Genomic DNA, 288358 nt, shown 5'->3' with positions numbered 1-288358 from the left:
AAGGTTTTTTACCTTCCCTTTAGTGTTGTACATGAGGTAAACTTTCCTATTCTGCTATTAGGGTAGCATGGATGCAAACTAATGCCCTATGTGTATATAAAATAATGTATATATTCCTTCAATATAAAAGTGTGCATCTGTGTTTAAGGGCATATATCCCCTCCTATGTTTATGCATATATGTGATTCCTATATATAAGCATGTAAGTGTGTATGGGTATACATCTATATATCAATGTGGTCATGCTCTATATGAAGCATGTGTGTGTGTGTGTGTGTGCGTGCATGCATGTGTGTGTGTGTGCATGTGCGTGTGTGTCCATGCACACGTATGCACACACATTTGTGTGCATGTGCATGCATGCATGTGTGTGTCTGTGTGCCTGCACTCATGCACACATGTACATGCATGAACATGCATGTTTATGAAGGGGGGTGTGTGTGTGTGTGTGTGTGTGTGTGTGTGTACACATGTACATGTGTTTATCCAAGTTATCCAACATGTCATTTATCCATTAGCAAAAGTGCAAGATATCATAATCCAAGTAATCAATGAATCCTTGCAGCAAGGCAGTGGTGCTTAATGAGGGAATTGCCTACTACGAGATCTTACTATACCATGTTTGTTGATCTATTTTTGACATCAAAACATCTTGATTTAAAAAACACTATGTTTGCATCCCAAGCCTAAAAGAACGTTGGCCTCGATAAGTAATAGCATATGGATTGATGCTTGGGAATCAGCCCAAATACTCTCCTCAATTGACATCGGAGGAGCATACTGATGGCCCCTCAAGTCTTCAAGCTATTAATGTGAAATCAATTGACAGATCCCTTATGTAACCCCATGGGCTACACCACCGGCTACACCACTAACTAAAGCTCTCAAAGAGCCTACTAAAGGACAACAAGGTTTGGCTACGGCAGAGGATCTAATGCAATGAAGATGACCATAGGCACCTACTCTAAAGAGGAAGGTCACTCCTCCTAAGCAACTCCCATTGACAACAATAGTGCCGAGCCCCTTCAAGAAATGCCATCGACACACCTCTAGTACCAAATGCCTAGTTGGTGGCACACTGTCCTTTGGTAAACATGAGGCTTGGAACTTTGACCGACTTGGCAACAAAGAACTTGGTGTAGTAAAGCTTGTGTCGAAACCAAGCTAGGAGCGGTGGACGAAGATGATCAGATCCAACTTGTGGGGGTGGTGCATCTCCAGAGATCATGGGAAAGTAGTACACACACAAACACACACACACACACACACACACATGCACGTGCGTGCACACACACACACACACACACACACACACACACACACACACATACACACATGTATATATGTAGACTTATTCATTCACCTATTTACATAAGGACATATATGGGAATGTATAAATACATTCTCATAGAAGAAGAAATGAATGGATATACTGAAATGAGACTTATATGTCAGCTCCTTAATGACGTAGGCATACACTTATTTATATACCTTGAATAAAGGGGATTACCAAGCCCAATAGAGACATATACTTTTGTAAGTGGGCTAATGGAGGATCCCCTTAAACATAGAAGAAGAAATGAATGGATATACATGAAAAAAGACTTATATGTTAGCTCCTTAATGACTTGAGCATACACTTATTTATATACCTTGAATAAAGGGGGTTACCAAGCCCAATAGAGACATATACTTTGTAAGTGGGCTAATGGAGGATCCCCTTAAACCAATGTACATTATTAATAGGGGCCCTCAATATTTTGCACACACATTACCCAATCCAAGGAAAAACAGGAAGGACTACCCTTAATGGATTCGGCTATTCCAAAAGCATATTTTTTTAGAAAAGAAGGATTTAATATGGAAATCTAAAGATGCCCTCAAAATAAGAAAAGGTATCTTTAACCATGGTCCTACTAGGAAGGGTGATCTAGATATGCGATACAGCTTAACAAGTAGTTATGGATGGGACTAAGGACCATGCCCTCGAGCCCCATGATAAATGGGTGTGAGGCATGTGCATCCCCTCTCGCCCTTTCTTCCTTTGCATTGATGGAGGGAATCTGAAGCCCTTGATGAGCTAACAATATTTCTAGAGCTACCCACAAATCCCAAGCTTGGATACACTCACCCTCATTGAGCCATGTGCCCCTAAATGACTCCAGTATTGAACCTTACAATTCCTATCAAGATGAAGGGAATCCAAGGCACACGCATCTATTTCCTATGGGTAGATTTGGCACTCTTGGTGGCTGGTAGACTGAGTACTCTGATGCATCGAGAAGGAGAACCCTCAATCTTGAGCTGATTCATCACCATGGAGTCGATACAGGTTATGCTTGCAAGTGATTATCTCATTATTTGCATTTCATTTTGCAAGGATTGTCTTTCAGTCTATTGTTGAGCCATACTCGCTTCCAATGTAAGAAAACAGAGTGGTTAATGGAGATTGTGAGTGCCCACTGAGCATAAGGAAGACTAGTAGATGAAAATAGGGAGCTCACTAAGCCCCCAGGGATAGAAGCCTCCCTACAATGAATTTTATACCCTCTTGTCTTGACCCGACGATGGACCCATATGCTGCCCATGCTATGTGATCTTGTGCCTTGTTGTAAGCATAAGGAAAACGGTGGACCACGCTTCCACTAGTCACCCATCGAAGTCATAGTAGCTTTAATGCTTTCTTTCATTCTATTAACTTGAAATGGTTGAAGGAGCATGCTCTAGGAGGCTTTGATGCACTCAAAAATGGTGGAACACCATTACATGCTTAGCTCGACTCCCCCTCAATAGGGACTATGATGATACACTATGCATGGAAAATTGCCTCAACACACTTACACGGTTATAATGCTCAATAGAGACTGAGGACTCCATTACCACTTATGGTTGTGAGCATGCATAGCTTGGTTTCCTTTGCAGCTTAAGTACCCTAGCTACCACCCTTCAGGTGACTACTCTCATATAATTTTTTTTGCTATTGCTTGCCATTATGACACTGCAAAAGATTCTTTAAGGCTTGCCTTGATAATGCTTTGTTGCTCACTACTGCCTAAACTATTTGATGCTGCAATCCACTTCTAAAACATGAATTCTTGTTGGAAGAGAGACACAAAGACCTGCCAATCTAATCATTCCAGCTCTTCCTTCATAGTGGGAGTTTTTGTTGCATTATATTTGAGTAGGTCATGTTCTATCATTGCATTAAACAGACATTTCCCGAATACACATATAGAAGCCCATTTTTTTTCTATGGCACAAACTTTCCTATAGTGGTGGAACTTTGTTTACACCTGATCTAAAGCCACGGCAAGCAGCTCAACTTCATGCAACCTATTTTGTCACCAAGATGCAAGAGCTCATGGTGGTAGACCTGCACAATTTGTTGTCAAAGGTTGTGGAGTTACATTTGCACTGTCACTTAGAGCCACCTATAACCACGTGTTGTTTTCTATCTAGCATAATTTCCAGCTGCTCCTAAAGTCCCACAGGTGTAGCCACTTTCAATGGGCTTTCTTCTTATTGCTAGAGCATATCTATATCACTCAATTTTATTGGTTTACTACTGTGTAGATCTTTCTTGAGCACCTTCTATAGTACCTCCTTGAGGCATCTTCCATCATGAGCTCATGGGGATCTTATTTTAAAAAAAATTACAACAAATACATGCTTCATAATGTCTCTTACACTGAAAAGAGTCCATTGTAGTTTGACTTGCTTACTAAAAATTTTTAATCTTTTAATTTTTAATTTTGTAAGCCCTCTGGAAACAAGTAGAACATACTTATTGATTTCAAGACCTCCTGCTATTTGACCAAGTCTAGACTGTTCAGAACCAAACTAAACAAAAAAATCAAGTACAAGGTGAAATTTTGAGACAGTTTACTTAGCTTAAGCACTAGAATGATCTTTTTACTAGGGTATGCTATAGTACAAAAGCATAAACTCACATGGTAGGGTACTTGCAGCAATGGTGATTTTTAGTGGCTTTTTCTACAAAGTATGGTTTGGATGGGTTTTGTAAACCATCTTGACTTAAACATATAGGGTGGCCTATGAGACAATATGCAAACAACAACATATGCAGACTAATACATGGATTGTTTACTAGTCATCTATCAATAGTTCCTTTATGAATATAAAAGGTTTTTCGAAAGGCACATTGATTGTTCTCATAAACTCCTGCTCGTCTACATTGAAATATTGAATGATAGGGATAACAACCGTTGTTGAGCACAGAGGGCCTGTTGTTACAAGTACAAGACAATGGTTCTAACTCTTGTATTTGCCTTGATTGATGCAGGTGAATTCGGCCACTTTTCCCATCGATTTGATGCTTAAGGAGACAGGAGTACACCTTCCATGGCAATACTACACTACTGAGCTATACTATTAGCTTCTTTTTTTTTAAATAGAAATAGTTTCATTAGAGGCTTTTTGAAAAAATGGTATTTTGAACTTACTTGGTGGGTACTGATATATGAAATGGAGTAAGTATAACTAGAAGTATCTTTCTTGAGTCACCATTGAGTTTCTTGATGCTAATCTTTTTGCTATGTTGATTTCAATGAGATTGAATATGATGAATTGCTACAATATCTCTCTCAAGCTACATTTCCTGTGCAAATGTCTAAAGACAAATGACATTAGCTTGTTATTAAGGCTTGTAGGTATAGCCTAATTGGTGGTCAACTATATTAGCAATGCGTAGATTGTGTGTTACGATGATGGTTTTAGCACACAAGCACACCATGGTGCTCACAAAGGCTCATAAATGTCTTATTGGAGGTCATTTTATAGGTGATCTTATAGCCAAGAAAGTATTGCAAGTAGGGTTATGTTGATCATATGCCTTTAAGCAAACAAACTGAGTGTGACTTGAGAAGTTCTTTAGGGATGGGGCCCCAACTTCATTAATCCTTTCAAAACAAGATAACTTGGTTTGGACTATAGCAAAATGTCTCTTTGAGAATATTATCTGCAAATATGGCTATCCTATTGAATTTGTAAGTGATCAAGGTACTCATTTTATGAATGAAGTCTTTGAATTTATGAGTAAAGGATTCATGATTATGACTGTCAACTCTAATTGTACTGATTGGGATACCAAACTATATGCAGCATTATGGGCTTATCAAACAGCTTATAAGGTCACAACCAATATCACTCAATTTTGCATGGCCTTTGGATTGGAAGCTATTAGCTAGCTAGAATTTCTAGTTTTGAGTTTGCATGTGGCTACAGACCATCATCTTGTGAACCTGACTGCCACTTGGAGAAGCTCACTAAATTGGATGAATTACATTTACAAGTTGCGTGAACATAGTAGGTAATTATAAGGATGAGGAAGGCTTGGCATGACAAGTATATTGGAGAAGCTCACTAAATTGGATGAATTACATTTACAAGTTGTGTGAACATAGTAGGTAATTATAAGGATGAGGAAGGCTTGGCATGACAGGTATATTGTGCCCAAAAATCTAAAAATGGTATGCTTGTGTTGTTATACAATTCAAGGGACGATAAGATGAAGACTAAATTCAAATTTGGCTAGGATGGTCTATACAAATTGGCGGAAGTTCATGATAATTTTGTACCATTGAACTAGTTGATCTAGAAGGCAAGATGATTCCCGAGTTTATTAATGGGAGCTGAGTCAAGCCTTACCAAAGTGCCACAGTGAGTTTGGTCACAGTGGATAGTCCACAATGGCTACCACATGGTACCGAGCTTCTTTAACTCACCATTATTGGCACTAATCATGAGAGCTACAACTAGTGGTTTGTTCCAAAAAAGGAGTCACATGGTACGTTTGAACTATCAGCAACAAGACTCTTTAGAGATGTATTTTGGCACAACGATTTCTATGAGTCTAGAAAGTGAGGTAGCATAGAGCTTTGAGAGCATAGGACAGACTACTAGCCCATAGAGCTTTTAGCTAAGTTGAGGCAAGGGAAGGTGATTCTAAGGCTAAGTGGAGTTGTCATGAAATTATGCAGCCCCATGAGTTGTTGGAATAGAAAGATTACTTCTTGTTGCTTTATGCTATCTCTATCTCTCTCCACTCAAGTCTTTTGTATCAGTCTTCAAATAGTCAGTGTGTTGCCTTGTGTTAATTACATCAACATCTAATTCTAGTTGTCCATGTGTTGAATAGAAACTTGCATAGCAACCCATAGAATGTAAGAGAGGGAGAGTGCATCTAAGCACACTTGCATTGAGCTTAGCCACCATGGGTAGTTAATTAGTCAACTCGTGTGGTAGGTAAAATATCGTCAATAGTCACATCCAACAAGATAAATTGGTCACTGCTTCACAATGATTTGTATTCTTTAGATTGATGATGTGCTTACATTTTCTAAGCTTAAAATTTACCAAAGACGGCATTCTAGCACAAAAAGTCCTTGTACATGACTAGTTTGAATCTTTTATGTTTGCCAAGGGTCAAAGTCATGTTGGCAGATTCAATAATAATTTTTAGGCCAAGTTCAAATATTCCTAATTAACCTCTTATCCGATTGGGTACATGAAGAGTTATTTCATTACATCCACATTATCTTATTACCATTGATGCCACTCAATTATCAACTAAGGTTCTTTTGACGGGAGCACTCATCCCTATGGTTCTCTAATAACAACCCATGGTTAACATTTCCCCTAGGTTTATTAGGACTTGTGTTTCGCTAGTGAGCACTCGAGGAACAAGGAGGCATTAACCATAATATGATATAAGAAAATACATCATATTTGACATTGATAATGTTATAACCCTCTAACTTCATATTTCCCCTCCAAGCTATGACAATTGTTGGAATTTATAATCTTAAGAAATTCCTTGATGGAAAATGATTTCTCCCCATGCATTACAACTTCCCATCATATTTCCCTCATTCCATACAAAGAAATGGGGCTTGTCATGTTTTCCACCTCTGTATTTTCCTATTGTCCAAGTCCCTTTCAACATCCTCCACTTGTAATAACCCCTCAAAACTTCCACTTGCACTAGGTAAAATGGAATTTGGCCCATCCCTCTCTACTTTTAAATCTATTAGGCCATATATACAACCTCATAAGGGACATGGTCAAGGAAATAGAGGAAGTAATGAAAGAGCATTAAGTATAAGTAAATCAAGGATGTTCCCAAGCTTAGCAAGAGGCTAAATACAATTAGATTTCCCTAGAAGACAAAATGAAGAGGAAAATATATGAAATTGTGGAAAAAATCAAGGAGTGGATTATGTAAAGATAGTTCTATTGGCCTAGAAGGCAAAATGAAGAAGAAAAGATATGAAATTATAGACAAATTTGGAGTATATTAAGTAAATAGATCTTGAGGGTTGTCTTGGCCTCTCCTTGGCCTTCAAGGTCACAAAAATATAGAGGGGGAAGTGTTTTCAAACCTAGAAACATGGATGAGGATGAGCTAAATACTTTTGTATAAATCTTGCTCTAAAAGGAAAAGAGGTCTTATGTAGTGTTTTGGGGTTCATCTGGAACTCACAAAAGTATTCCAAACTAACAGTTCTACTACTCTCATCTCTAAAAAACATAGAACTTCTAACAAAAAACTCTAAAAAATTCTGCAATGCTACACTGTATTTTGGATGTAGAACTTACATTATGGATTTCACAGAGAATCAAGTTGCCAAATAACCCAACAGCTCACAACACTACTTGGACTATAGAGAATAGATCAACAGATATAAAAACGTAATAGACATTCAAAAATGTAAAGTGCTTATAGCTAGAGCAAAATCTCTCTCTATAGCTCATATCCCCAAAACATCTCATTCTAGCTATATACATTTCCAAGCATGGGTTGAAGAGGTACACCCAACAGGTGGTGAACCTTCATATCTGTAAGTGCTAACTATGCATAAATACTGCCAAAATACTATCTGGATATTATCCACATATCACTAGCATCCCCAGTGGATAGGAATTTGGAGCAAATTCCTACACTTAAACCCATCGAAATAATGCTTTCCAAATGATGTCTCTTCATGAGGCAACATCTCATCAATCCAAGACCATTCTAAACATAGAGTGAAGAGCTTGGTGCATTACCAAGGTTCAAACTACTCCCACACATAACTGCTTATATGGATTACAAAAAGAGTATTTTGAATCCATTGTTGTTCTACCTTATAGCAAAATTGAATCCATGTTCAAAGTTTAAGGATATCCTAATTGGGTGTTTCTATGTTTAAAAACACAGTTCATTGGTTTTTTATGACCCAAAGTTGATAATGTTTGTGTGACTTGAGTTCTAGAGGATACTCCTCGTTTATAGGATGTTGTAGAGTGTCTATTGTAGTGTCATCTCATGTCATATTCATGTATCCAAAGATTGTTCAAGGACAACAAACTCACCTACCACCATTGCAAGACATATATAAGTTAGTACTTATGATATTTGCTTGCTTGGGGAAGGCATGATTCATTGCCTATCCACGGTTGTTATTCCCTTGATCAAGAAATGTTAGCACTTATGTTCTAATGCTAGTGTTAGTCTTATAATGTAGTCATTCCTATATTTTAGCTCTATTACAAAGTACTTCTTGCTCATCATATTTCTACAATCATTGTTGTCTCTAAAACCATATTTCCTATGACGAACAAAAAATGTTATTGTAAGGGGATTTGGGATTGCATCCATCAAGTGCAGTCAACAATGCTTTGCTTAAATCTCCTACATCAATATGTGTCTATTGCTCATAGTAGAAGGCTTTTTTCATTAAATGATATTGATATACAACCATCCATCTTAGATCTTGATTAAGCTCTATATCCCCAGTAAGATGGAGTTAATATCACTTGTATAAATTTAATACAACACAATATATACATTTATAGTAATAAACAATCTACTTTTCATTTTATTGCCATTATTTTAGAGATGAATGGCACAATTGGATGCTAATCAAACTCCATATCCCCAACAATGAGTCAAAATGTGATAGTAACTCCATGCATCCATTTGAGTAAGGTTTCTTGTGATCTTCCACAACATTTCTAAAGTTATTCAAACTACTTGTTGTCATTATCTACTCTTGTTTGCTGAGTGTCTCGGTAGCTTGTCTATTCATGATCTACTCACTTGATCTTCTGACAATTTTTGCAATCCTACCATCTCTTTGTGGGGGTTAAAGGTCACTGTGCATTTACCCCGGTTATGTACAATACTCAAACACATATATAAATGAATGAAAAATAAGATTAGGGTGGTTCTGCACCTACCAAAACTTGTGTGGCTCTCTGTTTCTCTCTCTCCCTCTTCCGTTCTTGCTTCCATTGAGAGCACTCTCAACTGGTATCAGAGCCTGGGTGATCTAGCTGAGCGTGTGTGAATGCTTGAAGCTCAGCAGCTTTATGGGAGGAAACAGAAGCTCTGTGGGAAGCTTTGTGGGTGACTTTACTTGCATCCGATGTGTAGAGACCTTGGAGGAACCTTTGGAAAAGTCACTTTGGTTTTGCGAAGTGGTTTTGAGATCCTGTTAAGTGTTTTCAAAGAAAAAGTGGTTTTTTGAGCTTTTCCCTGTTCCATTCGATGACAGAGACTCCGTCTTGACTTGTAGAGGCAACTATTGCTTACTTTTGGTGTCCACTTCACTTCAGGAGCTTGGAAACACCTTCATTCTTGAATCTCGAATCATTTCATTGGATTTCTGACTCACTGTGTCAGTTTTTGTGTTTTTCTACCCAGGTGTTGGAACTCAAGTTTGGAGCAACCATTTGCAAATCTGTCAGTTCCGTTGGACTCACGAGGTCCTAAAACATCTATGTTGCTCATCATTCGCACTCCGATGGAGTTTACAAATAGCTCTGTTTCCAAAAATGTTTTTCAGCCCGTGTGTTGGACCCAGTGATTGAGACCATGGTTTGCAAAACCGTCTGTCCCATTGCATTTCGGACGCCCAAAAACCACTACCTATCAGTTCTTGCATGATTCGGTCGAGTATTTTCAGAGTTATAGATCTCTGTATATTCGATTTCGTCTCTCTATTATGCATTTTTCATTCTAAGGTTTTGAAACCTTAGATTTATGCCACATGGCAGTGGATAAGTGTTGACTCCCATTTCTCACTCATCGGTTGGGATTTTGGAGTTCCGACAGAAGAGAGATATTTGTAGATTTTCTTGCTAAGTCCGATTATGCAATGGCAACCATGTTTTGAGGCATCTCAGGTTCTATTTTCAGTAGCGGTCTTTTCCGTGGGACCATGATTTCTTGAGTATATTGTGGCATACACATTTGGGTGCACCTGGTATTTGGTGTGATTCTCTCTTGCAGGCACTAGCATTTGGGATTTTGCTTTATTTGCATCATGGCATCCTCTTCCATGTCTGAAAAGGAGTTTTTCAGCATTAAAAAGTTTAATGGGATAAACTTTTCTTTGTGGAAAGAACAGATAAGGGATGTGCTTATTCAAAAGAAGCAGATTAAACCCTTGGCAGGGATTGAAGCTAAGCCTACAAATATGTCTGAGGATGATTGGAATGAGTTGGATGCATTAGCAAAGTCTACTATTAGACTTCATCTTGCAGAGTCAGTTTATTTCACAGTAGTAAATGAGCAGACTACGGAAGATTTGTGGAAGAAACTGTGTGCCACTTATGAGAAAGAAACTACCTCTAATAAAGTTTACCTCATGAAGAGGTTGTTTGAGCTGTAGATGAAGGAAGGGGTCTCCATTGCTTCTCACTTGAATGAATTCAATATTATTTTCAGCCAGCTTCAGGCTCAGAAGATGAATTTTGATGCGGAGACTAAGGCAATATATCTCTTATGTTCATTGCCATCCTCATGGGATACCTTCTGTACAGCTATCAGTAACTCTGCACCTGGTGGAGTACTAAAATTTGATGATGTTGTGGGTAGCTTGTTGGCCGAGAAGATTAGACGCAAGTCTATGGATGGCAACAAGTAGGATGCAGCCTTAAATGTGCAAAGGGGCAGATCACAGTTCAGGGGGAAGTCCCAAGAAAGAGGGAAGTCTCGTAGCAAATCCAGGGCATGGAACATTGAGTGTTACCACTGTGGCAAGAAGGGCCATATGAAAAAGGATTGCTACAAGCTGAAAAGAGAGCAAAAGTATAAGAAAAAGAATGCAAATTGGGTTGCAAATCAGAAGGAAGAGAGTCTAAGGGAGGACAAAGGAAAATTGAAGATTGAGGAGATCAATGCAAATTTTGGATTCTGGTGCTTCATTCCATGTTACTTCCCATAGGGAATGGTTCTCCACTTATGACAATGGAAAGACAGGTTGTGTGCATCTTGGAAATGACTATGCATGTGACATAGTGGGAGTAGGTGACATAAAGTTTTCTTTTGCAAATGGGTTTGCATTTGTTTTGAAACATGTGAGACATGTGCCTAAGCTGACCAAGAGTCTTATTTCAGTGGGTCAGCTAGATGATGCTGGTTTTCACACCACTTTTGGCTCTCAAAGTTGGAAAATTCAAAAGAGCTCTATGCTTTTGGCTAGGGGTGCCAAGTGTGGGACTTTGTATTAGGGGTATTTGATCATGTTGTTGCAATAACCGAGCAGCCAAGCACTTCTTTGTGGCATTGCAGGTTGGGGTACATGAGCCAGAATGGAATGAAACTCTTATGCCATTTGGGTTATGTACCGCATTTGAGTTTCTCTGATTTTGAATTTTGTGAGCACTGTCTCTATGGGAAGTAGACTAAATCAGCCCATAAAAGAAAGGGAAAGAAAGAGTTTGAAAAGCTTGATTTGGTGCATTCAGACGTATGTGTCCCATGCCTACACGGTCATTAGGCAGAGCTGAATACTATGTGACATTCATTGATGATGCAACTAGGAAAGTGTGGGCTTATGCTATAGCTCGGAAGAGTGATGTGTTCCAGGTATTTCAGAAATGGCTGGCCTTGGTTGAGAATCAGTTAGGTAGAATTGTTAAATGCCTATGGACTGACAATGGTCGAGAGTATCTCTCTCATGACTTTTAGCATTTCTGTGATACACGTGGGATTAAGAGGGAGCTCACATCCCCTTGTACTCCAGAGCAAAATCCAGTTGCAAAAAAGATGAACCGTACCATTCAAGAAAGGTTACAATGCATGCTTTCCAATGCAAGTCTTTCTTGTGGTTTTTGGGCTGAGGCAATGAAGACTGCAGTGCATGTGATCAATAGATCACCTAGTAAGAGTTTGGATGGTGGTATTCAAGAGGCATGGAGTGGCAAGAAGCCCTCTTACTCTCATTTGTGTATATTTGGGTGTGAGGCATATGCACGTGCCAAAAGAGCTTCGAAAGAAGCTAGATCCTAAGTCTAGGAAATGTATCTTTCTGGGTTATGGTGAAAGTGGAGAGATGGGCTATCGTCTCTGGGATCAAGAAGTAAAGAAGATCATACGCAGCCATGATGTAGTATTCAATGAGAAGAAGATGCATAAGACACCCATGAGGGATGTGGAAATGAGGAGAATCACTTTCCAGGATGTGAATCCACCTGCATATGTTGATAGACAACAAGCTGTCCATGCACCAAATGTGCAAGAAATGGTACCACCAAGTACTCTCATAGGTATACAATCAAGGGTAGATGATGGATCATCTATTGATGGAAATGATGAGCCAAATGTGGCTAATATGCAGGTGGGACAGCAAGCTGAAATGTGGGGGTTAAAGGTCACTGTACCTTTACCCCGTTTATGTACAATACTCAAGCACATATATAAATGAATGAAAAAGAAGATTAAGGTGGTTCTGCACCCACCAAAACTTGTGTGGCTCTCTATTTCTCTCTCTCCCTCTTCCGTTCTTGCTTTCGTTGAGAGCAGTCTCAACTGGTATCAGAGCTCGGGTGATCTAGTTGAGCGTGTGTGAATGCTTGAAGCTCAGCAGCTTTGTGGGAGGAAGGAGAAGCTCTGTGGGAAGCTTTGTGGGTGACTTTACTTGCATCTGAGTGTGTAGAGACCTTGGAGGTACCTTTGGAAAAGTTACTTTGGTTTTGCGAAGTGGTTTTGAGAGCTTGTTAAGTGTTTTCAAAGAAAAAGTCATTTTTTGAGCTTTTCCTTGTTCCGTACAATGACAGAGACTCCGTATTGACTTGTAGATATCTGTCCGTTCCGGTGGACTCAGGAGGTCCTAAGACTTCTATGTTGCTCATCATTTGCACTCCGGTGGAGTTTACAAATACCTCTGTTTCCAAAAACGTTTTCCAGTCTGTGTTAGACCCAGTGATCGAGACCACGGTTTCCAAAACCGTCTGTCCCATTGCATTTCGGACGCCTAAAAACCCCTACCTGTCAGTTCTTATGCGATTCGGTGGAGGATTTTCATAGATCTCTGTGTATTCGATTTCGTCTCTCTTATGCATTTTTCATTCTAAGGTTTTGAAACCTTAGATTTATGTCACATGGCAGTGGATAAGTGTTGACTCCCATTTCTCACTCATCGGTTGGGATTTTGGAGTTCCAATAGAAGAGAGATATTTGCAGATTTTCTTGCTGAGTCCGATTACGCAATGGCACCCATGTTTTGAGGCATCTTAGGTTCTATTTTCAGTAGCGGTCATTACCGTGGGACTATGATTTCTTGAGCATACCTTATGCAGATCACTCTGGTTGCAGTTTGAGCAATGTGCGCTCATTCGTGGTGTGCATTGGGTTGCAGTGGATGATTTATAGGCCATTTGGATGCATTGTGGTCCTTATTGGATGTGCTCATAGGCCCAAATTACCTTGTGGGATGCTATTTTTATGGATGCTTTGCACATGGATGAAATTTTATGCTGAGGACAACTTTGACACATTGCAGGTGATGCACTGATAGTGCCATGCTCTCTTGGATGAGATATTATTAATGCATATGCCAGTGGATGGTGTTTATGCTTGAGTTATTTGGCACTTATTGGCATTTTGGATTGCCATTGTTGGCATTTTGGATTGCCATTGTTGGCATTTTGTTTTGGGCCAGATTTGCTCATATGGATGCATAGTATATGCACATGAGTCAGATGCTTTGAGACATGATTTTTGGTGATATTTCACTCTATTGTGGCATACACATTTGGGTGCACTTGGTATTTGGTGTGATTCTCTCTTGTAGGCACTAGCATTTGGGATTTTTGCTTCACTTGCATCATGGCATCCTCTTCCATGTTTGAAAAAGAGTTTTTTAGCATTAAAAAGTTTGATGGGACAAAAGTTTCTTTGTGGAAAGAACAAATAAGGGATGTGCTTATTCAAAAGAAGCAGATTAAACCCTTGGCAAGGATTGAAGCTAAGCCTACAAATATGTCTGAAGATGATTGGAATGAGTTGGATGCATTAGCAAAATCTACTATTAGACTTCATCTTACGGAGTCAGTTTATTTCACAGTAGTAAATGAGTAGACTACGGAAGATTTGTGGAAGAAACTATGTGCCACTTATGAAAAGGAAACTGCCCCTAATAAAGTTTACCTCATGAAGAGGTTGTTTGAGCTGCAGATGAAGGAAGGGGTCTCCATTGCTTCTCACTTGAATGAATTCAATATTATTTTCAGCCAGCTTTAGGCTCAGAAGATGAATTTTCATGCGGAGACTAAGGCAATATTTCTCTTATGTTCATTGCCATCTTCATGGGATACCTTCCGTACAGCTGTCAGTAACTTTGCACCTGGTGGAGTACTAAAATTTGATGATGTTGTGGGTAGCTTGTTGGCCGAGGAGATTAGACGAAAGTCTATGGATGGCAACAAGCAAGATGCAGCCTTAAATGTGCAAAGGGGCAGATCACAGTTTAGGGGGAAGTCCCAAGAAAGAGGGAAGTCTCATAGCAAATCCAGGGCATGGAACATTGAGTGTTACCACTGTGGCAAGAAGGGCCATATGAAAAAGGATTGCTACAAGTTGAAAAGAGAGCAAAAGGATAAGAAAAAGAATGCAAATTGGGGTGCAAATCAAAAGGAAGAGAGTCCAAGGGAGGACAAAGGAAAAGTGAAGATCGAGGAGATCAATGCAGTCACACATGATAGTGACAATGACGTTCTCTTCATGTCTAGTTTATCTGCAGAGTTGCTTACCACTTCAGATGATGCATCATTCCAAGGATTGGATTTTGGATTCTGTTGCTTCATTCCATGTTACTCCCCATAGGGAATGGTTCTCCACTTATGACAGTGGAAAGACAGGTTGTGTGCATCTTGGAAATGACTATGCATGTGACATAGTGGGAGTAGGTGACATAAAGTTTTCTTTTGCAAATGGGTCTGCATTTATTTTGGAACATGTGAGACATGTGCCTAAGTTGACCAGGAGTCTTATTTCAGTGGGTCAGCTAGATGATGTTGGTTTTCACACCACTTTTGGCTTTCAGAGTTGGAAAATTCAGAAGGGCTCTATGCTTTTGGCCAGGGGTGCCAAGTGTGGGACTTTGTATCCCTTACATGTATCAGGGGTATTTGATCATGTTGTTGCAATAACCGAGCAGCCAAGCACTTCTTTGTGGCATTGCAGGTTGGGGCACATGAGCCAGAATGGAATGAAACTCTTATGCCGTTTAGGTTATGTACCGCATTTGAATTTCTCTGATTTTCAATTTTGTGAGCACTATTCTATGGGAAGCAGACTAAATCAGCCCATAAAAGAAGGGGAAAGAAAGAGTTTGAAAAGCTTGATTTGGTGCATTCAAACGTATGTGGTCCCATGCCTACACGGTCATTAGGCAGGGCTGAATACTATGTGACATTCATTGATGATGCAACTAGGAAAGTATGGGCTTGTGCTATAGCTCGGAAGAGTGATGTGTTCCAGATATTTCAAAAATGGCTAGCCTTGGTTGAGAATCAGTCAGGTAGAATGCTTAAATGCCTACATACTGACAATGGTGGAGAGTATCTCTCTCATTACTTTCAGCATTTCTGTGATACACGTGGGATTAAGAGGGAGCTCACATCCCCTCATACTCCAGAGCAAAATCTAGCTGCAGAAAAGATGAACTGTACCATTCAAGAAATGTTGCAATGCATGCTTTCCAATGCAAGTCTTTTTTGTTGTTTTTGGGCTAAGGCAATGAAGACTGTAGTGCATGTGATCAATAGATCACCTTGTAAGAGTTTGGATGGCGGTATTCCTGAAGAGGCATGGAGTGGCAAGAAGCCCTCTTATTCTCATTTGCATATATTTGGGTGTGAGGCATATGCACATGTGCCAAAAGAGCTTCAAAAGAAGCTAGATCCTAAGTCTAGGAAATGCATCTTTCTAGGTTGTGGTGAAAGTGGAGATAAGCTATCGTCTCTGGGATCCAAAAGCAAAGAAGATCATATGCAGCCATGATGTAGTCTTCAATGAGAAGAAGATGCATAAGACACCCATGAGCGATGTGAAATGAGGATAATCACTTTCCAAGATGTGAATCCACCTGCATATGTTGATAGACAGCAAGCTGTCCATGCACCAAATGTGCAAGAAATGGTACCACCAAGTACTCCCACAGGTATACAATCAAGCGTAGATGATGGATCATCTATCGGTGGAAATGATGAGCCAAATGTGGCTGATATGCAGGTGGGACAGCAAGCTGAAATGCCCTTCAGAAGATCAGACCGCCTGATAGGTTTGTTCTAGGGGTAGACTATGTGATGCATTAAAGGCCAAGTTGCATGAGGCTTTTGATATGAAGGATTTGGGACTTGCAGGTCATATTCTTGGTATGCACATCATGCATGATCGGAGTAGCAAACTCCTTTGGCTTTCACAAAAAGAGTATGTTACAAAAGTATTGCAGCGTTTCAATATGGAGGGGGGGAAGGCAGTGAGTACTCCATTTCCTCCATATGTGAAACTGAGTCATACAGATAGTCCCAAATCAGATGAGGAAAGAGCCATGATGGCCAAGGTTCCTTATGCATCAGCAGTTGGGAGTCTTATGTATGCTATGATAGCTACTAGACCAAACATTGCATTTGCAGTGGGAGTTGTTAGCCAGTATATGGCTAATCTAGGAAAGAGGCATTGGGAGGCAGTTATGTGCATCATGAGGTACATGAAGGGTACCAAGGAGATGTGCATCTGCTTTGGTAGAGGAGACATGCGTGCACTTGGGTACACAGATTCAGACTATGCAGGTGTGGATAGTAGGAGATCCACTTCTGGTTATGTGTTCATCTTTGCAGGTGGCGCAGTGTCATGGATGTCTCGCGCACAGAAGTGCGTTGCTTTGTCTACCACAGAGGCTGAGTATGTTGCAACCACAGAGGGTTGCAAGGAGGCTATATGGCTTGATCGGCTAGTGGGAGATTTGGGGATTCATACAGGTGTACCGTCATTGCATAGTGATTCCATGAGTGCTATTTAGCTAGCACGAAATCTGGTCTTTCATGCAAAGACCAAACACATTGAGATCAGGTACCATTTCATTAGGGAGGTACTTGAGGACAAGCGCATAGAGCTTGTCAAGGTTCATACAGATGATAACCCTGCAGATATGCTGACGAAGAGTCTACCTAGTCAGCAGTTTGAGTATTGCCATGTATTGATGGGCATTGGATAGTATGCTCACTGGTTGTTCTCCCTTAAAGGCACATTGTCCTTTAAGTGGGAGGTTGTGGGGGTTAAAGGTCACTGTGCCTTTACCCCGGTTATGTACAATACTCAAACACATATATAAATGAATGAAAAAGAAGATTAGGGTGGTTCTGTACCCACCAAAACTTGTGTGGCTCTCTGTTTCTCTCTCTCCCTCTTCCATTCTTGCTTCCGTTGAGAGCACTCTCACTCTCTCCCTCCACTCTACTTTGCTCAACGTTACTACTTGTTGTCATTAGCTATTCTTGTTTGCTGAGTGGCTCAACAGCTTGTCAATTCATGATCCGCTCACTTGATCTTCTAATAACCTTTGTAAGCCTACTATCGCTCTCCCTCTACTCTACTCTCATTCAAAAAAAGCCTTGAGCTAATGCCACAAAAGTAGGATATCATATTCTAATATTTTCAAGGGTTATGTATAGTATTTGAAGGCTTTTATGGGTTTTCAAGTTTATCACCTCATTGTGTTTTGCATTCCTAAGTATTGAATACTCTTAATTGTACAATCATCTACCATTATCACTGGTGTCTTTGTAGGTATCATAGATTGCCAGCCTTTCTATTATACTGAATGGCACACTGATCTACTAGTATAATTGTTTTTTACCTTCTATTATCAGTCATCATTTTGTTTTTGACATTTTATTATCAATCATAATAGCTGATGGTATTATAGTTTTTTTTTCTATAATAGAAATTAATAGTGTCTTAAAATGAGATCTCTCTCCACCAACATAAGTGAGATCACCAATGAAATCTTCTGCACAAGTCAAAAGTTTCATAGAACTTCTTGAATAGAATAGTCCACATTACATGCATGTGCAAATGCTTGGTTTTTAAAACTCTATTCACTCTTGGAACAAAACCCATGTTTTTCTGTTTGCAAAAAAACGAGAAAAAAACCCTCCCTAATGAATCACTCTTACATCCCACCAATCCAACAAAATCTAAAGAGTAAGTACATCCTTTTCTTCAAAATGAATCAAATTCCAAAACAAATCAATCTTTGCTTGTAGAATTTAATGGTAAAAGCCAAATAGACAACATATTAACATGGTCCATATTAGGTAAACTTTCCTCTAGATCCGATGCAAGAAATCGGCTAATTGTTTATTGAATTCATATTTTGATGCATGAATTTTTACGAAATGGTGCAAAAGGTCATGATAATCATCTAAATCATGCCTTGCCATTCGTTTTGATATGTAACATGACCCCATTTGGATTTGTAAATCAAAAGATATATAGGATGTCAAAATTCTCATCTTTTGGGCCAAAAGAGAGAGCGCATTAAATGCGCTCTCTCTTTTGGCCCAAAAGATGAGAATTTTGACATCCTATATATCTTTTGACATGTTACATATCAAAACGAATGGCAAGGCATGATTTAGATGATTATCATGACCTTTCGCACCATTTCGTAAAAATTCATGTATCACAATGTGAATTTAATGAAAATTTTACCAATTTCTTGCTCCAGATTTAGAGCAAGGTGGCTCGTAATAGGAGCATGTTAGAACTTGATCTATATATTGGGACAAAAAAATCAAATGTTTTCTATGCAAGTTCTTCTAATGAAAATATATAGAACACTTTTACCAAGGTAGACTTTCAATAACATGTTATGATCATGTTCAATGTTGAAATTATTGAATGATGCACTTCAACTATATACTACTTGTTGATAGCCAAAGCATTTCTATGCAAGCTCATATTAGGAGAAGAAATAACACTATCACTAATGTAGACTTAGAAGCTTATGTTATAATCATCTTCAAAATTATGGTGATACTATAAAGCTTTATATTACGATCAATACATACATATTGTGAGTTATGTTTTTCTCAAGTGATGCACTTCAACTATATAGTACATAGGATTTATCTAAATTAAAACCAAATATATGCATTCTTGTCTCAAAGCACAAGCATAATGTAAAGTATCACTTTTGCCTCGAAGCACAAGCACAATGTAAAGAAGCCTACACATTCAAAATATTCTAAAATATCCCTGGCCTCACAAACACATTCTACTGTGTGTCCACCACAAATATAGAAACATATGTACTCTGCCAAGGCCTTGGCCAAAAACTTATAAAATCTTCCTTTCCGATGCATCAAGATTGTTGCTAACGCCTTGGCAACGAGGATTACGGATGTTTGTATATCCAACCTTATAATAGGATACGAGTCTCCACGTTTAGCCTACTTTGGCTCTTTGGAAAGAGTTTGACCAAATGAACATTCACATCCTCTAAAAGGGATCCTATCCACACTGCTTCACTTGCCATCGCCACCAAATCCTATTTAACAACCTCCCAAAAGGCCACATAGAACTCAATCATCAGACCATCTGGACTTATAGACTTCTTCTTCACCATCACACTTAAGGCATCCCCCAAATCCTTCACCAAAACCAGCCTTTGTAACCCAACCCATTAAGCCTCAGACCCCTTTTTCCCATCCTCAAAAGCACTATTGGCATCTTCCTGTCCCATGCATCATCAACAACTATTGCTTCCCCTATAATTTTACTCAGTTCCTTCCAGAACAAATTAGCAATATGCAAGAACCTAGTGACTAAACCCCGCACCTCATCTATCTCCAGCTGGCATACTTTGTTTTAATTGTTTGCACAAAGAAGGGGATGCACAATCCCCTTGTGCCAACCAAGTTAATTTGCTCTTCAGTCTTGTCTCTCACCCACAAGGCTTACTCCACATCCACAATTAGAACACCCACAATTGGGTCCTTCGGAGACTCCCTAAGAACCTCATATAGCTTTCCCCTAATTTCTACCAAATTCTAGCTTCCCCACCTCCAACCTCTTGTGCATCTACACTCCCTATTTCATCCATGACTTCATAACGTCAGCAAAAAAAATCTTACTCACCGAATTCCACTTATCAAATTGGAATATCGCAAGACTTGCAGACAAGACTTGCAGACACCACAAGCAGAGAGTGGAAGCCTGCTGAGGCGGGTGTATGTCTGGATTTCTCTTTGTCTTCTTGCCTCAACCACTTGCCAACACATGATCTTAATGATGATAAAGGGCACAAGACATAGATTGGATGAAACATGAGATTGATGCTGGTGATGCACTAGATTGAGAAGAATGTGATGGGATAAGTTTGGATCAGTGCATGTGTGGAAAAGCCTATGAAGGTGGGGAGGAGGCATTCATCAATATTTATTTGGGAAAGAAGATGAGTGAAGAAGACATGCATAAAGTTGCCATAGACCAAAGCTGTGGAGGTTTTTCTAGTCTACAATGTTATATTAATCTAATTCTTTGCAAGATTGATAGGAACCTTTCATGTAGTTTATAGTCTTATACATTGATTGGAATCTTTTCATAGATGATTATTGGCATTTCCAAGTTTTCTAGTCACATGAAATGGAGCCTCATGTTTTATGTGGGCTCATGGAGAGAGAGAGAGAGAGAGAGAGAGAGAGAGAGAGAGAGAGAGAGATCATAAAAAGCCATCCAAGAACAAATGATTTCTAAAAAATGAGAAGCATATTAAGTACTTCCAAGCCTTAGAACACGGGTTAAGCAATTGGCAATTACCATTAGGCTTCATGCAAAGCATGAAGGAGTGCTCGTGTTCGTTTGCTTGTATACTGAGGAATAGAATGTTCAAGATTTCAATTTTGAAAGGGTGTAATTTATTTATTTTTAATTCGCGGGTGTGCTAAGGTTTGGTTATGTTGAGTCTTGAGGCACATTTTGCCATGCCTGTCAACCTACCCTTCAGGTTTGAATTAGGCCCAATAGGGGCTGACTTTCTCGTGCGTTGGACCAGGGGAAATACAAATTGCCACATGGTCTTCTAACTGATGTCCATATGTTCCACCTGATTCGTATTTGCACCAAATCCCAAGATAGCCAAGCCTTGCCCATGAATTAAAACATAATGACTACACACTTGCTTCTACTTTGAGAGTTGCTTCAAACTACCTCCTTAGTCACAACTCGCCACCACACAACATTGTGTATTGCACATGTCAAAGCTCTCTTAACCACCCATGCTCTCCCCCTCTCTCTTTCTTGATAGTGAAGCTCCTCGTTGGCTTCAAAAAGTACTTAGTACCTTGCCTTGAAAGTATGCAAGTGACATTTACTTCTTTATCTCACACATCATTGTTGTTAAAATATCACTAAGGTCACTTGTTTACCAAGATTTACATTCACCTAAGTTCATTTGGTGTGTAGCCCATACACGAGATTTGTTTTGTTTGTTCTTATACATAACAAGATTCCCCTCTACAATGTCATATCTAGCATGAGGGCAAGAGAAGAGAGAGAGAGAGAGAGAGAGAGAGAGAAGGGGGGGGGAACACTAATCATCCTTTCTTAATGTCATATGATACTCAACTTTTCAAATCTTAGTATCTACTAGAATCTCTCCTCACGTGAATAGTCCAAATGGTTAGTAGGATTCAAATGGAGAATAGTGGAGACCATCACTAAGCTAAAAAGATAAATAGTTCTTAAATGGAAATTTAGTATTTGTTTGATTAGGACACATAATTGCTCATACTTTAAATGACCTTCAAAAGATTGTCCACACAACAAAAGCTAGATGCCCATGAATTGCTTCTCTCAGCCTGCCGTTAGGTGGCCTTAGTGAAGGTTCAATTTTGAGATACCAAAAATAATTTCTAGCATTTTCTAGGTGTGGTTTGTTGCAAATTTCGTGATTGGTTGGTGCATTGACTTTAGAGCATCTCTTTCAAATTTGGGTGTGATTTTTTGGAAGTGCATTCAAATCTCATTCCCTCTTTCTCCTCTTCCATCTCTCTCTCTCTCTCTCTCTCTCTCTCTCTCTCTCTCTCTCTCTCTCTCTCTCTCTTTAGGCAGGCCCATTGAATACTATTCATCCCTCTGCAAACACTTGGGAGGAGGCCAATCACCTTTTTCTCCCCCCCCCTCTCTCTCTCCTCCTCTCTCTATTCTTCTTCTTCTCTCTCTCTCTTGGAAGGCCACATGAATGAAATTCATCTTGTTCTCAAGAGGATACGTAAAAAATTGCTTCAAGGATGCTTGGGTTTATAGTTGGTATGCATGCTCTTTGACTAGGAGACACTTAGTATGAGTAAACCCTTCATTTTGATAATACCTTGGGTTGATACACCCATGTTTTGGACCAGTCTCATACACAAAAGGATTGGCATATAAGAGAATCAGACACATTTGTGTGTGCATGTGCACACACCTCTCTACGTGCGTGTGTGGGGTCAACCAACTCAGGAGCAAACACTTGGATCCACAAACATCGTGATTGCAACGTGAACATAAAAATGAGCAAGGCTTAAGCTAGGTGGACAGATCATGCAAAACTTGAAGGGCAAAAATTGGGAGGGAGGAAGGCACATCCAAAAGGTTGATGCAGCTGGACACCTACAGGAGAAAAGCCATTTGTATGGAGAGAGAGAGAGAGAGAGAGAGAGAGAGAGAGGTCATAGAGCCAAGCCAAGCCACATGATGTTCATGGTGCACATCTTACATAAGAGCTTTGTGGATGTGGTCATACTATGAGTAAGGGACTGCAAGGCAAAGGTTGTCGTGAACTCATCGTATCAAAATATTGAGTTAGGGGTGGTTGGCTTTTGATAGTAAAGCACTCATTTTGTATCAAAATGTAGAGTAGAGGTGGTTGGCTGTTGCACTCATACTTAATTCTCAAACATGTACATCATACTTAATTTTCAAACATTTATGTACATGCGCTGGTATATCTTGACCTTTGTTTGGGGCAAGGTGGTGATTCAATCATCACCTTTATTATTGTTTGGAAACTGATAGATAGCTTGTGTCGCTTGGTTACATATCATTTAAGTTTACAAATAGAAGATGACCCAACACACACACACACACACACACACACATGCATGCACGGTTCACATATACACATGCACATACACACATGCACATGCACGTATACACCCACATTTCACGACATTTAAAATACGTTTTGCAAATTATTGGGGATAGAAGGGCATGCTCCTTTGTGGACTATCTTGTAAGTTGGAGGAGGTTTTTAAGAGAGGGGAGGCATGCTTTGTGTTGAGGTTATCACTCATGAAATTGGTGCTACATAATTTGAAAAGTGATGGATTGAGCAAGGGAGAGTGCATTTTCCTTGGTGCTCTCTCTCTCTCTCTCTCTCTCTCTCTCTCACACACACACGCGCGCGCATGCCCGCACGCATGCACGCAAACACACACACACACACACATGCGTGTGTTGCGTTTTCTCTTTTACGGAATGCTTTTATCGTACCTATATACAAAATTCTTTCATATTAAATGGATGGCACTCGACCTGCTGGGCTGCCCCTTGCCGCCGGGGCACCTCGACCCGCATGGGTCGGGTGAAGGGGTAGCTGGGGAAAGCGAAGCTTTAACCTTAGCCGCTCTCTCTCTCTCTCTCTCTCTCTCTCTCTCTCTCTCTCATCACCCCTTCCTCTCTCACCCTGGGCACATGCCAGGAAATTTCTTTGATAGGGCACACTTCTGGCTGCAAACTGCTGAGGTGGCTATCTGAAGCAAGTTGGGTGCCTGACGATTGCAATTTGAGTGCACAAGCAGGCAAGGCCTAGCACTCAACCGGCAACCAATCAAATGGACTCCATCCGTTGGAACGAGCACGAAAGTAGACATCAAAATGAGCATCAATAATGCTTATGCCCATCTCCATAAACTGAGGCTCGCAGGAGGTTCCTTTGGGTGGATCATGTGCCCGTAATTTTGACTAACTTCCGGCACCCATGTGCCCGCCCATAACTCTGTTTGCATTAGCATGACTGCCGGAATACAATCTCCGGCAGACATGTGCCCAACCTATCTATCTTTCTATGGTTCTTTGTTTTTCCTTGCATCTTGTTGGCTCCCTTGTTCCCTCCCTCCCTCCCTCCCCTTTTGGAAATTTGGACGTTGGAGAGCGAAAAGTTGGGTTTGGTGAATGAGTGGAGTGTAAGGGACACGGAGAACCACGCTGATGGGTATGCAAAGAGGGCACAAAGCACAAGGGGTTAAGGTTAAGACGGAAGGGTTTAAGGTAAAATGAAGACGAAGTTGAAAAGTCAGCGAGGAGCGGAGGGGGAGCGAATGGGGGGGAGACAAGTGGCAAGAGCGGAGCGGCGGAGGGGACACATGGAGCGGGGGGATGCGGCATTGACATTAGATGTTGGGGACATGCTCTGCTGGCTCGGCTGCTGCTGCTGCTGCTCTTGCTCTCTCTCTCTCTCTCTGTTGTACAATGCTATGGTGGAGCCTCTCCTCCTCCGCGTCTCTCCTGTCTATGGCGACCAAAATGCCCTTTTGCCTGCAACCCACCATCGCTTTCGTCTCCACCACCACCGCACCCACCACATCCTCCACTCCCATCAACTCCATCCTTGCCCCCACTCCTCCTCACTTCTTTCACAGCAACCTCTGTACCCCCACTGCTCCACTCTTTGCCCCTCCTGTCGGAGTCCAGATTTGAGCAAGCTAGGCGTCTTCAGCCTCAGGCAAGCTCTTCCCCTCAGAAATAATCAGAGCTGGACGCATTGTTGGAGCTCAGGGGTGGTGCCTAAAAGAGATCCATTCTGAGAGCCGAGGCTCAAAAGCTTGATCCTTGACTTGAGCAATCTGGGGGCTTGATCTTTGATGAGCACCTCATAGCTCAAGCCTTTGAGCAAGCTCACCATCCACAACTCAACGGAAGCTCACAGGTTGACGCTACAAAATGCTTAGAGATTCATCCCCCACAGCGAGGTCCACCTTGATTCTTGAAAGCAATGCAAGGTGCTTCATCTTCAATCAACAAGCTCATGCTTCAGCGTTGAGGACTTCGGGCAAAGCTTCGATGGCAGCTGCAGAGAACAAGCTCTACAGTTGATCCTCGAGGGCACCCATTCCCGGTGAGGAGTTGAAAGCTCGAGATCCCTCTGATCTCACTCTTGATTGATTTGCCTGCTCCACCACCCATTCTTTTCTAGCTGTCTTTTCCCCTCCCACCTTTGCCTTGCCTGCTTCCAGTTCAGCTTGCCCTCTTGCCCGGCTCGGCCCGCATGCTGCAGCGCCTGGAATGATTGAATGCTTGCCCAGGTGAATTCTCCTGCTCTCGTTTCAATTCTGGAATGCATTTTGTGTTTGTGGCTTGCCTTTCCAGCAGGGAATGCGTACCTTGGATTCGCTGCTCGAGGGGTCCGCTTCCACCTTCCCAATGGCTTTAGCCTAAATCGCACTACCGAACAGTCATCGGCACTGTGTAGAATCCAATCCTAGCACCATTCCGGAATACCTGCATTGCTCAAGCTCCGCCGGTGCTCAAATGAAAGCCACTTTGCATTATCGGGCATGATCTATGCCGGTTAACAGCCAATCTTCTCTCGTAATCCATCGGATCTGGAAAAGGTCGGATCCATGTTCGCAGCGACTTTGAGGAGTCAGACGTAAGAGCTTCTTCTTATGTGCACTGTCAGAGCTGTATCGCTAAGGATTTTGAATCATGAATTTCACCATATTGCGCGTAGCTTCCACATTGTAGCTCTGAGCATACACTGATTTTTGCTTGAAATGAGGTCTTTTGCGTTGCAAAGTACTGCTCCATTGCCAAACTGATACCGCAGGAAGTCTCGTTCCCATAGATTTATTCTCGTTTCTGCGTGGCGGCTACTCTTCCAGCACCTTTCACGTTGAAAGGCCTCCTGATACGAACTCTGACTCTGCTACTTTATATCCCGCGTAACAGCATTGAGTGTTCAGTCGCTATTAACAATGTATTTCTTCCCGTGCGAACTATTAGTTTCGTCGATACGTATGGTATTTGAGGAGGCCTAGAGAGACTTCTTAACCGCGTAAATACACTCCTACTTCGGGGCTCCCTCTACAGGTAAGTATCACAGCCACCATGATGGAGCTTGCAAAATGTACCTTTGAACGCCTGTCCGACTAGTAAACCTCTTTCCCCGTGTTCTATCAAAGTAAGTCGCGCGTAATACGCTCTTGTGAAAGGCAGCGCTGGCATCTTCAGCGGAGATTTTAGGATCGCTATCATGAAAGATCCGATGCAATACCGTGCTGGAAGGCCTGTGACTTACGGCTTTATGGCAAAAGAGAACTTACATCACCTCTTCTCTTGCAAATGGAAGCTGGCCTTTCAGCTCTTTTGAAGATGTCCAAATAAGTGCAACAGGGAGCATGATCTGCATCCAACGTCAGTAACGCCCTTGAGCCTTCAAGTCATCTTTGCAGTACAAGTTTCGAATTGAGTCCACTTAAAGTCAAGAGTGTGCTGTGTGCTTCCCAAGCATGCAGCTTGACTGGGATTGTGATGCCATTACGTCAGGAGCAATTGAATTCACATTCACTGGCCAGCTACAGTTCAAGAAATGCTCTTCAAGGATTTGAAATGTCAACTGTTGTTGCATGAACTCAATTGTATTTTTCTTTTTGTGAGCATTTGATCACATTGGCTTGAGGCTCTTACTGGGTGGGAAAAGCAAAGCGCTGGACTTGAGGGTCTTGCTGGCTAGGAAAAGCAAAGCCATGGACATCAATTATCTTCTCAGTATGCTAGGTTGACGCTTTTAGACAGCTAACAGACCTTTGTGTCTACACACCCTCGTTCACAATCACAAACATGCACGTACATGTATGTCATAGTAGCTAGTCCCTCCTATGCATGGTGGAGTTTATGGTTTGCAATCTTATGAGTGACTATCCTGAGATTGAAACTGCACACTGTGTTGTATTTTTAGAGGATGAGTTTGGGCATGTTCCTGGATTCATCTAGATATACACTCACACATGCATCTTTTCAGCACGCGCTTTTTTTATGATAACTTAAATAAATGTCTTTCGTCTTGATTCTGAAACCATTGTTCTCTTTATCCTGACAGGACTTGAACCAATAACTTTATTACCTGTCTCCAATTGTTCATTGAAAAATGGACAGACGAAGCTGGCCTTGGAGGAAAAAGTCATCAGAGAGGATAGTAGCATCGAATGAATCTGCAGAGTCATCACCAGTTCATTCCACAAGACATCCTGACGATCAAGTAAGTGGGCAAGGTTTCTTTTTACAAGTTCAGGGTACAGATTTTAATGAGAAGCTGGTGCTTGCATGTGCACCTATATATGCATGCTTGGAGAGGTGGGAAGATTGAGTGTATGAGATGTTGCCAATTCTCTTAAACCTGCCTTTGGAGCTTACTTTCTTGTTTTCTGGTGATTACATTTATCGTGCTTTCTGGGATGCTGGTTTCACTCATACTGTCTCTCATATTTTCTTGTGGTATCTTTGGTCCCTGCTTTTCTCTATGTGCTCTTCTACAAAATGATGTATGTATAGGTATGCATGCCTATGTATGCATAGTGCATAAATGCATACTATTACCTTTCAATGTTGAGGTACTTACATGTCTGTGGGCATGCATGCTTGTGGCCTGCATGTACTGTGAGATGGTGATGTAAATAAAAATATGAATGAATTGGGTATACAAGGTGGAATTCATGGCTTGGAGCTTTAAAAAAGGCAAGGCAAATTTATCGTAGTGTTGGATCAACCTGCATTTATAGCTTGGTGCATTTTTGGCAGGATTTATCAAAAATTCTGGCAGATCATACACGCACGTCTAACGAAGGGACAATACAATGGCAACAGTCTGAAGAATTGATAAAGCATCTGAATGAAAGACTATCAGCGGCTTTGTTAGATGTTGCTGCAAAAGATGTCCTGGTCAAACAGCATGCAAAAGTTGCCGAAGAAGCTGTATCAGGTGACAACATGCTGAACGTCTTTCTAAAAGGACTGGCTTGTCTGAGCTGGATGTCTCTAACCAGCTTAAATGGCTCATATACTAATCTCTAAGTGACTTCAGGTTGGGAAAAGGCAGAGGCAGAAGCTGCCACATTGAAGCAACAACTGGACTCTGTGCTACAGCAAAAGCTTGCTACAGAGGATAGAGTTTCTCACTTGGATGGAGCATTGAAAGAATGCATGCGCCAGCTGCGGCATGTTCGTGAGGAGCAAGAGGAGAAAATTCATGAAGCCATTGTGAAGAAGACCAGAGACTGGGACAGGGCACGCTCTGAACTAGAAGAGAAGTTGGCAGATGTGGAGCAAAAGTTTCTGGAGAGAGATGCAGAGAACAAAGCCATTTCCAAATCACTCAATGAGCGGGCCAGAACTATCTCCGAGACTAGTGAAGCTTGTTCCCGAGCTGAAGCTGAAGTAAACATGCTCCAGATCCGCCTTGGGTCTGCTGAGAAAGAGAATGTTGCCTTTAAATATGAGCTCAATGTCTTAAACAAGGAACTGGAAATCAGAAATGAGGAAAGGGTATTAAGTAGAAGAGCGGCAGATGCTGCAACCAAACAGCATTTGGAGGATGTTAAGAAAATAGCCAAATTAGAGGCAGAATGCCAGCGTTTACGGGGATTAGTTCGTAAAAAGCTGCCTGGTCCTGGTGCCCTTGCACAGATGAAATTGGAAATTGAAGGGCCTGGTAAAGAGAAGGGTGAAAGCAACAAAAGGAGAAGCGGCAAAGGAGCTGGGTCGCTGAAAGCTGCACCTGTAGATCCGCTGCAGGATATGGTACAGGAAGAAGTCTATAGTACAGGGAAGGAAGTAGATGTTCTATCAGAGCGCCTGACTACGATGGAGGAAGAAACAAATTTGTTGAAAGAAGCTTTGGCAAAAAGGAATAGTGAACTGCAGTCTGCCAGGTTCATGTGTGCCAGGACAGCTAGCAAGTTGTCCAGCGTTGAAGAGCAACTGGATGCCTTGACACGCACGCAAGGGACACCAAAGGCAGCATTCATGACAGGCTTGGATGTGCATGGAGAAGCTGCACGGGCTCTCTCTAATGCTTGTGAACAAAGCCTGTCTTCGGTCTCTGAAGATACAAACGTTGATGGGCTAAACGGTGCAGAATCATGGGCTTCTGCTTTAATTGCAGAGCTTGCTCAGTTCAGGAAAGGAAAGCCCGGTGAGAATCCTGAAATCACTCTGGATGCAGCCAAAATAGGACTGATGGATGATTTTATTGCTATGGAACAGCTAGCGTCCTTATCTCCTTCCAAAATTGGCAGCTCCACTTCTGAACAAGAGAAATTGAGGGAACAGACGGATGGAGCTGCCACAGAAGCTGCAGTGAATAATGTGGAGGGCAGAATTTCTTTTGAGCAAAGTCTTGCAAAGAAGGATGGAGAGCTTCAAAAAGCGCGGCAGCTGTGTGAAGAGGTGAACACCAAGCTTGCTTTTGCAGAGGAACAATTAGCTTCCTTGCAGTCCAAAAATTCAGCTAATGAGTCAAGTCTACAGAGTCTGCGAGACAAGCTAGAGATGATTTTTGAAGCCCAAGAAGAGGGTGCAAATGTCGGGAAAGTTTTGGATCAGGTCAGAGAAGCCATGGGAGTTCCTCGGCATTCCATGGCAAGGCTCCGGGCTCAGATCCGGAGGCTCTCCAAAGGCCCTCATCCTGATGACAGCTTGAGCGCTGCTTCTCTGGAAGGCGATGAATTGACAAGTCGGCAGACTATGTTTATTGCTGCTGAGAGCTCATCAGAAGAGGAAGCTTCATCTTTCACATCTGATGCTGATTCTAAATTCCATGCACTCGGACCAGACCTGACTTCAGCTATTTGCAAAGTAGTCCGCCTTGTTGAAGACCTTGCAGTAGCCACTACAGTGCATCATCTTTCAGTGACTTCCAGGAGGGAATTTCAACGTGATTCTGCAGATGTTGCAATTGAGCCTCTTGGCAAATACACTCGTATTGCGCCCATTGTGCAATGCAAAAATCCTGAACTTGATGCTAAAATTCAAAAGTTTATTGCAGTGAGTAATCAATTTTTGCATGGAAAGGTTGATCTGGTACAGTTTGTCGCAGAGCTGTCGTCCGTACTGAGCCACCTCTCTAGTGTAGCCCTGTCTGGAAACAACAACTCTCCACCTATGTCAAGAAAATCTTTGTCATGGGATAAAGCGTTCCATGCGAATGGAGAGCTGGAAGAGTTAAGCGGTGCAAATAGTCCCATTTCTGAAACTAGTAAGTCTGATGGTTCAGAGAAGGAGGCCCCAAAAGTTGTCCCGGCTGATGAAAATAGTACCGTTTCCAGGAAGGATTGTTCCGCAGAGGAGCTTTCAAGAATAGAACAACTTAGAAAGGTTCGATCTGAAAAGCTTGCCTTGGAAACTCACATGAGAACAGAATTTAGGAGGTTTGGTGACATGGAACAGGAGCTTGCCCAGCTTAAGATAGATAAGGTTGAGCTGGAAAACCAGCTCGAAGCAGCAAAAGAGAGACTTGAGCATTTGAAAACAGAACTTCATGAAGCTGAGCAGCGCGTAGCTAACCTTACGGTTCAGCTTGCTTCTGCTGAATCGTCCAAGCAACTTGCATATGAACAACTCTCCAGCATGGCTGCCTCAAGGGCAGAGTTGGAATCACAGTTAAATGCAAGTAGATTTGAATTGAGTCAACTGCATGAGAAAGTGGGAACCCTACAGAAAGAGATTTTGGATGAACACGAGAAGAACGCAGATTTAGAAGCAAGGTGCAAAAAATTCAAGGAGCAGCTTATACAGTAAGTAGAGTTGTGTGGTGTTTTCTTTCACCATGGTTCTCATGTATACTACTGGTTAGCTGGTGTGCACATATTGTCTTGCATTTAAGTTGACCATATCCGCTATATCAACAGAATGAACTTCGGCTCTTTTGCAGGAAATCTGATCCAATTTGTCCTCAATGTGCCGCGGCTGCCGAAGAAGCAGAACGAGTGAGCAAGGTATATGATTGTTTCCTTCTCCTTTAGACTGAAGGTATGTGAGCTCTTGTACAAATTTTCAGAGTTTGGTTAGGATTTGCATCTCTTCGACGTACACAGGACAGTCATCAAGGCTAAATAGGTATTGATCCACGTCTTTTCACCTTATGCTTTATGCTTTCTAATACTCAGCCATTTAATTCCTCCCAATCCCCAACGTACCACTGACTAAGTCCTTTTTGTAACGAGTGCCTATTTAAGGGCGGCTTGCCATTGATAGATGAACCATGATGGTCATCGAAGCCTTCTACGTTGGAATGCACTTATATATTAAGGTGTATAGGTCTTGTCATGTGACAGTCATAGCCTATTTCAACCTTTGGTTTGGTCATTTGATTGACCCTCAGTCAACTTGGGCCGTGATTGTGATTTGAACCTTTACTGACACAGCCAGTTTTTTATCCAATATCCATACGACTTGAATGAGAACAACCCAATCAAAATTCTCCTTTCTACCTTGAGCCCTAGTGTGGAGGGAGCATTTTTTAGATCTATATTTTTATAAACGCCTCCATTGTAGCCGTAAAGGTTCAGTTATTTTTTATGTCTTGTTCATAAATGGTATGACTATTGTAGAAAATTGGTTTTATCTTATGCCCATGGAAACCCGCCCTTCATGCCAATGTACACAATTAAAATAGGGGCCACGTGGCCATTCCTTGATTTGTCTACTATTATTTACCGTTGGTGTGTAGTGACTTGTGACCATGACATTATCAGATTACGGCGTATGTGTTTTTATCCGTCTAGCTATATGTCATCTACAGGAGCAAGAAATTGCAGCCGCAGCAGAGAAGCTAGCGGAGTGCCAGCGAACTATACTAGACCTCGGCAAGCAGCTGAAGGCACTTGCTTCTCCAAAGGACTCTACTGATGCGTCTTTCGATGAATCAGTTGGCCCAACCTTGTCGTTGGATGAAGTTTCGTCAGGAAGACATGCATCGTTCCAAGAGGACGCCAGTGAAGCAGGCAGTAGTGCACGTTTCCTTGAACCCGAAGAAGCCTCAGTCGATAAAAGAAGTGTTCGCAGGATTAAGAAAGACTTGTCATGGGATCCTCGGGATAGTATTGCCTCAGATATATTGGACTCAGAGTTGGCGAGTCTGTCCAGACGTGGGCACTCGTCAGGAAAGGCAATGTATGAACTATTTGGAGACAAAATTCCTGCACACGAGGATTATATCGAAGCTGTAGCACAAATGCCCAGTTCTCCCGAGGCAGATCAAGTCTCGCCCAAAAAGTCTGCCGCTAAGCCACCGCATAGAAAGAAAAGGAGCCCGCGATCTTTTGCAGGAATCGATCTGTCAAAATCCATGAACGATGCAGGCTCACCCGCAGCTGAGAAGCACGGCAGCAGCTTCAGCAGATTCTTTTCAAGAACAAAGAGCAGCCACTGAAGCATGAAATACGTATACTGGTGCTGGTTCCTATATGACACTTGGGTCAAACGGCTGCAATTCGAGATGACATCGTCTTCAGCATAGACAGAGCGAGAGAGAGCGCACAAAAAGTCGGTATATGCCCTTTATACAGCATAAAGTTGCAACAGTCCCAACAGGGAGTCGAAAAGCATTGTCTATACATTTCAGTTTTAGCATTCATTTGCTACTCTGCTTAGATCACCTGGGTTCTGCAGTTTGTATTGAGCTTTATCGGGTGTTGAAGTAAGACATTCTTTAATTTATGATAAAAAACTTATCAACTGACTCGCACTTCCCGTGCTCCCCCCAAAACATCAGTCTCTATTCTTGCGTGGTGATCATGCTTATGGTGGCAGCTTTGCCCCTCTTTCTCTCTCTCACACACACACACACACTCACACACTACACACACGTTGTGTGTCTGAGCGCGCGCGTGCAAGTGTGTTCCCTTGTCTATTCCTTTGCCATCCTATTTATCCTTCTATCTTGTATTACTATGTTCATTTGCTTTTGGGGTTAAGGATAGGAGAAGATATGCTCTGTTAATGTTGTTTATGATATGTCTTTGAAAATGTAGGAGTCGTCCTCTTAAACCATCTATAGAATCTCCATGGCGAAACCATTTGCCATCCTTGTCAATTGGCAATGCCTTATATTGGATGAAATGTTGATTGCCACGTATATGGAAAATATAGTGAAGGTGGGAATGGATCACATGCCATCATACCCATTTGCCATCCTCGTGAATTGGCAATGCCTTATATTAGATGAAATGTTGAATGCCACGTACATGGAAAATATAGTGAAGGTGGGAATGGATGACATGCCATCATACCCTTATTCAAAACAAAGCTAACATGTCTTCAATATGGCACTAGGGGTATTATCATCTATAATATATTAATGATACTAATCAATTACGACCATGGAAAGAACCTCTACCCTTGGATATAATCTAACAAATATGAGCCATGAGATTGAATCTAGAATCCAAGCGTTGTATGGATGGGCGTGTGGATAGAAATGCACCGAATGTTACCTCATTGAGATTGTAATTTTGCAGGCAAAATGCACCAAATGTACATGTGTTTGCATCCCCCACCCAATCTCTTCTTTAGGCAGGTAGCATTGTGGAATGAAATGAAAATATGACCTCTCATTGAGCCACGTGTTAAATGATTTTAATAAACTTTAATACTCTTTTTTTCTTTTGTGAAGCTCAATTGATGCCACATTTCCTAACTTCCATCGTTTCATTTCTTACAAAATCCGAAGGGAGATATCTTTTGCCATAGCCACATCTTGCATTTCCTTCTCCTCCTTGCTCCGCCATGGACATCTCCTCCCTCCCTCCCTCCTCACCTCCTTCATTGTTTCCTCCACCCACCTCCCTCTCATGTCCATGTATCCCACTCCCCCCTCCTCCGACACCTCCACTTTTGCCCTGCCACTAACGAACGTAGCTCTGCCCTTGCAGGAGAATCTTGTGATGCAGCCCAACGTTGCCGCATATCAACTCCCCCCCCTCATTGGATCATACTGGTGCGATGAAGATGACAACAATCTCTTGCCTCTGAAACCCACAAATGTAGCGCTAGATGAATTTTTTGACGCTGTAGCACGATGCTAATCCTTTGCTCCCCATTGAATCAAAATCGGATGATGACAATGACGACCATCTTGTTGGCGTTTCTTACCCACATGGTTTTATCCAAGATTACCCAGTCGATCCCTAGGACAAGAGAATAACAGATAGTTGGATTAGAAGACACCCCGAGCTCGTCTCAGGCTCACATGTCGGCATCCCTTCAACTGCGAACCCCCCTTGTGTCACTTAATGCAGCATGGGTTTCTAACGCCCGCTTCTTTGAATTATGTATGCAATCGTGGCTACGTTCCCCGAGCAAATTTTGATGAATGGACTATCAAAGTTTCTGGCCTTGTAAAAAGGCCACAAACACTATGGATGCGGTAGATAATCAATGAATTCAATCCTCGGGAGTTGCCTGTTTGGTTTGCACCAGAAATCAATGATAAGAACAAAACATTGTACAGCAAACTATCGTATTCAATTGGGGCACTATTGGTATTTCAACATCGGTATGGCAGGAGCACGACTATGTGATTTTCTTCGTTGGTGCAAGATTTACAGCAAAAGAAAGGGAGCTCTTCATGTCTGCTTCAAGGGTGAGGAGCTGTTGCCCAGCGGGGGAGGATTGCGCTATGGTACTAGCATATCCGTAGGTGTTGCAATGGATGAATCTCGAGATATTTTAGTTGCATACTCACAAAATGGTCAGCCTTTAGAGCCAGATCATGGTTTTCCTGTGTGAATGAACATACTGAAGATGGTCATTGGAGGGTGCACGGTAAAGTGGCTCAGACACATAATAGTGACAAGCAAGGAATCTGACATCCAATATCACTACAAAGACAATCGAGTTCTTCCATTGCATGTGGACGCAGAGACGGTAAATGTTGAAGGTACGAACTCCAAGCCATACACATGCCAAAGACATGATCCCTCTTTTTTGTCTCACGGCTTGTGCATGAGCCACTCCAAGTGTAGGAAGCTCTACTTCTCCTCCAGCCAATTGTTGTGATCTATTCTCATTGTCGGCTCACAACAATTTCACCCCTCCATTTCAACCTCAATATTTGTCCCAAGATTCCCTCTATACCAAGCCTTGTAGTTTGCTATGGGGCTGGCAATAGAGAATCGATCTCTATCTCTTGAGCCTACTGAGCGACTTCAGGAAAATGTTGCCCAGAATTTGTCGTGCTTCGCAACGTTGATGGAATTCGTTAAATGTATTAACAAATGTTAGACGAGGATCGATTCATAGGTTCAATTTCCCTCAATTCACCAACGTGCCCAATTTCGTTCAACATATTGAAATGTTGCAATCTTTGTAGTCTCATACTATTTCACACAAGATGAGGAAGTGAAAGTACTTTATTTCGATGTCCGTATGTAGTGTGGTATTGTTCAATTCCCCAATTATCAAAGGTGAGCTTTTCTTGTGGTTGTCTGATACCGTAATGCGCTTGATGTGACTTTGATCTATTGGACCTTTGGAGGGGAAGCCAAGATACATGAAGAAATGTGCTATGCTAGTAGGAGGGACATGTATAACTCCCATACATTAATTGATAAGGGCAATTCTGAAGGATCTTGAAGACACAATAGAGATCTATCTTGCTTTTGCAAACAGGAGGGAGGAGGATATAATGCTATGCTACAAGCTAGACAAATGGACACAGCAACACTCCAATTTCAAGGTATGGTAGGGAGCTTGAAGGTGGGTCTTGGAGGTACAACACATGGTATATCATAGAGGAGGTAGTGAGGTAGCATTTACCCATTGGCTCCTCAGACACTGTAGCTTTTATGTGTGGACCTCCTCCTATGATCCAATTTGCTTGCCTTCCTAATCTCGAGAAGATGGGCTATGGCAAAAGCCTCTACTATCAATTTTGAAGTCCTCATTCCAATTAGCCTTTTCTTGGAAAGAAGATCAGCTATGAGAATAGCATCCCAATAGCCTGTATTGCTATTAGTTTTTACTTTTCCACTTCATTCCAAGCCTTATCTTGGAAAAGACTCAAGCCATCCATATGGCCTCAAGACAAGATACGGTGCGGCTTCTGTCAATACATGGACGTCACCTCCCTACCTGTACTACTATGATGTCCCATGGCAAAGCCATAGGATTAGACTATATTGTAAGATAATTCTCATAAAGTAATGGTACTTGTCAAAACAAAGAGCACACAATTGAAACAAGAGCTTGCTGCTTGACACCAATCTTCTTAGGAAGCATTCACAGTTGGATCGTTTAATGGTGAAAAAAATCATGCTACAATATGCATACTGCTATTTGCCAAAGTCAAAGTGCTATGTGCCAAATGCAAAGTGCTATTTACCAAGCAAATTGCTATGTGCTAAATGCAAGTCGATATGAACCCAAGGAAGGGCACATTCCTTGGTCTTATAATTTTTGGAAAGGAAGTGTGCCAACTCTCCCCCAACACAAATGTATGGTTATGTGCTAACTGCAAAGTACTATATGTCAAATGCAAAGTGCTATGTGCCAAATTCAAATTTCTATGTGCTAAATTCAAATTGCTTTGTGCTAAATGCAAAGTGCCATGTACGGAATGCAAAGTGATAAATAAAAACAGAACATGTGGTCATATGCTAAATACAAATTGAAGTCTAATTATATAACACAATAACAACTTATCAATCTCTAATATCTAAAGTCAATTTACATTCTTTGAATAACAATCTTTGTAAATTGTCTTCAACTTTATTTTGCAACTCTCCTCCCACACAAATGTGTGGTTATGCGCTAAACACAAAGTAATATGTGCCAAATGTAGAGTGTTGTGTGCCAACTTCTCATTGCTATGTGCTAAATTAAAATACCTTTGTGATGAATGGAAATTGACATGAACCCAAGGAAGGCCATGTTGGAGACAAAGTGTGCCAACTCTCCCTTCACACAAATGTATGGTTATGTGTAGAATGCAAAGTGTTATATGTTGAACGCAAAGTGCTATGTGCCAAATTTGAATTTCTATGTGCTAAATTCTATTTTATGAAAACAAGACTTGTGGTTATATGCTAAAATTATGAAATTCAAATGAAACATATTCTTTGTCAATGTAGCTACTTGCCCGAAACTAGTTGTTGTCGATTGCATCCCATTCTTGATGGATGTCCTTTCCTGGCCACCAAATTGAAGGCTTTCATTCACACCAACACATCTCTCTTGCGATCCAAGAAGCAACCTTATCTTCCTTCAATTTTGGCAACATTGCTATATAGGAGATCAGAAGCTTGAGATGCAGGATGTTGAGGAAGGCAAAGAGTAAACACTACCTTTGCGTCAATATTAGTGGCATGTGCTACAAGAGACACGAAAGCATTGCTTCGGATGAGCATCCCTTGCCACTGAGCACTAGATTAGGTTGATGCATGCATGGCACTTGGAGCCCTTCTATCGTTTGCAGGCCCATAAATTGTAGCCTGGGTCAGAAGTCCTCCTATCATAGAACACTAAGTTGTAGTCCTGCCAGTGTAGACTGGAACAAGATACAGGTTAAAGGCCATTTATTTGTGACTTGCAATGATTAGGTATGAATATTTGCAATGTTAATTTTGCAGCAGCAGCAGATGCCTTAGCTTTGTATATGTAATTCCAAATTGCTTCCTAATGTTGAATCGATTGTTGCTGGAAATGTTCTTGGATGTAGGCATTGAATTCGCTCAAGGACCATGACTTCTTCTTGCAAAAAAATATGGTAAAGGTGGTTTCAACGCAGATCTTATGGAGGGGTTTCAGTTGAATTTAGGCATTTCACAACTAGAAATATACATTCAAGTAAAGTTCATTTGCAATGCTAATCTTACGAAGGGATTTTGAATGAATTCAAACATTTTACTACTAGAAATATGCATCATGGATCCATGTTCAAATTCTTAACTTTTTGTATACAAGCGACCTAGGCGCAAGAAAATGACCTTTCCTAGCATTGTTTGCAGAACAAATGCATGGAAGCCTCCGACCCAACTTAGTTCAGCATTAGAAGGACAAATATCTAAGCATGAGGATATTTGACTTCTAGCAGCCTGCTGCACATGGAAATCTATCCTACACGAGACTCACCAAGTTATACGCAGATCACATGAGACAAAAAAAGTATTGCATTTATTCCTAGGGATGTTCACGGTGAGCAATCCTAGGTTTCACGCTGAGCAGTCCTAGGCTGGTTGAGGCAATCTATTATGAGTGATTGTCGCAAATAATTTAATGCTCCCAATGATGGATACTATGATAGTGACTATGCCAGAGATCATGAGACGAGGAGATCCACATAGGGATATGTATTTTTTTTGGGACAAATATCATGGTTTTCCAACAAACAGTCAACTGTTTCTTTGTCTTTGCGAAAGCAGAATATAGGTCACTCACTATAGGTGCATGCAAGGCTATATGGCTCAAAAGACTATTGTTAGAAATAGATTACTTTGATGAATAAAAGCCAACAACAATATACTGGGATAATCAATCAGCTCAAGCATTGGCCAAGAATCCAATATATCACTCCAAGACAAAGCACATTGATGTCAGAGAGTACTTCATCAGAGAAAGAGTATTACTTGGTGACATCATATTGCAGCATTGTGGTAGCAAAGAAAATGTTGCAGACATATTTACCAAACCACTCGGTAAAGAGCTTTTTGAGAAACACCGACAAGATCTTGGTTTGACACAGAGGAAGAACATTCCCATTAAAGGGGTGTGATGGAATGTAATGCTCAGTCCTTCTTTGATTCCTCGGAATCATCATCATCTTGAGGGAAAGCCTACTCCATGATGTTGATCTTGATGGAAGGTGTTGAGAGACCATGCTCAACATCATGTGATTACATGTGCATAGCACTAACACGTATAGAGTGATATAAAGGAAAGGGTTAGATGCCCCAACCCTAACCCTAAATTTATTCATATTTTGTCACTTGTTTCATTTCTTGATACAACGTAGGTCAGTGGTTGCCTAAAGCAGCTCGGCGGTTGTTTGTGATTGAGCTGATGGAATGATGGTGATAGCAGCCCTCCGACATTACCTCATGAAGCCGTGGAGGAGGAGGTGTTTGATGATATGGTGCGGGATTTATATGTCCATCAAGGGAGGGATAATAGCATGGAGCAGGATGATCTTTTTACCGCAGCATCGACTCCACTGTTTGAGGGGTGCACATTCTCTGTTCTATGTGCCTCCCTTGAGTTACTAAACTTGCAAACCATCTATGGATGGAGCAATGCAAGTTTGAATGCATTACTCAAGTAAGCTTTAAAGTCGATTTTGCAAACATGGTGAATTATGCACGTGGGTCAATTACTCGAATGCTTTTCCTCATTTATGGTCTTCACGTGCAGGCTATTGTGTAAAATGCTTCCAAGGGAGAATAAATTACCGACCTCAAGAGATATGGCAAGGCAACATGTGACCTCTCTTGGAGGATTAGATTACAAGCGCATCCATGTATGTGTCAACGATTGCGTTTTGTTTCGTGGACTACATAAGGATGCAAGAGAGTATCCTACTTGTGGAGAGGCAAGATATAGAGCAGATCTCAAAACCTTGGACGTGCCTCGTAAGGTATTGCGATATTTTCCCATAATCCCTCGCATCCAACATATGTTCAAGTGCAAATCTATTGCAGAGCTCATGTCATGGCATTCCTCCCATCGATCAACCGATGGCAAGTGGAGAACTCCCGCGGACTCTCCTGCGTGGAAGCATATTGAAGACACATGGCCAAGCTTCAAGGAAGAACCTAGGAGCTTGAGACTTGGATTGGGTATGGACGGTGTGAACCCATTTGGTCTGCTGCTGCACAATGAGGCAGTGGTGTGGATTGGTAGACCTTTCGAAGAAAAGGCGACACAACATTTCAAAGTTCAAAGGAAGGTGGAAGCGGGAAGGCCCTTGTCAGATAAAATGTCAGTTTAGATTCTATCTTCTTGTCCAAAGATCTTGTGAGAATAAAAAACCAATCTCCACATTAATGTAGCACGCTTGTACCTACATAAAGTATTGTTTCTTTTTTCTATTTTCTCTTATTTTCGTGAATTTCCAACGTTGCGTTGGCCCTCTATTGATTGGTTGAGAGCTTATTTTTCCAAATCCTAAAAGGCCCCAAAATGAGCTCCCTTTTTTCTTAATGATAAATAAGCACCATCCTTGCACAAACAAAACAACCTTAAGATATGGTGTTTATGCCGAAGGCTACAAATAATAATGAATAGCAAAAAATTCCCTTACCCTCAAGTCACCAATTTTAACATAATGGACAATAGATTTATCTTTGGAGGGCAATGATCTTGCACATCCAAAAGCCAAGTTTTTAGGCATCTACAAGATATAATAGTATTTTAAATAATGCTAAAGTAATCATTCAATGTTGATGCACAACAACACAAAGCAACTATAGATGCGCTTGGTAGACGCGCAAAATAGCGGGCGCGTCTATAGGCGTTGCTTTAGTAGAGAAATTACGGGCGCGTCTAAATGCGTGGCTAAACGCTCGTCTATTTGCGCATAAATCACCGCGTTTATTTGTGCGTTTAACCTGAGAAAATACGAGCCCATCTAACATCCCGTTTATTAGCGCGTCTATTTGCGCGTTTATTTGCACATTTACACTGAGACTCAGACGCCCATTTAGACGCGTAAATAGACGCGCTCCAGAGAATACAGAAAGTGAGATTTTGGTGTACATCATTGCTTTCCAAACATTGCCCATGATTACCAAAGCACATAATTTTTTGCAAGCCCACATATACAAGAATTAAGTGAAATGAGGAGAATGAGACAATATGTAAAATAGTTTTGCCAATATCAATTGTGGGGCTACGGTTCAATCTCATCCTCAATGAGATCAACCCTTGCCAAACTATCTACTTCAAAATCCAAACAAGTGTTTAGATCTACAAATACATTCAACCCACTACTACTTGTGCCACTCATGTGCTCATCGAAATCAGCATCTCCAATGGTAGGCTCATCCTCACGGGTAATGCCGGCCTCAATATCTATATCTCCTATCTCATGATCATCCTCCTCTCTTGTATCACGGTCATCATCACGTTCATGGCCATGATCATCCTCCATACGCTCCATATTAGTAAATGTACTATACATCACTTTGGAACGTGGCATAATATGTATGACATGCCACCATCTATTATTATCCACCATTGGTTGATAGACAACCTAATTCAAACACAAATACAATCATGTTACTTTTCTTGCATCAAATATTTAAAAGCGAGAATTTTTATGTGTGTGCACAGTACCTGTTCACATTGTTGCGGTAGTACTAGTGTGTCCTTCCTACTTTGCCAAAACTTTGTGGAGTCAATAGTTACAAAGCCACTTGCATGGCGTTTGATTGTTGCATTAGGGCCTCTTTCCACCACGTCCTTAAACCACTTTACATCCAAAACATACACAAAGAAGCATCGAAAGTCAAGCATAATGATATCTTGGATTATGCTACAATAATCATCCATGGCTCCATTGGCTCCCTCAAAGCTAGCAATGACGCCGCAATCTTGTGTGTTTCTCTTATCATCAATCCGTTGTGTTCGAAAATGCTTGCCCTCACACCATATAGCATTGAACATAGTGCACTACACCAAGAAAAAATCAATTAAATAAGCAATCTAAATTATAAAAAGCTCCTAACTTATGCATAACATTCTATATACCGACCTTGCTCATGCATCCCCTAGCATACTCCCATTAGCATACTCCCATTCTTCCATTGTGATATGCATCCCCTCGTCTTTCTCTGCTTTCTCCATTTCATCAAGTAGCCAATCCACATGAATATCCTTTGGAAGTGCTCTTAGATGCTGAGGGTATGGCACACGAGATCCGTGGTGTGTACGAAAGAGGGCCCTTTCTTCTTGTCTTCTTGCCTTTGCATCCTCGTATCTTGTCACCCATCTTTTCATCACATCACTATTAAGCACACAAAAGAGGTTGATACTATTATGCAACTCTGTGTCTATTACTTTGTTGCGTCCTTTTCCTTGAGGCACAATAGAGGTCATCCTTAGGTCTTCATCATCTCTCCATAGTCGTGGGAGAGAGCTATCCACATCAACAAGAAACTCAAAAATATATACAAGTGACTCTTGTACCAACCAACCCTCGGCCATGCTACCTTCGGGTCTTGCATTTTGTCTCACGAAGCCCTTCAAGGTCTTCATGAAGTGCTCGAGGAAGAACAACCATCGTGCATGTATAGTACCGCATATAGCAATCTCATCCACCAAATGTACTATGAGATGTAGTTGGCTTGTGAGAATAGAACGTGGAAATGTCTCCTCCACTAAACAAACCACCTCCACTGACATAACTCGAGCATTCTCAAGCGTGGTGGGATCTATTTCCTTTGAGCTCACATACCTCACAAGCTCGCCCATCTTGTAAATACAATCTTTCACGTCCTTTGATGCACTACGTGAAATGCTAGTAGGTAGTATGAACTAAACTTGCGAGGAGGTGGTTGATTAGTTGCTTATAGCTATTCACTCACAAATTTGAAAGAAAAAAGATATTATGCATATAAAATACTTACTTGGAGCATCTTGTGCCAATCATGAGATTTCAAGCCATATAATTGCTCTACACCTTTTTTCTTGCTCTTTGTAAAGGCTCCCTTCAAACACCTCATGCATCCAGTGGGAGTACGAATTGTAGTAATAGTGCACTTCACCGTCGCCATCTCTAGCTTTGATAACATCCACGATGCATGAGGTAAAAAAACACGCCCATTTGGTCTCTCTTGAGGCCAAGCTTCATGCATCCTCCCTGTGGTACGTAGATCCTCCCTTATGCTTGCCGAATCTCGTGTCCCATTCAAATGCTCCCAAATGGTAGATGCCACATTCTTGAAGATATGCATGGGATCGAGCAGGTGATTGATCTTGAGGTGGGACCAATATGGTAAACAATAAAAGATGGAGTATCTAAACAAAATAAAGTATTAGAGTGCAATCTTTACTTTCAACCAATATAGCCAATCTTTACTTCCAGCCAATAGTTACAAACCCTTACCGGCTCATGCCAAGTGGTGGAGGAGTCGTGGAACCATCCCAAATTCTCATCCAATCTCCCGCGGTGATTGATTGTGGGAGGACTTCATTCCAAGGGGCAACATATCTAGGATGATCAGGTGGGAGAAATCGATGGTGATTCTCATAGATGACCTTATTCAATGCGTCTGCCCGTGAGGCAACTAGCGAAGGACCACAAACAGGACATGCATGGTAACCCGATGTAGTGAGACCTGAACAATAGATGCAATTAAGAGTGGAAGGTGGGTTTAGGGTGCCACGTCCTTTGCCTATTCATAATTAAAAAATGCAATGCTTACCTGAACACTCGCCATAGCCTGGGAAGTCATGCATCGTCCACATCAAGACTGCTTTGCAGTTGAAGTCTCATGACGAGGGAGGCCTGCTCACATCATGCACCTCGATGCCTCTCCAAAGTATCTCTAGCTCATCAATCAAAGGCTCCAAATAAACATCAGGGTTTTTGACTTTATGTTTCCCTGGAATTAGAAGGGATAGCATGACCCAAAATTGCTCCCTTGATCCTGTTTGGCGTAGAGTAAGATGTTTCTTGTCAACTGTCTGTCTGCCCACTTTCTCTTTCTTGAAACTTCAATTTTGTATCTTATTTACATTACTTTGATATTGTTACAGATTCAGAAAATCTCCATGGTGAATAAAAACCATGGCCGTTCTTGTGGAAGACGCTCTGTGGATGATAATGCTATGAAGGCAGAATTATACCACATCCTTACCCCGTCGACCTGCTTCTTCTATTTCGTCGGTAGAAAATTCAAGTATAGTCAAAATGGAAGGAACTTGGGAAAGGTTTAGTGTTTCGAAAGGAGCATGGGTGCTCATGCAACCTAGCAAAAGAAAAAGACCCCAAACAAAAAACATTTTCTTGGCATCATGGAAGGGAAGAGTATGATATTTTAAAATCACCAGAGGGAAGATATCCGTGAAAGAAGTTTTGATCCAGCATGTGTACATGCATAAAGAACTTGTCTTGCGAGACTATCCAAAAGATCTTCCACAACACAAGCCTAATTGTATATTTTTCTATTGTGGTTTTTTTCTTTACGAGGTGTATGGATTTTTAAGATGAAGCTTTCTCTCTTTGCTTATTGACATTCTTGTGTTGTTTTATTTTAGATTTATATCCTTCATCGTATGAGACATGGCAAAACATCGATTGTATTCTGGGATTTATAGATGTTCTGCATGGATCGATAGGAGAACAAAAATACCAAGGTCGATGTGCAACAGAGCTAGCTCAATCGGGTATATTTTTTACTGATCATTTTTATCAGTTGCTGGACAATGCTAACACACATGGTGTGTTAATAAAACAAGACCTTCCGGCATGGAATTCAGTGGATTGGCCTCACCCACATTCTAGTGTTACAGAGGCATATAGGGCCAAGCTTTTCAAAGAAGTACAGAAAGCTCTGAGGCCCAATATTGCCACAAGGATAATAAAAATTTCTTTATGCATGCCTCTCACAGTTTTTGTGGACTTGTTTAATACCTTTCCAGTGAAGGTTTCAAAAACAATGTTCACAGTCAAAGCAATAAGTTCGGCATGCATGCCATAATTTTTGGATAAAGGTTGGGATAAGAAGACATGTAGTTCAGTGTTTTGTGAGGTTGTCCAACCTTCTATGCAACAAAAGTACATGGTTGCATCACAAAATTTTATTTTCTCTTTTTATTACAAGCGCAGTCGAATGCTAGGCACAAAACTAGTCCCAATGGATCAAGATGAAGATTCTTTTGGTGCAAAAAATAAACTTGTTGATATTGATGTTGCTGAGAATGGTGATGTGCTAGTCAATATCTCATTAAGAGAATGTTGCTCCCTAGCTCAATTGCGCAATGACATTCTGTTTGAGACAAAAGGTTCTATTTCAAACGACTTTTTATTTATCTACAACAACAAAAAGGTACACCATCTGATTTATTCTAGTCTCATTAAGCATTGCTATTAGTTTACTTTACTGCTTTGATTCATATTGCTTTTTTGCAGTTGCTCAAAAGAAGAGAGAGCTCAATAAAATGCAAAGACATTGAAATTTTGAAAATTGAGATAACACAGACTCCATAAAAAAAGGTTTTGTATTCAATCAAGTAAGATTTTGTACAGAAGTGTTTAGTTAAACATATAGAACATATTTCTGACATCCATTTTCTATTTATGTACAGCTTGATGCTCTACATGGTCCAAGATCTCCCTATCATCATTTTTTGGAGAATCTTTTTTTTGCTGCTCCATCCTGTCCTGTACAGTATGTTGGTGCTGCTCCATTGTCTCCTCCACTACCCCAAGAGCATCTGTTTGCTGCTGCTCCATCTTCTCCTCAACAACATCAGCAGCAGGTCCTTGCTCCTGTGGCTTCTCCTCCTCAGCACTAGGTGCTTGCTCCTGTGGCTTCTCCTCCTCAGCACTAGGTGCTTCATCTGTGGCATCAAGGTGTATGACACCTTCTTGTACTTTAGAGCTCTCACCCAACTCCACAGTAGCTGGTACAATAAGTTTGGGGGAGGCATAGCTCAAAAACCTCCAAATTGTATGAGCTCTAAAATTATATACATAGTTTGAGCTGAAGTTATCTTCTTTCATCTGCAATGGCATATGATAATTTAGAACACTTTGTATCATTATGAATTATCTTCAAGCTAAATGAAAATTATTTTTTCTTACAAGGTCTGGCTATTCTTTCTCAAAATAGCTTGAAAGTAGATATTTGGCACTGATCAGCACTCTCCATCCGCAGCTACTTGAATCATCTTGTTGTGGTGTCTGTACAGTTGGAAAGATATGTTAGAAACTGTTAACATCTGAACAAAACAAAATTATTCAATAAGTTCAAAGACATAGCACGAAATAGACATCAGTAGAGGGAACGACTTTTTACCTCTAGATTTATTGGCTCTATTGAATCCAAAAGAGAGACATTGGGAGGACAGTGATCCAATGCATCTAAAAGCCTTCTAATACAACTGCAATATATATAATTTAGTTAGTATGATATCAAAATAATGAAGTTTTAAGTTCAAAAAGCATACATAGCACTTACAATTTCAGCTCTCTGTGTGTGTTTTTAAGAGAGTTGAATATAAAGCATTGCTTCTGCTGGATGTCAATAGAAACAAAACTCCAATGGTCACTGCATAAGGAAAAAAGCATTAGGAAATCAAAGGCTACAAGAGTTCTCAATCTTAAAGAAGAATCTTAAAAGAAGTAGTCACCCACATACCTGTTATGGTATGGATGTAGCAAAACATCAATTACTTCAAAATTGCAGTGTCTAAACCAGCTGGAAATACTGATGGGAGTTTCCTTTGCATCTCTTAACTTAGAAGAAATGTCAGGATCAATAATATGGACTGTATGCTGTACAAAGGGATGAAGCCAGCTTCTCATCATGCTGCATAGGACCAAAAAATAATTAGGGTAGGGTATAAAGGAGATAGAATTAGGATTGTTTTGCAAAAAATGTAAAATAATAGACACTTACTAGAGCATTACAAGAATGACAGTATCTGAGCAATACTCATTCTTATGAGCCAATGCTGCCAAGCATGGTTTTGTCAAGTCAAAATCATTCACTGAAAATTCATCCTCAATATGGACAACTATATTAGGGCTTAGCTCCTGCAACCTTCTATGTATCTGTAGCTCCCTCTTTCCAGTCTCCACATCTATAATAGATTTTGTTTCTTTTATTTGTTGCTTCAGTGACTCCTCATAAGCAGTCTTCCCTCTGGTGTTCTTTGAGTGGGTTACTTTAACAACCTTAACCTTATCTACCTTCAACTTCCTTGTAGGTGGAATTAACAATATGTCTCTCATCTTTATGTCTTGCCATTCCACAGGATGAACAAGCTTGTCATACCTCCATCTCACTCTGGACAAAGTGTTGAAGTCTTTGGCCATCAAAGTCACCCTGTGAGCATGGGCTGCTACCAGCATTGCATCTTCAAAATATTTTTCCAAGTAATCCTCTGCCATTTCCTATAAGGAAAGAATGGCAGTTCTGTTCCACCTGAACCCAAGGTGCCAACTATCACATATTTCTCTCACCAGTCTTTGAAAAGGTGCCTTGGGGATTGCAAAGCCTATAGCTTTCTATTGCTTCCTGATCTCCCTTAGCACACCTGTACCATGATTCAATCTCTTGGCCTTTTGCTTGAGTAGGCTCATTGGCTTACCCTTCCTGCCATGTGTAGCTCTTCCCTTTGGAGGCACACTAAATTTCTTGGTACCTACCCCAGCCACTGTTGCTGCAAGCCCTGGCCCTTTGCCAGCTTTCCTTGCAGTTGACTTGGTTCTTGCCATCACTCTGACAAACTGCATACAAAGCAGTGGAAAGAGATTATGGACATGGAGAACATGTTTTGACAAAAAAAAGGCAATCAAAGGAGTGGATGAAGCAACATAGAAAAATTTGCAATAAAATGCAATACGAGGAGTTTGAAATTCCTAATAGGTCCAAATCGCGTTTTCCTGCAAATTCCTGAAATGACATGCTGGTGCATTCCTACAGTGATTTCTCTATCTTTACAACTAAATACAATATGAATGGAGTTTATGCAAGAAGAGTACAGCCATGGATAGCTATGGAAGTCACAAAACTAGAATGACAGGGGTGGATGAAGCAACATTTCAATATTTGCAACAAAACGCGATTTCAGCTGTTTGAAATTCCTAAGGCCTTCTCCTCACATTTTCCTGCAAATTCATGAGGCAGCATGCCAGAATATGCCTTCAGTCATTTCAAGGTGTTTGCATGTCCATGCAGGATGGATTGAGTCTATGGAAGGCAAGAAGTGTGCACAGACTGAAGGAAGAACCCATAAGTACAGTTTTACCCTCACATGCAAATATCACACTTGAAGATCTGCATTCCTACAGTGATTTCTCTTTCTTGACAACTAAATAAAATATGGACTAAGTCTATGCATTTCCATGCAGGATGGATTGTTTCTATGGTAGGCAAGAACATTGCAGAGACTGACGGAAGAACCCATTATTACTGACCTGAAATCTATCTGTGGATGTGCTGTGCTACTGATGAGTACCCTGTGCTGGGGATGAACCTGTACTGCTAGTCAGGATGCTGATGTTGCAGAGTATGGAGGTAGGGAGGCAAGAGAGCAAAGACTGGAGGGCAAGAGGGCTGAAACAGGATACCACAAATAAGTGCAAAATACAAATAAGGCATCTTCTAAATCCCACACGTGTGGAATGTAGTCGTTTTTCACACGTGTGGATGGGACCCAGATCTCTTGGAGTTTGAAATTTGGCACGTGTGAAAGGTACACTTTATGCCTTGGAACTTGTGCCATTCATGATTTCATAATCAATTCCACAACCACTCTTCCCTCCCCTGCCTCCCAATCTTTCATCCCTGCCACGACCCTCGCATCTTCCATTTCCTTCTCTCTCTGATCCTTTCCTACCCAGCACACTCCATCCAGACTACAACCTGCCTGAAGACTACTACCACTGCCAGATCTCTAGGTTACCTAGAGTGCAGAGTTCAAGCTAGTGAAAGAGCAAGAGATTCACCAGTGCAACTCCAACAGCATGGAAAAGGAAAAAAAAGGTCAGAATTCTAGATTGTTTTCAATGTTTTTTGACATATATTTCTTCCATCCATTGGATTTTTTATGTCCAAATGTCTTCACACAGCTCCACCCTTCTTATTACATATTCAATTGATACTGTCCAAGAATGTGGTAAATCACCCAGGAATTTGATTGGAGATGGATATGAATAGAACCTAGAAATTTGCAACAAAATGCGAGGAGAGTGGTTTATACATCTCTAAATAGCCCATATCACATTTTGCTGCAAATTCCTATTGTTGACACATTCCTCATGAAAAGCTTCACTCAGCTCCAGCCTTTCTCTTGCATATCAAATCATACTGTCCAGGAATCAATGAGATGTACCTAGTGTTTGATTTGACATGCATATGAACAGAACTGGAGAATTTGCAACAAAATGCGAGGAGAGTGCTTTATATTTTCCAAATGGTCCCCCATCGCGTTTTGCTGCAAATTCCTGTGTCTGATTTGGTTCTCACTTCTACCTCATTGTTTTGCTATCTTTAGCCCTGTAGAATTCTTCCTTGATGATGAGAAATGTTTTTGCTTTGGAACAGTTGACTCCCAGGCCCCACCTTTCAAGAGGAAGCTGGACTTTTCTGCTGCTATTATTAGACCACAACAATCACCAGGTGAGTCATGAGAGCTCATGAAGGAATTATCTGGTGATATCCTATGCATTCACTGATTGCATATGTCAGCATATAGAATTCAAAGTATATAAGTTTTTGAACAGGCAAAAAGAAGAGACTGGAGCAGAATGCTAATTCTTCCATCACAAAACAAAAGGAACCAGAAGAGGACAAGTCTCCAGATTTGCTCCTATTTGAGTTTCTTCACAAATGCAAGGCTCAGAGTAACTTCCACATATACCACAGTATTTTCAACATGGAGTTCACAATGAGCTCTGCACTAGAGCATCACAAAGATTTTCTTTCAGACTATTGGGATACCTTCAAAGAACTGACAGAGGCAGGAAGAATTGTGGAAGGAGAAAAGGTTTTTGTGCATATAAATCATATTGTCTCCATTGACACGCTGAGGTACCATGTGAACAGAAGATTTGACAGCCTACCTGATCAATATAAATTCAATTGTAACTTGCACACCAGAAAGTGCAGAGTGCTTGAGGAAACCATGGCATTCCTTATGTACATTATCTTCAATCAGGAGTCTTTGGATGAACAAGGGCAGGAGACTGAAGGAGAAGACACATCTGAAGCAGAGGAAAAAGAGGATGTTTCTTTGGTAATAGAAATGGCAGAGCAAGAAGAAGATATCAACCTTCAGGATGAGGGGCTGCAAGTGGCTGCTCTTGACCTTGTTCAACTGAGGACAAAAACTCTGAGGGGAGCAGAGCCAGTTGAAGATTTTGATGTTCAGAGCAGCAACTATGCAGTGCCCATGCTTCCAGGTGTCTTGATTGGTGGAAAAGATTATGTTTTCCTCCATGATATAGAGTGTATGTTCAATTTGAGGGAGGACTATGCCATTTCCCTTATTGCCCAGGCTTCAAGGTTTGACAAGGAGGTTAGCATAGAGGATGACCATTCACTACTGGCTTTGGAAACAATTTTTGATCCTGCAGAGGCCCTTACTTTTTGTTTCAAAGAGGCTGAAAAGTTCCAAGAGCCAGATGAAGCTGCCTTCCAGCTCACACAGGAAGCTATGAATCTCTCAGCACTATACAAAGAAAAGCCTAAAGAAGAGGCTGGACAAGAGGGGAGAGGAATAAATCTTTGGAAAGATGAATTGCTTGTTGCTGATGAAAATGAGAAGGTACTTCAAATCAAATACTTTGTCTTCTACTTAACTTTGTTTTGTAGGTTGTGTATTGTCTTACTCCAATCTTTTGATATGTGGCAGCTACAAATTGAGGATGACACATTCCTCCAGAGATCAAGTGGAAGCAGGCCGGTTGGGTTTCGCAAAATGTCAGGCCTAGCTCATTATATTCATGATCTAGGCAGTGCTAAGATCTTGATTTACCATAGGCAGTTGAGCAACAATGGAGAAGCCATTGTTTACTTCTTAAAATGTTTGTCCAGGGCTTTAGGTGGACATGATCTTTCATGGCAAAAGGAAAAGATCAATTTGATAGAGAGGTTGTCTGCCATAGATATATTTGGAGATTATGTGAATAAGCAGGCCTCTAGGGCCGCTTACTTTTTGTCTTACACTTCTTATGCATTAGCATGTGGTATGAAGGAGCCCAAATGTCTGGAGGGCTATGGAAAACACAAGCTCATAAGGTTTCGAGAGCCACCCATGATTGCATCAGGCCACACAATCCAAGAAGAAGAACAGGTGGAGACAGCTGAAGAAAAGGATACCCCTCCCAGACAAGCAACAGAGGCAAGCATTGATAAACAGACAGTCGACATCAAGCCAATAAAGACGAAAAAGACTCTAATCAAGATAAAAAAGAGAGTTCCGATCGGCAGGCCCTGGGAGAAATAGGATTTAGTCATCAAATATAGCACAAACATTATATTAAAGTTGAACTGATTTGTACAAAGTCTTTGATATCTGGTATGATCTTGTATAAATGAACAATAAGTTGAAGATGAAATGATTTGTACATTTAGATAGAGTGGTGTTGTTAAATATTAAACAAACAATATATTGAAATTGTGAACAAATTGTATTATGTTTAGATCATATGTTTCACAAAAGAAATACTTTTGATGCATAACACCAAGAGTCACTTGTTCCACAAAAAAAAATTCTATTGATTGAGTTTGAAAACATGTGGACATAACACCAATAAGTTACAAATGAGTCCTATTCATGTTTACTTGTCCATTTATGGTTTTTAAATATCTTCGATTCCCTCCATTGTCTATGTCTCTCTGCTGCCATTGAATTGTCTAGAGTTTGTCTTCGTCTTTGCTTTTGGGCTAGAAGAAAAGCAAGCTTGATTTTGGAGCTAGCAACTTTTCTTTTAGCATGCAGCCTCTGTAGTATGCCTCGGTAAAACCATTGGAAGACTTCCTTCAGAGTATTTGCCTTCTGACTCCCTCCATAGTGTTGTGTATGTCTGAAAAATGCATTACGTGCCATGTAGTGAGACTTCTCCATGCCTTGGGTAGACCAAATTGCTGGCATCCATACTTTTTGACAAAATAGGGAAGGTGGTTGTAGATGATATGCTGTAAGACATAAGAATGCATAGTAAGTAATAAAAAAAAGAGGATCATACTTCAGTAAAAGAAAAAGACAGAACCTTACCATGTAGTGAGTTATATTGCAGGCTGTCCATGCGTCTTTCATTGACTTCCCAAAATGTTTAATTGCCTCCTCAAAGTTCTTGTAATCACTCTTTGTCCATGTTACTTTGTCACAGAACATGAAGAGTTGATCAAGAGACCTCCACACCTCTGCCTTCCTATTTCGTGCTTGCCCATCTGCCTCATGATCTTTCACAGCATTATGGACTTGCTTCCACAATCCATGATTAATCTTTGAAACTGTTCTACCTTGCCTTACTTGCTTATTGTGTTTGGGTCGAGACAAGAATCTTCTTGCCTTAACACCACCAATAGAGGGCTTGATTGGTACCTCCTTGCCATTGGTAGACTTTTTAAAATCCTTTGTGATTTGAACATCTCCTCCATGCAGACCTATATCGGATAACACTTTTTCCAATGCTTGAAGAGCATCCTTTCCATTTTTTTCAGGATGGAGTTTCCAAGAAAATCCAATATATAAAAATACCAATTTCTCAATAATTCGACATAGACCATGCAATGTGCAGATGTGAACATTACATAGTGGAATGTCCAGAATGGCCTTGAAGTCAGGGTCAACTTTATCTCTATTAGGTGCTCTCTTCCACCATTTTAAATCCATTACTTGAGCTGATTCTTTGCAGTAAAAAAGACAAGGAGACTTTGAGTTGCCTCCTTTACTAATGTTATACATGCACTTAAGTGTTTTAAGATCCCCGGCCATGTGCCACTCTACTTGAAAATCACCTTTTCCTGCAACATGGAGATTCTCACCTTACACTTGTCTTTTGATTATTCTTGGTATTTCCGTGTGGTGAAACACCCAATCTAGTGTTTCATGGTCTTTTGTCTTCACCTGCCAGATTATAGAAAACAAAAGTCTTACTATAACAGATTTGAAAACAATGACCAAAATCAAGTATAAAACAAAAAATGATCATACCTGGAACGAGCCTAACCACCATATGTGTTTCTCTGACTGCACACTAAAATACTTCGAACTCGCTTCAGTCAATGATGTATCAATTGCTCCATTCATTAATGTAATAGTAACTCTTTCCATTTTCTTTTCCTTTACAACCTCACACTCATCCAGTTTGATAACAAATTTCAAAATGCCTTTGCACTCCTCAAATGTTATTCCATAAAACTCAACCATTCTTCTTTGAAGTTGTTGTAAATCTACAAATATATTGTTCCAAGGATCATACACAGTGGTTCCTTTACCACCATGAAATATTTCTTCAATATGGATATATTGCCCAATAAATTCATCTATACTTTCATTCAAATGACCTCTTATCCTCCACACGGTTGTTGGATTTGGCAGTAAAACTCGTTTAATCCTTTGATCTTTCAAAGTTGAGGATATCGCATGGAAAATCGAACTATATCCCTTCTTGCTAACTCCACTAACATCAAGAGCCTCTTGGATTATAGTGCCATCAACTTGATTATTGGATACAAAGTCCTCTACAACATTGCGTTTGACTGTTTTGTATTTTTTTTCCTCAATCAAACCTTTTGCTACATCGCAAGAAAGCAATTCTTTCATTTGTTTAACAGGAAGAAGGTTCGGGTCCATATTTTCTTTTACAGGCTCTATATCATTCAGCACCTCCATTCTTGTTTTGCAATAATCGACGAAATAGATATAGTCATTTGAGAGCCTTTTTGAGTATACAAAATGATAAATTTCAATCTAACCTTGCTTCCTGAATTCGTCGCTTGCATCCACCAGTCCCAGCCTTCAAATTTGCAATGTTTTTAATCTTCCTGCTACGTAGTCTGTCTCCAAGCATGGTTCTCTTCTTTCTTGCTCTTGTCAACTTTTTTTTACTCTTTGAATGCTCCTCAATTTCATTCTGCAACTGCTGCTCCAATTTTGCACGAATGGCTATCTCCTGCATCTTGGCCCCCTTTTCTTGTAGGTACATCATTTTATACGTTTCCGCAAATGCAGACTGCACTGAAATATAACCAAGAAGTCCATTTTGCCCATCGCCGGCAAACCTCAGTAATGTGGTGGGATTGACAAATGGAGGTGTAGAGTTTTTTACTTGAGATTTTGGATATATGCTTCCATCGCACCATAAGTCAATATATTGAAGCCCTTCTCTTCTCATATTTTCCCGCTGTTGAGCATTCAGCATCGTATCCTTTCGTCTTTTTTGTGCTGGAGCATATTGTTCTTCTAAGTCGATGTGAAGATGGTGTAATCGCTTCTTCTGAGATAGTGACTTACTAGTATCGGCCATTTTTTGTGCTTCTGAGGTTGCGAAGTTTGTTTTTCAATCTCATAGTCGTTTTATAACATGAATCGTGGAAGTGTGGCGGTATCCATGTGAATATTTTGAAAACTTGCAATCACCAAGTTCAGTGATGGATTCTTTATGAAAGGCCTGCACACGTCGGCAAAAGAGATGCGGAATCTTTGGTAAACAAAAAAAAATCTAAGGAGATATTTAATGCAAAATCGTGTTAGTCAAACAAAAGATTATCTTATTCCTTTTTGAATTGATAGTTCTGTAGTCCTTATTGACAGTTCTGAGCCACGTTTCCGTATTTTACTATTTTTGAGGTCTTTTAGGAGAGAAATAGATAAAAAAATAGTGAATTTCTTATAGGGCCCCAAAATGAGTTCCCTTTTTCCCTAATGGTGGGTGAGGGATACTTATCCATGCAAAGTATATGCTAGATACTTACTCCCTAGAAGCGCAACCAGACAGGGTAAGTATATAAATCTGTTTATTCACAATGAATCTTCTACAAATGCCAATAGGAGAGAAAATATGATTGAATCTTTATTACTCTTTTTCTTGCTTATAGGTTATAGAGGAGAGTTACACATCACTTTATGTGGACCATTATAGATCTATTGCTTTTGTCTCTATGACAACATGGACTTAGGTAGCACAAAATGTGTGTTTAGAGTAGTGGCAAAGCTCCGCTTGTACTTGCATAAGGCTAGAAATAATCTCTCTTAGGAATCCAACATGTATGTTCTACATGCAAGTTATACATGTGATTTCTACATGCTTGTTCTACATGCAACTCCTACATGCAACTCCGACATGCATGTTCTACATGCAAGTCCTACATGCAGTTTCTACATGTAACTCCTACATGCATGTTCTACATGCAAGTCCTACATGCAGTTTCTACATGCAACTCCTACATGCATGTTCTACATGCAAGTCCTATGTGTAGCTTGCAAGTCCTAAATGTAGCTTGCAACTCCTACATGAAACTTCTAGATGCAAGTTCTACATGTAGAGAGAGAATGTCTTACAATTCCTACATGCAGAGAGAGAAGCTCTTCAACTTGTATAAATATCCCATAATGGAATCAACCTTGCAACTCCTCCTCCACTCTCCTCTAACCTTGCAGCCCCTCCTCTCCCTCTCCTCCTCCCAACTCCTCTTCTGCCCGACTCCTCCTCCTCCTCCCTCCTCCTCCCTCTCCTTCTCCCTCCTCCACCCTCTCCTCCTCCCTTCTCCACCCTCTCCTCCTCCCCCCTTTAGTAGATTTGGTTCTTTCGTGCATGCTTTGACTATCTCAATGGCCACTTTCTCAGGGATGACCATTTGTCCATTCATCCTGAGAGATCTCAACAACGAAAGTGGAACAGAAGAGGGTGAGAGAAAGGGAGAGCCAAAAGAGAGAGCCAAACAAGTTTTGGTAGGTGCAAAAGATCCTAATCTTCCACTATGCCAACCATATATATATATATATATATATGTTTGAGTATTGTACATAACCAGGGTTAAGGTACAGTGGCCTTCAACAACCCCCACAACCTCCCACTTAAAGGAAAATGTGCCTTTAAGGGAGACTAACCAATGGACATACTATCCAATGCCCATCAATACATGACAATACCCAAACCATTGACTAGGTAGACTCTTCCTCAGCATATTTGAAGGGATACAAAGTCCCATAGTTGGCACCCTTGGCCAACAAAGCCCCTCTGAATTTTCCAACTCTGAAAGCCAAAAGTGGTCTGAAAACCAGCATCATCTAGCTGACCCACTAAAATGAGACTCTTGGTCAGCTTAGGCACATGTCTCACATTTTTTAAAACAAATGCAAACCCATTTGCAAAAGAAAACTTTATGTCACGTGCTCCTACTATGTCACATGCATAGTTATTTCCAAGGTGCACACAACTTGTCTTTCCACTATCATAAGTGGAGAACCATTCCCTATGGGGAATGAAGCACTAGAATCCAAAATCCAATCCTAAGTATATGCATCATCTGAAGTGGTAAGATAGTCTGCAGGTAGACTAGACATGAAGAGAATGTCATTGTCACTATTATCAGTGACTGCATTGATCTCCTCGATCTTCATTTCTCCTTTGTCCTCCCTTCGGACTCTGTTCCTTCTTATTTGCCACCCCATTTGCATTCTTTTTCTTATCCTTTTGCTCTCTTTTTAACTTGTAGCAATGCTTTTTCATGTGGCCCTTCTTGCCACAATGGTAACACTCAATGTTCCATGCCCTGGATTTGCTACAAGACTTCCCTCTTTCTTGGGACTTCCCCTGAATTGTGATCTACCCCTTTGCACATTTAAGGCTACATCCTGCTTGTTGCCATCCATAGACTTCGGTCTAATCTCCTCGGCTAACAAGGTACCCACAACATCACTTCAATACTCCACAAGGTACATAGTTATAGGACAACTATACGGAAGGTATCCCATGAGGATGACAATGAACACAAGAGGAATATTCCCTTAGTCTCCACATCAAAATTCATCTTTTGAGCTTGAAGTTGGCTGAAAATAATATTGAATTCATTCAAGTGAGAAGCAATGGAGACCCCTTCCTTCATCTACAGCTCAAACAACCTCTTCATGAGGTTAACTTTATTAGAGGCAGTTTCCTTCTCATAAGTGGCACATAATTTCTTCCACAAATCTTCTGTAGTCTGCTCATTTACTACTATGAAATAGACCCACTCTGCAAGATGAAGTCTAATAGTAGACTTTGCTAATGCATCCAATTCATTCCAATCATCCTCAGACATATCTGTAGGCTTAGCTCTAATCTTTGCCAAGGGTTTAATCTGCTTCTTTTGAATAAGCACATCCCTTATCTATTCTTTCGATAAAGAAAATTTTGTCCCATCAAACTTTTTAATGCTGAAAAACTCCTTTTCAGACAAATGCCACGATGCAAATGAAACAAAATCCCAATGCTAGTACTTGCGCTAGAGAAATCACACCAAATACCAGATGCACCCAAATATGTATGCCTTAATGAAGGACAGTGTCACCAAAACTCAAGGCTCGAAGCATGAAAATGCATCTAACTCATGTGCATATACTATGCATCCATATGAGCAAATCTGGCCCAAAAGAAAATGTCAACTTGCAATGACAAAACAATCACAAACCCAATGCCAATAAGAGCCAAATGCCTCAAGCATAAACACCGCCCATGGGCATAAGCATCAATAATGTCTCATCCAAGAGAGAACAACACTATGAGTGCATCAACTGCAATGTGTTGAAGCTTTTCCTCAGCATAAAATAGCATCTGTGTGCTAAAATGTCCATTAATAAATCATCCCACAAGGCAATCTGGGCCTATCAGCGCATCCAACAATGCATCCAAATGGCCTATAAAGCATCCACTACAACCCAATGCAAACATAAATGAGCGAACATGGCTCAGACTGCAACCAAAGTGATCTGCATAAGGTATACCCAAGAAATCACGGCCCCACGGCAATGACCGCTAGTGAAAATAGAACCTGGGGTGCCTCAAAGCATGGGTGTCACTGCATAATTGGACTCAACAAGACAATCTACAAGTATCTCTCTTGTGCTGTAACTCCAAAATCCCAACCGATGAATGGTAAATGGGGAGTCAACTCTTGCAATTGACCTATAATCCACAAATCAAAGGTTTGAACCTTTGAATGGATTTTTGATAGAGAAACAGACAATTCGATGCCTCAAAGAGATGGAACTTCTCAAATCTCCACAGAATTGCACAAGAGCTGGTAGGTAGGGCTTTTTGGGCCTCCAGAATGCAATGGAATAGACTGTAATAAAAATTGTGCTCCCAATCACTGGGTCGAACACACGGACCAGAAAACGTTTTTGCATTTACAGACCTATTCGTAAACACCACCGGATTGTGAATGATGAGCAATACATAAGTTTTAGGACCTCCTGAGTCCACCGGAACTGACAGATCTGTGAATTGTTGCTTCAAATTCGAGAACTCCAACACACTGGCAGATGTACGACTCGATTTTATAGCCTAGAATGTATTATACTAGGTTGATTGAAATGTATAAATTAAAAGGTAGGCTAGGTAGGCTTAAATGGCTTAGGCCATATGGATAATGTATTTGATATGGAATAAATTGTGCACTCACACATGTAGGTCCTAGGATAGGAATGGGTAGGAATGCATGGGTATGCATTAATAAATGATACGCATAAAAGAGTCATAGGCTAAGGGTAGAATGATGGGGTATGCCCAAGGGATGGATCCCAAGAGGCATGAGAGGTCGTGACCTCTCGTATGCATGGAATGTGTGCATGAGCCATTAGGCATTCATATGTGGTATGTGGATTGCATGAGCATTCTAGTTGTCAATAGCAAAAGTACACTCACGTGGGCACTCCTTCCACCCCATTTGGAGGGCCAATGCTTCTCACATTATGCATCATCCTTTCACACATGTGCATTCCTCCAATCGGTTCGTGATAAGTGGTATCAGAGCAGGGATCCTCTGATTGTGTGGACCTGTCATGTGGAAGCTGCCAAAGATATTGACATCAGTGCGACATCAATGCATAAAGAAATTTACCAGGGGGCTCTCTAATTCTCCATTTTCTCTCCGTGGATTTTGTGATAAGGGAAGTGATTAATGAAGAAAAGAAACGACAGAGATAAATGAAAACATTAAGTAAGGATATAACGGCCAAATTTGTCTCCTCCCAAATATTCAAACCACTACCCACTACTGCCATTAATAACCACCCGCCATTTTATTAGTAGCCCGTAGGGGATCGGGGTAAAAAAGTAAGGGCGCGGCCCAACATACGCAAGCGCCTAGTCTGTCCTCCCCTCTTCAATTTGGGGGGGGGGGATCGACTTTTGTGTTAATAGCAGGGGGGCTTGTAAACTTGTAAAGGATGAAGTTCTTTTTCCCTGGTATTTGTGTCAGTCGCCCCAAAATCTGTGCAGCCCCCCAATTTTGTGCCGCCCCAAAATTGGTGACTGCACTAGTCTTGCAGGCCGCTACCTCTATGCCGGGTTGTGTGCCACGATACGCACCAAAAAACACACCAAGAACGGGGTAGCCACTACTGTAGGCGTCCTCGTAGACCCGCCAGCACTGCGGCCCTGCCACATGTCAACTCTATCCCTCTTGTAGCCTCTGCCACTCCTGTTGCCACCAGTCACCTCCGTCATGCCATACCCCCTCCCTTGCTCTAAGTACCTACTACCCTCCCGTTCTCTAAGTACCTACTACCCTTTTCTTTCCTCCCCTTGCAATTCCAAAAAAAAAAGAAAGAAAAGAAAAATAAGAAAAGGTTTAAAAAAAGGCTAGAAAAAAAAAAAAGTTAGACATATTTGAGCGATTGGATGAAGTAGATTGACGAAGCGTGGCCGCTTCGCAAAAGAAAAGGCATAGAAAATGCAATATAATACTACTATATAATACACAATTGCATGGTGACAGTGGTTAAACGATTGACCTGCTTAAAATTAAGATGAGCATTTAGGACAAAGAACTAAATAATGCATTTGCATGTAGGATAATGAAGTAGTAGATGCATTTGCATGTAGCATCATACAGTAGAAATAGGAAAAGCTCGAGAATTGAGCACGTGCACAATTATTACCTTGGAAATGTCCACAATAGTATACCAAATTAGTTGCATATAGAGCACTGGATAAGGATCCTTGGGAAGACATCCATGGTGCCAAGAGTCTTGAAGTTAGAAAAACAAAGATGGTTAAGTTATTCTCTTAGGTTGGGTTGATGAGCCAAGATAGTACTTGGGCTTTTCCCAAGCAAGAGGGTGCTAGAAGACATATTAGGAAAATTTAGTAGATGGTAACTTCCTTGCAAAGTTTAGAAAGTGGGAGCCTATACATGGTCATAGGTCTTGCGGCCTTAATTTAGACTAGGATAGTTGAGTAGTATCTAGAATATCGAAAATAGTGATTTATTTGGAATGATCATTGAAAGGTTCCATAGTCCTACCTAGGTGTTGGACTAGGTAGTGGATATGTAAGCACTTAGTAAGGTCTAGTGACCTTAGGTCTGGTGACCTTAGAGAGATCTCAAGTAATTGGTGAGTCATGGGCGCATGACTATGGGTGGATCCACAATTAGACCTGGTGGTCTAGAATGAGTACTCAAGCAAGATCTGGTGATCTTGATCTTGTAAATTTAGGCCTATCTTGTAAGTTTTGGGCCTATCTTGTAAGTTTTGGGTCTGATCAACCTAAAACTAATGGTTCCAAGCTGTTCACTTGGAACTCGGACCAATGCATGCATATGAGAGAGATAAATTAGGAAATGGTATCCTATTGGAAAGGAAAAGTAGAACGGAAATGGGTTCCTACTAACTCTAATGGATAAAGCTGAATTAGTCTTTGTAGGAATGTCCAAAGCAAAGGAGTACATGGACAACACAACATGAAAGATAAGTACTATGTCTTTCTTATTGATTTATTTGGAAATTTGATTTAAAGGAACGTACTAATGTTGGACTTGTTTGGGAGGAGCACCAAACATGAAGATGAAAGATTGAAGTTGTTGTATGGAAGTTTATGCAGGAACCTAATGAGTGCTAAAGACCATGAAGGCAAAGAAGAGTACCTAGTAGATGAGGACATCTATCTCCCAAGCAAGAGGGCATGTCACTACTCGATTTTATAGCCTAGAATGTATTAGGCTAGGTTGATTGAAATATATAAATTAGAAGGTAGGCTAGATAGGCTTAAATGGCTAAGGCCATATGATAATGTATTCGATATATTAATTGATATGGAATAAATGGTGCACTCACACATGTAGGTCCTAGGATAGGAATGGGTAGGAATGCATCGGTATGCATTAATAAATGGCAGGCATAAAAGAGTCATAGGCTAAGGGTATAATGATGGGGTATGCTCAAGGGATGGATCCCAAGAGGCATGAGAGGTTGGGACCTCTCGTATGCATGGAATGTGTGCATGAGACATTAGGCATTCATATGTGGTATATGGATTGCATGAGCATTCTAGTTGTCAATAGCAAAAGTACACTCACGTGGGCACTCCTTCCACCCCATTTGGAGGGCCAATGCTTCTCACATTATGCATCATTCTTTCACACATGTGCATTCCTCCAACCGGTTCGTGACAGCAGAAAAACGTTGAAGCAGAGATAGTTAGTCAGAAATCCAACAAAATTATGTCAAATTCAAGAATAAAGGTGTTTTTGAACTCCCCAAGTGCAATGGACACCAAAAGCAGGCAATAATTACCTCTACAAGGTATTCCGGACTCTCAGTAGTCAAAAGGAGTAGGGGAATCATCAAAAAACGTATTTTTCCTCCAAAACCACATGCAAACTTGCAAAAAAACACTCAAAGAACTTTCCAAAGGTTTCTGCAAGGTCTCTACACACCAGGATGCAGGTAAAGTCACCCAACAGAGCTTCTCCTTCCTCCCACAGAGCTACAACGTTCTGTGCCACTTCATCTATGTTTGCACTCTTGGTGGCTAGCGGAGTTGCCTCCTTGGCCTCACCTGTGCCAATGGTTTTGTCTATATGTTGCACCTCAGATGGAATGCAGAAGGCTTATTGGGTTGCACCTTGTCCTTCATATTATCATCCAAGAGTACAACCATCTTGCTGTACAACTTAAACAATGTGGCTTTCAGGGTAAACAGATCATCATGCAACTTTGCATCCCTTAACCCAATGAGGAAGTGTGGCAATAGTTTCTCATCACTCATCCTCTTGTGAGGCTCATATTGAAAATTCAAGTGTTTAATCCTTGTAATATATTCCCATAATGACTCATGTTCCTTCTGCTTAACCGCCGTTGGTAGTGAACCCCAGTATGAATGCTATTCTAAGTGTCTCCCAGTTGATTTTCTCTTCTGCTCCTAGGGCCCTGTACCATTGGCTCGCCTTACCATCCAAGCTCAGCCCAAATGCATTAACTTTATCTAAGTCACCTATGTCGTTGAAGGTGTCACCAATGTCCTCGAAGGTCTCACAAATCTACTCCAACCTTTCAACATGGGATACTGGGTCTCCCTCTCCAAAGAATTTAGTCATGAGCTTGGAAATGGTGATTGGATAGCTCCTTGATGCACTAGCATCCCTCTCCACAAAAGCCGGTGGCGCGGCCCCCCTTCCTAGTGCTTGCACTAAGATCCTCATAGCCTCAAGTTAGTACAGTCTATGGTGCACGTGGAGGTGCTTGAGGGGCTAGCACGGCGCCATAATTGGGTGGCCTTTGGGGTGGATTATAAAAAGGTGTAGGTGTATAGGTATTGTGTTAGCTAGCCTTGGCCTAATAGAACCTAGAGCAACATTGGCGGGCTTGGTCATACTGGCACATCGATGTGGGCCTTGGCATAGGTATGTTTACATTGGGCACCAACCTATAGGGTGCAACCATAGGGAAAGGAGTGTCTTTTGGTGCTCCTACCAAGTTGAGTACAAATTGAGACAAGGGGCCATCGTTTGAGGAAGGGCATTTTTCCTAATGTCCATTTGCTCATTTCCTTGCCCTTTGGGACTCGGTAGCCAGAAAATAGGTGCCCAGGGCTCAGAGGTTCATGTAAAGGATGTCTCAACTTCATAGAATTGAACATGAGGCCCTGTAGGATCTTTGACTGAGACAGGCATTGGGTTACTTAGAGCACTATCTATTGCAGATGTTTGCAAAGGATTCTGCTCCTCCTCAGGCACTCTGATTTTTCTAGCGAAGGGTTTGACCAAATCTAGGTCAAACAAGCCAAACCGCCCATGAAATTAGAGAATTATTCCCTTAGTCTCGCGAGGCTGTGGTTGAAGGTGTGGGGATTGGGGCCTGATCGAGCTGGAATTAGGAGCCATAGTGGCTCTAGGATTTGGGGTTTTTTCCATTTTGACGTTGAAGCTCATTGCGTCCTCTAAACTTGGGGACTCTATGTGTAAGGGACCGTGCACTAAATAAGAGCTTAAGGTCGAGATCCTAGATGGAATTGACAATGTGGTGTGCAATGGGCCAGTTAGAATGTTATTTAAAGCATTGTCTTCTAGCTCTGGGTCAATTCCTATCATCCTATTTCTCAAGCCTTAAAGTAGCAGTTGCTATGCATTAGCATTATGCATTACCAGGTTGCTATATTAGCCTTAAAGTAGCGACTCCTTAATGCTCTTCCTTAATTATGAATTGACGCCATGAAGCTGCTGCTGAAGATTTTGCATGTCATTTCGTTAGGGGCTGCCCCCTTCTTCCTTCATTGAGCTGGCAAGACTTTTTACCACGCTATATGCGGACAAAGCAAACTCTAGCGACGGTGATGATCAATGCTAGCACCGCATGAAATTGGGAAAACCTGCTAAGATTTTTACCAGTCTTTAGATTATCAAGTAACATGCACTCAAAATCAAGATCGAGGGGACATTCTCGGATAAGATTTTGAGTAATCGAGTGTCAAAACCGGCCTCTTTGATATGAAACAACGCCGACATGCAGGTATCGAACGATTACGTCATCACCAACAAAAGCCGAAGGTAGCTGATTCCCAAATCTTTAGCTTAATATCTCCCGTCGAATGCAGCCCATAGTTTCAATACTGATTAAATGGTACCCCACGTGCTGTACCGATAACAAAATAGGCCAATGATAAATTGTGAAAATTCCCAATTTCTACCTAAAAATGTGCGGATAAAGAATCAAAGACTGTGAATCCGCATGCAATGGTCCAAGATTCCAAAGCCCAAGGTGGCGGGGCTCCTTTGACTTGTCAGTCATGAGAGCTACGTAGTGAAACACTAGGCTACGACAGACGCTGTCTTTCCATCTTGCCCAATCGTTTACGTCTCTCTTTGCCAATCAAATTGCTCGGTTACGAGCTGAAATTCGCACCCTTGGCTAGGTTGCACACGTCGTGCATGGCTTTGCGAGAGCTAGACGGACTCAAGGCTCTGCTTTCTGGATTGTAATAACCAAGATCAAGACGGCGAGTCTAGTTCTGTCTCCTTGAGTAATGGATCAGTGTATATATGCGGATTGGGCGGACGGGGTCCCGATGCTCATTCTACTGACATACGTTTCTGATGCAGATCACAATGCCTGTTGGGGAGCCGAATCTGTTTGGGCTGCATCAATACGACAACCGAACAAGTTTTTTCAATGGCCAGACAATTTTCTCTCCGGTGTGTATCTGCAATGAGATCCACTAGAGTCCTTGTTCATTTTCTCATTCAGCGCCACATAGTTAGAAGAGCTCGAATCGTCAAGGTTACAAGCTCTAAAAAATCGAGGAGTCTCTGGTATCAAAGCTCGTGCAAACGCGTCTGTACGGATGTCCTATACGTCTTGAACTTTAGCGGCGATGCTTTCCATAGTAGAACCATTGTGTAAGTTTTGGACTCGTGCATGAACTAGCGAAGCCCATTCCATTGTGCTTATCTCGATAAAGAAGACACTCGGCATAAGAGCTATCCATTCTTGGCCGCAAAGGGCGTTGGAACTTAGGACTGACAAAAGCATTGAGAAATGAGAAAAGTGTTGCAATGTCCTTCCGTTCTGCAGCAAACAAGGCTGTTTAAATCTGTCACCCCTGCCGTTTTCACGCTGGTTCACCAACTCCCAAAACCCTGGACTAATCTCTCTTTAATGCCTCACCACCCTTCCCCTTCTCAAACTCCCCTCTAACTTCACTTAACCCTCGAACAACTTCAAGTTTGATTGTCCTAGAAGAGTCTTATGCCAGTGCTGCACATGTCCATTGCACTAGGAGCAAGTGCCCAGTCCTTGCTGATACGAGGGTCTTTGAAAGTCCAAACCATCAATGATGACATCCCATTCTCAATAGGCTCACATCTGTGTACTTCAAGCTCCACCCAATTCCCATAAAGTGTTGGGGGGAGGAGAAAGGGATGGAACGATGAATATCTCTTAGGTAGTGATGAGTGTGTTAGGCGCTGTGGCCTCAATGTTGGTATGAGAGCTCTTAACGATTATGGTACATCGTGGTCTGCTCTGCGCTAATGGCGGAGACAGTCTCCTCCAACTCTTGCATGTGTCTCTCCATGTGTGTGATGTGCCTCTATCAATTCTGTCTGCCTCCTCTAGTATTCTTGGCAGACAAAGAGTGTGTTGTCTACTGCTCAAATGGGTCCATTTGAGGACTGCACAACGCTCATGGGAGCTCATGAGATATATGTTTCCGAGAATTCATCATGGAAAATGTGTGACATATGTCTATGTCTATGTCCATGTCAGTAGTAACAAGGTGATCCACAAGGGCAGCTCTCCTAAAGTGCCCGCTTTTAGCTCGCCATGCTCTCTCACAATGGAAACAGAAACCATGGCTCTCCGTTAATATGGACTCAAAGACTCTCCTGCCTGAGAGTATTTGTCGGACATGCTTCCTAGAACATAGAGAGTACTTGATGCCATTTTTTGACCCCGTTTTCTTCCTTTCATGCCTTCCCACAAGAGTACAGCCCACCATCTTTGGCACAGGAGGGACCTTTGCTCTTGGATGAAACTATTGAGTAAGAATTAATTGCATATGGGGTCTGGAGGCTTCTTTGGAGTGGGTGTGCATGAAGTCAAGAGGGGTAGCCGAGGGAATGGATGTTGTGTTGAAGCTAAAGGCATAGATAGTTGTAGAGCCTTGGTGGCTAGGGTAACACGATGTCGAAAAGAGAGTGAAGAGGCTTTCTGGAGTGTAGAGGTGGATCGGCACAGGTGTGGAGGCATTTGTAGATGGTGATCGTGATGGCTGTGTCCTCTGAATGGTGGCTATTGTATCGTGGGATTGTATATGTGTGGACTGCTCCATTGGTCCATGAGGAAGAGGGCAAGAAGGAGGCAAGCAGGCGTACTATAGTTGGAGAGGTAGAATGTACAATTTGTGTATTTGAAAAATATTGGGGCCTCTTAAAACCAAGAAATGATGAGGGAAGAGCATGTGAAGATGAGAAAGGGGAATAAAGACAAGGCCTTGTGGTATTAGTAGGCATCATAGTGGAGGGAGGTCTTGGCAAGATGGAGAAATCGTATGCATGATCCTGGGCTGGCAACATAAGGGAGTAGTGACCCACAATGACAAGTAGAAGACTCATGGACATTCGGAGAGTGTTACGAATTCCTTGATGAAATAGTCTCACGAAAGCATAGAAGTGAGGTAGAGGAGAGCGTCAAGCCCAGGTGGGGCGATTGAGTTGATGCAAAAGCAGCCTCCATGAAGCAAGTACAGCTGGTGGGAGATATAACTGATCGAACAATGGAGCTGAAGACCTCTATTCACTCACTGCCTTTGGTGCCCCAGCTTTAAGGGTGGGGAAGCGTGGGTTGTTCAAGGGCAGGTGGAGATAGGTGGAGAAGAGCTCGGGAGTGAAGGGAGTGCCTGGTTTTTGAGGGGTGGTGTTTGAATCATCCTGGATCCCTACCACTCCATCTCTCCCTTATACAAACCCCTCGATATTTGCTGTCCTTCCTTCCTGGTACAACCTCTGCCTCTCCATCTCCCCAGGCTGTTTGTAATGGTGTTGTGTTGCTTCTTCTTTGGGCAAGGGGCCTACTTGGTGGCTTGATCTTGGGCCACACATGAACTCTTGGATGGTATGGCATGGTAAGGGAGAGGAAGAAAACGGGGTGAGATTGGGGTGTAAGAGTGTGAGTTGAGGGGTGGTATGAGTATTGGGTGCAAGACGGAACATGGGGGATTGGAGGGGGGGGGGATGAAATTGAGAGCATAAGGGGAAGGTCGGGGGGCATCCACAAAGAGTGCAGGGGATGGAGGCTGAGAGGGGGTATGCAAGGGGAAAGGAGGGAAGCTACAAATGGGACGGGGAAGGCTACAAAGAGAGTGTGTAAGGTGTGGGAAAGGGTTGCCATGCAAGGGGCTGGCCGGGGCTGCTAGACAGACCTTGGGAGGGTTGAGGCTGACATGGGGCACGCCATGGAAGGGGAAGGGATGCTGCTGTTAGAAATGACCCAACAGAGGGTACGCACAGCGGAAGACTGATAGTAATGCCCAGGAGCTCACACAGTGTGATGTGGGGTGTGGAATCACAAACTTCTTAACTTCTGTGCATAGATGTGCAAGCCAGTAAATAGACAACGCTCAGAGACAAATAAAGAAGCAACACTTTATATTTCCGTCCGTCCACAAACTAGGACAGGATACAATACCAAAAGGTTCTCCTACTAGATGTCAAGCACTTCTAGATCTCTGAGCCCGCGTGCTCCACCTCGAGCAAATGTAGACTCTCTGTCTACAGTGATCCTCTCCACCTTGCTGCCTATAGATCAGCCTAGGTGGGCAACCCTTCAAGCTCCATCTGCAGCTTCTCTAGGTCTCTTGGTCCTCCAAAGTATAGGCTCCAAGATGGGTAGAAGACTACTCCTGCTGCTTGTGTGAAGGCTGCTCCAAATGATGATTGAATGAGGCCCAATGGCCTCTTTATATAGGCCCAAGGCCTGCTCCACAAAAACCGACCAGCAGCATCATTCTGGCCGACCCAAACAGACCGACCAGTCTGCTGGAAACCTGCCCTTAAAGGGCTCTCATTACAAGGGCCCTTGGCCCACAACACTAGGGCTTTGGCCCTCCTATCAAGGACAGATGCCCTCCTATATATTCAGGGTCCAGCCCCCTTCTGCCCGGCCATTTTCTAGGCATGGTAGGCTGGCTGGAACCAGCCCTACCAGCCCTATGACTGGCTGACCAGGCTGCTGGTCACCCCCGCCCTGTTGCGCCTCTGCCAGGCCCTTCTCCAACGCCGTACAGATCTGATAAGCCTCCATACAGCCCCGTACAGTGGGGCCGTACCCTGCTGATGTCAGCATGCCCTTCACAGGGCCCTGTTGCAGGCCGTACGCCTGTCCTTTGCTTTGACAGCTGCCCACATGGCAGCTCATGTGCTGCCCATGTAACAGCCCCAATCTCTCCAGGTCTACCTCCCCCATGCTCTCCTCATATGGGGGCTTACAGACGGGGAGGTGACCATTCCAACAGCTGCAAGAGAACAAGGTAATTCTACAAAAAAGAGTAAACAGCAAGGTGTGTGTGAGTGAGTTGGGGGAGGGCGGGGGGGGGGGGGGGGGGGGAAGTTGAGAGTGGAAGGAGGGGTCTGCAAAGAGAGCATGCAGGGAGGGGTTTGGTGAGAGAAAGGGAGTGGGTCAATGTGAGGAGAGGGAGGGGAATTGCAGTGATGGTAGGGGATATTTGGGGTTTTGGATCCCTTTTTTTTTTGCTTGGGCACACTAGGCAGGAAGGGGTATCATGAGACTAAAGGGCGAGAGGAGAGATGGAGGAGAGACTCTTCATTGGTCAAGGTGCTGTAGCCACTGGGAAGTCACAACATCGTGACCATGGCACTAGGAGCGCAGCTTTTCCTAAAGTTAATTGCTTTGCCATTTTTATTTCTACTTATTTTTATTTTTGTTAAATATAGTGGGAAGTGCTGATGAAGGTTTGAGGGGGGTCAAAAATAAGAGAGGTGAAGGGGTCAAATTGTGATGGCTAGGGTAGCTTCATGATAGGATGAGCTTTTTTCTCTTCTCTTTTCAATGGTGCCCCCAAGGGCGGGATCTTGGTGGGATGCTATGGGGCATGTGACATTAAAGGAAGAGAAGGGTAGAAGTGATGGCGATTGAGGGGAGAAAGAGCATTGCTAGTTAGTGGTGGTCCTTTGCCATGCACTACGTGGTGATGGTCAGTGTTAGAAATCAGTCATTGCCCTCATGAAGAGGACATCAGGGCTTGACTTGTAGAACGCACATGAGGAGTGAAGGGACCAGCCTTTTAGCAGCCGGGCAAGATCTGATTCAGATCTGGCCAAATTGGCTGCCTGATGGTTGGTGTTGGAAAGGTCACCTCCCCATCTGTAAGCCCCCAAATGAGGAGTGCGTGGGGGAGGGAGACCTAGGGCAGGATGTGCCCAAGAGAGAAGAAAGAGAGGGGGCTGCCACATGGGCAGCACCTCACAGGATTGCGACCTGCAGATGGCGTCAGCATGGCAAGCCATATGGCGAGGGTAGTGGGCAGGTAAAGGGCCTGCAACAGACCCTGATGATGGCATGGTACAGGCGGGTCAGGACAGCAGGATGTACGGGACAGTACGGCACAAGACACGTGGCTGGGAAGAGCCTGGCAGAGGGCAGAACCAGCAGGCCTGGTGGAGCACCAAATTGGGGCTGTCAGTGGGCAGTAGGCATGCCTTATATAGGCTGGGCCCCTGCCTTGATTGGAGGGCCAAAGGCCCTAGAAGTGTGGGGCAAAATGCCCCGGTTTTGGAGCCCTTAAAGGGCTGGTTGGGCTGAGCCAACCAGGTCAGTTGGGCCAGCCAACCTGGTCTGTCCAGTCGGCCAGATTGGGACAGACTGGTCGGTATTTTTGCCATGCCTTGGGGCCTATAAATGCAGAGGCTCTTGCCTCATTTCAGCATCCAGCAGCCAGCATTCGAGGAGGCAGAAAGGAGCAGCAGGAAGCCACCCTCTGGACCTATATCCAGGAGGCAATTCCAACCGCAAGAGAGAATCGAGTTTCCCAAATATGATGGGGCAAGGGAGGCTGACAAAATCCTCAATTGGATTCGCCACATTTTGAGCTATACTTTGACCATCAAGACAAGACCGAGCAAGAGAAGCTTGCTCTTGCCACATTGCATCTACAAAAGGATGCTCTAATGTGGTGGTCTTTGTCACAAACAAGAAAAGAGACTATTCATGAATGGGCTAAGTTTGTGGAGCAATTGAAAGCCACTTTCATGCCACTGAGGCATGAAGAGAACCTGACTTTTCATTGGGAGAGCTTTAGGCAGTGCGATAATGAGAGTAATGCAGATTTTACAGCCAGGTTTTGGAAACTCTCTCTAGAGTGACGTGAAAAGAGTGAGGAAGATAGGCGAAAGAAGTATTTAGCAGCCTTAAGTCCAAAAGTAAGATACGAGGTTGAAATATTTAACCCGACCATGCTCAATGACCTCACTAAGCTAGCTGAAATAGCCGAGAGGAAATTGAATCTTTGTAAACCCTTCAACAAGGAGGGTGGGTCAACATCTAAGACCAACAACATACCCACTTTTAGGAAACCAAACCGGCTTAAGAATATAAAGGGAAGGGTAAAGCTCTTGTAAGGAATATGAACAGTCAATCACGTCCTGGATGGGTGCCATTTCCTTCTTTGACAGAAGAAGAGAAGAAGAGAAGAAGAAGTTAATTAAGGAAGGAAAATGTTTTGGGTGTAAGAAACATAAGCCTGGGCACGTATTGCATAAGTTTCCGGTTCCCTTGGCTAAAATTGCCAATACGAATTTAGTAAAAGGGAAAGCCAAGGCGTCCAAGCAGGAGGATGAGGCTTCTACCTTGTCACCCTCACCCTCGAAATCTACCGTGACTATTGAGCCAATATTGAATGCTGTCCATTCAGCCAATACCTTTGGGCCTCATGATCTTTTTAAGGTGTATGGATTCGTGAATGTACATAGAATAGTGGTTCTCCTAGATGATGGATGTAACTATGACTTAGTGAGTGATAGATTGGTAAAATTACTCCATCTTAAACCAGAACCTATAAAAACCATGTCACTCTCAAGAGATTTTAGGGGACATAATGAAGAAGACACATCCATAGTATAGAATATTCATTTTCGTATACAAAAATATAGAGATTGAATGGGATTTTCTAGCAGCTCCTTTACAAGACGTTGACATGATTCTAGGTAAACCATGGCGGTATGATTTTAACCCTGCTACTTATCCTCATACTCATCATTGTTGCTTTGTGCATATGGATCATAGGGGATTGAGACGTGTACACAATTCCATTGATTAGTCCTACCCAAGCGAAAAGATTGGTAAAAAGTGAGGTAGATTGTAATCTTGTGTATATACGGGATTCACGAGATCTTCATATCTCAAAAGAAGATCAGGAGAGAAATCAATTCATTAGAGCTTATGAGGATCGATTTTCAAGAGATGACTCATTCGAATTGCCTATGGAGAGAGAAGATGATCATGCCATAGACTTAGAGCCAGGAGCTTCTCCTCCATGTAGAGCCCCATACATGATGAACATGATAGAAATAGAGGAGGTAGGAAAACAAATTGAAAATCTATTGCAAAAAGGCTTGATTCGACCAAGTAGTTCTCCATTTGGAGCACCTGTTTTATTGGTCAAGAAGAAGGATGGATCATATCGTATGTGTATAGATTACCATGCTTTGAATAAACTTATGATTAAGAACCGGTATCCGATTCCAAGAGTGGATGATTTATTGGATATGCTTAAAGGTGCTAAAGTTTTTAGCAAATAGCATTTGAAATCTGGTTATCATCAACTTCGGATGAAAACTAGAGATGAACATAAGACTGCTTTTCGCACTCTCACTGGACATTATGAGTTTTTGGTCATGCCTTTTAGGCCTGAATTGAAATATATCAGGTATGAGGAGGAGTTACTGGCAGTCATTCATGCTTTGAAGTTATGGAAGCATTATCTATATGGTTATGCTTTCAAGATTAAGGCTAACCATCAAAGTATCAAGCACTTGTTTTCTCAACCCATTGTTTCTTCAAGGCAAATCAAATGGGCTGAATATATTCAATCCTTTGGGCAACCAAATATTGAATATCAGCCATGAAAGGAGAATTTAGTAGTTGATGCTTTGAGTAGACAGCCCTAAGTTAATCACATTTTCTGTGATTAAGGAGAAATCATTAGGAGTGATGGTTGAAGCTTATCCTTTAGATGAGGACTTCGCTGAAATTTATGGGAAGATTCAGCGTAACGAGGTCAGGGGTTTAGAGGACTATTCCATCGTGGATGGATACTTATTGTTCGGACGTGCCATATATGTGTACCCAAAACATTTTGGTATGTAGTCATGAGTGAGTTACATGCGAGTTCATATTTTGGACATAGAGGTATTAGAGGGACCATTGATAATATTGAGAGGTACTTCCATTGGTCTAAAGTTTGCAATGAAGTTTCAGCCTTCGTTCAACAATGTGACATATGTCAGCGCATTAAATCTGACACAAGTAAGACTGCTGGTCTTTTGCAGCCTTTGCCTATTCCCTCTGAAAGGTGGGAACACATTACAATGGATTTTGTGTTAGGTTTCCCCAAGGTTAGTCCGTTTGAGCAGATTTTCGCTATTATAGATAGGCTGAGTAAACAAGCTCATTTTATTCCCTGTAAAAAGGAGTTGTCTGCTCCTAAAACAGCAAGGTTATTCGCCAGGGAAATCTTTAGGTTACATGGGTTACCAAAATCTATTGTATCTAATAATGATGGCCGTTTCATTAGCAACTTCTGGACAGCCCTATTAGAGAATCTCGAAACCAAACTGAGCTAGCTAGTGATGCACAATGGATGGAAGAAGAGTTCTTTACAGATTTTCCACAGATACTCACAAATTATAAAGAGGCGGTGCAATTGCAGAAGTAACAAGAGAAAGTGCACGTAAGAGGAAGAGACAAGCAATAATCGAGAAGAGGACTTCTGCTCCTTCAAGCAAGAGGGAGTGTCATGACAAGAGAGAGGATTATTTAGTTAATTAATAGTCATTAGAACCTTATTATTGTTAGGCGCCAATTTGATGGTGCAGTTATATGTTTGTATTTATGATCGATCAAGCGGTGTAAATAGTACTGCCAAACTATGTAACATTGGCCAATGATTAGTAATAAAGATGTGCACACACGTGTCTAGGTCCTAGGGGCAATAGGAAAGGGAAGGGTGCATTAGAGTGCATTGAATGGTAGGTGCATGGGTCATAGGATAAGGGTAGGTGTAAATGGGAAGATGGAATTTGAGTGATCTCAAGGGACATTAATGAAAGGGTATCACCCTTCCTTGTGAATCTCACATAACATTCTCTGTACTACCATATTGCATTCATCCGCCTTCTCTCTCCCACCTTGCATGTAGGTCGATATAGAAACAAGTACTCTCACGAGGGCGCTCTTTCCCATTGGAGGGCCAATTGTCATTCAAATTCTGCATGCATTGCACACATTTGCATTCTCGAGAAGTCTGGTTCTTCTTAGTCCCAACCTAGGACCTAAGGTCTACCTATCACTTTTTTTTATCTTTAATTATTCCTAACCCAAAATCATCCCAAGGGAAGTTTAGTGAACTACCATAGGTCATCACTTTTTCCAAACAATGGCAATTGGATTTCTGAGTGAAGATAGTGATTAGAAAACTGACACCATCATTTGAATCTTCAATGAAGATGGCGGTGAGCACATTCGAACATATGCACATAGCAGAAATGCCAACCTATGAAGATTTCTTTTGCTCCTAGTATCCTTAGCATGACTTGTTTTGATCAAAATTTGGCATGATTTCTGTATCTGCAGAACATCCCTGTCTGTATGGCTGTTTTTCTCTTTCCGTGCAGGACAAAATCTGTGTAGAAATATCCGCTAGAGAGTTACATGTTGGTAACTTGTCAAAGGGGACGTGATGGAGATGAGTCTATGTAATCAGATGAATTATTTCTTTGAGATTTTGCATATCACAATAGTAAAGATAATCACGTGTTGGAATTGCAGCATTTAACAATTGTATTGCTATCATTTCTTTTGCAGGGTGTAGGATATGCTGTAATTTTCACATATGGAGCATTTTTTGCTGTGCTGACAATAGTAATTACCATTTTGGATGAAAAATATGCGGGAACAAAATACGATTCCGAAGAATTCAACACTGCTGGTCGTTCAATCAAAACAGGGCTTGTTGCTGTAGATGTTGTGAGCCATTGGACCTGGTATTGAAATTTATATATAAATCCTGTTTTGGTGATCAATATCCTGCTGTTTGGTTTTCTGAATCATGTTTATTATGTAGTGTCCTAGGCCTAGGGTAAGGTGACCTAAAATCACAAATGACTAAAAGAAAAGAATGCCAACTAATGAAACTAGATAAGGTAACAAATGAAGATCCCCTTCCCCAAAACAAAGGTCCCCTTCCAATACAAGTATGGCCACATCCCCAAGGCAGCTCCACAACCCATCATATGTGGGATAACTCCTTCTATGCCACATGTCACTCTCCTCCTTAACCCATTTAGCCCTCTCCTACTCCATTCTCCACAAGGCCTACAACATTTCCCCTTGACACAAAATCATTCACCATCCTTGGTGAGTGCAAAACAATAAGATGATGCAACATGCCTCCCTCTATATGGCATGAATATGTGATGTGTTGGGACAAGCTCCAAGCTAGCATCATGTGAAAATAAATCTTTCTAGTGGAATATTTTCCATGCTACAAGTGTTTAAACGATCATGAGTTCATCTCCATCTATGACCCACTTGCCATCACTGAACCAATAGTATCTCATCCTGCTGTGTACATAATGGTAGGTTGCTTCAGAGGATTTAGATTTCTTTTGGACCATCACCCCATCCAAAGCATACACACACATTTAGCAGCCATTAACTCCACAAGAGTCACGTGAGCCTCCTTGCTCTAGGCATCACCCCACACAATTGATCCCTTTAATCTAAATCTAAAAGCCACCATCATATATGCATCAACATAATCCAACACAATAAACCCGTGGAGACAAGAGTAACAAATGGCACATTAGGTTCTTGTCTAACACCATGAATCATGAGACCAAATGATAGCAATAGCTACCTTCATAGACACACGAATCATAACTTAGAAGCCAAGGTTTATGTCATCATGTGTGAGATACTGCTCGTGTCTCCGTGCTTGCTTTGTATCTTCATGCTATGCCTTTTCGGCCCATCGCTCAAGCTCGCAATACACCAAGCCTTCTTGCTGCTAGCCACACTTGCCATCGCCTCATTCACAATGTCGCCATGCTTCATCACATTCATCTCGGGCACTTTGCCAATCAGCACTACTCTTCATCACCATACACTAAGCTTGCCTGCCTGGCTGCGCAAAGCCTATTGTCAGGTATCTCACTAAAGTTTTGCCTAAAGCCTATCATGATGCCTTCACCAACCAAACAACTCTCAAGCTCATAGCCGCCTTTGCGAACATATCGCATCTTTATGCCAGCCTCGCGTAGCTCATAATAGACTATAAATCTCCATCATAGTCAGCTCGCCGGTATATTGAAGCACCTATGTGCCCACCATGTTGTGAGCTAGATAACTCATGGGTAAAATGCCTACACCAAGACGTCATAGCTAACTGCTACATAGCCTCTCATGAATGGACATCAGCAACCATACTTGCCTATGCGCCACATCAACCTCTGCCTTTTTCTCACATGCTGTTTACAGCATGAGTAGGAAAAGAAAAGGGGAGGAAAGCCATAAGAAAGGGAAAGAGGATCGGAGAAAAGAGAAAAGGATTGGGAAAAAGGGGATGAGGGGAGGAATCTGAGTCACATCGCAAGCAATAGAAAGAGGAAACACTGTGCTAAGGGAGAGGTTAGAGGGGTGTGTGTGTGTGTGAGAGAGAGACAGATACTGGGCCTTATGGACCCTCTGGCTGCAGCGCATTCAAGCATACCTGAATTCTCCTCTTCAGCATCCTTATGAGTTTTTCAGAGCCTCATTAAGGCAGTCTTTATATGATGCCTTACATGAGGAAGATTTGGATGTTTCTTGTATTCAACTTTTCTTTTACTGCTTCTGATGGATAGGGCTGTAGCTCTATTTTGAGCATGGCCTGGATGTAAATGAATGTTTTATAATATAAGTATCTTGGTTTTACAAAAAAAGTGTGTGTGTGAGAGAGAGAGAGAGAGAGAGAGAGAGAGAGAGATTAATGTCCTCTGGAGGCCTCATGGGCCCATGGGAGTAAAGTACAACAAATGGAAAGAAACTCATACAAGCCACAAAGGGCGTGCTAGGGCCCTTGTGTTGGAATGGTCACCTCCCCATCTGTAAGCCCCCATATGAGGAGAGCATGGGGGAGGTAGACCTGGAGATAATGGGGCTGCCACATGGGCAGGACGTGTGCTGTCATGTGGACAGCACAAGAGACCTTGTGTAGAAGAGATGGCAGGGGCATGAAGTCCTAGATCTGACTTGGCAAGATGGAATTGCAGAGCAGGCGTACGGACTGCAGCAGGGCCCTATGAAGGGCGTGATGCCATCAGCAGGGTGTACGGAACTGTACGGCGCTGGAGAAGGGCCTGGCAGAGGCGCAACATGGCGGGGGGTACCAGCAGCCTGGTCGGCCAGGTATAGGGCTGGTTCCAGCCAGCCTACCATGCCTAGAAAGTGGCAGGGCAGAAGGGGGCTGGACCCTGCATATATAAGAGGGCATCAGTTCTTGAAGTGAGGGCCAAAAGCCCTAGTTTTGTGGGCCAAGGGCCCTGGTTATGAGAGCCCTTTTAGGGCAGTTTTGCAGCAGCCTGGTCGGCCTGTTTGGGTCGGCCAGATTGAGGCTGCTGGTCGGTTTCTACAAGGGGCCCTTGAGGGCCTATAAAAGGAGAGCCCTCCTCAAGCCTCATTTGACATCCAGCCAAGCAGCTTTGGGAGGAGCAGAAAGGAGCAGCATATCCACCATCCTTGGGCCTCTACACAGGAAGTGAAGGAGAGAGGTGTTGCTGCAGACTTAGCTCCAGGGAGAGGCTGTCTTCTAGGGCAGAAGGTTGCTGAGATCATCATCTTCTGGAGCAGCAAACCTGCAGCAGACAGGAGCAGCAGTTAAGGCATTCTTGGACCTACTCCCAAGAGGTGAAGAAGACCTACAGAGAGCTGCAGACTGAGCTAGCAAGGTGATGCCCACCTAGGCTGATTCACATGCAGTGAGTGTTAGAAAAGACCCAACAGAGGGTACACGCAGCGGAAATAATGCCCAGGAGCTCACACAGTGTGTGGTGTGGGTGTGGAATCACAAACTTCTTTACTTATGTGCATTCAATAGGTGTGCAGACTCATCAATAGACAATGAACCAAACTAGATAGAGAAACCACCAAATAATATATTTCCGTCCACAACTATGGACACAATACAAGAGAGACAGATCCAGAGTCCCACCAATGGTGTGGTCCTCTGATCTTACCACAAAGTCCTTCTCCTATCTACTGGCTATCTCTAGACTAGAGTCCGCGTGCTCCACCTCGAGCGTAAGTAAACTTTCCGTCTAGGATGATCCTCTCCACCTTGCTATCTGGGAACCAGCCTAGGTGGGCAGCTTCCTGGCTAAGTTTGCAGCCGTGCTAGCACCTCTCTATCCTCCTGAATGTAGGTCCAGAGGGTGGCTACCTGCTGCTCCTTTCTGCTCTGGATTTGCTGCTGCAAGTGATAATAAAATGAGGCCTGAATGGCCTCCTTATATAGGCCCCAAGGGGGGGCTGATAAAAACCGACCAGCCTGGACCAGACTGGCCGACCAGACTGGCCGACCAGTCTGTGGCTGGTCCAGCCCTATAAGGCACACAACCCAGGCCTTTTATGGCCCAAACTTCCAGGGCCTTTGGCCCTCCATTCAAGGCAAATATGCAGCCTATAAAAGGCCTGCCACCTGCCCACTGACAGTCACATTTCCTGCTGCAGATCTGGGCCTGCACTCCCTGCCATGTCTATGCCTCTGCCAGGCCCTCTTCCCAGCCACGTGTCCTGCGCCGTACAGGTTCCTTGTGCTGGCTACTGCTTCGCCTTTTGCTACTGCAGATCCATCCTAGCTCCAGGTACCCACCATCTCTTTGATTCTCGCCCACATGGCATCCAATCATATGCCCATGTGACAGACACTCAAACCCTAGGTTCACCCCCCCCATGCTCTCCTCATTTGGGGGCTTACAGATGGGGAGGTGACCTTTCCAACACCCCCTCTCACCGACACATCTCGGCCCAATGCCAACACGTCGATGAAAATGCTCCAGTAACTCCCTGGTCGTAGTCCTCTGGAACCTTTCGGTGTCGAAATCTTTTTCTGACTCTTCATCCAGTGGCTCCTGCTCCACCAGGTCTGCCGGTTCTGCTTCCGCACACCATCCTGGTACACAGGTCCATCTCTGGTAGCACGTCCTGGTACCACCTCCTTCAGTCACATTCCCGCCTCTGAACTCGAGCAACCCAGCCGTCACGATCTTCCAGTCGTCCCCCTCATAATGAGTGAACAACCTGGAGTCTTCCAGGCACCATGCTCTGAGGGTCTGTTTCAACCCGTCCTTCCTTTGGCAAGGTCTGTAACCAATGAATATTTTCAGATAACTTGGACCTTGAACTCTCGCTGAGTTCTCAAGCAGGTACTCTTCTGGCTTCAGTACTCTTTGTCCACCACCTTCTAGCAATCTGCGTCCAAGATTTGAAGAAGCACCAATACTTCCCCTTCTGCCTTCGAAGAAGGCCAATTCCTTCCAATCTCTTATCACCTGAGACAAATGAAGAGCAGAATCTCCCCACAGCATGCTATAAAGGCTCAAATGCAGAATATCAAATACATCCAGACTGTTGTACTGTCGGAATGTTGGCTCTAAAGGCAAACCCTGTACCTCAATGAGGCACCCGTCAAGATCCTGTGTAATCGTGTACTGTCCCCTTCTGAAGTCCAGCAACCATCTGACCATGAGACCCCAGGGCTTTCCATGGAATCCACCCTCGTGTCAGTATCAACAGCTACACACCTGGAAGGTTCCAAGCGCTCCATACTATCCTTCACCTTCACAAAGGTATCTGACTCCTCGTCGACCCACATCTCTATGTCAGACATCCTTACTGTGACTTCTGGATCAACATACCTGACCTCGGTAACACTCGGTGATGTCACTAGGAACAATTCTTCGATTACCACATTTGCTTTGGCCTTTCCCTCCGAATCTGGGTCAGACTCCTATTTCTTTTTCAGATTTGCCTTTTTCTTTCTGTAGTCCTTTGCAAAATGTCCGAGCGTATCACAATAGAAACACTTCTTCTTGTGCTTCCTCTTCGAAGTCCCCTCATCGTCAGAGTCATCTTTATTGGACTTGCCACCGTTAGGCTTGCCCTTTCCTTTACCAGCGGAATCCTTCACTAGCATCGCCTTGTCATCTTTGTCCTCGTTGTAGAGCTTCTCCCGAGCTTCCTCCTGTAACAGTAATGGACACAACTCCTCAAATGTCAGAGGTTTGGTCCTCTGTCCTGCTGTCACAGCCGTAACAAAGCTCTTGAAACTCCGAGGCAATCTCCTCAGTACCATCAAGGCCAGATGGCATGAGTCTGTCTTCTGACCAATTGCTGCTAACTGATCCCGCACCACCTTGACCTTCATCAAATGGCTATGTACCGTATCGCCTTCTTCCATATCAAGATTGTAGAGTTGATGCTGAAGAAGCACGATCTGGGAGGTATTATCTGTCTCGTACAGATCCTTCAAGGTGGCCCACGCCTCTACTGACGTCTCGGCCAGCTAGATATGCGGAAGAACAGAGTCCGCCATAGTCCCTATGATTATTGCCAGGGCATGGGCATCTCTTTCTTCCCAAGCTTCAAGCTCCTCTCTGTCTACTGCCATGAGTACCTTCCCTTTACTGTCCACCATGTCTGTCGGCTTCAACTCCTCTCCCGTGGTCAGCTTCCACAACTTCCGAGCCACTAAATGACTCTGGATCTTCACTTTCCAGATCGGGTAATTAGTCCCGTCGAGGTTCCCAGACTCTCCAAAGTTAGGGATAGTGAAAGAGAGAAAACTGGAGGAGGAGGAAGGGATAGCAGGGGCTGAAGAGGCTGTTGACATCTCTGCTGTATATACCACACAGCAAAGTCAACCAAACTCAAATTCAGTAAACCAGAACTCTGAACGCACCTGACTGAACCTGAGTCACCCTCCTTCTCGCAAGGGCACAATCCTCCAGTCGTGGAAGTCGATTCCCTAGAGCTTCTGAATCAGGGTCGTCCTTCAGCAAGGTCCCTGCCTTCAGGCTCCCACACTTGTGAGCCTCCTACTTGGGCTCTGATACCATGTTAGAAAAGACCCAACAGAGGGTACACGCAGCGGAAATAATGCCCAGGAGCTCACACAGTGTGCGGTGTGGGTGTGGAATCACAAACTTCTTTACTTATGTGCATTCAATAGGTGTGCAGACTCATCAATAGACAATGAACCAAACTAGATAGAGAAACCACCAAATAATATATTTCCGTCCACAACTATGGACACAATACAAGAGAGACAGATCCAGAGTCCCACCAATGGTGTGGTCCTCTGATCTTACCACAAAGTCCTTCTCCTATCTGCTGGCTATCTCTAGACTAGAGTCCGCGTGCTCCACCTCGAGCGTAAGTAAACTTTCCGTCTAGGATGATCCTCTCCACCTTGCTGTCTGGGAACCAGCCTAGGTGGGCAGCTTCCTGGCTAAGTCTGCAGCCCTGCTAGCACCTCTCTATCCTCCTGAATGTAGGTTCAGAGGGTGGCTACCTGCTGCTCCTTTCTGCTCTGGATTTGCTGCTGCAAGTGATAATAAAATGAGGCCTGAATGGCCTCCTTATATAGGCCCCAAGGGGGGGCTGATAAAAACCGACCAGCCTGGTACAGACTGGCCGACCAGTCTGTGGCTGGTCCAGCCCTATAAGGCACACAACCCAGGCCTTTTATGGCCCAAACTTCCAGAGCCTTTGGCCCTCCATTCAAGGCAAATATGCAGCCTATAAAAGGCCTGCCACCTGCCCACTGACAGTCACATTTCCTGCTGCAGATCTGGGCCTGCACTCCCTGCCATGTCTGTGCCTCTGCCAGGCCCTCTTCCCAGCCACGTGTCCTGCGCCGTACGGGTTCCTTGTGCTGGCTACTACTTCGCCTTTTGCTACTGCAGATCCATCCTAGCTCCAGGTACCCACATGGCATCCAATCAGATGCCCATGTGACAGACACTCAAACCCTAGGTTCACCCCCCCATGCTCTCCTCATTTGGGGGCTTACAGATGGGGAGGTGACCTTTCCAACAGTAAGGTGGAGAAGAACACACTAGACAGAGAGTCTACATTTGCTCGAGGTGGAACACATGGGCTCAGAGATCTAGAAGTGCTTGACATCTAGTAGGAGAACCTTTTGGTATTGTATCCTGTCCCATTTTGTGGACGGACGGAAATATAAAGGGTTGCTTCTATATTTGTCTTTGAGCATTGTCTATTTACTGGCTTGCACATCTATGCACATAAGTTAAGAAGTTTGTGATTCCACACCCCACATGCACACTGTGTGAGCTCCTAGGCAATTCTATCAGTCTTCCGCTGTGCGTACCCTCTGTTGGGTCATTTCTAACACCTTGCTGAGTGCTAAGCTATATAGCTCAAAATCACAAGTACAAAAAAGACTGGAGCTGATAAACTGAGAAGTTGAGACTCAGAGAGAGAGAGAGAGAGAGAGGTTTAGGTAGAGAAAGAAATTAGATGGCTGTTGTGTGCTTGCTCATGCACCATAGCCGAAAAGGGGGGGGGGAAGGCATTCTTGCCCCTGGTGTAACAAACCTCTCCTGGGTAGACTCCCTCCTGCCAAGGGGAGGAAAATCCACGGGAGAAAGGACCCCTACATCTATAGAGGGGGATGCTCTGTTCATAGGGATTCCCATAACAATATTCCCAAAAGTGGAGGGTACAAACTCCTCCTCCCAATATCCGCCAAATCTGCCAGTAGAGAGGAGTTCCTATGAATCAAGCATGGCAGAGGAGTACGAAAAATCCGTGTACTCAAAGAAGGTGAAGGAGAGGCAACCCCCTTGCCTCTGTAGACCGAAGAGTAAAAGAGATAGGAGGTGGAGCGTGAAAATCAGAATGAGCATCACCACTGGTCCTGTCCATAGGTGGATCTAAGGTATCTGTGGTAGGGAGTGAGGCACTAGATGGCCCCTCAGGAACTACATGTGGTGGAACGGAGGCTGGGACATTTGTATCCATGCCTACTGTAAAGAAGGTGGAGGATCAATAACCCAGACTAGTGTACCCATCGAGGGGCAACAGGTGCGAACGGTGCTGAGGTCTTGGGGATGTGCTGCTAGTGTTGGGTGTGTCACTGGAACTGTCCTGGTAGCTCGAATCAAAGGTGTAGGGCGAGGAGTAGGTGTCCCACCAAAAGACTTCTTGGTTTCCTTGGGCTATCTCTAGCAAAGTGCCCAGGGGTATATCCTACACTGATCCTATTTGCTAGTAATCTCGAATCTCTGGCGAAAGAAAGAGCCATCTCGACGCTGAAGCATAACATGATGTTAGGGTCAAAAACCAAGACCCTAACTCTCGGCACCCCATCCGACTTATCTACCTCCGCTACTGCTGAAGAAGGCATGCCGGGGAGAGGGGCGATCTCTGCGACCAAACCAAAAGTGGCTCCAATGGTAGGAAGGAGTCCTTGGTACACCTGAGGGAGGCCAAGAAATGTGATGAAGAGAGGATTAATCTGATTGTCCTCCACAATAGTGTCGAAACCCAAAGTGAAGTGCGAGAGAAAGATCCTCCTAGAGCTTAGCACCAAGGGGTTAGTCTGAAGCATTGTAGCCACAGACTTAGGAGTATCAAAAACGACCTAGAAGAAGCCTAGTCCCAGTAATAAGCGAATGTCTATGAGATGTGGTTGAGGTCTCCCTGTACGGCTACGAGCATCCGGTCCCTGCTGGCATGTAACCTGTAAGGATGGGACCCAAAGATGTGTGGCGAAGAGATGAGTAGAGCTTTCAAGCTATACGTCCTTTTGGAGTTGCTGCAACTTGACTTTAGAGAAAATGACTTGTCTTGTGACCAGTGGAAGCAGTTGAGGACTGGCTGAATGGGAATGCATCTGTCGATTGAGGTAAAAAGGTTGATTCCAACACGATGAAGCTTCGTCTCACTCAAAATTGCTGCTGCAGGAGAGGAAGAAGGGGAGGGACAGGAAGGGGATAGGCTGAGGAGGAGAGGGAGAGGGGTTGAGGGGCTGAGGGAGGGGGGAGAGGGCTGGAAGGGGCAAAGGGGAGGCAGGGGAGGGAAGAGAGAGGGGAAGGGGGAGGGGGAGAGGAGTCAAGGGAGAGGGGGCAGGTGAAGTGGAAGACTCCTACACCTTGCCGGGAGCCTGGACAAGGGAATAGGTGCGAGGAAAGAGCTCGCCCCTCTGCCACAAACAGTGGGTATTTGGTTTCTGTCTTCTTTTGGTTGCCTTTTCTTGGTTTGAGGCTATTTGCAGTGTTTTTCTTGTGTATGGAATCCTTTCTGGTGGCCAGGGGACAGTGTTGATGCATGTGAAAGCCTTGAGGCTACCTTGAGCACAGTTTGCATGTTAGTTTGGATGCTTTGATGCTTTCAGCTGGTTCAAGACAGAAGTGAATGCTTGAGATTGCCTTGCCAGTTGGATCCTAGTGGTGCACTATGGAATAGATGCCCATAAGATAGTCAGAGGAATTGCAAGAGGAACAATGCAGGTGTGACCCCTGGTGTAAAGCATTTTTCATTTAAAAGAATTAAATAAATACTGATAAGGGGCGCCAAGGCATTTGGGGCCAATGGGTGTCTTGTGTACTGTTTTCATTGAGCATGGGCATTATAGCCTCCACACAATTGTTATTCCGTTTGTTTTCTAAGTGAATTTAAGTAGAAGTGTTTGGCATGATGCATTGTGGCTGTATTTGAGACTTTTGACAGTTTAGTAGAGCTTCACTGCCCTTTAGTTTCCTGAAGGCCGATTTCATAGGGGAGAGGAGGTGGGAAGGGGGAAAGAGAGCGGGGGAGGGGAGGTAGAGGAGAGGGAGAGGGGGTGGGGGAGAGGAGGTGGGGGAAGGGAGGGAGAGGGGGTGCGGGAAGGGAGTCGGAGAGAGGTTCTGAGAGGGCGAGGGAGGGGGCGGGAGAGAGGGGATGAGCGAGGGCGGGGCAGAGGGACTGAGAGAGGGGGCTGAGGGAGAGGAAGGGGGAGAGGCTGAGGGGTAGCAAGGAGGTCAGGGAGGAGCAGCAGCTCCTTGTCTTTACCACTATTTTTGGACTCTACTATTTCAGGTACTAAGGATAGAGTTAGGAATGGCTAGTGGGGATCATCCCGAGGTACTAAGGACTGAGTTGGGAATGAGTAGTGGGGATCATCCTGAAATGGATGGTCAGACGAAGAGAGTCAACCAAACCTTAGAGGATATGCTGAGAGCATATGTATCATTAAGGCAACATATGTGGAATAATTGGTTGCCATTGTTGGAGTTTGCCTACAATGATAGAAAACATTCCTCTAGTTCGAGTTGAATAATGGTTATAGACCAGCAAATCCAAGTATGGTTGGAATATCTCAGAAAGTGATAAGTGCCGCAAAATATATCAGATGCGGGAGATGCTACGAGAGCCAATATGTGCCAAGCTATGGATAGAGCTGAGACGTATGCAGATGAAAACAAATCTTTTCGACAATTTTAAGTAAGGAGAAAAAGTTTTTCTCAGAATTCCCTCACGCTCACAAGTTTTTGTCGCATATAGATTGGAATTACCACAGCGATGTAAAGGTGCACTCATTGTTTCATGTTTCTCTTTTAAAATAGTTTTACCAGGTGACTCACTAATCGAGGGTACTATTTTGTCTCAGGAGATAGAGGATAATGCAAGGCACAAACGAACAAGAATCCTAGACCGAGGAACAATGCAAGTATGCAATTGGAAGATACCCATGGTGTTGGTTGCATGGCATGGTTTATTTCTATTAGAAGCGACTTGGAAATCCATATACCAGATGCGGAGAGCATTTCCAGATTTCATCATCAAGGACGTTGATGCTGGAAGAGGGAAGGAATGTTACACTCAAATTGAGATAGCATCACCTCATAAGGGTCGGTCGGCATTATCCTTTAGAGAAGTAAGTGACCTGACAGGTTGTTAGAAGAGGTGGCCTAACATAGGCCTGTTCTGGTCAGGTTAATGCAGACTGGGCTGCCCAAGTTTGTGGCTGGTTGGCTGGATCTACAGACGAGGGGGCTTGGAGCCCTCTATAGATAGGCCCATGTGTGGGCACATTACGTAGTTCAGCAGCCCTCACTCACTGAGGAGCATCACTTGCTGCATAACTAGAGCCCTAAGGATAGCATAGTATGTAGGAGGGTGCTGTTCAAGGAGCTGCACTACGGGTGGTCACTGAAGCTCACAGAGGAGCACGCAACCTAAGGAGTGCAAGGACAGAAGTACGAGCAGTATTTGTGCTTACCATAGAGCATCCACGATAGCGGTTGTGCAATATACTCTGAGATATTTTTGGATTGTTCTACTGTTGTCTATCTCCTGAATTTGGTGCTTGTAAACTCTCTCTTGTGGACATGGACTGGACATGGACAATTGAAGTTTTTGAATTAAAGCATTCCCTTCTCTCTAGGGATTGTTTTGTTGCACACACATGATCCATTTCTATTTCGGCTGTGTGGAGGAACTAGCCAATGATCTAGGTTTTTTTGACACTCTTGAATTAGATTTATAAGCCTAGATTTGCTATATGTGGCACCTACTCCTATATATAAACATCATGCCCCTAATTAGTGTGCTTTTCTTGGATTAGAGATGCTTTCCTTACAATATCTCTCTCTTGAGGGTTTTCCAAAGTCATCTAGACTTCATCCTCGGTAGCTTCAATCCCAACCTTAGGTTAATTTTACCCTTAGGCTTGATTCTGCCACAAGTCTTGGGCAATGCCAATATCATGTTATCCTAGTCTCAACCTTGGATGTTGCCAACTAGTGGGTCAGATTACTCTCAGACCATAGATGCATTTGATCATAGGGTTGTCTTTCCTTATACCTATTCTTGGTTAAACCATAGTTAGGGCATTTAGGTGTGTAATATGTATTGCACTTAAATAAATATATGGGGAGTGACACTTGATACTTCTGTTGATGGTTGCATAATTAAATAAATTTATGTTAGTGACACTTGCATACTTTCTTGACATGTTTATCAGAACTTGCTAAACACATTGTCTTCTTTGCCCATAGAAATAAGAGATACATTATAATGTGCATACATAATTCCATAGAACGACTAGCTATCCCCAAGGGCATTTGACAAAAGGAAGAGACCCGCTATCTGTGGCCCTCTTCTCAAGTTTCTAGCTTATCACCTAAGATAAACATGGAGCAAGTGTTAAAAGTTAGTGTGGGGACTATATACTTTTTTTGGCCCCCAAGAAAAAGACTTCTATTGATTGTGAAAAGGCCCCAAGAGCAGAAAGTTCAAGGCAAGAATACACCATGTGTAGCATGCAAAAGACCGTGGAGGGGGGCAAGTCCTACTCAACAAACAAACCTAGAGAAGATTTAGGATTGAAGCTAGACATGCCACCTCAAACTTGTATTGATTTCGATAAGAAAGGACAGCTTCTCTCCTTGAGGGGAAAAGTCCTACTTGCGGAAGCAGCCTAGAGGATCCTTACATGCTCGACAAGATGACCCAAGTGCATATGTACACACTAACCATGGCGTGAGAACGCTGGATGTAGGAATCCTCAAGTGCCTCTATGTAGGCTGAAATGCTCGCTATAAATCCTAGCAAGTGTCAACTGAGGCTTGTGCAGTCTTGTAAGGAGAAAGAAAGAAAGAAAGTCTTCAAAAGACCGATGGGTCTATGAGACTGTGAGAAACCTCATACAACCCAGTTGAAAGGGTGGAGATACTAACCGAGCGTCCACACCCATACAAAAGCAAAGGCTATATCCTATATGGTCATATCAAAATAGTAGTCATTTACATCATCACTATCATCAACATCATCATTAGAACGACTGTCCTCATAATACAAAGTGAAGTGTTCTCCAAGGTTACTATGTTCCCCCCCTGTCAAGAGTGAGGGAGCGATAGCATGAAATCAGAAATAGAGTGCTGTCGGCTCCTTGTGGATGCAACCCTGGGCTGTCTACTAGTCACAGCTCTACGTCTAACAAGGGCGACAGTGACCCTAGTCGGTTGCACTCCCACTTGAACATGGAAGGAATGCCCCCAAGTGTAATCTGTGCATCAACCCTCGGCCTGAGCTACCGTGTCACTGGCTCTGGGGCTCGTTTATGCCTATGGTCTGTTGGAGGGGAGTTTATGTGGTCTGGCTAGAAGAACTCTGTGATCATGCTCTAAGAAGAGTCTACAAGGGTGTCCTCCTGCTATCTTTGAGATCGGAGTAGGCGCTCACGATGCCTGACTGCCTCATCAATGAACGCGGCCATACACCTAATTTGGAAAAAAGAGAAATCAGGATAGCAATCCGGAGCTCTCTCTGAATAAACAATAAAATCGTCCTCGGATCTCATAGTAAACCGGGCGTCTGAAGATGAAATGCTCCTTCGACCTTCAAAAGAATATCATCTGAAGTTTTGAGAAGTATGGTAGGATTGCCTTTCAGCCTGTTAGGATTGCAGGTTACATGGAGTGGGGCACAGACTCACAGTGGTCTCTTGATCCTGACTCTATTCTTCTGGCACTTGGGTCTTGGCGAATCTAGTTATATGGTGGTTCTCCCATCAAGTTCTTGCAGTGGGACCTAGGGAAGTGGGAGTGGATTGATGAAGGGCACCGAGAGAAGAGCATCCCCTTCTTTTGCTACATAGTTAGAAATGCTAGGAGATTTCAGCTTAGTAGTAGAGGTTGGAGGCCAGGGCTCCTCATTGCGATAGTTTTCATATTTCTGTAGAGGTGCAGAAAAACTTTTGGAGGAGGCTCTGGAAATCCCTCAGAAATAGAAAGATCACTCTTTTCTTTTGGCTTTCTATTCATGGAGGGATTGCAGTGAACCTATGGAGATCCAGGTTCTGACCCTACTTGTCCTCGATGCCACACATCAGTTGAGTTAGTGCAGCATTGCCTTTGGGAGTGCAGACAGGCGAGGACGATATGGAAGGGTGTTGCCAGGATTCTTTGCATATTTCATAGAGCACCCTTCTTCATGACTTAGGGATCAGTGGCATGGTTCTCTCTTACTGGACCTCAGGTGTTTTTCGAGGGACAGGACTCAGACTCATCCTTTATTATACGATGACACTCTATGGAGTCATACTCTCTCCACGATGTTCCTTTCACTCCTTTCAGAGATGCTTATGCCTCGGTAGACACATCTTGGGAGATTTTGGCTAGCATTGCAGCTTGGCATATTTGGAGGGCTAGATGTACGGAGGCGAGGGTTCACAGATTCACCCTTCCCAGATTCTGGAGGCATTGCAGCTTGGCATATTCTGGCCAGTATATGGATTGATACTATACACACACTGATGGCCATCTGGGCGAGCATCTAGGGATTCTCCAGAGCAGCTATAGCCAGGAGAGATACTTTTTTCAGAGTTTGGAGAGGATCTCCGTTCTTCTTTGAGTCTTCTTCAGGGTTGAGGTGGTATTTTCAGCCTCCACCTTGAATTTTTGTTAGGTCTTTTTGAGCTATTTTTTCTTTCATGCATGGCATGATGTACTCCCGCATTTGAGCTTGCTCCTGCAGCTTTCATTCATACTTAATGAAGTAATCTTTTTGAAAAAATAGAAATGTTCCTATGACTCAACCTTTTGTAGGCCACACAAAGTGCATAAGCGTTGCTCCCCCTGGGTAGACCCTCTACCCGACCACTCTCAATACGGAGTCTATGTGAAGAGACTCGGAACTAGCCAATGGAGATCCTCAAGGAATGGGGTAAATGAACCAGTGTATATCTTGGTGGATTAATAAAGCCCTCACATCAATGCTGTACTGGAAGGGAGGAAGTCTATCCATATGTAACCCGAGTCGCTCAAACCATCTCACTGTGTGTGCAAACCAACATCTCTGGTCGCTTGTCTCTGATAGTATCATGGAAGAGGACAATGTCAACAATGATAATCTAATGCGTCCAAAGGTGTGATCTCCGTATGCCTTGACTTTGATATAGGTAGGTAATGACTTGAAATGTTGCATCAAGCTGCAGTGGTGGAGATCCAAACTCAGCTTGAATGATTTGGTGATGAACTGACGACTTACTGCGAATCATCCGTGATAGCATAAGGACCTGTAGTCGCTCCACACGAGCCCACTCAGTATCTGATAAGTCCGGCCCCCAACACGGGCTGCCATACATCCTTGCTGGTCAAACCGAGGAGTCAAAGAGCAGGCATTTGATCCGAGGGTCCTGAAAATGTGAACGGAAGCACTGCCTCTCCAATCTGGACAACGAGGCATACCTCGGCTCAAGCGAGCTGCATCGCCAATCTCATGGTGAAAATAGGTCTGGAAACGATAACCCCCAAATAGGTATATGATGAAACAATCTCGACCGGTGACCTGTCAAAAGTAAATTGCTCCCGATGCATCATGACCCGAGATGTATTGAAGATCATGACCTTGATTTTGCCAAAGTTGACCTTCAGATCATGCGATTCACAAGAAGGGATAACATCTAGAGAGCATCTAATAAAACACCTGAGGCCTAGATAGAGAGTGATTAAGAAAAGGGAGGGAGAACATGTACTCAAAAGTCCCGCAATCCCCTTCCAACCAAGCCTGGCTTGTCTGCAATCTCAAAGGCAATGCTGAATGGACTCCTCATCAGAAAGGCAACATGGGCAAGAAGAGGAAAGCCCCAAACTTGGACCTCAAAGATTTACTGCAATGCCCCCATGAATAGGAAGCTGAGAGAAAACAGTGAATTTTCTATTCTTGAGAGACTTCTAAAGCCTTTTCCAAAAAGATTCTGCAAGTGTGCAGAAATGTGAAATCCTCCCCCCATTGAGAGGATCTCGAGAGCTTCTAACCCCTAACAGTGAGCTGAAACATCTTGTCATTATTAACAGTGTAGTGGAAGAATGGGAGGCTTTGTCATGATTTCCTACATCAATCTACTCCCATTCGCCAGGGTCCCATTTCAAGTACTTTATGGGGACACCCCCATAAAGCCAAATCCTCCACGAACCTAAGGGGATGTCCTCTGAACGGGGATCCAAATACCATCCTAAAGCCAAAAAATGTTGCTCCACACGCCCCACAATCCCGACCGGCTGAAAGAAGCATCCATGGCAATATTCCCATCCATGGACCTGGATAGCCTGCCTCGACCGTGCACATCAAAGATCAAGGCATCCTCATTTGTATCTCATCCAAGACCAATGACTGTAGCAGGATGCCTATTCTTAAAAAGGCCCCCATCCATCTAATGCGGCCATGTTGTCTCTCATATATAAGGACTCAGCCAAGAGTTAAAGCTACATCAATCTTTAGAATCCTCCTTTTGCTTCCTCTAAGGTGGCCTACTGAAGTTTTAGATTCCTTGATCTATGAGAATATAAAAGGTGCTTATTGTCACGAGGGCGTGAGTTTTGTACTTGCTTGTGGGCCCAACCCTAGGAATTTAGTTGGCAAGGTCACGGGATGTGGGTGTGCAAGATTCTCCCTAGGGAATTGTGCCTTGGGGGCAAATGAGAGGTCTAGGGCCAAGAGGGGCCCAAAGAACCTTAGAAATTGAAGTTGGTCATTGGTGGGGGTTTTAAACAGGTCCCATTGGAGGGGGCCTAGGGGCAAATTAAAGCCCTTGGGGGCAAGCCAAGACGTGGGCTGCCATGTGGCATGCCCATGCAAACAAAAAAAGAAAGGAAGGCCTTGGATCAACGTGGGGGGGCCGATAGGAAAAAGGGAGATGTGACTTTGGAGAAACGTAGCGGGAACATGCATGGAGAAGAAAAGGCGATGATGGCTTCTAAAACCCATGGTATGGCTGCTGTACAGACTGGTAGTGGTGGGCTGTACGGGAGGAATGGGCTGGATACTGCTGCTGCAGTACGGACTGTACGGACAATCCGTATGTGAGCAGTTAATGTGTTTGTATGTGCTGGTGCCGTACGGTTTGATTCGGCTGAGTACTTATGGGCTGTACGGAAGATACCAGCCATTACTCACGGGCTGTATGGAGAAGATTCCTTGCTGGGGTACGGGCCGTGTGACGACCAGAGGCTGCAGGATTTGCAAAGTTATATGGCTGTACAACACCCATTCATTGCTTTTGGAACGGGCTGCTGCCAAAGTGGTTGAGTGAGAAGATTCTCAGCTTGGCAGGGCACCATGGAGTTCATGAATGGTTTGCACCAGCTCGTGAATGAGCTTGACTAAGCTCAGGGCTGGTGAAGAGGACACACAAGACTTGTTGTGAATTCCTTGAGTTGTGAGCTGTTTTGGAGAGGCCTAGTTGGCATAGTGGATCACTGTGAAGGCTTGCAGTTTAAGTTGTTACTTCCAAGCATTGTTGGCAGACCAGTTATGCTTCATAGTGGATCACTGTGAAGGCTTGCAGTTTAAGTTGTTGCTTCCAAGCATTGTTGCCAGACCAGTTATGCTTTCACCCATTGTTTGGGTATCCCAGTGAGTTGGTGGACGCTTGTGGCTGCTTGGGGAGTGTGTGGTCCTGTATGGGCTGCTAGTAACAGCTCCCAGGTTTAATGCAGGTGTTTGCGCACTGAGAATGGATGCCTAAGGTCACATGGGTGTGCGAGCAGAGTCCTGCATGGCTAATGTTTGTGATACTGATGCCTACTGAGAGTGGGAAGAGCACTGAATGCAAGTGAGATTGTACTTATTGTATAATCTATTTGCTGGACTCTTCATTTAATAAAGAAATATGGAAAGGGGTGCCAAGGCTTTGGGGCCAGTCTGTGTCTTTGTATTTGAGCAAGAGTACTCTAGCTCCCCCAATCTGTGTTTTGAAGTGTTTGCTGAATATTTTAATGTGAAAGCTTAGCTGGTTAGTTGTTTTACCACCCTCTTGTTGGCCTTGAGGCTGGTTTCACCTATAGGCTAGGCCTTACATAAATGCGCATGAGATTCAAAAGTTTTTCTAAAATCTTATCATCTGTGTTCCCAAATCAAACACAAAGTGTAAACAATATCCTGCCATACATTAACTAGGCTGTAAGGCAAGTTTGATGCATCCTCATCGCTAGGTTGCAAACACACCCAAAATATGCCAGGTTATGATGCTAGCCACTGTCTTCAAGACATGATCTTGAGGTAAACATTAGGGGGACTGTGGGGAGATGGGACAAGACGAGGCTCATTAACATAATATGAATGACTAAAAATTTTCAGGATCATTAAGAAAACACAAGATCATACTTCTTTCTCTTAATCTGGTTCCATTAAAGGAAATAGTGGGAGGAGGACTTGCAGACATGGGAGTAACTCCTATAGTAGTCATACTCTAGCTATGACCGATGATGTTGTGCAAAGAATATGTAGTCTTGAAGAATGTTGATTAGAAGCTAAAGCCTCTTGAAGAGCCACTGGGTGGCCAATTCAAGCATGAAACCTGTCCTAAACCATCTAACTGGCTGGCACCACAATCTTTAGCTAGTTAGAATTGCAGCTGCTATTGGTTTTGGCATTACTAACCCAAGTCATGGACACACCGGGATTTGTAAGAGCCCAGGTACCATCCATGTGACATGTGTCCATCCAATGAGTCACTAAGATTTGTACTCCATTGATGGCCAAGCCATCCTCCAGATGATAGATGACTATCCAGCTATCTTCCTATAAGCAAGAAACAGCAGGACACCAGTCTATTTGAACCCGTCCACCATTTGACATGGACTGTGAATTCTATCCACAAATCCTCTGTAAAGAAAACCTTGTGGTTGCTCACATGGATCAAGGAACCATAAAACTAAATCTAGTTGTTTCCAGAACCAAGTTCCTGATGAGACTGTTTCACGATTGAACCATGAGTTATTCAAGATCACCACTGCGTTCTCCACTCCCAGTCATTCCCTGGGCTCTGACGCTACATGCTTAACTAAACCTCCCTGGAATGGCCTCCCTGATAGCTTCTTGTGTTACCTACTTTGTTTTTTTTTTGGACATCTCATCACTAACCATCAGAACCCTCACGTAGCAGCTGAATGCCTCTGCAATCAAGCCTCCTCCATGTTTGAGTATCTGGAAGCTCTTCACCCTCCATTCTCCTATCTGAGAACAACAGGACAGAACAGCCCAAAGCAATCTGCTCAAATCATCAAAACAATGGAGAGAGATTACAAACCTCGGGATCACCTCTCTACCTCTGTTGGAGTCCAGCAGCTCTCATGAGGTTATGGATAGCCATGTAGCCGTCCCAATGTTGCCTACCATCACAGAAAGAAAGGCCCACCATTGGTGGAAGCTGACCCATCGTATCACATTTGTGTAACTCTCAACTCATGCAACCATCTGTGTCTCCATGCTCCTCATCTCTCTAAGCCCCATCCTTATCTCCCTTGTTAATGGTTGCAATGTCCTGAACCCCTCTAACTGAGCAACTCCAACTGTCTCCAAAGACTCTGGATCTGTATCCTTAATGAACATCTTTGTATGATGAGTTATTTATGTTTTTAGGCAATTCTGTGTCCATTTTATCTGCTGCTAAATGGTGTAATTTTCTTTTGTGTGGTTCTAATGTCATTGCTTTCTTGTGAGATCCTTTTCATTTTGAAGGCAGCCACGCATAACATGTTGGCTGGCCCGATATTCCAGCTATAATGATTATCATTTCAAGACCATCTTTGTTGGACTTTCTTGTCTCAACAATGCAGCTGTATTCGTTATTTTTTCCTGTTGATGCTAGGAGAAGTGAATTTTTGGAAAAGATAATAGGTTTGTATTTGTTATTTTTTTATGTTGATGCTAGGAGAAGTGAATTTTCGGAAAAGATAATAGGTTTGCCCTTGTGTGGATCTCCTTTGATGTTTCAACATATGATTAGTGTATGTAATACAATGTGTATTTATGCAGGGTCTCAGATTTACTACAGTCATCTAATGAGGCCTTTCAATATGGTATCAGCGGTTCCTTTTGGTAAGGAAATTTGATCACAAAAGGTTCTCCTGTGAATATTTAAATGGAGTATTTGTATGAATGGTTGAAAGTCATGGCTTCGATCTTTGCGGTCAATGAAATTCATACTCATGCTTAGATATCTTATTATTTTGCTTAACATACAGAAGTTACAGTAACTGAATTTTTCTTGCAAGAAGATGATACAACATGTATCATGAAGTCAGAAAACTTTGGCAACAGGTATACCGTTGGAGCGGCAGTGCAAATATTATTATTTGGCATAGTAGCTATGGAAGTCAAGCGCAGGGCTCCTAAAGCACATACTGTAGTGGAACTGGTACGCCGCCGATGGGGAGATGCTGCTAATTTTGTAAGACTTTAACTCGGCCACCTTGTTTGTATTTTCAGTATCATGTTTGTTAGAGTGTAGTTTCATATATAAGTAATTTCTTAATGGGCATATTTTACCATTTCTGTCTTCCGATTCTCTTTGTGCAGCTCCCCATTGTGCTCCCTCTCCTACTCCCCTAGTTCCCTCCCCTCAGCCTTCTCCCAGCCCCTCATCCCCCTCACCTCCCTCCCTTCCTCTCCCCCATCTCCTGCTTCAAATCGCAAGCTGAAAAGAGCTGCTGTTATCCAGGGCCAGAAGTCAAGGCAGATTACTACTCCAAAAATGCGGGAGTTCATTTCGCATTTCTACTCCAGAAATCGCTTCTGTTTTCGGCTTTCTGCTTCAGCATCGTCTCAGTTTCATTTCACAAATCTACCCAAGAGCCTGCTGCTCCAGAAGGCAATTTTCAACAGGACTTGCTCCCTGGAAAAGCGTGACAGCAAGCACTCAAGTTCCCAGGCCAAAAATCGTGATTTCTGGCTGCCCTTCAACATGTGACTTCGTGGTTTGTTTCCACACCTTTTGTTCCAGATTTGAAGTCAAGGACTGCTCTCAAAGTCGAGCCTTTCAGATCCAATTGCTTCAGCTCCTTTTCAGATTCAACGTTTCGCCTGGTATTTGCTCATATTTCTTGGTCAGGGAAAGCTGTAAGTTCAGCTCCAAGGACTCGACTTTTTCCACAAGGCTTGTGCCTTTCATTTTGTGCCTTCAACAGCCCCAAATCCTCAGAAATCCCTTCTCCTCAACAGCCCCTCCCTCTCCCCTTCTCTGCCTCTTCCCTCTCAGCAATTCAGCCCCTCTCTCCTAGCCCCTAACATCCTCTACCTCTGCCATTCAGCCCCTATCTCCTTCATCTCCCTCCCCTTCCTTTCCCTTAGAAATTCCAGCTCCACCCCTCCCCCTCAACCCTCTCCAATGATGGACGGGTCTTTCATCGGTTTGAATCGGCCTTCCACCCCTGATTGACGACCATCCAGTCAATCCTCGTGCACTTTACCGGCGGCCACTGCCAGAAAATGTATTTTCTCAAAAGGTGAGTTGCTGCAGTTGCAAAGGATGTGGAGCCACCACACTCTTCGCATGCTTCCATGGGTCCCACCCTTCCAGATCATAGGCTTGTGGCATGGGCCTTCGGACCTCACCTAGTACCTCATTGATATTCGACTGTTGGGATGAGGTTTCTTTCAGGTGGCATTTGATACCGCTGGAGTTGCAAGCACAGTGCTCAATGCTAACCCTTTAGTGCTTGGTTCCAGAAAGATTTTCCTCAATCCCTTCTCTCTTGGATTTGACCTAGTTGAGGATGAGAGGTAGATGATCTCTCTTTTCATCAAATTGCTAGGTTTGCCCAGGGTATACGATAGGCTTCTTGCCACAATTGGAGCTTCCTTTGGTCACTGAGATTCCCCCCCTCCTTAGTTGCCCTCTTCAATGGTAGAGTTGATCAGATTCTTCTGTTGTGCCCTCTTCAATGGTAGAGGTGATCGGATCGGATATCCCTCCTGTTTTTCTCTCTTCAAGGGCAGAGGTGATCATATTGGATGGGTTTCCTAGAGTTAGGGTCATTGTAGCCCAGCCCCTCAGCCAACCTCTCCTTCTCCTCTCAGCCCCTCTTGTCCGTCTCAGCTCCTCTCCTTTAACCTTCCCTATGCCTCTTCCTCTCTAGCCTCAGTCTCCCCTTCAACCCTCTCCAAATGACGGACGGTTCTTCAACTATTTGAATTGGCTTTCCACCATTGATTGTGACGAAAGGTGACCCATTCATTCAAAACCTTGCATGCTTTCATCGGCCACGAGAACTTGTAGAGACAAGTTACTGCAGTCACAAAAAGATGTGGATTTTGAGAGATCCACCACCTTCTTCGGATGCATCCATGGATGCTACCCTTTCCAGATTACAACCTAGGAACTGGATGCTTGTGGCCTTACCTTTGGACCTCACACTGCATGTCTGAGCCCGGGGGGGGGGGGGGGGGAGCAAGTAAGACGTACCAACGGTGTCACGGATGGTGCGTGGGACGAATGTTGGCGATGGTGTCAACGATACAATAGGGTCCATTATACCAGGTGAAGGGAGAGGAGGGTAGGAGAACACAATAGGAAGAGGTGTTAGAGGAGCGAGCAGAGATGGGAAGAATCATAGTTCATTAGAAGGAATGAATCATGCACTAATGAGAGTTACACCAGACGACTGATACACTAGGAGAAAATACACACTAGGCAAGCTCTTGACTCTAGCCTCTATCTCCCACTCACGCCCTATGCTCCAGTCAGAGAGCGCCTTTTGCTGGAATGCCCCCATCCTCCCTCCTTTGCCTCTCTTCACCTTTCCCTCATTGGCTCCTCCTCGCTGGAAATTCCCTTCCGTGTGTCCTATTGGTTGTCTTCCTGTCTCCTTAGCATTCCACCGCTTCGTCCCTTGATGGCTTCTGCAACTCCCGAACCTCCTTCGAGTCAGTGAGTAAAGTACTCCATGTGTACTCCTGTCTATTCCATGTGCACCTGACACTAGTTGGTGGTGCACCACTTGTGCTCCTTAACTGCTGGACTACTTCCCATGTGCACTAACATGTGCACCACTTGTGCTCTCTTAACTACTACAGTCCAGTGCGCCAATACTTCACTCTAACCAAGGGTGGAAGTACTCTGACCAAGGGCGGATGACCAAGGGCAAATCAGCTTTGACCAAGGTCGGCAGTCCAGGCTTGACATGCCCAGTCCTGTACTCCTCTAGTCATGTCGAAGTCATGTACCACTCTAGTCTTGTATTGATAGTGTGATCAAGGTCTACCCATCCTTGACAGGTCGCTCCAGTGACCAAGATGTGAACAAGGTGTGACCCAGGTATGACCCAGGTGTGAACAAGGTGTGACCATGGTGTGACTCTTTGTGAATGAGGTCGGACCAGTAAATAATAGTCCCCTGCCACTATCATTCACTGTCTCGGTAAATGACCGAGGTTTTGTGGTATAAAATTACAAGTACAGATTGTTCAAATAGAAATGGCTTTTAGCCTTACATCCCAAAACCGAACTAAAAATGGCTCATTGCCTTACATCTCCAAAACTGAAACAAAAAAAGGTTCATGGCCTTACATCTCCAAAGCTGAAACAAAACTGGCTCATAGCATGACATGTCTAGAGTACCCCATCATCTACATACCACACATCAGGGTCTATGTAGAGCAAAGTAGAATTAAAGAAAGTACATCAAAACTGCTAGATCGAGAATGCATGGAGCCAAAAAGAAAGAAATGCAAAAGTGAGAGATTCAAGAGCCACTGCTTGCTGAATGAAAGTCAGGCGGGGGCAGTGGGTGTGTGGAGGTCCCGGGGTTGATCTTCTCCTTCTCCTCGATCGTGTTCATAAGGGTGCATAGGTTTTCATACTTTGACTTGTAGCGATGGTAGCTAGACTATAATGATCGTTCTTAGATTTGAGGGCAGAAATTTCAGTTTGTAGCCCATGAATATCCCCTTGCGACCTGGAATGTGAAAGCTAGAGAGTGTCCTTCTCCTCGAGACACTGCTTTTGATTTTGTTCCATAGTAGATATGTGACTCTGTAACACTGCCACATGTTTGTTTTTGTCCTCCATCTAGCTGTCTTGTAGAGCTGTGAGCTCCCTCTGAATCTCATCCCGATGAGCTGAGTGAAGGTCCTTCATCGCCTTTTTGCTGGCTACCCACTCTGCCTCCTTTACCCGAAGACGCTGCTCAAGCTCATCTTGCTGAGCTTTCCAGTAAGCCTCCCTAGCCTGCAAGGTTGTATCCTAGTGAGCTTCTTTTGCCTGTAAGGTTGTATCCCATTCTCTACGCTGATTTGCAATAAGTTTTTCATTTTCCAATTGGAGATGCTACTTCTAGGACAACAACTTGCAAATATGGCCTCCAGTATTGAAGAGGGAAGCACCCATCTGGATGAAGTTGTCATTCATAATGCCTTGAGCCATGTGAAGCGATCTTTTGGCCCATGTATACCTATCCCGAAATGTCATGCGGTCAGTCATGTCTAGGATCTCACCATATTCTTCGAAGGCTGTCCGCATACCTTCATCCTCCTGTGTCTGCAAAGTTCCCACTAGAGCGAGTGTATGGATGTTGAGGTAATAGCTCGCAGCCCTAGATGCTTTCTTGTTGCAAGCGAGGGTTTCTTGCAAGGGAATTGTAAAGAGTTGGTCTAGGTCCTCCTCTTCCACACAAACAGGAGACCTCTTGCACTTTAGGGCATATAGAAGCCGTTTGTGATTCTCGCTTTGCTCCTCGATCTATACATCATGGGTGAATAATTCTCCAAAGAGGAGGCAAAGTATATATTGTTGGAATATGAAGCCAAAGTGAGTCTAAAATGAGTGTTCTAGGTGTGTTTTATAGTCTAGTGAGTCCTAAACATGCCACGTGTCATATTGGGAGTTATCCCATATACACTATGGCTTTCTAGAGTCTAGTGTCACACTATATAGGGTTGTACTTGTCTATTGTCTCTTATATCAGTCAACATCAATCTTTATATCATGTGAGTATTTTGGTTATTATTGCCTAGCACTTGTTCTTTCATTTTCCTTTCCATTTTGCTTTTCATTCTGGGCCACTGCATGTAAAGAGAAGCTCCAAGTGGTCTGCCATGCTCATCCAAAATACGGTCGTTCCACATGATAGGCTGCCTTTCAATCTCTTCACGGGTGGATGGGGGAATCCTGCGAAGAGTACTCCTGAAGCTGGCCCATGCTTTCAGGATAGCAATCATAAGAGGGAAAGAAGGAGATCTGAGGTGGGCTGTGGTGAAAACCCATCTGGTACTGTGTGTCGAATCCTCTCCTGAAGTGGGCGTGCGAGACTGTATGCATCTGATAAAGAAATCCTTCCAAGGCTCTTGCCCTGGCATAAGTCCTCTCACAACGACCTTGTAGAGTAAAGTTCTGCACTGTAGATTCGGGTTGATGATATTCAAACCCCCATCTCTTGTAGGAAGAATCAAGGTCTCCCAAGCCACCCTGGTTGTAACATCAGTTGTGCCATCTAGACCACTCCATAAAAAGTTTCGTACAGGCCTCTTAAGCTGAGTGATACAATCCCTAGAGTGGCACCAACAAGAGCATACAAACCATGCTGTGGCTAGAAGAACCTTGTTAACCACCACCACTCTGGATGCCAAGTCAAGTTTGGCTGAGCTCCAGAAAAGGAGCTTTCTTCTGATGCTCTCCAACACCGGAGCAAACTGTTGTGAAGGAGAGATGCCCACTCCAACCTGGCAGCCCAAATATCTGACGGAGACACCCCTCTGTACCCAAGTGAAGCCAATATCATTACCCCAATCCGGGGTGTCATCATCGCAAATCCAAAAACCATGGATTTATGCCAATTAATGTGCGCACCTGCAGCCGTGCAAAATAAATCCAAGGCTGTCCGGAAGGAAGTGAGTGTCTTGGGGGAGGCATCCAAAAAGACAGCCGTGTCATCTGCCAACTCACTATCCAGGAGGTCTTCTTCCCGGCGGAGAGGAAGCCTCAGCCCATAAATATCAGCTTGACATCTAAGGTAGATACTCATAGCTTCCGCCACAAACAGAAAAAAAAAAGGGGCAAGAGGACAACCCTGGCGGACTGATCTAGAGATCTAAAACCTGTCCCCTCTTACCCCCCCAATAAGCATCTGGCTATGGGCTGATCTGTGGAGAGAGGATACTCCTTTAATCCATGCATCTGAAAAACCAAAGCGAGATAGAGTACCCTCTAAAAAATCTCAGTCTACTCTGTCGTAAGCTTTCTCAAAGTCCAAGAGTAGAATGACCAACCTTTGGCGGCTCTGCATGGCCCATTCTGAGGCCTCCCAAAATGAGAAAATATTATCGAAAATACTCTACCATGCATAAACCCTGTCTGCGTATGAATCAAATCTGGAAGAAAAACCTGTAGCCGCAGACTGATCGCTTTTGCCATAATCTTGTAAAAAGTGCCCAATAGAGTGATGGGTCTCGATTGTGACACTAGATTCCTATTACCCCCCTTTGGGATGAGATGAATGAGACCATCTGTAAGTGAGTGAGGCATCTCACCAAAGTCCCACACGCCCTGCAGGGCTGATGTAATGTGATCACCAATCTGCTCCCAAAAAGTAATAAAAAAGGAAGGGGTAAGTCCATCCGAACCTGGGCACTTGCCCTTGTGAAGGGCAAGTAATGCAGTCTTGAATTCTGCATTGGTGAAAGGTGCATCAAGAGAGACATACATCTCATCCTTCACCAATACAGGGATACACTGCCAAATAACATCTCTGCCATCATCTATGGCCTGTGTGCCGGATCTGCAGTAAGAAGGGATGCAAAAAATTCCGAAGCCACATGCACGAGGGCATTCGGATCTGACTGTAATACCTTGTCTGAGTCAACAAGCTGCGAGACACTATCTCTACTATGTCTGGGCCCATGAGTAGAGAAAAAGTGTTTGTTGACCCTGCCACCCATCTAAATCCAAAAGGATTCCCGTGCATGAAAGGCATACTCTGCTCTCTGATTTAACAATGTCTGCATATGAGCCCTTGCTGCAGCAAGGCGTTCCTGAATCCAAGCATCTGTTGGCCTCTTCTGCTCTTCCCTTTGAAGGGACGCTAAGTGTTGGCGTATACCAATCTCACATCTCTTGGAATTAGCGACTGTATGATAATAGTCACTAATTCCGGATATGGCTGCAGCTGCCTGAGATGGGTGGACAACTCCACCCTGTATGTGAGAAACCCAAATCTGTAAAATATCCTTCGTGAGGCTCTCCTCTACATAAAAAGCATCCGGAATCCTGACACTGGCAGAGCGTCCTCTCCGATGAGGCTCAAGAATCTGCAATACCACTGGAAAATGATCTGAGGTGGAAACCCCAATAGAAACGCATTCAGATCCGCCTCTGTCAAGTGCCCAATCGTCTACATAAAGTCTGTCAACATGTGCATGGATGGACATGTGTATTCTCTTATTCGACCAAGAGTACAAGAGTGACTATGGCATAACATGAAAGGCATCATCAAACCAAGTGTCCCTACCACTGTACTGAAAGAGAAAGGCATCCCAGGCTGCCCTCTGCAAAGAATGAACTCCACCCTGTCTACCTCCCTTTTTGTCTGATGGCAACTCAACCATGTTGAAATTGCCACCAATGATCCAAGAATCTGCAATGGGGGCCAAGAGATTAACTTTTTCCAAAAGGAGACCCGCTCCCCTCTGTTGTTGGGAGCATAAAGATTGAGAAGACCAATCTTACGTCCTCCAATCAAAATAATGATCCATTGAGCTCTAGAGGGGAAGATAATACCATGACCAGCAACCAAGGGGAGAGTAGAAGTAGAGACCGAAATGCAAGTACCTCCCCTTGTGCCCATGGTAGGCGACCAGAAGGTACGTCCTGAAAGCAGTTTGTCAGACTTAGAGCAATCACTGGCATCCAACTTGTGTTCCTGGATAAAAAGGATATCAATAGCACCTCCAGTGACACCTGGATGAAGCTAATTCCGGATCAGCTGCCTACGGCGACGGTAAGGGCTCTGAGCTTTTGTTGGCCCACCCAACCCCTTTGAGTGAGGTTTGTGAGCAGAGGGATTGTAATCTGAGCCCCCATGGTCTGAAGAAGAGTGATTGGAGCTCTGAGAGTGCGGAAAGACCTCATGTTGTCCAGATCGTGGTGGCTCTCCATCCGAGATGATAGTGACCTTCGGGCCAGGATGAGTATGCTCCACCTTCTGCTTTGTGAGTCCTTGAGTTGCTGAAGCCATCACTGGTGAAGTGGCCACTGTTGTAGACTCAGTAACCGGTGTCTGCACTATAGAGGCTGCCTGTGACGTCATGGTGGTATAAAAAGGGGCGAAACGATGATCCTTGCTAGAAAAAGAAATGGAAAGTATTGTTTCTTAGGAGAAGGAAGTGCCAGAGGTGGTGGGAAGGAGGGGATGAGGCACACAAAGTGGGGAAAGGACGGGATGAATTGAACCAAGTTGGGAGCCTTTGGAAGTTGAGAAAGATGATTCAGTAGAAGAAGTGGCTTGCAGAAGAGAGTCAAAGCAAGTGGAGGACTGCCGGGAGCAGAGAGAGGTGAGTCATTGGAAGCAGAGGCTGCCAGGGGTGGCTCGAACCAAGAGGAGGACTGCCGGGAGGGAGGAGAGTTGATTCGTTGTAGGAAGAGACTGCTAGGAGATGGGTCGTTGGAAGAGAATGCTGCCACGAGTGAGGAATCTTGAAACCAGAGTCAAAGAGTGTGTTTTTATTGAGTACTAGAGTAGTACTATACTATTTTATATCCTAGAGTGCCACATGTCACTATGGGACTTATCCCATATACATCTGACACTTAGAGTGTGTGTGTGTGTGCCTATCCTATAAAGGCATTGTACTTTCTCATTTCAAATCAATCAACTCACTTGGAGCTCTCTTGGGCATGTAAGTTCTATTGGTTATTGCATCCTTTCATTTCTTTTTCTTTCATTTTAGTTATGCTTTCCATTTAGTTCTTTGCCTTTCCATTTTCCATTCTGTTCCTCCATGCTATGTCTCTTCACGTGGTATCAAAGCCACCTCCAAGAGGTTGAGGTGAGTAAGGACAGAAAGGATACTCTCCCTCCTCCTCCTTGGAAGGTTCTCTCTTCCACTTGAGACTTGAGCTGTGCTCCTCCTCTACCCGAGCCTCACCATTGGCATTGGAAACTTGAAGATGAAGACATGGAGCTGCTCCTGTCGCCCGAGACCTTGATTCTCTCCACCGACATTGGCTGCCTTGACTTGGAGAAGGAGAAGGAGATGACCTTCACGATCTTCATCAACTTGCTGGCCGGCATTTGCAGCTCAGTTCTCCGCAAGTAGCCCGCACCAAATGCCCTGATGGCCGCCTAGCTACCGCTGCTTCTGCCCTGAAAGCATCCGTTTTCTGAGCAACGTCCATATCTTGCGAGAGGAATGGAATTTCAACTTGCAATCTGAAGCAAAGTTGTAGAGCATCTTGCGAACTACATTTTTCATATTTACATCACTTCGTTTTGACATCTTGGTGAAAAGTTATGGCCTTTGCAAGAAAGTGACGAATTTCACTCCTGCGCGAATTTTCTATCTGTAACTATGGGCTGCTACTATACAGCTTCATGTATTATGAGAACGTGGTTTAGCCTTGCAAAAGGACATTATTATATGCTGAATGCTCCTGCACAGTGACTCTACTCGGAGAACTCTATCTTTCTCTTGTACTTAGAGCATCATGGTTTCCATCTCCTCCAACTTGGTGATCATGGACAAATTTAACGGGGAAGGTTTTTCCACCTGGCAAACCAAGATGAAGCTCCTTCTCATGAAGGAAGGTGTATGGGAAGTAATCGATGACGAAGATGCTGATGAAATCGAACACAAGGAATGGAAGAAACGGAACACTCGGGCCATTTCTCTCATTGGGCTTTCCTTGGCGGACTCCTTGATTCATCATGTGGACATCAAATCGACCGCAAAGGACATTTGGAAGAGTTTGGAGACTCTATTTGGTAACAAAATTACAAACTCCAAAGTTTTTCTAAAGTTGCAATTTTACAAGTTGGAAATGAAGGATCATGATGAGTTTCATGATCATTTATCTAAATTGCAATCTCTTGTACAACAATTGGCAAGTTTAAAATGTCCTCTTGATGACGAGGATAAGATGGCAATATTTATAAAAAGTATGGAAGGAGTCTCTCGCTTTGAGAACACTCTTAAAGTACTTAGGTTGGTTACTACCACATTTGATGATATGGCAGCTCTCCTCCTTGAAAAGGATCGCTGCAACAAGAATTCAACTCCTCATTATTCAGGCACTGACGAGGCCCTTATCTCCGACAACAAATGGAGAGCCAGCAAGAACATCACATGCAGGTATTGTAAGCGCAAAGGGCATCTTGAAGCACACTGCTTCAAAACGAAGGATCGAGAACAAGAGCAACATCATACTAATCTTGCAGCTAATGAACCACCAGACGAGCTTCCTGAAGATCAAGCCCTCTCGGCCTATGTTGTGGATGACAAAGATTTTGCATTCTAAGTATGTGTGACATGAGTCAATCAGGGCAGAGGACCCTTATTGACGCATAAAATCCATACATCAATTTAGAGGGACTTCTCAAGGCAGAGGACCTTAGTTTCCCAAAAAATGGTTGTATTTGATTTCTATTACTTTGGCTTATGTTTGTCTCCTACCCTTGTCAAAATAAGGGGGTGACAAGTGATGGTCTATACTTACCGCGGTCGCAAGCTCATTGAAGTAGGTGTTCCACCCTTGTCGGTTGCAAACTCAATGGAGTATTGCGGTGAAAGGGGGATCGGTCTACTCTTTGAAGTATTGCAGTGGAAGGAAGATGGGTCTACTCTCTTTGCGTGTTGGGTCTCACACACTTCGCTCTGAGGGGGGATGTTGAAACCAGAGTCAAAGAGTGTTTTTTAGTATGTTTTTATTGAGTACTAGAGTAGTACTAGACTATAGATCCTAGAGTGCCACGTGTCACTATGGGACTTATCCCATATACATTTGACACTTAAGAGTGTGTGTGTGCCTATCCTATAAAGGCATTGTACTTTCTCATGTCAAATTAATCAACTCACTTGGAGCTTTCTTGGTCATGTAAGTTTTATTAATTATTGCATCCTTTCATTTTTTTTCTTTCATTTTAGTTATGCTTTCCATTTAGTTATTTGCCTTTCCATTTTCCATTCCGTTCCTCCATGCCATGTCTCTTCAAGTTAAAGCAAGAGGGGGTGAGTTGACGAAGCAAGAGGGAGACCTTTCGGACCTGATAGAGGTGATTTGGTGGAAGAAGAGGCTGCGAGAAAGCACGCGAACCAAGAGGGGGGTGGTGAGGTGAACAAGGGTGAACAAGGAGTGACCTAGGTGTGAACAAGGGGTGACAAGGTGTGAACATGGGGTGACCTAGGTGTGAACAAGGGGTGAACAAGGGGTGAACATGGGGTGAACAAGGATTGACCTGGGTGTGAACATGGGGTGACAGAGGGGTAAACACGGGGTGACATAGGGCTGAACATGGGGTGAACAGTTGGGTGAACAAGGGGTGACCTAGGTGTGAACAAGGGGTGACCTAGGGGTGAACAAGTCGTGACATGGGTGTGAAAATGGGGTGACAGAGGGGTGAACAAGGGACATGGGTGTGAACATGGGGTGATAGAGGGGTGAACATGGGATGACATAGGGGTGAACTAGGTGTGAACATGGGGTGACAAAGGGGTGAACATGGGTGAATAGGGGTAAGGAGAGGTGTTGCAAATCCCACACTTGGACTTTAAGAGAAATGGTTAGACCCAACCACTTGTCGATAGCCCTTGTTATTCCATCTTAGCTAGAAAAGGAAAAAGCCTACCAAAAGAGTACAACCTTGGTAGGGATATAGAAAAAGATACACCTTTTTTTTTTAAATAAATAAAATCCAAATAAAAGAAACGGCAATCATCATCCATAGAGAAAGTCTCAATGAGGAGGATACTTCTTTACGTGTGAGCCATTCATGGGTGCTGGTAGCTTTTTGCCCTCCAAGGTGGCCAAGTAAACCCCTCCACGGGGAATTATCCTTGTGATAAAGAAAGGCCCTGTCCAGCCATTGACAAAGTTGGGCTTATGCTTCAGGAACTTTATATAACAAGACAAAGTCACTAACTTGGAACTCCCTCTTTCTAAGGTTCCTGTCATGCCATGCTTTCTGCCTCTTCTGCCATACTTCTTGAGCAAGGATTGCTTCACGACAATGTTTGCCCAAGGCTTTAAGATCCCATAATCGCTTAAGTGTGCATGCCTCCAAGTTTGAATCCATCTCTGCCATGACCCTAGTAGTCTTCATGTGAAACTCATAGGGCATAACTGCCTCTAGGTTGTAAACTAGTTGAAATGGTGAGTATCCAGTGCTGGCCTTGTATGCTGTCCTATAAGCAAAAAGAGCGGCCGGTAGTAGAATATCCCAATCCGCCAAGGAATGAAGACATAAACGAGCCACAATATGAGACATGGTCGGATTGGAGCTCTCAGCCAAGCCATTGGCTTGAGGGTAGTATGAACTAGATGTCTTGTGAACGATTTGCAGTTGGGTGATGAGGTCAGCAATGACATCATTGAGAAACTGGGTACCTTTGTCACTCATCAATTCCACAGGACATCCAAACCTAGAGATGATTTGATCATACAAGAATGAGGCCACGACTTAGTCTCCACCCAATTGTTGCCATAGTCTGTAGCAACCAGGGCATACTTGTTCCCTCTTCGAGTGGCAGGAGAGATGGGTCCAACAAAATCCAATTCCCATAAATAGAAGGGTGGTACAGGGCTTGATGGTTGAAGGGGAAGGTACTCCCGTCGGGTCCTCCTCTTTGATAGTGATGCACATGAGCATAGTAGTCTTGGAACAACTTTGGCCACCACAACTCCGCATGCATTATCTTTCTAGTAGTGGCTTCTGGTGCCATATGACCACCCCCCATTCTTGAGCGAGCCTCTTCAAGGATTGCTTGTGTTTCGTGAGGGAGCATGCACCGCCTCAAGATGTGGTCAATCCCTAGCTTGTACAGCTGTCCCGCAATCACTATAATTCCACTGATCCAATCAGAGTAGTCAACAGGGTAGATCAACCCCGCTTGCTCCATTTTTTGAATGTCATCTTACCATAGTTAAGATTCATGCGATAGGGTTCTCTAATCACTTGGTCTACTCCTTGATGCAAATCGATGCGATGTTCTATGAACTCAGTAGGGACTCCTTTTAAATCTTTATATGACCAGGTGCGGAGACATCGACATACTCTTGAAAATTTCAAACGTCAGACAAAGCAGCAAGAAGATAATCATGCTCCCATACCCAACTAGCTACCTTGAGATGTCGTGGTTGGTGCTCGGTCCCAATGTTGAGGTACCTCTAGTCCCGGGCATGGTCAACCTGAGGTATGCTTGTTGAAGTGGACTTTTTCAGTTCCCCTGCTCCCACTGCCTGGTGTGCAAGAGTATCATCGAAAGGAAAATTCCCCGCTACTTCTTCCATCCAAGACCTCGGAAAGGACGGCTGGGTGTCCTCTTGAAGTGGTTAAGATGTGGAGGTAGCACTCGGGGCCATCTTCTTTTTGCCTCTTTGTGCTTGCTTGAGCATTCCTCGGTAAGGTAATCCTTTCACCTCGTATGTAGTTCTAGGAACATCTTATGTCAAGGGAAGGTCAGCATCAGATAGGTACAAGTTGAGTGGAGCAACGTTCGTGACATCTTCTTCTCCACGTGTGCTGTGAGCTTGCCCATCACTCCTAAAGTTCCAGACTCCAGTGCGAATGTGAGCGGTTCCTCCAAGTTGTCCAGTCTCCTGGCCCCCCCTCCTAGGCTCATTAGTATGCACAATGGAGTCAATTGTCCTTCTAGGAGTCCTTTTCGGCACCACCCGCCTTCGTGTAACATTAGTCAGCATGTAGTCATCCCCTTCTTCGGAATCATAGGGATCCCCTGGGTTGGCGGCCTCTGTAGATCCACCAATGTCTCTTGTAGAACTATCAAGGTGCTCAACTAGATCATTGTTTTCCTCTGTAGTACTAGTCTCATCAGATTCCTCTTTCTCTATTGTTGCCCCATGGTCCTCGTTGTGGTATGAGGTATCCATGTCTTGTGTCTCCATTGCCAAGCTACGGTTCTGTCCGTCGGTCACCGTGTTGACCTTATTTCCACCTTGTCAGGTACTTGTAGTCCACCATCCATTGATACATGTGGGGATTATTACAAAGACCATCCGTTCATACACTAGATCAGCCAAACCAGGTGCAACGCTTCCTGGCTTACCTCTTGCACCGTCCGTGAAGTACCAAGATGGGCTTCAGGATCCTCTTGTTGACATAACTCCACCATGTTGATGGCTAAGGATCCCAGGGCCCCCATCCAATCCAAGATGACAGCTTCTTCCTCGTCTAGTCCTGCATGTTCCAACAAGTACGTCAAGCTCTCACCATCATCTCGACTGCCGTTGCATAGGTCTCTGTTAGAACATGAAGTCAAAGTGAGTGTTTCTAGTGTGTTTTATTGAGTTCTAGAGTAGTATTAGACTACTTTATATCCTAGTGTGCCACATGTCACTATGGGACTTATCCCATATACATATGACACCTAGAGTGTGTGGGCCTATTCTATAAAGGCATTGTACTTGTCTAGTCTTGTCATATCAATCGACATCAAGCTTTATCTACATGCGAGTATTTTGGTTATCATTGCCTTGCACCTGTACTTTCTTTCCATTTTCATTATGCTTTCCACCTTTCCATTCCCTTCCTAGTGTTAGAGTGATGCTCCCCTCTCCACATGTCCCTTCATGTGGTATCAGAGCCTCCGTTCCTAGCCTTTCCCTTTCTCCATAGCTCATTCTAGAGGATGAGGAAGGCCTGCAAATGGAAGGCTACTCTCTCCTCCATGATTGAGCTCCCCTTCCCTCCACCCGAGTTTCTCCGAGTGAAGATGATGGCATTAGAGATGAAGATTTGAGCTCTCCACCAACACTTGGTTTCACCGACATTGAAGATGGAGACTTGAAGATGACTTATTCACTGCCATTGGAGCTTCCCACGGAGAATGAAGAAGTTGATCGCCAACAACTGATCGATGGAGACAAAGCTGATGTGCCTACCGAAATTGTTGCCAATGATGCTGGATATCTTCTCCCTATGAGCTGCTGATTCATGACGCGCTGCTTCTCCTCGCGTTGCTCCTTCTCTACCCGTTGCCTCGCTCCTCTCCTCCTACCTGCTATCTCCTGCCCACGCTGCCTCATGCCCGCACTGCACCTGCTGTCCATGTACCAGCCCTCGGGACTGATGCTTCTCCTGCCCTCGAAATCTGCACCATTTGCTACTGCATGACCTGCTTTCTCGCACGACGCCGCCGCCTTGCTTTTGCATCAAATCCAGCTGCACTGCCACCCATCCGAAAGCTTCTACCAGCTGCCTAGCAAGGGGATTCAGTTTGGAATGCACCACTGATCTGCAAGAGCCCGAAATCTACAAAAACCCTAAAATTCGCCTTTCCTGATTTTTTGCCCTATTTTTGAGAAAAATCTAGGGATTTTCTGACCTCAGGGTTCCTAACTCTTGAAGTAACACTTTGCTGCCAGAAATTTTGAAAAGCCTTAAAATTTTCAGAACCCTAATTTTATGCTAAACCCTAATTGTGCAGATTTAGGGCTTTTCTGATTTCTGTATCTCTTCAGCTCTATTGAAGCCCCCAGCATGTAAATTATTTGGGCATTTCCAAATTCATGTAAATTTATCACTATTCTGCCCATTCACTTGGGAATTTTGCCCCATTTGGGCATAAGTGCTCAAATTTGAGCCTCCCCTGACATTTCTTATTTGATCGGTGCCTGAGTTACTTCGCATTGATCAACTTTCCGATTGTTCATGGTACCTTGCGTGACTCTCACTTCAACACGTTGAGAGTCATGCGGTGATCGCTCCGCGAGTTGTTCCCATGGACTTCATCGACATCTTCAAGGGGCATTCTTCCCATATATCAGGAAGAATGTGCAGACTTGCGTAAAGCTCAACTGATTTGGATAGTTCTCCTAAGCATAGTGTATTAACTTCCAAATGCATGGTCTCTTGAGCATAGTTTACAGCACATCTATTGTTAGGTGATATGGTCTTGTAAAGATTCTAAGATGTGGATGTAAGGTAATCCACGTAACAAAAGCGACACTTTTCTTTTTTTGTTTACGTATGCTTAGTTGTGTGTTCATCCACCATGGATTCTTATTTCATATATTTAGATTTGTTTAATCAAAGTTTTGAATTACATTTAAGGTCTATACATTTTTGCAATAAATGAAGCATTTTCTGTTATAAGAAGAGAAGTCTACCTTAATTTGGACTCTTGCTTTGCTCCTTAAAGAAAGTAAATCCCAACAATTGTCTTTCCCTTTTTGATTCGGCAGGTGTTTTTATATCTATGCTATATGAACAACATCTTCACGTGCACCATCTTATTTGTTGGAGCTGGAAATGCTCTTGTTGCAGCAACAGGTGCTGATTGCTTTACACATCAAATTCTTATACATGTTTCATGATTAAGGATATACATTTGTATACTCTTGGAAATGTAAAAGACAAATCTATTTCTATTGCAAAATGTAAGCTATTTGAATCATTGCACAAGCAAAACATTTGCCTATTAAAGGAGCTGTAGAGCTCAAACCCTTGTACATGGTGGTCCAATCAAAGGTCAAGAAATTTCTTTAAGAGAGAGAGAAATTAAAGGAAGTACTTAAATTGAGTATAGAAGAAGTCTTTCAAGGTGAGCATAGAATTTCTCTTTAAGGACTTAACCTTGGGGGACTCCCTAAACATCTTCATCATTTGTGACCATATGTATGATCATTGGTTGGACCTAATTCTTTGTCAAAAAGAGGTCTTGAATACAGCTAGTTGGTGCCTTAGAAACATGACTTGAGTGGCCTAGTACACTCTTTGCGAGTAATTTAGATATATTGCCACCAATCTGGTAGGGCAGCCTTTTAGGTTATTGATTTTTTTTGTGAGAATGACTTCTATTAAGTATAAAAAAGCCCCGAGAGCAAGATGCTCAAGGCAAGGGTTCATCATGCATAGTATGAAGAAAATGTGGAGGGCGAGAGTCCCATTCAATAAGAGAGTCCAAAAAAGAATTGGGGCTAAGACTGAAAGTGCCAACTCAAACCTTTATAATCCTTAGAGGAAAAGAGAAACCTCTTCACTCTCAAGGAGGGAGGGATCTTCTGAAGAGCATTCTTGAAGATGCCCTAAGCTTTTAGGATGGCAACCATAAGGAAGGAGGAAGACGTCCTTAGGTGTGCAGAAGTAAAAATCCACCTAGTGTTGTTGGTCCAATCACCACTTGAATTAGTGATATAGGACCCAATACATTGAATGAAGAAATCTTTCCAAGGCTCTTGTCGTGGCATAAGTCCCTTGACCACTAGCTTGTAGAGCAAAGCCCTACACTGTAGATTTGGATCACCTATAGAAGACCATCTTTTTGCATGGGGAGAACTAGTATCTCTCGAGCCACTCTGGCTATGGTATCTTTTGAACCATTAACTTCACTCCATAAAAAATTCTTGATCGGTCTTTTGAGTTGAGTGATGCAATCCCTAGAGTGGCACCAACAAGAGCAAACCAACCAAGATGTGGTTGGCAGTACCTGGTTGAGAACCTCCACTTTAGAGGCAAGGTTAAGTTTGGCCAAACCCAAAATATTAGTTTCCTCCCAATGCTCTCCAGAGCAAGAGCAAACTGCTAGATGAAGGAGAGAGGCCCATACCAACCCGACAGCCCAAAATTACTTGATCGAAACACCTCTTTGAACCCATTTAACCTCAGTGATGCATAAGCAATTGGATTTATTCCAATTAATATGCACGGCTATTGCAATACAAATTAAGTCCAAGGCTTTCTTGAAGGAGGCAAGAGTCTAGAAGTGGCAGCCAAAAAACCAGCATTGTCATCTACAAGCTCATTATCTAGGAGCTCCTCATCTTGTTTGAGAGGCAGTCTATTTTTTGCCTGAGATGTCCGAAAGATGCTCATGGCTTCAATCAATCATAAGTACATAAAAGTAGCAAGCAAGCATCCCTGATAGATTAATCTAGAAATCTGAAACTTTGGAAGCCTTTCTTCATAAGGCCGTATGATATAGAGACCAATTGCTGAAGGCATACTGACGAGAACTAGGTGCTCATCCAGACTCCACCTAGAGCGTGATCATCGAATTTCAGTTAGATAGCACGAAACAGAAATCCACAGGAAGAGGGCATAATCGATGCCCAAGCGAGAGGCACGATAGACCCGTTAGTGTGTCAAGGCACAAATTAGGCTTGGGGATCTTGCCTCTGCGTTCGTCAAACCAAGGGCACACTTGTCCATCGGAGAGTCACGGCTAGGAGATCATAGTGGACAATGCAAGCTCATTGACATTTGTGTTGTATCATGGGATACATGTCGCCACAATGCCCACCATGCAAGCTTACCAATATCAACGCTCTATCATGGGATACATCAGGCCACAACACCTACCATGACCAGAGCCTCTCTCTGTCGTGACCCTCTTCTCCATTCGCAGCCACCTGGTAGACTTAGTTTCATAGACGGCATACAGAGGACTACCAAGGTGATATCACCACTGTTCCCATCCTCTCTATTGACTTGGATACTTTGTACTAGTGTTTTTGTGTTTGTATTTGTCTTAGGCACGATGCCCACTTAGAGGCTTTACCTATTTCGGTCATTGTATTGTTTTTTAGTCTCATAGGTCCTTCAGCCTTTTGAAGGCTTAATAAGTTTCTTTCTTTTTTCTCTAGACTCTCGAATAACCATTTGGTTGTGGGCTGATTTGTATAAGGAGGAGACTTCTTTGATCTAGGCGTCTGAAAAACCGAAATGTTGCAAGGTACCCTCTAAGCAACCGCAATCTGAAGAGACCTAGTAGCTAGCTAGGAACGGAATGGAAATATGGAAAGCATAATGAAAGGAAAAATGGAAAGGAAAATGAAAGAACAAGTGCTAGGCAATGATAACCAAAATACTCACATGATATAAAGCTTGATGTTGACTGATGTAATAGACAATAGACAAGTACAATACTATATAGTGTGCCACTAGACTCTAGAAAGTCACAATGTCTATGGGATATCTCTCCAATCAATGCGAAGTACCTCAGACACCGATCGAATAAGCAATGTTGAAGAAGTCACTTGTTGATGTAGAGTGGTCTACATCAAGCTCGAGGTAATGCACTAATCATAAAAATCATTGTAGTGGAGTGTGTCGGAGTAGTATCACAAAACTCACATCTAGCTGGCGAAGTTTTCACCAATGCTGGAGTAGTCACGTGAAGGAGTCACCGCAATGTAATGTCAAGAGCTCACATCAAGGTTGGAGAAGGCGACGTGGGCATCAGCATTGGCGATGGAGGTGGCAAGCCAGTAGATGAACAGAGCCTTTTGCTTCCTGCATGGTTGTTGGAGCGAGCTCGGCCGGTTCTATAGTGATGGAAGCTTGCTGGATTTTGGTCGTCAGGAAGTAGGAGCTGCGTTGGTAGCAGGAGGAGAGCTGAGCAGATTGCGGGTGGCTTCGGGCTAGGGGCATGCGGCCCTGTCACATGGCAGAGAAGGAACGGGCTGTGGTGCGTATAGATGACGATGTGCGGGAGTCCTCAAGACGCAACCGCTTCAGTGTGCGCGCCTATGCGCTTTGATGGCGATTGCTGCAGCTCCACGCGGATCTTCCTTGCTGAGGCTTAAGGTTAAGGGCGTGCTCTTTGGTGAAGACAAACTCGATGCTGATGGGGTCTTCGATGGTGAGGCTTGGGTGGAAGAGGGAGTACTCAAGGAAGGAGAGGAGAAGAGAGCTAAGGTGGAGAGAAACTCATGAGGAGAGGGAGTGGAGGAGCTAGCCTCTCAATAGGTCTGAGATGGGCTTCAACACCCCTTCGTTCCTTGAGGAAAGCTAGCTCTGATACCATATGAAGAGACCTAGTAGCTAGCTAGGAACGGAATAGAAATATGGAAAGCATAATGAAAGGCAAAATGGAAAGGAAAATGAAAGAACAAGTGCTAGGCAATGATAATTAAAATACTCGCATGATATAAAGCTTGATGTTGACTGATGTAATAGACAATAGACAAGTACAACACTATATAGTGTGCCACTAGACTCTAGAAAGTCACAATGTCTATGGGATATCTCCCAATACGACACATGGCATGTCTAGGACTCACTAGACTATAAAACTACACCTAGACCACCTAGAACACTCATTTTAGACTCACTTTGGCTTCATATTCCACATAATCCTTCTCGATTTACAGACTAGTACTGTGCATAGCAAGAGCATGTTTGGCAATATAATTTCCCATATTTAGCCATTCTACTTTCATGTAACATGAATCAGATCTGCTGCGGCCACAAGCTGATTGTCTTTGCCAAGTTCTTATCACATTCCTGCCACCCCTCCTTTCGGGCTAAGATACCCTCAATGAGTGAATTGGGCATAGCACAAGAGTCCCATATGCTCTATGGAGATGAGTTGCTATTGTCACCAAGGATATCCCAAAAGCAATAAAGAAAGTGGGGCTAGCCATTTGAACCATAACATTTGCCCTTGCGAAGGGCAAAAAGAGCAGTCTTGCATTCCAGATAGGTGAAAGGTGCATAAAGTAAAGCCCTCATAACTTGTGTCACCAACTTTGGAATAAATAGCCAAAGCCATATCTTGGCATCGTCTCAAGTGGGAGTGTCTGGGTCTGCAGTAAGAAGGGATGCATAAAATTCTGAAGCAATCTCATGATATGAGGATCCGACTGTAGAACCCCCTTAGACTCAAAGAGAGGCATCTATTGTGAGGGTCCATGTAGGTTCCCCCTATTTGTAGTGTATGGGAGTCACCCTAGGTCCTCCACCAAGAGAGACAACCTATTGAGTTTACTTCGCATGAGGCACACTTGGTTTAAGTGATGTGTGAGGGCTTTAAAAATACTAGGACTAGAAAGATCCTACGCTATAGTGAGGGCATCATGGTTGAGGTTGATGAAATTGTGGATCCAGTTAGGGAATATGCCAAGAATGTTGTCATTATCTTTTTCCTAGGTCGCATGCCTATTGCAGCAGATGTGGAAAATTGCTTGATAAGGACTCTAGGGGGATGCGTGCAGAATGTGCATTATGGAGCCAAGTGCTTCTTCGAAGTTATTATGACAAATGAGCAACATAAGCAAATGCTACTGGATCATTCTTTGCTTTATTATGGCCAGCAAATGGTCCATGTTTTGCCTTGTCTCCAAGAGACTATCCTTCTTTGATTAGGCATCATTGCTTGGTATGGGTTCAGGGTGTGGATTTCCACCAATGCTTAGAGAAACTCTTGCCAACAATTGCAGCATCATTTGGCAAGGTGGTATGTCCACCCCAACAAAATGGGAACTCTAATAGATTTTGTATATTGTGGGACATGGATGTCCCTATGCTGGAATCTGACTCTGTCACTATGAATAATGTTGCAATGGGCAGTGCTTTCTATAAGATTAAATGGGCTTTTTGCAAGTGCTCGGTTTGAATGCCGGAAATTTGGGCTGAGACTTCCCCTTTGACGGGGTGATGAACTCTTGGATAGTGAGCTAGCTGATCATACTTTTTTTTTGGATGTCACTACAGAGAACCCCAATCTTTCAAGGTAGAGTTGGATTTGTTTTGTGCAGTAGGTGCACACATCAATGGGAACATTTTTGGATCAGAGTGATGAGGACACCCTAGCTTGAGAGGATGATTTTGGTTTCACTTGGATTCAGAGGGGTGTATCTGAGAGGTACTTGGGCTGCCAAGTCAGTGTGGGTAAGTCTTCTGCACAGCAAGTTGTCCCAGTGTTGGAGAGTATTAGGAGGAAGATCCTTATTTGGAGCTCAACCAAACTTGACCTTGCTTGAATGAGGTCCAACTAGCCACGGCATGAATTGTAAGCTCTTGTTGGTGCCATTCCAGGGATTGCATAACTCAGCTAAAAAGACCTATCAGAATTTTCTTTGGAGTGGTCTAGATGGATCGGCAAACATTGGAGCCAGGTGGCTTGGGAGAATTTGATTCTTCTCATGAAGGAAGGAGACCTCAATGTAATAGACCCAGACTTACAGAGTAGAGCATTATTATGTAAGGTTAGAGGACTTTTTTAAGGATAAGAATCATGGGAATATTTTTTCATTCGAAGTATAGAGTCCTATTCTCCTTCCTTATGGATGGATAGTAACCAGATGGATCTTCACTTGAGCCCATCTCAGGGCTCCCTCCTCTCCTCTTATGGTTGCTATTCTGAAAGCTTGGGCTAGCTTCATGAATACTCTTCGAAGAGTTTCCCTCACCTCTCAGGAAGAGATAGATAGATAGCTTGTCATGTGGGATGATAGCATACTTGATGATCACGGCAGACCACTTGGTACTTCTCATTGTATGTAGTGGTCTAGATGGGAGCGAGGTCCTACCTCCTCGGTGGGTTCTTGAAAGATCTTCAAAAGACTTCCAGTTAATCACAGATTCTAGGCAATAAGTCACCTTAGATGGAGTGCAGCGAGAATCGAGTAGATTGATGCAACCATACCCTTGGATTGGGTTCTTCCGCGTGACAGGCCTCTTTCTCAGTCTACTTGGTTAGGGACGTTTACAATATCAGGGATTCCACTTCAAGTGATAGGATTTCGAGGATCAGACATGGATGCCTTGGTCTTTGATGTCCATTCTGGGAGCAGGTTGTTGAGATGTACAGAAAATATACTTCTGCATTTTCCATTTCAGCTTGTCAGGGTCGTAGGCATGTGGAGCATGGCTTCATGGCTTCAGGATGGTATCTAGACCCCAATCAAGATCACATCCCCTTGGGTTCATGCAGGAAATATACTTGTGTATTGTCCATTTCAGCCTGTTAGGTTCATAGATCATGTGGAGTAATTCTTCATGGCTTTAGGATGGTAACTAGACCCCAATCCATATCACATTCCCCTGGGTTGATGGACTTGTCTCTATGGATGTGTCCCCATAAAATATTTGCGATGGGATCCCGGGGAGTCTCTCCTGCTTTCGACACATGCTATTAATGGTAGGAAGTTTCATCTTAGCCTCAGAGGATGGAGGCTCACCACAGCTTCTCATTGGGAGGATTTTTAGGTATCTTTGGATTTGCAGAAGTCATTTTGGAAGAGACTCCAAAAATCTCTTAGGAATAGAAAAATCACTCTTTTCTTTTGACTTTCTATTCAGAGATGGATTGCAGTGAACCAACGGCACTCATGTTTGGGGTAGATTCCACATTTGTTCATTGCCTTTCTATTTAACTGTCTATTCAGTACTGTTTGTATGACTATATATAGGCCAGGATCATTTGGAAAGAGATCACTAGATTATTAAGCACCTTTACGCATTCTCCTTTCTTTATGACCTAGACATAGTAGAGAGAGTATATCCCAGCTTATTGACTCACATGGGGTTTTACAGACAGATCCAGATGATGTCATGCGCATAGCTTCAGATTTTTATGCCGCCCTTCTTATTGCTAATCCTAACACATGGGATAGAGAGGATGCTAGACAGGTTATTTGGCAGAGCATCCCTTTGTTGGTGAAACCGGATATGCATGTTTTGCTTGATGCACCTTTCACCAACACAGAGTTCAGGACTGCACTTTCAGCCCTTCACAAGGGCAAGTGCCCAAGTTAGCCATTCTACTCTTGGATTTTGAGAAAGCTTATGACAGAGTAGATTGGGGTTTTTTGGAGGGCACCCTTCTACGTTTTCGCTTTATTGATGCTTGGATCAGAGGTGTTTTCTCTTTGTACAGATCAGCCCACAGCCAAGTACTTATTGGTGGGGTAAGGGGTGAGAGATTTCAGATTTCCAGATCAGTCCGTTAGGGATGCCTCCTTGCTCCTTTTCTTTTTTTGTTCATGGCCGAAGCTATGAGTATCTATGTTAGATCTCAAGCTGACATCTTTGGGTTGAGACTTCCCATCAAAAGGGAAGAGGAGCTACTTGACAGTGAGTTGACAGATGATACAACAGTTTACTTGGATGCCACTCCACAGACGCTCACTTCTTTCAGGATAGCATTGGATCAGTGATGAGGACACTCCAGGTTGGGGGCTTGACATAGGATTCACTTGGGTTCAGAGGGGTGTGCCTGTCAGGTATTCGGGCTGCCAGGTCGGCTTGGATATTTCTTCCAAAGCTGGATCTTGCCTCTAGAGTTGTGGTGGTCAACCAGGGCCTCTTGGCCACGGCCTGGTTTGTTTGTTCATGCTGGTGCTGTTCTAGGGACTGCATCACTCAGCTTAGGAGACCGATTATAAATTTTCTTTGGAGTGGGCTTGATGGCACAGCAAATGCCTTAGCCAGAGTGGCTTGGGAGACCCTCATCCTCCCTACACAAGAAGGGGTCTCAATATTATTGATCCAGATTTACAGTGCAGAGCTTTACTCTGCAAGATGGTGGTGCGGGGACTTATGCTAGGGCAGGAACCGTGGAAGGCATTTCTTATTAGCAGCATACAGAGGTGCACACCTTCTTCAGGAGGAGACTGGATGAGAAGTATTAGGTGGATCTTTACCACGGCACACCTTAGATCACCTTTGTCCCCTCTCATGTTTGCCAATTTAAAAGCATGGACCAGTTTCAGGAGCACTCTTCGGAGGATTTCTCCTTCCTCTCATGAAGAGATTGATAGGCAACCGATCATGTGGAATGACAGTATATTGGATGATCATGGTAGACCACTTGGTGCCTCACTCTACATGCAGTGGTCCAGGTGGGAGAGGGGACCCGCATCATCTTTGGGGTCTTGGAAAGCTTTCCGCAGGCTTCCAGAGGAGACCAAATCTCAGTTGACAGGACATCTCAAAGGGAGTGCAGGGAGGATCTTGCAGATTGAGGCAGCCCTTCTAGCGGATTGGGTAGACATAGATGATATGCCACTCACTTGCTCCACTTGGGCAGGTACTTTTACGAGAGGCAGTGTTCCTCTTCAGGTTTTGGCCTTTCGAGATGCACATGAGGATGCTTTAGTTTTTAGTGTGTAGGATGGTGGCAGATTGCTCAGGTCCACAGAGGACATCTTGCTTGAGTTTTCTTTTCAGCCTATCAGGGTTGTAGGTCTTTTGGTGCAGGGATCAGATTCAGAGTGGTTCCTCGACCCAGACCCTCGGCTACTCTCCACCGGATCTTGGAGGCTTTGGCTCTACGGGGGAGTTCCCATTAGGTATTTGTAGTGGGACCCTAGAGAGTGGGAGTGGATTGATGCAGGGCATCGAGAGAAGAGCATCCCCTTCTTTTGTTAGACGGTCAGTAATGCCAGGAGATTTCAGCTCAGTAGTAGAGGTTGCAGACCTTCCAGAGTTCCTCATTGGGAGACATTTGATATCACTGCGGATCTGCAGAGGTGCTTCTGGAGGAGACTCTGGAAATCTCACAGGAATAGAAAGATCACTCTCTTCTTTTGGCTTTCTATCCATGGTAGGATTGGAGTGAACCTTTGGAGATCTAGGTTCGGAGCCGACCCTACTTGCCCTCGTTGCCTCTCTGCATCGGAGACTATTCAGCATTGCTTATGGGATTGCAGACAGGCGAGGATGATTTGGATGGGGGTAGCTAGGATTTTCAGTCACTTTGCCCACTCCCCATTCTTTATGACATGGGGCTCAGTGGCTTGGCTCTCTTACAGGGCCTCAGGTATTCTATGAGAGACTTTCGAGCCATTTCGAATCGACGTCATTAGATTGAGTACTATTCGTTGGATGTGGTACCACACCTTCCTTTTGCAGCTGTACATGCCTTTGTGGATACCTCTTGGGAGATTCTAGCGAGCATAGCATCCTGGCATATTTGCAGAGCCAGATGCACAGAGGCTTTGGAGGGTACTCAGGTTCATCCCTTGCACACATTGGCTAGTATCTGGATAGACACCGTACATACCTTGATGGCCGTATGGACGAGTATACAGGGAGACTCCTGTGCAGCCTCATCTAGGAGGGCTTCTTTTTTCAGGGAATGGAAGGATTCTTCTTTCTTCTCTGAGACTCCTACAGGGTTGAGGTGGCACTTTCAGCCTCAGCCTTGGTTGTTTTCCACCTGACTTTGAGGGGGTTTTATTTATCCTCATGATTTCATGATGTATTCCGTTTTAAGCTTGCTCTCGCAGGTTTTTTCTCTTACTTAATAGAAGTCTCTTTCTTGGGAAAAAAAAAAAGGGACTAGCCGTAGGTGCTAAAAATAGGCCCAAAGGTCACATGACTTATCTCGCAAGAGCCTGGCGCTTGAGACTTTGCATTATGTACAAATTCCAAATGTAAAGACAATTGACAATGTGCGTAGTGGAGTCTCCATCTAGTTGGATGAGTTAATTAATTCAAGGTACGTCAAATCACAAGGAGCTTGGCACCCTAGAAGGATGGAGTGGAAACAAAGGGATGGAGACTTGACACCAAGCGTAAGGTGAGGAGACCATGCAATCCCAAGAGGAGATCAAGGAGCCATTACGAAAGAGATTTAGTGTCAACTCTTGCAACAAAGACGTGTGTGTTTCTAGGAGGATGTTTTCCATCGTAAGTCACGAGGGCTACCTAAGCTAGCTAGGGTGAGTGAGTCAAATCCAATAAGTACAAGGAACCAAAATCCTTGGATAGATGAGACTTACCTTCTCGAACGAGGGAGAGAGCTTACGATAATGTGAGGGAAAAGGAGACAAAAAAAAAAAACTCGATGGAGACGGAGGATGATGGAGACAGCGACAGTTGAGGCTTTGAGGGTGACATTAGATCCCTACACACCCGTACTCTGCCTCTCCTATCAATCCATTAGACATCTCCTTCGACTTACCTCAGCGTCTGTATGAGCTTGACTTCCTGTCGGAGCTCTCCCATGATGTCGGTGCTCGCGCTTCTCTCCAGTTACCAGACAACCTTAACATCTCTGACGACCTTCGCTTCCCTGCTTTTGTTTCCAACCAGGTTGATGAACGTGAGTCGCCACCTTTCCGATATGGAACTCGTCCAATTTCTCACGGTGGAAGAGGAGTTGTGCACCCCTCTTATGTGCATGCATCTCATAAGCCACGGGGTGGCTTTTTTAGTCTCCCCCCAGGACCGCGTGCTTCTTTTAGCACTCCCAGTCCAGATGGGACCATGGTTGCGAGAGACTTACACAAATCCCACCTCGCTCAGACACTGCAATGCAGAGACGCAGCTGACAGCGGTGAAGGAAGAGCTGCAGCAGGAACCTTTATTAGCCCTGCCTCCAAGCAGCCACTCAGTCAAAGCGGTGAAGGAGGAATCATACGAGGTGATAAAACAAGAGCCAATGGAGATAGACCAATTGCAACTAGCGATGGTACTCCCTCAGCCAGTGGAGGCTCTTCCAACAAAGACCAACGAGGAGATAGGAGAGATCTTAGGCAAACTCCGGGAGAGTCGAGGCTACCCACAACCTGCGAGGAAGAAGCTGAGGACCTCCCGCCATCGGGCGTCACAGAACCCCAGCATACTGCACAATCAGATGCGAGTGGAGCACAACACTCTATTGGAGAGAATCAAGCAAATGGAGAAGGTAAGACAATAAAGGCTTCTTGGGATGACAACTTGCTTCAAGACTCTCTAATCTAGCTAAGGACTCACGCCTTAGTAGGATTTCTTCCTGGAGTTAGACCTCCCCTCACCTTCATTGAGTCCTTGGATCAGGATGAATTGGATTCGGAAAGGAATAAATGTCTTGAATGTAAGATTCCTCATGAAAGGCTTTTTTGTCTTTCTTTTTGAAAAACCAGAGATGGCTTTTAGAGCCATGCAATATGGTCTTTGGACTATTAGGAATCAGCCCTTGTACTTAGAGTGGTGGTCCAAAGATTTTTCCCTTGATGCCCCTAGGTCAACCAAGATCCCTGTGTGGGTGAAGCTCCCTGATTTACCTCTTTATCTATGCAGCCAACTTCCCTTTTTATGCAGTGGTCTGGGAGAAGTACTTGGAGTAGAACAAGAAAATTTTGTCAATCCTAGAGGCAAGCCTCAGATTTTCATCAAGATGGACATAGTTGAGGAGATGCCTAAGACTCTCACCATCCTCAACAGAAATGGTAGTGTTTTTAGAGAACATCCCCTTACATATAAAAATCTCCCTCATTCCTGTTTTTAATGTGGACTGTCCACTCATGTGGTTAAAAGCTGCCCTTTAAACAGGTCCAAGGTCAAGAAACCAGAATCCAATGTTGCCAAGCAGTCCTCTCCCACTAAAAGGTGGGTACCTAAAACCCAGAACCCTCCTGCTAAAAGCCAGCCCACTGTTCAGAATCTCACTAGAAGTAGTGATAAAGAGGATATCAGACAAACAAAAACAGTCAATAAAAACTTTTTTGATCCTCTGAAGGAACACGAAGAGAGTCTGGAGAATAGGAACAATGTCAACCAAGATGATAACATGGTTATAGAGGCTGGTTGGTCCAAAGAATTTGAGGATGATGTCAATAGAGAAGATGCCATGGAAGAGGCAGAAGCTAGTGAAGAAGAGTCAGAGGATGATCAAGGAAAGGCCACTCAAATCACTGTACCTTCTCAAGTTGACACTAATCAAGGCAAATCATTCACAATAGTAGAACATAAGAGAAGACAATCCAAGGCAGCCACAGTGCAAGTGAACAGCCCTAACCTCAAGGCTAAAAAGGGGCAAAAGAAGAATGTTAGATAAAATCTTGACATTCTTGACTCTCAATGTTAGAGGGCTTATGGACCCTGGCAGAAGTGAAGAATTAGCTAACTCTCTATGACCTCTCTTTTTAGCATTGCAAGAAGTCAAGGCAAGTAGGATTACTCTTGAGGATAGACTAAAAGTGATAGATAGAAGAAGAGTTTGGTACTACACCCCTCACAAGGATGTCAAAGGAGACATAGCTTTAGGAATCTTGTCCCACTATAAGGATAGTATTACTCAAGTTACTACAGATGACCACAACAGATGGCTAATGCTGCAATGTTGTGTGAAGGGAATTAATCTCTTAGTTATTTCTTGTTATGCTCCTAACTCAGCTTCAGAAAGGAGGGATTTATGGGAATCTCTACAATGTTCAGATGGCAACTGCATCCTAATGGGTGACTACAACATGGAAGAGAAAAAAACAGACAAATGGATGGGAAAGGGCACATGCATCAGAGGATCTAAGCTACTTTCTTGGGAAGAGTGTAAAGAACACTGGCAGCTGGTTGATGTCAGTACAGACAGAGAGTTTACTTGGTGCAACAGTCAAGTAGGAGAAAACAAAAGGGAGGCTAGATTATATAGGTTCTATGTTTCCCAAAGCTTATTAAATAGTCATCTATCTTTAAGAGTGGTAACATACTCTTCCTTAAGCTCGTCAGATCACAAACCTATTTTGTTGAGGTGTGATTGTGGCTTTGGCGAGAGAAGTCTCTCCTAGTTTAAACCTGACTCTAAACTATTACACTTTAAGAGTGTGCATAATCTAATAAATAAGGCCTGGCATAGTGCTTTCTCTAAGCACACCTCAGCTTTAGATGCTTGGGAACTAGCTGTCAAGGATACTCAGAACATTCTAAGAATAGCGAGAAAGAAAACAGCACAGATTAGAGCTCAAAGGATGGATTGCATTCAAGATAATATCAGCACTTCAGAACAAAAAGCCAGAGAAGGTGATGAAGATGCCCATGCAGACCTGAACAAGGCAAAAAAAGAGCTCCAAATGACTCCAAAGTTTATTATAAGATTGGTGGGATGGCAAGATTGACAGGGCCACTAAGGAAACCTTTAGAATAATCAGAACAAAAAGGTGTCAAGAGGAGATTCCCCTCCTTAAAAGACCAAATGGCTCCCACCTGAATAACACTGAGGAGAATATTGAATACATCTAGAATCATTTTAAGGATCTACTCTCCAGCACTTGCCCTCCCAATGATGACACTCAAAGAGCAAGATAGCTCTGTCAAATTATAAGGGAGAAGGTTGTTAAATCTTTTGACCTCCCCTACCTAGAGAGACCCTTCAGTCTAGAGGAGTTGAAAGAAGCTGTGGCTGTCATGGTAGATGGGAAGATTCCAGGAGAAGATGGTTTACCCATTGAGTTCTACAAATTTTTTGGGGAACTAATTGGACCATACCTATTACTGTTATGGCAAGAAAGTTCAATGAAAGGTTTTCTTCCCCTTCACATTAATGGAGGCATTATCAAAGTGATTCCTAAGGAGGGCCCTAAAGATGAGATAAAAAATTGGAGACCTCTAACAATGTTGAACTGCAGCTACAAAATATTTGCCAAAGCTTTAGCTCTAAGGATTCAGGGCAAAATGAAAGATTGGATCCTATCAGAGCAAAAGGGTTTTATCAAGAGGGGATTGCAAGACTTTTCAGCACTTTTGTTCGCCTACCTTTCTATATGACCTGGGGATCAGTGGCTTGGCTTACTCTTTCAGGGCCCCACGTATTTTTTGAGAGACTTGATTCCTCTTGGGCTCTTCACATCCGACGACACCTTGTGGAGTCGTGCTCTCTAGAGGATGTTCCGGCCACTCTTTTCAGGGCTGCTCACTCCTCGGTCGACTCTCCATGGGAGATCCTAGCTAGCATTGCAGCATGGCACATTTGGAGAGCCAAATGCACTGAGGCTTTGGAGGGTTCTCAGGTTCACCCTTCTCAGATCTTGGCGAGTACTTGGACAGATACAATACACACTCTGATGGCCACTTGGGCAACACCTCATTCCTCTAAGGTGTTTTTTATTACATGCTTAGCATGGTGTATTTCTGCACAGAGCTTGCTCTAGCGGGTTTCTTTCTTTCTTAATAGAAGTCTCTTTTTGGAAAAAAAAAAAAAAAACTGCAGCAACAGGCAGTAGTCTTCCCCGCTGCTGCTCCCCGCTCCTCCTGCTGCCCTTCATGCTCCCCTCCTTGCTGCCTCCTCGCTCCCCTCCCCCCTACCTGCTGCTCCCTTGCCCTCTCTCCCCTTCGCTACCCTTTGCACGCTGCCTCCTCCCTCCCTCCCCCCTACCTGCTGCTCCCCCCCGCCGCCCCTCCCTCTCTCCCCCTCCCTACCCCCTGCGCTGCTGCATCCCCCCCTCCCCCGTGCACTGCAGCCCCTCCCCCCCGCGCTGTTGCCCGTGCAGCCCCCCCCCTCCCCCCCCCGCGCTGCTGCATGGCTGCGTGCCCCCCCCGTGCTGCTGCATGCACAGCCCCCCCCGCGCTGTCTCCTTGCTCCCCCCCCCTCTCCTCCACTCCTCCTCTCCTCTACCCTCCCCTCCTCGCTGCTTCCCCCCCCTCTTCTCCCCTCCCTTGCTGCCCTCCCTTTCTCCTTTTTGACTCCTCCTCCTCTCCTTGCTCAACCCTCTCTCCCCCCCCCTCCTCTCACCCTCTCCCTTCATCAGGTGTACCCCTATTTTCTTTTAGGGGTCTCCTGGGCTTCAGGAAAGTAGACGGAGTTTTTTGTGTGTTTGAGTCGGCCTTTTCCACCTCGATTGACGAATGGTACCCATTCAGTCGATCCGTTACCGCACACACCGGCCGCGAGAACTGTCACTTTCTCAAAAGATGAGCTACAGCAGTTGCAAAAGAATTTGGAGCATGAGTGTTCCACGACCCTCTTCACACGCATCTATGGATCCCACCCCTCCAGATCACAGGCTAGAGATTGGATGCTTGCGGCGCTTTCTCAGGACCTCGCTCCCCACCTTAAGGACGTTCGTTTGTTGGGACGAGGCTTTTTTCAGGTGTGCCTAGATTCCCCAGACGTCACCAGAGAGTTGCTATAGACTGGGTTTCTCTTTCTAGGCTACAGGAGGATTTTTTTGTTTCCCTTTCAACTGGGCTTTGACTCAGTTGAAGAGGACAAGCACGGAGTTTCCGTCTTCATCAGGTTCCTTGGTCTACCTTCAGTTTATCACCGGCTTCTTTCAGTTATTAGCGAGAGGTTTGTTGTGGTAGCAGAGATCCCACCTCTTCCTGTGGCAAGCCTTTGTCGGCTGTTGAGGCGGTCAGGATGGATGGGGTACCCAGGGTTAAGGTCTTTGTCAAGGACCCTAACATTTCAGATGACCACATCATGCTACAGCGACCCGATGGGTCATTCTTTCGCCAGAGATTTGAGGTTGCAGGTCGTCAAGACCAGTGTAGGATTTGCAGTTTCTCCAGGTACTTCGCCAGAGATTGCCCAAATAAGAAGAGGCCAAAAAAACAACCAGCTCATACTAGGTTACGACAGAGAGCACTCTGTGATCTGTAGGAGATCGGACTGCTCCTGCGAATGCTCCCACCCCTCCCTGCTCCCGTCTACCTCCCTCGTGCTACGCGGCCCCCTCCCCCTCCTCCCTCTCCGCTGCTTCTCCGCTCGCAGCCACCGTGCCTCCCCCCGTCCCCCTCTCCTCCTTCTCCGCCCACCATCCGCCCCCCCCCCCCTCTCCTTCCTTCTCCGCCCCTCCACCCTTCCTCGCCTCCCCCCCCTCACATTGCGCTACCACCCCCCCCGCCCCTCTCCTCCCCCTTCCCCACCGTTGCGCCACGTTGCCACCCCCCCTTCCCCTCCCTCCTCTCCTCCTTGCTTTCCCACCCCCCCTCGCGTCGCGCTGCCACACCCTCGCCCTCCTCCCTCCCCTTCCCCGTCCTGCGCCGCGCTGCCACCCCCCCCTTCCTCCTCCTTTCCTCCCCTCCCTCGCCATTCTCTCCCCACTCTACTACCTCTCCTCCCCCCGCTTCCTCGTACATCTCCATCCCTCCCTCTTCCCTCCCCCGCCTCCGCCCCATTCCTCCCTCCCTCGCCTCTGCCACTTCCTTTCCCCCGCCTTTTGGAGCTTTCGCAGTTTGTCGGTGCGGTGTGGCGGCCGTAAGTCCGGAACCGGTGGCCTAGACGGACCCCCCCCTCCTTCAGCCTACCGCATAACACTGACAGAGCATCAGGTCTCCTTGGTGGAGCAGGCCGCCACTGACTTTTCCCAGACGTCCGTTTATGGGAGAGTCATTGGCTACGCCCCTTCACGAGCAAACATTAGGGACTGGTTGCAGTCCACCCTTTACCTTGAGGACAACTACATTGAGGAGGTCGCACTCATGGGACGTGGTATCTTTTGGCTCAAGCTCTCCTCGGCACAAGTTGCGAGCGATATGGTCAGACGGTCCCCTACCTCTGTGGGTGGGAAAATCATCCTTATGGTCCCATGGTATAGGGGTTTCAGTGTAGCGGACTTCGATGCCCGCTTCCGCATTTCCCGCCATCCAGTTACTCTCATCTTCCCAGGCCTCGCAACAGAGCTTCGCCCGATCATCAAGGACTTGGGGGCGCACTTTGGCTGGTTCATGCAGGACACCTTCGTTGATGCGGCGGTAGCCCAAGGGGTGCCACGTGTCAAAGTGGCAGTCCTAGATCCGCAGAGTATCCTCTCAGAGTTCGAGATTGAGACGGACACAGGTGTGGTGATGCAGTGCATTATGGTCACTGGTTGCCCAACAGGTCAGTGTCTGAGATGCCACGGCTTCGGGCACCAGGCACGCTCTTGCCCTCACTTCACGAGGACAGAACCTCAGATGGCCCCCATCCAGGCAACTCAGGATCCCCCCCGCCAAGCATCGACACCCCCTCCCGAAGGGGAAGGCTGGACTGAGGTCAAAAGGAAACGGAAAGGAAACAAAACAGTAACAAAAAAGCCCCCCCCCTCTTCAGCAAGAGACCCCTGTGGTCACCAGTCAGCAGCAGCCCGGTAAGGGAAAGGAGAAAGGGAAGGAGAACGTCAGCCAGCCTCCCCCTCATCCTTCACCCGGCCCCCCCCCCTCCTCCCCCCTCCTCCTCGGTTCCTCCATCCCCCCCCCCTCCGGGACCCCCCCCTCCGGGAACCCCCCTGGCACCTTTGGTTTCAGCCCCCCCTCCTCCCTCGAGCATGTTCCCGCGGGAACCCCCCCATCCGCCTGCGTCGCCTGTGGCCCCGAAGCCAGCATAGACATCCTCCGTGCCTATCCCCCCTGGCCCGGTGGAGGGGAGAGGCCCTTCCCCGCAGACAGCCAGCACCACTCCAACTCCTTTGACAACCAGCACCCCTCTTTCTGGTTCTGACTCCTCATCTTTGTCCCCCTACCCAAGGGCAGCTCCTAGAGCTCTACCTTTGGAGTTTTATGGAGCAGAACCTTGGGATTACTTGGATGCAGCTGGTATTGGCTCCTTCCCTGCATGCCTAGACATCAGCATCTTCTTCCTCCGAAAGGGGGCAGAGGGTAAGGTGTCCGTCCTTGCCCCTCATGATGGTCCTAGCTATTCCTTCACTATCACCAGTGACGGGAATGAGCAATGGACGAATGAAAATGTTTGGGAGACGATTCGTGATCAGTCCAAGGAGCAGGTGTAGGACTGGATCGGTAGCAGAGCAGCGGAGCTTCTTCAGCAGCAGTGGAAGGAGGGTGATGTTTGTCTGAGATGGCGCACAGTGCCAAACGCTTCTGCCTTTTGGTCATCATTCAACCGCCTCTGGAGTGGATCTACGCAGAAGGGCTCCGCCCTTGGAGGACCTCAGAGGTAGCGGGCTTCTACAGTATTTCCCTGGCGGAGGCTTCGAGTTGGTTAGAGAGAGCTTACCACCATGGGACGAAGGGCCTTTCCCCTCTGCTGAAGGTTTTAGAGGATGGGTCCGATGATCCGGCCTCTCCTTCGAAACCTTCACAGAAGCGCCTTCGTATGCACACTGGACATCCTCCGACCACCTCGACATCAACCGCAAGCAGACAACTGTTTGTGGCCCATCTCTCCTCTTCATGAGTATACGCATTATCTCTTGGAATGTCAACGGGTTCCACTCATCAGGAACCCGCGGCCCTAGGAAGATGGTGCTCAGACAGGAGCTCCAACCAGCTTTAGTGGGAAGGGTAGATGTGCTCCTATTACAGGAACACAAGCTTTCGGCTTCTCAGACTAGTAAGTGTGGGAAGGTCCTCACAGGACGCTCCCACACCTACTGGGAACCTTCGATTGGCGAGCAGGGGAGGAGCGGGGGTGTCTATACCTCCATCGACGCTTCTCTAGTTCAGCATGTGTGTGGTTTTGGCACCTTGATCCCAGGACAAGCGCTTTGGGTGGGCTTGAATATTGAGGGATCCCGCATAGGCATCCTCAATATCTATGCCCCGACTGACCTTAGATAGAGAGCCGCTTTCTGGAGCTCTTTGACAGACTTGTTGCCAGAGATGGATTCTTGGATTGTAGGAGGGGATTTCAATAACCTTGAGACTTTAGAGGATCAGCAGGGACGGGGCCCAGAGTTCCTCGCTATAGCTCAGGTGGAGCAGGCGGAATGGGACTCCTTGTTCGCTGTGGGAGGACGGGATAATTGGAGGGAGCCTTCCTTCTGCAGATGGACAGGGAGCCTGGACTTCTCTTGGGGTTATAGGAGGGAGGGAGGCAGACTTTTGGAGCGGTTGGACCGTTTCTATGTCAGTGATTGGGCGATAGGCAGAGGTGGAGAGTCAGGGGTGGTTCCAGGGATGACCCTCTCTGACCATGCCCCAGTCATCCTAGTCCTGGACTCAGCCTCTCATTCCTTACCTCCCCACTCGTGCCGGATCCCAGACTCCATCTACTCAGAGCAGCGGTTCGCAGCAGGATAGTGGACCTGTGGGAGCAGGATTGGGACCCCATGGGGGATATGGCAGCTCAGGTAGCTCAGGTTCTTGTCGAGTCTAGTCTCATATGTCAGTAGGAGACGACTTTCGTCAGGCAGCAGTGGTGGGCGAAGGAGAGGGGTCTCAGATGAGACCTTGCCTCGATACAGCGGATGCAGCAGTCTTCTCCAGGCTTTGAGGAGCTTAGACGACAGGAGGTTAGAGCCCGAGTTATGTTAGAGGAGATCACCCAACGATGTCTCGTTTCATGCTTCCAAGTCCTTTTGGGCTAGGAAAGGCGATAGGATGTGCAGAGAGTTCTTCAGGACTCATGGCCAGAGGTCAGCAGCAGGGGAACAGCTCTGATCTCTTAGAGCGCAGGATGGTAGTGATCCAGACGAGGTCAGGGACTTGGCGACAGATTTCTACAGATCCCTGTTCCAGCAGGAGCCCCCAAACCCTCGTGCCTGCCGATGCAAGGAGGAGGTGTGGAGGTATATTCCGTCGCTCGTGCAGCCTAGCATGAGTGAAACCCTTCTCGCCCCATTCACCATGGCAGAGATGCAGGATGCTGTGAGCGATATTGATGGGCAGAAATGTCCAGGTGAGGATGGGCTCTCTAGAGCTTTCTTCACCACCTTCTGGGAGCAGATCCACCAGCCCTTGCTCGTAGCCTTCCAACATATCTTCTCCAGTGGACAGATGCCAGAGAGCCTTGCGATAGGCTTGATTTGCCTCATCCCCAAAGGGGGGGACCGTCAGGAGATCAGACAGTGGCGCCCTATCACCCTCCTCCCGACTGCCTATAAAATCCTCGCCAAGATGATCAGTAGCCGCATCCGACCCTTGCTACATGACTTGTTTTATGACACCCAGATCGGTTTTGTCCAAGATCGCAGCATTTTGGACAACATCTTCACTTTCTCAGAGGCGACGGAGTGGGCCCAGCATAGTGGCCAGCACCTTGCCATACTCCTTCTTGACTTTGAGAAGGCGTACGATAGGGTAGACTGGTCCTTCTTAGAGGGCACACTCTCTCGGTTTGGTTTCCCGGACGAGTGGATCAGAGGTATTGCTAGCCTCTACAGATCGGCCTCCAGCCGGGTTATCATCAGTGGCAGGATGGGGGAGAGATGCAGGATGATATCGAGTCACTGGAGCGAGTGAGACTGTCTTTAGAGGTTTTTTGCCTAGCCAATGGGGCGAAAATCAACTGGCATAAGTCAGTTGGTTTTCTTACGGATCCGGGAGCTAGTTCACAGTGGGGTATTTTCCTGGGGTTTCCCTGGATCCCTAGAGGACAAATGACACATTACCTGGGATTCCAGGTAGGGCTGGATATCATGCCGGCTCAGCAGTTCTTACCGGTCCTAGTTTCCATACGACGGAAGCTAGCCTTTTGGAGCATGGCTCGGCTATCTCTGGCAGGCAGGGCCCTTGTGGTCAATCAGGTCCTTCTAGCCACCGCTTGGTACGTGGCTTCTTGCTGGTGTTTCTCGAGATCGTGCGTAGCCGAGCTGAGGAGACTGGTGCAGAACTTTCTGTGGTCTGGCTCAGATGGTTCCGGCACCACCAAAGCCCGGGTCGCCTGGCAGACGGTCATTCTCCCCCAGACAGAGGGCGGTCTTGGCCTCATAGATCCAGAACTGCAGAGTCAGGCATTACTTGGCAAGTTAGTCATCCGCGATCTGACCCCAGGAGGGCAGACGTGGAAGCTCTTGCTTCAGCATGGTCTCAGCGCATGCATCCCCTAGAGAGGGGGTGATTGGCAGCCATCTATCCGGTGGATTTTCACTTCAGCCCCGCTGACTCAGCCCCGTTCCCCCTTCCTCCGCGGCCTCGTCTCGGCCTGGAAGAAGTTACGGCACAGCCTCTCTCAGGTTCCCCCTAGCTGTCGAGAGGAGGTAGACAGATAGCCCCTGAGCCAGGTGACAGATGATACAGGTCGCCAGCTTGGAGAGAGATCCCATATCCCATGGGCGCTCTGGGCGCATGGGCGTGCCGGGTTTGGAGGGACGTCTATAGCCAGTTGGGCCCAGGCGAGCTGGCAGCAGTAGTAGGTACGACACGTGGAATCTAGGCTCGACGAGCAGAGATCGATGCTGCCATTCCTGCAGGCTGGAGGATTCGAGTGATCACCAGACAGCTCTTCCCAGGAGATGAGAGGTGGCTAGGGCAGTTCACACCCCGCGGCATTCCTTTGGTGGTTGCAGGCCTTTTCTCGGACTCCTCGATCCACTTCTTCTCCGTCGCCGATGGTAGCTGTCTCCAAAGCAGAGAGGCCGTGATCGACCCCCAGCTTCCCTGGCAGCGCCTTCGCATCATAGGGCTGCAAGGGAAAGCGTGGCATATAGGCCCCCTAATTGTTCAGGACCAGGACTGGAGACTCTGGATTTGGGAGGGTCGCTCCTTGACAGAGGTGGAGTGGGACCCAGGGGAGTGGTGCTAGCCACCACTGGAGACCTCAGAGAACCCTACCCCCTTCTTCTCATACAGTGCACGTATCGGTAGGCGTGCTCTTGGGGCTCTCCAGCGCAGGCTATCCACCCAGGCACATAGTTGGTATGCCCAAGGGATATCTCTGGTTTTTCTTCGTACATTTTGGAAGACTCTTTAGGCAAGTTGGCGGCCGAGGAAGATCTCTTATTTTCTTTGGATGGTGGTCCACAAGGGGCTACCAGTTGGGAGATGGCTGAGGCAGATGGGGCAGGAGGGACACTGCCAGATGTGTTTTCAGGAGGAGTCGTCTCTGAAGCACTGCCTTTGGAGCTGCTCGCATGCTCAGATAGTGTGGAAGGGAGTCATGGGGATCTTAGCGAGGGTTGCACCCGAGCTAGGACCCCCATGACTCCCTTCCAGCAAACGGTCACTTGGGGAGCCGTTTGCTGGTGCAGCACCGAGATGGGACATCACTTGGCTTATGAGTTCTCCCGACAGGATCCAGTTTTCTTCATCATGCAGGCCACCTGGGCATACATGGACAGCTTCCCTTGGCATCTGACAAAGACAGATGAAGGAGCGATGACTCAACACCTAGTTTGGGAGATCATAGGGAGTATTGTCGGCTGGCATATCTGGACTTCCAGATGTGCGCAAACCCTAGGAGATCAGGTTTCCTATGCTACCCAGACCCTAGCAGATATCTGGAGCACGATCACTCACATGCTCAAGGGTCAGTGGGATCAGATTCAGGGGGAGACCCGGGCAGGGAAGGAGAAGCGACGGCGCTTCCTTCGCGACTGGGACCATCAAGAGCTGTTCTTCCAGCACTCTGCTCAGAGTCTTCAGTGGCATTACTCCCGCCCACTGTGGCTGTTTGTCCACACTCAGATGATTATGCCTTGAGAGGCTTGTAATTATTTTGTTACCATGGGCTATATCCGTTTTGTGATTACAGCCCGCTGGCCTTTAGGCCTTCTTGTACTCTCGTTTTCAAGCAATATAACTAGCACTACTTTTTGCGCCAAAAAAAAAAAGGTTACGGCAGAGATCAGGAGGACCTATTGCTCCACAGACACCGCCTCAGACATGGGCCCCTCCTCCTCCTAGGGTTGCCCGAGTCCCTCCTACACACCGCACTACCTCTGGCCCTCGGTGGGTTCCAGTCGTGGTTAGGCCCTCTACTTCATATGATACTTCCGCCTCTCCGGAGACTACCCCTCAGGAGCCTCGGGAGGCTACCGCCATGGAGCCTATTGTTCAGGAGCCTTCTTCCGCTCCACCACATTTTCAAGCTATGCCTCCTTCAGCAGCCCAGGTTCTTGGCACCTCATCCGCAACACTTCTTGATCAGGATGCAGCACATGTGCCTCCTTTTGTTGACAGAGGAAAAGGGGTCTTACATTCTTTCTATGCTTCGGTAGGAATCCTTCGGACCCCTTCCCCAGGACTGGCTTAGCGGAATTCCTTTTCCGCTCTTGAGGACCTTTCTGACCTCCCACATGATGATTTTGTACTCGCCACTTTCGGAGAGCCAGTTATCGGCATCCCCCTTGAGAGATCCTTCTCTCTCTCACCTATGGACTTTCCTCCCCTTGGACCTCGTGTGTATGGTAGCAAGTCAGCTCTGGTAGAGGGTTCTTTTTTTGCCACCGGGTCGGGTAAGGTATTCCAACCCGCTTCCTCCAGCCGATGAGGATAGCCAGTTGGAATATACAGGGGTTGGGCGGCATCCCTCATAGCCGTCACAGACATCTGATAAGGAATCAGCTTCATCCAGGTGTGTCAGGTAGTTTCTTAGAGATTCTTTTTCTACAGGAACACAAACTGGATGCCAGAGATTGTTCCAAGTTAGTTAAGCTGCTTTCTGGCTGGACGTTTTGGCTTCCTGCCTTGGGAACCAGAGGAGGTACTTGCCTATCAGTTTCAGACTCTATCGTCCCTTTGGTCATTGGACACGGTACCATCACTCCCTCCAGGGCCCCGTGGATTTTGCTTATGGTTGATGGACATAAGGTTGGTTTCCTCAACCTCTACGCTCCAAATAACAGAGGGGACCGTGTTCTTTTTTGGAGAGAGTTGCTCTCTTGGGCTGACATTGTAGATTCTTGGATTATTGGAGGTGACTTCAACATGGTTGAGGCACCATCCGGTAAGAAAGGGGTAAGAGAAGGTGGTATTCACTCCCTTGAGAGAGCAGCTTGGGATGCCTTCTTGTTCAGATTCAGTGGCAGAGATGTTTGGTCAGATGATGCATTTCGTATTCAGTCTCAGTCACTCTTGTTTTCGTGGTCGAACCGTAGGGTGCAAATGCCTATCCATGCTCGGATTACAGATTCTATGTGGATGACTAGGCTCTTGATAGAGGGGGGACAGTTTGCATTGCACCTGGTGTTCCACTTCTGACCATTTTCCGGTAGTTTTGTCCATCTCAAGGTCCCATCTGAAAGGACGATCTTCCAGTATCAGGATTCCCGACGCCTTATACACAGATGATACTCTCACAAAGGCAATCTTGGAGATCTGGGTTTGTCACATGCAGGGGGGGTTGGCCGCAGATAAGACATCGCTTCTGAAGTCTTTTTCCTTCACAGTACCATTGAACTCACAGATGATATCTTTATCTTTCTTGACGTGCGTGAATTCATCGACTCCAAATAAGACATCGCTTCTGAAGTCTTTTGCCTTCATAGTACCACTGAAATCATCCACTCCTAATAAGATGTCACTTGTATAGAGGATTGCATTGAAATCATCTAATTCTAAAGAGACAACACTTTTGATGCCTTTGCCTTTCTCAATATGCAAGAATTCATCCACTCCAAAGCAGGCATTGCTTCTGAATTCTTTATCTAATGTGGCCACAACACTTGCCAGTATCAGCGACTTCTATCATTCTGTCGCTAGTACTAGGCGAGGCGAGCTACTCAGGCGGGAGATCGGTATCCGTCGGCAGTTGACAGCCTTGTAGAGGGAGGAGCAGAAATGACCCTCATATGCTTGGATCCAGGAGCGCCTTGCTGCAGCAAGGGCTCACTTGTAAACATTGCTAGATCAAAGAGCAGAGTATGCCTTCCATGCACGGGAGTCCTTTTGGATACACATGGGAGGGAGAGTAAATATACACTTTTTCTCTACACTTGGTCCTAGACATAGTAGAGAGACTGTCAAGCAGCTTATTTACTCTGACGAGGTTTTGCAGTCTCATCCGGATACTGTCATGCACTTAACGACATATTTTTATGCCTCGTTCTTTCTGCAGGCTGCCCTTCATAAGGGCAAGTGCCCTGGTTCAGATGGTCTTACTCCATATTTTTTTATAGCCTTTTGGGATATGATAGGTGATCATATTACTTCAGCCCTGTAGGGCATTTGGGACTCGAGTGAGATGCCTGACTCACTTACCGAGGGACTTATACACCTTATCCCGAAAAGTGGCAACAGGAATTTTGTATCCCATTGGAGACCCATCACTCTTTTGGGCACTCTATACAAAAATCTTGCCAAGGCGATCAGCATCAGATTGCAGCCCCTTCTTCCAGACCTCATCCATGATACTCAGACAGGCTTTGTGCATGGCAGGAGCATATTTGATAACGTCTTTTCCTTCTGGGAAGCCTCAGAGTGGGCTATGCAGAGCAGGCAGAGGTTGGCAATTCTACTCTTGGACATCGAGAAAGCGTATGACAAAGTAGATTAGGGTTTTCTTGAGGACACTCTTCTACAATTCAGATTTTCAGATGCATGGATTAGAGGGACGGCCTCCCTTTACAGAGCAGCCCACAGCCAGGTTTTGATTGGAGGGGTAAGAGGTGACAGGTTTCAGATCTCCAGATCAGTCCGTCAGGGATGCCCTTTAGCCCCCTTTCTTTTTCTTTTTGTGGCTAAAGCTATGAGTATTTTTCTTAGATCTCAGGCTGGTTTATATGGGCTGAGGTTGCCCTTGAGACAAGAGCAGGAGCTTCTGGGCTGTGAGTTGGGTGATGACAATGCCATTTTTATTGAGGCCTCCTTGCAGTCATTGGATGCTTTTTAGACAGCCTTGGATATCTTTTGCTCAACTGCAGGAGCACACATTAACTGGCATAAATCCTTTGGCTTTTGGATCAGCGATGAGGACACTCCAGGTTGGGGAGTTGACATTGGCTTCTCCTAGATTCAGAGGGGTATTCCTGTCAGGTATTTGGGATGCCAGGTAGGGTTGGGCATCTCTCCAGCACAGCAGTTTACACCAGTACTGGAGAGTATAAGGAAAAAGCTTCTCTTTTGGAGCTCATCCAAACTTGACCTTGCATCTAGAGTTGTGGTAGTGAACCAGGTTCTCTTGGCCACCGCCTGGTTTGTGTGTTCCTGCTGGTGCCGGTCTAGAGAGTGCATCACTCAGCTCATTAGACCAATCATACATTTTTTATGGAGTGGACTCGATGGCACGGTAGATGTTGCAGCGAGGGTGGCCTGGGAGACCATTATTCTCCCTACATGTGAAGGGGGCCTTAATATCATTGACTCGGACCTGCAATGTAGGGCATTGCTTTGGAAGGTGGTGGTGAGGGGTCTCATGCCTGGGCAAGAACTTTGGAAGAACTTTTTTGGATGCATTCAAGCTTGCACACCTACCTTGGGAGATGATTGGGTGGACAGCCCTCACTGGATTTTTACTTCCACCCCTCTCAGATCTCCGGCATCTCCTCTCATGGCTGCCATCCTGAAAGCTTGGGGCAGCTTCAGGAATACACTTCGCAGGGTTCCGCCCTCTACCCTCGAAGAGATTGATAGACAGCCGGTCATTTGGAATGACAGTATTCTTGATGAGCATGGCGGACCACTGGGCACTTCGCATTACATGCAGTGGTCTAGATGGGAGCGAGGCCCCGCCTTCACAGTAGGCACTTGGAAAGCTTTTATCAGGCTACCTGAGGATCAGAGACTACAGTCCGTGAGTCACCTCAGAGTGGTAGCACGCAGGATTCAGCAGATAGATGCAGCCATCCCGGTGGACTGGATAGTTTATATGCCTAGTACTTCTGCCACTTGGATGGGCTTTCTTGAGGACAGCAGTTCCTCTTCAGGTGATCGCTCCTCGAGGTGTTGGGGAGGATGCACTTGTCTTTGACGTTGGGGATGGGGGTCTACTTTCTAGATCCACGAATGATAGTCTTCTAGAGGTTGCCTTTCAGCGTGTTAGGATTGCTGGCTTTGTGGATCATGGAGTGAGCTTGCAGTGGTACTTAGACCCCGACCCTCTGCTCTTGGCCCTGGGATCCTGGAGATTGTGGTTATATGGAGGTGCACCTATCAGGTGCTTACATTGGGACCCAGGAGAGTGGGAGTGGATAGATCGTGGACACCGAGAGAGGGAGATTTCCTTCTTTCGTTTCACGGTTGGTAATGCTAGGAGATTTCAGTAGAGCAGTGGGGTTGGATTCCCTCCAGAACCCCCCATTGGGACAGCTTCTCCATTACCGCAGATTTGCGTAGAAACTTCTGGAGGAGGCTCTGGAAATCCCTCAGAAATAGAAAGATCACTCTTTTCTTTTGGCTTTCTATTCATGGAGGGATTGCATTGAATCTATGGAGATTACGATTTGGGGCTGACCCTACTTGCTCTCGTTGTCATTCTGCAAAGGAGTCAGTGCGACATTGCCTTTGGGACTGCAGTTAGGCGAGGACTGTTTGGAAAGGGGTTGCTTGGATACTCAGCATTTTTCATACCTCCCCCTTCTTCATGACTTGGGGCTCGGTCGCTTGGTTATCCCTTACTGGGCCACAGATGTTTTGTGAGGGTGAGCCTTCTTCTTGGGCACTCTCGGTCCGCAGGCAGACCTGCTCTCTTCAAGATGTACCATTTACGCCCTTCAGAGCTTCTCATGCTTCAGTGGACACTTCCTGGGAGATTCTGGCTAGCATTTCCTCTTGGCACATATGGAGAGCTAGATGTACAGAGGCCCTGGATGGCACCCAGATACAACCTTCACAGGTGTTCATGGGTATTTGGACTGACACGGTTAATACTTCGATAGCCATCTGGGCTAGCATGCAGGGCCCTTCACGGGCAGCCTCTTCTAGGAGGACTATATTCCTACGAGTTTGGAGGGGTTCTCCCTTTTTCTTGGAGGGTTCTACAGGATTGAGATGGCACTTTCAGCCCCAATCCTTTCTTTTTGGCTTTTAAGCTTTTCATGCATTGCATGGTGTATCTCGTATGGAGCTTGCTCTAACGGTTTTCTTTAATACTTAATAGAAGTCTCTTTTTGCAAAAAAAAATTAAAAATTTTTTTGCAGCAATTGGGGCTCGCTTACCCTCTTCTCTAGGTTCAGCTCCTCATCATCCTGATGGCTCTTCAAGCAAAGCTCCTACCACTTGTACAGCTGCTGATGCTGCTGTCCTCACCTTCCACTCTACTGTGGGTAGCCTCTCCAACAAATCCCCCTCTGTGGCTGCGGACTCATCAAATTAGCCCCATGATGCCTCTCCTGGAGTCAACATACAGCCCCCTTGTGTTGGACTTTCTGCTCAGTTCCCTCCTACCCTTGCTGATCACACCCACGTTCTCCCTATGTCAGGACAAGACTTGTTTTCTATGTTCATTGACCCTTTTCAAGGCCTTGCTGTTGCTCAAGGTCACTCTATAGATGCTACTGCTGCTCATGGACACTCTACAGATACTTCAGCTGCTGCTGCCTCAGACTCCAAAGAGGAAACTTCTAGCTTCTCCTTTCATCTTTGAGAAGCCACTCTTGGACTTTTTGGAAGTTGATATTTTTGTGTTTCTCAATGATGTAAGTGCTGTTATAGCCACAACAGATATCTGTGATGATATCTTTTTGATGTACTACATGTTATAAAGCAATAAAGACACGTTACTTTTCTACCCAAAAAAAAAAGGAGACGAAGTAATTGGAAATACACAAATAGAAACAAGGGGGAGGATGATATGTCTACCCCATGAAGTAGGGATTTGATATAAGACAAGCTAGGAGCTTGGAGAGGAAAATTGGCCTTGGAGAGCTTGCAAGAGAGCCTTGAATTTGGAGCAATACTACTAGAGTGGATAGTAGAAGCCTAGCAAAGGCTATTGTCTGCTTTAGAGGGGCTGAATCCAAGGTTCAAGACCTCATAGAGCGCCTTTAGGGATCCACCGCACTAGTTTTTCCACCATACTTCACCTTCCAACAGCATAAAGGCAAGATTCTTCCTTTTTTATTCTTGCATTCCATGGCACTCCAGCCTCTTCGTTGTGTGATCTTGGCATGGCCTTGCATTGTAAAGGCTAGTCCAAAGAGAGCAGGTTTCCAACCTCAAGCCGGCAATAAGTGAACAACTAATGATTATGGCAACAAAATAATAATTCGAGTGGTATTTCACTAGCAAATTAATATACGATTGTAGTAGGAAAATATGTCATCAGATGCTACATAGTTAGATTTTTTTCCCCATGAAAAGACTTCTATTATGTATGAAACAACGTGAATATCATTCACTTGTCCTACCTTGGGTTTTTTTGAGGGTGTGACGTGGTTATCGTATGTCTATTAATGTGAAAAGAACTGAGTTATCGGACCAATAGATGAAGTTTGTGCCCTTTTGTTGTCGACGACGTTGTATTTGTCCAAATATGGTCGATTGTGGAGCCATATATTGTCGTGGGCGAGGCAATTATTTGTTCCATTTTGTGGTGAGACACGAAGTCTTGTAGTCATCCAATATTTGCCAAGCCCTTGTTGTAGTCCATGTTGAAATCCCCTACTATGTACGTCGGAGTCATGCGCGGCATGAACTGCAGCATGTCTTTTATTGCTTGTAGCAGTATTAGAGTTTTTTGTGGTGGCATCGCAATTTCTTTTCTGAATCTGTTACCTATTATTGCGGCGGCTGTTGGCTGCACCAGAAACTACTTTTGAGAAATTGTGTTCACGTGGTTTTTTCCAACTTGGAACTCACGCACAACACGGAGTATGGGGGTCCAGGTTCTTGCTGTGCCGTCTCTGTATAGGAACCTATTTTCAGATCCTATCTGGGCACTTGTGTTCCGGTCTCTAAACTCGATCCAAAGCACATGTGGCTTGCGTTGCATGTCGGTATCATTGAAGATTCCACCATTAACTATCCCATCATCTACGTTCACGTTCCGTGAACATATTTCTAGAATCATCCCTGCCTTTAGTCGTAATTGTTTGTGTAGCCCAGCAGTGTTCCTTGAATCTGTTGGGATCTGAATTGCCTTGCTACATGTCCTATGTTTAATGTGAATGTATGGGGGGTGGGGAGTGTCAAGTATGTTGAATACATACTCATTGTGGCTGTCTTTGGAAGCATTCATGTAGAACAAGGTGTTTGTTTGGTGGTTCGCGGAGGTGCTTCTGGTTTAGGAAGTCAAGGTCATTTGTTTTTTCTCTCCTTTTGCTTTCATGAACGTTACTCTTGGCTGTCTGAGCCATGACCATGCATGCTGAACTAGTAAACATTTCCATGGAATGAAAAAGAGTTGCTTCACACCCGTCTTGTCTTTAGTTGCATAGGCTCTTCTCTAGGTTCCCTACCCCTTTTCTTTCATCATCTGTTTTGGCGATCCTACTGGGGACCCCTATGTGTCTTGAATTGGGATGTGTGTACCCATAACGAGGACGCCCAGAAGTGTGGAGAGCAGTATTTGATGACGAAGCCTCGCATGCAGGTGATTATTGCAAGGAATGTAAAAAGTGTGGTCACCGGAGCAATGATTGCATTGATTACCGAGTTCGTGTGATTCATCTTCAAGCTATAATCCAAAGAGTCCTAAAAAAAGCTTTTCAGAAGAAGAAGATGCAGAGTTAGATGCAAGTTTGGCACTGAAGGACGGAGATTCTGTGAGGGACTACTGTGTACAAGAGATAAGCAAGAACCGGAAGGTATGGCTCATGAATTTCCCCACTTCTATGGGTTGCCACATGAGGACCCTGAAAAGTTTATTGAAAATCTGGAGTTTACAGCTCTGATTAAAGATAGGAATGCACCAGCAGTGTTACTTCAGATATTGACCTTTTGTCTAGTAGGAGAGTCTCGTGTTTGGCTGCAAGAATTTATATCTGGTTTACATACTGAAGACGGGGCACTAAGGGCTCCGAATTATGCCGAGGTGAGGGCTGCCTTTGTGGCACAGCTTGCATGCAACCAAGATTCTGATAAAATGTGGAGGGAGTTGTGTAGTTTGCAGCAGCATCCTAACCAGACTGTGGACGAGTATCTGAGTAGACAAACAGCCTTGCTGCGAAGTTGCCCACATGTGAGGATGCTGTAAGGAAGGCCAAGGATAAGGAGAGAAAACAAAGTAGGCTGGTTGATTTGAGTAATGAAATGCCTGTGGTGCAGCCTAGACCTCAAGTCACCTTTGTTGTGAAGGATGATCCATCTAAGGCAGAGCCTAAAAAAGAGGAATCCTTCAAAGAAGAACTCCAAGAGATGTCAGAGCTTATGAAAAACCTCAATCTCAACTTGATGAGTGGTAAAGGACGAGGAAGAACCTCCAACGGGAGAGGAGCAGGAGGGTTGCCTCCTCTTGGTGCTCCATACCCTTGGCAAGCAGGCCATGGACATGGGAGTTATGTGCCTAATGTGCAGTGCTACAACTGTGGAGAATGGGGCATTACAGTACTCATTGTGACAAACGTCCTCGGGTGGGTGGAGAAATGTATTCTTTGCCGGCTGGATTAAATAACGGGGCTCATGATCATAGTGTGGAGGTGAAGGATGCAGGCCAGCCAAGTAATAGTGGAGTCGTGAAGGCTACATCTGAGGAAAAAGGCAAAGGGAGGTGGTAAGCCTGCTTGGGTTAGAAGAGGATGAGGTGACAGCCATGCCATTGGGGAAAAGAGACCGTGAAGATGAAGCAAGCACAAGTACAAAGAAAGAAAAACCTGCTGAAGAGGGGGTTACTTACCATAGGAAGAGGATTAAATAGGTCAAGAAGCCTAGAAGAAAATTCAAGACTCTAGACTATCCGATTCGGAAGGAGCAAGGAGAATATGATTTGGTAGAGGATCTTTTCAAGCGGAAGCCCGACATCACATTTGGTCAGATGATCAGCCTATGTCCCAAGTTGAAGAAAGACAGTAGAAGCTTGGCACAAAGGAGTGGGACTTGGTGAGGCTTATGTCGATGGTGGAGCTCAAATCTATGTAGTCACACAGTCATGTGTGGAGAAATTGGGCTTAAAGATTTCATCTCCTTTAAGGTTCCGCATCCAAATGGCAAATCATGCTAGGGTTAACAGCCTGGGAATTGTGGCTGGAATGGAGATTGAAGCATTCAAGGTTCATTGCAAGGTAGAGTGCCATGTCATGCTGGCTGGTCTGGGAGCTTACCCTCTCATTTTGGGAAGACCTTGGTTACAGAAGGTAGGAGCAATACAAAATTGGGGAAACGGAGTGATTACAGTGCATAGTTTTAAGGGACAAAGGATGCGGTTTGATGTGGTTAGTCATGCTGAAGTTTTAAAGAGGCGGAGGTGGACAGTGAAAGTGATGCTGACAGTGAAGAGGAGAGCAGTCTTACTTCAAATAGTGATGATGCTAATGTAGCCTTTATAGGAAGGATGGAAAATCTGCAAGTGGATCTCACAACTGAACTCAGTGCACAGGAAGAGGATAGAAGTGAGGTAATGGAGAGATTCATGCAGCCCAGGGATGCTCATGAGCCTATACAAGAACTGATTCAGCATACAATAAATCCAGATCTTACTCTTGGAGAGAAAGAAGAATATTATAGGATGTTGCAGAAGTACCCCAATTTGTTCATCACCTCATATGAAGAAATTAGGGGATTCCGGGTGAAGCCACTAAGAATTGAGTTAAAAGAGAATGCTAAGCCAGTATGTCAGAAGATGAGGAGATTAAGCCCAAAACAAACATAAGTGTTGAGAGCAGAGATAGTGGAGTTGTTGAGAGCTGATATTATAATGCCAGTGACGCATTCGGATTGGGCCAGCCCTGTGGTGATTGTTCCAAAAAAAAAAGGGAAATGGAGAGTATGTGTGGACTATAAGCCTTTGAATGCTGCTACCAAGAGTAATCACTATCCTCTGCCACATATGGATGACATATTAGATAGGGTAGCCGGCCATGAGATGTATAGTCTTTGTGATGGCTACTCGAGTTACTTCCAGATTGCTATAGAGCCAGAAGATCAACCAAAGACCACCTTCATCACTCCGTGGGGGTGCTTCTGTTACAAGCGGATGCCCTTTTGGTCTCAAGAATGCCCCGGCTCACTATCAAGAGAATTCTAATGAGGTACTAGCTCCTTATTTGGATAATTTTTGCAATGTATTTATTGATGATATCTGTGTGTACAGTAATCGCAAGGAGCATTTGCAAAAGCTAGATGCTGTATTTGAAAGGGTGGATGCAAGTGGCAGACAGCTGAATCCAATTAAGTGTCGTTTGGCAAGAAGTAGTATCAAGATTTTGGGGCATACTGTTTCTGAAAATGGAATTGGACCTGACCCAGATAAAGTGAAGGCATTGATGATGTTGTCTACTCCTTCGAACACCAAGCAATTGCATACTTTCATTCAAAAAGTGAAATATCTTGCAAGGTTTATTCACATGCTGTCCCAGGTGTTGTTTCCGCTCCAGCAAATGGTTAAGCATGAGCCATTGAAATGGACTTGTGAGTGTGAATAGGTATTTGAAGCTGTGAAAGAGATGCTTGGTCACATTTCTTAATGTGAAGGCTCCTGATTTCAAGCAGACATTTTATGTGAACCCTTCAGTGGGTCCTGATGCTATTGGAGCAATACTCTTGCAACAAGGTAAAAGTTCGAAGTACATGAGGCCTGTGTACTACGCTAGTAGGGTGAAAAGTGAAGCTGAAAGGGGATATACAGTAGCTCAGTTGGTGTTGGCCAGCTTGGTATATGCTTGTCGGAGGTTCCGACCGTATTTGTTGTCTCCAACTTTTGTAGTCTTGACCAATTGTACCTTGCTTCCGCAGTTGTTGAGCAATACTAATCTCTCGAGATGTATGATTAGGTGGATAATTGAATTGCAAGAGTATTCATTTACCTTCCTGGTAGAAGAATCTACAAGAGCGTCATTGGCTGTTCTCACGTTTAAAGAGGGTCCCATATTGGTGAAAGAAGTGGAAGAACGCACAGCAAAGATGGAGGACCAAGTAAATGCATTTGTTTTGCATTTTGATGGCTCTTTCAAAAAGAGTTCAAACAAAGCAACCGAAGGAATTGTAGTGCATGATTCAGAGGGGAAGGAGGTTCAAAGTGCATGCATTCAGCTCAAGGCAGGCAGCAATAATGAAGCTGAATACGCAGCTTTGTATGAAGGCCTCCAGGTATGTGCTAACCTGGGAATTAGGAGATTGATAATCAAAGGTGATGCTTTGCTGGTTGTAAAACAGATTTTAGATGTTTGGAAAACAAAACATGTCCATCTCAGGAACTGGGTGAGTATTATCAAGAAAAGATTGGGACAGCTTGAAGCCTGGACTCTACAGCATGTGGATAGAAGTTAGAATACTGCTGCTCATGATGCTGCCCAGGGAATGACTGAAGCACATGTGAAGGCTGCAAGAATACAAGAGCTTCTTTACAGAGGTAGGGAGTTCTTGGCAAAAGAAGAAAGTTTTCTATTGTCCGGAAAAGTTCCTACCCAAACAAAAAAGATACAGATTTGTAAAAGCCTGTCAAACTTATGTCATGATTGGTGATGTTCTGTACATGAAGGGAGCTGATTTGATTCTCAGGAGGATACCATGGCATTCAGAGATCTTGCATATATTAGAAGCCAATCATGAAGGTATATGTGGAGGCCATTTTGCCTTCAAGATCATGTTGAGGAAGATTCTGACAGAGGGGTATGTATGGCCTTCCTTACAGAGGGACATCACACATTGGTGTAAGTCTTGCTTCTAGTGCCAGCAAATGGGTAAGAGAATCCTTCATCCAGAGCTTTGAAATGTAGTGGCTGCCTTTAATATCTTTGAGAAATTGGGTATTGATGCAATCGGACCAATGCCAATGAGTGCACGAGGAAACTGCTACTTGTTGACTGCTGTTGATTATCTGTCTCGATGGGGTGAGGCAAAGCCTGTAAAGGCAGTCAATGCAAAGACAGTCAGTAAGTTTATTTATGAAGATATCTGTTGCCGATTCGGCGTACCCTTGGAGCTTGTATCTGACCATGGACCCAGGTTCAGAAGTGAATTGATGGATCTCCTTTGTGACAAACTAAAAATCAAACACAGGTATGCAACTCCTCACTATCCACAGTGCAATGCTATGGATGAGTATTTCAATGGTGTGTTAACTTGCATTATGGGTAAGATGATAAGAACGCATGAGAAAAGTTGGGACCTCACTGTACCATGGTGTTTGTGGGCATATCATGTCGCTGTAAAACAAGGTACACAGTTTTCTCCTTTTCATCTGGTGTATGGCAAAGAAGCTCTCTTGCCAATTGAAGTGGAGATTCCAGCCCTTCAATTTTTGATGAAGATGAACGAAGAGCCAAATTCAGCATATGCAAATAGGTTATTAAGTTTGCTTCAACTGGACCGGTTGAAGGCTGTGGATCATTATGTTGCTCCTCAAGAAGCAAATCAAAGGTGGGTCGATCTGAAGTACAAATCAGAGAAGGGGATCTAGTTCTGAGATATGACAGTAAGTTGGATTTCACTTTCAAGACACGGTTTGTGACTAAGTGGGAAGGACCGTATCAGGTAGTGAAGAAGTACCCAAATGGATCTTATCAACTGGCTGATTTGGACGGGATGTTGCATAAGAATAGAGTCAATGGGCTGAGGTTGAAGAAATATGTGATTAGGATCATGCAAGTAAACACATGTGGCTCTCTTGTGATGCAGGAAGGTGGGACTGAAGACCTCATGGATGAGGACATCTCTGAAGACCTCAAAACTATATTTGACTGCAAGACATGAATGTCTGCAGCTTGGGGTTGGGCAAAACATGATAAGACAAAAAAAGCAATAAAATACTAGCACTATGAATAATATAGGGAGACACATAGGTGCACATAGTTAGCTAGTGATGGGTTTTTTAAATGGCTCCAAAGACTTCTTTTCCCAAAAAAAGATGATATGATGTAAATATTTGACTATGAAATAAAATGCTTGTAGGAACTTCCTATGGGAAGTGATGAAAACGCAATATGGATGCACTCCAGAGTAATGTACCCATGTGTGACGGGGTTGGTGGTTGAATGTCAAATGTAAAAGTCTTTTGTGTTCTTTTACGTGTGGTAAATGGTCTTCTATGCATGGAATGTTGTCATGTCAATATAAATGTGTGGGCATGCATCAAAATACCTTGTTTTGAAGGATGGTTGTGTGCTAGTGAAATGTGACCCCAATTGTGTGAGCGATGGTCTTGGTGCAATGTTTTTTGAGGCAAGGTAGAAGAGTGGTAAAAGGAGGCAATGACGTGGAAAATTTCCGTAGAGAGGTGGCTTGCATGAGGAAGCTACGATTTTACGTGGAGCCAATGCTGCAATACGTGGGGACTTGGCTCATTACGTGGGCGGCATGAAGAATTTTCCAAAAGGAGTTGACGCTGCGTTATAGAGGGGGAGCGCAGATTGTAGAGAAGGGGAGAGTGGATTTCCAAAAAGCAGGAGAGAAGGTGACGACTCTGGGTTTTTTGAGAAGAGAAGGAGGTGTGTGTTGATTGCATGTCGCTGGTGGTCTACGATGCCTTTTGCGCTGATTGTGAGAGAGAGCTTTGCTTGTTTGAGGCGCTCGTACAAAGCTTGCCCCCCCCTTCGCTGGAATTCTGTCGTTGGAATTTGAAGAGCTGCTGATCGCTTGTTCTTGAGGTGAATGAGAATTTGAGGAGCAGATGCCAAAGGATTGCGCAGGAGACTGCTCATACACTGAGGAGAGATTGCTGCGTACGTGAAGACAATGCTGATTGGGAAGTTGCCCATACGTGTGGACAAGGAAGGGTGAGGACCTATTCGAATGAAGTCTGGAGGATCTTGGATGATCTGCAGGAGTTGTGGCTCATTCCTATCGCTTGTGGTACCACATATGTGCGTTATTCCTGTCTGACTGAGTCTTGTTCATCGTGTCACTTGTGCCATCTCGGTTGAGAGTCTTCCTGGTGTCTTTGTACTTGTTTGTGGCCTGTTGAGGGTATCATCTCAAGTCATTGTGGTCCGGGTACATGCTCTGGGCGTTGTGCATTTGCTCTATTTCTATTGGAGCCCATATTGCTAGTCTGATCCCATAGGGAGTCCTGACCTCATCTACAAAGCTATTGAATTATAGTGATTGGCTGGTTGTTTTTTCTCTCCTTTTGCTTTCATGAATGTTACTCTTGGCTGTCTGAGGCATGACCATGCATGCTGAACTGGTTAACATTTCCATGGAATGAAAAAGAGTTGCTTCACACCCAACTTGTCTTCAGTTGCATAGGCTCTTCACTAGGTTCCCTACCACTTTTCTTTCTCACCGCCGTTCTTCGTTCATCAACTCCCACTTTGCAATCTCTTGATAGCTTGTTCGTTTAGCGATGTTGTATGCACGTGGGTGTTCGTAAAACAATGTCGGGAATGCCAGTTCTTCGTAGTGTTTGTCTTTGAATATGCTCGGGGGGGGGGGGGGGGGGGGAACCTTCTGATGGAGCCCACAACAATTGGTTTGTCTTTGTAGTGCAGGACTTGGTGGCTTGTGTAAAGCCCATGTATCAAAGTATCTATTTGAATCAAAGTTAGGGGAAACGAAAAATGGGGAAATGGGAAACGGAAACGTTTTGGGGTTTCTAGGAGGGCTGAAACGGGGAAACACCACGTCATCAAGGGGGGTTTAGATGGAGGGGGGCTGAAGGGGAGTGAATGAGGGTGGGGGGCTGAAGCAGCCTGTAGGATAGAGAGGACTCCTAGGGAGTGAATGGGGCTCAAGGAGGGCTAGAAAACCCTTAAAAGTCCAAGAGTGTGAGGCTGAAGGGAGGGAGTGAGAAATTGCAAGTGGAGGCCAAAACAAAAACGCAGACAGATAAAAAACCTGCCGGCGGAAATCACGAAATAGAGGGGAGGGGGGTGTTACTTGAAGCTGCCCTTTTCAGTCCTGAAACGTGTTTCAGCCAGCCATTTCAGGGGTCTGAATCGTTTCAGCATTGAAACACCGTTTCGAGCTGGGGCCTTTCCTGAAATGCGTGTTAGTGTAACTATGGCTGAATATCATTGTCTGAGTTTGGGTCGTTCCTCACATCTCCTTTGTCTTCATTCATTGTTGTTGGTGCCTATAGGTTCAATATGTGTTCCATCCATAGGAGATTGATGTGGACATTATTCTGTACATAAAGTGAAGTCCGGAGAAGTTCATACATTGCATTGATTGTCATGGTTGGACGAACCAAACCACTGATGTAGTTGTGTGTGTAACACAACATTCGCTTGGTCTCACGACCATAACCGTGGCGTTGTCTGATAGGAATCCAGGTAGTTAGTGTTCCGCTTTGTCGTTGCCTACAAATACGTTCATAACGCTCCCATGTAGACCAAACTAGCCTTCGTACGTTAGTTCTTGTATCTGTGCAAATGGGATTCTTATCAATGTTCTTCGACTCTATTTAGGTTCGAGATGAACTTTGTTTTCTTTGGCAGGACGATATTTGTTGAGTGGAATTTTGGTACTTTGTGGCTCTTCAATTGGCTCGAGGAGCTTCAGCATGCAACAATCGTGCAATGTACTATCATCGATTGAAATATTCTCTCGAGCAAGAACAGCTTAGCGTCCTCATTTAGGTTCATTAATTTGCATGAGAAAGTCAAAGTCCCGCAGCATGCACATGAGAACCTTGGAGTGTTGCTTATTTTTTTCTTGTAGGTTTCTTGTGGGTTGCTTATATATCTCTTCTGTTTACAACTCCCTTTGGAGTGGCCATCGAGGTCAGTCATGTCCGTTCTGGTGTGCAGGCCCGTTCTCTTACTCATGTGCAAGGGAATCGTTGTGCAACTGTCTTTGTGACTGATTGCCTGTTTCATCCTGTAAATCTTGTCACGAATGCCTTGCATGGAATATGTGCCATGTCCATGCTGTTCATTGTAAAGGTACACTAGCCTGCTTGTAGATAAACCAGGAGACACACGCAGTACCTTGGTCAGTTGCACTTTGTGCTCTTTTGTCCAGCTGGTGCAGGGTCTCTTGCTGTATAGTGGAAGAAATGGAATGATTGTAGGGGGGGAAGTCCAATCATTTAGCAATAATGCACGATTGCCACCTTCGTCGGTGATGGAAAACATGTATTTTTGGGTGAGCTCAAATCTGCTATAGCATAACAAAGTAAATGTGCAAGAGAATTTCTGAGAGAGACGTTGCAAACAATCATACGTCAAACCCATTGAGCTGGACGAATTCTGAATAACCTGCGCAATGTCATCCCTCATCAACATGACAGACGGTTCCCTGTTGTTGCAAGATCGTGAGGGGTTGTGCCAAGGTGTTATGCTTGTATGTGGAGCTGCTAAGATCTCGTCGCACAGAACATCTAGCAATGACTCGTGAGTATGAGCCTAGAGCAATCGTGCAACACAGCGCAGTACGTTTTGTGCTAATTGGGTTTCGTTGAATGAGCTCAGTATCCCAAGTGAGCTTGTGCACGCTGAGGTCAATTCCGTTTCGCATTTCCATGGATCTATGCTCCGCGAGTGAATGACTCAAAGTCATGTTTAATAAGCACCTTATCAAATGTCTGTGTGAACAATAATACGTAAGCATGTCTCAAGGGTAAACCCACAAGCGAAGTAGAAGGGAAAGTGCTATTTGATGTGTGTGGGGGTAGTTGTTACGTAAACCGCAAAGGCAGCTATTCTAGAAATCACACTCGATATTGATAGGGCCGTTAATAATTGCATGTAAATATTCTCGCTACAATGTACAGAATGAGTGAGTGCATGTGGCTTGCACACAACTTGTCACAGAATGTGAACCTTTTATTGCACTTTGCAAAATAAGTATGCACCCCCATAGGCTTGTCAACAAAGCAGAGCATGTATCTCGTTCACTGCAGTCAAAGAATGGGTGGGTGTGAACAATGGAATTGACTTTGGGGAGCCGGGGACAATTATTTTCGATGTAACCTTCATGTGCTGATATGACGTTGGCATTATCATGACATGTTCTCAGGTCTGTTCAGAGTGAATGTGGCTTCCTAACCGGGTTTTATACTTGGCTAGAAAGTTTATATCCTTCAATTCAAAGACTTATGGGTAAAATTGCCATGAATTTATAACACGATGGATGGAGTCATTTTTCAGTATGCCTTAAAGCTCTCATATTTGTTTCCTGAACTTTGTGCATTTCGCATACTGCAACATAACTGTCTTGAATGCAGTGTTTCCTAGTGTCTTTTCATTTGTTTTCCAGATTAGTGCTTTTATGTTGTATTTTGGGTCTAAAGTCAGGTACATCCTTTTATGGATGCAGGAATGAATATGTATGCTGCTCTAATGCTGGTCCCAATCAGTGTGGTGACTTATACCGTTATGGGAGGACTAAAGGCTACATTTACATCATCTTACTTGCATACTGTGATTATATATTTCACTCTGAATCTGTTCATTTTCAAGGTACGACAGAGATAAGAGATTATATGAATCCAAGAAAACATTGTATTTGTTTTCTAGCTTTTGCTAGAGGGGATGCAGCCTCTTTGTTTTGTGGTTGGACTAGGGTGTAGTTGGGACACACTATATTTCCTTAAAAGAGAACTAAACAGGTGTACGCATCCAACTCATATCCTGTGGGAAGCATTCGAAGGGTCTGGCAGAATCTTGGAACTTATGCTAGAGCTGTACCTGTTTCTGGTAAACAGTTATGGTAGCTTGTGTGCCAATAGCACTCATCTCCTCATTGATCTGCTACTCCTTTTGATGTTTCTGAAGCAAGTATATACACAATAGCATGTCTATGTTCTATTTGATTGAGACTTTGAAATCTGCTAGCTGATATTTTTTTCATATTTTTGTTGTAGGCAACAAGGCTGGCAGCTATATGACAATGTATAGCAAAGGTGGCTTGGAATTTGGGATCTTGAGTCTAATTTCTTCCTTTGGAAACGTTTGGGCTGATCAGTCTTACTGGCAGGTAATAAGTACATCAAAGAAATAGCCTGGAAAGCCAAAAGTATACTGGCTTTCATACGAAGGAGTGGCTGTGCAGCCATGAAGGCATGAGTCTTACTTGCCTTTTTACCACCTATAAAAGAGTGATGGCTGTGTATGGTTTTAGGTAATTCAGTATCCACAGAATGTATCCCATTTAAAAGAATTTAAAGAAGAGAGAAGAGAGAGCAAATACCCTATCCTTGTTCTCATAGTGATATACAATCATGAAGTTGGTTTGCAATACCATCTTGAAAATTCGGATGAAGTTGTAAGGAAAATGAAAAGTCCTTGGTCTAGATGCTAGATGAAGACCCTGAATGATGCCTTACCTTTAGCATATGTGAGAAATGCCACATTATGACCTGCAAGAGTTGTCTCCTACCTCGGAGAACTGCAGAGAGTCCTGAGCAATATGCAAAAGTGTCCCGAAAGATTAGCTCTAGTCCAAGCAGTCCAGAGAGTTATGTATCTGAGTGAAGAATTTAATTGTCCAAGCAATTCATGACTCCAGAATTCCACAGTATGCTTACTAGATTTGTAATATCTACGATGTCATAAGGACATACCCAACTGGCCTAGATGAAAGCCAAGAACTGTGGGGTTTTTATTTTAATTTCTTTTTAAAAAAATGTTGTCTTTTATATCATTGGATGGTTAACTTAGACATATAATCTTTGGAAGTGAATGCCATACACTCGATATTTGTGGAGAAAGTTAGCTATCCTTTTTTTAAGCAAATGGAGGACTTCTATTAACTATGAAAGACTCTGCCTGAGAAACCTCAACAGAGAAAGAACATGCAGTACAAGAAATTCACCCTAGATGGGTCAAAGCAAACTCCTAATCATAGCAATGAAGCAACCACGGTTGAGGTTGGAAGTGCCATCTCAACCCAGAAGGTGATTCAGGGAAAAAAGGGAAGCCCTTCTATTCCCTGAGAAATACCACCCTCCTAGAGGAGGCTGCACGCGAAGACCCCTGCATCCTCACCCATATGACCATGAAGGTATGTACTGTGTTTGTCCAGATAGTTGCCAATGTGTGAGTAGGATGAACCTGGCAGCCGTCCAAGGTCTAGACCTCCACATATGCCATACTGGTATGCTCGCTAGAATCTCCCAAGATGTATCAACTGATACATGTGCAGGTTTGTAAGGAAGTATCGGAACATCATCCAAGGAACATGCCTCAACTACCTGTCGTTGAACCGGTAAAGCCCAAGAGAGGTCATGTCTCTCATATAGAATGTGAGGCCCAGAAAGGGATAGCCATGCTACTGATCCCCAAGTCATATAGAGAGTAGAGTGTGTAAAGGTACTCAATAGCCTAGAGGCTAGCAATCCCTTTCCAAATAATCCGTGCTTGCTTGGAGTCCCAAAGACAATGCTGGATGTTCTCACGGGTGGCTCTTTTTTGAGCAAAAATCTCCGAGCATTCGAGCAAAGGACAAAAAATTCACATTTATAATTTCAAAAAAGGCATATTAGGGTATGTTATTAAAACCATGTTTCCCAAAGAAACTCCATGTTTATATAATTACAAAAAAATCACATTTCCATTGCAAATGAAAAGGTCTATTGTGTCCATACATCTTGGCACGAATATGGAGAACATCATCTAACGATGACAATGATGTTAGGCATGGGAGATACTAGGATGGAAAGGATTTTGAAAAAACCCACATGTAGAGTGGGTTTCTCGTAGAAAATCCCCTCATAACTCCTGTTAGAACTCCTATTTGCTATGGCAGTATACTTGAAGAAAACCTCTCATAACCCCTCTTCATGGGGGGTTTCTCCAAAGAAACTCATTTGAAGGAAGCAGTTTCATTGTGAAACTACCTTGAACCTTGATGAAACTCTCTCATCGCCTCTCTTCATGGGGGGTTTCTTCAAAGAAACCCGTTTGCAGGAAGCCTTCCAAGGTAGTTTTGCGTGCGAAACTACCTTGGACAATACTATTTAAAATGTCATAACTTTCTCATCCGATGTGTAGATATAGTTGGTTAGCCACTCAAATCGAACGGAAAAGGCCATTTTTAAGAGTATTAAAATAGTCCTAATATATATGTAATCTTAGTAAAAACAAATTTTAGCGAAATAATCATTGATTCTCATTGATGAAGCCTCTAATGAGAGCCACAAAAACTGATATGATGGAGAGGAGGCATAACAAGCTGTGGTTTGATGAAAGATTGGTATTTAATTGTTTGGTCATTGTTTTTGTTTTTCATGCTTTCTAATTGTGCTTACTTAATAGAATAGACAATTTGTAAAATGGCTTGTTTTTTGACTTCTTGATACCATAAGGACTTCTTTAAAGGATGGGATTGTGTTGTATTTTGTTTTGAAGGTCTTGAGGAGGCTGCTTGTCTAGTTTTATTATTCATGGAGACTTTATGTGTTGTTGGAACTTGGAGGCAACGTGGATGAACTTGGTACCATTGAAGTTGAAAGTAGATTTGTTTGACTCTATTTTGTTACTATGATTGATCCTCATGTTAGTTTCTCTTCTAAACACTACTTGAGTGTATTGCTAATCTTGAATCACTCATAAGACCTCGCTCATACGATTTTGCTTAGACAAAGTGCAACTCCGATGGTGTCCACAGTAGAAAGGCAGCGAGCACAAGTGGAATCTGCACCAAACCTCGACCTCCACTGGTTCACTGCAATCCCTCCATGTATAGACAAAAAGAAAAGAGTGATTTTTCTGCTCCTGAGGGATTTCCAGAGCCGCTTCCAAAAATATTTCTGCAAATCTGGAGAAATTTGAGAAGTCTCCCAATGAAGTGCTCTGGTAGGCCTCCAGTCTCTTAAGTTTAGCTGATATTTCCTGGCATTTCTCACCGTGTATTGAAATAAGGGACTCTCCAATCCAAGGGCAAACTGTTGTGAGAGAGAGACGCCCAAACCAACCTGGCAGCCCAAATATCTGGTATAAACACCCCTTTTGATCCAAGTGAATTTGAAACCAGTCCCCCAATCCGCAATATCCTGGTCACTGTTCCAAAATCCATTGGATTTATTCCAATTAATATGTGCACCTACTGCAAACGCAAACTGATCTGTAAGAAAGGGCTGCAAATGCAATCTGATGGCTTTGGCCAAAACCTTATAGCAAGCTCCCAAAAGAGTGATGGGCCTCCATTGGGAGATGAAATTCTTGCAACCTCCCTTTGGGATGAGGTGAATGAGACCCTCTTTTAGCGAATCCAGCATAGTCCCAGAGTCCCATATGCCCTGCAGGGCTGAGGTCAAGTGATCCCTAATCATATCTCAAAGAGTAATAAGGAAGGTGATAAACAATTGAACCAAGGCCTTTTCCTTTGTGTGGGCTAAAAGTGAATTCCGAATCGGTAGAGAAAGACTCTCCCTCCCATCTGTATCCAAAACGATTCACGTGCATGAGAGGCATACTGTGCTCTCTAATCAAGCAAACTCTATTGATGAGCCCTCGATGCAGCAAGGCACTCATGAATCCAAGCACCATGAGGCTATTTCTACTCCTCTCTGCAAGGCTACAAGTTGTCGCCTGAGGCCTTTCTCCAAATATAATCAGCTCTTCTGGTGCTAGCAATAGTGTGATAAAAATCACTATTACTAGAGAGGGCTTTTGCCATATGACAAGGAGATCCTACTCCACCTTGCATGTGAGACACTCAAATCTTCAAGACATCCTCTGTAAGACTGTCCTCTGTATATAAGGCATCTAGTCTGAGAGAGTGGTTCTTGCCCTGCAGGGGTGGCCTAGCTGAGCCAGTGGATGAGGTGCCCTTCTTTTCCTACACCACACGGATTGGCAGGAGGCTTCAGATGGACTCGTTGAGGTGGACCCCCTTGAGGGAGAGACATTGGGTGACCCAGAGTGTCCCAGGATGTGCGCTCCAAGTTTTGGACGCAGTTGTGGTCCAGCTTGCGGCCGAGGAAGATCTCATACTTCTTTTGGCTGGCCGCCCACGGAGGCTTGCCCATCGGACCGTGGTTGGAGCAGATGCGAGTGGAGGGGTAGTGCCATTGTTGCTCCGATGGTGTCCTGGAGACTATTCCGCATTGCCTGTGGAGCTGTCGTAGTGCAGCGACGAGGATCTGGATGGGAGCCCTCAGGATCATGAATTTCTCTTCCCTCTTTTTTATTACAAGGTAATTTACCATGTTGAAATCACCTCCAATAATCCATGAATCTACAATGGGGGCCAAAGATAAAAAACTTTTTCTAAAAAAGTACACGTTTCCCTCTATTATTAGGGGTATTCAGATTGAGAAGGCCAATCTTACAACCTCCAATCACTAAAATAATCCAGTGAGCTCTGCAAGGAATAATGGCACCATGTTCGATGATGAGGGGAAGAATAGAAGCTGAAACTGAGATGCAAGTTCCACTCCTAGTGCCCAAGGCAGGTGTACAAAAAGTGTGGCCAAAAAGTAATTTACCTGATTTTGGGCAGTCTCTGGCATCCAATTTGTGTTTTTGGATAAAGAGCATGTCAACGGGTCCCCCAGTGACACCTGGATGAAGGTAATTGCGAATTAGTTGTCTCCGGTGGCGATGAGGCACACCGCCCAAGTCCTATATGTTCCAGCTAACAATCCTCATTGGCGAGAGGATTTGGGGTGGAGTACCTTACCCAACCTTGTGGCTGAAACAACTACCTGTTGTGCCAAAGATCTCCTAGAATAGCTCTGTAGAGGTGGAAAATCCACAGAGGACACAGCTCCCACTCCCATGGAAGTAGACATCATATCAATCGGAATGCCCAATACTGCACCCTCAGAGTGTCCAAACTCGGTCTCTCCAAGATTAGCTAGAGGAGAGAGAGGTTCTCTTGTCCAGAAAGAGCATTCGAGTGGCAAGAATCCCTGCATGTGCCAACGGAGAGGAAGCAGGGATCGACCCCTTTCTGACCCCTTCCCTATGTCAATAAAACACGTCTCTGTAACATAAGAGGAAAGGGTTGTTTGGAAGAGGGAGGAGAGGATGTGTGAGGGAGAGAAGGATTTGCAACATCAACAACAACAGCCTCATCCAAAGCTGGAGCTGGGTCATCACTAGCAGCTGTCTGATCATGGTCATGAGGCTCAAAAACCCAGTTTATTGTAAGACATTACAAAGATATGGTGTTGTAGGCATAAAGTCAACCCTATGGTTGACCAATAGTACTTGGGTACTATATATACCAAGTACTTGTATTGTTTCATTTTGAACATTTCTATTGGAACTTTCTTGTGTGTGCACTCTTGCTCACTTTGTTCACAACCTGTCTCCACTTTGTTCCTACATTTGGTATCCGAGCGCTTTCGTCTCTAGCGCCCATTCCCGCACTTGCTTCCGAGATGCAGGAAGGCTAAGCCATCACTGATCATATTGCCAGGATCACTGATCTACGTGATCAGCTCGCAAGTATTGATGAGGAAATAGAAGACAAGAAGCTCGTCTCTATTACTCTCAATAGCTTAGCGCCCTCATATGGCACATTCGTCACTTCATTGACCATTGTTCTCAGGGCAGCCCCACTCTCGTTCAATGAGTTAGTTGGGCTTTTGTTGCAGGAAGAGGAGAGATGCTCAATTTTTGCCAAAGCCTCTCGTCAGGATGAGCAAGCGCTTGCCATGGGTGGACAGGGCAAATTTCAGAAAAAGTTTGAGCCAAAACACAGCCATACAACTCAGCCCAAGGAGGGGAATGCAAGCAGTTCAAGAAAAAATCAGAAAAAGGGCAAATGCAACTATCGCAAGAAGCCAGGGCATTACATTGCAGAGTGTCAGAATAGGATTGCCAATGAAGGGAAAAGGCAAAGGGATAGCTCTAGCAGTAATTTTGTTGCCCCCACTGAAACTCGTGCTTCAAATGCACATGGTGAAGCTCATCTTGCCCAAGGTGATAGAGATTTTGTCTTTGCTGCATTTAATGAGAAGATGGATGCCAAGGGGGATTTGAATGCTGAAAATCAATCAGGGATGCTTCCCTTGTTGCAAGTGATACATGGTATATCGACAGTGGTGCTACTAAGCACATGACTCCTCGCGAGGAGTGCTTTGAGAGCATCACACCTGTTTATGACAGACAGGTTACGTGTGCCAATGATGCTTCTCAAGACATCATCGAAGTTGGGCACATTTCCATTCAGCTTGATAATGGGAAAGTTAAAGTATATCCGAGATGTTTGGTATGTTCCAGATTTGAGGCAAAATCTGATTTTAGTTTCAAACATTGCCCATGATCAACATATGTTGGTCGAATTTCAGGATAACCAATGCAGGATCAAGGATCCAAAGAAAGGGTATGAGCTTGTAGCAACAGGCACATATGACAGAGGCTTATATAAGCTTGATGCTCAGCCTTATGATCAGAAGATATTGGTTGTAGCAAACACTTCCGAGGCTGATTTATGGCATGCTAGGTTTGGACATGTCCATCACAGGGCATTGTCCTACTTGTACAACAATAATATGACTCAGGGAATGCCAAAATTGCAGCAACCAGAAAATGAAGTTTGTGAGGGGTGTGCACTTGGCAAATTCGCTCCCAACCTAGGACATGAGCCTGCATCGAAACCCCTTTTCTGCATCACTCAAAGCGACATCCAATGCCACCTTGGAAGAGGCATGCAGGCGGTAAGTCGACTTTTAGCTACTTTTTGAGCTGCGTAGAATATCACCCAATGCTTTAGTTTGCTTCATCCGATGTTGCCCCCACCCCCTGACATATGTTGAAGTAACGACATGCCCATAAACCCCGGTGTAACTCTCCTTTACAAAACAGCTTGTCACCCGAACGCTTCACCTCGATAGAATGTTGTTGCTGCCCAGTGCTTAACTACACTCATTCCCCTAGCACCAATAAATAGTCGCTATAGAAACATGAACCTTAGATACCTCTCAATACAGCATTGTGGGTTAAGATGATCGCATGGAGGATTCCCGTGGCAAAAAACAAATGTTGCCCCCTTCGACGCAAAACTCACATCATATATACTATGATTAGTCAGCTGGTCTGGCAGCCCAGAATTGTACACTCATATTGCATTCTTCAGCCATCACTCCTCAAGATTTTGGATTCTTGCGTCTTCTTTTGCCATGGAGTATGGCATGAGTTGGCATTGCGCATTGCCTGATTGACCTTTTGGATATTATTTAGGATAAAGAGTCGTCTACTGGTTCGACGTGCTTATTGTATAGCTCCCTGCTTGCTGTATTGTTCAATAAGGCTTGGATTTTCCTTTGCTAGCTCTTCCAACTGATGTCATGTGTTTTCTTGAGATGTAACACCTCTCACATTTTTGGATAGAACAAGGCTCAAAAAATTGTTTTCATTTGCAAGCATTTTTCCATGGATAGTCTAGAAGCATGTTACCATGTCCTCCAACAACAATCTTTTCACCAACGAACAAAACACATTCTGATCTGCTGCTTTCACTCGTACGCAGAGTGCCATTGCAGCCAAGCCAAAAGCTGCATTTAAAGCATACATCCTTGGTGGGCTCATGTGGATTCCTATTCCATTGGCATTAGCAACATCACTTGGATTATCAGTTCTAGCACTGGATCTCCCTGTTACCAAAGATGAAGCAAACCAAGGGTTGATTTCTGTGGCTGCAGCTCAATATGTTTTGGGAGAAGGTAAGGCTTCTCATTTTAATTGTTTTAAGAAGAAGAGATATGTCTTATGAGATGGGATTGGTAATATGGTATTTTGACTTTAAAAGCTCTAGTAATACACTATACTTTCACAAGAGTATCACATCTCTTTTTAGAGCCTAAAAGTTTAAGATACGACCATTGATGCTCTTGTGCTTTATGATCCAAGAGGGGCACACAAGATAGATAAATTTTCAAGGTTAAAAGATGGAGGGAGGTTAGTTGGCAATCCCTGGTTCATACAATTGCTGAAGTGATGTTATTCTAGCACCTTGAAAGAGAACAATGGGCCTATGATAGTTAATCATACATAGATCTGAAAACATAGACAATGGGCCTATGATAGTCAATCATACATTGAAAGAGAGAGAATGGGCCTATGATAGTCAATCATACATTGAAAGGGAGACAATGGACCTATGATAGTCAATCATACATAGATCTGAAAACTGATTACTGCTTGTTTGAGGGGACGAGTTCTTATCCTTCCGGAGGTGTTACCGGAGGCCAAAGGCCGCTGGTGTGAGAAGCATGAGTGTTGTAATGCTCTAATACAGTGGATCACGCAGAGTGCACTGTGCAGGGGTGTGCGGGTGTCGTAGGATGTGCTGCAGTGAATAGCGACGTACAAGTGCACTAAGCTAAATGACAGTCACATGAGAACTCCACAACATGAGCATAAGAAGAAACATTGTCTACACTAGTGAACAATCCCCATGTCCAAAAGAGACAGGAAGAATGAGAAAGTGACCAATTTGGCCGAAGTACATATCACTGGACCAGCACCTACAGGTCACAAGTCAGAAGAACACACATGTCTATCCCCATAGTGGACAGAGGGGTACACACAAGTCTCTCCACACTCTCCCCTTGGTGAGCTTGTAGCTCCAGCCTTTATCTCTCCTCAAACTCTCCTCTCTCTCACTCCAATGCCGAACGCCGAATGCTCAATGTCGAATCTCCCATCTCCCCCTCCTCCTTCATTCTCATCCCCCTGCCTTGGAGGGTCCCCTCTTCGCTAAGAATCGCCCTCCTTTCTCCCGATTGGTCATCCTCATATCTCCTTAGGTGTTGAGGATAGCTGTTGCGTCACTGGCTCTCTTGATGGCTGCGCTGACTCCCTGACTCGCCAGCCTCTTCTAGTCACGGTGGTGTAAATACTTCATATGCAGGTGAGTTGGATTACCGCACCACTAAACCACTGAACCACTATACACGTCTTCACCATGTGCAACTGTAAATACTCATGAGTGCTCCATGTGCTAAGCTCACTCTCCACGTGCGTAGCTCTTGATGAGATCGCCTTGGGCATGGTACCCTTGGTTGACTTGTGGTTGACACGTGTCGACCTGTGGTTGACATGTGTCACGCATGGTCGCCTCGGATATGGTACTCCTGGATGAACCCGTGGTTGACATGTGTCACGCATGATTGACATGTGTCACGCATGATTGACATGTGGTTAACCCTTCATGTCGTGTGGCTGACCTATGTTGACACATGGTTAACATGTGGTCAACGCCTATTGACATGTGGTCAACGCCTGAAGATAGCAACTGTGTGGGGTGTTTCTATTGTAGCAATTTCTCCTGCCACTATCATTCACCGTCCCAGTGAAAAGAAATGGAGGAGGGAACCTGTGAAAAGAGAAAAGAAATTACAAACCATTTTTATGGTGATACAGTAGAAAAAGGAAAATGTTACAGGCCAGGTTGCTAGCTGTGCAAGTAATAGAAAAACTTGTATTAAAATGAAAGTGTGAAATAAAATGCCGCTTGCTTGAGGTACAACATGGAAAATTGCACAAAACTGAGTACATCATGAGAAGACACCATGATATTTACAATGATAGCCAATCGGCCTGTCAAAAATCTAACAGTGCTAGAAAACCAAAAAACCCATGTATCAATAGATTACTGAGGGAGGTCATGAGTAGCCTTCTCCTCTGCCTTTTGCTCTGCTGCAGTCGTATGTAGCTCTGTAACCTTTTCCTCAGCTTTTTGCTTTGCCCCAGTCATATGTAGCTCTGGATTTTGTGTTCCTCCTCAGCCTCAATTGTGTCCATCACATTTCTCAGATCTTGATACTTGGTCTTATACCGGTGGTATCGCCGGTAGTAATGATCCTTTTGTGCTTGCAAGATGGAATGGGAAGTCTGAAGGGTGGTCAGGTGGGTCCAAAGGTCTGTGAACTCCTCCTCCATGGATGAACGCTTCCCTTCCAATTCAGCCACCCGAGAATCTGATTTTTCTTTGGCGAGTAGTGATGAAGACAAGGAGTCCTTTAATTGTGTGATCTCCTGCGGAAATTTGGTTACCTCTGTTAGATGCTGGCTTCGCAAATTTGCCAAATCTGTTGCATGCTGGCTGCGTGCAGTTGCCATGTCTGCTTCCCATTCCTGCTTGTGGATGAGGTGGCGATCTTCAAGGGCAGCCCGCTGAATGTTCCAAGCGATGTCGCGCTCACGAATAGCTGATTCCTTCTCTTTTTTCCAGCTCTCCTCATGCTGCCGAAGTGTCACCTCCATGGCCCGTTGTTGGGCTCTCTCAAATTCTAACTTCAAATGTTGTTGCTGGGAGAGGAGCTTATGAGCATAACGTGTTGAATTGAAGATGGCTGCCCCCAGTTGTGTGAAGGTGTCATCCATGATACGATGTGCGAGGTGTAGGGACCTCTTCATCCAGGCGTATCGATTGCTGTAATTCAGCCTGTCAGCCATATTGATCACGTCCCCCAACTCCTTGAACATGTCAGGGAGAGCGGCCTCCCTCTTCCTCTGTAGACAGGCTGCATGTAGGTGCCAAATGATCTAAGTCCACAAAACATGTCGAAGCCCTGGAGATCTTGTGGTTTTGTGTGAGGCATTCCTACAAAGGAATGGTGAAGATTTGATCCACATCCTCCTCTTCCCCGCATACCGGTGAGTGTTTCCTGTGTAGAACGGATAGTACTTTTCTATAATCTTCATTCTGCTGCTCCACAAGAGAAACATTTTAGAGCGATGGGCATGAGAAAGCAGCTATGTAAGCTGTCAACATATCATTCTGATGGAGCGGTGGGCAATCCACAGACTTGGGCAACTTCCCCCCTCAAATATCTCTTCTGTTGATGGAGTTGCTGGAGGATCTCCTGGGGAGGGGCTCCCACTCCTATCTCTGCTCCTGTCTCTACCTTGCGGGGGTCATGGGGGGGCCGATCTGTGAGAAAGGTGAAGTACGCCCAAAGAAGCCTGAGAAAGCCTGTGGGAGTCAGGTCCCAAAGTAAGATTAAGATCCAAGCCATTGTGGAAGGTCGCGAGACGAGATGGCTCCTGAACTGTGGTGATGACTGCATCGGTGAAAGTGGCAGCGAGGGAAGATGGTACATCCGCAGTCCGTCTCGATTGTCGCAAAAAGACATTTTTTGAGAAAGGCACTGTTAAAACACCCGTCGTCACTGGTACAACATGGGGTATACCTGATGCAATGATACTTACTGAAAATCTAGAGGTCCCTGGGGAAGCTTGTACAACTGTGACTGATGGAGATGCAAGTCCGGCGGTCACTGGCAAAGTCACTGATGGAGATGTGAGACATCTCACTGATGTGGAAGATTCGGAACCTGAGGCCACCACTGCTGATGGGGCAAGAGAGAGGTGGTGGTGGACAGAGGGTGGAAAGAGAAGGTATTTGCAAGAGAGAGGTGGGGGATGGATAGAGGGTGGAAAGAGGAGTTTGTGGGAGTTGGACAGAGGGTGGAAAGAGAATGCATTTGTAAGAGAGAGGTGGGGATGGACAGAGGGTGGAAAGAGAAGGACTTTGTAAGAGAGAGGTGGGAGTTGGACAGAAGGTGGAAAGAGAAGGAGTTTATAAGAGAGAGGTTGGGGATGGACAGAAGGTGGAAAGAGAAGAAGTTTGTAAGAGAGAGGTGGGGGGGTGGACAGAGGGTGGAAAGAGGAGTTTGTAAGAAAGAGGTGAGAGTTGGACAGAGGGTGGAAAGAGAAGGCATTTGTAAGAGAGAGGTGGGGGTGGACTCATGTAGAGAGAGAAAGTGGCACGGGGTGGAAAGAGGACTCATTGAGAGAGAGAAAGTGACACAGGCGTGGAAAGAGGATGACCTAGTTAGAGAGAGAAAGTAGCACCGGGTGAGGATCCATTTAGAGAGAGAAATTGACACCGGGGTGGAAAGAGGACTCATTTAGAGAGAGAAAGTGATATTGGATGAAAAGGGGAGGCCTCACGTAGAGAGAGATAGTGGCACCAGGTGGAAAGAGGACTCATTTAGAGAGAGAGTGATATCGAGGTGAAAAGAGGACCTAGTTAGAGAGAGAAAGTGGCATTGGGTGGAAAGAAGAGGACCCATTTAGAGAGAGAAAGTGACATTAGGATGGAAAGAGGACTCATTTAGAGAGAGAAAGTGACACGGGATGAAAAGAAGAGGCCTCACGTAGAGAGAGAAAGTGGCACCGGGGGAAAAGAGGACTAAAAGTGATACCGGGGTGGAAAGAGAAGGACCTCGCTAAAGAGAGAAAGTGGCACCGGGTGGAAAGAGAAGGACCTATTTAGAGAGAGAAAGTGACTCCGGGGATGAAAGAGGGCTCATTTAGAGAGAGAAAGTGACAAGGGTGTTGTAGTAAGTATGATCAAGGGCTTGCTCTATGGTGCATGTGTGCATCTAGGGGAGTCACATGTGTGTTTGTGTGTGCACATCAAGTGCTATGATGTGTCTAGTGTGTGACCTAAGTGATGATGTAAGACAAAGGGAATCCCACTGATGTAGGGATTGATTCCTACTGATGTAGGGACTGATTGCCACTATGCAGGGAAGGTATTACCTTCTCCCCCTTTCTATAAAAGAGAGTCTTCTCTCTCACAATCAATATAGAGATTTCATTGTGCTCTCACACCTCTTGCAAGATGCATCTATTCTATCCTACGGGATTCTACAAATGGTATTAGAGCTTTAGGTTCTAGATCTAGCCTAGCCTAGCATTAGATGCTATCTCTAGCATAAACTACAAGTTTCTTCATCTTCTCCATTTTCCTCCTCCTTCCCAAAATCTTTGAGAGCTCTGTTCTCTGCCTACAAACGACCATTGGCCAAACGCTCTGAGCTGCAAACTCCTCTTGTATGGGCGAACTTCCAGCTGAAGCTTTTGGTGAAATTTCGATTGTATGTGAAATGCCAACACTCACACTCCCTGACGCCTTTTCTCGCAATGCGACTTGCTGGAGCAGCCATTCCAAAATTCCTCTGAGCCAAGCTTGCACAACAGTATGAGCTAGCTCCTATCCAGATTTGAAGGGAAATGGTCCACCAGGGAGGAAGAAACAAAAAAAAAAAATGGTGTATCATTGATCATTAGATTAGTTGGTATGCAGGTATGACATTTATGTGTGTATTATGAGAGATCTTATTTTTGCACATGCTTTGAGAGTGTGGAATGAAAGTGTGGCACAATTATTCATGCAATCGACTATGTGTCTGAGAGAAAGCTATTAGGGGAATTTTGGACTAAAAAAGGGCCTCATAAGGAGTGGATTAGTAAAATGGATTAAGAACTAATAAGGTCTATAAAGGGTCCCATCACCCCCATATGAGTCCAAAAAAGTACACCTCTCTAGGCTTTGGTGGTCCCAAAAAGTGCACCTCCCTCTCCCACTTGGAGGATCCCCACCATGTGCAAGAAGTCCACCCTCTTTATACCCCAAAGTGGGTCCCCGCTCCTAAAAAGTATCTCACGGGTACTACTCCCCCCAAAAATTTGAAATTTTTCAAAAGTGCCGAAAATGACCCGAAACCCTTCCAAACCTTCCCCCAAACCATTCAAATCCCTTTCCAACCCTTGAATCCTTCTTCCACTCACCACAGTCACTTTCCAATGTCTCAATCCTTCTTTTTCTCACGTAATCACTTTCTAACCCCTGAATCCTTTTTCTTCTCACCATAATTATTTTTTGTCACTTTTCTAATCCTCTCATGGCTCCATTGTTGCAAGATTCTCCTATAATGTGGTGCTTGGTAGTTGATAGTGCAGTCGACTTTTAAGTTGCTGGCTATGGCGACGTGACGCGGCATTTCGCCTCTCCTTGCTGGTAGCCCTTCTCTGGTATAAGGCCCTTCTTCCTGCATAAAAATCCCCTTGAATAGAGCTATGAGCTGTGAGAATTGCACCCTCCAAGTTCTGGTCTCTGTTTTATGCTACATTAGATGCTACTTTAGCATTTCTGATGTTTTAAAGTGTTGAATAGCTTCAGTACAACTATGGCTACAGCTTTGCTTTAATTGCTACACCTGGATTTGCTTGGAATGCTTTCATTTAGCCACCTCTATGAAGCATGCAAGTGAAAGCATCATTTCCATTATGTTTTGTAGTATGGAATTTGGTTACAAGACTTTGCTATTTTAAGTGCTTGTATTTTGAAGCTCTTCAACTCTTTCTAGCCTTGTAAGAGAGTAGACACTGCCCATCTTGGGTTAGACCCTCTCATGGCTACCATCTTGAATATGGATAAGTTCAATGGTAAAGGTTTTCACACATGGCAGATGAAGGTTAAGTTTGCATTGATGTGGAAAAACCTTTGGGGGCTTGTCAAACCGGCTTCAACTTCTTCTTCAATAGCCTCTAATGCTGGAGAATCCTTAGCTCCGACACGCCCGGCAAGAGATCCTGCTAGAGAGGAGAAAGCCTATGGCATCATTGCTCTTGCCTTAGGAGATGACTATATTCATCACATCTCTGATTTAGAGTCTCCTTCAGAAGCTTGGCAGAAGCTTGACATTATTTTTGGTGCTAGCTCTCACATCTCAAAATTGTCACTTAAGATTGCTTTCTTTGAATTGAAGATGGTTAGTGGCACTCCTTTGGCTGCTCATGTCAATCATATGCGGAGTCTCATGACTCAACTTGCTTCTATCAACTCTCCAATCACTACAGATGATGCAATGGCAGTGTTGCTCAAAAGTATGCCTGAAGATTATGATCATGTTGTTACCACTTTGAAAAATCTTCCTAATCCTAACCTTGAAGGTCTTATTTCTGCTCTTCAAGAAGAAGAAAGGCACATGGAACTCCAGAGAGGCAATGACACAGCATACCAGAGAGGCAATGACACAGCCTATGCCATAAAAATTCAAAAGGGCAAGTTTTCACCTTGCAAACATTGTCGGAAGACTAATCACCTCTCAAACGATTGCTTCAAGATCAATCCATGCAAACATTGTGGCAAAAACAATCACCATGAAAAGTATTGTAAAGCCAAAAAGGAAGAAACTACAAAGTCAAAAACTGCCAATCTACTTTCATTTGATGAGTATGAAGACTATGCTTTTTAGGCACTTTGTCTTTTTGCTTATAATCCATCACTTGGTCAAATTTTGAGGTTCTCTGCCTGGAGTAGTACTCCAAAAAGAATATGTAAATCACCTCTGGTCACCATATGATGTAGACCATGTGATATGTGTTTTGACTATCCCATTTCTGTAAACCTCACACCCTTGGGAACCCTTGCTAGCATGAGATCCTAACCATATATTAATCCTTGACCACCATGAGATGGCATGAGAAACTATGAGACTAGATGTATCCTTGACACTGCAAGAGGCAATCCCTTGAGGGGGGTTTGTTGGGGTAAGTATGATCAAGGGCTTGCTCTATGGTGCATGTGTGCATCTAGGGGAGTCACATGTGTGTTTATGTGTGTTGTAAAGGCACATCAAGTGGTATGATGTGTCTAGTGTGTGACCTAAGTGATGATGTAAGACAAAGGGAATCCCACTGATGTAGGGATTGATTCCCACTGATGTAGGGACTGATTGCCACTATGTAGGGAAGGTATTACCTTCTCCCCCTTTCTATAAATGAGAGTCTTCTCTCTCACAATCAATATAGAGATTTCATTGTGCTCTCACACCTCTTGTAAGATGCATCTATTCTATCCTACGGGATTCTACGAAGGGATGAAAAGGGGAGGCCTCACGTAGAGAGAAAGTAGCATCGAGTGGAAAGAGGACTCATTTAGAGAGAGAAAGTAACACTAGAATCTAGTTAGAGAGAGAAAGTGGCATCGGGTGGAAAGAGGAGGATCCATTTAGAGAGAGAAAGTGACATAGGGGTAGAAAGAGGAGCACTCATTTAGAGAGAGAAAGTGACACGGGATGAAAAGGAGAGGCCTCACGTAGAGAGAAAGTGGCACCGGGTGGAAAGAGGACTCATAGAGAGAGAGAGAAAGTGACATCAGGGTGGAAAGCGGAGGACCTAGTTAGAGAGAGAAAGTGGCACCGGGTGGAAAGAGGAGGACCCATTTAGAGAGAGAAATTGGCAATCTAGTAGAAAGAGAAGGTGTAAAGAGAAGGTGTCAGTGGGAGAGGGAGAAGGCAAGAGTGTACCATGTGACCCATTCACTGGTGCAAGTAGGAGTCTGCCTTCCAAAGTTGCCAACAGTAGACTCCTCCACTAGGGATAAGCTTGGCAATGAAAAATGGGTCTATCCAACCACTTACAAACTTAGGTTTGTGTTCGAGAAACTGACTCGAATACAACAGTACTAAATCACCAACTTTGAAATCCCTCTTCATGAGGTGGTGATCATGCCATGCTTTCTGTCGTTTGACCACACACAAGTATGCTCTGCTTGCCACCGACTATGGAACCAAATGGGTTGAAGCCAAGGCAGTCAAAAACTGTACAGCCCAAGTGGTAGCCACATTTATATATGACCAAATCATCTCTCGGTTTAGCTGTCCTGTTGAGTTGATGAGTGTGTCCAATGGGAATGCCTCTCCCTCTATGCCTTCCACCTCTCAGCTCAAAGGGAAAGACAAAACTTTGTAGGAGGTTTGGCAGACTCCCAGGAAAACTGTCACAGCTAGACAACCTTTACCTTCTCGCACTTGGAATGGTGCATCCTCAACTGGTCGTATTCCTGAAGAAAATTCAGGAGTGGGTGTTATATGGGCAGCTGTGACAGCCAGTCGGACTCTCTTTCCCGAAGAAGATATTGTTGGTTTGCTATCCACTTCTCAACCAGTTGTGATACCTCGGGGCCAGGGTCCGGATCTTGAGGTTGATATGCAGGCCTAATTTCAGTTCTCCCTCTGCTGTACATAATCTATAAATATGCTGTCGAAGCTCATATGTTTGACACTTAATGTACAGGGTTTGTGTGATGCTTTTAAATGGAAGACAGTCTAGGGGTATCTCAATCACTTATAGCCAGATGTGGTAGCTTTACAAGAACATAATCAGCATGTATCCTGGACAGCATGGTTATTTTCACGGTTATGAGATTTTCTATGCTGGACAGCATTCCTTTTCGGGAGTGGTCTTTCTGATCAGGAATGATCTTCATCTCTCTGTGGCCTTCAATGATTCACAAGGCAGATGGATGGTTATGCAATGCATTGTACAGGGTGATATCTTTGAATTTGCATCTGTCTATGCTCCTCAATCCTCCCGTCATCGAGGACAGATTTGGGAAGATATGCAGAGGTATCCATGGAGGCAGTATGCTTTTCTTTGTGGTGACTTCAACAATGCTCCTCAGCCAGGGATAATAAATCTGGTTATACACATATGTTGGCCTTTGAGAGGCAGAGCTGGTCTAAATTGTTGCTTGATTTCAATTTTGCTGATCTTTGGACAGCATCTTATCCATTGCTGCCTGTGTTTACTTTCCAGCACAATGCTCAATCTACATACAAAGCTAGACTGGACAAGTGGTACAGAGGTGATCCTCAGCACTCTGATACTTTTACTACTACCTTGTCAGTTGATTATGCATTTGTGCATTCTGATCATGCACCTCTATGTTTGAGGATTTCTCTACATGACATGCCGGATGATTGGCTTCCACACAGAAGGTTCCTCATGGCTAACAATAGCTATTTGGATCATGGTCATTTTAAGGCCATGGTGTATGATGCATGTCAACCTCTTTCACCTAAGAGTTTTATTGATACTGATTATGCCTGGGATCATTTGCTGCTCGTATGCAATCAGTTATTCGGGATTATGGCAAAAATTATCTCAAAACATTGAGGGATATTGGTTGCTCAAGCAAAATCTACATGTCAGTCTTTAACTGAACTCAGTCATTTTCGGTCTTTGTCTCTTGAAGAAAGCACATCTTTATGCCAAGCTAGACATTGTTTGCAAAGTAATGATCATAGAAAAATTGCCAAATGGGAGACAAGAGCTTGTCAGCGAGCTTTCTTGGATAAAGGTTGCTCATTGAAGGGTTTTCTTAAGAGCTTACATCATAAGTGACAAGCTACCAATATTTGTTGTCCTCTGCTTTTTGATGGACATTGGACTTCCTCTCGAGCTCAACTTGCTGCAGCTTGTGTTCATCATTTTTCTAGATGGTTTGACAGGCTGATCCTCTTTCTCTGGCAGTATTGGCAGCCCGGACTCAATTACTGCAGCATGTTTTCCCTATTGTTTCTCATGCACAAGCTCTTGACCTTGAATGCCCTTTCACTGAAACAGAATTGACCATTGCTGTCCGATCATGTGGTAAATGGAAATCTCTGGGATGGGATGGCCTTACAGTGGATTTTTTTTTTGCATACTAAGATCTTCAAAAGCCCATTTTGCTGCGTATGATCAACCATGCCTGGGAACAACATATGCCAGTTTCTTGAAAAAAGGGCTAGTAAAGCTTCTTCCCAAAAAGCAGATTTGTGAATCGTTGACTGATTGGAGACCCATTACTCTTATGCCTGTCATTTATAAAATCATCACCAAAATGGTGGTTGATCGTATTAAAGGATACTTGCATGATGGTTTACATCTTGCACAATATGGTTTTGTTCCTCGTAGGCATAATATTGATAATATCGCAAATGCTTATGCTGGAATTGAGTATGCCAAATACAGAGAGCAGGATGTTCTTTTACTGCAAGTTGATATTGCCAAGGCTTTTGATACTATTCAATGGGACTTCATCTCTCAAACAATGCATGCTTTGGGATTTGGGCAGAAATTGCAGCATATCAGATACTGGCTTTATAATGACAGTCAAGCTGCTTGCATTCTTTCTGGGGATATCTCTGAAGCATGGACTCTTCGTTGCTCGGTGCGTCAAGGCTGTCCACTTAGTGCGCTCCTGTATGCTATAGCCATGCACCCCATACTTTAGTATATGGATCATCTTGTAGCTATGGATAAGTTACATGGTTTGGAAATTCATGACAGTAAACCATTGCTTGCTCAAGCTTATGCAGATGATTCTTTTTTCACTCCCCGCAATACAGAGCAAGATCTTTTGGAGCTGATGCAAGCTCTTTCTTTATATGGTTTAGCTGATGGGCATCATGTAAATTTTTGGAAATCAAAATTGTTGCCTTTGCATTCCTAGGAATGGCACTCTCTTTTATGGCCTGGAGAAATCATCCCGCCAACTCAATTGGTTCGTCATCTTGGCTATCCTTTGAGTTGGACACTTTCTCCTCGTCAACAATCTAATTGGATTCTTGCAGCTCTCAAGAAAAAGTTGGAGTACTGGAAATTGGCAACTTGGCCTCTGCATGTTCGTCTTCGAATTGCGCAATCTATTCTGATTTCGTATATTCAATTCTACTTGCCTCTTATTATGTTCAGCAAGGATGATCTTGCCTCTTTTATGTCTGAGGTGCTGGAAACCTTCAGGTGTTCTCGCCATGGCAAAAAAACCCTGCGTTTGCTTCCGGTACAGCAGCTTTGTTCTCCAAAGATGCATGGAGGTCTTAATATTCTTAATATCCATCTGCACATTCTTGATCATAAGAGGAAACTCATGCTGCAGTTTTTGCAAGGTTCTCAACCATGGGCTGCCATGATTCGTCATTTACTCTTGCATGTTGAATCTCCAGCTTTTGGTCATTGGTAGCTTTCCCAGTGGGAGTTTCTTTTTGGTTCTATGACAGGCAAAATCCCTGGCTGTCCTTTGGTTTCCCATTTGTTAATGGATTGGAAACATATCCTTTCTCACTTGGATTGGCATGGCAGTGATTCCTTGCAGGGCAACTCTTTCAAAGCTGAAAGTATATATTGGTCTAGAGTGTTCGCCCTTCCTTTGGCTTTGCAAGAGCCTTGATGTTCGTATTTTCTGAGTCTCAAGGGGATTCTTTTGGTTCAATATGTTGTTGATGATGCTGGAATTCCTCTTACTTTTCCTTTGGCTGCTGCCAAATTTGGCCTTGGAATGCATTATCGTCCACTTTGGCATAAGATTACTTTGATGCTTCAACCTTTCCAGCCGGTTCCTCCATTGCATCTACAGGATCGGTCTTTGAGACTGGACACTTTCTTCTATGGGCTTGTCATACCGTCCTCTGCAGTTTGCACATATTACTGTTTCTTCTCTTTATAAAGTTGTACTTCCTCCGCCATTTATCTCACAAAAGGCAAATCAGCTTTGGCATCTTAATCGTCCTATGAAATGGTGGCAGAAACGTTTGAGACAGATTTGGCATTCTAAGATTCCTCTCCGTCAGCAGGTTTTCTTGTGGAGAGCTTTGTTGGGTGTTCTTCCTCATGGACAACTCTTGGCACGATGACATATTGCTTTCTCTATTTGTCGCAGATGTCTGGCTCCGAGAGAGATTGTGCCTCATCTCTTTTGGCATTGTCCTTCCTCTCGTGCTTTCTTGGACTTCCTTGGGCAGATTTTGAGAGCTCGGTTTTTCAGATTGCTTTTGGCAAGTTCTTCTGGCTTTTTGGTGTACATCACCCAGACAGGAGTTTGATTTCTTTTTTGTTTGGGTTCGGTACTAGGCACTCTGGACTCTCTAGAAGGATCATAATCATAGGGTCTTTGGTGATCCTTTTTTTTCCACTTTCTCTTTCTTCAAACACTCTTTGCAGCAATCGCTTTTTGATTGCTTGCAATCTCATGGCTTTGATCATGATGTATATTTGTCCTACAGTGAGATTTTCTCTTGATGTACTATAGCTCTCCCTTTCTGGGATAGTTTTTTTTCCTAGTAATATAATGACTCAAAGATTCCACAAAAAAGTGTGTAGTGTGTGTGTGTGCATGCTGGAGAGAGAGAGAGTGAGATTCCGTGCTAGCCCTCGTGCTCCCATGCTACAGCTGCTTGTTTCTCTCTCAGTTTGACACCCTCGAGGTTCCTTTTGACATCCGTTTTTTGTCCGTACGCTCTGTCAGAAAATCCCGGGGGGGGGGGGGGGGGGGGGGGGAAAGAAATTTTCGTACTGTCAAAAATCCGTACGATTTTGTTCGTACAATCAGAAAAATCCGTACATCCCATATAGTTTTGTCCGTATAGTTGGGTAAGTCCGTACAGTTTGCTTGCCGGATTTTTTTTTTAAAAATTGTCAAAAATCCGTGCGATTTTGTCCGTATAGTCAGAAAATTCCATACAGTTTTGTCCGTACAGTCGGGGAAGTCCGTACAGTTTGCCTGTCAGAAAAAAAAAGTTAAAATTTTTCGTCCTGTCAAAAATCCGTACGATTTTGTCTGTACAGCCAAGAAAAAACCGTACAGTTTTGTACCTGCTGTGCTTTCCTCCTTGTAAAGCGTTGCTGCTTCCAAGTTTTTTCCTTAACTCAAATGGCGGATTATTCCTATGAGAAAACCTTTCACAAAGACAAGTCGGTTTCCAACAAGAAACAAAAACAAGTGATGGATTCAGATGATTCCCTTCATGACTGTGCTGAGGCTCAGCTTGTTTATGAGGTTATGCATGAAGGTTTTGAAGACACCCGTAAAGGTTGGAAAGATCCACTTCCCTCGGTAAGGTGGTATGTCCACCGCAACCCAATGGAAATTCGAATTGCTTCTGCATTTTGTGGGATACAGATCATCCCACTCTAGCTTCATACTCAGTTAGTGTGAATAATGTTTCCATGGGGAGTGCCTTTTACAAGCTCAAGTGGGGGCTGTTTGTAGGTGCTTGCTTTGAATGCAAGCAAGTTGGGCACATGGCTTCACAATGTCCTTCCCGAGCTCCATGGATGCCAGTGCAAGCTGAAATGATTCAGCCTTTGAATAAGAATGCAAATGCCTCTTTTGTGGTAAAAAACAAAGGGGTCAAACAGTTTTTCTCTGTTCAAGACAAAGGCAAAGCCCCGGCTGTCTCACATGGTAATGCTTCTTTTTCTGTGCCTTTGTCCTCTCCACCTCAGGGGAAGGGGGAAAATTTTTTGACTGATGGATGGCAAACTCCTCGCAAAGTGATCTCCCCTAGGCGACCTTTGCCTTCTCGGACTTGGAGTGGTGCATCCTCTCATGGGAAAACAACTGCTGAAAACTCTGATGTTGGCTTGACCTGGGCTGTTGTGACTGCAAATCGGACCTTGTTTCCTGAAGAAGAAGTTGCTGCACTTTTGTCCTTTGCTCAGGCTGATGCTTCATCCCAGGGTAGAGGCCCAGACATTGAGGTGGAAATGCAGACGTAGACAGCCCGTTAGTTGCTGTACATACCTGTCCCATAATTGTAAATATGCTTGATCATCTGAAGTGTGTTACTCTCAACGTATAGGGAATGTGTGATGGTCGCAAATGGAAACTGGTCTGGATGTATATCAGGCAATTGCAGCCTGATATAATTGCTTTGCAAGAGCATAATCAGCATATGTATGCTGGTCAAATAGGCCATTTTGCTGGTTATGATATCTTCTATGCTGGAGAGCACTCCTTTTCTGGTGTGGCTTTTTTGGTAAAGCACGACCTTCAACCTGTTGTGGCTCTCAATGATCACCATGGTAGATGGATTATTGTTCAATGCCTTGTTCAAGGGGAAATTTTTGAATTTGCATCGGTTTATGCCCCCCAGTCTTCTCGTGATAGAGCTTTGATCTGGGCTGCCATGCATACTTATCCATGGCGACAACATGCCTTCATTTGTGGTGACTTTAATAATGCCCCTTAATCGGGTGACAACACCTCAGGCCACACTCATATGTTGGCTTATGAAACACAGGCATGGTCTGATTTTTTGCTTCAGTTGCGCCTGCTTGATCTCTGGAAGGAATTACAGCCCATGCTTTCGGGTTATACCTTTCAGCATAATGCTCAATCTTCTTATCGGGCACGCTTGGACAGATGGTATCAGATTGATCCACAGCATTGTGATGCCTTTACTTGTCAAATTTGGGTTGATCATGCCTTTACACATTCGGATCATGCTCCTCTTTGGTTGAGGCTTTCCTTACATGAATTTCCCACTGTCAGATTGCCTTGCCGAAGGCTTTTGCTGATTAATAATAGTTATTTGGAGCATGCTGACTTTAAAGCCTTGGTCTCTGGTGCTATTCAGCCTCTCTCTCGTTAGATACGCATTGGTTTGGATTATGCCTGGCAGGCTTTTGTTGCTCGGATGCAAGCAGTTATTCGAGATTATGGCAAATCCTATATGCAAGCCACAAGGGAGACTGTAGCACATGCGAAATTTACATGTCAGAGTTTGACTGAGCTTGCTTTTCGCCCTTTGTCTTCAGAGGAAAGCATGCTCTTATGTCAGGCTCAATTCTCTCTTCAATCTAATGATCACAGAAAGCTTGCTAAATGGGAAACTCGATCCAGACAACGGGCATTTTTGGATAAAGGCTGCTCTTCCAAGCAATTTTTTAAGAGTTTACACTACAAAAGATAGGCTGCCAATATCTGTCGGATCCGGATGCCTGATGGTTCTTGGTCAACATCTCGCTCAGAGCTTGCTGATTTATGTGTACAGCACTTCTCCACTCATTTTGGGCATCTGGATACTGTTTCTACTCGGGTCGTGTCTGCACGTCAGCTTCTTTTGCAGCATATTCATCCAATTCTGTCTGATGCTTAGGCTTTGGAACTTGAACATCCCTTCACTGAAAGGGAATTGTCTGATGCATTGAGATCATCTGGCAGATGGAAATCTCCAGGATGGGATGGTCTCACTGTTGAATTTTTTCTTGCATTCTGGAATCTTCTTAAATTCACCTTGCTGCAAATGGTAAATACAGCATGGCAAAATCAGCAGATGCCTTTGTCATGGAAAAAGGGTCTCCTCAAGCTGATTCCAAAAAAGCAGCTATGTGATTCACTGTGTGATTGGAGGCCAATGACGCTCATGCCAGTCATTTACAAGATCATTGCCAAAATGGTGGTTGACCGGATTAAAGGTTATTTGCATGATGGGTTGCATCCCTCCCAATATGGCTTTGTTCCACGTCGCCATATCACAGATAACATTGCCAATGCTTATATTGGGATTGAATATGCCAAATACACACAGCAGGATGTTCTACTCTTATAGTTAGATATTGCAAAAGCCTTTGACACAGTTCAATGGGATTTCATCTCGCAAACTTTGCGAGCTTTGGGGTTTGGACAAAAAATGCAGCAGGTTATTTACAGGCTTTACAGAGATAGCAATGCGGCTTGCATTATCTCTAGGGATATCTCTGATGAGTGGACTCTTCATTGTTCGGTCCGCCAGGGATGCCCTCTCAGTGCTTTACTGTATGCCATTGCTACTCATCCTATGCTGCAATATATTGATCATCTTGTGGCTACAGGATCACTTCATGGCTTGAAGTTGGATGCTAATCGCAGCATGGTTGCTGAAGCTTATGCTGATGATTCTTTCTTTACCCAAAGAGTACGCCCCATGATCTTGGTGCCTTGATGCAGGCCCTCTCTATGTATGGTTTGGCAGCTGGTCTTCATGTTAATTTTCAGAAGTCTAAGCTGCTCCCTTTGCATTCCAAAGACTGGCATAGTCTATTATGGCCCGGGGATATCATTCCACCCACTCAGTTTGTTCGTCATCTTGGTTACCCTTTGGGGTGGGAACTCACTCACCGACAACAAACTGATTGGGTTTTGGCTATGCTTCGGAAAAAGCTTGAGTATTGGAAACTGGCAACCTGGCCTTTGCACGTTCGTCTTCGAATAGTGCAGTCCATCCTTGTGGCATATATTCAATTTTACTTGACATTGATCATGTTCACTAAGGCAGATCTTACATCTTTCATGTTTGTCTTTATGGAACTCTTCTGGCGATCCAAACATGGCAAAAATAGTCTCAGGCTGCTTTCGATGCATCACATTTGTTCTCCCAAGATGCATGGTGGATTGAACATCACGGATATTCATGTGCATATTCTTGCCCACAGGGGGAAAATGTTGCTGCAATTTCTGCAAGGTGATCAGCCTTGGGCTCTTATGATTAGGACTCTGGTCACTCATCTCAATATTTATGCGTTTGGCCATTGGCAACTCGATCACTGGGATTTCTTTTTTGGCTGCACTGATGCACTTTGCTTGGATGCCCTTTTGTCTCCCGCTTGCTTCTTGACTGAAAGCATGTTCTTTCTCATCTGGAATGGAATGGACAGCAATCTTTGCTTGGGAATTCTTTGAGAGCTGCAAGCATTCACTGGTCGAAAGTCTTTCAGCCTCCCTTGGCTTTACAGGAACCTCGACGTTCCTACTTGGTCTCGTTTGAAGACATCACCTCGGTTGCTGATGTTATAGATGATGCTGGTACTGTGCTCCCCTTTTCTCTAGCAGCCACTACATATGGATTGGGCTCTCATTTTGGTTCTTTGTGGCGACAAATTACTTCTATGCTTTTGCCCTTTGTTCCGATTCCTCCTTTGGAACTCCACAGGTTCACTGCAATCCCTCCATCAATAGAAAGCCAAAAGAAAAGAGTGATCTTTCTATCTCTCTGGGATTTTCAGAGCCTCCTCCAGAAATTTCTACGCAAGTCTGTGGTGATGAAGAAGATTTCCCAATGGGGGGCTCTCGAGGGAATCCAACCCCTACTGTTCAGCTGAAACCTCCTGGCATTACCAACCGTGAAACGACAGATGGGAATCCCCCTCTCTCGGTGCCCATGATCTATCCATTCCCACTCTCCTGGGTCCCAGTGCAAGCACCTGATAGGTGCACCTCCATATAACCACAACCTCCAGGATCCCAAGGCCAAGAGCATAGGGTCGGGGTCTAAGTACCACTGCAAGTCCGCTCCAAGGTCCACAAAACCAGCAATCCTGACAGGCTGAAAAGCAACCTCAAGAAGAATGCCATCCTTGGATGTAGAAAGTAAACCTCCATCCCCAACATCAAAGACCAATGCGTCTTCCCCGAGACCTCGGAGAGCGATCACCTGCAAAGGAACTAATGTCCTCGAAAAAGCCCCATCCAAGTGGTGGAAGTAATAGGCAGCTCAACTGTCCATTCCACCGGGATGGCTGCATCTATTTGCTGAATCCTGCGTGCTACCCCTCTGAGGTGACTCACGGATTGCAGTCTCTGATCCACAGGTAGCCTGATAAAAGATTTCCAAGTGCCTACTGTGTAGGCTGGGCCTCTCTCCCATTTAGACCACTGCATGTAATGGGAAGTGCCCAGTGGTCTGGCATGCTCGTCAAGAATACTATCATTCCAAATGATCGGCTGCCTATCAATCTCTTCGATGGTAGAAGGTGGAATCCTTCAAAGAGTGTTTCTGAAGCTCCCCCAAGCTTTTAGGATGGCAGTCATGAGAGGAGAGGCAAGAGATCTGAGAGGGGCTGATGTGAAAATCCATCGAGGGCTGTCCACCCAATCATCTCCCAAGGTTGGTGTGCAAGCCTGAATGCATCCAAAAAAGAAATCCTTCCAAGGTTCCTGCCCAGGCATGAGTCCCCTCACCACCACCTTACAAAGCAAAGCCCTACACTGCAAGTCCAGGTCAATGACATTAAGCCCCCCTTCACATGTAGGGAGAATAATAGTCTCCTAGGCCACCCTTGCTGCAACATCTGCTGTGCCATCAAGTCCACTCCATACAAAATTCATGACTGGTCTGATGAGCTGAGTGATGCAATCCCTAGACCGGCACCAGCAAGAACACACGAACCAGGAGGTGGCCAAGAGAACCTGGTTCACTACCACAACTCTTGATGCAAGGTCGAGTTTGGCAGAGCTCCAGAATAGGAGCTTTTTCCTTATACTTTCTAGTACTGGGGCAAACTGCTGTGCTGGAGAGATGTCCAATCCTACCTTGCATCCCAAATACCTGATAGGAACACCCCTCTGAATCCAAGAAAAACCAATGTCAACTCACCAGCCTCGAGTGTTCTCATCACTGATCCAAAAGCCAAAGGATTTATGCCAGTTAATGTGTGCCCCTGCAGCTGAGCAAAAGATATCCAAGGCTGTCCGGAAAGAATCAAGTGACTGCAAGAAGGCCTGAATAAAAATAGCAGTGTCATCAGCCAACTGACAGTCAAAAAGCTCCTGCTCCTATCTCAAGGGTAGTCTCAGCCCAAAAAGCTCAGCCTGAGATCTAAGGAAGATACTCATAGCTTCTGCCACAAAAAGAAAGAGGAAGGGGGCTAAAGGGCATCCCTGACGAACTGATCTAAAAATCTGAAACCTGTCACCCCTTACCCCTCCAATCAAAACCTGGCTGTGGGCTGATCTATAAAGGGAGGCCACCCCTCTGATCCAAGCATCTGAAAATTCAAACCATAGAAGAGTGCCCTCAAGAAAACCCAAATCTACTCTGTCATAGGCTTTCTCGAAGTCCAAGAGTAAAACTGCTAGCCTCTGTCCACTCTGCATAGCCCACTCTGTGGCTTCCCAAAAGGAAAAGATATTATCAAAAATGCTCCTGCCATGCACAAAGCCTGTCTGAGTATCATGGATGAGATCTGGAAGAAGGGGCTATAGTCGGATGCTGATCGCCTTGGAAAGGATTTTGTAAAGAGTATCCAAAAGAGTGATGGGTCTCCAATGGGATATAAAATTCCTGTTGCCACCTTTCGGGATAAGGTGAATGAGTCCCTCGGTCAGTGAGTCAGGCATCTCGCCCGAGTCCCAAATGCCCTGTAGGGCTGAAGTAATATGATCACCTATCATATCCCAAAAGGCTATAAAAAAGGAGGGAGTAAGACCATCAGAACCAGGGCACTTGCCCTTATGAAGGGCAGAAAGAGCAGTCTTGAACTCTGTGTTGGTAAAGTGTGCATCAAGTAAGCATAACATCTCTGGGGTGACCAACACAGGTAAACTCTGCCAAACTTCATCTCTAGCCACCTCTCTGGCCTGTGAGTTCGGATCTACGGAAAGAAGGGAGGTATAAAAATATGTCGCTAAATGCATGACGGCGGTCTCCGGATGGGACTGCAAAATGCCGTCAGAGTCAATAAGCTGCCTGACACTCTCTCTACTATGTTTGGGGCCAAGTGTAGAGAAAAAGTGTTTATTGACTCTCCCTCCCATCTGTATCCAAAAGGACTCTCGTGCATGGAAGGCATACTCTGCTCTCTGATCAAGCAAGGTCTGCAAGTGAGCCCTTGCCGCAGCAAGGCACTCCTGTATCCAAGCATTTGAAGGTCGTTTCTGCTCCTCCCTCTGAAGGGCTGCCAACTGCCGGCGGATACTGATCTCTCGCCTGAGTACCTCACCACGCCGAGCACTAGCAACTGAGTGATAGAAGTCGCTGATACTGTCAAGTGCTGTGGCCACATGTGAAGGACCGGCCACCCCCCCTGCATATGAGAAACCCAGATCTCCAACACTGCCTCTGTGAGAGTCTCATCCATGTATAAGGCGTCTGGGATCTTGATACTGTGAGACTGTCCTCTCAGATGAGGCTCTGAAATGGAAAAAATTACAGAAAATGGTCTGAAGTGGAAACACCGGGTGCAATGCAAACTGTCCCCCCTCTATCAAGAGCCCAGTCACCCACATAGAATCTGTCAATCCGAGCATGGATAGGCATCTGCACCCTATGGTTCGACCATGAAAACAAAAGTGACTGAGACTGAACAAGAAGGCATCCCAGGCTGCTCTCTCAAGGGAGTGGATACCACCTTCTCTACCCCCTTTCTTATCCGAAGGTGCCTCAACTATGTTGAAGTCACCTCCAATAGTCCATGAATCCGCAATGTCAGCCCACGAGAGCAACTCTTTCCAAAACAAAACACGGTCCCCTCTGTTGTTCGGAGCATAAAGGTTGAGGAAACCAACCTTACGTCCGTCAATCAGAAGTAAAACCCACTGGGCCCTGGAGGGGGTTATGGTACCGTGTCCAATGACCAGAGGGAGAACAGAGTCTAAAACTGAAATGCATGTACCTCCTCTGGTTCCCAAGGCAAGAAGCCAAAAAGTCCGGCTTGAGAGCAGCTTACCTAACTTGGACCAATCTCTGATATCCAGTTTGTGTTCCTGAAGAAAAAGAATGTCTAGGGAACCACCTGAAACACCTGGATGGAGCTGATTCCTGATTAGCTGTCTGCGATGGCGATGGGGATGCCGCCCAATCCCTATATATTCCAACTGGCTATCCTCATCGGCGGGAGGAAGTGGGTTGGATTACCTTACCCGACCTGGAGGTGGAAACAGAAGCCTCTACCGGAGCAGACCTCCTGCCATACACACGAGGTCCGAGGGGAGGAAAGTCCACAGCTGAGAGAGAGAAGGATCTCTCAACAGGGAAGCCGATAACTGGATCTCCAAAAGTAGAGGGTACAAAATTATCTGGGAGGCTAGAGAGGTCCTCCAAAGTGGAAAAAGAGTTCCGCTGAGCCAGTCCTGGAGAGGGGGTACGAAGGATTCCTATCGAAGCAGGAAGAGAATGTAAAACCCCTTTCCCTCTGTCCAAAGAGGGAGGCACCTGTACTGGATCCTGATCAAAAAGTGGTGCAGACAAGGTGCCAACAACCTGCACTACTGAGGAAGGTACAGCTTGATCCAAGGGTGGAGTCGAACAAGGCTCCTAAACAATAGTCTCCTCTTGAGGCTCCAAGGGGGTAGCCTCCGAAGAGGTGGAGGAGTGAACTAGAGTAGAGGGCCTAGCCGCGACCGGAACCCACCGTGGGCCAGAGGTGGTGCGGGGTGCCGAAGGGACTCGAGTAGCCCTAGGAGAGGGGGGAGCCCGTGTCTGAGGCCGTGTCTGTGGAGCGGTATGTCCTGCTCCAGCTCTCTATCATAAACTAGTACGAGCTGGTTGCTTTGTGGGCCTCTTTTTCTTCTTTGGGCAATCTCTGGCGAAGTGCCCCGAGAATCTGCAAATCCTGCACTGGTCCTGCCGACCTGCAACCTCAAATCTCTGGCGGAAGAACGACCCATCGGGTTGCTGTAGCATGATGTGGTCATCTGAAATATTGGGGTCCTGGACAATGACCCTAACCCTGGGAACCCCGTCCATCCTGACCGCCTCAGCAGCCGAAGAGGGCTCGCCAGGGAGAGGGGGGATCTCTGCCACCACACCAAACCTCTCGCCAATAACTGAAAGAAGCCGGTGATAAACTGAGGGAAGACCAGGGAACCTGATGAAAACAGAAACTCCCTGCTTGTCCTCTTCAACTGGGTCAAATCCCAGTTGGAAAGGAAACAAGAAGATCCTCCTGTAGCCTAGAAGTAGAAACCCGGCCTGTAGCAGGTCTCTCATGACGTCCGTGGAATCTAGGCACACTTGAAAGAAACCCCGTCCCAACAAATGAACATCCTTGAGGTGGGGGGCGAGGTCCTGAGGAAGCGCCGACAGCATCCAATCTCTAGCTTGTAACCTGGAGGGGTGTGAGCCATGAATGCATGCGAAGAGAGTCGTGGAACACTCATGTTCGAAATCCTTTTGCAACTGCTGTAGCTCGTCTTTTGAAAAAGTGACAGTTCTCGCGGCCGGTGTGAGCGGAGACGGATTGACTAAATGGGAACCCATTCGTCAATCGAGGTGTGTTGGCCGATTCAAACACAAAAAAATAGAAACTCCGTCCGCTTTCTTGAATCCCAAGAGACCCCTATAGGAGAATAGGGGTAATCCAGAAGAAGGAGAGGGTGATGAAGAAGGGAGGAGGGAAGAGGAGGGGAAGATAGGGGAGAGGAGGAGTGGAGGAGAGGGGGAGAAGAGGAGTAGAGGAGAGGGGAAGGAGAGGGGAGGAGAGGCTGCTGCATGGGGAAAGCAGCAGCAGGAGCGGGGGGGGGAGCAGCAGCGGGTGCCAGGGGGGAGCAGCAGGCTGCAGCGCAGGGCAGCAGCGGGCAGGGGGGGGGGGAGGAGGCTGCAGCGCAGGGGGGGGCTGCAGCGCAGGGGAAGGGGCAGTGCGGGGGAGAGGGCAGGTAGTAGGGGCAGCGAGGAGGGAAGGGAGGGGGCAAGCAGCAGGGAGCGGGGAGAGAGGCAGCAGGGAGCGGGGAGAGGAGCAGCAGTGGGAGGGAAGAAAGGGGGCAGCGAGGGAAGGAGCAGGAGGAGGAGCAAGGAGCAGGGGAGCAGCAGCAGCAGGGAGCGGGGAGAGTAGTGAGGAGGGGAGCAGGAGGAGCGGGGAGCAGCAGCAGTTCAAGGATTGTTGTTTTGGCATTGTCCGTGCTCTCGTGAGTTTTTTGATCTGCTTCGACAGCACCTGCGAGCGAGATTCCCATCTGTTCCGTTTGGGAAGTTCTTCTGGCTATTTGGGTTTCATCCATCCAGACCGGAGTTTCATCTTTTCTTCGTCTGGGATCGCTACTGGGCACTATGGACTTATGGACATATAGGAATTGTAAAGTCTTTGGTGATCCTACTTTCTCTTTGTTTGGCTTTTTTAGGCGTTCTCTGCAGCAATCTTTCTTTGATTGCTTGCAGACCCTCTGCATAGATCATGAGGTCTTTTTGGCATATACTGATATTTTCAGTTGATGTAATTGTAGCACCTTTTTTTGAGGTTGCTACTCATATAATATAATCAATCAAAGATTTCACCCAAAAAAAAAAGTGTGTTTGCGCGTGCGCTGTGTGTGTGTGTGTATGTGTATGGTGTGTGTGTGTGAGAGAGAGAGGAGTAGAGATGCCTTGCAGATAAGCTCCAAAGCCCCCCGCAACCAGCCCGTGAACATCAGCACCCTGCTGCGCTGCATCAACGCCCTGAAATCGGCCTTTTGTAGCAGTCATCAGTCGTCGTACAGCCTGTCAGACTTCTGTACAGCTTCCATACAGCTGTACGGCCTGTACGGACCATTTCGTCTGTTGCAGTCTGCTGCTCCCACATCATATCTGGTTTCTGGACTGTTTTCCACACAGGGTTCTGCCTCCGGACTACAGTTGCGCACTGATCTTGAAGGCCTTCGCTCCTGTTTCTCCCCTCTTCAGTCTCTGGGTCTGCTAGACCTTTCCCATCGCCAAAATCTTCCATTTTCCTCTGAAATATAGTTCATATGGTGTTTTTTATTGGTTTTTTCTCTCTTCTTCCTCTACAAAACTGTTTTCTATCCTATCTCGACCTCTACATCCCTATTTCCCTTCTTTCTCTTTACACGTATACTCTTTTTCTCTTCTCTGTGGGTTTTCTGTGGGCTTTTTTTGGGACTGGTTTCTTTCCTCCAATACCACTTTACAGGTACCTCCTTTCTGAGTTCCACTTTTTACAAAGCTATGGCTGAATATTCCTATGAAAAGACATTTCAAAAGGAACGTTCAATTCACTGCAAGAAGCAAAAGCAGGCTGAGGGTCAGCATGACCCGGTACATGATACTCTTAAGGCCCAACTGGTCTATGATGTCATGCATGAAGGATTTGCAGACACAAGGAAAGAGTGGAAAGACTCGGTTCCATCAGTTGGCCTCATGGTGGAAGTAGATGAAATTGTGGATCCTGTCAGAGAATATGCTAAAAATGCAGTCATTTTATTTTTTCCAGGCCGGATGCCACCTGCTGCAGAGATAGGCAACTGGTTGACTCGCACACTGGCTGGCTCATTTGTTCGCAAAGTGCACTATGCAGCCAGAGGTTTTTTTGAGGTTATTATGGTGGATGAGCTACACAGACAAATGCTTTTGGAACATTCGCCTCTTTTTTTTGGGCAGCAAATGGTGCATGTATTGCCATGGTCTCCCACAAGGGATTATCAGGCTTTAATCCGACACAGATGCCCGGTCTGGGTGAAGTTGTAGACTTCCCACAATGCATGGCATCACTCTTGCCTAAAATTGCAGCTTCTTTAGGCAAAGTGCCCACCACGGCCTAATGGCAACTCAAATCGATTTTGCATTCTTTGGGATACTGATAATCCCACACCTGACTCTTATTCAGTCACGGTGAATAATGTGGACATGGGAAGTGCCTTTTACAAACTGAAATGGGGACTATTTGCAGGGGCTTGTTTTGAGTGCAAAAAATTTGGACACATGGCTTCACAGTGTCCAATGAATCATGATAAAATGCCTCCTACTGCTTTGCCGGTTCAAATGCCCACTAAAGATGCTCCTACTACTATTGCAAATAAAAACAAAGGTAGTAGACAGTTTGCTGGAATTCATGATAAAGGCAAAGCTCCAGTGGTTTCAAATGGGGATGTTTCTTCACATTCACCTCCTGCTATTCAACCCTCGGCAAAAGGACAGAAACCTCCAACCGATGGATGGTGAAGTCCAAGAAAAGTTATTTCTGCTAGAAGACTTCCCCCCCCTCGCACTTGGAATGGTGCGTCTTCTAGTGGAAACACCCCAGAGGTCAATAAAGGAATTGGGATCACATGGGCTGCAGTGACAGCTAGCAGAACACTCTCTTCCCTGAAGAAGAGGTTGCTGCTTTGTTGTCTACTCCTCAGGTGGATATTTCTTAATATCTGTAAATATGACTGCTCATATCAAATGCTTTACACTCAATGTCCAAGGGATGTGTGACAGTAGGAAATGGAAAACAATGTGGCTGTACATCAATAGATTTCAGCCTGACATAGTGGCATTACAAGAACACAACCAACATGTCTATGCCGGAAAGACAGGACACTACTGTGGCTATGACATTTTCTATGCTGGAGAGCAATCTTTCTGAGGGGTGGTCATTTTGATCAAACATGAGCTTCAACCCGTTATTGCCCTAAATGACAACAAAGGTAGATGGCTTGTTCTTCAATGCATTATTCGAGGAGAGGTGTTTGAATTTGCCTCTGTTTATGCACCTCAATCCTCTAGAGAAAGAACTGAAATTTGGGATGCCATGCAACAATATCCATGGAGATATCATGCCTTTATATGTGGGGATTTCAATAATGCTCCTCTCCAGACATACTCATATGTTAATCCCTGAAAGGCATGCATGGTCTCAATTACTGATGCATCTGGATTTGGTGGACCTTTGGAAGGAATTGCAGCCTTTGTCACCTGGATACACATTCCAACATAATGCTCTTTCTTCTTATGAGGCACGTTTGGATCGATGGTATAGTGTAGCTCCGCAACAAAATGGGGATTTTACATGCAAAATGTGGATTGACTATGCCTTTGTGCATTCTGGTTGCGGTTATCCTTTCATGATATGCCAGATGATAGATTGCCACAAAGGCGACATCTGATCGTGAACAATAGCTACTTGCAACATGATGCTTTCAAGGCCATGGTTACTGAAGCATCTCATTCTCTGTCTTCTCGTAGCCATATTCATATTGATGATGCCTGGGATTCTTTTGTTTCCAAAATGCAAGTTGTGATAAGAGGTTATGGCAAGTCCTACATGAAGACTCTAAGGGAAAGTATTGCTCAGGCCAAACTCACTTGTCAGGATCTCACTGAACTCAGCCATCTTCGTTCGTTGTCCCTGCAAGAGCAAACAACACTATGACAGGCCAGACATTGTCTTAAACTCAATGATCACAGAAAACTGGCTAAATGGGAGACTAGAGCCAGACAAAGAGCCTTTACAGATAAAGGCTGCTCTTCCAAAAAATTTTTTAAAAGTTTCCATCAGAGGAGATTAAAAACAGAAATTTGCAAGGTGCTTATGCCTGATGGATCATGGACCACCTCGTGGTCACAGCTTGCTTCTATTTGTGTGCATCATTTCTCTCAACAATTTGGTTCTACAGTTCCTCCCTCACAGCGAGCTTTGATTGCAAGAAATTTACTGTTGTAGCATGTTTCTCCCATTATTTCCACTACTCAAGCTTTGGAATTGGAGGAACCTTTTACTGAGAGAGAACTGTCAAATGCAATCAAATCTTGCGGCAGATGGAAATCTCTAGGATGGGATGGTCTTACAGTTGATTTTTTTCTAGAATATTGGCCTCTGTTGAAGCATACATTGCTACATATGGTGAATGCTGCATGGCAAAGTCAAAAAATGCTAGATACATGGAAGAGAGGTCTTGTTAAACTCCTTCCAAAAAAACAAATTTGTGAATCTTTGGCAGACTGGAGACATATCACCCTTATGCCAGTCATTTACAAAGTCACTACAAAAATGATTGTCGATCGGCTGAAGGGGTTTTTACATGATGGGTTGCATCCTGCTCAATATGGTTTTGTCCCACGTAGGCATATCACAGATAACATTGCTAATGCCTATGTTGGAATTGAATATGCCAAATACACGCAGCAGGATGTTTTATTATTGCAAGTTGATATTGCCAAAGCCTTTGATACTATTAAGTGGGATTTTATTTCATCGACTATGCAAGCATTGGGATTTGAATGCAGCAAGTCATCACTTGGTTATATCAAGATAGTAAAGCTGCCTGCATACTTTCAGGGGATATTTCTACATCCTGGACTCTTGGTTGTTCTGTTAGGCAAGGATGTCCCCTAAGTGCTTTACTTTTTGCCATAGCCACTCATCCAATGCTTCAATATCTGGACCACCTTTTGGACACTGACCAGTTGCATGGTTTGGAGATTGCTGGCAGTCACAGCATGATCGCTCAGGCATATGCTGATGATTCATTCTTTACCCCAAAAAGTACTCGGAGTGATGTGTCCATGTTTATGCAGGCTCTTTCTACATATGGATTTGCTGCTGGTCTTCGGGTAAATTTTCAGAAATCAAAATTGTTGCCGTTGCATGAACAGGAATGGCACAATCTTCTGTGGCCTGGGGAAATCGTCCCCGCTTCTCAATTTATTCGACATCTTGGCTATCCTCTAGGTTGGGAACTCACCCGTTCCCAATAAACTGATTGGGTGTTGACAAAGTTGAGGGCAAAACTTGAATATTGGAAGCTTGCAACTTGGCCACTGCATGTTCGTTTGCGAATCGCACAATCCAGATAGCATACATACAATTTTATCTGCCTCTCATTATGTTCACTAAGGCAGAGCTGAATTCCTTTATGTCAGCTATCATGGAAATTTTCTGGTGTGCAAAAAATGGCAAGAAAAGTCTCAGATTACTCTCTATGCATCGTCTCTGTTCTCCAAAGATGCACGGGGGTCTGAACATTCTCAATATTCAAATGCATTTACTTGCTCACAGAGGAAAAATGATGTTGCAGTTTATGCAAGTGATCAGCCTTGGGCTTTCATGATCCGCTCTCTCTTATTACATATTCATACTTCTGCCTTTGGGCATTGGCAGCCTACTCAGTGGGATTTCATATTTGGCTCTATCCAAGGCAAGATCAGGGGCTGCCCTTTTGTTTCTCGCCTGCTTCTCGATTGGAAACATATCTTATCCCACTTGGAATGGCATGGTCGAGATTCTTTGTCGGGAAACTCTTTGAGGGCTGAGAATCTTTATTGGTATAAAGTATTCCACCCTTCTTTGGCCATTCAAGAACCAAGATGTTCTTATTTTCTCTCCTTTAAAGGCATTACATATGTGGCGGATGTACTTCAGGATGATGGCATACTTTTATATTTTTCTATGGTTGCCAGCAAATAAGGTTTGGGAGCTCATTCTCGTCCTTTATGGCATAGGATTTCAGCAATGCTTCAACCGTTTTTGCCGGTACCTCGCTTGGAACTTCAGAATAGGCTTGAGGATTGGATTTTACGCTCTTTCTCCTCTTCAGCCCGTCCCTTGAAGCTCTCACATATCACAATGCCATCACTGTATAAAGTGCTATCATTTCCGCCTTGGATTTCTGAAAGAGCAAATACTGTTTGGCATATGGATCGCCCACTAAAGTGGTGGAGAAAAAGGCTGTGTCTCCTTTGGCATTACAAAGTCCCTCTTCGACAACAGCTTTTCCTTTGGCGAGTCCTGCTTGGCATTTTTCCATCTGGTTAGCTACTTGCACACAGACATATTGCTCCGGCTGTTTGTCACAGATGCTTACACCCTACTGAATCTATGCTGCACATCTTTTGGTTATGTCCACATACTTGTGACTAACCTCCGATACTTCTTAGCCACTGGGGTAGGCTTCAGCTCTATCTTGTGTTCTATGGCGGTCACATGGCAAAGGTGGTGGTTAGCTAGCTGCGAAGAGGTCAAGGAAACCTTTGAACATTTCTAGGAACTCGTCTTTCGAGACTCAGAAGATCCTAAAACTTCTATGTTGCTCATCATTCGCACTCCAGTGGAGCAGCTTCTTCCAATTCTTGTAGTCGCCATGCTATTTCTTCAAGGGGTGTGCGATTTGGCATGCTTGAACGCTGCTTTCGATGCATCACATTTGTTCTCCCAAGATGCATGGTGGATTGAACATCACGGATATTCATGTGCATATTCTTGCCCACAGGGGGAAAATGTTGCTGTAATTTCTGCAAGGTGATCAGCCTTGGGCTCTTATGAGGACTCTGGTCACTCATATCAGTATTTCTACGTTTGGTCATTGGCAACTCGATCACTGGGATTTCTTTTTTGGCTGCACTGATGGCACTTTGCCTGGATGCCCTTTTGTCTCCCGCTTGCTTCTTGACTGGAAGCATGTTCTTTCTCATCTGGAATGGAATGGACTGCAATCTTTGCTTGGGAATTCTTTGAGAGCTGAAAGCATTCACTGGTCGAAAGTCTTTCAGCCTCCCTTGGCTTTACAGGAACCTCGACGTTCCTATTTTGTCTCGTTTAAAGGCATCACCTTGATTGCTGATGTTATAGATGATGTTGGTACTGTGCTCCCCTTTTCTCTAGCAGCCACTACATATGGATTGGGCTCTCATTATCGTCCTTTGTGGCGACAAATTACTTCTTTGCTTTTGCCCTTTGTTCCGATTCCTTCCTTGGAACTCTAGGACCGACTGGAAGATTGGACTTTGACTTCTCCAAGGTCCTCTTCTCGTCCTTTGAGGCTATCTCAGATTACTGTACCTGCATTGTATAAAATCCTTTTGCCTCAACCTTGGGTTTCAGAGAGAGGTGATTCTGTTTGGCGAATGCATCACCCAGCCAAGTGGTGGAGGAAAAGATTACAACAACTTTGGGCTGTACATATTGCTCCTGCACGCCATAGATGTTCTGCTTCTTCGGAGACTGTGCCTCACTTGTTTTGGCATTGTTTGTGCTCTCGTGAGTTTTTTGATCTGCTTCGACAGCACTTGCGAGCGAGATTCCCATCTGTTCCGTTTGGGAAGTTCTTCCGGCTATTTGGGTTTCATCCATCCAGACCGGAGTTTCATCTTTCTTCGTTCGGGTTCGCTACTGGGCACTATGAACTTTATGAACATATAGGAATTGTAAAGTCTTTGGTGATCCTACTTTCTCTCTGTTTGGCTTTTTTAGGCGTTCTCTGCAGCAATCTTTCTTTGATTGCTTGCAGACCCGCTGCATAGATCATGAGGTCTTTTTGGCATATACTGAAATTTTCAGTTGATGTAATTGTAGAACCTTTCTTTGAGGTTGCTACTCATATAATATAATCAATCAATGATTTTACCCAAAAAAAAAGTGTGTGAGAGAGAGGAAAGAATGCTCTTATGTCAAACTCAATTCTCTCTTCAATCTAATGATGTTCAGAATCTCATGATCTGTGCAATGGTAGGCTTAAAGTTACACTTTTTATAGTTATAAAAGAGAAAAATTAAAAATTTCAAGATGTATATGAGAGTTACAGTTTCTCCCTAATTCATATTATGGTAAGAAGGAGTTCAATAGAGACCACATTTCCTTAAAAGTACTTAGGTTTGGAGAATTGGGAATATTTTGAGAATCCCTCCCTTGCCTTCCTATATTTGATAATGTATTAGAGATTAATTTATGATCAATTATAATGGCTTCATGTATGAGGTTTCCAATATCTTTTTCCTACTCATCCAAGGAATATGGTATACATTGTTATATGAGAGCTTCAAATATGGGATTGCTAAAGATTAGGGAAACTCTTTTAAATTAATTGAATTTTACCATAATCCTCAAAAGAGAGTATGGTAGGGAGGTATTTATAGGAGTTTCTAAAGTGTTCATTGTTTGTTCATATAGATGATGTTCTCTAAAATGAGGGTTATAATGAAAAATAAGTAAGTATATGGTTCCATAAATGAGAAATTCGCAGAAAGCTTGCTAAATGGGAAACTCGATCCAGACAACGGGCATTTTTGGATAAAGGCTGCTCTTCCAAGCAATTTTTAAAGAGTTTACACTACAAAAGACAGGCTGCCAATATTTGTCGAATCCGGATGCCTGATGGTTCTTGGTCAACATCTCGTTCAGAGCTTGCTGATTTATGTGTGCAGCACTTCTTCACTCATTTTGGGCATCTGGATACTCTTTCTCCTCGGGTCGTGTCTGCACGTCAGCTTCTTTTGCAGCATGTTCATCCAATCCTGTCTGATGCTCAGGCTTTGGAACTTAAACATCCCTTCACTGAAAGGGAATTGTCTGATGCACTGAGATCCTCGGCATATGGAAATCTCCAGGATGGGATGGTCTCACTGTTGAATTTTTTCTTGCATTCTGGGATCTTCTTAAATTTACCTTGCTGCAAATGGTAAATACAGCATGGCAAAATCAGCAGATGCCTTTGTCATGGAAAAAGGGTCTTCTCAAGCTGATTCCAAAAAAGCAGCTATGTGATTCACTGGGTGATTGGAGGCCAATCACACTCATGCCAGTCATTTACAAGATCATTGCCAAAATGGTGGTTGATCGGATTAAAGGTTATTTGCATGATGGGTTGCATCCCTCCCAATATGGCTTTGTTCCACGTCACCATATCACAGATAACATCGCCAATGCTTATATTGGGATTGAATATGCCAAATACACACAGCAGGATGTTCTACTCTTGCAGGTAGATATTGCAAAAGCCTTTGACACAGTTCAATGGGATTTCATCTCGCAAACTATGCGAGCTTTGGAGTTTGGATAAGAAATGCAGCAGGTTATTTACTGGCTTTACAGAGATAGCAATGCGGCTTGCAGATATCTCTGATGAGTGGACTCACTCGCCGACAACAAACTGATTGGGTTTTGGTTAAGCTTCGGAAAAAGCTTGAGTATTGGAAATTGGCAACCTGGCCTTTGCACGTTTGTCTTCGAATAGTGCTGTCCATCCTTGTGGCATATATTCAATTTTACTTGCCATAATCATGTTCACTAAGGCAGATCTTACATCTTTCATGTGTGTCTTTATGGAACTCTTCTAGCGATCCAAACATGGCAGAAAAACTCTCAGATTGCTTTCGATGCATCACATTTGTTCTCCCAAGATACATGGTGGATTGAACATCATGGATATTCATGTGCATATTCTTGCCCACAGGGAAAAAATGTTGCTGCAATTTCTGCAAGGTGATCAGCCTTGGGCTCTTATGATTAGGACTCTAGTCACTCATATCAGTATTTCTACGTTTGGTCATTGGCAACTCGATCACTGGGATTTCTTTTTTGGTTGCACTGATGGCACTTTGCCTGGATGCCCTTTTGTCTCCCGCTTGCTTCTTGACTGGAAGCATGTTCTTTCTCATCTGGACTGGAATGGATGGCAATCTTTGCTTGGGAATTCTTTGAGAGCTGAAAGCATTCATTGGTCGAAAGTCTTTCAGCCTCCCTTGGCTTTACAAGAATCTCGACGTTCCTACTTTGTCTCATTTAAAGGCATCACCTCAGTTGCTGATGTTATACATGATGCTGATACTGTGCTCCCCTTTTCTCTAGCAGCCACTACATATGGATTGGGCTCTCATTATCGTCCTTTGTGGTGACAAATTACTTCTATGCTTTCGCCCTTTGTTCCGATTCCTGCTTTGGAACTCCAAGACCGACTGGAAGATTGGACTTTGACTTCTCCAGGGTCCTCTTCTCATCCTTTGAGACTATCTCAGATTACTATACCTGCATTGTATAAAATCCTTTTGCCTCAACCTTGGGTTTTAGAGAGAGGTGATTTTGTTTGGCGAATGCATCACCCAGCCAAGTGGTGGAGGAAAAGGTTACAGCAACTTTGGGCCGATAAAGTACCGCTTCGATAGCAGGTTTTCTTTGGGCGAGCTCTTTTGGGAGTGTTTCCATCTTGATAGCTATTAGCTGATCGACACATTGCTCCTACACTTTGCCATAGATGTTCTGCTTCTTCGGAGACTGTGCCTCACTTGTTTTGGCATTGTCCGTGCTCTCATGAGTTTTTTGATCTGCCTCGACAGCACTTGCGAGCGAGATTCCCATCTGTTCCGTTTGGGAAGTTCTTCTGGCTATTTGGGTTTCATCCATCCAGACCGGAGTTTCATCTTTTCTTCGTTTGGGTTCGCTACTGGGCACTATGGACTTTATGGACATATAGGAATTGTAAAGTCTTTGGTGATCCTAGTTTCTCTCTGTTTGGCTTTTTTAGGCGTTCTCTGCAACAATCTTTCTTTGATTGCTTGCAGACCCGCTGCATAGATCATGAGGTCTTTTTGGCATATACTGAAATTTTCAGTTGATGTAATTGTAGCACCTTTTTTTGAGGTTGCTACTCATATAATATAATCAATCAATGATTTCACCCAAAAAAAAAAAAAAAAGGGTGGGTGTGTGTGTGTGTGTGAGAGAGAGAGAGAGAGAGAGAGAGAGATTGAGTGTGTGAGTGTGGTGTGGTGGTGGTGGTGAAGTGGTGAAGCTATGGAGAGCTCGTTTGCTCCTCCCTCCCTGCCCGTGCCCCTGCCATCCTCCGTACCTTGTCCGTATAGCCCTGCATCTCCCCTGCCTTCATCTGTATAGCTCCCGTACAATTTTGTACCTCTGTCCTTTTCACCCGTACCAGCCTGTCTCATCCTTGCAGGCCCCCGTGCAGATTCTGTCATCTATTTTTCCCTTGCCTGTTGTCCATACCCTGCCTGCAAGAGCCTGTGCCCTGCCTGCAGCCATCCGTACTTTCAATGCTGTCCTTGCTGCCCGTACCTGTACCGCCTTTCGTACAGCTTCAGTCTTCTAATCTTTTGCAGTCTGTACCCTGTCAATGGTCTTCTCTACTTGTTTTCCTGCGGTCCGTATCTATTCCGCTTTCAACTGCTGCTCTTCAGTCGCCCTCTACTTCTATTTCGTCCTCTTTGCCTCTTCTCTTTTCTTCCCCTACCCTTTCTAGCCCCCTTTCTCCTACGCTCCATTATGCCCGGAAGAAGAAAATAGATTTTGTCTCCCCGTTCATCTCGGAAGGGGTGAAAGCTGCCAAAGTTGCCTCTTCTACCTTTCCCTCTTCCTCGCTTCAACAAGATTTGCTCCGTCAACTCTGTGCTAATTTGGTGACTTTGACTTCAGCTACTGGAATTCCCTTCAGACGAACTCTTTCCCCTCAACCTTTGCTTCAGAGTATTGGCCAGGAACAAGAACTTGGTGTTTGCTTATACTTTATGGGAAGAGTTATGTCAGTTGCTAGTTCGCAAGCTTGGGTTTCAGCCGCGGTGGGTGTTGGAAAGATCACCTCTTTCGTTTTCATGGGAAAGGGGTTTCACTTTGCTCATTGTGCTTCTGTGGATACTGTTTTCCATTTGCTTACCTTGGGTGGAGTTCATGGGGCAAGTCACTTTGCTATTGTTATGCCCTGGGATCCTCTTTTTGATCCAGCCCACTCCCTCCTCCACTTCTGTCCTGTTTGAATTACTCTGAAGCATTTTCTAGTTCTGCTTCTTCAACATGTTCCTTCTCTTGCAGCTTTGCTGGGCCGTGTCCTTTTCATTCCTAAACAGGACTTTTTGGTCACAAGCAGAGATATTCGGATATGTGTTCTTTGGGATATGGAGCAACTTATACCTTCATGTCTGGAACTGGATTTTGGATTTTCTCATCCTCTCCGGATTCCTCTTCGTTTTGCCTCCTTTTCCAATGCTTGCTGTAAATGTCGCCAACTTGGTCATTTTGCCAGAGCATGCCCTTCTTCTTCGCCAGCTCCTGCTCTAAAGACTTATGTTCCTTCTGTACTGGTTCCTATTTCTTCTTCCAATACATAGGAAGTCCAGCATTTTTTCAAACCTGCTAAGGTCTGGAGGAAAGTTCAGGAGGAGAAGTTGGTTCAAGATTCAAATCCTTTTGCGGTTTTATTTGTTCCAAATCCACTACCTACAGTGTCAGATTGTTAGGTTCTTTGTGATCCATTTTTTGCTGCTACTTCGACGTCTGAAGTTGTTCTGTCAGATTCTTCTTCACTGCTGCAAAATTCTGCTGTTATTCATGAAGTGGAAGAAAATCTACAGTCTCCTTCAACTCCAGATACTGTTATTCCAGATGTAGATATTTCCTTTTCTGTGGACTTTCATGTTCCTTCCCTTGAAAAGCTTGTTGGTATGCCGGCCCCGTTAAAGAGCCTCTTAGTCTCCGATCCCGATGTTCCTTTTTCCTTGGAGTCTTTTCATCCCTGGTTGCAGCAGGTTTTTGATCTTGTGGTTTAGAAGTTTCAGCTACCCGCTTATCTTAAGAAGAATCACAAGGGCAAAAAACAACTCTGTTTTATTGATGGCATTGTGACTCCATTGCGTCAGTCTTTACAAGGCAATAGTTTGAAAATGGATGATGTTTTGTTGGAGTTTCCTCCAACTGATATGTAAATTTTTACTTGGCTGCCTCATTAGATTTTCTTTCTGAGGTTTTACTTGTAAATTTTATCTTTGTACTTATTGGTGGGTTTTCACCTCTTTTTGAGGTTTCCCACACAGAAATAAAAGATTTCACCCCAAAAAAAAAGTGTGTGAGAGAGAGACACAAGATGTTTTATCTCAGGTTGATACTCGGAGTGAAGTTGAAATGATGAGTCGTGATTAATCTGATGCAGCTCCTTCAGATGGTACTGATGTTGATCCAGCTCCTTCGCTAGTGATGATCGTGCCAGAGTCTATTTCTGTTCAGGATGCAGATGTTCCTTTTTCTTTGGATTCTTTTCATCCTTGGTTACAACAGGTTTTTGACCCTGTGATTCAAAAATTCCGGCTGCCAACTTATATTAAGAAGAATCACAAGGGCAAAAAACGGCTAGCTTTTATTGATGGTGCAGTTACTCCATTGCATCACTTTTTACAAAGCAACAATCTAAAACTGGAGGATGTTTTGTTTCATTCTCCTCCAGTGGATATGTAACTTTTTACTGGGCTGCCTCATGAGTTTTTCTCTGAGACTTTACTCGTAAATTTTGTCTTTGTACCTATTGGTGGGTTTTTACCTCGTTTTGGGGTTGCCTACACATAAATAAAAGATTTCACTTTAAAAAAAAAGTGTGTGTGAGAGAGAGGAGACGGTTTTGCCCTACAGCCCCTATCGGGTTTTATGCCAGCTTTCAGCCTCCGTACAGACCTGAACGTCAATACAGCCCCCGTCTGTATAGTTTTCTCTGTCCGTACAGAACCAGTAGCTCCAGTCCGTGCAGGTCCTCGCCGTCCGTACGCTTCTGCCTCGCCATCCGTACAGTCCTTTTGCCTCACCATCTGTACAACTATCTGTAGAAATCTGACATGCCATATAGAATGTACAGCCCTGTTTTCTGCTGTTTGTACAGTTTCCCTCGCCATCCATACAGCTCCTCCTGCAGTACCTTCCAGTTCTCCAAGCTGTCTGTACAGGTTCCCCTGTCTTCCGTACAGCTTCCCTTGCTATCCGTATAGGCTTCTGTTGCCCCTTCTCCTCCCCTTTCTGCTGTATTTTTTTCCTTGCAGTTCATTTGCTGTCAGCCTTCTTCCTTCCGTACAGATCTTTTTCCTGTTTTCTCTGCCCTTGCATTTTTCCTCTCAGTTTCATTGTCTTTCGTTTTCCCTGGATCAAATGGCGGACTGTCCTTATGAGAAGACTTTTTAAAACGACAGGTCGGTTTCTAGCAAAAAACAGAAGCAGGTGATGGGTCAGGATGACCCCTTTTATGCCTCTACAGAGGCTCTGCTCATCTACAAAGTGATGCATGAAGGTTTTGAGGATACCTGCAAGGGTTGGAAAGATCCCCTTCCCACTACAAGTATCATGGTTGAGGTGGATGACATCTTTGATTCTGTCAAGGAATATGCCAAGCATGGCAATATTATTTTCTTTCCTGGACGTATGCTTGTTGTTGCGGATGTGGGCAATTGGTTGACTAGAACCCTAGGTGGGTGTTATGTCAAAAAAGTCCACTATGCAGCGAAAGGTTCTTTTGAGATCATCATGGCTGATGAAGAGCACAGACAGGTTTTGCTGGAGCACTCTCCGCTCTTCTATAACCAGCAAATGGTCCATGTCTTGCCTTGGTCTCCTACCAGGGATTATCATGCATTGATTCGACATTGCTGCCCTGTATCGATAGGTAGAGGTTGTGGATTTTCCTCAGTGCATGGCGTCTCTATTGCCAAAAATTTCAACTTCTCTTGGCAAGGTGGTTTGTCCACTGAGACCAAATGGCGATTCGAATCGCTTTTGCATTTTGTGGGACACAGATAATCTCACCCCGGCTTCTTATTCGGTTATTGTCAATAATGTTTTCATGGGGAGTGCTTTTTACAAGCTGAAATGGGGGCTGTTTGCAGGAGCTTGCTTTGAATGCAAGCAGTTTGGCCATATGGCTTCACAATGCCCTTCTCGAGCTCCCAAACTACCAGTGCAAGCAGAAACAGTCCCGCCTCCAAGTAAGAATTTAAATGCCTTTTCTGTGATGAAAAACAAAGGGGTCAAACAGTTTTTTGCTGTCCAGGATAAAGGCAAACCCCGGCTGCCTCGAATGCTCCTGCTCCTCTTTCTATGCCTTCGGCATCTTAGCCTCAAATGAAGGGCAAAAATTTTGATAAAGCATGGCAAAATCCTCGAAAAGTTATTTCTCCTAGGAGCCCTTTGCCATCCAGAACTTGGAATAGTGCATCCTCACAGGGCAAAACCCCCGCTGAAAATTCTAGAATTGGTTTGACTTGGGCAGCGGTCACTGCAAATCGTACCCTCTTTCCTGAAGAGAAAGTTGTTGCTCTCTTGTCTTCTCCTCGAGCTGATTCTTCTTCTCAGGGCAGAGGCCCTGACCTTGAGGTGGAGATGCAGACATAGTCAGCTTGTTTGTTTGCTGTACATACTTGTCCTATAATTTGTAAATATGCTTCACCACATCAATTGCATTATACTCAATGTACAGGGTTTATGTGATCGTAGACAGTGGAAATTTGTGTGGATGTATATCAGACAATTGCAACCAGACATAGTGGCTTTGCAGGAGCATAATCAGCACATGTATGCTGGTCACACAGGACATTTTGCTTGGTATGATATTTTCTATGCTGGGGAGTACTCTTTCTTTGGAGTACCTTTTTTGGTGAGGCATGATTTTTAGCCCGTTGTGGCCCTCAATGATTGCCATGGTAGATGGATTATTATGCAATGTCTGATTCAAGGAGAAATATTTGAATTTGCATCGGTTTATGCCCCTCAATCTTCCAAATGTCGAGCGTTGATTTAGAATGCCATGCATAATTATCCGTTGAGACACTATGCATTCATCTGTGGTGATTTCAACAATGCTTTGCAACCAGGAGATAATACTTTGAGCCACACTTATATGTTGGCTTTGGAAAACCAGGCATGGTCTAATTTTTTGGTTTAGCTGCGTTTGGTGGATCTCTGGAAGGAATTACAGCCCACACTCCCAGGCTATACCTTTCAAGACAATGCTCAATTTTCCTATTAGGCACGCCTGGACAGATGGTATCACATTAATCTGCAGCATTGTGATGCCTTTACTTGTCAACTTTGGGTTGATCATGCCTTCATGTATTCTGATCATGCACCTCTTTGGTTGAGGCTCTCCATGCATGACTTTCTTGATGACAGATTGCCTTGCAGAAGGCTTTTGTTGGTGAATAACAGTTATCTGGAACATGTTGATTTTAAAGCTATGGTTTTTGATGCCATTCAGCCTCTCTCTTCTCGGATGCTTTTTGACTTGGATTATGCATGGCAGGCTTTTGTTACTCGAATGCAAGCTGTGATTTGGAATTATGGTAAATCATTTATGCGAGCCACACGGGAGACTGTTATGCATGCTAAACTCACTTGCCAGAAGCTTAGTCACCTTCGGCCTTTGTCTTCTGATGAAAGCATGCACTTATGTCAGGCCAAATTTTGCCTCCAATCAAATGATCAAAGAAAGCTTGCTAAATGGGAAACCCAATCTCGACAGAGGGCTTTTTTTGGATAAAGGCTGCTCTTCGAAGCAAATTCTCAAAAGTTTTCATTACAAAGGACAGGCTGCAAATATTTGTCGGGTACGGGTTCTTGGTTGTCATCTCGCTCTGAACTTGCTGATTTTTGTGTGCAACACTTCTCCTCCCATTGGGCATGTAGACTTTCCTTCTCCTGACATTTTGTCTGCAGGTCAGCTTCTTTTACAGCATGTCCATCAAATTCTTTCTCAAGCTCAGGCTTTGGAGCTGGAACTTTCCTTCATTGAAAGGGAATTGTCAGATGCAGTTAAATCTTGTGGTAGATGGAAATCTCCAGGATGGGATGGCCTCACTGTTGAATTCTTTCTTGGTCTTTGGGATAGTCTCAAATCCCCTCTTCTGCAAATGGCTAATTCAGCTTGGGAAAATCAGCAAATGCCTCTGTATGGAAAAAGGGACTGGTAAAGCTCCTTCCTAAGAAATAGATTTTTGATTTTATCACTGATTGGAGACCAATCACGCTCATGCCATTCATTTACAAGATCATAGCTAAAATGCTTGTTGACGGTATCAAAGGCTATCTGCATGATGGGATGCATCCTTCTCAATATGGCTTCGCTTCTCGTAGGCATATCATCAACAATATTGCCAATGCTTATGTTGGGATTGAATATGCCAAGTACACACAGCAGGATGTTTTGCTCTTACAGATTGACATTGCCAAAGCTTTTGACACAGTTCAATGGGAGTTCATCTCACAAACAATGCGATCCTTGGGCTTTGGAATAAAAATGCAACAAGTTATTTATTGGCTCTACAGGGATAGCAATGCTGCTTTTATTCTTTCTGGAGACTTCTCGAAAGAATGGACTCTTCGTAGTTTGGTTTGTCAGGGCTGTCCCCTTAGTGCCTTACTGTATGCTATTGCTACTCGTCCTATGCTTCAATACATTGATCATCTAGTGGCTACAGATTCTCTCCATGGTTTGGAATTGGATGAAAATCGCAACGTGGTTGCTTAGGCTTATGCCAATGATTCTTTTTTTACTCCAAGGAATACTCCGCCTGATCTTTCTGCTTTGATGCAAGCTCTTTCACTTTATGGTTTGGCAGCTGGCCTTCATGTTAACTTTCAAACGTCTAAGCTGCTCCCATTGTATCTTAAAGATTGGCACAGTCTCTTATGGCCAGGGGAGATCATCCCACCCACTCAGTTGGTTTGTCACCTTGGTTATCCTTTGGGCTTGGGACTTACTCGTCGACAACAGATTGATTGGGTTCTAATCAAGCTCCTGAAAAAGCTTGAATATTGAAAATTGGCAACCTGGCCTTTACATGTTCGCCTCCGAATAGTGCAGTCCATACTTGTGGCGTACATTCAATTCTATTTACCCTTGATCATGTTCACCAAGGAAGATCTTGCTTCCTTTATGTCTGTCATTATGGAGATCTTTTGGCGTTCCAAACATGGCAAAAAAAGTCTCACACTGCTTTCGGTGCATCGAATGTGTTCCCCTAAGATGCATGGCGGTTTGAATATCGCTAATATCTAGGTGCACATCCTTGCTCACAGGGGAAAATGTTGCTAGAATTTCTGACAAGGGATTAGCCTTTGGCTCTCATGATTCAATCTCTACTCACACATATCAGTACTCCTGCTTTTGGTCATTGGCAACCCTCTCAGTGGGATTTCTTGTTTGGGTGCATTGATGGCACTTTGCATGGCTGCCCTATGGTCTCCCATTTGCTTCTTGACTGGAAGCATATTCTGTCTCACTTGGAATGGCATGGTCGACAGTCTCTGATGGGTAATTCTTTGCGGGCTGAAAGCATTCACTGGTCAAAAGTTTTTCAACCTCCGCTTGCTTTATAGAAACCTCGCGGTTCTTACTTTATTTCTCTTAAAGGGATCAATATTGTTGCTGATATTATTCATAATGATGGCTCTATGCTTCCTTTTCTTTGGCAGCCACACAGTATGGTTTGGGTTCTCATTATCGTACTTTGTGGCAGCAAATCACTTGTATGCTTTCACCTTTGGTCCCGATTCCCCTTTTGGAAATCCAGGATCGATTAGAGGTTTGGATATTGACTTTCCTTGGGTCCTCCTCTCGTCTTTTGAGGCTATCTCAGATTACTGTGCGTGCATTATACAAAATCCTTTTGCCTCAACCCTGGGTTTCAGAAAGAGGTAATTTTGTTTGGCGATTGAATCGGCCAGCTAAGTGGTGGAGGAAAAGATTGCGGGAACTTTGGGCATACAAGGTTCCACTTCGGCAACAGCTTTTTTAATGGTGAGTGCGTATGGGAATTTTTCGATCTGGACAGTTGCTGGCCCGTAGGCACATTGCTCTTGCTTTATGTCATTGGTGTCTGATTTCTTAGGAGACTGTGCCTCATTTATTTTGGCATTGCCCGTCTTCTTGGCAGTTTATGGATTCTCTTCGACAAAGGCTACAAGCGAGATTCCCGACCGTACTCTTCGGGAAATTTTTCTGGCTCTTTCGTTTTCATCCATAGCAACCGGAGTTTCATCTTTTCTTTGTTTGGGCTTGCTATTGGGCACTTTGGACTTTATGGACAGACCATAACTGTAAAGTCTTTAGTAATCCCAATTTTCCTTTGTTTGGTTTCTTTAAGCGTTCTCTACAACAATATTTCTTTGATTGTTTGCAGAGTCGCCAGATAGATCAGGATGTATATTTGGCTTATACTGAGATCTTCAATTGATGTATTTTCTAGCACCTCTTTTCTGAGGTGACTATTCTTGTAATATAATCAATCAAAGCTTTTACTAAAATAAATAAAATAATGTGTGTGTGTGTGCGTGTGAGTCTTTGGTGATCCCTTTTTCTCCCTATACTCCTTCAGGCACTCTTTGCAGCAATCTTTTTTTGATTGCTTGCAAATAGGGACTTTTGATCATGATGTATATTTGTCATATCTTGAAACTTCTCTTGATGTACTTGAGCACATCCTGCTTTGGGATTGTGACTCTGTAATATAAAAAATAACTCTTTTGACCAAAAAAAAAAAGTGTGTGTCTATGTTTGGGTTATCTTTCTTACATTGAGATTTTCTGTTGATGTATTGTCCAGCTTTCCCTTTCTCGGAAGCTATCTTGTAATATAAAGAAACGAAATTTTCACAAAAAAAAGTGTGTGTCTATGTTTGAGTTTTGCGTTTGTAGGATAACTTGATGTGTTACAAGTGCCTATAGTTAGTATAACCCTAGGACTAGTCAACTTGCTCCTACAAGCTATTCCAGGCTAGCTTTCTCTATAGCTAGCTAAAGCTTTTTGTTTTACGGCCGTTTTTTGGGCAACCTACTTGAAGGCTGAATCATTGTTTCATGATAATGTGAGTGGGGGTATGTTACAACTCCAGTAATCTGGATGTCATTATCCCTAGGGGGTGTCTTGGATGGGAAGCTAGGAGAATAGGCAGCAGGCACTAGGTTGGAGGTTGAAGTGACTCTAACAGCTAATAGTGCCTACTTAGGACACCTCTAAGTCTATGTGTGGGTGTATTTCAGAAGAGTTAGGAAAATGGGATGCTGTCCCATTCTTTTCTCTTTGTTGTACTTGTTATGGTGCCTACCAACCTAGCTAATTTGAAGCCTTCATTTCCACAGGAGGTGTGATTTTGATGCTGACAATTGTATTCATGGCTGCAACATCATCTGGATCTGCTGAGTTCATTGCGATGAGTTCACTTTTTACATATGATGTGTACAAGGTGAGATGAAACGTTTTTTATAATAGATTGAAACAAACAAGTGGAATGGATTTACTTTCAGGACTTTTATTGGAATCCCTCTTGGTTCAGGCTTACATAAGGCCTCAAGCCACGGGCAAAGAGCTATTATATGTATCACGTGGTGCTGTACTCATAATCGGGATTGCCATGGGAGCATTTTCATGCTTCATTTTCAAGGTGCCTTCAACTGCCCAGCATTCCTAATTTCTGAATGTGAATGTTGCCGAACTAAATGATAGTTTTTTCTATTCTTTCTGATTCATACATACATGAGCATACATTATTTCCCATATAAATGCATGAACGCTGGTCTCTAAATGAGTAGACATCTTTATCTTCCCTATCTATTAATTTGTTCGTGCTAACATTTATGTTTTGGTTGTTAATGTCACTATTCAAACTTGCCTTCAAATTGATACTCCAACTATTTCCAATTCCAAGACTATTGATAGAGGCATACTATCTATCTAGTAATGCTGGGCAAAAGTAGGAAATTCATCAAATGCTAACAACGATACCTTGATTGGGACCTTTGAGAATTTATAAAATGGTTCTACAACTCATCATCCTGCCTTCGGTTTGGGATCTGTTCAAGGCTGGGTGCTGAAAACCAGAGTGGAGGATCTCCTCACTTTGGGATGGATACAAATTGGTGATAGGTGGTTGGAACCTATGTCTCTTTGACACACATGCGCGCACGGACACACACACACAGTTTTTTGGGAGGGGTGAAATCCAGTTGTATTTATATTACAATTTGCAGCCCCCTTAAAGAAGGGAGAAGTAATTACAAGATCAGAAAAGGTCATTATACAACAGATATGTAAAACTGTCAAAATCTGATGGGCTTGCAAGCAATCAAAGAAAGATTGCCTTAACGATGCCCTTAAGAAAGAGAAACTATGAAAGAGAGCGTCTCCAAAAACTCTATGGTTGCGGCCTTCCATATAGTCCAGAGAGCCCAATAGAGAACCCAATAGAAAAATTTTTCATAGCCTAGCCTGATAGGGTTCTGTCCGAAAATCCAGAAAGGCCTACCGAACATAGCACCAAGAAAGTGAGCCACTAACAGACGCTGTAAAAAGAATAAGAAATCCTTGGAGTGAGGACAACGCCAAAAGATGTGGTTCACAGATTCTTGTGGAGCGAGACATTGGTGACAGTGAGAAGGGCCAACATGTCTGCAAGCCAATAGCTGTCCAGTACGAAATACTCCTCTAATTACTCTTCAAAAGAAAACTTCTTGCCGAAGAGGGAGTTTTGAATTCCAAATGAGCCTCAATCTGTTCCTCCACCACCCAGGAGTGTGATGCAAGGGCCAGATATGATTTGCCACGAGCTGAAAACTCGGAAGGGGATAAAAGAACCCTGTATAAAGCTGCAATAGTGATGGAAGCCAGTGATAGGGACAGCCACTCTGAGAAAAAGGGACTAGAGCCCAATCTTGGAAACGGTCCTGAAGTTCCAAAGGCAAAACTATCTCAAAATCGTGAAGGAGCTAAGAGAGTAGACACCAATAGGGATGAGAATGAGATCCCAAATGAAAATGACGAGCTGCGACAGGAAAAGGCATCGCACATCACGTGTTATCCAGAACATCACCAATAGAGTAAATCCATTTAGACCAATTGAAATAAGAGCGCCTAGGCTCCTGTAAAGCTAGTGGATTATCTAACACCTTTGAGCAATGTATACTTTCAGCTCACAAGGAATTACTACCTAGAGAATTCTGTCCCACCCATTTGAGATGTGAAAGGATTTGTTTTCAATCTGCAAGCATTCAACTCACAAAAGACATCCCTTAATGCAACCATTAATATGCCCAAGTAGGAACTCCCATTGCGTCACTCTCCAATGGCCAAAGACATCAGAGGTAAGATGAGAAAGAAAGTGTCTCATCATGGCAGCCCATGGCTGATCACTCTGGAGGCTAGTTTCCAGTATTCCAATTTCTTCTTGAGCTTTAAAGCACCCAATCGAGCTGTTGCCTACGAGTGATTTTCCATCCCAATGGGTAACCCAGACGACGCACTAGCTGCACTAGTGCAACAATTTCTCCTGGCCATAGCAAAAGATTCCAATCTTCCCTGTGCAAAGCAAGAAGCTTAGATTTCTGAAAATTTACTTGCTGGCCAGCAGCCAAGGCAAATGAGACAGCGCATTCATAATGCATGATAAATCCCCTCCTATACTTTGTAGGGTGATGCACCGAGAGGGCAGCGTTGACGCACCAAACAAGACAAGACCCATGCATCCGTAACTATCACAATACAGCCAATAAATAATGTTTTGCATTTTTGGACCGAATCCTAAAGATTGCATGGTTTGTGAGATGGTCCCGGTGTACCATATCAAAGGATTTAGTAATATTTACCTGTAAAAGAAGGACATCCTGCCACGTGTATTTGGCATATTCTATGCCGACATATGTATTGGCAATATTATCTGAGATGTGTCGAGACGAGGGATAAACCCATATTGAGCAGGATGGAGCTCTGAATGCAAAGAGTCCTTGATATGGTTGACCATCATTTTGGCAACCAATGATAGGCATGAGAGTAATCCTTCAATGAGCAGCCTTTATCAGTGAAAACCCTTTGTATGGCTCTTGTTTCCCACTTCTGACGCTTTCTATGATCATTATATTGTAAGAAATAACGAGTGTGACAAAGAGAGGAAGTGTCATCTAAAGACAAATCCCGGAGCTGGCTAAGTTCAGAGATATTCTTACATGTAGATTTGGCATTGGCAACGTTGTCCAAAAAGGATCTCATATAATTTTTGCCATAATGTCTAATAGCATCCTGCATACGAATAGCAAAAGACAAACATGCATAATCCAAATCAATACGACTTTGTGTCCAAAGTGGCGCCCGCACATGCACACACTTACACACACATTTTTTTTTTAAAAGTGAAATTTTTGCTTTATATTACAAGAGAGCTTCCCAAAAAGGGAAAGCCGGACAACAGATCAACAGAAAATCTCAGTATAAGAAAGATATACATCAGAATCTATGTAGTGAGTTTGCAGACAATCAAAGAGAGATTGCTGCAAACTACAAAACTCACCATACACACACTTTTTTCGGGTGAAACCACTGTATTTATATCAAGAAAAGTTTTCACAATGAGAATAGTCTAAAGAAAAGACTATTCTGAAAAATCAAAAGCAATGGGAAAACACCTCTAAAGATGATAGATCCAAATCATCATGATGACAAGCATCATACAGAGATTGCCGTAACGATGCTCTTAAAACTCATAAGGTTGGAGCAATGGCCGCCCCAAGAACACCTGATTCCTCTGCTTCCAAATGGTCATAGTGCCCAGAATCTGGCTCAATGAAAAAAGAGAGAGTATTGGGCCTGTACTGTAGTAAGCCTGCCAAAGATCCATAAATATTTCCCAAAACGATGACCAAGGAAACATAGTCGAAGGCAGTGGGAAATACGGTCCAATAGATCTTTGGACTGAGGACAAAGCCATAAAAGATGTGGAACAGTCTCAGAAGAACTAAAACACCTCAAACAATGAGGATTTTCAATCCTACGCTTAGCCAAAGTGACACCCATTGAAAAAACACCCACCAAACATCTCCAAAGAAACAATCTTTACTGTAAAGGTAGTTTATTTCTCCATAATTGTTGAAGATTTGACTTCCACCAGGAAAGAGATTTATGCAGATGCCATAGAGTATTTCCATGCTGAGCAATCCATGGAGAAGGCAAAATCAACCTGTAAACTTTCATAGAAGTAATAGCCTGCAAAGAAAGTGGGTGTAAGCCTGGAGTAGCAGATATGAGGTGCCAATCTTGAAGTCTATGAGCTTCATCAGATGGAGGAATTGGGAGAAGGGGCTGCAATAAATCACTTATTTTTCTCCATATGGAGTGATGATGCATACCAAGAGAAAAACGACGATAGGCATCCAAAAAGGATAATATATTCCCCTGAACATCCACGGCATCATCAATGTAATGAATCCCAAGCTTCATCATATTGTATGCCAGAACTGGTTCCTGTAAAGCAAGAGGCATATCAAAGACTATCCAGTGTATGCTTTCTTGACGAAGAGAGTTGGGCTGAGCTGAATTGGCAGGAGACCATTTAACTTTAGAAAGCACTCGCTTCCAATCTTGTACTACTAAAGAATATGAGAAAGGACAGCCCAGAATAATGCCTTGAAATTTACCAATGAACACCTCCCAATGATTCGTAATCGAATCCCCATAAGCATGTGTCCTCATGTTCATACACATGGCTGCCAACATGACAGACTATGGCTGTTTTTGCTGAGAAAAGGTAGGAGTCTTCCTGGCTAGGATATGAAACTGAATGTTAAGTATGTTAAGACCCCCATGCATCTTGCGACAACATACATAAGGCATTCTTAACAGCCTTAAACCCTTCCTGCAAGGTTTTTTCTTCCAAAAAAGCTCCACCGCATGCGACATGAAAGCATTGATGTCTTTTGACTTCCAATGTAAAAGCGGTAGATAGAATTGAACATGAGCCATAACAATGGATTGTACAATTTTGAGGCAAACATGCAGAGGCGATAATTTCTAGTAATCCAATTTCTGATAAAGCTCCCCAGATACCCATACCATTTGCTGTTTAATAGTAATATTCCAGCCCATAGGATAGCCCAAATGCCTGACAATCTGATCATGAGGCAAAATTTGACCAGGCCAAAGAAGCGAGTGCCAATCGCAAGCCTTTTTCTTTTTTTGCAAAAAGAGACTTAATAGCTATTAAGTATTAAAGAAAAACCGTTAGAGCAAGCTCCATACGGGATACATCATGCAATGCACGAAAAGCTCAAGAGCCAAAAAGAAAGGATTGAGGCTGATAGTGCCATCTCAATCTGGTAGAAACCTCCGAGAAAAAGGGAGAACCCCTCCAAACTTGAAGAAATATAGTCCTTCTAGAAGAGGCTGCCCGTGAAGGGCCCTGCATACTAGCCCATATGGCTATCAAAGTGTGAACCGTGTCAGTCCAAATACGTGTGGACACCTGTAATGGGTGTATTTGGGTGCCATCCAAGGCCTCAGTACATCTAGCTCTCCAAATGTGCCAAGAGGAAATGCTAGCCAAAATCTCCCAAGAGGTGTCCATTGAAACATGAGAAGCTCTGAAGGGAGTAAGTGGTACATCCTGCAGAGAGCAGGGCTCTATCACCTGCCGGTAGACCGAGAGTGCCCAAGAAGAAGGCTCACTCTCATAAAACACCTGGGGCCCGGTAAGAGATAACCATGCGACCGAGCCCCAAGTCATGAAGAAAGGGGAAGTGTGAAAGATGCTGAGTATCCAAGAAACCCCTTTCCAAACAGTCCTCGCCTGACTATAGTCCCAAAGGCAATGTCGCACTGACTCCTCTGCACAATGACATCGAGGACAAGTGGGATCAGCCCCAAATCGTGATCTCCACAGGTTCACTGCAATCCCTCCATGAATAGAAAGCCAAAAGAAAAGAGTGATCTTTCTATTTCTGACAGATTTCCAGAGCCTCCTCCAGAAATTTCTACGCAAATCTGCAGTGATGAAGAAGCTTTCCCAATGGGGGGCTCTAGAGGGAATCCAACCCCTACTGTTCAGCTGAAACCTCCTGGCATTACCAACCATGAAACGAAAGAAGGGAATCCCCCTCTCTCGGTGCCCATGATCTATCCATTACCACTCTTCTGGGTCCCACTACAAGCACCTGATAGGTGCACCTCCATATAACCACAACCTCCAGGATCCCAAGGCCAAGAGCAGAGGGTCGGGGTCTAAATACCACTGCAAGCCCGCTCCATGGTCCACAAAACGAGCAATCCTGATAGGCTGAAAGGCAACCGCAAGAAGAATGCCATCCTTGGATGTAGAAAGTAAACCTCCATCCCCAACATCAAAGACCAGTGCGTCTTCCCCGAGACCTCAGAGAGTGATCACCTGTAAAGGAACTAATGTCCTTGAAAAAGCCCCCATCCAAGTGGTGGAAGTAATAGGCAGCTCAACTGTCCATTCCACCGGGATGGCTGCATCTATCTGCTGAATCCTGCGTGCTACCCCTCTGAGGTGACTCACGGACTGCAGTCTCTGATCCTCAGGTAGCCTGATAAAAGATTTCCAAGTGCCTACTGTGTAGGCGGGGCCTCTCTCCCATTTAGACCACTGCATGTAATGGGAAGTGCCCAGTGGTCTGGCATGCTCGTCAAGAATACTATCATTCCAAATGATCAGCTGCCTATCAATCTCTTCGATGGTAGAAGGTGGAATCCTTCGAAGAGTGTTCCTGAAGCTCCCCCAAGCTTTCAAGATGGCAGTCATGAGAGGAGAGGCAGGAGATCTGAGAGGGGCTGATGTGAAAATCCAGCGAGGGCTGTCCACCCAATCATCTCCCAAGGTTGGTGTGCAAGCCTGAATGCGTCCAAAAAAGAAATCCTTCCAAGGTTCCTGCCCAGGCATGAGTTCCCTCACCACCACCTTACAAAGCAATGCCCTGCACTGCAAGTCCGGGTCAATGACATGAAGGCCCCCTTCACATGTAGGGAGAATAATAGTCTCCCAGGCCACCCTTGTTGCAACATCTGCCGTGCCATCAAGTCCACTCCATAAAAAATTCTTGACTGGTCTGATGAGCTGAGTGATGCAATCCCTAGACTGGCACCAGCAAGAACACACAAACGAGGAGGTGGCCAAGAGAACCTGGTTCACTACGACAACTCTAGATGCAAGGTCGAGTTTGGCAGAGCTCCAGAATAGGAGCTTTTTCCTTATACTTTCTAGTACTGGGGCAAACTGCTGTGCTGGAGAGATGTCCAATCCTACTTGACATCCCAAATACCTGATAGGAACACCCCTCTGAATCCAGGAAAAACCAATGTCAACTCCCCAGCCTGGAGTGTCCTCATCACTGATCCAAAAGCCAAAGGATTTATTCCAGTTAACGTGTGCCCCTGCAGCTGAGCAAAAAATATCCAAGGCTGTCCGGAAAGAATCAAGTGACTGCAAGGAGGCCTGAATAAAAATAGCAGTGTCATCAGCCAACTCACAGTCAAAAAGCTCCTGCTCCTGTCTCAAGGGCAGTCTCAGCCCAAAAAGCTCAGCCTGAGATCTAAGGAAGATACTCATAGCTTCTGCCACAAAAAGAAAGAGGAAGGGGGCTAAAGGGCATCCTTGATGAACTGATCTGGAAATCTGAAACCTGTCACCCCTTACCCCTCCAATCAAAACCTGGCTGTGGGCTGATTTGTAAAGGGAGGCCACCCCTCTGATCCAAGCATCTGAAAATCCAAACTGTAGAAGAGTGCCCTCAAGAAAACCCCAATCTACTCTGTCATAGGCTTTCTCGAAGTCCAAGAGTAAAACTACTAGCCTCTGCCCACTCTGTGGCTTCCCAAAAGGAAAAGATATTATCAAAAATGCTCCTGCCATGCACAAAGCCTATCTGAGTATCATGGATGAGGTCTGGAAGAAGGGGCTGAAGTCGGATGCTGATCGCCTTGGCAAGGATTTTGTAAAGAGTGCCCAAAAGAGTGATGGGTCTCCAATGGGATACAAAATTCCTGTTGTCACCTTTAGGGATAAGGTGAATGAGTCCCTCGGTCAGTGAGTCAGGCATCTCACCCGAGTCCCAAAAGGCTATAAAAAAGGGAGTAAGACCATTGGAACTAGGGCATTTGCCCTTATGAAGGGCAAAGAGAGCAGTCTTGAATTCTGTGTTGGTAAAGCGTGCATCAAGTGAGCATAACATCTCTGGGGTGACCAACACAGGTAAACTCTGCCAAACTTCATCTCTAGCCACCTCTCTGGCCTATGAGTTCGGGTCTACGGAAAGAAGGGAGGTATAAAAATCTGTCGCTAAATGCATGACGGTTTTCGGATGGGACTACAAAATGCCGTCAGAGTCAAAAAGCTGCCTGACACTCTCTCTACTATGTCTGGGGCCAAGTGTAGAGAAAAAGTGTTTATTGACTCTCCCTCCCATCTATATCCAAAAGGACTCCCATGCATGGAAGGCATACTTTGCTCTCTGATCAAGCAAGGTCTGCAAGTGAGCCCTTGCCGCAGCAAGGCGCTCCTGTATCCAAGCATCTGATGGTCGTTTCTGCTCCTCCCTCTGAAGGGCTGCCAACTGTCGGCGGATACCAATCTCTCGCCTGAGTACCTCACCTGGCCGAGCACTAGCAACAGAGTGATAGAAGTCGCTGATACTGGCAAGTGCTGTGGCCACATGTGAAGGACCGCCCCCCCCCCCCTGCATATGAGAAACCCAGATTTCCAACACTGCCTCTGTGAGAGTCTCATCCATGTATAAGGCGTCTGGGATCCTGATACTGTGAGACCGTCCTCTCAGATGAGGCTCTAAAATGGACAAAATTACCGGAAAATGGTCTGAAGTGGAAACACCGGGTGCAACCAATTGCAAGCTTTCAAGGGCAAAAGCTTAGATTTGTCAAAATTAATATGTAAACCAACAGCCAATCCAAAATCAGAAAGAGTACTCATGAGAAGCCTAAGTTCAGGAGGAGTATTTTGGGGCATGAAAAAAGAGTCATCAGCATATGCCTGTGCCAAAAAAGATTGAGCTCCAGGTAGTTGAAGACCATGCAGCTGTCCCAAATCAATGAGATACTCCATATATAACAACATTAGATGTGTAGAAATGGCATATAACAAAGCACTGAAGGGGCAACCTTGCCCCATAGATCTGAACAAAGTCCAAGGCCTAGACAAGTGTCTGCCAAGTATGCATTGAGCAGTGGAAGCTGAATATAAAAGATAGATGACATGGATCATTTTAGATCCAAAACCCATTCTGGACATGGCTCTAGAAATAAAATCCCAGTGAACAGTATCAAAGGCTTTTGCAACATCCACTTGCATAATCAAAACATCTTGTGAAGTATATTTTGCATATTCTATTGCAATCAGGGCATTGGAAATATTGTCATTGATCTGCCTCTGAGGTACAAATCCATATTGTCTTGGATGCAATCCATGATGCAAAATCCCCTTAACTCTCTGCACAATCATCTTAGCAAGGAGCTTATAAATGACAGCCATTAGAGTGATTGGTCTCCAATCAGAGAGAGTTTCACACAAACGTTTCTTGGGGACCAATTTCACCATGCCATGCTTCCAAGCATGAGGAAGGTGTTGCTTTTGCCAGGCCAAATTAATCATTTTCAAAATAATATCTTTCAACTCATCCCAGAAAGCCAAAAAATATCCACTGTTAAACCATCCCAGCCTGGAGATTTGCCTTTTGCCAAATGTGCTAAAGCATCATCAAGTTCAGTGGCTGAAAAGGGCTATTCAAGATCTGCAGCAACATCAGAAGTCATGATCGGAGTGACACAATCCAGAAATCTGCACCACGCCGGAACTGATTAGAAGAAGACACAGCCTGAGGGAAAATGTGTTTGAAATGCTGCACATAGGCATGTTCTAGTTGAGATTGAGAGTGAGTCCAGCAACCATCCTGGTTTTTAATTCTTTGAATTGATTGTCTCTGTCTTCCTGCATGCAAACTCTTGAAAAAAGATTTAGAAGAACAGTCTTTATCCAACAACTGCTGAGCCCTGGCTCTAACTTGCCATTTATGAAGCTTTCTTTGATCATCTTGAGTCAAAAAATTCCGAGCTGCTGAAAGAGTATCTAACTCATTAGGAGTAAGATGTTTGTCATGACTAATATGAGTGAGGCATTGACATTGATGCTGAGCCCAATGTCTTTTTTGTCGTAATTTAGCGGTATGCCACCTACCATAATCCTTAATGATTATCTGAACACGACAAACAAAACTCTCCCATGCATAATCCACATCCTCATAAGCATGCAACTGAAGAGGGCGGATAGCAAGTAAGATAGCTTCCTAAAATTGCTTGTGTGAAAGATACGCATTGTTCATGTGAAGCATTCTAGCACTTGACGACTGCAAATCATCTACTGTGTGGGCAAAACATAACTCCAACCATAAGGGAGCATGATCCGACAGTTGAAGAGAATAGTCAACCCACAAATTACAGGTGAAAGCATCAAACTGTTGAGCATTCAATGAATACCATCTGTCCAATCTCACCCAGTAATTGGATAATGCATTATGATGATACATGAAGCCCAATGTTTGAGGCTCAGAAACTTTCCACAAATCTTCTACATCAAGAGTAGTCTGCATATTCTCCCATTTCTGAAATTCAGAGGGTATCATATGAGATTTATGAGTAGTGTTATGAGGAGAGTTATTAAAGTCCCCACATTAGAAGGCATTAGACTTCCAAGGATAGTGACTGATAGCATCCCACATTTGTGCACGCAAAGCTGAAGTTTGAGAGGCATACATCGAAGCAAACTCATAGATATCCTGATCAACCAGGCATTGTATCACCATCTGCCATGCTGATCATTAAAGGCCAGCAAAGGATGTAAGTCATGCTTGACTAAGATGCATACCCGAGAAAAATCAAAGTGCCTGCATAGAAAATGTCATATCTTGCAAAGTATCCTAGCTGTCCAGCCATATCATGCTGATTATGCTGCTGCAAGCAAATCACATCTGGATGCATTGTATGTATATAATGCCAAAGAAGCCTCCATTTATTTACATTGCAGAGGCCTTGAACATTGTAAGAAAGACATTTCATATCTGTATACATATGCACAAGAAAAGTGACAAAGCATCAAGCAACTGCCATATCCTCTGCCTCTTGCTGAGACCCAGGGTCATAAGGAGGAGCAGCATCTGTTAAATCAAAGATTGGGATATCTTTTTTGAGCACGTCAGTCCATAGTCTAGTGGTAGGGGAGACCTGAGAAGAGGATGCTTGTCTGGAGTGGGAGAAGTGGCATCCCAATGTTTGGATTGTAAGGGTCTCTGCCTCAAAGAAATCACCTTTTTAGGTTGCTGCCACCCTTCATTTTCTAAAGTATCTTTGTCTTTTAATTTCTCTTTACCTTTATCATTTGCCTTTGCAGAAGTAGTAACCTTTATCAAGTGCTCAGTTGCTGATTTGGATGCTTTATCCAGAGTAGTGTTGATAGAGTTGGGGAGTTGTCCTCCATTGCAAGCCAAAGGCTGAATATTATTTTGAGGCATGGCTATTGGAGGAGGTCTATGAAGCACAATAGGACATTGTGATGCCAAATGACCAAACTTATGACATGCAAAACAAGCACTTGCAAATACTCCCACTTCAACTCAAAGTATTTCTCTCCTATCTAAACCTCCTCAACCTCAATTGCAATGAAAGGAGGTGTTGGCCTGTAAGTGTTCCACAAAATGCAAAATCTATTGCGATTGCCAGTGGGTCTAGGGGGGGGGACATATAACTTGCCCCAAAGATGCAGCCAATCTAGGCAACGCCTCACGCATAAAATCTGGAAAATCAACCACCTCCACCCATACTGGGCAATGATGCCTGATCAAATTCTGATAATCCTTGTTGGGAAACCAAGGTAAGACATGTACCATCTGTGTACCATAAAACAAAGGGGACAATTCCAACAACTTCTGCTTATAAGTAACATCTGCCAGATGTACCTCATAAAAGCCCCTTGATGCAAAATAAAATCCCTCAACAAAACATCCGCCCAATAAAGCCTTAATCCACTGTGCTACATCATTAGCAGCAGGGATACGTCTTGGAAAAAACAGAATTACAGCAGTCTGGGAGGGCTTTTTCAGGAGATTCACCAACGAAGGAAGCTTCAATTTATACTTGATTTCTGGAACAGGTTTATTCCACACCTGTCTACTTTGATGAAACTCCTCATGAAGCGTGCCGAAGACATATCGTGCATCCAGGTTGTTGTCAACAGGACCCTTTGTAATCCTTGTCTTGGGATCAAGAGAGTGATCCCTATGAGAATAGTGTTTGATTGGAGGCTCCGAAGCCATTGGAACAAGAACAAGAAGAGGGAAGAGAATTGAAGCAGAAAGGATATGGATAGTGTACACTTAGGATAGGGGAGCAGCAGCAAGGCAATGAGGGAAAAGGGGCAAGGCGTTGTACGGGACCGCACAACGATGTACGATAGAGCAGCGCAGAAACAGTAGAAGAGCTGTAACAGAAGGGAGCAGGTTTTTGGCGGGGCCTTTAATTATGACGCAGCAGAGCAAAAGTCAGCACGGAGGGACCGTACACAGTGTACGGTCAGTACGGAGCAGACGAGCAGGGTTGTAGATGCTGAAAGGGGGCTGCTGGACACAAGCACACCTATGGTAGGGCAGGAACGACCAGATTCACCATGGGATCTCTCTCTCTCTCACACGCCTTTTTTTTTTTGTGAAATTTTTTATTTCTGTGTGGGAAACCTCAAAAAGAGGTGAAAACCCACCAATAAGTACAAAGAGAAATGTTACAAGTAAAACCGCAGACAGAAAATCTCATGAGGCAACCAAGTGAAAATTTACATATCAGTTGGAGGAGACTCCAACAAAACATCATTCATTTTCAAACTATTGCCTTGTAAAAACTGATGCATCTAGAGTTGTGGTAGTGAACCAGGTTCTCTTGGCTACCACTTGGTTTGTGTGTTCCTGCTGGTGCCGGTCTAGAGAGTGCATCACTCAGCTCATAAGACCAATCAGAAATTTTTTATGGAGTGGACTCGATGGCACGGGAGATGTTGCAGCGAGGGTGGCCTGGGAGACCATTATTCTCCCTGCATGTGAAGGGGGCCTTAATATCATTGACCCAAACCTACAATGCAGGGCATTGCGTGGTGGTGAGGGGTCTCATGCCTAGGCAAGAACCTTGGAAGGACTTCTTTTTTGGATGCATTCAGGCTGGCACACCTACCTTGGGAGATGATTGGGTGGACAGCCCTCGTTGGATTTTTACTTCCGTCCCCCTCAGATCTCCGGCATCTCCTCTCATGGTTGCCATGCTGAAAGCTTGGGGCAGCTTCAGGAATACACTTCGCAGGGTTCTGCCCTCTACCCTCGAAGAGATTGATAGACAGCCGGTCATTTGGAATGACAGTATTCTTGATGCGCATGGCAGACCACTGGGCACTTTGCATTACATGCAGTGGTCTAGATGGGAGAGAGGCCCCGCCTTCACAGTAGGCACTTGGAAAGCTTTTATCAGGCTACCTGAGGATCAGTGACTATAGTCCGTGAGTCACCTCAGAGGGGTAGCATGCAGGATTCAGCAGATAGATGCAGCCATCCCGATGGACTGGACAGTTGATATGCCTATTACTTCTGCCACTTGGATGGGAGCTTTCTCGAGGACAGAAGTTCCTCTTTATGTGATCGCTCTTCGAGGTGTTGGGGAGGATGCACTTGTCTTTGACGTTGGGGATGGGGGTCTACTTTCTAGATCCACAGATGATATTCTTCTAGAGGTTGCCTTTTAGCCTGTCAGGATTGCTGGCTTTGTGGATCATGGAGCGGGCTTGCAGTGGTATTTAGACGGTGACCCTCTGCTCTTGGCCCTAGGATCCTGGAGATTGTGGTTATATGGAGGTGCACCTATCAAGTGCTTACATTAGGACCCAGGAGAGTGGGAGTGGATAGATCATGGACACCGAGAGAGGGGGATTCCCTTCTTTTGTTTCACGGTTGGTAATGCCAAGAGATTTCAGTTGAGCAGTAGGGGTTGGATTCCCTCAAAGCCCCCCATTGGGACAGCTTCTTCATTACCGCAGATTTGCGTAGGAGGAGGCTCTGGAAATCCCTCAGAAATAGAAAGATCACTCTTTTCTTTTGGCTTTCTATTCATGGAGGGATTGCAGTGAATCTGTGGAGATCACGATTTGGGGCTGATCCTACTTGCCCTCGTTGTCATTCTGCAGAGGAGTCAGTGCAACATTGCCTTTGGGACTGCAGTCAAGCTAGGACTGTTTGGAAAGGGGTTGCTCGGATACTCATCATTTTTCATACCTCTCCCTTCTTCATGACTTGGGGCTCGGTCGCCTGGTTATCCCTTACTGGGCCACATATGTTTTATGAGGGTGAGCCTTCTTCTTGGGCACTCTCGGTCTGCAAGCAGGTGATAGAGACCTGGTCTCTTCAGGATGTACCATTTACACCCTTCAAAGATTCTCATGCTTCAGTGGACACTTCCTGGGAGATTCTGGCTAGCATTTCCTCTTGGCACATCTGGAGAGCCAGATGTACAGAGGCCCTTAGATGCCACCCAAATACAACCTTCACAGGTGTTCACGGGTATTTGAACTGACACAGTTCATACTTTGATAGCCATCTGGGCTAGCATGCAGGCGCCTTCATGGGCAGCCTCTTCTACGAGGACTATATTCCTACGAGTTTGGAGGGCTTCTCCCTTTTTCTCGGAGGGTTCTACAGGATTGAGATGGCACTTTCAGCCCCAATCCTTTCTTTTTGGCTTTTGAGCTTTTCATGCATTGCATGGTGCATCCCATATGGAGCTTGCTCTAACAATTTTTTTTAATACTTGGTAGAAGTCTCTTTTTGCAAAAAAAAAAAACTGATGCAATCGAGTGACAGTGCCATCAATAAAACAGAGTTGTTTTTTGCCCTTGTGATTCTTCTTAAGATAAGCGGGTAGCCGAAACTTATGAACCACAGGATCAAAAACCTACTGCAACCAGGGATGAAAAGACTCCAAGGAAAAAGGAACATCAGGATGCGAGACTAAGAGGCTTTGTAACGGGGCTGGCATATCAACAAGCTTCTCAGGGGAAGGAACATGAAAATCCACAGAAAAGGAAATATATGCATCCGGAATAACAATATCTGGAGCTGAGGGAGAATGTAGATTTTCTTCCCCTTCATGCATAACAGCAGAATTTTGCAGCAGTGAAGAAGAATCTGACAGAACAACTTCAGATGTCGAAGTAGCAGCAAAAACCATATCACAAAGAACCTGACAATCTGACACTATAGGTAGTGGATCCGGAACAGATAAAACATCAAAAGGATTTGAATCTTGAACCAACTTAGCCTCTTGAACTTTCCTCCATACCTTAGCAGGTTTGACAAATGCCGCACTTCCTGTGTACTGGAAGAAGAAATAGGAACCGCAAGAACCGGTACAGGAAGAGCAGGGTTCTTCAGAGCAAGAGCTGGCGAAGAAGAAGAAGGGCATGCTCTGGCAAAATGACCAAGTTGGCGACATTTATAGCAAGCATTGGGAAAGGAGGCAAAACAAAGAGGAATCTGGAGAGGGTGAGAAAGTCCAAAATCCAGTTCCAGACATGAAGGTATGAGCTGCTCCATATCCCAAAGAACACATATCTGAATAACTCTGCTTGTGACGAGAAAGTCCTATTTAGGAATGAAAAGGACACGGCCCAGCAGAGTTGTAAGAGAAAGAACATGCTGAAGAAGTGGAACTGACAAATCCTTGAGAGTAATCCAAACAGGACAGAAGTGGAGGAGGGAGTGGGCTGGATCAAAAAGAGGATCCCAGGGCATAACAACTGCAAAGTGACCTGCCCCATGAACTCCACCCAAGGTAAGCAAATGGAAAATGGTATCCACAGAAGCACAATGAGCAATGTAAAACCCCCTTTCCCATGAAAACGAAAGAGGTAATCTTCCCAACACCCACCGTGGCTGAAACCCAAGCTTGCAAACTAGCAACTGACATAACTCTTCCCAAAAAGTATAAGCAAACACCAAGTTGCTATTCCTGGTGAATACTCTGAAGCAAAGGTTGAGGGGAAAGAGTTCGTCTAAAGGGAATTCCAGCAGAAGAGTCAACTTTGGCAGCCTTCACCCCTTCTGAGATGAACGGGGAGACAGAATCTCTTTCCTTCTTCCGGGCATAATGGAGCATAGGAGAAAGGGGGCTAGAAAGGATACGGGAAGAAAAGAGAAGAGGAAAAGAGAACGAAATAGAAGTGGAGGGCGATTGAAGAGCACCAGTTGAAAGCGGAATAGGTACAGACTGCAGGAAAACAGGTAGAGAAGACGATTGACAGGGTACGGACTGCAGAAGATTAGAGGACTGAAGTTGTACGGAAGGCGGTATAGGTATGGACAGCAAGGACAGTGTCTAGGACACGGGCTCTTGCAGGCAGGGTACGAATAGTAGGCAAGGGAGAGAAATAGACGACGAAATCTGCACGGGGGCCTGCAAGGACGAGACTGGCTGGTACGAGATATGTACAGGCGAAAGGACAAAGGTATGAAATCGTACGGGAGCTGTACAGATGAAGGCGGAGAAGATGCAAGGCTGCACGGATAGGGTACGGAGGATGGCAGGGGCACGGGCAGGGAGGGAGGAGCAGACAAGCTCTCCATGGCTCTCACCACCAGCAGCAACACTCCTTTACACACTTTCTCTCTTACACACACACACCTTTTTTTTTTTGTGAGAAGAATATTTTATTGCTGTGAAATAATTACATTCATAAGTACTCCAAAAGCGGAGTAACTACTACTCAACCGAAAATCTCAGTATAAGCCATATATACATCATGGTCAATCAAATGAGTCTGAAAGCAATCATAAAACGATTGCCGCAGAGGTCGTTTGAAAAAAACAAAAGATGGAAAAGTAGGATCACCAAAGACTCTATGATTTCTGTCCATCCATAGAGTCCAAAGTGCCCAGAAGCGCACCCAAACAAAAAATAAATCAAAACCTTGTCTAGCTAGATGAAAACCAAATAACCAGAAGAACCTGCCAAAAGTAACAGTAGGAAATCTCGCTCGAAGCCCCTGACGAATAAGAGCGAGGAAATCACAAGTATGTGGACAGTGCCAGAAAATGTGAGGCACAGATTCAACAGAATGTAGACATCAGTGACAAACAGTCGAGGCAATATGTCTATGCATGAGTAACTGCCCAGATGGAAAAATCCAAGTAGAACTCGCCAGAGGAAAACCTGTTGCCGAAGAGGGACTTTATAATGCCAAAGGAGACGCAACCGCTTTCTCCACCACTTTGATGGGCGATCCATATGCCAAACAGAATTGGCTCTGCCAGAAACCCAAGACGGAGGTAACAACACTTTATATAGGGAAGGCACTGTGATATGTGACAGCTTCAATGGACAGGCTGAAGAAGAGGAAGAATGGAGAGTCCAATCCTCAAGCCTATCCTGAAGTTCCAAACGAGGTAGCGGCAAGAAAGGTTGAAGCATTTCTGAAATTTTGTGCCATAAAGGACGATAATGAGCTCCCAAACCATACTTGCTAGCAGCTGCAGAAAAAGATAAAAGAGTGCCATCATCCTGAAGTACATCCACCATAGAAGTAATACCTTTGAAAGATATAAAATAAGAACGCCTGGGTTCTTGTATAGCCAAAAGTTGGTGGAATACTTTGGACCAATAAATATTCTCAGCCCTCAAGGAATTTTCGAACAAAGAATCCCTGCCATTCCATTCCAAGTGGGATAAAGTATGCTTCTAATCAAGAAGCAAACGAGAGACAAAAGGGCAGCCTTTAATCTTGCCTTGAATAGAGCCAAGTAGAAAATCCCACTGTGTAGGCTACCAATGCCCAAAAGCAGAAGTATCAATATGCAACAAAAGAGAGCGGATCATGATAGCCCAAGGTTGATCCCCTTGCATAAATTGCAACATCATTTTTCCCTTGTGAGCAAGTATATGCACTTGAATATTGAGTATGTTCAAACCCCCGTGCATCTTTGGAGAACAGAGACGATGCATAGAGAGTAATCTGAGACTTTTCTTGCCATTTTTTGAATGCCAGAAAATCTCCATGATAGCAGACATAAAGGAAGCTAGATCTGCCTTAGTAAACATAATGAGGAGCAGATAGAATTGTATGTATGCTATCAAAATGGATTGCGTTATTCGCAAACGAACATGTAATGGCCAAGTTGCAAGTTTTCAATATTCAAGTTTTTTCCTGAGCTTTGTGAGCACCCAATCAGTTTGTTGAGAACGAGTGAGCCCCCAACCTAGAGGGTAGCCAAGATGTCGAATCAATTGAGAAGGTGGAACAATTTCCCCAGGCCACAAAAGACTATGTAGTCTTTAGCATGCAACGGCAAGAGCTTGGATTTCTGAAAATTCACATGAAAACCAGCAACCAAGCCATATGTGGAAAGAACCTGCATAATCAAGGAGAGATCGCTTTGAGTATTTTTTGGGGTAAAGAAAGAATCATCAGCATATGCTTGAGCGATCATGCTGTGGCTGCCAGGAATTTCCAATCCATGCAACATGCTAGTGTCCAAAATGTAGTCCATATATTGAAGCATTGGATGAGTGGCTATGGCAAATAGTAAAGCACTAAGGGGACAGCCTTGCTGAACAGAACAACCAAGAGTTCCTAGATCTCTTTTCTTTGAAAGAAGCTCATGACATCAATTGTGAGATTCGAACTATTTGCATATTTTAAGTTTAGAAGATTTCTTCAGGATAGATAGCATTCATTCTATCCATTTTTAAGCCAGGGGTGGGGTGATCTGTATCCCAAAGAACACAAAATCGATTTCGATTACCCGAAGGACGGGGTGGGCATACAACTTGCCCCAAAGTAGCTGCCAGGCTTGGTAACTCAGCCCTCATATAGTCCGGAAAATCCACGACTTCAACCCATACTGGGCAGTGATGTCGAATGAGACCATGATAATCCTTATTTGGCGACCATGGCATAACATGGACCATTTGTCTGCCATAGCATAGAGGGGACATGTCCAATATCTGCTGACGATATGAGGCATCCAAAAAGTGCACTTCATAAAAACCTCGAGAAGCAAAATATACTCCTTCAACAAAGCAACCTCCCAACAAAGCCTGAACCCACTGAGCTACATCATTTGCTGAAGGTAGCTTCCCTGGAAAGAAAATGATGACTACTTGCTGAGAAAACTTTCGGAGAGGAATGACCAAAGAGGGAAACTTCAGCTTGTATTTAAGTGCCGGAGGAGGTTTGGCCCACTCCTTTCGGCTGTGCTGAAATTCATCCTTGAGCATGTAAAAAACATAGTGAGCATCTACAGAGGCTGAAGTAGAGAAATCAACTTGCTGTCTTTTAGAGTCCCGGGACAGGTCCTTCCGGGAATAGCTTTTGAGATGTTCTTCCATGAACTAGAGCTGTACGGGCAGAGAGAACTAGAGCTGTGCAACAGGGTTTGAACAAAGCAAATAGCACGGGAGAGATAGGGAAAACAGTACGGACAATAAAGACTGTACGGACAGTACGGAAAGGCAGGAGTGTACGGACTGTACGGATTGCTGACGGGACAGAAATGGTTGTACGGAGCAAAACGAATATGGCAGAGATGCTGATGGAGGGCAGGGGGGCTAGATTGTACGGAGAGGTAGAAATGTACGGACGCATGGAGAGGCTTCAGAAGGGATCAGCCAAGGCAATGCACACACACACGAGTGGAGCGGGATTGTACGGGATTGCGCAAGAAGGAGTAGGCTTGGTTGTACAAACGTCGGCGACCGTACAGGTGTACGGACAGATGAGGGAACGCTACGGAGCCTTGCCTGTCTTGCGACCTGCACCTCACACTCTCCGTCTCTCACACACGCCACTTGTACACACACACTTTTTTTTTGGTAAAATCCAGTGCATTGTATTTATATTGTCATCACTTTACAAAATGGGAAGTCTCCAAAATGGAGAGTATCCCAAAGATCAGAAGCATAACAAGAAAAGCTCTATGCAAGAAGCATGTATATCACCCTCATGGTAGGCATCATATAAAGATTGCCGCAATGAGACTCTGAAAGATTCATATGACTTGTGAATCTGGCGGGCCAAGTATGCCAAATTATGCTCATCCCAGATTGTCCAAAGAGCCCAATATCTCACCCATAAGAGAAATAGTGAGTATTGAGATAAAGTCCTCCTAAATTTGCCAAATAACCAAAAAAGTTTCCCAAAATGTCTCGGAAAACGGAGGCGAAGATGATCTGAAATTTTCCCAAGGAGGTTTCGAGACGACGGGCAGTGCTAAAGCAAATTGAGGGACAGTCTCTGATGGAGCCTGACACCGTAAGCATGTGGATGGTGCAATGTGACGTTTGGCAAGTGTGATTCCCATTGACAATGTACCGGTCATGCATCTCCAAAGAAAAAGTCTTTGTTTTAAAGGCATTTTACACCTCCATAATATTCGGAGATTCTTCCGCCACCATGAAAGGAGCTGCCTGATATGCCACAGAGTATTAGCATATTGATGAATCCATGGGGCAGGCTGAAGAAGCTTGTAGGCTTTGATGGAGGTCAAAACAGGCAGAGGAATAGGATGAGAGCATGTAGCAGAGGGGTGCAATTGCCAATCCATAAGCCTATCTGTGTCAGCCATAGGAGGAATAGGTAGAAAAGGATGCAAGAGATCAGCAATTTTCTTCCATATCAACCTATGATGCATTCCCAATGCATAAGAGGCAGTGGCCTGAGGAAAAGATAAGACATAGCCCTGATCATCTACCACATCATTGATGTATCTAATTCCCAATTTCATGAGATTATATGCCCATGACCCTGTAAAGCAAGTGGAATGTCAAAGATGGCACTCCAATTAATTCTTTCTTTCCTCATTGAGTTTGTCCCCGAGCGATTATCAGGAGCCCATTTGACCTTAGAAAGTACTTGTTTCCAGTCCAGTATCAGAGAAGTAGAGAAAGGGCAGCCAGGAATCTTCCCTACAAATCTCCCAATGACAAAATCCAAGGTGGAGGTAATAACACTTTATACAGTGATGACACTGTGATATGTGAGAGCTTCAAAGGACGGGCACAAAGAAGGAGAGCATAAAATCCAATCCTCAAGCCGATTCTGAAGTTCCAAATGAGGTACCGGCAAGTACGGTTGGAGCATTGCTGAAATTTTATGCCATAAAGGACGATAATGAGCTCCCAAGCCATATTTGCGAGCATCCATAGAAAAAGATAAAATTGTGCCATCATCCTGAAGTACATCCGCCACAGATGAAATGCCTTTGAAGGAGAGAAAATAAGAACGTCGGGGTTCTTGTATGGCCAAAGGAGGGTGGAATACTTTAGACCAAAAAATATTCTCTACCCTCAAAGAGTTGCTCGAGAGAGAGTCCCTGCCATGCCATTCCAAGTGGGATAAAATGTGTTTCCAATCAAGAAGCAGACGAGAGACAAAAGGGCAGCCTCTGATCTTGCCTTGGATAGAGCCAAATAAAAATTCCCACTGAGTAGGCTGCCAATTCCCAAAGGCAGATGTATGAAGATGTAATAAGAGAGAGCGGATCATGAAAGCCCAAGGCTGATCTCCTTGCATAAACTGTATCATCATTTTCCCTCTGTGAGTAAGTAAATGCATTTGAATATTGAGAATGTTCAGACCCCCATGCATCTCTGGAGAACAGAGACGATGCATAGAGAGTAATCTGAGACTTTTCTTGCCATGTTTTGAACGCCAGAAAATTTCCATGATAGCTGACATAAATGAAACCAGATCTACCTTAGTGAACATAGTGAGAGGCAGATAAAATTGTATGTATGCTATCAAAATGGATTGTGTGATTCGCAGACGAACATGTAATGGCCAAGAAGCAAGCTTCCAATATTCAAGTTTTGCCCTTAACTTTACTAGCACCCAATCAGTTTGTTGTGAACGGGTGAGTCCCCAGCCTAGAGGATAACCAAGATGTCGAATGAATTGAGAAGCGGGGACAATTTCCCCAGGCTACAGAAGGTTGTGCCATTCCTGTGCATGTAACGGCAGCAATTTTGATTTCTGAAAATTTACCCGAAGGCCAGCAGCCAATCCATATGTAGAAAGAGCATGCATAATCATGTACAGATCAGACCGAGTATTTTTTGGAGTAAAGAATGAATCATCAGCATATGCTTGAGCAATCATGCTGCGGCTGCCAAGAATCTCCAAACCGTGCAACTAGTCAGTGTCCAAGAGGTGATCCGGATATTGAAGCAGTGGATGAGTGGCTATGGCAAACAGTAAAGCACTCAGGGGACATCCTTGCCTGACAGAGCAAGCAAGAGTCCAGGATGGAGAAATATCTCCTGAAAGTATGCAGGCAGCTTCACTATCTTGATATAGCCAATTGGTGAGTTGCTGCATTTTTGTGCCAAACCCCAATGCCTGCATAGTCGATGAAATAAAATCCCACTGAACAGTATCAAAGGCTTTGGCAATATCAACTTGCAATAACAAAACATCCTGCTGTGTGTATTTGGCATATTCAATTCCAATGTAGGCATTAGCAATGTTATCTGTGATATGCCTACGCGGGACGAAGCCATATTGAGCAGGATGCAACCCATCATGTAAAAACCCCTTTAGCCGATCAACAATCATTTTGGTAGTGACTTTGTAAATTATGGGCATAAGAGTGATAGGTCTCCAGTCTGCCAAAGACTCACAAATTTGTTTTTTGGGAAGGAGTTTAACAAGACCTCTCTTCCATGTGTCTGGCATTTTCTGATTTTGCCACGCAGCATTCACCATATATAGCAACGAATGCTTCAAAATAGGCCAGTATGCGAGAAAAAACTCGACTGTTAAACCATCCCATCCTGGGGATTTCCATCTGCCACATGATTTGATCGCATCTGACAGTTCCCTCTCAGTAAAGGGTTCCTCCAATTCCAAAGCTTGAGTAGGGGAAATGATTGGAGAAACATGTTGCAACAGTAAATTTCGTGCAAGCAAAATCTGTTACGAGGGAGGAGCTACAGAGCCAAATTGCTGAGAGAAATGATGCACACAAACAGAGGCAAGCTGTGACCGTGAAGTAGTGCATGATCCATCGGGCATAAGCACTCTGCAAATTTCTGTTTTGATTCTTTTCTGATGTAAACTTTTGAAAAATTCTTTGGAAGAGCAGCCTTTATCTATGAAGGCTCTTTGTCTTGCTCTAGTCTCCCATTTTGCCAGTTTCCTGTGATCATTTAGTTTAAGACAATGTCTGGCCTGGCATAGTGTTGTTTGTTCATGCATGGACAATGAACGACGATGACTGAGTTCAGTGAGGTCTTGACAAGTAGATTTGGCTTGAGCAATGGTTTCCCTCAGAGTCTTCACGTAAGACTTGCCATAAACTCTAATCACCACTTGCATTTTAGAAATAAAAGAATCCCAGGCACCATCAACATGAAGATGGCTGCTAGAGGAAAGACAATGAGCTGCTTCAGTAACCATTGCCTTGAATTCAGCATGTTGCAAATAACTATTGTTTATGATTAGATGTCTCCTTCGTGACAATCTATCATCTGGCATATTATAAAAAGATAACCGCAGCCATAGCGGTGCATGGTCTGAATGCACAAAGGCATAGTCAATCCACATTTTGCATGTGAAATCCCCATTTTGTTGGGGTGCGACACTATACCATCGATCCAGACGTGCCTGATAAGCTAAAAGAGCATTATGTTGAAAAGTGTAGCCCGGTGACAAAGGCTGCAATTCCTTCCAAAGGTCAACCAGATCCAAATGCGAAAGTAGTTGAGACCATGCATGCCTTTCAGGAGATAACATATGGTCATGTCTGGAGGTGTTGTCTCCCTATTGTGGAGCATTATTGAAATCCCCACATATGTAGGCATGATATCTCCACGGATATTGTTGCATGGCATCCCAAATTGCAGTTCTTTCTCTAGAGGACTGAGGTGCATAAACTGAAGCAAATTCAAACACCTCTCCTCTAATAATGCATTGGAGAACAAGCCATCTGCCTTTGTTGTCATTTAATGCAATGACTGGTTGAAGCTCATGTTTGATCAGAAGGACAACCCCTGGGAAAGAGTGCTTCCCAGCATAGAAAATATCATATCCACAGTAGTGTCCTGTCTTGCCTGCATAAATATGTTGGTTGTGCTCTTGTAATGCCACTATGTCAGGCTGAAATCTGTTGATGTACAGCCACACAGATTTCTATTTCCTACTGTCACACATGCCCTGGACAATAAGTGTAAAACATTTGATGTGAGCAGTCATATATACAGGTATTTATAGTAATGTAACAACTATGTACAGCAGCAAAATTTATGCGGTCAGCCTTGCATTTCTATCTCAGGGTCGAGGCCTCGCCCCTGAGAAGAAGTATCCGCCTGAGAAGTAGACACCAAAGCAGCAACCTCTTCTTCAGGGAAGAGTGTTTTGCTGGTTGTTACTGCAGTCCATGTAATCCCAATTCCTGAATTTATCTATGGGGTATTTTCGCTAGAAGATGCACCATTCCAAGTGCGGGGGGGTGGAATTCTTCGAGCAGAAATAACTTTTCTTGGGCTTTGCCAGCCATCAGTTGAAGGTTGCTTTCCTTTGGTCAAGGATTGAATAGCAGGAGGTGAATGTGAAGTGAGATTCCCATTGGGAGCCACTGGAGCTTTGCCTTTATCCCGACTCCCAGAAGGCTATCTACCGCCTTTATTTTTGTTGGCAACTGGAGTAGGAGCATCTTTAGTAGACATGTGAACTGGGAAGGTTGCATGGGCATTTTATGTTGATTCATTGGACACTGTGAAGCCATGTGTCCAAACTTTTTGCATTCAAAACAGGCCCCTGCAAATAAACCCCATTTGAGTTTATAGAAAGCACTTCCCGTGTTTACATTATTCAGCGTGACTGAATAAGAGTCCGGTGTGGGATTATCAGTATCCCAGAGAATACAAAATCTGTTTGAGTTGCCATTTGGCTGTGGTGGGCAGACCACTTTACCTAAAGATGCTGCAATTTTAGGCAAAAGTGAGGCCATACATTGAGGGAAATCAACAACTTCAACCCAAATTGGGCATTTGTGTCAGATTAAAGCCTGAAAGTCCCTTGTGAGAGACCATGGCAAGACATGCACCATTTGCTGCCCAAAAAAGAGAGGTGAATGTTCCAAAAGCATTTGTCTGTGGATCTCATCCACCATGATAACCTCCAAAAAGCCCCTGGCTGCATAGTGTACTTTACGAACAAAAGAGCCAGCCAATGTGCGTGTCAGCCAGTTGCCTATCTTTGCAGCAGGTGGCATCCGGCCTGGAAAGAATAATATGACTGCATTCTTGGCATATTCTCTGACTGGATCCATTTTTTCATCGACCTCAACCATGAGGCCAACTGAAGGAACCGAATCTTTCCACTCTTTTCTCGTATCTGCAAATCCTTCATGCATTACATCATATACCAGTTGAGCCTCAAGAGTATCATGCATCGGGTCATGCTGACCCTCAACCTGCTTTTGCTTCTTGCAGGCAGCCGAGCGCTCTTTTTGAAATGTTTTTTCATATGAATACTCTGCCATGACTTTGTAAAAAAGGGACCAGTCCCAAAGAAATATCACAGGAAGGCCACAAGAGAGGAGAAGGAGAGTATAACTGGTAAGGAGAGAGCAGAGGGATAAGTGAGATTTTGGCGGAAGACACGGGACTGCTAGGGAAGACACCGGAGCAGAAAAACCCCAAAAAATGTACGGCAAGAGGAACCAAAACTGTACGGACGATGATGAGCTGTGCTGTAGTAGATACAGGCTGCATGGGGGGGGAGTCTGACTGTACGGAAGGGCCGAGCTGGTACGGAATCGTACAAACGTACGGGCGCCATACGGCGACCGTACAGATGTATGGACAAAAAACTGTGCAGGGTTCCTGGCGAGAACAGGGATGCTGACGGAGGGCAGGCGAGCTGAAAGTGTACGGAGATGACAAAAGTGTACGGAGGCACAAAAAAAGGCTTCGGAAGAGAGAACGATGTCGACGCACACACACGCAGAGTTTGGAGCGGGATTACACAGGTTGCGCAGGGGCGAGCAGACTGAGCGTACAGTCTGTTCGTACTGACGTACGGTACCTGTACGGCAGCCGTACAGGTGTACGGGCAGAAGGAGAAGCTGTACGGAGCTCTGTCTCTTCACCTGATCTCCTCTCCAAGCACCTCTCGCACACACACTCCTATCTCACACACACACACACACACACACACACTTTTTTTGTGAGAAGAAATCTTTTATTTCTATAGAATAATTACATTCATAGCTGCTTCAAAAACGAAGTAGCTACTACTCAAGAAAAGATCTCAGTATAGGCTGTATACACATCCTGATCAATCAAACGAGTCTGAAAACAATCGTAGAATGATTGTTGCAGAGATCGTTTGAAAAAAAGAAAGGATGAAAATAGTGGATCACCAAAGACTCTATGATTTCTATCCATCCATAAAGTCCATAGGGTCCAATATCGCACCCATACAAAAAATAAATCAAAACCTTGTCTCTGGGGATGAAATCCAAACAACCAGAAAAACCTGCCAAAAGTAACAGTAGGAAATCGCTGTCGAAGCCTCTGTCTGATGAGAGCAATGAGATCAGAAGTATTTGGACAGGACCAAAAGATGTGGAGCACTGATTCAGTAGAGTGCGAGCATCTGTGACAAACAGCTGAAGCAATATGTTTGTGTGCGATTAACTGTCCAGATGGAAAAATGCCAAGGAGAACTCGCCATAGGAAAAGCTGTTGTCGAAGAGGGACTTTGTAATGCCAAAGGAGACGCAGCCTTTTTCTCCACCACTTCATTGGACGATCCATATGCCAAACAGTATTTGCTCTGTTGGAAATCCAAGGTGGAGGTAATAACACTCTATACAATGATGACACTGTGATATGTGAAAGCTTCAAATGACGGACATATGAGGAAGGAGAGCATAAAATCCAATCCTCAAGCCGATGCTGAATTTCTAAATGAGGTACCGGCAAGTACGGTTGGAGCATTGCTGAAATTTTATGCCATAAAGGACGATAATGAGCTCCCAAGCCATATTTGTGAGTAGCCAAAGAAAAAGATAGAATTCTGCCATCATCCTGAAGTACATCCGCCACAGATGAAATGCCTTTGAAGGAGAGAAAATAAGAATGTCGGGATTCTTGTATGGCCAAAGGTGGGTGGAATACTTTAGACCAAAAGAGATTCTCTACCCTCAAAGAGTTGCGCGAGAGCCTTTCCATTCCAAGTGGGATAGAATGTGTTTCCAATCAAGAAGCAGAGAAGAGACAAAAGGGCATCCTCTGATCTTGCCTTGGATAGAGCCAAATAAAAAATCCCACTGAGTAGGCTGCCAGTTCCCAAAAGCAGATGTATGAAGATGTAATAAGAGAGAGCGAATCATAAAAGCCCAAGGCTGATCTCCTTGTAGAAACTGCATCATCATTTTCCCCCTGTGAGCAAGTAAATGCATTTGAATATTGAGAATGTTCAGACCCCCGTGCATCTTTGGAGAACAAAGACGATGCATGGAGAGTAATCTGAGACTTTTCTTGCCATGTTTTGAACGCCAGAAAATTTCCATGATAGCTGACATAAATGGAACTAAATCTGCCTTAGTGAACATAGTGAGAGGCAGATAAAATTGTATGTATGCTATCAAAATGGATTGTGTAATTCGCAGACGAACGTGTAATCGCCAAGTTGCAAGCTTCCAATATTCAAGTTTTGCCCTCAACTTTACTAGCACCCAATCAGTTTGTTGTGAACGGGTGAGTCCCCAGCCTAAAGGATAACCAAGATGTCGAATGAATTGAGAAGCAGGGACAATTTCCCCAGGCCACAAAAGGTTGTGCCAGTCCTGTGCATGTAAAGGCAACAATTTTGATTTTTGAAAATTTACCCGAAAGCCAGCAGCCAATCCATATGTAGAAAGAGCATGCATAATCATGGACAGATCAGCCCGAGTATTTTTTGGAGTAAAGAATGAATCATCAGCATATGCTTGAGCAATCATGCTGCGACTGCCAAGGATCTCCAAACCGTGCAGCTGGTCAGTGTCCAAGAGGTGATCCAGATATTGAAGCAGTGGATGAGTGGCTATGGCAAAAAGTAAAGAACTCAGTGGACATCCTTGTCTGACAGAGCAAGCAAGAGTCCAGGATGGAGAAATATCTCCTGAAAGTATGCAGGCAGCTTCACTATCTTGATATAGCCAATTGATGAGTTGCTGCATTTTTGTGCCAAAACCCAAAGCCTGCATAGTCGATGAAATGAAATCCCACTGAACTATATCAAAAGCATTGGCAATATCAACTTCCAATAACAAAACATCCTGCTGTGTGTATTTGGCATATTCAATTCCAATGTAGGCATTAGCAATGTTATCGGTGATATGCCTACGCGGGACAAAGCCATATTGCGCGGGATGCAACCCATCATGTAAAAACGCCTTTAGCCGAGCAACAATCATTTTGGTAGTGACCTTGTAAATTACGGGCATAAGAGTGATAGGTCTCCAGTCTGCCAAAGACTCACAAATTTGTTTTTTAGGAAGGAGTTTAACAAGACCTCTCTTCCATGTGTCTGGCATTTTCTGATGTTGCCATGCAGCATTCACCATAGATAGTAATGGATGCTTCAAAATAGGCCAGTATGCTAGAAAAAACTCGACTGTCAAACCATCCCATCCAGGGGATTTCCATCTGCCACATGATTTGATGGCATCTGACAGTTCCTTCTGAGTAAAGGGTTCCTCCAATTCCAAGGCTTGAGTAGGGGAAATGATTGGAGAAACATTTTGCAACAGTGAATTTCGTGCAAGCAAAACCTGTTGCGAGGGAGGAGTTGCAGAGCCAAATTGCTGAGAGAAGTGATGCTCACAAACAGAGGCAAGCTGTGACCGTGAAGTAGTCCATGATCCATCAGGCATAAGCACTCTGCAAATTTCTGTTTTGATTCTCCTCTGATGCAAACTCTTGAAAAATTCTTTGGAAGAGCAACCTTTATCTGTGAAGGCTCTTTGTCTTGCTCTAGTCTCCCATTTTGCTAGTTTCCTGTGATCATTTAGTTTAAGACAATGTCTGGCCTGACATAATGTGGTTTGCTCATGCATGGACAGCGAACGATGATGACTGAGTCAGTGAGGTCTTGACAAGTAGACTTGGCCTGAGCAATGGTTTCCCTCAGGGTCTTCATGTAAGACTTGCCATAAGCTCTGATCACCATTTGCATTTTAGAAATAAAAGAAGCCCAGGCATCATCAGCATGAAGATGGCTGCTAGATGAAAGACAATGAGCTGCTTCAGTAACCATTGCCTTGAAATCAGCATGTTGCAAATAACTGTTGTTGATGATTAGATGTCGCCTTTGTGGCAATCTATCATCTGGCATCTTATGAAAAGATAACCGCAGCCATAGTGGTGCATGGTCTGAATGCACAAAGGCATAGTCAATCCACATTTTGCATGCGAAATCCCCATTTTGTTGGGGACCAACACTATACCAACGATCCAGTCGTGCCTTATAAGCGGAAAGAGCATTATGTTGAAAAGTGTAGCCCGGTGACAAAGGCTGCAATTCCTTCCAAAGGTCAACTAGATCCAAATGCAAAAGTAGTTGAGACCAGGCATGCCTTTCAGGAGATAACATATGATCGTGGTTGGAAGTGTTGTCTCCCTATTGTGGAGCATTATTGAAATCCCCACATATGTAGGCATGAGATCTCCATGGGTATTGTTGCATAGCATCCCAAATTACAGTTTTGTCTCGAGATGACTGAGGTGCATAAACTGAAGCAAATTCAAACACCTCTCCTCTAATAATGCATTGGAGAACAAGCCATCTGCCTTTGTTGTCATTTAATGCAATGACTGGTTGAAGCTCATGTTTGATCAGAAGGATAACCCCTGAGAAAGAGTGCTCCCCAGCATAGAAAATTTCATACCCACAGTAGTGTCCTGTCTTGCCTGCATAAATATGTTGGTTGTGCTCTTGTAATGCCACTATGTCAGGCTGAAATCTGTTGATGTACAGCCACACAGATTTCCATTTCCTATTGTCACACATGTCCTGGACATTGAGTGTAAAACAGGTGATGTGAGCAGTCATATACACAGATATTTATAGTAATGTAACAACTATGTACAGCAGCAAAATGTATGAGGTCAGCCTTGCATTTCTATCTCAGGGTCGAGGCCTCGCCCCTGAGAAGAAGTAGTCGCTTGAGAAGTAGACAGCAAAGCAGCAACCTCTTCTTCAGGGAAGAGTGTTCTGCTGGCTGTTACTGCAGCCCATGTAATCCCAATTCCTGTATTGATCTCTGGGGTGTTTCCGCTAGAAGAGGCACCATTCCAAGTGCGGGGGGGTGGAATTCTTCGAGCAGAAATAACCTTTCTTGGGCTCTGCCAGCCATCAGTTGAAGGTTGCTTTCCTTTGGGCAAGGATTGAGTAGCAGGAGGTGAATGTGAAGTAAGATTCGCATTAGTAGCTACTGAATCTTTGCCTTTATCCTGACTCCCAGAGTGCTGTCTACTGCTTTTATTTTTGTTGGCAACTGGAGTAGGAGCATCTTTAGTGGGCATGTGGACTGGCAAGGTGACATGAGGCATTTTATGTGGGTACAGTGGACACTGTGAAGCCATGTGTCCAAACTTTTTGCATTCAAAACAGGCCCCTGCAAATAAACCCCATTTGAGTTTATAAAATGCACTCCCCATGTTCACATTATTCACCGTGACTGAGTAAGAGTCCGGTGTGGGATTATCAGTATCCCAGAGAATGCAAAATCTGTTTGAATTACCATTTGGCTGTGGTGGGCAGACCACTTTACCTAAAGAGGCTGCAATTTTAGGCAAAAGTGAGGCCATGCATTGGGGAAAATCAACAACTTCAACCCAGACTGGGCATCTGTGTCGGATTAAAGCCTGAAAGTCCCTTGTGGGAGACCATGGCAAGACATGCACCATTTGCTGCCCAAAAAAGAGAGGTGAATGTTCCAAAAGCATTTGTCTGTGGATCTCATCCACCATGATAACCTCGAAAAAGCCCCTGGCTGCATAATGTACTTTACGAACAAAAGAGCCAGCCAATGTGCGTGTCAGCCAGTTGCCTATTTCTGCAGCAGGTGGCATCCGGCGTGGAAAGAATAATATGATTGCATTCTTGGCATACTCTCTGACTGGATCCACAATTTCATCGACCTCAACCATGAGGCCAACTGAAGGAACCGAGTCTTTCCACTCTTTTCTCGTATCTGCAAAGCCTTCATGCATTACATCATATACTAGTTGAGCCTCAATCGTGTCATGCATCGGGTCATGCTGACCCTCAACCTGCTTTTGCTTCTTGCAGGGAGCCGAGCGCTCCTTTTGAAATGTTTTTTCATATGAATACTCTGCCATGACTTGGTAAGAAAAGGAGCTCGAGGATGAAGTACCTGTAAGAGGGTGGCGGAAGCCAAAAAAACCAGTCCCACAGGAAAATAAAGGAAAGCCCGCAAGAGAGAAGAGGAAGTGTAGAACTGGTAAGGAGAGAGCAAAAGGATAGGTAGGAGTTGGCGGAAAACACAGCTAGGGAAAACTCCAGTTGAAAGCCCCAAAAGTATTCTGAACGTGCGGGAAAGCTAGGCTTGTACGGAAAAGTACAGAACATATGGACGCCGTAGGGTTGCCATACAGACGTATGGAAGAGGATGTTACAGGGTTACTGGTGAGAGACGGAGATGCTGATGGAAGACGAAACTGACTGAAATGAACGGAAGCGTACGGATGCACAAATAAAGTTTCTATATCAACGCACACACACGCAGGGTTGGAGCGACTTCACGCAGGATGTGCAGACGGAGCAGCGTGGTCGTACCGTTCTGACGTACGGCACCTGTATGGCAGCCGTACAGGTGTACGGGCAGACGGGGGAGCTAGACGGGGCTCTGACGACCTGATCTCCTCTCTCTCCAAGCGCTCACGCTCACACACACACACTTTTTTTTTTTGGTAAAATCCAGTGCAGTGTATTTATATTGTCATAACTTTACAAGAGGGAAAGTCTCCAAAAAATGGAGAGTATCCCACAGATCAGAAGCATAAAAAGAAAAGCTCAATGCAAGATGCATGCAGATCACCCTCATGGCAGGCATCATATAAAGAATGCCGCAATGAGGCTCTAAAAGATTCATATGACTTTTGAAACTGGCGGCCCAAGTATGCCAAATTGTGCTCTTCCCAGATTGTTCAAAGCGCCCAATATCTCACCCATGAGAGAGAGGGAGTATTGAGATAAAGACCTTCTAAATCTGCCAAATAGCCAAAAATGTTTCCCAAATATATGACTCGGGAAACGGAGGCGAAGAAGATCTGAAATTTTCCCAAGGAGATTGCGAGTAAACGAGCAATACCAAAGCAAATGCGGGATAGTCTCTGAAGGAGCGTGACACCGTAAACAGGTGGGTGGTGCAATGTGACGTTTGGCAAGTGTAATTCCCACTGACAATGTGCCGGTCATGCATCTCCAAAGAAAGAGTCTTTGTTTCAAAGGCATTTTACACCTCCATAATAGTCGGAGATTCTTCCGCCACCATGAAAGGGGCTGCCTGATATGCCATAGAGTATTAGCATATTGATGAATCCAAGGGGTAGGTTGAAGAAGCTTGTAGACTTTGATGGAGGTCAAAACAGGCAGAGGTATAGGACGAGAGCATGTAACAACGGGGAACAATTGCCAATCCATTAGCCTGTCTGTGTCAGCCACAGGGGGAATAGGTAGAAATGGATGCAAGAGATCAGCAATTTTCTTCCATATCAATCTATGATGCATTCCCAAAGCATAAAGGGCAGTGGCCCGAGGAAAAGATAAGACATGGCCATGATCATCTACCACATCATTGATGTATCTAATTCCCAATTTCATGAGATTATATGCCCGAACCGGTTCCTGTAAAGCAAGTGGGATGTCAAAAATGGCACTCCAATGAATACTTTCTTGCCTCATTGAGTTTGCCCCTAAAAGATTATCAGGAGCCCATTTGACTTTAGAAAGCACTTGTTTCCAGTCCAATATCAGAGCAGTAGAAAAAGGACATCCAGGAATCTTCCGGACAAATCTCCCAATGACAACCTCCCAATGGCCATAAGCAGTTGTCCTCATGTTGACACACATGGATGCTATCATACAAGTCCATGGCTGCTTTTGACAGAAAAAGGTATGAAGCATAGTCGCCTTCCTTGCAAGTACATGATATATGATATTTAATACATTAAGTCCTCCATGCATCCTAGGGGAACATACCATTTCCATCTTCAGAAGTCTCAATGCTTTCACCGCAGTTTTTGTCTTCCATAACAGCTCCATAGCTTGAGACATAAAAGCGGAGATATCTCTGGAGGACCAATGTAGCAAAGGCAAAAAGAACTGAACATAAGACATAACAATAGACTGGACTTTTCTGAGCCTGACATGAAGTGGCCAAGTAGAAATTTTCCAATATTGCAATTTGTGTTGAAGTCTTTGGAATATCCATTTTAGCTGCTGTTTTCTGGTGATATGCCATCCTATAGGATATCCCAAATGCCTGACTACATCTTTGGAATGCACTATCTGACCAGGCCAGAGAATAGAATGCCAGTCACATTGTTTCAGGGGAAGCAATTTGGATTTGTCAAAGTTAACATGCAATCCCGCTGCTAATCCATACAAAGATAATGTGGTCATAAGCATGCTGATTTCCCGAGGAGAATTCTGTGGCATAAAGAAGGAATCATCAGCGTATGCCTGTGCCAAAAAAGATGCAGCCCCAGGGATTTTAAGACCAGTCATCTGTCCTGTGTTTGTAAGATGATCAAGATACATCAATAGAGGATGAGTCGCAATGGCATAGAAAAGAGCACTAAGGGGGCAGCCCTGTCTGACTGATCTACCCAATATCCATGACCGAGATAGATGACTTCCGAGAATGCACTGGGAAGTAGATCCAGAATAAAGCCAATAAATTGCATTTGCTATCTTGGGACCAAACCCCAACTTTGTCATGGTTTGAGAGATAAAATCCCATTGTACAGTGTCAAACGCCTTAGTAATTCTACCTGCAATATGAGCACATCTTGATTCGAGTACTTAGCATATTCAATTGCAGTCAATGCATTGGAGATATTGTCATAAATTTGTCTTCGTGGCACAAACCCATACTGATGAGGATGAAGGCCCGCATTCAGTATCCCATGAAGCCTATACACTATCATTTTGGCAATGAGTTTGTAAACTACAGGCATCAAAGTAATAGGCCTCCAATCTGACATACGATCACAGAGATTTTTTTTGGGCACAAGTTTAATTATTCCATGCTTCCAAAGGTGCGGCAATTGATTTTCTTGCCAGGCAACATTGATCATTTGTAAAAGAACATCTTTCAAATCGTCCCAAAAAGAAATGTAAAATTCCACTGTAAGACCATCCCAGCCCAGAGACTTGTATTTGCCAAGATGGGACAATGCATTATCCAGTTCTGTGTCAGTAAAAGGTCTCTCAAGTAAAAGAGCATCATCCATTTCCACTATCCGAGAAACATATTGAAGAAATTCAATCCGTGCATCAGTCATTTGATTTGATGGGGGGCCAGGGGCAGAGAACAGTGTGTGGAAGTAATTTTGGCATTCATCTTGGAGATCAGAAAAGGAGTGCGTCCAAGAGCCATCTAGCTTCCTGACCCTTAGACATGAGTTTTTCTTTCGAGTGGCATGCAGTCCCTTGAAAAAGGCTTTGGATGAACAGCCCTTATCCATAAGGGGCTTCATTCTTGCTCTAATCTGCCATTTGTGCAATTTCCTCTGATCATTATCAGCCAGTTTGATCCGGGGTTGTGAGAGGGAATCATTTTCTGATTCAGAAAGAGGCCTTAACTGTGAAAATTCAGTCAACTGTTGTGCTGTCCTTTTTGCCCATTTGACCTCGTTCCTCCATGTAGCCATGTGCCAGTTTCCATACTCACACTAATGACATTCTGTATACGAGAGACAAAGCTGTCCCAAGCATAATTCATGTCCTCCTGAGCATGCAAAAGCAAGGGATGAATTGCAAGTCTAATCATTTGCTGGAAATGTTGATGTCGAAGGTACGCCTGATTAACATGCAATAATCTGCTGGAGAAAGTCGGCAAATCATCCAGTGGCATACCAAATTGCAGATTTAACCATAATGGGGCATGATCTGACAAGCCCAAAGAGAAATCGATGTGGAGATGAAGGCTAAAATCTGCATATTGTTGTGGATAGAACAAATACCATCTGTCAAGCCTAGCCCAGTATGAAGAATATGCATTATGATGAAAAGTATATCCGGGCGCTGACCCTTGTAGAAGCAGCCATAGATCTTCAGCCTGCACAGAAAAAAGCATGCTTTCCCATTTCTGTCTTTCCGATGAAAGCATATGAGACCTTGAAGTGGTGTTATCTCTCAGCAGAGGAGAATTGTTAAAATCTCCACAGATAAATGCATTGGATCTCCATGGATATTTGCTTAAAGAATCCCATAAAGAAGCCCTCATGGCAGAGGTCTGGGGGGCATAAACTGATGCAAGCTCAAAAATGTCACCATTGACATTACATTGTATGACGATCCATCGGCCACTGCTGTCATTAAATGCTAGCTGGGGCTCCAGCTCATGTCTGACCATTATGCATACCCCTGAGTAGGTAGTGGAACCAGCATAATATATATCATAGCCGCCAAAGTGATCATTATGACCAGCCTTAGAGTGTTGATTATGCTCTTGCAAACAAACAATATCTGGCTGCATTTTATGTACATAATTCCAGAAAAGCCTCCTCTTTGAGACATTGCAGAGGCTCTGTACATTGTATGTAAAGCACTTAAGCGTTAGATGCATGAAAGAGGTATATACACGAGAGTATAAGTATAAAACAAGATTTCAGAGAGGCAAAGCCTCTGCCTGCATGGGTTGCAGGCTTTCATGATCCATAAAGGATATGGCATTCTCCCCTTCTTCAGAGTCACATATCGGAATACCCTTCTTCAGGACCCCCACCCAATTTTGAAGCACTGGAGCTGAAGTGGAAGCCTGTCCTGGTAAGGGAGACGAAGCATCCCATTGCCGAGATTGAAAGGGGCGTTGCTTCAATACAACCACCTTCTTAGGCTGTTGAAAACCATCCCGATCTGTCCCCACAGGTTCCTTCATCTTCTCTTTTTCCTTTTCTTTGCCTTTTCCAACAAGTGATTGCACCTGATTAAGTGGTTTAGCATTCTTTGCCCCATTTCGATTTGCTACCTTGGCTTGCAAATTCTCATTCTTTTCCCTTGTCTGAGGCGGCAAGGCATTAGGAGGGGGTTGATGCAGTACCATTGGGCATTCAGAGGCTAGATGCCCAAACTTGTGGCAGGCAAAGCAAACGCCTGCAAATACACCCCATTTCAAGTCAAAGAACTTTTTACCCAATTGCACACCCTCAACTTCCACTGCAATAGAAGGAGGGGTAGGTATGTCAGTGTCCCAAAGGATGCAAAATCTGTTACGATTTCCCATGGGGCGTGGAGGACAAATGACCTGTCCCAATGAAGCAGCTAGGCCAGGCAATTCTTCATGCATATAGTCCGGGAAGTTAACAACCTCAACCCATACAGGACAATGATGACGTATAAGACTTTGGTAGTCCTTGTTTGGGGACCAAGGCATGGCATGTACCATCTGCTTCCCGTAAAAAAGGGAAAAAGCCTCAAGGAGCCTCTGCTTGCACAAAGCATCTGATAAATGCACCTCATAAAATCCTCTGGAGGCAAAGTAAACACCCTCAACAAAGCATCCTCCAAGGATAGACTTGATCCATTGTGCAACATCACTGGCGGCTGGAATTCTTCCTGGAAAGAAAATAATTACCGCAGTTTGAGATAGCTTTCTGAGAGGATTCACAAGAGAGGGCAATTTCAATTTGTATGTGATCTCCGGAACTGGTTTGCCCCATTCCTGTCGTGTCTGTTGAAAGTCATCCTTAAGTGTATCAAACACGTATTGAGCCTCCAAGGTAAGCTCATCATCCTGTGAAGCAGGCTGAGAAGGCCGACGCTTAGCATCTGTAGTTCTTTCTTTTCTAGCATATGTACAGACATCAGGACCGGAAGCCATAGTTGAAATATGGCAAGGCAAGAGAGAAAAGGAGTGAAAGACAAAGCAAACAGAGAAAAGGAACGGAGAGGCACAGGGAGAAAAGGCAGATCAGTACGGCAAAAGCTGCACGGAGGGGCTGTACGGACAGGATAAGCTGTACGGGGAGACCTGTACGGAAAAGCCTGTACGGAGGGACCTATACGGATAGTCTACAGGACACAACGGGAGGAAATGTACGGAAGGTACCGTACGGACGAAGACTCGCTGTACGAGAAGCTGCACGGAGGAACCTGTACGGACAGAGGAAATACAGAGATTCTGTACGGAGATATGATGCTCACAAAAAGTACGGGATAGTATGGGAAAGAGCAGGGTGGTACGGGGAGGTAGGTGTACGGAAGATGGCGACGACGTTCAGCAGGGCTGACAAGGACATACGGGGTGTACGGGCCTGCACGTCGGGGAGTCCGTACGACGATCGTACGGACGTACGGACGGAGGGGGAGAGTCCTTGCGGGTACCTTCGTCTCACCGTCGCTCACCGTCTCTCCTTGACGCTCTTTCTCTCACACACACACACACCAACTCACACACACACACACCACACACACACACACACACACTTTTTTTTTTGTGGGAAGAAATCTTTTATTGCTGTAGAATAATTACATTCATAGTTACTTCAAAAACGAAGTAGCTACTACTCAACTGAAGATCTAAGTATAAGCTATATACACATCCTGATGAATCAAATGAGTCTAAAAGCAATCATAGAATGATTGTTGCATAGATTGTTTGAAAAAAAGAAAAGATGAAAAAAGTGGATCACCAAAGACTCCATGATTTCTGTCCATCCATAAAGTCCATAGGGTCCAATGAGGCACCCATACAAAAAATAAATCAAAACCCTGTCTCTGTGGATGAAAGCCAAACAACAAGAAAAATCTGCCAAAAGTAACAATAGGAAATCACTATCTAAGCCTCTGTCTGATGAGAGCAATGAGATCAGAAGTATTCGGACAGGACCAAAAGATATGAAACATTGATTCAGTAGAATGCTGGCATCTGTGACAAACAGCTGAAACAATATGTCTGTGTGCAAGTAACTGTCCAGATGGAAAAATGCCAAGGATAACTCGCCATAGGAAAAGCTGTTGTTGAAGAGGGACTTTGTAATGCCAAAGGAGGCGCAGCCTTTTTTGCCACCACTTCATTTGGCGATCCATATGCCAAACAGTATTTGCTCTGTGGGAAATCCAAGGTGGAGGTAATAACACTTTATACAGTGATGACACTGTGATATGTGAGAGCTTCAAAGGGCGGACGTATAAGGAAGAAGAGCGTAAAATCCAATCCTCAAGCCGATTCTGAAGCTCCAAATGAGGTACCGGCAAGTACGGTTGGAGCATTGCTGAAATTTTATGCCATAAAGGACGATAGTGAGCTCCCCAACCATACTTGCGAGCAGCCATAGAAAAAGATAAAATTGTGCCATCATCCTGAAGTACATCCGCCACAGATGAAATGCCTTTGAAGGAGAGAAAATAAGAACGTCTGGGTTCTTGTATGGCCAACGGAGGGTGGAATACTCTAGACCAAAAAATATTCTCTACCCTCAAAGAGTTGCCCGACAGAGAGTCCCTGCCATGCCATTCCAAGTGGGATAAGATGTGTTTCCAATCAAGAAGCAGACGAGAGACAAAAGGGCAGCCTCTGATCTTGCCTTGGATAGAGCCAAATAAAAAATCCCACTGAGTAGGGTGCCAATTCCCAAAGGCAGATGTTTGAAGATGTAATAAGACAGAACGTATCATGAAAGCCCAGGGCTGATCTCCTTGCATAAACTGTATCATCATTTTCCCTCTGTGAGCAAGTAAATGCATTTGAATATTGAGAATGTTCAGACCCCCGTGCATCTTTGGAGAACAAAGACGATGCATAGAGAGTAATCTGAGACTTTTCTTGCCATGTTTTGAATGCCAGAAAATTTCCATGATAGCTGACATAAATGAAACCAGATCTGCCTTAGTGAACATAGTGAGAGGCAGATAAAATTGTATGTATGCTATCAAAATGGATTGTGTGATTCGCAGACGAACATGTAATGGCCAAGTTGCAAGCTTCCAATATTCAAGTTTTGCCCTTAACTTTACTAGCACCCAATCAGTTTGTTGTGAACGGGTAACGGCATCAATTTTGATTTCTGAAAATTTACCCGAAGGCCAGCAGCCAAACCATATGTGGAAAGAGCATGCATAATCATGGACAGATCAGCCCGAGTATTTTTTGGAGTAAAGAATGAGTCATCAGCATATGCTTGAGCAATCATGCTGTGACTGCCAAGAATCTCCAAACCGTGCAACTGGTAAGTATCCAAGAGGTGATCCAGATATTGAAGCAGTGGATGAGTGGCTATGGCAAAAAGTAAAGCACTCAGGGGACATCCTTGCCTGACAGAGCAAGCAAGAGTCCAGGATGGAGAACTATCGCCTGAGAGTATGCAGGCAGCTTCACTATCTTGATATAACCAAGTAATGAGTTGCTGCATTTTTGTGCCAAAACCCAATGCTTGCATAGTCGATGAAATAAAATCCCACCGAACAGTATCAAAGGCTTTGGCAATATCAACTTGCAATAACAAAACATCCTGTTGTGTGTATTTGGCATATTCAATTCCAATATAGGCATTAGCAATGTTATCGGTGATATGCCTGCGCGGGACAAAGCCATATTGAGTAGGATGCAACCCATCTTAGAATCCCCTTTAGCCGATCGACAATCATTTTGGTGGTGACTTTGTAAATTACTGGCATAAGAGTGATAGGTCTCCAATCTGCCAAAGACTCACAAATTTGTTTTTTGGGAAGGAGTTTAACAAGATCTCTCTTCCATGTGTCTGGCATTTTCTGGTTTTGCCACGTAGCATTCACCATATATAGCAATGAATGCTTCAAAATAGGCCAGTATGCTAGAAAAAATTCGACTGTTAAACCATCCCATCCAGGGGATTTCCATCTGCCACATGATTTGATCGCATCTGACAGTTCCCTCTCAGTAAAGGGTTCCTCCAATTCCAAAGCTTGAGTGGGGGAAATGATAGGAGAAACATGTTGCAACAGTAAATTTCGTGCAAGCAAAATCTGTTGCGAGGGAGGAGCTGCAGAGCCAAATTGCTGAGAGAAATGATGCACACAAACAGAAGCAAGCTGTGACCGTGAAGTAGTCCATGATCCATCTGGCATAAGCACTCTGCAAATTTCTGTTTGATTCTCCTCTGATGTAAACTTTTGAAAAATTCTTTGGAAGAGCAGCCTTTATCTGTAAAGGCTCTTTGTCTTGCTCTAGTCTCCCATTTTGCCAGTTTCCTGTGATCATTTAGTTTAAGACAATGTCTGGCCTGGCATAGTGTTGTGTGCTCATGCATGGACAATGACCGATGATGACTGAGTTCAGTGAGGTCTTGACAAGTAGATTTGGCCTGAGCAATGGTTTCCCTCAGGGTCTTCATGTAAGACTTGCCATAAGCTCTGATCACCACTTGCATTTTAGAAATAAAAGAATCCCAGGCACCATCAACATGAAGATGGCTGCTAGAGGAGAGACAATGAGCTGCTTCAGTAACCATTGCCTTGAAATCAGCATGTTGCAAATAACTGTTGTTTATAATTAGATGTCTCCTGTGGGGCAATCTATCATCTGGCATATTATGAAAAGCTAACCGCAACCATAGTGGTGCATGGTCTGAATGGACAAAGGCATAGTCAATCCACATTTTGCATGTGAAATCCCCATTTTGTTGGGGAGCAACACTATACCAACGATCCAGACGTGCCTGATAGGCAGAAAGAGCATTATGTTGAAAAGTGTAGCCCAGTGACAAAGGCTGTAATTCCTTCCAAAGGTCAACCAGATCCAGATGCAGAAGTAGTTGAGACCATGCATGCCTTTCAGGAGATAACATATGGTCATGTCTGGAGGTGTTGTCTCCCTGTTGTGGAGCATTATTTAAATCCCCACATATGTAGGCATGATATCTCCACGGATATTGTTGCATGGCTTCCCAAATTGCAGTTCTTTCTCTAGAGGACTGAGGTGCATAAACTGAAGCAAATTCAAACACCTCTCCTCTAATAATGCATTGGAGAACAAGCCATCTGCCTTTGTTGTCATTTAATGCAATGACTGGTTGAACACACACACACACACACACACCCCCCTACACACTTTTTCTTGGTAAAATCCAGTGCACTGTATTTATATTGTCATAACTTTACAAGAGGGAAAGTCTCCAAAAATGGAGAGTATCCCACAGATCAGAAGCATAAAAAGAAAAGCTCAATGCAAGATGCATGCATATCACCCTCATGGCAGGCATCATATAAAGATTGCCGCAATGAGGCTCTAAAAGATTCATATGACTTTTGAAACTGGCGGCCCAAGTATGCCAAATTGTGCTCTTCCCAGATTGTCCAAAGAGCCCAATATCTCACCCATGAGAGAAAGAGTGAGTATTGAGATAAAGGCCTCCTAAATCTGCCAAATAGCCAAAAATGTTTCCCAAATATGTGACTCGGGAAACGGAGGCGAAGAAGATCTGAAATTTTCCCAAGGAGATTCCGAGTAGACGAGCAATGCCAAAGCAAATGAGGGACAGTCTCTGAAGGAGCGTGACACCGTAAACAGGTGGGTGGTGCAATGTGACGTTTGGCAAGTGTGATTCCCACTGACAATGTGCCGGTCATGCATCTCCAAAGAAAGAGTCTTTGTTTCAAAGGCATTTTACACCTCCATAATAGTCGGAGATTCTTCCGCCACCATGAAAGGGGCTACCTGATATGCCATAGAGTTTGATGAATCCAAGGGGCAGGTTGAAGAAGCTTGTAGACTTTGATGGAGGTGTCAAAACAGGCAGAGGTATAGGATGAGAGCATGTAGCAGAGGGGTACAATTGCCAATCCATAAGCCTGTCTGTGTCAGCCACAGGGGGAATAGGTAGAAAAGGATGCAAGAGATCAGCAATTTTCTTCCATATCAATCTGTGATGCATTCCCAAAGCATAAGAGGCAGTGGCCTGAGGAAAAGATAAGACATGGCCGTGATCATCTACCACATCATTGATGTATCTAATTCCCAATTTCATGAGATTATATGCCCGAACCGGTTCTTGTAAAGCAAGTGGAATGTCAAAGATGGCACTCCAATGAATACTTTCTTTCCTCATTGAGTTTGTCCTCGAATAATTATCAGGAGCCCATTTGACTTTAGAAAGCACTTGTTTCCAGTCCAATATCAGAGCAGTAGAGAAAGGGCATCCAGGAATCTTGCCTACAAATCTCCCAATGACAACCTCCCAATGATCAGTAGTCCAATGGCCATAAGCAGTTGTCCTCATGTTGACACACATGGATGCTATCATACAAGTCCATGGCTGCTTTTGACAGAAAAAGGTATGGAGCATAGTCGCCTTCCTTGCAAGTACATGATATCTGATATTTAGTACATTAAGTCCTCCATGCATCCTAGGGGAACATACCATTTCCATCTTCAGCAGTCTCAATGCTTTCACTGCAGTTTTTGTCTTCCATAACAGCTCCATAGCTTGAGACATAAAAGCTGAGATATCTCTGGAGGACCAATGTAGCAAAGGCAAAAAGAACTGAACATAAGACATTACAATAGACTATACTATTCTGAGCCTGACATGAAGTGGCCAAGTAGAAATTTTCCAATATTCCAATTTGTGTTGAAGTCTTTGGAAGATCCATTTTAGCTGCTGCTTCCTGGTGATATGCCATCCTATAGGATATCCCAAATGCCTGACTACATCTTTGGAATGCACTATCTGACCAGGCCAGAGAATAGAATGCCAGTCACATTGTTTCAGGGGAAGCAATTTGGATTTGTCAAAGTTGACATGCAATCCCGCTGCTAATCCATACAATGATAATGTGGTCATAAGCATGCTGACTTCCCGAGGAGAGTTCTGTGGCATAAAGAAGGAATCATCAGCATATGCCTGTGTCAAAAAAGATGCAGCCCCACACACACACACACACACACACACAGGACTTTACACTTAAAACAATAAATGAAAATTGAGATCGGGAAAGTGGTATCACACACACACACACACTTTTTTTTTGGTAAACCCATGAGAACACACACACACACACATTTTTATGGTGAAATCTTATATTTCTCTGTGGGAAACCTGAGAAGAGGTTAAAACCCACCATGAAGTACAAAAGTCAAAAGATTACAAGTAGGCTCCTCGGTAAAGCCAGGAGACTAGAGTGAAAATGTTTACAAGTCTGTTCCACACTAAAAAGTACATAAAGGAAAGTGGAATATGAACACCTGTCAAGAAGGACAGGATATCAAGATGCGCGGATCCGAAATAAAAAAGACTGAAGCTATGAGGCTAGAGGAGAGGACATGAAGATCACATCCTCCAGCTGTATGCCTTGTTGAACCAAGAAACCATGAAGTAATGTAGCAGTGCCATCATTAAAATATAGTTTCTTCAGGCCCTTGTGATTCTTCTTCACATAAGCAGGGAGTTGGAACTTCTGAAAGCCAAAAGAACTTGCCAAAAGCAATCTAAGGAAACCGAGCTCTCAAAATCTTCCCAAGCAAGTCCAAGAAAGCACAAGAGGAAGGACAATGCCAAAAGAGATGAGGCATAGTCTCTCTCGGAGATAGAGGAAGCAATATGTCGCCGTGCCAAGAGCTGTCCATGAGGAAGAACACCCAACAAAACTCTCCACAAGAAAACCTGCGGACGGAGAGGAATCTTAGAATGCTAAATCTGTATCAAACGTTTCCGCCACCATTTCATAGGAGGATTAAGATGTCAAAGCTGATTTGTCTTTTGCGAGATAAATGGTGGAGAAAGTAGAACTTTATAAAGAGAAGAGACAGTAATATGTGCAAACTGTAGAGGACGGCATGACAAGCCCACAGAAGAAAGTGTCCAGTCCTGAAGATGATCCTGTAGATGCAGTAGAGGAACCGGTGATGAAAGAAAAGTAGTAACCTAGTGAAGAGCCTATGCAATTGAAGACAGGACGGGTGTGAAGCAACTCTTTTTCATTCCATGGAAATGTTTACCAGTTCAGCATGCATGGTCATGCCTCAAGAGTAATGTTCATGAAAGCAAAAGGAGAGAAAAAACAACCAATAAATCACTATAATTTAATTAGCTTTGTGGATGAGGTCGGGACTCCCTATGGGATGAGACTAGCAATATGGGCTCCAATAGAAATAGAGCAAATGCACAATGCCCAGAGCATGTACCCGGACCACAATGACTTGAGATGATACCCTCAACAGGCCACAAACAAGCACAAAGACACCAGGAAGACTCTCAACCGAGATGGCACGAGTGACACGATGAACAAGACTCCGTTAGATAGGAATAACGCACATATGTGGTACCACAAGCGATAGGAATGAGCCACGACTCCTGCAGATCATCCAAGATCCTCCAGACTTCAGTCGAACAGGTCCTAACCCTTCCTTGTCCACACGTATGGGCAACTTCCCAATCAGCACTGTCTTCACGTACGCAGCAATCTCTCCTCAGTGTATGAGTAGTCTCTTGCGCAATCCTTTGGCATTTGCTCCTCAAATTCTCATTCACCTCAAGAACAAGCGATCAGCAGCTCTTCAAATTCCAACAACAGAATTCCAGCGAAGGGGGGGGGCAAGCTTTTTACGAGTGCCTCAAACAAACAAAGCTCTCTCTCACAATCAGCGCAGAAGGCAGTGTAGACCACCAGCGATGTGCAATCAGCGCACACCTCCTCCTCCTCTTAGAAAACCCAGAGTCGTCACCTTCTCTCTTGCTTTCTGGAAAGCCTCTCTCCTTCCCTCTACAATTTGCGCTCCCCCTCTATAATGCAGTGTCAACTCCTTTTGGAAAATCCTTCATGCCACCCACGTAATCAGCCAAGTCCCCACGTATTGCAGCATTAGCTCCACGTAAAATCGTAGCTTTCTCATGCAAGCCACCTCTCTACGTAAATTTTCGACGTCATTGCCTCCTTTTACCACTCTTCTACCTTGCCTCAAAAAACATTGCACCAAGACCATTGCTCACACAATTGGGGTCACATTTCACTAGCACACAACCATCCTTCCAAACAAGGTATGCCCACACATTTACCACATTGGATGTAACACAGATATTGACATGACAACATTCCATGCACAGAAGACCATTTACCACACGTTAAAAAAACACAAAAGACTTTTACATTTGACATTCAACCACCGACCCTATCACACATGGGTACATTACTCTGGAGTGCATCTATATTGCGTTTTCATCACTTCCCATAGGAAGTTCCTACAAACATTTTATTTCATAGTCAAATATTTACATCATATCATCTTTTTTTGGTGAAAGATGTCTTTGGAGCCATATAAAAACCCATCACTAGCTAACTATGTGCACCTATGTGTCTCCCTACATTATTCATAGTGCTAGTATTTTATTGCTTTTTTTGTCTATCACCGGCTTAAAAGGTTGGAGCATCAAAGTAATCTTACGCCAAAGTGGACGATAATGCATTCCAAGGCCAAATTTGGCAGTGGCCAAAGGAAAAGTAAGGGAAAGTCCAGCATCATCAATAACATCTAGAACCAAACGAATCCCCTTGAGACTCAGAAAATACGAACATCGAGGCTCCTGCAAAGCCAGAGGAAGGGCGAACACTCTAGACCAATGTATACTTTCAGCTCTAACAGAGTTGCCCTGCAAGGAATCACTACCATGCCAATCCAAGTGGGAAAGGATATGTTTCCACATTAACAAATGGGAAACCAAAGGACGGCCAGGGATTTTGCCTGTCACAGAACTAAAAAGAAACTCCCACTGAGAAAGCTACCAATGACCAAAAGCTGGAGATTCAACATGCAAGAGTAAATGACGAATCATGGCAGCCCATGGTTGAGAATCTTGCAAAAACTGCAGCATGAGTTTCCCTTATGGGCAAGAATGTGTAGATGGATATTGAGAATATTAAGACCTCCATGCATCTTTGGAGAACAAAGCTGCTGTACCTGAAGCAAACGCAAGCTTTTTTTGCCATGGCGAAACACCAGAAGATTTCTAGAACCTCAGACATAAAAGAGGTAAGATCAGCCTTGCTGAACATAATAAGAGGCAAGTAGAATTGAATATACGCCATCAGAATAGATTGCACAATTCGAAGACGAACATGCAGAGGCCAAGTTGCCAATTTCCAGTACTGTAGCTTTTTCTTGAGAGCTGTGAGAATCCAATCAGATTGTTGACGAGGAGAAAGTGTCCAACTCAAAGGATAGCCAAGATGACGAACCAATTGAGTTGGTGGGATGATTTCTCCAGGCCATAAAAGAGAGTGCCATTCCTTGGAATGCAAAGGCAACAATTTTGATTTCTGAAAATTTACATGAAGCCCAGCAGCTAAACCATATAAAGAAAGAGCTTGCATTACCTCAGAAAGATCCTGCTCTGTATTGCGGGGAGTGAAAAAAGAATCATCTGCATAAGCTTGAGCAAGCAATGGTTTACTGTCATGAATTTCCAAACCATGTAGCTTATCCGTAGCTACGAGATGATCCATATACTGAAGCATGGGGTGCGTGGCTATAGCATACAAGAGAGCACTAAGTGGACAGCCTTGACGCACCGAACAACGAAGAGTCCATGCTTCAGAGATATCCCCAGAAAGAATGCAAGCAGCTTGACTGTTACTATAAAGCCAGTATATGATATGCTGCAATTTCTGCCCAAATCCCAAAGCATGCATTGTTTGAGAGATGAAGTCCCATTGAACAGTATAAAAGCCTTGGCAATATCAACCTGCAGTAAAAGAACATCCTGCTCTGTGTATTTGGCATACTCAATTATAACATAAGCATTTGCGATATTATCATTGATATGCATGCGAGGAACAAAACCATATTGTGCAGGATGTAAACCATCATGCAAGTATCCTTTAATACGATCAACCACCATTTTGGTGATGATTTTATAAATGACAGGCATAAGAGTACAATCAGCCAATGATTCACAAATCTACTTTTTGGGAAGAATCTTTACTAGCCCTTTTTTCCAAGAAACTAGCATATGTTGCTGTTCCCAGGTATGGTTGATCATACGCAGCAAAATGGGCTTGAGAAGATCCCAGTATTCAAGAAAAAATTCCATTGTAAGGCCATCCCATCGTGGGTGTGACACTTTTTTTTTTTTTTGTGAGAAGAAATATTTTATTGCTGTAAAATAATTACATTCATAGTTACTTCAAAGTGGAGTAACTACCACTCGTGGGTGTGACACACACACACACACACACACAAAAACTATGTAATTGTCTAAGAGAGAATTGGAGGTAATTGGATTATCCTAGGAATTTACAAGCCTCCCCTTTGGTGGAGACATTTACAATCTGCTGGTATGGATGTTGACATCTTACCTCTTCCCCCAATGTATTTAGTCATGAATGGTAATCTCTTCACTAATTCTAGTCAAATTTCTTTGTGCTCAGGTAAATATTGATGTGAACTTCCTATTCTTGGTGGTGGGCCTTATGGTCTCATCTACGGTGCCTCCACTATCTTTCATGCTTGTCTGGCCATCTGTGCCAAAAGGGGCTGCCATTGCGGGTGCACTTGGTGGTCAGGTGTCAGCCATTATTGCATGGATTGTTCATGCCAAGGTATGAGAAAGTAAGACTTCTGGAACTTTTTTATGTGAAGGAGCAATCATTGTGACTTGAATGACGCTCACTTGGAGACACGTCTCTTTCTTTATAAATTATGCATGGGGTGCAGATCGTCTACCATGAACTATCGATTTCAAACTCACTACAGCAGCTTGGACCAACAATGGATGGAGCTATAGTATCAGTTCTAGTTTCGGGTGCTATATGTGTTGTCTGGACGGTCATTTCACCAGACACAACAGACAGTTATAACAGGTCATTTTTTAAATAATTATGTCAGGGTATGCCTCTTTTAGTATTGGTAATTCCTGCTTATGATATTCACCTGATCAGGTTCAAAGACATCCAGTTAATGGACGAAGTGGAGACTGATTCTGCGGAAAGCCTGAAATTAGATGCATCTTTCCGTTTCACTAGTCTGATGGCAATTATCTTAAGTGTGATCCTGGTTTTCATTTGGCCTCTCCTCACCTTACCAGCTGGAGTTTTTTCAGAGGTATGTTAAAAGTTTCATTAATTTGTTACACCAATGTTTGTATCACTCTGCTCTACATGTATCCTCATTAAGTTTATTTGTCAAAAGAGTTAGTCATGATTCTCTTTTTGTTGTCATGTGTGCAAACCTCCTAAATCAATTGTAGAAAATTAATCTGATTATTTCTGCATTCGACTTGCTTGGCATGTAATTAATTTGTAAATTGTTTTTTCAGAGCTATTTTGGTTTTTGGATTGTTCTTTCCATGGTCTGGGCAATGATAGCAACTGTCCTATGCACATTCCTGCCACTGATTGAGTCCAGGGAGACAATCTTCCGGGTGCTAAAGCAGCTATTACGTTGTGGGAGACCCTCTTCTAGTGATGGAAATTCGACTTAATTTCAAGATAAAAGGTTTCTGGGTACATCAGATATTGGGAACAGCATGCAGCTTGTCTCTGAAGCATGTCATGCCATGAAAATCATTAGCAATCAAACAGAGTGGCAAATGACTACGCTTTGGCTAAAGCTTTGATAAATGAGATGCACACTCTGAAGCAGTGGGCTTTCCACTGGTAAGCTTGAAAGGTATGTTTGGAAAAACATTTCATTGTCCCCTCATAAAATGGCAGGCAAAGGGAAAATTGATTGTTGGCACTGCCATTGCATGGTGGCATTCTTTTGTAAGATTAAGTTTCATTGCAAAAAACATTTTTCCTTAGAATACTTGGCGGAAAACATTTTGAATTCCCTGAGGACTTTATGACGGAAAGCAGGCAAAGGAAACTTTGCATTTTCCCACATTGTATATCTATTATAAATTTCCAAATCCCTCTTTTGTGATATTCCATCTTGCATGTCTCTGTGCTCACATGCCTGTGTTTTAGGATCTCTTGAGACACCAGTGCAGAAAGGTATTTATTTTCTCAATCTTCACTAGAAGCGGAAAATCAAATTGTGAATTCTCTTCACCTTGGTTTCTGATGTCATAATCAACTTAACAGGATCAGTCCTTAAAATGACCAAATTGCATTGAGTAGCAAATGTATAGATTTTAGGCGTACGTCCGATGGTACATTCAATTTAATATAAGTAATTTAAAAAAATAAATATTGCTTTCGTTTGTGTAAATCGCAAGGTTGAATTGTCTGCATAATATATTCTCTATGTGGAAACTGCATTGAGATATTTTTGTTGCAGTGTATTCCTCATGTCTATTTTACTTCCATTTATAGCACTTCCACTGACTAGGCATCTCAAATTTGTTTATCTTTGGTTCTAGATATTTCATGGCATGGCTCCTCTTGCTGGAGTTTTCTCTGCCTTAAAAGGAAGGCTTCTCAGAACTTTGCATATTAATTCAAGCATAAGGACTTCAAGGTAGTGCAAATAATTTGAGTTTTGAATTTAAGGATACTTATCTAAGGAAGATGTTGCTTAGTCGTAGCATTTCATTTCTCATTGTCTACAGTGGAGTTTTCCTATCCTAAGTATCGGACCATCAAAAATTTCCTTCTTCACTATTCTAATGGCCTTTGAGTGTATGAGCCTAGGCTTTATTTCTTTGAATCCTCTTTCTTTCTGACTTGAGTAATCGTCACATGGGTGTAAGTAGGAGGCACTAGTTCTTGAATATGAAAAATGCCTAAAGTGATTAGCTTTGTAAATATTGTCATGACATATTGACTAAATCTTGGTAGGAGTAGATTTTTTATCCTCATCCAACTCAATTGCATAGTTAAGGTATGGGATGGGAAACTAGTGAGCCTTCATGACATGACACTTCTAAAAGACTCATTGCAATGGTAGATGGGACATAGTAATGATGCCTCAAGGCTTCTCACATCCATTAAGATTGATGTCCTCGGCAATCTATGTGGTCTTTAAACCAACCAACCCATGGTTTTTTTTCGCTGGCATGATGTGTCATTAGTCTCCTTGTTGATTCTTTCTTGCATAGCTGGTGCTTCTTCTTTCTTCATTTGTTTTTGTGTTTCCAATGGGTGGTTTTTTCATTCCAAGTTTACATTAGTCGTTAAAATAAACTAGGCCCTTGGAAATCCAAATGGTAGCTTATGCTTGGGTATTGATGAGAACTAAAGCTTAGCTTTGCTTACTAAGGTTTCTTCACTTGTTTCATTAAAAAATTAAGTTGTAAGATAGGGTATATTCTAGTCTTTTGAAGACACACACATACACACTTTTTTTTGAGGGATTGAAATCATTTATGCTTTATAATACGCAGTTGCTTTATATTACGAAGTTGCTTTTCCTAAAAGGGGAGCTCAAAAATACATGAACTGAAGATCTCACTATATGACAAGTACACATTACATTTTGTGTAATTGGTTTGCAGACAATCAAAAAAGATTGCTGCAGAGAGCATCTAAAAAAAGAAAAAGTGGGAAAAGTAGGATCACCAAAGACTCTATGTTTTCTAACCTTTCATAGAGTCCAGAGTGTCTAGTAACGAACACAAGAGAAGAACAGCTCAAACCCGTCTACATGGGTGAATCCCAAAAAGCCAAAAATGTGTCCTAAAGGTAGTGGTAGGAAATCCAGCTCTCGAACGTTGCCGAAGAAGACCAGGAAATCATAGGTGTGTGGACAATGCCAAAGGAGATGAGGCACAAATTCATGTGGAGCCAAACATCTGTGACGAATAGCTAGAGCAATATGTCTTCATGCTAAGAGCTATCCAGATGAAAGAACTCCCATCATCACTCGCCACAAGAAAACCTACTACCAAAGAGGAACTTTGGAAGTTCAAAGCTACCTCAATCTCTTCCTCCACCACTTTGCTAGGCGATTCATGCATTAGAGTTGATTTTTATTATCTGAAGCCCAAGGTGGGGGCAACAAAACTTTATACAAGGAAGATATTGTAATATGAGACAGTTGTAAAAGGGACGGGCTGATGAACCTGGGGAATGAAGAGTCCAATCATCAAGCCTATCCTAAAGCTCAAGTGGTGATACCGGTAGAAAAGGTTGAAGCATTTGAGCAATCTTTTGTCACAGAGTACAATAATGCATGCCTAAACCATATTCTCTAGCATCCAAAGGAAAAGAAATCATGGTATCATCATCTTGAATTACATCAGCCACAGAGCAGGTCCCTTTGAAAAATAAAGTAGGAACACATGGGTTCTTGAGGATTGAAGATCTTCGATCAATGTAAACTCCAGTCCCTAAAGAATTGCCCTGCAAGGAGTTGCGGCCATGCCATTCCAAGTAGAAAAGGATATGCTTCCAATCAAATAATATTTTGGAAACCAAAGCACAACCTTTGATCCTGCCATCAATATTGAGGAAAATTTCAACAAGGAGACCATCCCATCTTGGAGATTTCCATCTGCCATATGATTTTATTGCATCAGATAACTCCGTTTCAATAAAAGGTTCCTTCAGCTCTAAAGCTTGAGCATGAGAAACAATAGGAAAGATATACTGCAGAAGTTGTCATCTTGCGAATAGAACTTCTTACGAAGGGAAATCTGCATGCCCAAACTATCAAACAAAGTGAGTGACAGAAGCTATAGCAAGTTGATCGGGAGAAGTCCAATAACCACTAGGCATAAGCTCAGCAAATACTTGCAAACTACCTCTTGTAACGTAGGCTTTTGAAAAACTATTCTGACAAACAACCTTTATCCGAAAATGCCATGTGTCTTGCTCGTGTCTCCCATTTAGTAATATTTTTATGATCATTGCATTGCAGACAGTGTTTAGCTTAGTATAAAGACATGTTTTCTTTCAAAGATAAAGGCTGAAAATGACTAAGCTCTATCAATTTTTGGCAAGTGTTTTTAGCCTGAGCAACAGAGTCTCTCAAAATGTAATTCTTGCCATAATCACGAATAACTACTTGCATTCTAGCAACAAAAGCATCCCATGCATAATCAATATTAATATGGATCTGATGTGAAAGAGGTTTAATAGCTTCACAAACCATTGCCTTGTATGCATCATGCTTTAAGTAATTGTTATTAACAATAAGAAGCCTTCTTTGTGGCAACTCGTCAATATGGCATTTCATGAAGAGAGATCCTCAATCTAAAAGGGGCATGATCCGAATGCATAAAAGCATAATCAACCCACGTGAGATTGTCATAATATTGTGGAGTAACGCTATACCTATGATCCAGGCGAGTTTGATAAGAGCACTGTGCTTCATGTTGGAAAGTATGGCCTAGCAACATGGGCCGCGATTCCTTCCAAATATACAAGGATGAGCTGAAGCAATAAATGAAACCAACAGAGACCAACATATGAGCATTACCAAAAGTATTGTCTATCTATTGGGGGCATTATTGAAATCTCTACAAATGAAGGCATGATGTCTCCAGGGATACTGTTGCTTATTAGCGTCCCAAATCAAACCTCTACTGTGGGATGATTGAGGTGCATAGACGAAAGAAATTTCAAATAGCTATCCCTGGATAAGACATTGCATAAAACTCCATCGGCCTTGGTTATCATTAAGAGCAATAGTTGGATGAAGATCATGCTTCACCAAAAAGACTACACCTGAGAAAGTGATCTCTCCCACATAAAAGATATCATACCCAACAAAATGAGCTTTACATCTTGCATACATAGGCTAATTATATTCTTGCAAGAACATTATATCTAGCTGTTGGGAAGAAGATGATGAGAGCGTGCTTGACATATTTCTGTACTGGGTATACTATTTCATCAACCTCCATCCATAATTCCTACAGTGGGAGGGGCATCTTCAAAACCTTCACGCATAACATAAAAAACCAACCGTGCCTCTTGAGAGGTAAAGACACGGTCATCCTGACCCAAAGCCTGCTTTTGTTTCTTGTTTTGAGGAAGCCTTTCTTTGTTGAAAGCTTTTTCAAACTCATAAGTTGTCATCTTATCTGAAATAAAAGAAAAGTCCCAAAATCGTTGACTTGGAAGCAAGATACACACAAAGACTTAAGCTTTATATCACAAAGAAAGTGGAAAAAACCCTCAGGCTTAGAAGAAGGAAAAAAGGGGTGAATAACAAAATATTTCACAAGGTAAATAACCAAGGAAGAGCAGACATAAAGAAGGAAATGTAGCCAACAAACCCACACACACAACCCATGCAGCATGCTACATGAAAAAACAAGAGAAAACAGGCAATGGAGGGGGGCATGAAAGAAGATGGAGGCTAGCAGATCATCACCAAGGTATACCACCAACTGGTTGAAGGCAAATGGGCATTAGTTGGCAGCCAAAACAAAATAAGTGGAAGTAGCTACAAGGGATCCGTGCAAATCACGGCAATAAATGCTAGCTCCAACAAAGGCAAAACACCTCGCGAAGGCTCTCTAGGAAGAAGGCGATGGCCTAGAAAGGCAGACGGGACAGAAATGCAATAGCTTCTCAATGCCTCCGACACATGCACTTTTTTTTAGTGAAATCTTTGATTTCTGTATGGGAAACCCCAAAAAGAGGTAAAAACCCACCAATAAGTACAGAGTTACAAGATCAAACTGGAGGAGGATGAAACACACACAAAAACTTTTTTTTTGGTGAAATCTTTGATTGATTATATTACATGAGTAGCAACCTCAAAACAAGGTGCTACAATTACATCAATTAAAATTTCAATATATGCCAAAAAGACCTCATGATCTATGCAACGGGTCTCCAAGCAATCAAAGAAAGATTACTGTAGAGAACGCCTGAAAAAGCCAAACAGAGAGAAAGTAGGATCACCAAAGACTTTACAATTCCTATATGTCTATAAAGTCCATAGTGCCCAGTAGTGAACCCAAACAAAGAAAAGATGAATTTCCGGTCTGGATGAATGAAACCCAAATAGCCAAAAGAACTTCCCAAACGGAACAGATGGAAATCTCACTCGTAGGCATTGTCGAAGCAGATCAAAAAACTCACGAGAGCACGGACAATGCAAAAACAAGTGAGGCACAGTCTCCGAAGAAGCAGAACATCAGCGACAAAGTGCAGGAGCAATGTGTTGATGAGCCAATAGCTGTCCAGATGGAAACACTCCCACAAGAACTCACCAAAAGAAAACATGTTGTTGAAGCAGTACTTTATAGACCCAAAGTTGCTGTAATCTTTTCCTCCACCACTTGGCTGGGCGATGCATTCGCCAAACAAAATCACCTCTCTCTGAAACCCAAGGTTGAGGCAAAAAGATTTTATATAGTATAGGCATAGTAATCTGAGATATCCTCAAAGGATGAGAAGAGTACTCTGGAGAAGTCAAAGTCCAATCTTCCAGCTAGCGGTTCTCGATTTCCAAAGGAGGAATCAGAAGAAAAGGCAAAAGCATAGAAGTAATTTGTTGCCACAAAGGACGATAATGAGAGCCCAATCCATATCTGGTGGCTGCCAGAGAAAAAGAGAGCACAATAACACCAACATCATCAATAACATTAGCAACCGAGGTGATGCCTTTAAATGAGACAAAGTAGGAACGTCGAGGTTCCTGTAAAGCCAAGGGAGGCTGAAAGACTTTCGACTAGTGAATGCTTTCAACTCTCAAAGAATTCCCAAGCAAAGACTGCTGACCATTCCATTCCAGATGAGAAAGAACATGCTTCCACTCAAGAAGCAGGTGGGAGACAAAAGGGCAGCTAGGCAAAGTACCATTAGTGCAGCCAAAAAGGAAATCCCATTGATCGAGATGCCAATGACCAAACATAGAAATAGTGATATGAGTGACCAGAGATCTAATCATAAAAGCCCAAGGCTGATCACCTTGCAGAAATTGCAGCAATATTTTCCCCCTCTGGGCAAGGATATGCACGTGAATATCCGTGATGTTCAATCCACCATGCATCTTAGGAGAACAAATATGATGCATCGAAAGCAGCCTGAAACTTTTTCTACCATGTTTGGATTGCCAGAAGATTTCCATAAAGATAGACATGAAAGATGTAAGATTTGCCTTAGTGAACATGATCAATGGCAAGTAAAATTGAATATATGCCACAAGGATGGACTGCACTATTCGAAGACGAACGTGCAAAGGCCAGGTTGCCAGTTTCCAATACTCAAGCTTTTTTCGAAGCTTGGCCAAAACCCAATCAATTTGTTCTTGGCAAGTGAGTTCCCACCCCAAAGGGTAACCAAGATGACGAACAAATTGAATGGGTGGAATGATATTCCCTGGCCATAAGAGACTATGTCAGTCGTTGGAATGCAAAGGGAGTAGCTTAGACTTCTGAAAATTAACATGAAGACCAGCTTCCAAACCATAAACAAAGAGGGCCTGCATCAAGGCACCGAGATCATGGGACGATAAAGAATAATCATCAGCGTAAGCTTGAGGAACCATGTTGCGATTAGCATCCAATTCCAAGCCATGCAATGATCCTATAGCCACAAGGTGATCAATATATTGCAGTATAGGATGAGTAGCAATGGCGTACAGTAAAGCACTGAGAGGGTATCCCTAGCAGACCGAACAACAAAGAGTCCACTCATCAAAGATATCCCCAGAAAGTATGCAAGCCGCATTGCTATCTCTGTAAAGCCAGTAAATAACCTGCTGCATTTTTTGGTCCAAACCCCAAAGCTCGCATAGTTTGTGAGATGAAATCCCATTAAACTGTGTCAAAGGCTTTTGCAATATCTACCTGCAAGAGTAGAAGATCCTGCTGCGTGTATTTGGCATATTCAATCCCAACATAAGCATTGGCAATGTTATTTGTGATATGGCGACGTGGAACAAAGCCATATTGGGAGGGATGCAACCCATCATGCAATACGATCAACCACCATTTTGGCAATGATCTTGTAAATGAATGGCATGAGCTTGATTGGCCTCCAATCACCAAGTGAATCACATAGCTACTTCCATCCTACATTTTCTTCAATGCTTCCAAGGCACTAAGTAATTCTTGGGATCCCTCAATTGAATCTGGTAAGGGCTTCAAGAAGTGCTTGTACGGTGGATGGGTGGTGATGATCTAGGCATAGGGGGTGGAGATTGAGGAAGGGCAAGGAGAGGAGGTGCAAGAGGGAGAGAGAGCAGAATTGGGTGCCACATGGTGGTGCAAGGTGTGCATGCAGAATGCAGCAGGGCTGGCAGTGAAACCAAAGTAAGAGAGAGCATATCTATATTGAGGTCAGTGAAAGGTGTGGGGGAGGGAATAGAGGCATGTGACAGCAGATCCGTGGTAGAGAAGGAAGCTTCAACGAACAACACGTTGCGAGAAAATCGGAGGCGATGGGAATGTGGAATAAATACCTTGATAATGTAGCCACGTGTATTGGGTGCATAGCCAGCAAAGATTCTAGGTTCTCCATGGGTGTCGAGTTTTTGACGTTGACTTTGAGGCACATGCACAAAGACTTGGCACTTGAATACACTTAGTGGCCAACGCCCATGCCACAGAATGTAAGGAGTGTTGTGCCCAATGGCAAATGTAGGGGCTCGATTGAGAAGGTAAATGGATGTTACTATAGCCTTGGCCAACAAGAATTTGGGCACGTGTTTGTGGTGAAGTTGACAACATGTCATTTCCATGATGACGTTATTTTTGTCATAAAAAATGCCATTTTGTTTCGGAGTCTCAGGGATGGTAAATTCCCAATGGATTACGATTGTGGAGCAAGTGGCATCAAAATCTGCACTTTGAAACTCCCCACCATTGTCCGTGTGAAGACGTTTGATTGTTTGCCCAAGTTGATTTTTCGCAAGTGTTTTGAATTCTTGGAAGTATGTGAGAGTAAATGAAAGTGTAACATGAGAAATCATCAATAAATGTAATAAAATACCTTGATCCACCCAGGGAAGGCACTTGCATGGGTTTGGAGATGTCACTATGGATGAGTTTAAGAAGGCTGGTCACATGATTCTCTTTGTGTCAAAGAAGGGTTCTTTTGATCTTTATTGCAGACACAACCTTTGCATAACTGAAGCTTAGTTCCTTGTTTATAGGGAAATCGATCAAAAAGTTGTGTTGGACCATCATTTCTAGTTTCTTGGAATGGATGTGACCATATCGACGATGCCAAAGTTCACAAGGTGGTAAAACCCATGGCTATGCATGCGACTAGTAGAGAGGGTGCCTGAATGAAGAAGAGAGCAGTGACCCCCATGGAAGCGGATATCCAGGCCGCGTTGATCAAGAACATTGATGGTCATGAGATTCTTCGCAAGATGGGGGGGGGTAGAGTACGTGATGTATGATGCCGTGGTCACCTTTGGAGAGACAAATGTTGATGGAGCCTTCTTCAATGGTGTGGATGGAACCGTCGACAACTAGGGTCAACAAAAGATTGATCCTAGCCGTCCAATCTTCATTCTTTCTGAATCATAATCACTCTCCCACTTTTTGAATCGGTAAAAGTTACCGTTGCATCCAACAGTTCATGGCCTACGTCTCTTCACAACCGTTAGATCATAAACTCGCATTAAATATGGCCAGAGGAGCTTTTTCCTAACCATTAGATCTAAGGAAGATCTAACGATGCTGATCTAATGGTTAGATCAGTGCCGTTAGATCTAAGAAAGATCTAATGGGATGCAATAAGCGCCTTTTCCAAGCCGTTAGATCTTCCTTAGATCTAACGGTGAATATCATAATTTTGCAACCGCTACCACTCATGGAATCTAGAGCACCATAAGATGTGACCCAAAATCGTATCATCCATTATATTTTTGACACATATCCATTGCCGCTCCGCCATCCATTGACAGTCGAGAATCCATTTGATCATTGATCCTAGTTAAAATTTAGGGCAATCGACTCCCACTGCCTCTGGCTTGTCATCGAGTAGCCCTCCGTTGTCTCCAATGATGACTTGGTAAGTGGTGGAGAGTTCCTGATATGAGGAGAAGGCATTCTTGTAGAAGCACATGTATCGACTCGCACCAGAGTCGAGATACCAGTGCCCTACCAGTGAGAGTCAGGGCTTGTCCAGCTTTATGCATCCCTTGAAGGGTAAAAGCAACCTCCACACCCATGGAGAGTTGAGATTCATCCTGAAGCAAGGCCACAAGGGCTTTGAGGGTGGGATCACCCATTGCATCAGCCAAGTGTGCGTGCAATTGATCATGGAGTTTGAGTTCCTCCATGTATTTGGGACATTCTTTTGCATAGTGGCCATTTATGTTGCAGTAATAACAGATGGGCTTGGGACGAGGCCTGGGATCTCAACCAGGGCATTTAGAAGGCAACCGTTCCACGAATGGGACCTTTCCTGAAGGAGGGAAGGTTTTCTTGGGACTGGGAACCGGCCCTCCGATCAAGGCATGCTCCATGGCTAGGTGGGAGCACTTGCATCAACGAGCTTCTTCTTGTAAGAGAGACTCCCCATGCCAGCGCTGGTGCTAGGGAGGGTTGCCCAGTGAGCAGCCATAGCCCTACAATGTGAGCATTCCCTTGTGTCAATTCTTGCCATGAAATGATGAATGTCCATTGGTTGCAAAGATTGCACAATGCAAGAAACTGCTATATCCAGTTCTTCCAAATCTCTAAATTGCATTTAATGTAGCCTTGAAACTAGTTCTTCTAGTCTAGCAGCCCAAGGTTGGGCTAGAGATGGGGATTTTGGGTGTTGAAGAGTGAGAATGCTCCCTACATTGTGTTCCTCACAGGACTTCCCACACGTCATGGGCTGTGAGACAACAATCCTGAACTTGGATGGTGGGCAGTTCTCCTAAGGTGAGGCAACTGATGCTGTCATTCCTTTGCACGATATATTGCAAGCTTGAGTGTGTATTCTAGACCAGGTCATGGTGTGGTACCTTAACTGGTGGTGGCACTACTGCTTCTTGACTAGCTGGGACACCTTCACGTGTCTGAGTTGCTGTGGGGTGGAAGCAGTGCTCCCAACCTTTGGGGAAGGATGTGCTATGAGAGCAGTGCTTGGATCGACTTCGGCACCCATTACAATGGCCCAGAGATCTTTCTCTTCAAGGGCCATGCATATTTTCCACTTCCAGAGTGGGTAATTGGACTAGCCTTCTAGTGTTCGAGGATGCGGGCATTAAGGAGGGCAATTGGGTTGAGCGCCATTGATATTGATGAGTAGCGTTCGAGGAAGTGAGTGACTAAGACCCAATTCAAACACATCCACAGACAAAATGAAAGAATTGTGCACGTGTTCGCGGTGATCTAAGCGATTGTCCACTGTGGGATTCACACACCATGGACAAGTTCTTATTATATATTTAGTAATGGGATATATGTGCACAAATGAGAGATGGCTTGGTGGTAGGGTCTTTGGGCCAGTGCATTGAATTCATGGGTTCAAGTCTTGGCAAGAACCAATCATTTGCCACTTTTGAAGGTAGACAAAGCTCACGGCGGCCTTCGGAGGCCGCCCGTCAAAATTTCATTTTTTGGTTACCACGTAGGAATGGCCGCCGCCCATCGATAGACACGTGTGAAAGACCTACAAAGGGGCTCTTGAATTTCATTGGTGTAAATCCTTTTCTTGTCCATGTCTATGGACGAGTGTGAATCCTACCTAAGCTGCTAGGAATGAGAGAAAATGAGAGCAGGGATGTGTGGATGTGAAGAGGAGTCAGTGGGAAGGGTGTTGTAGGTGCATAACCATTGAAGTAGATAGGTCTGCTAGAATGCAAACCGAAACAGAGAAGAACTGCAAATAGATGCTCAAGAGAACAAGGCAAGATGACGAGTCAAAGACTTGAGTGATCATAATCAACCATTTCCGAGAGACAAGGAAGAACTCTTACGTTCATGCTCCACCACAAGATGAAAAAATCTACCATCATTTAGTAATGAGCAAGGGTCATGCCATCATTTAGAAATGAGCAATGGACATCTAATAGTATTGTTTTCCCTGATTGTGGTTTACAACTTTCTCTTTGATGCTCTAGCTCATACATCTGATGACAATGTTGTTGTTTTGGATAGTTGGGACTAGATTCGTAAGGCTGTAAGCCACTCAAAATTGTAAGAATGTCTACTTGGTGCATATCTACTTTTAGGGAATTGATTGTTGCCTGACTACGTTACAGATTGTCATATGGATTCTATCAGGAATGGTGCCTCAATCCTTCCTTTCTTTTCTTGTTAAGCTTTTCTTTCGGTGGGGAAACCTTCCCTACTAAATGTAAGGTACACCTAAGGACGACGAAGACTAGTTATACTTGTTTACCCATAAAATAGGAGAGCTAGAATCAATAGGAAAGAATGAAATGTGTCTTGAGAAGTTCTACACTTCAACTTCTTTGGATAAATGTTTCCTCCTGCACTTGGTTCACCTGAGAGGGAAAATTGAAGAGGTAACATATAGGGATGGATATATACTAGAACATGGGCATTGTCATCTAAAAGAGATTTATTGGGAAACTGATGGTGGATTTCTTTTTTAAAAGAATCATTAGTTCAACTCTTTCTCATAATTGTAGGATATAACCCTTGATTTTACTAATTTACATAGGAGGTATACTAAGATTAAAAGAAGAATGTTTTTGTCGGGATCTTATTTGGGATTACATATAGTAGGAATATTGAGCTCATTAACTAGACTTTTCAAAATGATATCAGATGGGCATTAATTCTTTGAGATTTATGATGAGATTACTATGTTTAGAGAAAAAGAAGCTTGAATGATTATTAATATTCAAGAAATTTCTTAGTATATTTTATATAAATATCAATTTGACAAGAAGGTTAAACCTATAGAAAGCTAGGAATGGCATATTTTAAATAGATAATAGGGTTACGAGGTCTTGGCAAGAATTTATTTTGATATTGTCTATATGCAGGGAGACATTTTGTGTACCATTGAATAGTCCTTGCATGGACGGGGAATTTATTTACTTGGACTACTAGTCAATTTTGCTGAAATAGTATGTCCCTTGGTGGAATGAATAAAGAGAGGGAGTTATGCCTTGAATTATGTTTGTGCCCTTTATTGTATAAGTAAATACAAGCTAAATTCTATTGGCAATATCAATTCTAATTACTTTTAACCGTAAGTGTGGTTTCATCTTTGTGCATTGTGTTTCTTTAAAAAAGGGATGAGGCACAATAGATAGAGTCTTCAAGTATGACGATTTAGCAGATTTTCATTGTTGCAAGAATTTGGGCCCCCTTCAAGATTAATTATGTCTTGGCTTAATAGAAAAGGAGGATTAAGGTGTGGGAATCCCCATTGAGTAATTATATTAATTCTCTACATTTTGAAATTTCTTACACATTATTCTTTAGTTAGTTAGGGTACTCACATTTTTTGGAGAATTACTCTGCCTTGTTATAGAGAGATAAAAAAGAAGATGTATAATGAACTTCAGGGATGTTGTGGTAGTCCTAATATATATAATTTGGATTCTTTAAGACTTTATTTCTGCTTTAAGAGTTTCAAAATTTCCATTCTTGTTATTTTTGGGAGTTTTCCACACTTTCCACTTTGGAGTGCCAATTTTTATGAGAATCAAATTGCCAAAGTTTGATTATTGTGCTAATCTAGGTTGAGTGACATGGATAACAACTGTGCACTAGCACTGAATCCTAGCTTCCACAGCATGGATGAAATGTTCTAACTTTTATCTTATTGTGATGGTGCCACGTGTGTTGATGCACTTCTCTATTGGATTTGCAACATCAAGTCTTTGGCATGTGGTCTCTATAAGAGAAAACAGAGTCGACTGTTCCATTGATTATTTGCTTAGTTCTTTATTCCTATTTTTTGTGTGGACCTCTTGGATAAGTTTTTCAACATACGTTGGCCTCCCTTGTATCGCTTGAATATTTCCTCCGTTTTCTGCTCCATTGACTTAGTTCTTTATTCCTTTTTTTTGTGTGGACCTCTTGGATTATTTTTTCAACAGACATTGGCCTCCTTTGTATCACTTGAATATTTCTAGGAATTGATGTGCATAAAGGATGGCCTACCATCATTTGGATGACTATATAAAAATAGAATGTTTCGGTAAACTTTCTCATTGGAATAGGTATGACATACTAGGCCTATATGTTGAGAATTTAGGTATACGTTTTACTTGAACTATCAATTTAAAGGAGAAAACTTTCATTTGATTTTCAATTATTGAATTTATGAAGAAGAAGAGATTGGTAAGGTTGGATACCTTCCATTTGTAACATTTATTATTGAAGGACAAGCATCTTTGTTTATTTGGTCCACTTAATCATTTCCTTGAATGGAAATTGATTTTGTATTGTAGTTAGTTAGGTAGTTTGTTAAGCAAAACACACTATAATGTCTCAATTGTAAGATAACAAAAATCATGCGACTAATGGTGGATATGCTTCATTGTAGGTTTTGGCCTTGATTTGGCATCAAAAGGTAAGGATCAGCTCCTTCCCTCATGTGTTAGGCCTTGCTTTTGTCATATGATTTTACAAGATGCTACCAAGGCCCTTGGTTCAAAAGGAGGCACGAGAGTCTCCACATTCTACTAACCTACTAGGTATGTAATTCATCACTAGATCAAATGATGATGACCTAAATCATAGTTGTCATTGCTTTTCAAAAGAAGTGTGCATTTGCCAAATACAATCTATATGTTTGTTCAATACATATCTTTAAGTGTAAGGATTTGTTTTACATACTCTTGATATCCTTGACTAACTGGTCAAAGGATAAAACATTATCAATATTCTCCATCAACTAGTTGGACTTACTTAGCTCCACTTCCAAAATTAACATATACTTTAAAAGTCTATTGGAACCCCTTTTCACTTTGGCACCAAGATTTTTACGATCAGTTCCTCCACTTGGTTGCTTGGAAAAGCCAACTATGATAATCATCACAAGCTACACAAGACATGCACATGCAAGTTAGTGCTGGACGAGTCAATTGCATTATATGGCAATGACCATAAGGCATAAAGGAATATGAAAACAGTGCCAAAAGGCACATTCTCAAGCAATCAAAATCTTGCAAGCGGTACTAAAGAGCAACTAAAGGCATCTCAACTATGGTTCTAACACCTTACATGTAGTATAGTGTGTCAAGTTATCAAGTTAGCTCTCTTATTTAAGAATGATGTCATTGGATTTTTTCTCAAGTGAGCTAGTTATGTCTCTCTTAAATCTGAATGGCTAAAATTCACTCTCAATCAGTGGTAACTTTGATGGCCAGGTCGGCTATGCCTCTATTAGATGTGTTGGGGTTGCCTCTCTCTCTCTCTCTCTCTCTCTCTCTTCAATGCACAATCGGGTGTGGCCAATCGTGAAACTATTTTCATGGCAATTTTGGGGCCATGACGTGATGCATTGGTGGGTGAAAGCTTGAATTTAGGACAGACTCGCGCTCTCATCAAAATTTTTCCCAGCGTAATAATGAGACGCAATCTCAAAGCTTTGACACATGTCACTACCTTGCACACCTCGAGAAGTAAAATCCTTTTTGGGACATGTGGGTTATTATAGAATATTCATCCGGTTCTATAGGAGATGAAGAACCACATCACGACCTCGAGAGAGGCTTCAAGTCAATCTTCTTCAGACCATGGGGGCTTAGATTACACTCCCTCTGCACAGAGACCACAATGAGGGCTTAGGAGGGCCAAAAGAAATACAGAGCCCTTCGAAAACCACCTCTCCTCTCTCCCACATCTAGATTATGTTCAAACCTCTTCTGGATCCAAACCTCAAACTCTCTTTGGTGTTAAAATCTCAAGAGATCCAGAACCTCTGCCTAACTGAGTTCGGCAAGGTCATCTTCCCTCCCATCGATGTCAAACTATGCATAGACTTCATCAAATCTTATGACTCTATAACGGACACTTTTGAGTTCATGGTTCGAGGCAACTTCTCACACCCACTCTGGTCTCACAGTACATGGGGCTCCCAGCTCTCCCTATTCAACCTCCTTTCGACGATTCGCCCCAGCTTCTTTCATTCCTTTCCAAGTGCAAACCCAATCAGAGGGGCTATGATTGTAGAAATGTTCTGGAATGTCGAAGAAAAGAAGCAGTGATCACTCATCGATACTTCTTTACTTCTATTCGGCACCAGGGCATTTCTACATTATGAAAGGTATCCATCCTACTTTGAATGCTCGCTTTACTAGCACTTAGTATGATTTTGCATCCCTATTTTATTCCACATTCCAAGCAACTGTACAAAATTGCACACACTAAGGTACACACACATGTACTTGTGGACCTCACCTCACCTACCTCTTGCACTAGTGGTGGACTGCAACACCTTGTCTTCTTCCACCTCCTTCCCATACTTCCTCTTCTTCTCTCGGTCCACCTTCCTCTCCTGTGGTTCCCCTCTTGAGATCAACCTCATTGGCTGCTACTTTATCCCCAACATCTTCAGTCTCTGTTGCATCTGTCTCTATCACCTCTCCCATCTCCACTCCCTCTCACTATACCCCCATCTACAAGACATGTCTGTTGGTCATCCCCTCTTGGGCAACCTCTGGAGCCTTTTCATCCATATGTGGAAGCTTTGTTTATCCCTTTTTCCTTGTCCCTTTTTTCTTTTTTTGAGACTCCAAGTAGAGATAGATAAGGTGCGTTTCCATCCATTTCTCTCGAGATAGAATTAGATTTTCTAGATAATGTTCTTCAGGTCACTCCTCTACCTTCCTTAGGTCTCACCCATGGCATGACATCACCACTTACCTCCCCCACAGTCATGACCTTCATCAACCCAATCATCACATCAGTGTCAGTAGGTTAAACATGTATGTATATACCCTCCACAGCACAAGATGGGCAACCTTCAGTAGTTATGGCAGCAAGGACCTTTGCCTTGGAATCTCATGCTAGAAAGGCATCATAGCAACATAGGCTATTGGACTTAAATGTTACTTTGGGAACCATTACTACTGATGTGAAGACACCTCCCCCAGTATCTTGATGACTGACACCTGATCAGACTGTGGAGGCTGCTAAACATGACCCACTTGATACACAATCTAGTGAAGTTTATTTTGCAGGGGTTAAGTTACCATTTTTAGCTGATTGTCCTCCATTGCCAAAAAATGATATGTTAGATATATACTTCGCATCCTCTTCGGAAGAGATCTTCACCCATGAGGTCTAGATTGAGGAGCAGAGCCAAGATCACAAATAGCTTCTGTATGCACTAAAGCAAAAGAGGTCTCCTGTTTGCATGGAAGAAGAGGACCTACATCAAATTTTCACAATCCCCTTGCAAGAGACGCTCGCTTGCAACAAGAAAGCATCTAGGCCTCTGAGCTGTTATCTAGATATTAACACACTCGCTTTGGTGGCAGCTCTAGAGACCTCGGAAGAAGAAGGAATGAAAGCAGCCTTCGAAGAATATGGTAAAATCATGGACATTACTGACTGCATGACCTATCGGGACAGGTATGCATGGGCTAAACGATCACTTCACATGGCTCAACGCATCATAGATGACAAATTCGTTCAAATGGGTACCTCCCTCTTCAATACTACATGTCAAATTTGCAAGCTATTGTCTTAGAAGCAACATATCAGGTTGGAACATTAAAAAATGGTGGAAATTTAGCGTAAAGAATGGGATGCAACATTATAGGCAAAAGAAATTGAGTGGGGAACAACTTTACAGGCAAGAGAGGCTCAATGGAAAGCTCAGTAGGATGAGCTTGAGTAGTGTATTCAGGTGAAGGAGGTAGAGTGGGCAGCCAGCAAAAAGGCTTTGGAGAACATTCACTTAGCCCAATAGGCTGAGATTAAGAGGGAGCTTGCATCCCTACATGACATATACACCTCACTGATAGAGGACAAAAACACTATTGACCAACAGGTGGAGGTGTTGCAAAGTCACATATCTTCTATGGAACATTCTCAAAAGCAAATTCTCAAGGAGAAGGACCGTCTCTAGGTTTCAAATTCCAGGTTGCAAGTAGACTTTCGTGGGCTACAAATTTAAATTTCTGCTCTCAAATCTAAACATGATCATTATAGGTCTGGGTACCACCGCTACAAATCCAAGTATGAAGACATCCGCAACCTCATGGTGGACATGGTCGACAAGGAGGAAAAGACCAACCCCGGGACATCCACACACCCTCCCCGTCCTTGACCTTCATCCATCAAGTAGTAGCTCTTGGATCTCTCACTTTTGCATTTTTTTTCCCAGCTCCATGCATTTGGATTCTGCAATTCTCATGTGGATAATGGAATTTTGGAGATGTAAGGCCATGAGCCAATTTTATTTAAGTTTTGGAGTTGTAAGGCCATGAGCCAATTTTATTTTAGTTTTGGAGTTGTAAGGCCATAAGCCATTTCTTTTTTCAATTTTGGAGATGTAGGCCATGAGCAATTTTCATTTCATTTTTAGGGAGGTAAGGCTCAAAGACATTTTAATATTAACAATCTATATTTTTAGTTTTCTAACACAGAACCTTAGTCATTCACCGGGATGGTGAATGATAGTGGTGGGGAAACTATTGTACGTTAGACATTGGTCATAGACTCCCACCAAGAGTCACACCTGATTCACACCTAGGTCATGGTCACATCATGGTACCCTCTACTTCTAACGACATTGAGGGACACCCCTACCCAAACTCCTCTGACAGTCGCTCTAGGAGAAACTGCAACTGATGTGCTCCTGCGAACTCCCTCCCCTCCTCTGCTCCTGTCTACCCCCCCCTTGCGCTGCGCGGCCCCTCCCCTCCTCCTCCTCCCTCATTGTCGCTCCCGTGCAGCCCTCCGTCCCCCTCTCCTCCCCCTCCGCCTGTCGCTTCGCTCATCCCCCACCTCTCCACGCTCTGCTCACCCCCACTTCCCCGCTCCATTCCTCCCCCCCCCTCTCCGCTCGTCGCTCCCCCCCCACTCCGCTCCTCCCCGCTCCTCTCCGCTCCCCCCTCTCCACACTCAGTTCCCCCACCCGCCTCCCCCCCCTGGCGTTGCGCTACCACCCCCTCGCCCCCTCCTGCCCCCCCCGCTTCAGTGCTATGCTGCCCCCCCCCTTCCCTCCCTTCCTCACCTCTCCTCCCCACCCCCTCTCGTGCTGTGCTGCCACACCTCCCTTCCCCCTTCCTCTCACCCCCCTGTGCTGCGCTGCCCCCCCCCTCTCCTTCTCCTCCTTCTTCCTCTGCCACCCACCCCTTCGTCACCACCTCTCTCCCCCCCCGCTTCCTCATATCTCTCCATCCCTCCCTCTTCCCTCCCCTGCCTCAATCCCCCATCCTCGCCTCTTCCGTTTCCTTCTCCTTCCCCCTCCTTGGAGCGTTCGCAGTTAGTCAATGCGATATGGCGGCCACGTGCCCAGAACCGGTGGCCCAGACGGACCCCCCCCTCCATCAGCCTATCGCGTAACATTGACAGAGCACCAGGTCTCCTTGGTGAAGCAGGCCACCACGGACTTCTCCCAGACATCCGTTTATGGGAGAGTCATTGGCTACTCACCTTCACGAGCAGACATTAGGGACTGGTTGCAGTCCACCCTCTACCTGAGGACAGTCACATCGAGGAGGTTGCACTCATGGGATGTGGCATCTTCTGGCTCAAGCTCTCCTTAGCACAAGCTGCGAGCAATATGGTCAGGTGATCCCCTACTTATGTGGGTGGGAATATCATCCTCATGGTCCCATGGTACAGGGGTTTCAGTGTAGCAGACTTCGATGCCCGCTTTCGCATTCCTCGCCATCCCGTTACCCTTATCTTCCTAGGTCTTGCAACCGAGCTTCACCCAATCATCAAGGACCTGGGGTCGCACTTTGGCTGGCCTATGCAGGACACCTACATTGATGCGGTGGCAGCCCAAGGGGTGCCATGTGTCAAAGTGGCATTCCTCGATCCGCAGAGCATCCCCTCGGAGTTTGAGATCGAGACGAACACAGGTGTGGTGACGTAGCACATTCTGGTCACTGGTCACCCAAATCAGTGTTTGAGATGCCATGGCTTCGAGCACCAGGTGCGCTCCTGCCCTCGCTTCATGGGTACAGAACCTTAGAATGCCCTCGTTCAGGCAACTCACGATCTCCCCCACCAGTCAGCGACACCCCCTCCCGAAGGGGAAGGCTGGACAGAGATCAAAAGAAAACGGAAGGGAAACAAAGTAGGACCCAAAAAGCCTGCCCATCTTTAGCAAGAGCCCCCCCTTGTGGTCACTACTCATCAGCAGCCCGGTAAGGGGAAGGAGAAGGGACCCCTCTCTCTGGTTCAGACTCCTCATCCTCATCCCCATGCCCAAGGCTGCTCCTAGAGCTCTTCCATTGGAGTTTTATCGAGTAGGACCTTGGGATTATTTAGATGTAGCAGGTAGTGGCTCCTTCCCTGCATGCCTAGACATCAGCATCTTCTTCCTCCGCAAGGGGGCGGAGGGTAAGGTGTCCATCCTTGCCCCTCACGATGGTCCTAGCTATTCCTTCACTATCTCCAGTGAAGGGAATGAGCAATGGACGAATGAAAATGTTTGGGAGACGATACGAGATCAGTCCTAGGAGCAGGTGCAGGACTGGATTGGTAGTAGAGCAGCGGAGCTTCTTCAGCAGCAGTGGAAGGAGGGTACGTTCGTCTGCGATGGCGCCACAGCGCCAAACATTTCTGACTCCTGGTCATTATTCGGCTACCTCTGGAGTGGGCCTACGCGGAAGGGCTCCGCCCATGGAGGACCTCAGAGGTAGCGGGCTTCTACAGTATTTCCCTGGCAGAGATGTCGAGCTGGTTAGAGAGAGCCTACTACCACGAGACGAAGGGCCTCTCCCCACTACTGAAGGTTTTAGAGGATGGGTCCGATGATCCGGCCTCTCCTTCAAAACCCTCACAGAAGCACCTTTGTCTGCACACTGGACATCCTCCGACCACTTCGACTTCGACCGCAAGTAGACAACTGTTTGTGGCCCACCTTCCCTCCTCATGAGTATACGCATTATCTCTTGGAACGTCAATAGGTTCCACTCATTAGGAACCCGCAACCCCAGGAAGATGGTGCTCAGACAGGAGCTCCAGCCAGCCTTGGTGGGAAGGGTAGATGTGCTCCTACTGCAAGAACACAAGCTTTCGGCTTCTCAGACCAGTATTTGTGGGAAGGTCCTCACAGGACACTCCCACACATCTGGGAACCTTCGATTGGCGAGCAGGGGAGGAGCGGGGGTGTCTGTACCTCCATCGACGCTTCTCTGGTTCAGCATGTGTGTGGTTTTGGCACTTTGATCCCAAGACGTGTGCTTTGGGTGGGCTTGAATATTGAGCGATCCCGTATCAGCATCCTCACTATCTATGCCCCGACTAATCTTAGACGGAGAGCCGTTTTTTGGAGATCCTTGATAGACTTGTTTCCAGAGATGGACTATTGGATTGTAGGAGGGGACTTCAACAACCTTGAGACCCTAGAGGATCAGCAGGGACAGGGCCCAGAGTTCCTCGGTATAGCTCAGGCAGAGCAGGCAGATTGGGACTCCTTCCTATTCACAGTGGGAGGTCGGGACAACTAGAGGGAGCCTTCCTTTTGCAGGTGGACAGGGAGTCTGGACTTCTCTTGGGGCAGACTTTTGGAGCGGCTGGACCGTTTCTATGTCAGCGATTGGGTGCTTGGCAAAGGTGGAGAGTCAGTAGTGGTTCCAGGGACGACACTCAGACCATTCCCCAGTCATCCTAGTCCTGGACTCAGCCTCTCACTCCTCACCTCCAGGCTCATGCCGGATCCCAGACTCCATCTACTCCAGAGCAGCAGTTCACAGTAGGATAGTGGACCTGTGGGAGCAGGATTGGGACCCCATCGAGGATATGGCAGTACAGGTAGCTTAGGCGCTTGCTGAATCTAGCCTCATTTGTCAGCAAGAGGCGATTCAGGTCAAGCAGCAGTGTTGGGCGAAGGAGAGGGGTCTCAGACAAGATCTCGCTTCGATTCAACGGATGCAGCAGTCTTCTCCAGGCTCTGAGGAGCTCAGACAGCAGGAGGTTTTGGGCCCGAGCCATGCTAGAGGAGATCACCCAGCGTCGCTCAGAGTTCTCATTTCATGCTTCCAAGTCCTTCTGGGCTAGGAAAGATGACAGGATGTGCAGAGAGTTCTTCAAGACTCATGGACAGAGGTTAGCAGGGGAGCAGCTCTGTTCTCTTAGGGCGCAGGATGGTAGTGTCAGGATAGATCCAGACGAGGTCCGGGACTTGGCGACAGATTTTTACAGATCATTGTTCCAACAGGAGCCCCCAGACCCTCGTGGCCACCTATGCAGGGAGGAGGTGTGGAGGTCTATGCCGCAGCTCGTGCAGCCTAGCATGAGTGACTCCCTTCTCGCCCCTTTCACCGTGGCGGAGATGTAGGATGCGCTGAGTGCTATCGATGGGCAGAAATGCCCAGGTGAGGATGGCCTCTCCAGAGCTTTCTTCACCACCTTTTGGGAGCAGATCCACCGGCCCTTGCTCGTAGCCTTCCAGCATATCTTCTCCAGCGGGCAGATGCCAGAGAGCCTTACGACAGGCTTGATTTGCCTCATCCCCAAAGGGGGTGACCGTTAGGAGATCAGACAGTGGCGCCCTATCACCCTCCTCCCGATCGCCTACAAAATCCTCGCCAAGATGATCAGTAGCCACATCCGCCCCCTGCTACATGACTTGATTCATGACACCCTGACCGGTTTTGTCCAAGATTGCAGCATCTTGGACAACATTTTCACTTTCTTAGAGGCGATGGAATGGGCCCAGCATAGTGGCCAGCACCTTGCCATACTCCTTCTCGACTTTGAGAAGGCGTACGATAGGGTAGACTGGTCCTTCTTGGAAGGTACACTCTCTCGGTTTGGTTTCCTGGACGAGTGGATCAGAGGTATTGCTAGCCTCTACAGGTCGGCCTCCAGTCGAGTTATCATCAGTGGCAAGATGGGGGAGAGATTCACACTCGAGTGCTCGGTGCGTCAGGGCTGTCCGCTAGCGCCCTACCTCTTCCTATTTTTTGCAGAGGCCATGACCCACTTCCTTCAAGCCCGTACCACTGGTCTTCGCGGGATGCGTCTCCCTATTCGAGATGATGCAGAACTTCTGGACTTCGAGTATGCAGACGACACAGCCCTATATGTGCAAGATGATGTCGAGTCATTGGAGCGAGTGAGACTGTCCCTAGAGATTTTTTGCCTTGTGGCTGGGGCGAAAATCAACTGGCATAAATCAGTTGGTTTTCTTACGGATCCGGGAGCCAGCTCACAGTGGGGTATTTTCCTGGGGTTTCGTTGGATCCCTAGAGGATAGACGACACGTTACTTGGGATTCCAGGTAGGCTTGGACTCACGCCGGCTCAGCAGTTCTTGCCAGTCCTAGCCTCCATACGACGGAAGCTTGTTTTCTGTCGGCTATCCTTGGCAGGCAGGGCCCTTGTGGTCAACCAGGTCCTTCTTGCCACTGCTTGGTATGTGGCCTCTTGCTGGTCTTCTCGAGATCATGTGTAACCCAGTTCAGGAGACTAGTGCGGAACTTCCTATGGTCTGGTTCAGACGGTTCCACCACCACCAGAGCCAGGGTTGCCTGGCAGACGGTCATTCTCCCCCAGACAGAGGGCGACCTCGGCATCATAGATCTAGAACTACAGAGTCAGGCACTACTTGGCAAGTTAGTCATCCGTGGTCTGACCCCAAAAGAGCAGACGTGGAAACTATTGCTACAGCATGGTCTCAGTGCGTATACCCCCCAGAGAGGGGGTGTTTGGCAGCCATCTATCCGATGGATCTTCACTCCTTCCCCTTTAACTCAGCCCCGCTCCCCCTTCCTCTGTAGCCTCGTCTCGGTCTAGAGGAAGTTGCGACACAGCCTCTCCCAGGTTCCCCCCAGCTGCTGAGAGGAGATAGACAGATAGCCCCTGATCTGGAGCAGCCAGGTGATAGATGATACAGGTCGCCAGCTTGGAGAGAGATCCCATATCCCTTGGGCGCTCTGGGCATGTGGGCCTGTGCTCGCTTCGGGTTTGGAGGGACGTCTACAGCTAGCTGAGCCCAGACGAGCTGGCAACAGCAGTAGGAATGGCACGTGGGATCCAGGCTCGACGAGCGGAGATTGATGCTGCCATTCCTGCAGGTTGGAGGATTCCCATGGTCACCGACGAACAGCTCTTCCCGGGAAATGAGAGGTGGCTAGGACAGTTCACTCCACAAGGCATTCCTTTGGTGGTTGCAGGCCTTTTCTTGGACTCCTCGATACATCTCTTCTTCATCACTGATGATAGCCGCCTATAGAGCAGAGAGGCCGTGATCGACCCCTAGCTTCCCTGGCAGTGCCTTCGCATTGTAGGGCTACAAGGGAAGACGTGGCATATAGACCCCCTGATTATGCACGACCAGGATTGGAGACTCTGGATATGGGAGGGCCGTTCCTTGATAGAGGTGGAGTGGGACCAAGGGGAGTGGCGCTGGCCACCACTGGAGACCTCAGAGAACCCTACCCCCTTCTTCTCTTACAGTGCGCGTATGGGTAGGCATGCTCTTGGGGCTCTTTAGCGCGGGATACCCACACAGGCACATAGTTGGTATGCCCAGGGGATATCTCTGGTTTTTCTTCGCCTTTCTAGAAGACCCTTTGGGCTAGCTGGCGGCCGAGGAAGATCTCTTACTTCCTTTGGATGGTGGCACACAAGGGGCTACCAGTTGGCAGCTGGCTAAGGTAGATGGGCCAGGAGGGGCACTGCCAGATGTGTTTTCAGGAGGAGGAGTCCCTGAAACACTGCCTTTGGAGCTGCTCGCATACGTAGACAGTTTGGAAGGGAGTCATGGGGATCTTAGCGAGGGCTGCATCCGAACTAGGACTGATCACTTGGGGAGCCGTTTGCTGGTGCAGCACTGAGATGGGACATCATTTGGCTTATGAGTTCTCTAGACAGGATCCCATCTTCTTCATCACGTAGGCCACCTGGGCATACATGGACAGCTTCCCTTGGCATCTGACAGAGATATATGCAGGAGCGATGACTTGACACCTAGTTTGGGAGATCATAGGGAGCATTACAGGCTGGCATATCTAGACTTCCAGATGCGTGCAGACCGTAGGAGATCAGACTTCTTCTGCTACCCTCCAGACCCTAGCAGACATTTGGAGCATGATCGTTCATACGCTCAAGGGTCAATGGGATCAGATTCAAGGGGAGTCCCGAGCAAGGAAGAAAAAGAGACGACACTTCCTCCGTGACTGGGACCACCGGCAGTTGTTCTTCCAGCACTCTAGTCAGAGTCTTCAGTGGCATTACGCCCCCCCATTGTGGCTGTTTGTCCACTCTCCGATGATTATGCCCTGAGAGGCTTGTAATTAGCATTTTGGCTCTTTTTTCTTGGGCTATGTCCATTTTGTGATTGCAGCCCACTGGCCTTTAGGCCTTCTTGTACTCTCGCTTTCAAGTAATATAACTAGCACTACTTTTTGCGCAAAAAAAAAAAAAAGGTCACATCATGGTCACCTGAGTAGCATGCCGAGATGGTTAGACCTTGGTCACACTTGGTCTCAATGTGTTCACACCTTAGTCACTCTGGAGCAACCAAGACAGGACTTGGACATGACTGGAGTAGTACATGACTTGGACATGACTTGAATAGTACATGACTTGGATATGACAGGAGCAGTATATGGCTGGAGGAGTACCAAATCTCGACCTCGATCGACCTTGGTCAAAGCTTATCAGGGTCAAGTGAAAACTGGTGCACTGGACTGTAGCAGTTAAGAGAGTGCACAGGTGCACAGGTTGTACACATGTTGGTGCACATGGGAAGCAGTCCAACAGCAGTTGAGAGGTACAGGTGGTGCACCAAACCTCACCACCAACTAGTGTCAGGTGCAATGGAACAGATAGGAGTACACATGGAGTACTTGACTCACTGACTCAGAGGAGGTTGGAGAGTTGCAAAAGCCATCAAGGACAAAGCGGCAAATAAATGGTGGAATGGCTAAGGATGCAGGAAGACAACCAATAGGAAGGAGGGAAGGGGATTTTTAGCAGAGAGGAGCAGATGAGGAGAAGGTAAAGAGGGGAAAAAGGGGAGGAAGGGGGCATTCTAGCGAAGGCACAAAGGCCGTGAGTGAGAGAGAGAGGCTAGAGTCAAGAGCTTGCCTATTGTGTATCTTCTCCGAGTGTATTAGTCATTTGGTGTAACTCTCATGAGTGTATGATTCATTCCTTCTAATGAACTATGCTCCTTCCCATCTTTGCTCGCTCCTCTAAGATCTCTTCCCATTGTGTTCTCCTCCCCTCCTCTCCCTTCATTTGTTATAACAGACCCTGTGTCATGTGGTTGGAGTTCTGTTTCGTTCACGTCGAGGGTTGGCTTTTGTGATTTTGTTTCCCTTTAGTCTTCCTCTTGCTCACATCACTCTTGCACTTGTACCACTTGCACGTTGTTGACACCATCAACTAGAACTCGCCCCATGCACCATCCGTGACACCCATGGCACGTCTTGCTTGCTTCTTGCACCAGTGGCCCTAGGCCTCTGGTAATACTTTTGGAAGTGTTAGGAACCCCCCCCCCCTCATAGAGAGTAACAATGATAAATTAAGTAATTTCAAGACCAAGGTTATACAAGACACAAAGAGGATGCTAGAACAATGTGCTCAGACCCATGAGCTTTTTAGCATTGTGAACTAGGATTTTTATGCATTGATTTGGGTTGAATCCCAAACTGAGAATGTTCATGCACGATTCAAGAAAACATGTGCTACAAGACTAGGATTTGCCAATTATGTCAGTGCATTGCAAATGGAAACATGGGATGCATTATGGGCTATACATGAAACTAAGGTCCTATGATTTGATAAGAAGAACCTTAGAATTGAGAGTTAGGAGAAGAAGTCAACGTTAAAGTTTGGGATGGTAAAGGAGTGAGCTGAGCAAGATTAGGAAGTGGCCATAGTGGTCTTGAAAGAGAAGGTGGTAGGAGGTGAAATGTAAAAGCTATAATAGTGAGCTAGTCACATAAGAAATATTACTTTTGTGACATTTATCATAGAGCAAGAGATCTTCCTAGGTAAAAAGATTGGATCAAGAACATATAGAACTATCTATCAAGTCTATCTCATAGGTAATCCGGGCTTCTTACAACACATGTGGTATCCTAGCAAGTACTACAAGGGTAATGCTAGTACTCATAGATGAGAAGCACGAAGAGAAGTGGCCATGTAGATAGCACATCGTGTCCTCAGTTGGGAGCCTCTCCGGACCATTACCCCATACTTCAATGGTGGTAGCTTGTCTCAATTTTTATCCAATTGCCATTTAATGAAGGGTCCTTTAGGCATTATGTTGATACACAATTGAAGGGAGGAGCTAAGAAGAAAGCACAAGCACAAGGCAAGCTAGAGGATGCAATCAAAGGCTTTGGAGATGTAATGCAGAGAATTAACTTCTTGTGTGCCAATGTGAACCATTTAATCCATGCTCTTCCAATTGGAGTAGCATGCTTACATGAGGCCCAATGGTTTCATACAAACTTGCACCCTAGCAATGTCTTGCTTCATTTTACTCCAAATGGTGCATGTCAAGTTGGAATCATTGATTGGGAAATGGCACAAGACATTTTTGAGGATCCTAGAAAGGCATTCAAAGAGATGTAGTTGTTGGATGAGAGTGATGAAGATTGGGCACAACAGATTTGCCATTGCAAGCAAGACCATGCTCAAAAACATTGGCTTGCACCAAAGTTACAAGTGTTTGAAAAACAAGGGAGATGAAGTCCACAATTGGATGTGTTTTCCCTTGGTTGGATTATCACAAAAATGGTGAGGTTTTTCTTTGATGCTAGTAGTTATTTCACTGTAGGTGTTTGCATGCCTGAGAGTGCACTTCTGTGTGCCATTTTGGCACACCTTGGTCATAAGATGATGGCATAAAATACATCGGAGAGGCTTAGACCTAATGAGGCAATCTGGCAACTCAAGATACTTGGTTGTGATGGAGAGTTGGCTATGCGGCCTATTGAAGATATGGACCTTACTCTAAGCCTTTGGGAAGTAGCTAATTGTAATAGAAGGCAAATCTTTTTCAGCCATCTTTTGTTGCAAGGATGTAATAATATCATATTTTGAGTCTCATTTGTAACACTGGTTTGGTAGCTCAATTGTTACTTGAACCAAATTCAATATTATATCTATATTTTTTAAAAATATATACCTATATTGTTAGTCAAACCAAATTCAATCATATATTTGTATTTGGGCCTAACAGAGTCTAATATGGTCAAGAAACTTGTTCGTTTTGCATGTGATGGTGTGTCAGTCTTGCAAGGTTGTCCGAACGGTGTCACTATACATAGCTAGAAACAAAGTATGCTCCTTATTATGTTGGGATACATTGTATGGCACATCGTACAAGTCTAGCTTACAAAGTATGCTCCTTATTATGTTGGGATACATTGTATCCACATTTCCATTGGTACGAGGAATTGAGACTGGTTTAAAAATGCTACTCTTGCTTTTGCAAGAGTCCAAAAAGATACAATCAATTTGGAGTAATTGCAAAAGCAGTGTGGATACAAAAGGGATAAATATTTTGAAGAATGTGGATATAAGATGGATATCTATGGTTCAACCAGTGAAAAGATTGTGGGAATACGACACTTTGATCTATCTAATGCATATGGAGGTAGAAGAAGAGGTTGAAAAGGCATATATTTTTGTATTATAAACTGACCAATATAGTTTAATATTGGGATTATATGGAATTATCCCACCTTTTACACAAAATGAATCTGACTAAATGAATATGTGTGTAATTATCCCACTTTTAGACAAAATGAATATGTTGACTAAAATGCCTCAATCCAAGGATATTTATATCAATGAATATGTCAAAGCAATAAAACTCATGAATTTGAGTATAACAGCAGCATATGATAAAAAGTCAAAGCTCTAGTTTTCAAGATGAGAAATTGTTTAAAGATTGGAAAAGTTTAACAGACTTGGATGGGGATTCCTCTCTTTTAACATGTAATGAAGAAGGATATGTTTGTCTTCATGCAAACAATCATGTTTTTCAGGTCGAAGAGAGGAAACAAACAACAGAAAAGCTTGCAATACATAAGAAAAGAGGCTTTTTTAAAGAAAGTACAAACAATGAAAAATGCCCTTAGTGAAGTTGCAAGTGTCGTGGTGGCAGATGAGATCCGAAGTAGGTTCCCATGAAATGACATAATGGAAGCATTTATGATCATATTTCCACATTTTTGGGCCAATGGGTCTTATGATAGTATTAAAGTAGCTCTAAAGAATTATTTGGAGGCTCTCAAAACACACTTTGGATAGGATATTGACATGGACAATACAAAGTACAATGGTTTGTTGAATTTTAAAAATATTTCACAATCTTGCCTTTTTGGAGAAGTCATGCATCAAATAAGTAATTCAATGGAAAATGTTCAAATGCAAGATTCCATGATTTGTCACTCTCATGTAGTAAATTCCTACAAGATAACATTTCTGCGTACTTCAATCTTACAAATTTATGTCAAACCTTTATTCTTGGCTCAATTGAGGATGAAAGGTGTTTTAGTACTCTAGGTTACTTGAAGATCTTTGCAATAAGCTAGATGATAGCTTAGATCTTAGCTTGAGATTATAATCATGTTCTTATGATGTTAGTAGCTTTCCATATGATAGAGCATTACCACTCTGGAAGTCAAGCTATAAAAGAAAAGTCTATAATTAGCTTTTTAAACTAGACTTTGAGAATTTTCTTTCAATGGATTTGAAGGATGTTCGTTAATATCCTTGAACAATTTATTGCATACTCTATAGCATCTTAAATGTTAGCTATTTCATATATTTTGGGATTTTGAAATGGGAAAAGAGGTAGCTGTTGTTATTATTAGTTTTTAGTATATTCGTGAAAACTGAAAGTTTTTTTAAATGCTCAGTAATATTTCTCCAAAATTTGAAGCAAAAACTCCATAAAAAGATAGAATTCGCTAATGCTTTGAAACTTTAAAATATAATCTAATGAAAATTTTTTCGAGGATATTATTATACTATATTTCTATACCTTTGATAAAAACATCCCTAGTGTTGATTGGAACTCCTACATGATGCTCTCAGTCTCGAACATCATGTGTACATGTGATGCCATGCCTCTAAAAATTGCATCCATCATGCCATCCATACCCTCATCTTGGAAATCTGGAAGAACATACTCATCTCGCACATCAAGGAGACTATGCTCAAGCTCCAAGCATGATCTGTGACCCTCTCTAGCACAAACTTTAAACCCATTGACTCACCAATGATCTAGCTCCATTAACATCAAGAATAAAAAAGCATATGGTGAAAACTCCCCATATGCTTGCATGTGGCACATGACAATAGAACATTCACATTGGATTTGTTGCTTGTAGTGTGTGCAAGGATAAGGCAACCTCCAGTGAAGCCATCTGAGCTCCCGATCATTGGGCCTTCATTTGATGAGATTCCACTCATCTTATCAATCTGCACACATCCAAAATGATGCCAAAGATCAAAATCAAAACGCAAAAAGATCAAAGTTTGGACCCAAACATATTATTTATCTTTTTTCAACAGTATGGGCATTGGTATAGATGTTGATAAATACCGATGAACATAACAATTCTCTACTTTTTCTAGTACTAGCATCTACATCAATGGCCATACCGATGGTATGGAAATCCCTTAAAAAAACCCAAAACACTTTCTTGCCTCATTCTAAATTGTGAAGCCTCACCTTTCTTCCTCAATTTTGTTACGCTCTCCCTCCACCTTCCTCCCCCAATATCAAGCTCCCTCTCTACCTTGCTCCCTCTCCAACAAGATTCCTCTTCAAGTTCCTTCAAGGCAAGTGATTCTTTCATTTTATTTTGATTTCGAGGTGTTTAATTGCATCTTTTGTTCCGTTGATAAGCCTCTAAACATGTTTTCCTCAAGTTTCTAGCATTCATGAAAGAGAACAATATTTCTTTAAAATATGATGCATCCTCTTGCAAAACAAGCAACAAGAACAACACCTCTTGCTTTCTTATTTCTCCTTTTCCTTGGTTTCATCTCCTTTTGTTGCCTTATTTCTCCTTTTCCATTCTTTGTTTTTTTTTCCTTTGACTTGCTTTGTTCTCGTTTCGTTGCTTCTCGTTGGCTCTTATGAAAAATGGTGTTTTCATCATCACCTCCCCCTCTGTTCTACATTTGTCCCTCTTCCTCCTCTCTCTTTTCTACATCCAATCTTTTTTCTCCTCTCTTTTCTTCTCTTTTCATCACCCTTTCCTCTTTTTTCATAATCCCTTCTCTTTTCACACATCTCTTCTCTTTTTTGCATCCCTTCTCTCTCTTTTCTACATCCATCCCCTTCCTCTCTTTTCTACATTCCCTTGCTTCTCTTTTCATCATCTCTTACTTTTCTTGTCATCATCCAATCCCTCTATTTTCTTCTCCTTCCCTTCTCTTTTCTTCATCCTTCTCTTTTTTTCTCTTTCCCTCTCTTTTCTTCTCTTTCCTTCTCTTTCCTTCTCTTTTTTTCTTTTTTTAATTCTCTTTCCCACATCCTTGTCTTTTCTACATCCCTTGTCTTCTCTTTTCTTCTACTTCCCTCTTGTTTCTTCTCTTTCCTTCTCTCTTTTCTTAATTGTCCATGCCTCTCTTTTTTTTTCATTTCTTCTCTTTCCATCTCTTTTCTTCTCCTTCTCCCTCTTTTCTTCTCCTTCCCTTCTCTTTTCCTCATCCCTTCTCTTTCAGGCCAAATAAGTGAGGGCAAGCCGAGGCCTCCTCATGTGAATAAGTCAAATTTGAAGAGGGACAAGGTGGAGCTTCAAGCTGAAGCACAGAACTGGGACGAGTAGCACAAGGTGTCCTGAGCACGTATGTGGAGTAGAGGTGCTTCACACCTAAAGAGTGATGTCAAGAAAGGAATCAAGGCATGGGAGGTAAGTAAATGTGTGCTACATACATCTTTTATGAATATTTAGTTTTGTTTAAATACATTGTTTTACTCATAGCACTTCATTTGACATTTTTAATTTGGCTTCATAAGAATTTTAGGATTGGCCAAATCCCTATGGAGGAGGAAGTATAGGTATGCATAGGAGTATGGTGGGTGGGATCTCTTTGAGAAGTTGAATAGGAAGGAATTACCCAATCAATTGGATGATAGTGGTGGTGAGAAGTCTCTGATCCCTTAATCATGTTAAAAATGACCATGTTGATGCACCCAATTGTGAAATTGTTGAAGATGAGCCCAATTTTGAGGTCTGATACACATATATAGTCATATACATATTTGTATAGTATTTTCCTTATTTTTATATAGGCATGATAGTTGCTTTCAGATAGCAAGGGACATCACTTGTCAGCTTTATCCCTTCATATCTACATATGAGAGACGTGTCAGCATGTGTGATGAGAGAGAGGTGATTCTACTATAAGCAAGTATGAGAGTATTCTATTGAATGATGATGACTATTGCCTTGGATATCTCTGTTTATATATTGCTTGTTTTGTTCTTTATGATTCAATAGTTCTAAAAGTATCTAAATTATATTCCAATGACATTGTTTCTTGCAACACGTATTATTTTCACAGTATTGTCGATCCAGTGCACTATTGCAAGACCTTTATGATCTATTTATTTGCCTTTTCTCTATTTTTTGAGTGATGAGATGTGTAGAAGTTTGTCTGGAACACATTTGTGATGAACCCAAAAACTGGCGATCCTACTATTCATGTACCCTACCAACTTTGAGACCAAAGTTGCCAATGATGTTGATGTTTTGGGTGGAAGGTGATGGATGACAGGTGCAATTCTATGGTAGAACCATTCTACTCATGCGTTTGGTGAAGATTTGGCACTGTTTGATAGAAGAACCCTCCATGGGTGGAATGGAAATAATATTTGATATTATGGGTGGACTAGAAAGTGATAAGCAACTATCTGCATGTCTTAATTTACGGATCAGCCAAGACCCATTGTTTCACATACAAGATCGCGATAGTAGCACTTGGAGGAGCGGGATGCAAAAATGCAAACCATTGAGCTGTCCCCAATGGCATCTCAGGATGGTGCTAATGCCGCTCTACCAAAAGAGTAGTTGCAACATGATCTTTTCTCTATAATTTGAACTTTAGAGTCACCAGCATGGAGATGCTTGAAACACTATAATTTGCCAAGAGCTTTCAAAGACGTAACCCTCCATAAACTGTCCACGATTAAATTAAAACCTTATTATCTAAGCCCACGAGAAACGAGCATCTTGATGCGGGCGCTCCACTTGCGTCGTGACGAGTTGCGTGACGGAGCATTTAACTGCGGCGTCGTCGTCGTCGTCGTCGTCGTCGTGGATTTGGAGTCTCCCCGTGAGATTGCTTCCACGTTGGGAATGCCATTCAGCGAATACGACGCACAAGGAAACAGCCCATCCAAAATTCTCAGCAACGCTTCTGCTTTGCTTCTGCCCCGTTCCGAATCCGAACAACACAGTTTCTGAATTGCGGCTATACACCTCCTGCACTCCAGAATTTCCTCGGCTGCCTTGTCTCCTCCATGTTCGCACACATTAAGCAAAATGGCTGCCGCGTTCTCCTGAGCGCGGGTCGATCCTTTGTCGAGTATCTTCACAATAACTGGTATAGAGGTCTCACTTTGGAGCAAAGAGGCTGAACCCTCCGGACATCCTGCAATCTGTGCGAGCACTGCCAGACAGTCCTCCGTGAGCTTGACTTTCCCAAAGGTAACAAGAGCCAGCAAAAGCGAAACAGCTCCTGCAGCTACAAGCATGGCTTTGTTAGGAGGATACATCGCAATATGGAAAAGTGCTTTCAAAGAGTCCGCTTTGCACTTGGACGAGCCGTCCCGCAGAAGCTCCAGCAATGCTACCAACAGCTCGGGAGAAGATCCCACAACAGACCGTAGCGATTCTTCGACAACTAAGCTGTAGAGTAACGCCGCAGCATTCGCCTTCGAGTCTGTGCTCAGTCCCGTTCTGACCACCTGCACTATGGCATCCAATCCGCCCGAAGCTATGGCAATCGTCACTCTGTTACCCGGATCGATTGATAGATTCAAGAGTGCAGTTATGGCGTTCTCTTGAATTTTGAGATCTGGAGTCGAAAGAAGGTCAAGCAGAAGAGGAATGGCCCCGGCTTGTGCAAGGGAGTGACGATTGTCCACGTCCCATTTGGAGAAGAGCCTGATTTCGGAAACAGCCTCGAGCTGAGCGTCTGGGCAGCCAACTGCAAGCTTTTTAAGCAGGAACTCCGAGGCTTTGTGCTTCACATCCATGGTGAAATTCGAGTTCTCAATCATGCTGCTCACTGAAAGATAGGCGACAAGGCAGGCAGGCAGGCAGGCTCCTTGATCGGTCCACCTTGGCTGGCAATAACATGCGCCCACTGTCCAGGATCTCCAACTCAAGGAACGCTTCTCACCCAAAAACGTGTTTCCCAGTCGTGGGGGCCTACTTACACGCTTTCTTAAATAGGTGAGGTGACTAAGACGACCTCCTCGCACTGCTGGGATTTCTAGAAATGCAGCCCCGTGAAGTTCAAACATTTCTGATGAATGTTTGAACGTTTCTTTAATGCAGCTCATGGCACGTTTTGAAGGTTGTTACACCCAATCCGATAGCCATCATACTATTTGGGCCAATGAGGAGATTTAGGATGAGCCAGCACCAAGTCCAACATATACATGATTAAGGGGATACAATGATTGATCCTCGTTGCAGTCTATACAATATTGTGACACGGACAACAACCATATGAATAAAGTGGGGTTTCTATTTTCCGAGCGAAAACCCCGAGCGACGAGCGGACAAAAGGTGGGAGGGGTCAAAATATATGGGCTCTAGCCATTTTTGGGAAGCACAAAATTCCAAATTATTTCAAGGAATATGAAGTAAATATGAAATATTGATGATACCTTTATAATGTCCAAATGGTGACTTATTTTATGACTTTCAAATATCTTATCTTTTCCTTTCACCATTGGTTCGATCATAAAATTTTGAGCAAATATCCTCTTTACAGCTTCTCAGGATGAGCTAAGAAAAATATATAACATCTTTTTAATAGACCCTCTAAGTGTATTCTGCTAGAGGAATATGGTTTGAAGCACTTGCCCCAACACTATTCTGCCAGCTGAATACCCTTGGAGAGCCTACAAAGAATGGGTCATAACTTTTGCTCCTTAGCTCAGATCGAGGAGCTGTAAAAAGGAAAAATATTCAAAATTTCATTATCTATGCAATGGTAGGCTTAAAATTATAATTTTTATAGGTATAGAAGAGATAAATTGAAAATTTCAAGATGTATATGAGAGTTATGACTTTTTCCTAATTCATATTATGGTAGGAAGGAGTTCAGTAGGGACCAAATTTCCTTAAAAGTACTTAGGTTTGGAGAATTGGGAATATTTTGAAAATACCTCCCTTGACTTCCCATATTTGATAATGTATTAGAGATTAATTTATGATCGATAATAATGGCTTCAATTATGAGATTTTCAATATTCTTTTCCTACTCATCCAAGGAATATGGTATACATTGTTACATGAGAGCTTCTCAATACTTCAAATATGGGATTGCTAAAGCTAAGGGAAACCCTTTTAAATTGATTAAATTACCATAATCCTCAAAAGAGAGTATGGTAGGGAGGGATTTATAGGAGTTTCTAAAGTGTTCACTATTTGTTCATATATAAATGATGTTCTCTAAAATGAGGGTTATAATGATAAATAAGTAAGTATATGGTTCCAATACTAGCATCTTGCTTGAATGTCAATAGTTGTAATCGTAGATGAATGCGGGTAAAATCACTACGAGCAGCACGCTAGGCAAAATTCAAATTACCATCATCTTCTGGTGATTTCTGTGATCTTAGAGAGAATATCAAAAATTTTAGTGATTTCTTTGCTCTTAGAGACACTATCCCAAAACTTGCCAATGTGAGCTTGCTGCTGGAGGATCTGCGTCTGTCCTTAAGTGGGATGATTCCAATATTCCCTGATTGTTCAATAGATTGTGGACAAGACAACTATCATAAGAGGAAGTCTGAAGTAGAGCACGTAACATTCTCACTATCCACTTAGCTAGCGTTATGTGCCTCTCCAACACTTGCAAGATTTTCTCAATGTTTATTGTCTTAGTAGGTAACTTGCAACAATTCTTAATCCATCAAATTCTCATGCATATTTGATAAAATCTCAACAAAAGAAAAGATGATGAAGATCAAATATCAATAAGATGAAAATGCCATCTAAAAGCAACATGTCAATAAGTGGGCAAAAAAAAATATTTCCCACATAAAGGTTATCAAACATCCACACTTGAGGTAGATATGAGTTTAGAGGTAGGGGTTTCCATTGAAAAGGCTAACTTCATTTATGATTTGTGACACATAATGAGAATACCTACCACCTCAAAAAAGATCATCCCTAGGTGTCATATAGACATAATAGACTTGCATTTCTAGGGCTGGTATAAAGGTTTAACTGTGAAGTTAGTAAAGAAGTCTAATATGCCCATTTTATCTCCACTTGCAAAAGATAAAATCACATAGATGAGGTGATGTTGTTTGAAAAAAAAAATGTTGAAGTGCATTTAATTAATGGCATCATTAGAATGTAGATAACCAAGGACCTAGTGGACCTTGCCTTGTAAGTCCCAAATTAGGGAGATTTACTGTAGTCCATTACCTATAGTAGTTGTGTTGAATAATTGACACAACTGAACTTTGCTCGAATTACAAGGGAACAACAAACATGTATGAATTGGGTAGTATGATTCATGAGTTTAACTTACGTGCTTTTAAACGCCTTATGAATTAAACTAACAATGGTCACAAATGTAGGTCAACTTACAAAAGACCATGCAAGATAAAGAGACAAATCTAGAGCTTGAACAAAAAAGGTTAATGAGTTCAAGAATAATATTCATTAGGGGAGATTTGGAGTCTCAAAAGAGCCTCATAAGCTAGAGATTGAACAAAAAAGGTTCATGAGTTCAAGAATAATGTTCATTAGGGGTGATTTGGCATCTCAAAAGGGCCTCATAAGCTACAAATTGAACAAAAAAGGTTCATGAGTTCAAGAATAATGTTCATTAGGGGAGATTTGGAGTCTCAAAAGGGCCTCGTAAGGAATGGATTAAGTTAACTGGAATTAAACCCACTATGGTAACCCATGGACTAAGGGCTCCCTAGGGGATATTTGGAGTCTCAAAAGGGCCTCATAAGGAATGAATTAAGAAATGGATTAAGTTAATTCGAATTAAACCTGCTATGGTAACCCATGGGCTAAGGGCCCCCTAGTATTGACTCAACTAACATGGGTACCTTTATTTTGAATTTGGAAAACCTTGGCCTTTGGATGGAGATAGATCAAAGGCCTAGGATGCTCAAAATGGTGGGCAAATTAAGGGAGGCAACTTTGGTGGGCTAACTTTGATAAATAGGAGGGGTATTGAAGAGGGAGAAGGCGCCTTTAGTTGTGGACCTGATCTATGGTGGAGATGGATTATAAAATTGAAGGGTGGAGATGGAGATGCATTTTGGAGGGTGGAGAATCATTTATACAATTTCATGGCTAAGATTGAAGCACATAATCAATGGCTTAGATTGAAGCACCTTTTGATCCTTCTTCAAATCAAATGGATGGCCCAGATTGAAACGTCTTTTTGGCGTATCTCCTCCCTTGGATCCTTGTTAAATCGATGGCTACAATTAAAGTGCCTTTTGCTTTCATGTCCTCCATTGGATCTCTTACAAATAAATGGTTGAGATTGTGGCACTTCCTGATTTCATCTCCCTTGGATCTATTGTGATTATATTTGATCCCTCTAATCCTTTAATAGTATCCCTTAAATATACCCCTTGATCTAATGGTTGGGTGTGCTCTACCACAAATTTGAATGTGACCCTTGGATGAGAGATCAGGTCAATGGTTAGGAGTGAGGATCATGGGTGTAAACCATGGGTGAGAGGTCTCCCCACCCATAAATGCTCAACATGGCCTTTTGTACACCTCAACATACCATTGTCCCGCACTATCCCACACAAAGAAGCACTCTCATTGGTACACCTCAAATCTCTCTAATCCCTTGAAATTAGGAAATACTAATTGGACGCCCTTTTGAGACCCCATTTCTCCCCTAACGCTAGCTTCACTCCAATAGTAACAAAAACAATAATCCCCAACCTCTTCAAAGAAGGGAAGACATCCTTGAGGCCTAGGGGAGAAAAGTAGGTAAAAGAAAACAAAACTGCATCAATGCCTATGACATTGTATTTAGCCCAACCCTAAGAATCTTAACGAAAAGAAAAAAGATCTACCTAGAAGCATCTCATATCCTCAAACTTCAACCACATAGGTAACTCCCTCTTAGCAGCTCCAACGGCACATCTCCTCAACTCTAACCATAAATAGCCCGCTCTTTGCAATATCCAACCACTCCACTCAAATCCACCTACCAAGTGTAATAGGATAAGTATCATTTTGGATTGTCTTTCAATTATAAATTGTTAAACATAGGTGTATAAGGGTCATCTATTCTATACCTAAGCCTAATCTCTTAAATTGGCAATGCTCGATTGGGCGATAATTGCAAATTTGAGGTGGCGATTAAGGTTTCCTTCCAATATCAATATGTCTCCCACCACATTTTGTAGGAGTGGATAATCCTCTATTTCTTGAATCATATTCCTTGTACCTCCATACTCTCCAATGGCCAAACTATTCCCTCCTCAACAATTTCTTGGTCCTTTTGGAAGCCATAAGTTACATGCTTACTCTTGTGGAGAAATCTATCATTGAAGCAGCCATCATGCAAGAATAATCACTCTTGATTATTGCTTCTCTGTCTCAAGGAAAGCACATCCACACATGTTCACAAACCCAGAATGCTATATGTTTGGTGACCTTTTCTCCATTTTATTTCTTATTTACACCATTTCAATAAGAGCATGAAGACTTTTAACCTCATAA

The 288358-nt window shown here is 44.0% G+C and overlaps 3 protein-coding genes and 1 pseudogene across 9 annotated transcripts; 3 read left to right on the top strand and 1 right to left on the bottom strand.

The window, feature by feature from the left end:
- The first annotated feature begins 24811 nt into the window (after window positions 1–24811).
- Window positions 24812–33061, top strand: LOC147885187 (filament-like plant protein 7). 4 transcript variants are annotated; one of them, XM_087397315.1, is made up of 6 exons: window positions 24812–25454; window positions 27438–27596; window positions 28136–28316; window positions 28419–31128; window positions 31266–31329; window positions 32136–33061. In XM_087397315.1, the coding sequence occupies exons 2-6, from the start codon at window positions 27486–27488 to the stop codon at window positions 32763–32765; spliced, it is 3696 nt and encodes a 1231-aa protein (XP_087253441.1). In that variant the 5' UTR covers window positions 24812–25454; window positions 27438–27485; the 3' UTR covers window positions 32766–33061. The 4 variants fall into 4 exon arrangements, with proteins under 4 accessions (XP_087253441.1, XP_087253438.1, XP_087253439.1 ...); XM_087397312.1 differs by having other exon boundaries at window positions 24812–25641; XM_087397313.1 differs by lacking the exon at window positions 24812–25454 and adding an exon at window positions 25652–25988.
- A 338-nt stretch (window positions 33062–33399) lies between these two features.
- Window positions 33400–35392, top strand: LOC147885186 (nitrate reductase [NADH] pseudogene; annotated as a pseudogene).
- A 28930-nt stretch (window positions 35393–64322) lies between these two features.
- LOC147885185 (urea-proton symporter DUR3-like) lies at window positions 64323–250431 on the top strand. 4 transcript variants are annotated; one of them, XM_087397418.1, is made up of 16 exons: window positions 64358–64490; window positions 64594–64686; window positions 74090–74268; window positions 94091–94153; window positions 94376–94505; window positions 110462–110549; window positions 150532–150674; window positions 150824–150911; window positions 151079–151191; window positions 158638–158830; window positions 201573–201676; window positions 201767–201874; window positions 248936–249106; window positions 249222–249367; window positions 249446–249608; window positions 249823–250430. In XM_087397418.1, exons 2-16 carry the CDS (start codon window positions 64600–64602, stop codon window positions 249985–249987), a joined length of 1941 nt encoding a protein of 646 aa, XP_087253544.1. In that variant the 5' UTR covers window positions 64358–64490; window positions 64594–64599; the 3' UTR covers window positions 249988–250430. The 4 variants fall into 4 exon arrangements, with proteins under 4 accessions (XP_087253546.1, XP_087253544.1, XP_087253547.1 ...); XM_087397419.1 differs by having other exon boundaries at window positions 64376–64469; XM_087397420.1 differs by lacking the exon at window positions 74090–74268 and having other exon boundaries at window positions 64323–64469; window positions 249823–250431.
- Window positions 250432–282603: 32172 nt separating this feature from the next.
- Window positions 282604–283968, bottom strand: LOC147885184 (U-box domain-containing protein 1-like). The gene has a single exon (XM_087397285.1). It carries the CDS (start codon window positions 283966–283968, stop codon window positions 282604–282606), a length of 1365 nt encoding a protein of 454 aa, XP_087253411.1.
- Between the last annotated feature and the right edge of the window lie 4390 nt (window positions 283969–288358).

The sequence above is a fragment of the Dipteris shenzhenensis genome, chromosome 26 (assembly GCF_047967505.1).
Source record: "Dipteris shenzhenensis isolate YYH24624 ecotype China chromosome 26, Dip_SZ_1.0, whole genome shotgun sequence".
Taxonomy (NCBI): Eukaryota; Viridiplantae; Streptophyta; class Polypodiopsida; order Gleicheniales; family Dipteridaceae; genus Dipteris; species Dipteris shenzhenensis.
Note: the sequence above shows the minus strand (reverse complement) of the source record. Positions and strands in the feature narration are given on the sequence as shown.

Excerpts from the sequence above, each read along its gene's own strand:
- LOC147885187 (XM_087397315.1), top strand. The coding sequence starts at position 27,486 with ATGGACAGACGAAGCTGGCCTTGGAGGAAAAAGTCATCAGAGAGGATA. Across the intron at positions 27,597-28,135 it reads CAAGACATCCTGACGATCAA|GATTTATCAAAAATTCTGGC; the intron begins GTAAGTGGGCAA and ends CATTTTTGGCAG. Across the intron at positions 28,317-28,418 it reads TGCCGAAGAAGCTGTATCAG|GTTGGGAAAAGGCAGAGGCA; the intron begins GTGACAACATGC and ends AAGTGACTTCAG.
- LOC147885185 (XM_087397418.1), top strand. The coding sequence starts at position 64,600 with ATGCCTGTTGGGGAGCCGAATCTGTTTGGGCTGCATCAATACGACAAC. Across the intron at positions 151,192-158,637 it reads CTGATCAGTCTTACTGGCAG|AGTGCCATTGCAGCCAAGCC; the intron begins GTAATAAGTACA and ends ACTCGTACGCAG. Across the intron at positions 249,609-249,822 it reads CAGCTGGAGTTTTTTCAGAG|AGCTATTTTGGTTTTTGGAT; the intron begins GTATGTTAAAAG and ends TTGTTTTTTCAG.
- LOC147885184 (XM_087397285.1), bottom strand. The coding sequence starts at position 283,968 with ATGAGCTGCATTAAAGAAACGTTCAAACATTCATCAGAAATGTTTGAA.